The sequence below is a fragment of the Bacillus rossius genome, chromosome 8 (genome assembly GCF_032445375.1).
Source record: "Bacillus rossius redtenbacheri isolate Brsri chromosome 8, Brsri_v3, whole genome shotgun sequence".
In the NCBI taxonomy this organism is placed as follows: domain Eukaryota; kingdom Metazoa; phylum Arthropoda; class Insecta; order Phasmatodea; family Bacillidae; genus Bacillus; species Bacillus rossius.
The window spans coordinates 54,701,337-54,989,694 of record NC_086336.1 but is presented as its reverse complement, the minus strand read 5'-3'; the positions used below and the strand labels follow the sequence as shown (position 1 = coordinate 54,989,694).

At 37.9% G+C, this 288,358-nt stretch overlaps 1 protein-coding gene and 1 long non-coding RNA gene across 2 annotated transcripts; both read right to left on the bottom strand.

Moving 5' to 3' along the window:
- Positions 1–64,185: 64,185 nt before the first annotated feature.
- LOC134535377 (insulin-like growth factor-binding protein complex acid labile subunit) lies at positions 64,186–75,057 on the bottom strand. The gene is made up of 5 exons (XM_063374451.1): positions 74,950–75,057; positions 71,143–71,265; positions 70,174–70,419; positions 65,885–65,974; positions 64,186–65,442 (listed from the first exon to the last, which is right to left on the bottom strand). Exons 1-5 carry the CDS (start codon positions 75,055–75,057, stop codon positions 64,186–64,188), a joined length of 1,824 nt encoding a protein of 607 aa, XP_063230521.1.
- A 101-nt stretch (positions 75,058–75,158) lies between these two features.
- Positions 75,159–204,504, bottom strand: LOC134535326 (uncharacterized). Its single transcript, XR_010075608.1, has 3 exons — positions 204,465–204,504; positions 111,816–111,872; positions 75,159–75,215 (listed from the first exon to the last, which is right to left on the bottom strand). It is a non-coding gene; the product is annotated as an uncharacterized LOC134535326 (long non-coding RNA).
- Between the last annotated feature and the right edge of the window lie 83,854 nt (positions 204,505–288,358).

Below are 288,358 nucleotides of genomic sequence, written 5' to 3'. Positions count from 1 at the left end.
CGCAGCCTCCGCCGCCGACCGGCGCACGGCAGCCGGCACGAGATGTCTCGTCCGTGGGGCGGGAGCGACTGTGCGTCAGCAGACCGACGGTCACTTAATCGAGACGTCACTCCGAACCAACTGTCGGTCTGCGTGGTGACCATTCGGTTAAATGACTGTCGACAAACTGACTTCGGGTCTAGTGCCTTATCAGCCAAACTACCTGTTGCCAGAGAGAAGACATTTTCCATCAAAAAATATAGATATTCGGGTGTTCGGTCAAATGACTTTTCGGTTAAATGACTGTCGAGAAACTGATTCTGGTCTTGAGCCTTAATAGCCAACTACCTGTTGCCAGAGAGAAGACATTTTCCATCAAAAAATATAGATATTCGGGTGTTCGGTCAAATGACTTTTCGGTTAAATGACTGTCGAGAAACTGATTCTGGTCTTGAGCCTTAATAGCCAACTACCTGTTGCCAGAGAGAAGACATTTTCCATCAAAAAATATAGATATTCGGGTGTTCGGTCAAATGACTTTTCGGTTAAATGACTGTCGAGAAACAAATTCTGGTCTTGAGCCTTATCAGCCAACTACCTGTTGCCAGAGAGAAGACATTTTCCATCAAAAAATATAGATATTCGGGTGTTCGGTCAAATTACTTTTCGGTTAAATGACTGTCGAGAAACTGATTCTGGTCTTGAGCCTTATCAGCCAACTACCTGTTGCCAGAGAGAAGACATTTTCCATCAAAAAATATAGATATTCATGTGTTCGGTCGAATGACTTTTCGGTTAAATGACTGTCGACAAACTGACTTCGGGTCTAGTGCCTGTTGCTAGAGGTAAGACATTATCCACCAAAAATATAGATAATCGGGTGTTCGGTCAAATGACTTTTCGGTTAAATGGCTGTGCCTGTCAGCCAACTACCGGTTTGCTTGTGGTAAGGCATTTTCCACCATAAAGATAAATATTCGGGTGTTCGGTCAAATGACTTTTCGGTTTAATGACTGTCGACACACTGACTTCAGGTCTTGTGCCTTATCAGCCAACTACCTGTTGATAGATGTAAGGCATTTTCCACCAAAAATATAAATATTTGGGTGTTCGGTCAAATTACTTTTCGGTTTAATGACTGTGCCTGTCAGCCAACTACCTGTTGCCAGAGGGAAGACATTTTCCACAAAAAATATAAATGTTCGGGTGTTCGGCCAAATGACTTTTCGGTTAAATGGCAGTGCCTGTCAGCCAACTACATACCTGTTTGCTAGAGGTAAGACATTTTTAACCAAAAAGATAAATATTCGGGTGTTCGGTCAAATGACTTTTCGGTTAAATGGCTGTGCCTGTCAGCCAACTACCTGTTTGCTAGAGGTAAGACTTTTTTTTTTTTTTACCAAAAAGATAAATATTCGGGTGTTCGGTCAAATAACTTTTCGGTTAAATGACTGTCGACATACTGACTTCGGGTCTAGTGCCGGTTGCTAGAGGTAAGACATTTTCGACCAAAAATATAAATATTCGGGTGTTCGGTCAAATGACTTTTCGGTTAAATCACTGTCGACAAACTGACTTCGGGTCTAGTGCCTATCAGCCAAACTACCTGTTGCCAGATAGAAGACATTTTCCACCAAAAATATAAATATTCAGGTGTTCGGTCAAATGACTTTTCGGTTAAATGACTGTCGACACACTGACTTCAGGTCTTGTGCCTTATCAGCCAACTACCTGTTGATAGATGTAAGGCATTTTCCATCAAAAATATAAATATTCGGGTGTTCGGTCAAATGACTTTTTCGGTTAAATGGCTGTGCCTGTCAGCCAAATACCTGTTGCTGGATGTAAGGCATTTTCCACCATAAAGGTAAATATTCGGGTGTTCGGTCAAATGACTTTTCGGTTAAATGACTGTCGACATACTGACTTCGGGTCTAGTGCCGGTTGCTAGAGGTAAGACATTTTCGACCAAAAATATAAATGTTCGGGTGTTCGGTCAAATGACTTTTTCGGTTAAATGGCTGTGCCTGTCAGCCAACAACCTGTTTGCTAGAGGAAAGACATTTTCCATCAAAAATATAAATATTCGGGTGTTCGGTCAAATGACGAATCGGTTAAATGACTGTCGACAAAGTGACTGCGGGTCTAGTGCCTGTTGCTAGAGGTAAGACATTTTCCACCAAAAAGATAAATATTCGGGTGTTCGGTCAAATGATTTTTTGGTTAAAAGACTGTCGACAAACCACATCTGGTCTAGTGCCTAACAGCCAACTACCTGTTGCCAGAGGGAAGACATTTTCCACCAAAAAGACAAATATTTGGGTGTTCGGTCAAATGAAAAAGTTCTTGCGAATCGCGCCCCTGGGAATCTAACCCAGACAGTTTGATTTACTTTTACGATTAAATAATTTTTATTGGGTCTATTTTTTGTTACACGGTTTTTAAATCGGTACATAAAGACACTCCAGTAAATGGTACTCTTTTGTCAGGATATTTTTGATAAAATATGGACATTCATAGTTGATGAAAAAAAAAGAACATCTACTGTATACAAAAAAAAACATTGGTTGCTGGGACGTGACCAGGTAGGAGATCCGTAGTGTTCGGAACCCTCCCTTTGAGGATTTAAATATAAATAAAACCAGTGAAGACATAATAAGAAAATTACAGAAACTTAGCTATATGTTAGCTTACAGAGAGCTTTATTTTGAAGGATTATTGTAACCCTTTGAAGTGAGCTACAATAAATGCGTTCCCTCCCACAAGCCTCCTGCATGCCTCATACACATAAGCGACAGGGACTGTGTTCGCAAGAAGCCTATATTTAATGCGGGTTTGCACACGTGTTTCATACAACATTATATTGCGTGTTTCGTGTATTATTTAATATTAATAATTTTTTTAACGAAAACAAAAAAAAAACAATTGACTTAAGAAAAAAGTATTGACATAAATTAAATAAAAAACCATACATAAAATGTTAGTTTTTTCTTTTCTCAGCAAAATTCATTCTTAAATTTCCGCGTGTAAACGTTGGAGTTCTAAAAATCTACTTTTCCTGAGGTCTTAATGTGTCAATTTTCATTTAAAACTCAATTAAAAAGAAAGCTTACTAAAAAAAAAAAATGTTTTAACGTGTGTGGGTTCTGTTGGGTGGCGCGTGATCTGACCACACAACGAGAAGCGCAGGGGAAGGTAAGCTCAGCTTCTGAATGTTGGCACTCCTGCCCGCCCGCCCGAGGGAGCGACGGCAGCGCTGCCAGGCGTCTCGCCGGCGAACCAGCGCCGCGCGCACCTGCCCCCCCGCGGCATGAATCATTCAGCGAGCCGGCGAGGCGCTCTGGTTGCGCTATCAAAACACCGCCGGAGAAGAGCCCTGGGCTCCCATTGGAGGCGTTCGGTCAATCTGACAACGTCCGTGAAATGTTACTTTCTACGAAATTTTCCAAATATCCCCTTGGAGAGGGATCCTTTAACGTATAAGAACCTTTAAAAAAAAATCTTAAGGGGTAAGAATAAAAAAAGACGCCATCTTGGTTTCAAAAGTTTTGAAGCCATAAATGTGCTCAATCTCGTAACACTTAAACATTTAATTCGTTAAGGCATATATTACACATTAAGAGGTTTACTAAGTATATAAAATATTGGTATAAAAAATATTAAAAAAAATTTAGTCATTCTCAAATTAAAATTAAAAATAAAAATTTCAGAGGGAAACTATTTGTAGCAGGCAGTCATTATTAACTTCATTCGATTATGTAGGTAGCCTACTATGTTTTAAAACAGCTAAATATCTAATAATGAGCTATAAAAATTGGCATGACACAAAAACTGTTTAAACTAAGATGATGTCTTTTCATTTATATATTACTTCATATGAAAATATGCCAGTTTCTCGCATTTTTAATGTGTAACATCTCAGCTCTCGGTAAACGGCATTTGGCGGGAGTAATTACGTGAATGGAACGGAGGTCGCATGGAACGGAAATGCGTAACCACGGTGCTGCCATCTGATGCGGATGGCGTAAAACCAAAGTTCACAAAGCCGAAGGGAAACGTTACAGTATTAACTGTTTAGCGAAATTTAACAAGATGTGCAGTATTTTAATAAAAATTCCCTGTTGAAAATCAGGTCCAAAACAGGGGTTTAGTACTTTTCGAAGTCTTTTTCGCTTTTATATGAGCATTATTCTGTAAAGTAACCAATAAATACAAAACGACGCATGTCATGGAGAAATATATTATATTTTTGAACACAGTGTGCCTATTTTGAAAATACATTAAAAAAAAATACTATGCATTAAAAAAAAACATATATATATATATATTTTTCAATTTTATTTGAGAAAACTATGGCTTCATACGAGTGTATTTGACAACTTATATACAGAGAAACAAAGATTATAGACGAGAGTGTACCTAATTATATTATATTGAAAGATATCGTGGGTCACTAATTGGTCGCGTCTTGTGATTTATATTTGCCTAGTGTGTTCTATCACCCTTCACCCTAATGTTTTAAACATGAATTTTCAACCCACCCATATATTTATTTATTTTGCCACATAGAAAATAAAGAGTATGCGTGGAGTCCACACGCGACAGAAGTGAAGCTTCTTGCTTATAAATTATTAGATATTAGATAAATTATTTGTATTTTATTGAACAAGAGATAATAATTGAGAATAGTAAGGATACGGATTTGATTTCAAATGAAAAAAAAATTGGTTGTCTTTAAAATCGGTTTACGAACAATAGTTTAACGTGACGTCATAACAAAACATTGATGAAATGATTGCATACTTTTATGAGTAAAATTGAATCATTTTTATTTTAATAATAAAAGAATAAATACTTGAAATTATACTAGTGATCAGATTTTTAAAATGCAAGAAAAATTAACATTTATTGCCGAAATTGTTGTTGTAATAAGCAATGAAAACCACATTAACTTTTCACTTCACTTTATAAACAGCCGAGTGGAAGAGAGATAGATGCGGCGCAAGCGTACAATGAGCGCAACGGGACACAGCGTAACGGATCAATGTGCGTAACGGGACACTTTTTCGTGCGTGCAGCCGGCGTTCATCGATTTATTAGACGTTGTCACGTCAAAAATCGTTAAAAGCTGTAAGTTCAGAGCAGCCACGCGCTGCGCTGGGAACAATGCTAACCGGCTCCAAACACAAAGCGAGGATCGATGCTGGCGTGGCTGTCTGCAGGACCCCTCGCGTGCCGTCGGCGATTACCCGGCATGCAAATGTGCGTAGCCCCCCGGTCGCGGGAGGAGCGAGGGGGGGGGGGGGGGACCAATGGCTTTCCCGCAGTGACGTACGACGTCAAGTAGCTCGCGGACGGTTATAATCAGCCCTCCGACGACCTTTGCGCGCCTCTCGCCACAGAACAAGGAGGGAAATAAAGAAGTGCAACTCTTACAGTTTGAAACTGAAACCATGTTTCACGCGACATGTGTCGCCATCTGTCGGGCGGGCCCATAACTACCAGCAAATAAAAAAAAATCGGAATAGAGGTTCTCATACAAATTTTTTTTTTTTTTTTTTTTTTTTTTAAATGGGGGACATAAAAACATGGAGGGTGACACTTGATGAGTACAAAAAATAAAAAGAACAATTATTTACAATACAATATACACTGGGCGAGGCCCCTCCCGACGACTAGGTCCTAGGGGGCCGATGATCTGTGTGGTGTGATGCCGTGATGATGTGTGGTGATGGTTTTCTTCGAGGGGGGGGGGGGGGGGGGGGGGGGTGTGAGCAGGCCCTTTTGGCCGAGGCCTGCTCTGCTGGCCGGTGTCCGGATCGGAGGATGAGTTGGGGGTCGTCAGGTGGAGAAGGGAGGTACCGTGGTGTTCTTAGTCCCGCAGTGCATCGTGTGGGAGTGCAGGCCCTCCGGCGGCATCTTCGTCTGCGGAGGCCTCTTCTTGGAGGTGGTCTGTCGTGAAGAGGGGACGTCTGGGGTGTGGAGCATCTGGGGGGGGGGAAGGGGGGGGGGATCGGCGGTGAGTCGGATGAGGGGGTTTGTGCTTGTGGAACATTTGCGAAGGAATTTGGTGGTGGTTTTTAGTTAATACGTTTTTTTTTTTGGTTGTATTAAGTTATCTCCTTGACGGCGCAAAATTAATTTATCGATGCGAGAATACTTAATGCTGTTTTGTAATAAACCGTCATGCAATAAATAAAGGAGTATGAGGTGCAAAACCTCATTGTATTACACACCACAAAATTAGTGGCTACCTAAATAGAGTGAGTTTTCACTGGTTTGTTTGCCTGATAATAGCTTGTACATTACTTCTCCTAATAAATTAATGTGGTTATGTCAGCAATATATTATGAAAACTACTATCTAGCGGACGGGCCCATAACTACTTCAAAAAAGCTAGGTCTCAGTATCGGTAATTAGAGTTTCTCCCCTATGCTTCTCGTCCCGAGCCATCAAGCTGCAGCCGATGTTCCGCGCGCCTTCTTACAGTCGGCGCGCGTGAACTGACTTCCCCTGGAAATGCGATCAACGCCAAGTTTCTCAGCACGTCGTTAGTAAGGGGATCACAGCGTTCATGCCCCCAATTTTACAGTACCTGCAATGATTATTTTACAGCATACCATAACTGTGGTATCGCGACGGATATTATGGCACTTTCCATGGTATGCAAAGCAAAAATTACGGTACGCAACGGTGATAATAAGCTGGAATTATACTACGCCAAAATACCCAAACTTTCAAATTAATAATATTAGTAGGATATTCATAAGTTATGTCATATTTCTCGGTTAACTTTAATTTCCTCTTTTCATATAGGTAATGTCAAACCTGAATATTGTGGTAGATTAAATATTTTATAATTCTGTCAGAATTTTTTTCCTTTTTTTTTTTATTACATCGGACATAAGGAAGAGAAGGCAGAGAGCTTTAAATTCGCTATCTGATTAACAAAATTATAACAAAGAAATTTGGTGTGTGCACTAATATATCGGCGTTGGAAGTTATGGTTACTTGGCGTAATAAAAAACTAAATTAAATTTTTTATGCAAATAATTAACAGAAATATAATAAAAGGTCTGGAGAGATATGATAAATATGGTTGGTAAAGTACAAATTCTATTAAATTAAACATTTTTAAAATAAACACTCAGTATTAAATATAAATATTAAGGCGCGTAAAAATTAATTATTTGATTTTATAAAATAACAAGATATATTTTAATTTAGCCTATAATAAAAATTTATTTTAAATATTTATTAATACTAATGTAATAATTCATAAAGCAAATAAATTATACATACGGGAACATAACCACAAAAACCACTCCTATGAAAACGGCCAGTAGACAATCCCTGCCAGCGACAATGATCCGAGGTGCATTAACGTAAGTTAGTAATTTAAGAGGAATTATGATTAATGCATTTCGTAGATTTTCTGCCAAGCGAGTGTTTTTGTTTTAAGAGTTACGATTCTTCCCCCCCCCCCCAAAAGTGACACGTGACTATCGAATCATTTAATTAGCGGACTGAAATTTTGAATTAAATAATGAAACGACTTCGATAAAAATGAAAAAGACCAGAAAAAATACCCCTGACGTTGACATGATTTTAAACAATGAAGTTTGTTAAAACACTAGTGGTTTGTTAAAATACATTAAACAGTAAACACTATATATTTACCCTGTGGCTTTGAAAACTTGGGTTCGCACCATCTGCTAGCACCGTGGTTACACACTTCCGTTCCATGACATCTTTATGCTTACGGTTATTTTACCTCATTTATATAACACACTTGAAAAAATTTATTAACACAATTTATATGACTTATATTTACATTAATTAAATGTTTTTCATTATATGGCCCAGCATTCGATATCAATAACTAAAGTATAACATTCAAAAACAAATTTATAATTTTTATTTGTATTTATCTTTTATTTCATTGTCTAAAAATTTATATGCATTTTGCGCGCGCATCGTAAAAATTCACTCTCATCTTTTTTTGCATATTGCACCTAAAGAAGTATAGCTTCAAAAATAAAAGTATATTTCCTAAATTAATTTCTCAGCTAATGTGAAAACTGCAGTTACTACTAGCTCGCTGTAGGAAAGGTTTTGATGGACATTAAAAACTGATAAAAACTAGCTTCTACTGCGCAGCTAAGGTTTCCCCCCCCCCCCCTCCCTCCTTTGCGACAGAGAATTTCCGTCACTCCCCTCTCTGTCGCAAAGAAGGGGGGAGGGGGGGGGGGGGCCTAAGCTGCGCAGTAGAAGCTAGTTTTCGTCAGTTTTTAATCTCCATCAAAATTTTTCCTACAGCGAGCCAGTAGTACTTAACTGTATTTAATCTAATTAATATTGCCTGGCACTTTGATTAAATTCAATAATACATCTAATTTTTCAAATTTTAACTGTTTTAATACAAGAAAATAATTGGTATCGTAGATTGAAAAAAAAAATTAATCAGTGATATGGAAGTTAAAATGTAAAAATATATTATTTTTTAATCAAATATTGTGTCACTACATATTCTTTTAAAATATAAATCTCCTAGGTCTAGAGTGGTTTTGGAGTAAATGTTTATTGATCCAAATTTATACCTTTTTAACTTTACCAACATTGAACTATCACTTTTGTTTATTAAACAAACTAAACTCCAAACAAGACTGTCTTTGTAACATATGATTTTCTCTAACAATGTCCAACTGTTACCTTATTATTTCAACTTTGTGTTGGATTCGCTGTGACTTTTGGTGTTTCACTGTATAATGACGATACAAATTACTAGAAGAAAATTCCTGATATATTCTGACTTTGAGAAAATCACTTCCATTCTAATTTCGATCATCGTGAATACTGGATAGGTTAGGTTATTTAGAGGTAAAGATTTTATACGATATATTTTTAAAATTGAATTTATTTTCTACTATTAAGTAGTGGCCTCGCAATTCTACGTGACTGCTAAACGTAACACTGACAAAGATATTACTAACAATTACCAATACGTAGATGACAGAACATATTATGTTAAATCCTTACATGCAATAATTTTTATGATGTTAGTTGTAAATCGTGGATCAACAAAGCATAATTTTCCCTTCTGCCTGAACATATTTATTTTTCTATACAATTTATTCACACAACTTTCATGTGTGTTTATACGTAAAACCTATTTTTATCTGTTTGACATGTAAATGCTACGAATTTTTCACAAACCAGAAAGCCCTGTATTTTATGAAACCTTAATTCGCCAAGTTATTTGTGGTTGTCGTTTGAAGTATGGGTGGCATAAAAATATGAAATCATATTTCTATATTTTTTAAAACTCATACAAGGTTCCCTCTCTTACACCTCAAATGTAACATAATAAAAAGTGGTACCGAAAACAAAAGAGCTGAAAGATAAACTAAAATTGTTTGAACGTAAATTTTATCAAAAGAATGAATATATAACTACATAAGGGTTACTTAATATAGAAACAATTATTGCTTCAAGCAGACTAATTATAAAAGACCAATCTAAAATAAAAATAATAAAAAGGTACGCAATATTAAACAGCATTTTTTATTACTATCAATAATAAAGAACTGAACGTCTGTACAAAAATCAATAAAAAATTTAATTATCAGAAAAAGAGTATAAAATGCATTTATTTGCACGAAATAATTATAAATCGTTTTCAAATAATTTACTTTGAGAATAGTTGGCATGTTTTACACCTTTAAAAATAAAATATTTTACATTTATGTTTTATTTTTTGACACCATTTATTTTCGTTTTAAACGAACAATAAGTACTCGATTAACGGCCGTTAAACTGAGCAAGTGGTTTTAAAAAAACTCAACTTAAAATTGTATGAAAATTCTTTCCATCTTAAAAAAAATATGTATTTCATAAATGCAAAAATAACCATTGCAAAGTTTTGTACAAAGTTACAAAATATTTCTATTAGTATTACAAACTGAACCGTGGCAACTGGTTTCCAAATTAACTTCTGTAAAAGTACAGAATTATTTTCCGTGTATGTTTTAAGAAGTCCGATCTGAGCCTCAGTTGTTTTCGGACTCCGGAGTGCCACAGCATCCGGAACAAGTGGTTCTGGGTTCGAGTCCCGGGTAGAGCATGGGTGTAGATTTGTGTTTGCGTAAATTTTTCACTAGTCTGTCGAAGTCAATGAAAAATATATGAAAAGAAACTGTCAAATTATAAATAATAATTTTAAAAAATGTAAGAGAGTCTTTCAGTACTTGCCAGACTTTGTAACATCTAACGTGTGTAACGAGCAAATTTATTCATACAATTATAATACGAAACTCTCACACGAATCGAATTTTCAAGTATTATTCTTAAAAAAAATAATGCCGAGCGTGATAAATATACGCAAATTGTGTTTTAAACTGAATTTATGGATGCGAATCGCACGTAGTTTCTGCACCCGACGCTAGAATTCGTTGCCGGAGAAACTAACGTCAACTATCGAATCACTCGATTAGCAGAGAGAAATTTTAAACTATACGATGAAACGGCTCCGATAGAAGATAAAAAGACTTAAAAAAATACCAATACCACTTTTTATTTACTTGGTTTTCGACAAGAAAAATGTATTAAAATACTGCTCATCTTGTTAAAAATTAATCAAACAGTTAACACTGCAGGATTTTCCTTTGTATTTGTGAACTTTGATTCGCGCCATCCACCATAGACTCGCGAATTTACTCCTACAAAATGCTGTATACCGAGAGCTAAGATGTTGCACACCCAAGAAAAAAAAAATGAAAAAAGGAGTGGATGGTTGGCTTTTTGGTGATTAAAATCTCAAGATGGCCAAACATAAAAAATTATATATATTTTTTATTTATTTATTATTTATTATAATTATTTGAGTGCCTAACAACAGTCAGAGCCTTTAACAGGTGGGCACTTAACAAATATTACAAAAAAATAACAATAACATACACAAAACACAATAATAACACAACAATAAAATGGGACAACGCAAACATAAAAACACATGACAAAAGACACGTAAAAAAAATAAAAACTAAAATTCTCAATTTTAAATTAATTCATTATCAACGAAATAACAATAATACATTATTTACATCAGAAATTATCTTAACTGCAAGAAAATTAAGAATTCGAAATGTCTTTCATTGAGATTTTTGCCCTTTTGAAAGGGTCTAAATCTTTCAAAATATCATTACAATTATCAGTACACCGTTTTGATAGCTCATTTTTTTATGTGATACGTTCGAAAAGGTCGCATATATATACATATATATATATATATATATATATATATATATATATATATATATATATATATATATATAAAGTGGCTAGAGCTTCTGAATGATGAGCCAAAACGTCTCATCGTGCTGTCCCTTCATCCCCGCTCCGCGGAAGGCAAGTTATGAGGATCTCTCCTCCTTATTGATAACCCAGCCTTCATATCCTATAAGGATTTCCAGGCTGGGCCCCCCATGGGGCACGGATACGGATACGTCGTACACGCAAAATGGAAAGGCGTTAAGAGGTGCAGCTATGCCCAGAGACTAAGGCTACTCATCCCAGCATAGGCACCACCACTCACTCAGCTGACCAGACAAGTGGCTGCTGCACCCCTAAGCTCAAAAGGTGCAGCATTGCTGGCGCCTACCCAATTCTCCCGCGGAAGGCAGTGGAGGACCATCGCAGAGTACATCTCTCCAGCCGCAGTTAGAGACCTCGGATACTTGTAGGCCACCTTCGTCGGCCGGCTTCCCCCACCACGGCGCGGCGTGGGGCTGAGCACACCGGCAGCTGCGAGCGACGGAGGGGCCGATAAGGGACAGTGGTTGTGAGCCCCGGGGGCCAATGGGGGGGGGGGGCTTAGTCCCCCCCCCTAATCTTACCACCCCCACCACCACGCCCCCGTCCAAAAGACCGCGCGAAGCAACCCCGAGATTCCATCAGGAACATTTGCAGATCCGACCAACTTCCTCCCTTTTGATAGTATTCTTACTAAAACACTAATTCGTTTTTGAAAATAACATTTTGAAGACGTAAAAAAAAATATCCAAAAATATCGGAAAGTCATAAACTTTACCGAAAAGTTACACGATATTTTTTTTACAGTGTGAATACAACAGTAAATTTAGGTACGGTCTTTTTTCGACGAAGAATGTGCCTCAAAAAGACGTAGAGTTTATTCGTAGATCAAGACAACTGAATTTTTTGTGTCTTGTTTTTTAGTCCTTTTTTTCTTTTAATTAAAAAAATCACTTTTAACATATTCTACTGCCTATCGCATGAGCGCCTGTGAAACTTCGGGAGTGACGCCGTTCCGATGCACTCAGAGTTTGGAGCGGCGAATGGAATCAGTGGGATTGCAGCAAGGAAATAATTTCTACCAACGAGCTGAAGCTCAGTGGTAAACAAATGCAATTCGCTGGCAAACAGAGAGTCAGTTCAGTCACATGATAAAATTAGTGATGTGCCAATAATAAATCCTCAAATACCATAAAATCCTTAATTCGATATTCGAGGGAAAATATTCGAAGAAAAATATTACAGGAAATAGAAGTGAAGATCGAATAAAATCAACTATAGAAACAACAAAGTTAAGTCACAGGATAAAATTAGTGATGTACCAATGAGAAATACCATAAAATCCTTAATTCGAGGGAAAAGATTTGAAGGAAAATATTACAGGAAAAAAAGTAAATTAATAACAAAATCCAACACTGATAACCTCACAATGCCACAAGAATTGGTACTTTTAACATGAAACAAATAAATAAAAATACAATAATTATGTACTGATTCTGGAAACTTGTTTGTGAAACAAATATTTAAAGGGTTGAACGTTTCAACACCATAGTTAACATACATTTTAAAATTTTTTCTTGTATAGTAATTGAATTTTTTTTATTTTGGAGATTCGCATTCGAGGGCTATAATCGTAGTAGTCTTTGGGATTCGTATTCGAGAAAATTGGATGAAAGATGAAGAAAGCACCGTATTTAAGAAGAGCCATTTTTAACCTACTTACAAATCTAATTCCATTGATTTCGAGCATACGTGCTTTTGACGTGGCAACGTCTAATAAATCGATGAACGCCGGCTGCACGCACGAAAAAGTGTCCCGTTACGCACATTGTCCCGTTACGCACATTGTCCCGTCACGCTGTGTCCCGTTACGCTCATTGTACGCTTGCGCCGCATCTATCTCTCTTCCACTCGACTGGAACAACCATCGATTTGACTTTTTCGAGGCACATTAAACTTGAAACACTCCCATTCGTTTCCTTCTTTTCCTATCATCGTCCTATCCTTAACAGAATAACTCAGATTGGAAGAAGTTAAATAGCAAACATGTATAAAAGTTATAGTTAAAATAATCTCTTCGTTAAAGTAATAAAACTTTTCGAATTAATGAATGCAAGTAAAAGTAAATTTATCAATTAAATTGCAGATTTCATTTCACTTCTTCTTTGTACACAAACAAAATAGTGATAATTCAATAAAAATGATTCAATTTTATTCATAAAAGTATGCAATAATTTCATTTATGTTTGGTTATGACGTTGTCACGTTAAACTATCTTCCGTAAACCGACTTTACAGACAACCAATTTTTTTTCTCTCCTATCGAATTTCCCAGTTCGGCATCGCAGCGGGCTGCGCGTCAGCGCGCGGAGACTTCGTCGAGAACAGAAGTAAAAAAAAAAAAAAACCGTTAACGTTCTCTCTGCGGTCACGCTCGCGCTCCATCGGGGCCCCCGGAGCGATTAGTCGACTCGAGCGATTAGTCGACCCGAGCGATTAGTCGAACATCTGCAATGCAAATCCTCCCCCGTCGGCCCGCATCCGTAGCTTAACAATGCTCGCTGCTTCGCCCGGTGCATCTCTCCTCTCCCCATCCACACCCTGCCCCCCCTCCCTCCTTCCCTCGTGATAAGGGCGGATATGTGAGCGCGGGGGATTTACATTATTTACCGCGGCGCTACAAATCTCTCAGCGTGTCCGCGATTCACCACCCACGCGCGCCGCCTTCCTTACGTTATGCTAATTTCGCCCCCCTTCACCGCGAACTAGCTCGACTGTGTACGCAACCCCCGCTATCCCCCTCTTAGAAACCCGCGCAAATTAAGTGGGGAATCTTCTCGGCACGCCCCATTTCTGCGAGCATCTCTTAGACGGGAAACGGTCCTCGTGTGGGGTCGCCGACCTCCTCCGTCGGCGCGCCCGGTTTCCCGGTTTCACGGTTTCACGGTTTTCGGTTCGAGTCCCGGGCGCGACTTCGTACCGCCTGACGTCGCGTCGGAACACATCGTAACGGAACAATGAGCGTAATGGGACACAGCTTAACGGAACAATAAGTTTAACGGGACACAGCGTAACGGAACAATGTGCGCAACGGGACACAGTGCAACGGGACAATGAGCGTAACGGGACACAGCGTAACGGAACAATAAGTTTAACGGGAAACAGCTTAACGGAACAATGTGCGTAACGGGACACAGTGCAACGGAACAATGAGCGCAAAGGGACACAGCGCAACAGAACAATGAGCGTGACGGAACACAGCGTAACGGGACAATGTGCGTAACGGGACACTTTTTCGTGCGTGCAGCTGGCGTTCATCGAACTATTAGACGTTGTCACGTCAAGCGTCGGTCTGAAATAGGATCGTGACCGAGTCATAAAATAATGTGAGATTTTCGGTGATCGTTCCTTATTCGTATCCAGTTGTACTCTAACACAAACTATTAAAAATAAAAGAAAGGAATATGATATGTTTTTTTGTGATGAAAAGCTGTACTATTAAATACATAAAATTAATTTTGAAAAAAATATGTATATTACTTAGAAAAACATTGTTTTCCGTGAGCAATTGTTCTGCGTAGCACATACAATTGTATTTTAACGTAAAATATTAAAACAAAGTAAGCAGTTTGATTGTGTATGCGATTTTTAAACGGCACAATAAACAAAAAAAAATTAATATGCATTACAAGGTATAAGTTTAACCAGATAAAAAATTAATAAGTACTCAGTATTAAAAATGATAATGAAACGGAAAGTCTTGAAAAAAAATTATTAAACATACGAATTTGGAGCTGGTTTTCGACAAGGAATTTAATTAAAATGCTGCCCAATCTTGTTTGAATTAATGAAACAGTAAATCCTATGAAGTTTATCCTTTGGCTTTGAGAACTTTTGGCGCGCGGCATCAGCCGCGCGGTCGCTCGCCGCCGACTATCCGCACGGCGAGAGCCGATGTGTCGCGTGTCGGAAGGAGTGTCGGTGTTGATTTTTTTTTTGTTCGTCGGCTGACGGACGGCTCCGCCGACAGGCACGACACCGCGCGTCTGACGGACGGCGGCGGAGTGTCAAAGGGAAAGGAGGGGGAAGGGGGGACGGGGCGCCGACAAAGGGCTCACAGGGGCCGACAGACAGAGGCTCGCCCAGTCGAGAGCCCGAGGACGGGTCGTGCACGCGAAATAAAACCCTCCCCCCCTCACCCCCCTTACCAGTCCGACCACGTGACGAGATGTGAAAGCACCCCTGACTCTCCAGCCCACGAGGTCCGTACCTACCAAACAGACCTTTAATTTTCTCGACACAACTAGTCCACGATTCAGTAACAAATGAATACTACCGCTGTTGCGTCATTGCTAGAGACCGGAAAAATTCGCGGTTTCGATTTCCTTCAGGATAGACTGCACATTTCCCCTGTGCACTCGGCAAAATAACGCAAGTTCATTGGCTGCTGATTTGTAAGTCGTCTCAGTTGGTTTTTCTGTGATTCGATCCTTCTTTGGTTGAGGGTTTATAATTGGTTGAGTAAGCCAATAACAAAAACATCTAAGAGGTATATGTATTTGAATTCTAGCCTATCGCCTAATGAATCCGCAAAATTTTCCTGTCTCTAGTCATTGCTCATTACCGTGTAAGAAAACCACCTGGGCAGGGACGAAAGGCATGGTTCCTGATTGGGGGGGGGGGGGGCAGGAGGGTGTAAATAATTTATTTGGGCCCCTTTCCCCGTATGATTTAATGAACAAAGTTTTCACAAACACAATACAAAATAAACAAATATATCTAGACTGTAAACATCATACCGAGGCCATCACTGTAAACTGCGCGTATCACATAACTCGTTGAGGTTCCCAGCAAGTTATATTAGCAAATAGACTTGTAATTTTCGTCCTATAAGGGTAAACAAAGGCACTATAATTTTTTTTGGAAATAACCCCCCCCCCCCCCCCAATCCCAAATCCGAAACGGTAAATTGTTCGTTAGGATCTCACTAAGACGTCAACAATTATCGACTATTCTAAGACACAGCTGTGCATTTCAGGAGGGAAAAAAATTGCTTTAAAAGGACCGTAACAATATATGGCGGATAAATGAAGATAAAAGTGTAACGCAAATCCCTTAAGTGCTTACAAGAATCTGTATCGATTGTTTTATGCCTAAAAGTACTCTGGAAACACGCCTTTTAGCCATTTTCACTTTTCTAAAAATATAGTTTAAAAAACTTAATCCGGAAACAAAACTACTTTTCGGCCCTCGGTGTGAACTCTTAAATGATATTCGTAAACAGATTTCACTCGGATATCTTTGAGCAGTTTTCAAATCGCGTTGTTTTTCTTGTATGCCTGGGAAGGAGGGACCCTTAAGTATAGAAACAAATATATTCAATTTTAAATAATCTAACTTACTTCTTATATTTCGCTATTTGCAATAGTTAACTGCATAGGCACGGTTCTTAACGAGCTCCCAGAGACAAGAACACCAAAAATAACTTTAAACACACGTATTAAAAGTAAATGTAGAATACAGCGTTGGCGTAAGAGCAAGCCGCCAAAGTTAGAAACCTGACACGCGCCATGACAAACGCTATCCATAGTATCCATGCCTTGCGCGATAATGCGTGCTGGCGTTCTTCCGCCAGCCGTCACGTCGCGCACTACGTCACGTCACGCACCACGTCACGACGTCACGTCACGTCACGTGACGCGCGGCCCGGAATGCCCAGGCGTCCGTCCGTTTTCCCTCCGGCCAAGCGACAGCCGCGATTTATGCGCGCTGCGCCTGACGGGCCAGCGTTATGCAACCCGTCGCACAGCTGCGCAGCGGCGCCATGCCAAGCTCCAAGTTAAAGATTTTCTAAGTTACGACGTTTCTAAGTTGCGAGTTCCTAGGTTACGCTCGTTCTAACGTATGTAAGTTCTAAATTATATTGTTTTGTTTACTCTCACGAGAATTCTACATATGTTGTGACTGTTTTAAGTTATGTGTGGATCCCGGAATTTACAGTTGGGAAAAAAGTATTTCACTAACCGCGAGTCAGACCTCCGAATAAGTTTGCGCATCTTCAGATTTCTTTTTTTAAAAATCTGCTGTAAAACGCAAAATGTAGGTTAGGTTAAGTGTGTTACATAAATATAACTTTCGCTAAAATGCATACATTGTTATTTTCCAAGAGTAATCTCCACACGTTTAGGTGATCTTATCTCAAATGAAAGGCTGGTGAGGCTATGTAGATCAGCAACATTTTAAATAATCTAAAATCGTAAAAAAATTATAACACTAAGTATATGTTTGTATATTTGCTTTTGCTTAGACGATTGAAATCAGTCTGTAAATATTTTCTACAAACAAAACTTTAACCTTACTGAGTTGATTCAACATTTAATATTTAACGGTAAAAATTTCATCACGATATTCTTTTTTTCGATATGGCGTCAAATATCTGTAGGCTAAAAATTTATTGTGTCTCTACAGTATGAGGAGCACTGGACTAATATATAATTTTGTTTTTTAACTAAGGGTTGTCTAATTTGTAATGTAATGTAATTTAATTCTAACGTATTTTTTTTAAGTTGTCCTTATTTATTTTTATTATTGTAAATGATAACATCAAGTATTAAAAGATAGTTGTGCTATTATACAGTTTTATTTTTTTTATAGCTATTGAAATGTTGACGAATGCAATATATACGGATGAATAACACGGGTCCGCCATCCTTTTGAGATTTCACATACTAACAAGACGGCATCACCGTGTTTACACATTTCCGTTCCAATCGAATTCCGCACAATTCATGAAATTATGTCTACCAAATGCCGTATACTGAGAGCTAAGAGTTACGCAACAAAGTTTTTTTGACAGGCTATTGATTCAACGGGCAAATAAAAATTATTGGATTACCGATAAACGTTACAGACTGCCGGGTTTCCAGGAAGCGCAAGCTGCGAGGAAAACAGAATTTAAAAAAAACCTGCCCGTTGCCAGGGCGGAAAACTTAATAGTAACAACAGTAATTAAATTTGAGGTTAGGTTCGGTGAGTATGTTACGAAGCCGAACTGACAAACAAACACTCGTGCGGCCTGGGCAAACAAGACGCGAACTCGAACAAACGATCGTCTTTGCCGCAAAACCAAACAGAGATTTCCCGTCGGGTCAGAGGTTCGACTGACGTCACGTCCCGAACAAACAGAATTCCGGTTCGCAGCGTACACCCATCACGTGACCAATTCCTGCCCCCTCCCCCCTTCCCCAGTGTTTCTAAAGGGAAATGCCGGAAAGCCCTGGTGTAAGGCACACGTTAATTAAATGCGCGGGGCACCTACCTCCCTTCCTCACCCCTTGCTCGGTCGGCAGCTCGGCAGTGCAAATATGTCGGGCGGGTTGCCTCCCACGCACCTTCCAGGCGCGTTCCATCCCTTCATCGGCTGCCAAGTTCTCTGAGCTGGGCGAAGGGTGAAAACGGGATTCTATCATCCGATCTGCTAACAAGGTCGCAATCTCCACTGGTCTGCTACTCCAGCCTGTTAAAAAAAAGTGTATGCGTGTACTTATTTACGCACGTTAGACGTTGTACTTAATTGGCGTAATCTATATATATATAATATAATAAAATAAAATTTTGGTATGAATGACGTTTATAAACTCCGACACCATTTGACCGATCGCCATGAAAATTGTCATATCGATTTTTTTTTCATGGAGAATGTTTTTATGCTATCCATTTTTTGTAACTCGCCGCTAGATGACGCTGCAGCGCATCAACTTATATGCCGTTCAACCGATCGCCATGGGTAATCGAAAAATCATAGGTCATATACATACGCATAGACATCACAATTTGACACCCAGGGCAGACAGAGGAAGGTCAGAGTTACAGACATTAGTGTTTCGAAGAAAACTAACAGTCGCTTATTCCGTTGGAAAATGCCAAATTCTCTTAATTAAAAAAATGCAATAGCAAGAAGTAAATTCTAACAATAATTGAATAAAATATTTTATTTATTCTCATTAATATCTTAAATTAATAATGAATAAAATGCTTTATTTTTCGTATGCGTATTTTTTTCATCTGATTAACTGAACTAAATGTATAATTTTTTATGGTTAAAAAAATCAATTTCTTTTGAGTAAAGTAAGTTACATTATGCTGTAAATGTTTCAAAACGTTAAAAATATTACTTGATTTTTATCGAAAAAAAGAAATGATTTTTTTGAACATGCTATTTATACATACAGTAAATATAAGATTTTTGTAAAATCTCGTGTGAATATTTGAATAATAGGGTTCCACAATTAATTACTGGCGTAAATTTTATATCATCACGAATTTTTATGACATCGTTGTAACTTTTTCTTTATGCTTTTTTTTTTAAATTTAAACTAAAAGCAATTTATGGAAAACGGAAAAGGAAAAAATTCCATTTGGCGACAACGAGAAAGTGAAACAGTGGTTAGGAATTATAATTATAATAGTTTTTATAACAGTTTTAATGTTTCGATGCAAAAAAATAATTAGGATAGATTTCAATTATTTCTACGTTTTAGCTCAACACATTTGAGTAAATATTAATATTTTATAATTTGTATCATACGCATGTAAAATTTAAAAAAATAGTGGGGTATTAACACGTAATATCAAAAGAATAATATCTGAATCATAAAATTAATGTTACATAATTTTAAAACATATAGCTATTATATCCTAGTAGTTGTTCATTATTTAAATTTTGTTATTGCTCTAACTTTAATTTTTTATTTTATTTTACTAGCATTTGAAATCCATTTGCAGTATGTATTTTTTGTTTACTAAGAATACTTTGATTTAAAAAGGGTTTAAATGCTAAGCTAAAACCTTTACTTAACTCTCGGTGCGAGAATTCAACTTGCACTATCACTTTTTTCCAAACGTAAAAGATATTTTTTGTTTGTTTTTACACAAAGGATTGTTATTTCAACTGACACATGGATTAAACAAAGACTATCCGTAAATCTTACAACACCCTTCTTCCTGCAAACACAAGAGAATAGTTAACGAAGAAAACAAAAGTATCTTTAAGTAACAGTTCTATCAAACTGAAATAATCCCAGATTTCGTTTAGAAGTGGGAAAGCTGCGATGTTAAGTATTTACAAACCGATTTACCCTGAAGAAGTGCCGTTTAGAAACCATTAAGAGAATTGGAAAACTTTTTCCCAAGTGACACTCTTGTTCGAAATATGAGCAAAAAATGGAAAAGCCAATTTTATTACTGTCTGCTCTTGGAATGGTTTTTGTAGAAGTGTCTTTCTTTCGAGGCTAGAAACCTTTATTTAAGAGCGTTTTCTACTTTAAGGAATACTTTAACCTTAGATTTAATCACTGTTATCCTAAAGTTTTGATATGGACTAAAGATAAATAATTTTTTTACAAAACCTGCTACAAATATAACACGATAGCGACTAAACATTTAATAAATTACTATTCCTATATTTCGAAGGAACTCATTTATTTACAAATCGGCCCACATAATGTATATAACACCTGCGTTTGCTTTGTTTGAAAAATAAATCTCAATTGCAACCATTCTTAGTTTATATCCCGCATCCCTCATGTTAAACAAAACTTTGCCAAGGTCATGAACACACACACACATGTGGAGTTCGAAATATTTTTTTTTTATATTTATAAGACTGGCGAACAATGTATTACTCAATAACAAAAAAAGAAAATGAGTTTTCTCGTTTGTTCACGAACGCCAAAAAATACGGGGGGGGAGATTAACAAACGCCGCTGACAGAACACCCTGTGGCAGAAGGAATACATATATTTTTTTTTGAGAACGGTTGAATCCGAGACAAGTCACGAGACACAGACTGTACCGAGCGCAACTTACAACAAGGCACACGAGGACCGCGGTCATACGATATGCAGATCGGCACAGCCTTCCCCTTCACTCCTCTCCCCCTTGTGACTGTGAATCAGCTAGCTCCCCCCCCTTTAGCAAAGCGGCGACTGGGGATTTTGCGTCGACGGAGGGTAGGCTTTCAGTCCCTTATGCCCAGGGGTGGGCAGAACCATCGGGCGGTTAGCCGACGTGCAACCTCTCAGTTCACATCACGCGGCTATTGTGGGATTCATCTCGTGAATGCGACGGAAGTCAAGGAACGGAAAAAGTGTAACAACCGCGGCGCTGCCATCCGTGGAGGATGGCACTAACCAGAGTTCACAAAGCCAAAGGGAAACGCTATAGCATTAAATGTTAAACGAATTTTTAACAATACGGACACTATTTTAATATAATTACTTGTAGAAAATCAGGTTCAAATCAGGGGTTTAGTAATTTTTTTCAAGTCTTTTTAGCTTTCATCGGAGCCGTCTCATTATATAGTTTAAAAATTTATGCCAGCTAATCAAACAATTCAATGGTCGACGTAGCTGCTCCGGAGCGAATTCTAGCGGCGGGTGCGGAAACTACGTGTGATTCGCGTCCAGAAATGCAACTTAAAACGACAATTTGCGTACGATGTTGTTTCAGAATGTGCGGGTGATGTACAGGATGAGTCATTTTAAAAAGAGAAAACCCCTTTCCCCCTTCCTTCTCCGCGGAACACGGATGAGAAGTATGAGTGAGTTATTAAATTCGAGTGTGACAACAACCTACCTAGATGGGGTGCTGGAAATTACCTTCGTCATTGATGAACACTTTCCACATCCCTTCTATAATCTGTTTCACCCTTAGAGTAAATGTGGAGCAGTGTTGCCAGACTGATGCCCCCCGAGTTGTTAACATTTGAAGTCTTATTTTGCATATCATTATAAATCATAAGTTATAATATAATTTTTAATTATACTATTTCTCTAAGACCATAAAATAGCGTCTACTGACAGTATTATTACAGTTGTAGTCATTTCTGAACAAAAAAATAATTAACTGCTAAACACCATTTATTATTTCACAGGAGAAACTATTTGTAACAGTCAAACCTTACTAATATCAAGGAATTCCATGAAAGTATGTCCAATGCTGAAAAGAGCCAAACTTCTTAAAATTAAATTATATAAACTAAATGTTAACAAAAAAAGGACGAGACCAAGATGGCGCCTTTCAATAAAGTCTCCTTAGAAATAATAATAAAAAAAGATTAACTTGATGAAATGCACCAGGAAAATGTAATTCTACAATTCTCAATCCAAACATTACCGCACAAAATACAATTTTTTTCCCCGATGCATTAAACAAAATTTTCATCACATAACAAGTTGTCTGAAACTTTTGTGCTCTATGGCGTACGTCTGGCAACAGAGCACACCGAAACAAGGACAGCGTTAATAACGGGAATCGTGCATTGGGAAGAGAAAGAAAATGCCCATTTTCATGCGCACTGAAGTCTGAGGATGAGGCGCGCTATGGGTATGTTCTTGTCGCGCTTCACCTTATTTACTCAATCACTCATTAGTTTTCTCACAAGTTCCGCGGGGGGTCTCTTTTAAAAAATATGACTCACCCCGTGAATGAATATGTACCGTGATTTAGCAAGACGAGGCAATTAACTAAGTTTCAAACTTCTAGCAGGTTTTGGGCACGTGAAATCGCATTAAATACTTGTTTTAAAGTGTGTCTTTGGCGGTCATGATTGCCTACGTATCGGTCTCGCTTTGCCAAGTTGATCGGATCTATCGCAACTACCCGACAGCCCACTAACATCTTGGATTTCTATACGCCTTTAGCACTCGTGAAAAACAGTTTGACGTAAGAAATTAAATAAATAAAACAAATAAAGTTTGAAAACTTGTAGAGAAAAAAAAATACGTAGTATTAAACGGCAGACAAATATAAAATGGGAACAATTGAATCTACCTCCAGTTAGAAAAATGAAATGCAAATATTCCAGTTTACTGAATCAATAAAAAAATTATGACCCCCTACGTTTGCAATAAAGTGTTTAAAATTTGATTTAAGAGAAATCACTAAATACGTTTACTTCAAAAATGTGCATTAATCGTTCAAACGAAGTACTTCGTATGTATACCCTGTAAAACATTTTGTACTTTTTCAAGGAAAATCCTTGGAAACCCATTTGCCAACGATATTACAGAGCTTTGTAAAATTACCAATGGTACAAAGCTCTGCCTTGCAATCTTCCAAGTGATATCGTTGGCAACTGAGTTTCCTAGGACTATCCATGTAAAAGTACATTTTTTAAAAGCGTATTCGCAAAGCTGTAAAATTCACATCATAACTGATTTAAAGTGATATACGACATGACGTTCACTAGAATTTTTATTGTAGTTCCCATCAAACTTTCTAGCAGTATTTCAGTAGGTGATTTCCGTTTTCCAGAACCGTGATAAAAAAAAAAACATTATGCCCGCGTGTTTCTGTTTTCATTGGTTTAAATGGAGCGCACAGCCGTACTAAACATGAAATGTGACCACTGGATTCCAACAGTATTTTTCCCAACAAATGAGGCAAAACATTGCAATTTGTCAATTCGTTGCTCTCGATTGTGCGCTGCGAATAAAACACGACCAAAAAAAAAATTAGTTATTTTGGTGTAAAAAAAATATCTCTGCGTTGTTAGACACTTGCAACCCACGTATTTATGTTTTGTTTTATGGCTGTAAAATGTTGTATTTTTGCTGTTATGAATATGTATTTTACTCAGCGATCAAAGCAAATCACATTAAACCTAAACAAAACTGTTTAAAAGAAATGTAGCTGATAATACAGACAGTTTTAAGGAATAAAACTTTGCTTGATAAATTGCAGAATTTTTAGCATATGTAAGACACGTCACGGCATTGTTCAAGGCCTGCAGTGACCTGGTGTCATTAAAGTCGCACGTCCGAAAACATGTTAGCTCTCAACAGCAATACGCAAATTCTAATAGATCAGCGCCAGTCAGAAGACGTAAGTTCAACTATCATCACAGCAAAAATTCCCTGCTATATTTTTTTATCTGCTTAGAATCAATATAAAAAAATAAAATAAACCTCAGACGAGGCACGGACAATGTTCTATTAAATAATAAAAGAAAACAGTTTGAATTTTGTCACAATACTGAAGTTTAGTAGTTCAAAGTTAAATACTTTATTATTTAAAACCAAAATGTTGTTCAACCACAACTTCAAAGACGTTTACGTGTCCTGGATTGGGAAAGCGCGTCAGACCGCAAGTCGTGCGAATGTTGGGAGTTGCCCGGCTTCTGGGTTGCAGCCGCGTCGAAGGGCGAAGGCGTTTCGGTCGACGTCGCAGTCGCCATCATCAGGGACCAGTTTACCCAAAGGTGGGGGTTATTGCAAGTTCTCCTGCGATTTCAATACTGTCGCCTGAGATAAGGGGAGTGTTTCCGTTGGGCTTTTGGGCAATGGTTTTCAACTTATTTCGTTGCGACGAAGCTGCAGCCGAAGTGTGTTTGTGGGTCGAACTCAGACTCACCCTGTGTAGGGAACTGGGGCCTTCTCGGAGTGACCCCCCCAGTGCATAGGGCACAACCCTACGCCGCAGCTGATCCAACTGAATAAGCCTGAGCCCGTGAATCTCATGACCACTGGTCTGGAGTCGTTCTCCCAGCCCAACTATGCTAACGAGGGTTCTTTACGGGTCCAAGAAGAAGTCACGGGGGGGGGGGGACAGGAAACTGCCCCCTCCCCCCTGACTAGTGGACTGTGCAAGTGGAGATCTGCCCTTGCACACCGATGATCCCCCTCCATCTGGCGTCAGCTACATGGGAGGAGGGTCTGTCGTGTTTTCCAAGCAGCACGGATCCTTGGTATGGGTTAAACAAGCGTGTGTCACCACGCTTTTACAGACCTGTAACAACACGGGCTAGTCAGCTGTTCCCTGGTTCTGCCTTTGAGGTGCCGGTACAGGGAGGGAGGAGGTGCGGAATGCCGGACATGTCCCGGAAAACATGTGCAGGGAGTAATTTTAACCCCCCCCCCCCCCTATTCCACAAGAATGACAGCTATGGCAGGTCACGTCCGACGGTTCTTCAAAGGGCCTGTGGCGGAGAGCTACGACCATGTTGCGCAGAGCCCCAGGTAAACAGGCAAAACATACTGCGGCTGCGTAGGGAGGCGGTCTGCAGTGTGGCAATGCGTGGCGTGTTAGCATAAGAATGTTACAATAAGCAGTTACCTAGTGACAACATACCTAGATTTAAGTATAGGCTGGCTGGTAGCCCGGCGGGAAACGACAGAAGGTCGCCCCCGAAACAACCAGAGCCGCCCAATGAAACGCGGACAGAAATGTCCAAGTTCCCGCCCTTTGCTTGGTAGTTCATTTCTACTCTGTACAACTCTTCTTCCGGAACCATCCTTCTGTTTCCTGTAACCAACCTGCTTGCTATTAATGCATGAAACTATTGCATCCCGCATGTAAGTGCCCAGGTTTTTTCCCTGTATCTATGCAGGTTTTATCTGGGCCCAACTTATCTAGTTTTAGTCTAGGGTAGTCAGTGAGGGGATTTAGTCATGGCTAAAACGTTGCAGCGGCTGGCCAATCCCCCTCCTAGCACATGATTGATTCATGCTTCCTCTCCTGCATGGCTTAAACCCTGCACGATTAGAGCTTATAGGTAGAGACCCGGAAATTTCGCGGATTCTTCTGGCCTCAGGATAGAATTCAAAGTTATATGTGTGCTCGACCCATGTTTACTTTCCCATTTGTTGATTTCTTAGCGGGAACATTTTTATACTTGTTATTTGGCACTACCTGATTCTCTTACTTCTCTCCTAGCTGGGCATCGTTGGTTCACGGTCGTAGACGGGCGTGTCCAAACAACTGCGGTCCAATCATGAACACAGTGCGAGAGTGTGAAGGTTTTGCATTGTAGCTTGCGACTAAATGAATCCGCGAAATTTCCGGGTCTCTACTTATTAAAGGCTTCGGCCTGAGACGCACTTAGAGTCACAAATACACTTAGTTTTTAGTTAGGTTAGGATAAATATAAAAAAAACGGAAGCCCAGTGAAATCCTCGTGCGTGGCTGGGACGTTGCGAGCTGCTCTCGGGAAAGTAGTTCCGCGCACGAGAAGGGCGTCTCTGCGAGGCGTCTTCCCCGCGGATTGCTTCCAGCAAACAGCACTTATCCCCGGAACGAGTCCCTGCATGCGCGCGCAGACGGAATTTTCTCCCGTAGTCCTGAGTGTTTCTGGGTCGAGTGGGAAAATGAAGAGGTGCCGGGGTAGGGGGGTGGCATACACCGTCGGGGAGTTGATGAGAAGCACGCCCGAAACATTCTCGCGCGTTGTCGCAAACATCTTCCTCACGCGTCCCTCGCGAGGGAATGGGCCTGTTGGGAAGGCGGAGAAGGGGGTGGGGGAGTCACTACTGCGTTCAGGGAGACTTCAGTCAATTATGCATGAGTGGAATCAGGGTCCCTGCAGACATTCGTGTTTGAGTTTTCAAAGAGGTCCTCCCAAGAGTTCAAATGTACACTCTAAAGAACCAAATCGGATGATATTCATGCGAGATAAGTTTACATGCTTACTTTTCTCTTTTTTTAAGTAAAAAATAAATATAAACACACTCCATTTCACAACACTATTACAAAGTAATTAAAATATGGATAATGCTGTAATGTTTGAGAATGCTCAGGATTCTTTAAGTATCAATATCACGTGTGAAGTGTGAGTTATACACATATACACCGTGTCTCAAACAACAACGTCAAGTTGAGAAAGGTTGACAGGTTAATTAATGATTTTTTCTAAACGGGGTTAGTAATTAACGTTCTTGATTTTGTGCTTGACCTATCACACACAACTCATGTGATGACTTTAGAGAAAAAAAAAGGTTTCGTTGTACTATAAAAATTTATGTATTAATTCTTCACTAATGTATCAAAATATTAATACGTTTAAATTATTTCCTTATTTTAGGGATATATTTTTTTTGCGGCTCAGTAAGAGCGTGCCACCGTGTCTACGAATTAACATTTTAAAGTCTTAAAAAGAATGCAATGAAAATAAAACGACACGTGAAATGAATACTTATTTAAAAAACCACACATTTATTTATTTTAATAAATAAAATAAACCTTTTGTAAGATATAAGCTACTAAACACAATTTAATGCAAAAATTAAAAAAAGGAACTGATAACATTTCAGTCTATTACAAACTATTACAAGTTCATACAGGTAAAATTTCAAAAATCTCTCTGCTGCTATTATGAACTCTGTTTGCTCTGTAAATTTAGTCAAAAATAACAAATCAATAAAATTATAACAAAACTTAAACATTTACAAATAATCATTTACACACATCCATGCAAATTCAATGACGCTTCAACAAAAAAAAATTACGAGCAATGTTTTCCCAAAGTATCGAACCGTATAACTTTTCCTTCTAATACTCTCCTAACTTCCTTCTGGCTAACAGCCAGTCGTGGGATGAAATCCCGCCGTTTCCCACGCATCCCACACGACACGTAAAATATGAACATAAACAGCGCCCGCAAGGGAAAAAAAAAAAACACCGTTTTGTCGCGCGCACGTCTTGGCTCCTGTCTCTCTCCTCCGAGAACCAGCCTTTATCTGGTGTGTGGGAGGTGTTGGAGGTGTTGGAGGGAGGGAGGGAGGGAGGGAGGGCGGGAAGAGGAAGAGGGAGGGGAAGAGGAAGAGGGAAAGGTGGAGCGAAGTAAAGTGGTTCGCTGCACCATTGCCACCGTCGAGTTTCTCGAGACGTGCCGCGACTTCTGTGCGGCGAAGAAGTCCCTACCCCCTACCCCCTACCACCTACCCCCTACCCCCTACCCCCTACCTCCGACCCCACCCCATAGCCTAACACACGACACTCGCTACACATTAGACGCTTCGCTGGGAATCGCAATAAGGCGCGCAAGTACCTTCCTCCTACACTGTTAGGAATTACAGCACGTTTATGGACTTTTAAAAACGAAGAACTCAACTCAAATAATCAAAGATTAAAATAACTGGTATCCCCTTTAAGAATACGTCGTATTTCGACTTCCCCGTCGCATATTTCATTCCGAACAAAAGTAAACACACGAGTACACAAAAAAAAAAAAACACTTCTTGCTGTAAAATTTACCAGTTATGATATTTTTTTTTTTTAACATACCAGGAACATTATTTTTGTTTCAAGTTCCAATTTACGAAAATTCTTGGATAATAAATTGTTATCTGTGTTATTCGTGAATTGAAGGTGAAAATTTTCAACAGCGTTCCCCCTAACATCACCAGCTGGGAGTTAAGAGTAAAGGCACCTTTGTCGCTGAACAAATATGGCTCGGTTTTAGTTATTTCATTTTCATGTCATTGCACTGGTATTTTTTTTTTTTTGCGAATGGAACTAAAATAATTAGGTGAAAAACCGGACATTTGTAAAATTTGTACATTTATATGGAAGCATCTGAATCGCTGCAAAAAAATATGTTCGCACTAATACTGGGCTCGTATTCTTTCAAAGTTTTACATTAGTTGAATATTTGTAAACCGTTTCTTGAATAACTTTCCAGTATTAAATGTACACATAAATAAGCATACTAAAACAAAATAAAGTTCAACAGTTGAATATTCGATTATCGTTTTCATGGTTAGAACAATTGTTGCTTGTATAAAAAATAATTAAAATTTAAAATTATGAGCAAAATTTTGGAAGCGCGATAAGAAACATTCAGTATAGTTAAAAAAAAAAACGTATTTCATATATGCAAAAATAACCAAAGGTAATTTACTGTGCAAATTTACAGTATATTTCTTGGAAATATTTAACTATTTCTTGGAAACTGAGTTCCAGAGAAATATTTCGTAAAATTAGTATAACATGTTTACCAATTTTATTGCACTCGGTATCTTAAAAAAATCAAATTTTGCGTAAACTGTAGGAGAAGGTTTGTTTGCACCAACAAAAATGTTTGTTTGAACATGATGATCAAAAGGATCAACCGAGTTGATCGAAAAAAATATTTGGTCGATACCAGAAAAAAAAGTTTTCCAGGTCAAATATTTTCAAAAAATGTCAGAATAGATTTTTTTGCAAATGTTATTTTGTAACAATTTTTTTTGCGACATCTAAATATTTTTTATCTAATACAAATAAATATATCGATATACCTATAGTTAGCGCAGACTAACTTTTTTCAGTATATATTACAGGAAAAGCAACAAAAATTACAAAGAAAAAATAATTAAAAGTGCAAGTAAAAAAAAACTATATCTATGTTGTGGAATTTCGGGGAAAGATCCATTCTAATAACCTCTACTATTGCTTCGCTGCGAGTTTTGGTAGGACTTAAATCCGGGATATTTTTGTATCCTTGTGTTACATTATTCAGGTATTTACTACACTCCAGAGCTCAGGTTTAGATGTGGTGTCAGTAAGGTGTGTTTGAGTTTGCGTAATTGTATGTGAATGATTATTATTAGAGTGTGTTCGTTTTTTAAGGATGGGTATTATATTTATTACAAAAAATAATTTTATAAGTTGTCATGATTATAGAAACAGGTACATTTTAAATTTTTTTCATACACATCTCTTGTCATAGTCAGTGCTATTCTATTTTTTCACTTTAAGTCTAATTTATAAAACTTATATTATGATTTATCTTATATTTTATAAACATGGTCTTTTTTCTACTTGCTAGTTATTTATTTAATTCGTGTAGGTATTATCAAAATTGTTTAAATAGTTTTTATTTATTTCAACTTGATTATATATTTATTGTTTGGTTATCAATATACTATATATATATATATATATATGTAAACCTATGATTGGTCGACAAGCCTTAACTTCCCCACATAAAATAAGCCGATAAAATAAGTTATTTTACAGATAAAATATTAGCAATCTAAACTAACCATTGTTTACAGTGTACTTTTAAATAATGTTTGGGGCACTGGATATAATTACTTTATATATGTTTATGCGTATGATGCAATAGCCGCAATTTAAATAAACACATTTTAAAAGAACAGTTTCAATATTATTTTTTATATTGATGGAGCCAGTTTCCAAATATTAACGTCATGTCATATGAGTAATTAGTTTAATTTAAGCTCTATACAAACAGAATATATATTTAATACTTATTTAAATCAAATTATTACTTACTTTTTATATAAGATTATTTTAAAAATATGAAAATAATTTTTTTTGGGCCGTAGCCATTAGTGAAGATATCAAATGAGTCAATGATTACAGGGCGATTTATACTATTCATTGCAAAAATATGTAATATGATCTCAAAAACTAAAACCTACATTCGTATGTGAAAAAAAAATTACTTAAAAATTACATCCAATTTTCGAATGCGAACATTAAATTAAAATGTAGATATAATACCGCAGACATTTTTTTTTGTCCGAGTTAATGAGGTAAGAGTTGTAAAATCTTAACCCTAGATCGTTGCCCGAAACGGCTGTAAAGGACGTAACTAGAACGAATTGTGAAAAATAATTTTCAAAAAAAAAGTTGCAAAGTACTTATCAATTTGTTTCCCTTTTCTGAAATGGTAACGAGCATTAATTCCCTCCCAAGCCTGTGATGAATGACATTGCGAGTTAATAATCGCTCCAGAAGCGGCATCAAGCTGGAAGAGGATCAATCTTATTTCTGACGTGTTGTAGCAATCACGCAATTGAAAGTTTGGTGATAGCATTCTGTCGATTTTGTGTGCTCCGTAAAATGATTGATGAAGCTTCGGAGGACAGCCCTACATGTAATCACAACTCCAACAGCATCTGGAAAAAAAAAATCGACTCTCTCCAAAGAGATAAACTTTAAATTTTTATTTGTTTATTAATGGCATAGCCGTCACATTTATGGGTGAAAAATTCGCGGCGTATCGCGTGACTGTAGCATGACAACACATTTTCGTAGCAGAGTGTGGATTTGTAACTTGTGTCACACTTCACACATATAAAGTTTTGGATTACTTAACTGAGCCTCACGTAAAAAAATAAATCAATTAAAACCGAGACATTGCTTCTTCAAATAAATTATATACAGGCTAGATGAGTTTTTACAACGATCTCGCCTCTCTTTTATTCATACCAACTGATAATATTTAGGATAGTTACACAAGGCATGCTTTAATACAATTCTTTTGACACATGCCATTGCAGTTTTGCACCGCAAAAAACATTATATGAAATAAAAATTCCTCACTTCACGAATCATATAAAGAACGCACAGAAAGCATGTCATTATCAAACCATTTTCAATAAAGAAAAAAATTATGAAACGCGTTTGGTAGCAGTGGTTCATCAACTACATTTCCTATTTCCGTATTACCAGTGTCGCCGAGAGGTAGTTTTTTTGACGTGACAACGTCTAATAAATCTATGAACGCCGGCTGCACGCAAGAAAAATTGTCCCGTTACGCACATTTTTCCGTTACGCTGTGTCCCGTTACGCACATTGTACGCTTGCGCCGCATCTATCTCTCTTCCACTCGATTGGCCTATGCGTCCGAGGAGAAGAAAGACAGCGGCAGCACACAACTTACATCTACAAGTGAACTGTTTCGTCGAATGGTTATAAAGTGAAGTGAAAAGTTAATGTGGCTTTCATTGCTTATTACAACAACAATTTCGGCAGTAAAGGCTAATTATTCTTGCATTTTAAAAATCTGATTACTAGTATAATTTCAAGTATTTATTCTTTTATTATTAAAATAAAAATGTTTCAATTTTATTCATAAAAGTATGCAATCATTTCATCAATTTTTTGCTATGACGTTGTCAGGTTAAACTATCGTCCGTAAACCGACTTTACAGACAACCAATTTTTTTTGCTTAAGACCACATCTCATACCAAAACAATCCATGTGATGGATGTGGCAACATTGCTTCGTTCCTTTGAACTTAGCTTAATAATTTACTAGTTACAAAAACAAAGAGGGCAATTTTTTTATATGAACGCTGTGCACCGTTACATTGTTAATCTCGTGGCACCACAAAGAAAATGTATTTACTAAAATACCTAACAAATTGTCAAACGAACATTTGCAATAACGTCACTATGCAATTGCTTCCATAGTTTCTCAACATTCACTTTGATGTCGACGTCAAGGAATGTTCTACTGACCCATGATTTCTTCTCTAGTTCCTCTAGCACTTTGAGTCTTCGATGTATGCTTGTAAAGTTCTATTATTCAGTTACGCTAGTCACAAACTCTTGCAAAATCCGTACACAGTATGAACAGCAGCGGCTGATAGTGGATGAAAATGTTATTTAATTAAGTCTGTTTATGAAACCATCGCCTCAAAAAACAATAGACGGCGAAGTTGTTGGGTATTGGTCACCTTGTCCTTACTTCCAGACGACACGAGGAGTCTAATTGGCATTGGCGCCAAATGGAGGGACGTACCATTCGAAGAAAACATGTTTTACTCGCTCTTGGAGTTCCCGTTTCCGAGCGAACTGGATATAATTTATAGAGAACTGCAAATTTCGCATTTTCATTTGGCCTTTTAAATTCATAAAAATTCTGATGATTTTAAACGGTCAGGAAAATTTTAAATTTTTTTCTGAAAGAAATTAAAGCATGCCACATAGCAACCAGTAAAATTTACAATAAACCTAAGAGTTCTAGTTTTATATTCCATTTCATTCTCCTTATCAATACTGCACAAAAAAATGTTAAAAATGCAACTTTGCCAGGTAATTATGCAAAAAGTATTTGATGTATATTTATATATTTGAATTTTTTTTCAAAGTTCAGCCACTCAAGAAGTCCTGGAATGGGACATACACCCTTAATATAGCCCAGCAAACACAGTACTCTTTCTTGTACAACAATGTACACACATTTTTTGCACACCTCAACTTGTGCCGCCAACTATGCCAGCGACTAGTATGTATAAAAGTACTCGTATACTAGCTAGTTCGCTATAGAACGGTTCTATTCTTCGCCATATTTCTTGTTCACGTTCACAGTAACCAAGTAGAAATGTATTCGAAGCAACGTTATAAAAGCACATGCAACGTTTGTTCAAACATGCTTATTACAGTTTTAGTGCATTTAGGTGCTCACGTGCATGAATTAAATTAATTTTACTACAAAAATTGAACCACCTGCCAAAAAATAAACAAAAATCTCACAAGATTGTCCTGTGTGTATCGTCCGTTATCTTTCTTGCATACTAGCTAAAATTGGAATTTGTTTTAGCTATTTTTTTACCTTTGTTATTCCCTTTTGTGCTTAAGAAAGAGTTCCATGTGTATTAGAATTAGGTATACGAATAAAAACTCATTTGGCCTGTCGGTATGCAAATCCTGGAATAATTATCTTTGAAAGATTTGTGAAATGGGAGTGCATGACTTGATGTAAGCTTTTGGACATACGCCATTGCTAAACTCATGTATGTCTGTAGAAGAAAACTACAAAAAACCCAAAAGAAAAAAAACAAAAACACGAATTAAGCAAAAATTTGCTGTTGTCAATAGGATTTAAACACCACATAATATTACATAGCAGGAATATGGTCAACAAAAAAAGAAAAAAAATGGACTAACAGAACGAAAAAACCCCCACAAATGATGACAGCACAACATTTTTTTTGGGTTCAATATTTTTTGTTTTTTCGTTCTGTTAGTCCATTTTTCTTTGTTTTTCTTTGTTTTTTGTCCATATTTCTGTTATGGAATATTATGTGGTGTTTATATCCTTTTGACAACAGAATTTTTTTTGCTTAATTTGTGTTTTTGTTTTTGTCTTTTGGGTTTTTTTTTGTAGTTTTCTTCTACAGACATACATGAGCTTAGCAATGGTGTATGTCCCAAAGCTTACATCAAGTCCTGGAATAATACGGCTGCGTTATCAAGTTTATCACGATAAGAGACCGAAAAAAATACATATACCATTAGGATCCTTCAGATATTGATTCACGTTTTACTTGGCGGACTCTGGGGCGATGAGTGACTCGCAGACAAAGAAGGTTCGAATCACGGGCAGCGCAGTCCAGACAACTCTCGAGTCAGCAGTTAATTAGCAGCGAATATTTGTATAGGCATGTATATATGTATAGGACGGTGGAGTCTATCCTGGAGGTCAATGAAACCTAGAATTTTTCGTCCCTAATTATGATGAAACGATTTCTCGCCATATTCTGTTCCGAAGTTATGCCCTGCATTGGAACAGGCATCTTCAGGCTTGAGAAATCAACCGAGAAGTGATACCTCAATCCCTGAAGATGTACTATGCAATGCAGAACGAAACGTCGATACAATGGCTGCGAATGCCTGCAATAGTCTTTTTTTTCCTTTGTGAATCCCTTTAAGGGAAATAGGAGCACTTCTCGAATAAAAAAAATGCATCCTCTTATTATTTACTTCTATCGACACAATTTAAGCTACGAGTGATTTTTTTACTGCAAATATAAATCACAGCTCAGTGCGTAAAGCCATTCCTTAATCTGGTCAAACTGACACTTATTGCTGGTACAGAGATAAGTTGGCGTTTTATTAAATGGACTCTGACAAAACGGCAGCACCAATTTGGCATTTTAACGTTGTTTATCTCCAGAATCCAGAGTCGATGATACACGATCACAATGCCTAGAAATGGAATGCGTACGTCCATGGACATTTGTTTAATTTCGTTGATTTACAGGCCGCGCCTGCCCATTTACCATTGGTATATATTTCACTGAGACCAAATCAACATGTTAAGTGCCACTGATGTAAATCACGTAGAATACTTTTTAAATGGGCCATGTGCCTTTTTCTAAGAATATTGTTTTGTTTGGAGCTGGGAGATTCTAAATAAACAAGAAAACATTATTCTTTGTGACACTTGAGAAAAAAAATCTTTTTCAAAACCTTTTAGAAGAGAACAATCAAAGTTGTATCAAACATAATTGTCTCGTGAAAGATATATATACATATTTTCAAAACAAACAATGCAAAACTAACAAGCTTTACATTATCCTGTTCCAGGAAATAAATTGTAACAATAACATGTTATGAGCAAACGGGACACAGCATACTTTACGTTCTGAAAGTAAAATTTATCTCGCTGTGTGGAACACTTAAGTAGCGCACGAAATTCAAGTGGTTAAGCTTTTACCAGTATAAAGGCAAACACGAATTTTCACGCCGATATTTATACAAAAAGTTGCGAAGAACGCGAGAAAATTAAATCAAACAAAAATATTTAGCGATTTGACGTTACGATTCTTAATTTCTATAGATAAGATTTTTATCTTGCATTTGTAAATAAATAATTAAATATCTCATAATAGCTAACTACAAGAATTTTAAATGAGTATAAAGAAATATTCTGTACAATGCATGTACCATGAAGTGTATTTATGCTGGTATACGTGTGCTACGATATATGTTACAAATATAGCTTAAGTAAATACCTTACGTATTGTATATACGTAATAATGTCTGGTCTCAGGCTCGTAAATACTAAAATCTATTCAACGTGCAGATAGTGTTAAAAATATAAAATAATTAGTATTCAATAAATATATGAAACATAATGTAATATTGATTTAGTATAACGTGACAATTTCAACAGGGCAAAAATATCACTAGAATATTTCATAAAATATAAACACAATAATAATGCACAACCAAATTTGAAACTTAAAAATAATTTACTAAAATGGTGACAGTTCAATGGTTTATAGAAACTGTAACTGTTTTATAATCATATCCACACACGTATGTTAATGTTACGTTTAATAGGTAACAAAACAGGAATCATAAAGGACACAAAGATGTATATATAAAAAATTCTATCCACTGAAGTACTACGCGTTGAATTATTTCAAAATTGCTCGTATTGAGACTTAAACAAATAATTAAATAATGTTTCGCATCGACTACAAACTCAGGTTTCTTTTAGCATGTGTCTTAAACAGGACCTCTGATAACCATGAATCACTGACAAATTTACAGTTCACCAGTAAAAATAATAAAATGGTATAATCAATTGCAAAATTATAGTTAATAGAATATAAATAATATTTCCAAAATATTTAACTGCCATTTTAAGTACGAAAGACTTGGCGTCACTTCAATGCATACATTCAACAGCTTACGTCAATAGCTGATGCTAAAAACACTTATAATCCACTCCTAGTCGAGATATTTTCACATATCTTCCTCAATAACTATTTACTTTCCTTCTGTAGCCTAATCTGTATATAATCACAGAATCCTAGCTATCTTCCATTAAAATTTATAAACAACATCTCAGCTTCTCTCAATATCACATTCATTGAATCCAGATCTGTTTAAGTTTGCAGATATAACAAAACTGACCGCAGTTGAATTCAATAAATTTTGAAAGAACACTTTTGTGTTTTAACATTTATGTTTAAAATCAAGCTTTTAATTATTTTTTATTTAATTATATTAAAAAAAACAAGATGAGGGTACCTACATCCCTGTAAAAGATTTAATAATGTAGTTAACACCTACATATTAAACAAAGGGTGTGGTTTTTTCTTAATTTTCTTCTATTTATTAGCTCATTGCCGTTTTATCAATTTATAAATGCAAATACTACTCTAAATGAATGAAATGTCACTGATAAGCAACAGTTTTATAAATTTTGTACTAAGACGTTGCTTCATTCACCATATTAGAGAATTTTTTTGCTTACTTTAGATATTCAGAAGTAATGTTTTGAAGTAAAGAAATAATGTTTGGAAACATAGAATTAAATTTATGGTATTTAAACTATGGAAAAAATAACAGATATAAACTTCTATCGAGTGGATATGATGCAAAAAGTCACTAAAATTTTTAAACTAAAAAATACCTCCGGCATGCAGCAAAAATCGTGTGGAATATGTCCAAGATGCCCGTTTCTTAGGGTGATTCAATGATGTTTTTTGAACTGATGTTTTTGTAGAAAGCTATTTACACAACTTTATGCGATCCCACCCTCTAAGTTTCAACGTTGCTCCCACAGCAACAAAATACGTGAGCGAGTTGGTTATTAGGGCGAACGCGTATACGATCTGCATGGGAAAAGCGCAATTATCATTCTTTCTCACGCCCTTAAGTTCGCTCTGCAGGAGAGCGACAAAAATATGTAGCGAAAAGTTACTATGTTTTTTACACCAGAATTTTTTTTTTTTTTTTTAAATATAGACTGCAGTTTCTCTGGCTCAGAGTTAAAATTCATGCACACAATTCAAATATGTCTTTCTATTTTATACTGAATTTTTCCTCATAGAAAACTTACTAATGCTAAAAAGTAAAGTTTTGATTAACCCATAATCAAATCAACTTATTCCAAGAAGGATAAAAGACTTCATATAAATGTGACTTACACAATTGGTTCATAGTGGATAAAATTTAATTGAGCTTTTAAAATCGGTTTTGGAAGAGGGATAAGAGCGCTCAGAATAGACATATCGATAAGGACATACGTGATATTGATAAATATATGGGTTTGATACACGCCTACGCTAATTTAATAAAATTTTAACCGTATGTATTTATTTTAATAACACAAACAGTCAATGTCCCAACAGATTTGTCCATTCGATCCTGTTTTAGAGGATAGTAGCAGACGTACACGGCGTAGCCAGAGCTTTACGCAAAGTCAAGAGGCTTCATTTAGCGGGATGGGTTTTTATTTTCCTTCGAAATTTCAGTTTGACAGTGATTTCCTCTGTTTGAAATCAGATGTATACAGTCATGTCACATTTATTTTGAACTTCAAATGTGCACAATTACATCAACAAGAATTATTAAAATTTTAATTTAAGATGCGACAAACAAGTATGGAGGTGTTCCCCCCCCCCTTCGAAATCTCATTAATACATTTACCTTCCTATTGTCCTGAAGGTCAGGCGTGAAAAATTTCATTAAGTTTGGAGTAAATAAAAACTGTAGATTTGTGTAAAAAAACAAAACCATGGGCACTCTTCTTTATTTATATAAAGACAAGCTAAAATACCCGGCGTTGCCTAGTTACAAGGAGTTTTCAGGGGGACGGGGAAAGTTTTTTTTCCTTCGAAATCTCACGTAGGCAGAAGTTGTTATTATTTAGATAGAAAACAAACAACTAATCCTATATATATTTTTTTGAACATTTTATTGCAAAGCTTGCGGGTACAGATATTTTTCTTCGTTTTTCCATCCAGAGCCTAAAAAAACAAACAATCCAGCGTACTGAATCTCGAGAAAATCACACATAGTTGTTCCATAAGGGAAAAAAAACCCATGGCGTTTCCAAGTTGATATCTGCCCCACAAAGTGGCTAGCTTATATAATTATATGTGTAGCCTACACAAAATTATTAAAAAAAAATAACTTTCGAATCGTGGTGGAATAGTAAAATAAATAATTAATATCTAATAAAACCAAATGGTCGAATGTCAACAATATTCCAGCGACCACAACAATAAAATTCTGCAGTCGACATATGTCGCACTTTCATACTTTAGGGGAAATGAAAGATCACGTCAATTTGCAAAGTGCTGCATGTGAAACCCAGACACACTTTCAACATGACCATCCTTTGTATTGCAAATTGTAACTGCAACTGTTACACACTTCAGCTCGGAAGTAATAATGAGCAATGGTTGTAATTAACTGCCGGTGTCCTTTATTCTGTCTCTAACGTATGCTAATTAACTGCGAATGCAGATGAAAAGCATGCTGAAACACATCTGTTCACAGGGAAAACAGAACAATGCGAGCTAAAGTGGTCTATGTTGCACTGACTACGTTGTTGACTTCTTTTGTTTGCAAACAGTAAACTTTGAGTGGTCGAAATCTTTTCTACCTTCAAGTAAAGTATGTACATTTTTTTCTTATTATAATGACTATCTTTTTTTTGGTGTAACTAAAACAAAATTCCCTACACAGGTATTTTAACAAGTAAGTTTCATATTGCGGTATTTTCTTATCGTCCATACTTTTCCATGCTATCTATCGGTTTTAGGAGATACTTATTCGTCTATGAAGTGAAAATCTAAGTTGAAGTCACACTGCTTAGCAAATGGTTAGCAAAACTAACTGTAGTAGCATAAATCCAAATGCTAGAATTTGTTCGAGTGGAGGGAATAAACATAAGAATTTCATTAGAAATCTGTTTTATGAAACAGTTCCTTTGATTTCATTTGAAAAAAAAAAGAGATATTAAGATGATGCTAGTACTTACCGTCTACTTAATAAAATTCTTGACACTGACTGACAGACAAAGCACAGCCTAAACCGTTGGCCCTAGAGATTAGAAATTTGGAGGAAATACCTACTGTGAAAACGTCAAAGATAAAATATTTCCCATATTTTAAGTATATTTCCCATACACTTGAAACTAGGAACATTAACTGAGCAATGGGATTTCCTAAAATCAGCCTCCAAGGCGGGTTTTGCGGGCTTTAATAATCAAATGTCCCCCTTTTCAAGTATACATCCTAAAGTCTTGAAATTCAGCAGTGATGTTCCTTATATTACATAGCGATCAACTGAGAACGAGATTTTCCGAAAATTATCATCCAAAAAAAAAAAGGGGGGGGGGGGTTAGTCCGGGAAATGTCGGGTTCTTCAGCTAGTACTTATGTATATCACCACAACCAAAGTTAATTTTTTTTTAAATTTCGTTGGATTTGAAAACTGTAACGCGGATAATATTGGAATTAATCGAACATCCGAGTGTAAAAATTTTCACTATGTGACGGACAAAATAGCAGAAAAGGCAAAAAGCCTGGATTAATTTTCCTAACACAGCGAGGGAAATGAACAATTCAAGGCCGTTGCAAAAAACAAGTTTTGAATTGCCTGGTGCAATCCGAGCATTGAATTGCACACACTTGGGGATAGAGGAACCTGCTGAATTTGGTCATGAGTGCTTCAATTTCTATTAATAATATGTAAACATAACCACACGAAGGAAATAAAAGGAGTTCTGTGGCCACCGTAAATAAATATATTTCAGGTTTATTCTGGTCAACAATTTCTTGATGGCCACAAAACTGTTTTTTTCTTCAGTATATCGTTATTTTGGGTGTTTCTTCGTAGCTGTCCCAATTTTTTCCTTGCGTTATAATCCACGAATATATGTCAGAATTTTTTATAGCTAGCACCTCGTATTTTGTACGGTGGACCTTCCTTCGAGTGGGAGAAAAGTGGAGATATCCGTTTATTAGCTGTCGGAAACTCAGAGAGAAAAGGGGGGGGGGGGGAACTATATATATATATTTTTTCCTCCTTTCCACAACTTTTAACTTCCGACTTGGGGAGGAATATCTGCGATTGGCGGAGGTGAAAAAGACGCTCCTAGTTTGTGGGAACGGGTCGGGAAACTTGTTTGAGATAAGTTAAAAGTCGTTTCTTGGAAAAGGAAAAACGAGGATTTTTGGCAGCCGAATGGTAAGCGGTGCGGGTGGCTTCTAAACTTTGTTGCAGCATCCGGCTCGGCTTCGGGTAGTGTTAACTGGGACCCAGAGTGTTTCAAGAAGAAATATCACCCATCTCCTGAATATGTAAGTACAATTTAATTAAGACTTGAAGAAGGAACCACTTTATGTATTTCCGAATTCAGTTTTTTAATTTTGGCCACCTACACTTTTAATTTTTTTTGTGGATTGAAATATTCATGTAAAAATACAGATTATTGATAAAATTGTACATTTACACGAAAACAACTGTTCACTACATAATATTGTTTTCGCAGTAATACTGGGTTAGGATTCTTACCCGAGCATTTATGCTTTGTGTTGTTCCAGTACCTAATTTAGTTGAAGTTATTTGTAATCAGTTCCCTGGATAGCTTCCCAGTATTATCTGCGCACATATATACTCACAATGAAAAAAAAATTGGTTGTCTGTAAAGACGGTTTACGGACGATAGTTTAACGTGACAACCTCATAACAAAACATTGATGTAATGATTGCATATTTTTATGAATGAAATTGAATATTTTTTTATTGAATTATCACTATTTTGTATGGATACAAAGAAGGATTGAAATGAAATCTACAATTTAATTGATAAATTTACTTTTATTTGCACTCATTAATTCAAATATGTTTATTACTTTAACGAAAAGATTATTTTAACTATAACTTTTATTCATGTTTGCTATTTAACTTCTTCCAATCTTTATTTATTCTGTTAAGGATAGGACGATGATAGGAAAAGTAGGAAACGATTGGGAGTGTTTCAAGTTTAATGTGCCTCGAAAAAGTCAAATCGATGGTTGTTCCAATCGAGTGGAAGAGAGATAGATGCGGCGCAAGCGTACAATGAGCGTAACGGGACAATGAGTCATCCTTTTTCGTGCGTGCAGCCGGCTTTCGACGAATTATTAAACGTTTTCACGTCAAAAAATTAAATCATATTTTTAAATATTCGTTTATCTTTTCCACAGTTTAAATAATTATAATTGAATGAAACATTAATTAAAATATAAAAATTATACGCAAATACTCAGTATTATTTTGAAAAAAAAGTATTTCACGTATACAAAAATAGCCATAGCCGTTATTTGTACAAAGTTACAATATCTTTCTTGTAGTATTACAAACTAATTATTGGCAACAGTTTTCCAAAGGAATCTTTTGTAAATGCACAGAAAATTGTTGTGTACACTCTTCTTAGTGCAGTCACATAAAAATTCTTTGAATTAATTTTTTAATTTCGTACTCTTTTACGCAATGTAAAAAAATCTGCGATCAGTAATTTAAAAATAAATTTTACCAACGTAAAGAAAATTATAAATAATTAAAAATACTAATGAGAACATTTAAAAGTAAAAACCAATTAATATGTTATACTATTTTTTTACAGATGTGCGTGGATCTAAACCAGGAATGCTCTTTGATGCCTAAATGTAAGAAATTAGGAAGAAAGTGTGAGTAAACTTTGCCATGTTAATGTTTTGAAGTCAACATGACAACGAATCTCCGCCCTCTTTAAGATCTGAGTAGCATAACACACTTCTGGTTATAATGAAGTTTAACGATAATTCATTCATGACGTGTTGTTAACAATACTCACTTCATGGTGGCATTTTTACGATTATTCCTAGCGAGTTACTTTCAAGGTTTTAAACAAGCTGTTATCTTTAGCCTTTATTCAGCTATGGTTTGTCTTGCTAGCCAGAGCAATCCAGTGTGACTTCATTATTTTTAACTTATCTCCACTCAATAGACTAACACCTCCATGCAGTCATGGTAGTAAGAAGTAAGGGAGTTGATGTGTACAATATTTTCCGTGTTAATATTTGAAGTCAAAATGATAACAACCTTTACTCCTATCTGCATAGCAAAACCATTTTTTTGGTTATAATTACGTTTAACGCTAATTTCTTGTAGATGTGTTGACATTGTTTTTATTTAGCAATATTCACTACATGATGGTATCTTTAGGATTCATCCTAGCAAGTTCTTTTCAAACTACTAAACACATCTATAGCAAATTAGCCTTTATATCGCTATGATTTGTTTTGCTATCCAATTGCTAACCAGTTGACTTCAACTTCAGGACAAGCACCCACTCAACGGGCACGCAGTGAAATCTTCCCCCGAGAATTAATTATTTCCCTTAGGCAATAATATTAGTTTTACGCGATAGTTTCTTGCACCTAGTGTTTTGACTGAAGGAAGAGAAAAGATTCAAGGTCCCAAAACGTCATGAAGTCGTGTGTTGTCCTGATGCTGTCTCACTTAGTTCTTTATTTTCGTTGTGTCCTCTGTATTAAATGTGATTAAAATACACTTGCCGCGCTTTTTTTAATCCCAGATTTCATTTTTTATTATTACTTGCTCGGTATTTTTTTTGTATGTCTTCCATTGCTTACATTTTTTGAGTTATGTTTTATCCATGTTCATTTTGAATTTAACTGAATTTTATTTTGTGAATATAATGTTAGTTTATATCCTTTTTCTATGACCTATTTAACGACTAGGATCTCTGTTGATTCTTAGAGCTGTGTCCTTTTGTTTTAACTGTAGGTTCTAGTCACTTAGTTGGTCTTGTCGTCCCTTATTTTGTTGGCTCGTGTTGTACTGTAGAGAAATTACATTAAAATGTATATTAATGTCATGTCATATATTGTTTCTTTACATTCACCAGCGTATATGAAATATTCACGCCTAAAGCTGTAGCTACTTATGCACAGTATCGCATCGGTGTAAAATATGTTTTACCCATAGTAATAAAAGCAATAATATTTAGCAGCTGTGGTGAAACGAGCTGAGAATCCGTAGTTAAGGCATTGTTATTATTTAGTTACGCCTCGATAACAATTAGCGAGGGACACGGTAATTGAATTGTATGGATTTTGTGTAATCGCTGTAAAGTACGACGGAAGAGGAATAAAAGAGGGGGGGGGGGGAGGCTTTTTCGAAACCGCGATTTAATTACAACGTCTCGCTTAAACAGCAGATTCAGCCACTTTTAAAATTAATAGGGACACGAGAGCGTGTGTTTCTGTTGTGCAGCGAAATTCTCTTCACCAGATCGTTCATACTTCTGTTGTGGTCAACAAGTAAGAATAGTAGGAATAAGTTAATAGGGACATTAGGACACACGACAATTTTTTTTGTACTTTACCAAAAGATTCCTTCAGTAAAGGGGGTGCCAAGAAATTATTTGTAATACTAAAAGAAAACTACTGTAAATTTTTACAAAACATTGCTATGAAATGCATTCGTTTATGTTACAAATATTTATAGTCACGGTTAAAAAATTGGTTAAAAAATCGATTGATGTTTAATACAATCATGATTTTTTTTAAACTACGGAATAGATAATAAAATACTCAATAATTGAACCTTACTTTGTTTTACTATGCTTATTAATGTGTGCAGTTAATACTGGGAAGTTATTCAGGAAACGGTTTACTAATATCTTTAACTATTGGAGGTACTAGGACAACACGTAGCATAAATGCCCCGGGTAAGAATATGAACCCAGTAGTATTGCGAAATTTTTTTTTGTAGTGATGCAGATTAAAAACGAAACACGTGAACAGAACTACTCGTCCTTGAATGTTTTTTCGTAAACAGACATAACTCTAAGCAGTTTTCTAATCGATTGGCTTCTTCTGAAGCTTTGCAAACTGTTCATGTTCACAGATGGGCGGGGGCCTTAAAGAAGAAGAAGAAGAAAGAAATGTTGAGTATTTGTGTTGTTGGGGTACTAAAATAAATGGAAGAATACTTTGTTACCACGCAAACATCCAACCTAATTAGACTTAAAAGCCGAAACATTTCTTTGCTGCGTTTTTGCCATCGGCAATACCGGCGACGACATTACACTCGTTAATTCCTTTTTGCGAGCTAAAGCTAATCAGATTGCGCGGGACATCGGATCAAGTTAATTTTTTTTACGATTCGCCGAGACACAAGTGGAACCCCTGGAGCCGCGATCCGCGGATAACGTTGCGCGAGGTAATTGCACTCCGACTTCGCGGAGAGGCAATGTTACACCCCGCGAGGCTGACAGAAATGTCCATGCTCGCTGACGAGTGTTTTAACACGATCACGGGAAGCTATCACACGGAGTTGTGAAGTCACTAATTGATTCTATTATTTTTTTATTCCGATAACCAATTAATGGGATGGCATTTATGGCCACAACATTTTTTTACCACCTATGTGTGGAGAACTGGGTTCAGAAGGGATAGCTAATTAAGTTTTATTAATTAATTATATTTACATTACTAATAAATAATTGTACATAAAAATGTACGACCACCAATCACTGGAACTTAAACATGTTTATTTGCAAGTCACTCAATGCAGAAGCCGGCGTCGCTGCTTATATACTTTTGGCGCCCTTCTCGAACCGACGAGAGCGACCTCTGACGAGTCACGTCATCCCGGGGTCGACCCGACGACCCGAAAAGTCCAGAAAGGCAGTGTCTATTCATGCCACTCCGCGCGGCGGCCCGCGGAATTATCAAGGCCGCTCAGCGATGGACAACAGCGCCGAGGAAGGATGACCCGGTGGAAAAGGGGGGGGGGAGGGGTGGTGAGGTCGAGCCCCGCTAATGCGCGCATGACGTCAGGGGCCGTGTGAGACGCCACAGGCCTGACTACCGCTGGAGTGTCCGCTCAGGTATGTGGCACGCGTCGCGGCCCTGCTTCCCAGTTCGTAACATTAATTTAATACAATTTATTGGACATACGCTATTGGAGTTTTGCACTGTTTGTCATGGAAAATATTCAAGAATGCAAACTAAGAAATAAAAAGAAAAATAAAACCCCACAGAGAAAAAAAAAATTGGGTTTAGCTGTTTGAAATAAGTTGATTTAGGCTTGTTCTCTGTGGGATTGTGTTTTAATTTTCATTTATTAGTTTGTATTCTTGAATTTTTTCCAATACAAACGGTGCAAAACTTCAATGGCGGATATTAAAGAAATAGTGTTAAATCAAAATTCCCCATTGAATTTAAAGAACACAAACTATTATTTCAAATAATTATAGATGAAACCCCATGAGATAGGCAAAATATTCTTTCCGTGTGTAGATATAAACGATTTGTATTTATTTTATTTTTAAGATAATAAAAAATCGTAATGCATTTGCATATCAGCATAATTTAACGCAAACGATGTAATGCGCACACATAAATTCTCTAAAGCATTACGAACTCGGTGACTATTTATAATTATTTTTTTCAAACTAAAAACTGCAGTCCAAGAGATACACTATAAAAATAACTTGAAACATCTTGAAACATATATTATATCACTAAGTATATTTATCTATATGTGTTTTAGCTTAAACGACAGAAATCGCCTGTTTATAATCCCTACAAACATATCTTAAATTTATTGAGCTGATCCGTAATTTAACATATAATAGTAAAACATTTCATCGCGAAATTATTTTATACAACATGGCGTCGAATGTATATATATATATATATATATATATATATATAGTTGGATATGTTGTGTCTCTACAGTATGATGAAAACTGCGTTATCTCTACGTTTGAATTTTAAATAAGTGTTGTTTAAATTTGTAAATACAGTATATTTAAATTTAAAGTATTGTTTTTAAATTTTCTTTATTTCTTCTTATCACTATAAATAATAAAGTATTAAAGTATAGTTGTACTTTTATAAAGTTAAATGTTTTTATACCTGTGCGCGGTGTGAATTCTGCGATGTTTACGAAAGCAATATATACGGATGAATTACGCGGGTCCGCCATCTTTTCCGAGATTTCTGAGAATTCCACAGACGGCAAGCGCAGTGTTTACACATTTCCGTTCCAATTGACTTCCGTTTCATGAACGAAATTACTCCTAACAAATGCCATATAGTCTACCGATAGAAAAGATGTTACACATCGAAAATAATGATCATAATATGTACGTATTTCAAACAACGATTACGCTGAGTTAAGTATTCCGTACAGTAAACAGAAATTATAACCAGACATTTTTTTTCTGGGTTGAGTGAGATTACTGCTAATCGCAGGAACCTCGATCAAGATAGCGGTCTTTTTGTCGTCGTAGAGCCTTTTCAGGCTCTACATTCCTGACCGTGAGGCAAAAAAAAGACGAAAAAAAAGAGGGGGGGGAGGGAAAGATCCTTTCAGAAAGAAAGCCGGCATGGAATAAAAGAGTCAAGAATGCTGGGCGAAACTGTACTCGCCGCCTGAACATGGGGGAAGGTTCGCGGATGAATCACACGGTGTGGTGGTGAGGGGGGGGGGGGGGGGAAGAGGCTTCTGTGTACAGGAGGGGAAACCTGCTATTCACTGACCCAGGATCACATGTCAGAATAATACACATGCGTAATATGCATCCCCTGTTGAGTTAAAGTAAAACATTACGTAAGCTGTGTCACAAAAAATATATATACTCACAAAAAATTCTATCTTTATCCCTGGCCCCTCCTCCCTTCCCGGAAGGGTAGTTTTTCACACGTCCAGGGAACTAAAACTTTAATGGAAAGTTATGTTTGTTAAATAAATTATGTATGCGTATTAGAAATTATATTTACTTGGCATAATAAAAAACCCTACTTTAATATTTATGCAAATGGTTAATAGAAATAAAATAACAAAACACTGGAGTTATATTATAAATACGGTTGATAAGAAAATAAAATAAATACTAAGTGATCAATATTAATATAAAAACTTGTATAAAATTAATTATTTAATCTAGTTAATCGAGATAATTCTAATTAATAATGAAAATCAATAAATATGCTTAACGATAATGATAATTTATTAATTTTAATTTTTTTATTATATAATAATGGAAATAAATTATACATACGGGAACATAACCTCACTTGTATGAATAAACTTGAAAAAGTTTATAAACACTATTTCTATTACTAATATTAACAATAAATAAATATTTTTGAATATATGGGCCAGTATTCATTATCAATCACTAATGTTTACGACTTAAAGGCACATATATAATTTTTTTTCATCCTGTCAATTTTTGTTGCATACTGCGCGCGTACCGTAACAATTCCTCATCATTTTTTTTCATAACGCGCCTAAAGAAGTAGAACCAGATATTATAATAGGGACGATAAAAATATAGGAAACTCGTGATAAATACGAGAGAAAAGTGATGTCAGCGAACCTGGTGCCTTGGAGTGTAACTATGTTTTTTTTCTCTTTCAAAATGTGATTTTAGTGCGTGAGTGTAATGGCATTTAGCGGCTGAAGTGAAAATAGCTTGAAAGCAATGCAGTAAATTTTCTCGCGCTTCGCCAATGGCAATTGGCCATAGTTTGCCATATTGTCGTATTACAATATTTGGTATTACTTTTTTTTTTTGACGTGACAACGTCTAATAAATCGATGAACGCCGGCTGCCCGCACGAAAAAGTGTCCCGTTATGCACATTGTCCCGTTACGCTGTGTCCCGTTACGCTCATTGTACGCTTGCGTCGCATCTATCTCTCTTCCACTCGATTGGAACAACCATCGATTTGACTTTTTCGAGGCACATTAAACTTGAAACACTCCTATTCGTTTCCTACTTTTCCTATCATCGTCCTATCCTTAACAGAACAACACAGATTGGAAGAAGTTAAATAGCAAACATGTATAAATGTTATAGTTAAAATAATCTGTTCGTTAAAGTAATAAACATATTTGAATTAATGAGTGCAAATAAAAGTAAATTTATCAATTAAATTGTAGATTTCATTTCAGTCCTTCTTTGTATCCATGCAAAATAGTGATAATTCAATAAAAATGAATCAATTTTATTCATAAAAGTATGCAATCATTTCATCAATGTTTTGTTAAGACGTCACGTTAAACTATCGTCCGAAAACCGACTTTACAGACAACCAATTTTTTTGGGAGCACAACTATTTGAAACACGTGTTCAAGCGTACGGGAGAGTGAACAGGCGTGAGTGTATGCTAATCTGTGCCGGTACCGGAGTATGGAATCATGCGAGAAAGCAAGTATGCAAGTGCGCAAGTACGCGAGAGTGCGAAGTGTGCTGTAACGCTAACATGCCACCGACCACTGTGGATTTTTTTAAATTTCCGGCAAGTAAATTCATATCTAAAATATGAAACCAAAATTGTCGTTGCACTTTCCCTTTCCCCCTGAAAGTTACGTTAGAATTTTCGTTCACGGTTTGATGACATATCATCGCCTCGAATAACATTCCCGGTCTGTTAATGAAATATACAAGAATTCTCTGGAACGATACAACTAAACAATAAACTGGAGTTACACACTGGATGTTCACAGTTGTAACAAACATAGCGACGAGAAATCATTTTTGCTTAATTCTTTCCTTTTTTTTCTGGAGGATAAGTTTTCGCCCGTCTATGCGATCATAACTCTGAAATCCCGAAAATGTAATTTTTGATGTGACAACGTCTAATAAATCGATGAACGCCGGCTCCACGCACGAAAAAGTGTCCCGTTACGCACATTGTTCCGTTACGCTGTGTCCCGTTACGCTCATTGTACAATTGCACCGCATCTATCTCTCTTCTACTCGACTGTTTATAAAGTGAAGTGAAAAGTTAATGTGGTTTTCATTGCTTATTACAACAATTTCGGCAATAAAGGTTAATTATTCTTGCATTTTAAAAATCTGATTACTAGTATAATTTCAAGTATTTATTCTTTTATTATTTAAAAAAATGCTTCAATTTTATTCATAAAGTATGCAATTATTTCATCAATATTTTGTTATGACGTCACGTTAAACAATCGTCCGTAAACCGACTTAACAGACAACCAATTTTATTTTTTTTCATTCCGACCACGAAGTTGCACGAGCGAGCGGCGAAGATGTTTGTCTTATCGAGGGTCAATGAAAAGTAGGCTTCCCTGAGCTTGTCAGATGATGACCGGGGGGGGGGGGGGGGAGTTTGAGAGCTTGGTGATGGGGGGGGGGAGTTTGAGAGCTTGGTGTTGGGGGGGGGGGGAAGGGAAAGGATTGGGGGAGGGTTGACCGAGGAAGGGAGGGGAGAGGTCGGTGTGGGAAAGCGACCAGCCTCGGGTGGCGTGACCAGGGACAACTCCAGCGGCGCAGATAGCAACCTCGCCAGGTGCGCCGTGTAACAACGGCCCCGACATTCCGAGAGGGAGCGCGTAACACGGGTTCGGTGCGTGGGAAAAAACCCTTCCGCCAGCGATGGAACACCGCACGATACCACGCGGCCCAACATTTACCACGGCACGTCAGTTCAATTTTTTTATTTGTTTACTTCGTTTCAAATAAATATTTAAATGAATTTTACTAACGCTATCAATTTACACCGATTTTATGCTGTCTGTCGAACGTGAAAAGGCCTACAATATTGCTATACTTATATTGAAAAAAACACGTAAAACGCAAACTTGCATTTTTTATTCATAAATTTAAATATTTATTATTGATCAATGTGGTTTAATTTAGACATAGGTATAGATATTGTTATGACAGCAGTTATAATATATTGAATTAAGAAATACAAGAATAATTGTATTTCTCTAATTAATATTGCTGCTATTATTCATCCATTTATTTTGATAATATTTGTAATTACTGTTGATGGAATCACTTTTTTTTATCGTGTTATTAAAATAATGCAATTGTTTCATTAGATTATTTCTGTTATTTTTGGTAATCATAGACGCCAAATCGGTTTCAACAAATTTCATTTCTTAACAGTTTCTTCTCGTTTAGTGTTGTAAACTTGCCTTCTTTCAAGGCAGAGACTAAGCATCTTTCAAAAATCATTGCTTAAACATTGAGATAATTATTACAGTTAGCTGTAGTCGTTCTCAAAATTGAATTTAATACTAAAAGCCGATGACTACCCAGGGAAAACAGCGAGACACGGAATCCCATTTAATTAAATGCTGCGCTTAAATGAACCCAAATTTAAAATAATATAAAGTGCAATAGTAATGAACTAAAAACCTGAGGAAACCATTTTCTATCTCTTCACCTTAATATTTAAAATGGCTTAGTGTTTTTAATAAGAAACAAGAAACACACAACGCCGAACTACATAGCTTAGAAACACGCAACTTAGAACAGGAATCACGTAGAAATTCCTATCTTGTGTGTTTCTAAGTTATGCAAGTTGTGTGTGTCTAAGTTATGCCCGCAACTCCTCTGGCGGCTTGTGTGAAAAACCTTACAATGAAGGTCAGTGTGCACTGCCCAGTGCTACTGCGGACCCTCGCTGTAGGCAGTTCTAGCGAGATAGTATGTATCTGGCTCTAAAATGGACACCGTCGACTCCTGACCTATTGTGATATCCACCGCAAAGTTCTTCAGTGGTATTCGTCACATAAAATCGTTTAAATACGGTTGTTTTGAAAGAAACATAAAATCCATTCTCAAAAATATCTTTTTCTTTGTCTGGGCACTTGTTACTTGTTGAAAAGAACGTATACTTGAAATAAATCATAGTTCTTTATGTGATTTATCTGCCACTGGATTTTATCTGCATCCACTAAAACAAAAATTTACCTCGGTTTTTTTTCTTCATTTTGGATGAAAGTCCTTTAAATAATATATTTAACTGAGACAGGATAATATTTTTTTTCCACCCTAGAAAAACAGCTCTCTTTAATGAAAGCTGAAAGAAAGGAACTTGCTATCCGCAGTTCGTGAAAACTCAAAGCGTAACGTTTCCATCATCCCCTTTATCCTCATTCTTTTACTCCTTTCTCGTTTCATCTCTACGCTGAGTCATTCCCACCCTTGGCTAACGCGAAGATTTCTCAAATCAAATCATCGACTAGCTGTGGAACAGAGGGCAGCCTGAAAGTGTGTCTGTTGAGGAAGGATAGTGAAAAAGACACTTCACTTGAATTCTTAAGTCTTCGGTTTCGTGGTTATATTACCCCCTCCCCCCTTAATTTTAATATTTGAGAAATTTCTAGCAGATTGAGTAGCAGCTTGTCATCACAAAAAAAAAAAAAAAAAACTATCCTGATATTTATTCAATAAAACAAGATAGTAAAATTTCTAAGTTCTCGAGTTCCTCCACACACAAAAATGTTTTAATGCTACAGAGATTTCTTCCACATTCCGGCTGCATAGATACCAACGTAACTACTGAAATTTTTACTTTCGTACTGGAAAACTCAAGATAGTTTTAGAGAATAGCTGATGAAATAATTTGCTAGTTGAATTTATTTAATAAATGGAATCAACTCACAATAAGGGAATACGAATAACCACCACCATTTGGGTGGGGGGGATTTTATTTTTTGTAATGTTGAATGGCGATAACGCAGAAATCTCATATTCTAAAGAGGAGGAAGAGAGGTGACGGTGATAAATGTGTGACTCGATTCGGAGAATATATTTCGTACAGATGATAGGTGCCTTTTCTTGTCTGATTTACAACTATGTAATTTCCTCTTAGCTTTTGGTATGTGTTAGTGAAATACGTGCCTTTAAGGAATAGGCCTATCAACTCACGTAGGTAACTTATCAAAAAATTCCTTACTAAAGAGTGAACGTTTATTTTACTCAATGTTATATTGTAAATGGAGTTAAATAATAGATTATAGTATATGTGATGTCACTTGTTTTAAATTTGACAGATCTCAAAAGTGGGTGGAAGGCACTAGACCAAAAGTCATTTGACAGAAATTTCTGAAGAAAAAAAACGAATGACGGTATATTGCCTTTCGGTCAACTGCTTGTTGTCAGAGTTAAGACATTTCACAGCGAGCTAAATTTTCATAATTTCGGTCTAGTGCCTTTCTGTCAAATGACTTTCGGTCTGGTGTCTTTCGGTCAAATGCCTTTTGGTTAAATGACTTTCTAATGCGTTTCTGTCTAGTGATTTTCGGTCTACTGCCTCGTTCCCTTGTTGTTGTGTAATCCAGATGATCTGTTTAGTACCATCGTTGGGTTCGTCTGATCAATGCTGTGTTGTTCAAGGTCGTTCTTTGTCTTTACATACTGTTCTCGTTGCAACTGTCTCACCGTTGTCATATCACTGTGTTCGTCTGTGCTGTGGTATTTTTCCGACTGATTACTTCCACGGAATTCTCCGAGCTGACTTGATGTAAGCTTTTGGACATACGCCATTGCTAAGCATATGTAAGTCTGTAGAAGAAAACTACAAAAAACACAAATGACAAAAACACAAATTAAGCAAAAAATTGCTGTTGTCAGGATATAAACACCACATAATATTCCATAACCAGCAATGGTGTATGTCTAAATTAAAAAAAAAAAATCAATCTTTCCCCATTATACATTGCACACACACATATATACATAGTATATTTTGTAATACTACAAGAAAATAAATTGTAAATTTGTACTACACATTGCTTCGGTTATTTTTTCAAATTAAATAAGTTTTTGGAAATAATACTGAGTATTTCTTGTCACGCTTACGAAAAATTGAGCGTTATTTTAAATTTCGATACACCTATATTTTATTCGAGCATAAATTATTTAAATAATAGAAAAATTATTTGATGTTCAAAAATTTGACTTTATTTGGTTTTATTAAGTTTATTGATTTTCGTAGTTAATACTACAAAGCTATCCAGGAAACGGTTAAAAAATTACTTTAAATAACACAGGTACTGGGAACACATTAAGTATAAATGCCCGGTCAAGAATCCGAGCCAAATATTACTGCGAACTTTTTTTTTGCAGTGATAAAGTTGCTTTGGTGTAAATGTACAAACTAACAAATGCCTTTTTTTTCCCACGTGATTATTTCAGTTCAATTTACAGTGTAAAAAAATATATATTTTAAATTTTTACAGTGTACCGTCTTGGGCAAGTCTGATTCCAAGTTCCCGCGCAGCTCCGCACGTTCGAAAAAACCTGATGGGTTGCCCGATAGACCAGCCACTTTAACCTCTCCCTCCCTCCCTCCCTTCCCGCCTTCTCTATCACCCCCCCCCCCCCTCGGTTCTAGGTTCAGTCGGGATCGGCGGAGATGTCAGAAGCCAGGCGCGAGCTGTGACGATGACGTATCGACTGGTTTCAAGCCGCAGGATCCATACGCGGTACCAGCAGCAATGCAACCTGAGAGTATAGCCCTTTTCTCCTACCGACTCCCTGGTTCAAGGTATCGAGAGAAACCTCACAATAATAAAAAAAAAAGAGTGCGTTTTCTTACGTACGCGCGTTAGAAGTTATACTTACTACCTACTTGCCGTAATAAAACACCTACTTTAATTTTTGCATGCAAATAATGAATAGAAATAAAATAAAAAGAACCACTGGCTTGATATAATGGTTGAAAAATAATTAAAAACTCTTAAGTATTTAAATTAGTAAAATAATTGTGATACATTTTTTAAATTACGATGAAAATAAATATGCTGAATGTTTAGTCTAAATTATTAATTTCAATTATTTATTAAATGTTCATGTATTCATTTATAATTCAAAATGCAAATGAACACGAGCAAATAAATTATACGTACGGGAACACGACCTAACTTATAAAAGTATAATTGAAAAAGTTTACAAACACATTTCATATCACTAACATTCACAATAAATACATTTTTTTTAATGATATGTACCAGTATTCAAAAACAATCAATAAAGTATCAAATTTAAAAGCACACACATAATTTTTATACTGTGAAAATTTCGTTGATGTTACGCGTGCACCGTAAAAAACCCACTTTCAACATTTTTTTTTCATAACGTACCTAAAAAAGGATAACTTCAAAAAAAATCATAAAACTCAAAACTGTCGCGGTGATTTGCGCATACTGAACAACTTGTAAGGAGTCCAATTTAAGTCTGTTAGCAGCCGACTTGTAATTTTTGTCTTACTATCCCCGCATTAGAAAAACATTTCGAAACTCAACCGGATCCGGAGATATTACCCCCCCCCCCTCCCCCCCCCCCCCCCAACCAACCCTTTTTTTCTTGAGATACCCCAATCGAAGGTTCTGCCCCCGAGTCGATAAAACTTGAAATCTATCCTTCAATGTTTTCAATTATACAAGTTTCTGTCGTTTTTATTGGTTAGTATATTATTATATATAATGGATGTTAGTATATATAAATATATAACAGATTGATAAACTCCGACATCTTTTGACCGATTATCATGAAAGTTGTCACACAGAAGTGTTTTTATGTAGAATATTTTTATGCTATCCATTTTTTTGTAACTCTCTACTAGATGGCGCTGCAGCGCATCAAATTCTATTCCGTTCAACCAATTTCCATGGGTAAGATCATTTTTGTACTACGCTTTTAATAGCTTCACCTGTATGTACGTATGAATAGACTATGGAATAAAATCTTTCCATTCAATTTATACTCACTTTTCGACGTCCGAATGTGTTGAAATTTTGTGTACATATAAAGAACCTCTGACAATACAAGATCTTGGTGTTAAGGGGGAGTGGAGGAGGGGCCAGAGGGTCAATAAAACCACTAATTTCGAGCTATGTGTAATAACCAGGCTTTTTGTGTATCCATGAGGTCGGGGCATGGTGGGAATTTGTCCCGGCGTCGAATGTTACCGAAAAGGGGGGGGGTTAAAGAACCAAAGTTTCGAAAATTTTAAAATTAAATGCTTTTTCGATTTGGAGTGTTTCCGATCCAAAAGGTCATGTTATGGTGGGAAATGTGCCCGGGTAAGAAGTGGAGTAATGGCCCTAAATTTTGAAAATTTTAAAAGCATATTCTTTTCACAGCACTGTACGGCTCTAAAACTCACTGCGCTGCCACAGCTCAAAAAGAAAAAAAATCGAGAAAAATCAAACGGCACAATCACAACGCATGTTACTTTCCAGACATAGTAGCTAAGCTTTCGAAAGCAATGGAAGGTCACCGTTACAACCAAGTATTAAATTTCACAAAACCCGGCGGGTGCTTTTTTTTGTATTTTATAATTAATTAATTTTTGAAATAATTTATGTGTTCTTGATGTATCAGTGGAGCTTTACTAATGAAAAAACCATAACTTTTTCTTTTAAGTTGAAGTGTTTTTTTTGTCCTAAGTAACCTTAATTTTTAAGACTTCATGATGAATTTGTGAGTAAAATATTTTGATTTTTTAGGCTCGCCCTTTTTTTTTAATCGTCTTAAAATTTTACGTAGGTACAGATATAGTTGTGGCTCTCTAGGGAAGTGGAGAATCAATCTGTTCACTCAATATCTGACTGGCCGTTACGTAGGTACAGAGAGAAAGAGAGTTGTGGCTCTCTAGGAAACTAGGGAATCTTGTTTACTCAAGTACCTGGCTCGTCTGTACCGGGAGCACCGCCGACGACAGCTGGTCTGGAACACTGAGGCGCGCGTGACCAGCCGTGAGACGTGACACAAGCCCAGTCCCCGGCCCGAAACCGGTTTTCGAGAACTGACGCGGAAGGACATCACGACGATGATAAGGGGGGGGGGAGGGAGGCTCTCCAGATTGAAAAACAAAACAAAAAAAAAATGGTGGATTTGCAAGGAGGAGGAGTAGGAGGAGTGGAAGGAGCAAGGGAGCGCGCACGTGGTACTTCCGGTGCCGTGCGGCAACGTTCTACCCCCCCCCCCAATCACCGTAGAGAATGTACGTAGATGGCGGCAACCGATAAGCCCCCTCTGGGGGACGCAAGACGACCGCCTGCCTCGCCGACAGCTCGTCCGACGAGCGGTGGAACAGAGGTCCACTCGGGGCCGTTGACGGGGAAAAGAACACTCCTGGGTGACGAGCCCCTATCCGCGAATTCCCGTAATCTTAGGCTCGCTACATAAATTTTTTACTGGCCACGGATAGATTCCCAATTTCTCTAGAATCCGAATCCCAAGAGAGTAAGTACCTCGCATACTCTCCTCAGAATCCGACTCTTAGGTGCCAAGGGTAAAATAATACAAAAAATACACGGTAAATGAAAAATTATTTACTATGTTGTTGAAAGAAATCTACCCTATAAAGGTAATGATGGGTCAATCCTGTTTTAAGACAGTTTAACAATATGAAACACCATTAAGTAGCGTTAAAAATAGAAACGTACATCGGGGCAGTATTTCTGCTAGGACAGTGCGAGATAAATTTTAGCAGATTACTATACGTACGAAGGGATGTTACCGTGGTAGGACCAAATGATTTGAATTTTTGCAAGTAGGTATGCAAATATATGACTAGTTATAAAATCAAATACCTACGTAACCTGTTTACACACATAACTATTGAGTTATTCAGTCGGATTAAAACAAATATTCAATTACAATTTTAAATTATGTATTAAAACGCACTACTCACCCAAATTTACTTTTATTTCCATCAAATCTGCACTTTCAAATATCTCAACCCCTCTTCAACAATACTCAATTCTCCTTAGCTACACAATGGATTTTTATGCAGTTTTCACAATCATCTTCCTATAGGTTTATGCGCATAAAAAAATCATATTAAATTTAAAGATAGCAGAAAAAGCTCGATGATTTGTAATCAAGTTGCAAAATGGCGCTTTCAGGTCGCTTACATCAAATTAATTTATTACAAAATCGTAGGTCTTAAAAATGTATATATTTGAGAGTAAAACACTTTTCACATACACATCCTTATTTGGCCCTTTTGCACGTGACTTCTTAACAAAAATCTGTTTTTTATTCCTCACGAGGAAAAAACTGTCAACATTGTTTACAAAAAAAGTCTTTAGTTATTGGCAGTACGTGTTAGTAGGTACATAATTTTTGAAAACACTTATGAGAACTTGACACTTATAAGTAGTACTTACTAAATCAAATCTGAACGACGCCTTATCAGTAGTTCGTATCGGCGCAAAGCTAGGAAGGAACGCTAGTAATTTATATTTAAAAAAAAAACTAAGGATTGCTTTTCTTTTTTTCTAATTTTAATCGGAATTCCTTCATTGAACTTTTGCATTTAGGCCTTGACCGATAAAAATTCACAGTTCTCGGCACGAACTACTTCCTTTGCAACGTTACGGACGATGACAGATACGCCCGAGGAGTACGGGCGAAAGAGTAGAGGAGCGAGGCGCCAGGAAAAGCAGAGGTGGGTCTTAAACGTCATTCCAGTCACGCGCGAGGCGTGTAGAGCGCGCTCTACATTTTCCTCCGCGCCCAACTCTACCCCGAAGGGGAAACGCGATAACCAACGAGAGGTCGCCCCGAGGCGCCGGGAAAGAAATCTGGCCCTGATGGTTGAAGGACCTGGGGAGAGTGGAAGTTGGGCGGCGTGGGGCAACAGCAAACGAGGTGGCATCTGTTTAACGCAGATTGGGGTGTAGCCCCTCCCCCCCTCCAACCGCCCTCATCGGGGTGGTCCACGTCATGGCATCGGCCAAGCGTCTCGGATGCTCCTCACGTTCGTGCATTCCCGAGAAACCCCTTCATCTCCCCCCACCATATGAACCACCCAACCCCCTGCTCAATTTTTTTTTTCTTTCTTTTCTTTCCACCACCGCCATCAAGTTTAGTTCACGTTAAGTTCGCGGGCAAGCGAAATCTCCCAGAATTACAGCTAGAGCGTCAGAAGATTATGTCCCCAGACGTTTCGTCGCGCTCAGTCGCAATTATCTTGAAAACACGATCACGGCTGCAGCAAGGTAAAAGAAAAAAACAATAAAATCATTCTTTTGGTGAACTCGTTCCGAGTCCGAGCAATCTCTCGCACAAACCGGTTTGTTCCAGAGAATCGATCCATTATCCGTCATTCCATAGAAACACAAATACCGGCATTTGGAACGTTTATTCATTCGTTCATCCTTAAATTCCGCCAACACATACTTCCGAAAATATGCAATACAAAAAAAAAAATCAACTTCATTCATTCCGCACACTCGCACATATATGCATATCAAGGCATGTTAGTACACAATAAGTTCGCTAAATGTACCGCCGTGAAGCGTACTTTCAATTCGAGAAGACTGCGCTTGTAGGATATACCAGCGAGCGTCCCGCCTCACCAACACAGCAAGTGCACCCCTGACTAATCTCCCACTTTCAAAACCTAGGACCACGAAAATGACGTTAAAGATAAGAACGGAATGACGCAGTACCCTACCTGAGGCGGAGACAGAGAGGACCGCATCAGACGTCCACCAGGTGTCGCGGCAGCCCCTTCCACTCTACGTCTGCGTGCGCGGCCGTGCCGGTTGAGCAGCTGTCGACTAGCCCCCTCCCCCCCTTTATCCTTCCTCACCCTCCCTACCCGCGTACGTGACGACACCCCCTTCTTTGCGAGCCTCGAAGACGCTGCCCCATTTGACGGCACTGACAAGGTCTGGCGTGTCTCTGCCCACCGACCAAGGAAGAGTTTATGTCCGTCCCAACAACATGCGCAGCTAGCCAGTTCTCCCCCGGTCCGGGCACATACACACGGGAAGCCTAAGATATACATCAAGTTCAGTCCCTGCCCGAACACGCCCGAATATTCACCTTCGGCCAACCTCGGGTTTATTTATATTTCTCTGTTTATTTTAATGTAGCTATACTAACCTAACTAACCGTCCATAAGGTTATAAAGTGTTTTAATGTAGCTAACCTAACCGACCACTTTTAATATTTGAATTCATTTTTCCTGCGCAAAAATAAAACAAATCCCGAGGTTGGCCGAAGGTGAATATTCGGGCGTGTTCGGGCAGGGACAGAACTTGATGGACATCTTAGGCTTCTCCACACACACGGTGCTCAGAGCTTCAGGAACAAACCCCACGTTTTGAAAACTGCTCAAGATATCCCAGTAAGTTTACGAAAAAACATTTAGGGATACGCCGTGGGCAGATGGGTAATTTTTAATTCCAAAATTTGTTTTTAAATTGTCTTTTTTTAGAAGATTTAAAATAACTAAAAACGCATGTTTTTAAAAATAATTTATTGGGAGTTTTGAAAACACCGAAGGGCCTTGCATTTTATCTCTATTTCTCCGCCGTCTAATGTTATGGTTACAGCTGAAATTCTCATAGTTGCCTTATCCAATATGAGAAGATTGCGCACCTGTTCAGAGCCGTGTGCTTAGAGGCGACGCCGCGCTAGAAGCAACAGCGAGCGTCGACCTTATTATCCCGCCTCACTAACACAAATACACTCCAGTCTAGGCGGGCAATGTCAGAGCTTATTCAACCAAATATACACTCAGTAACTTACCCCCAATGCTTGAATATTATATTATACTAGCTTCACTACGGCAGTATACAAGCAGAACACTCTCGCACAGCTGATTAGACATGCCCCTCTTCGGGGTACGCCACTGCCGCGCCTTTATCAATGCAATAGCAGTTGCCAGAAATGCAATAACGAAATATCAAGTTTTATAAAAATTCTGCTTTAAGGGGTGGTTTTCTCGATGTCTCACGTAGTCAGTTAGTTACCTGCCTCTTATTTCGAAGGTCAAGTATGCAATATTTCCTATAAATTGGATAAAAAATGTAAATTTGTATAAGAAACAAATAAACAAACGGATACTTTCTTTACATATAAATATGGATGAATTCTTATAATCGTGGGGTTTCAAATATTTTCTTGGAAAAAGAATAAACAAAATTCTGAAAATAATTGTTTCTGTTTCTAATGATCTTGATAAAACTTCCCACAAAAAGTGCGTTTTCAAACGATAAAACTTTCTTTTTTTTATTTCTAATTGCAACGTAGTATGCAGTACGCCCCTGAGAAGACTTAACACGATGCCATATTACGTGAGCACAACTGTATGTATAAAAGATCACCATGTGTTGGAAGAATACACAAGAATGGCCACAGTAAAAAGAAAAAAATAATAATTTATGTCCCCAATTTTTCCAGGTACTGGTAATGTGGTCAAACTGAAATAATGAAGTGAAGATAATTAATTCATGTTAATACAATAAGCAAAAATATTTTTTGATCAAATGATTTTAATTTCATAGCTTATATATTTTTATTACCTTACACAATAAAACTTCATGAGCAACTACTTTTAATAAAATTTATTTTGTCTTTTTAAAAGTAGTGAACTTTAAAACATAACACTTGACCAAAATAAAAAAAACTCATTCTTTTTTAAATAAATTAATACACTGACAATTACAGTGAGTGCACCAGTCAAAAGGAAATGACATAAAATCACAATACACAATATAATTTTTTTATATATGTATCTTTCAAAAATATAATTCTAGAACCACGGTAAATGTAGCCATTTAAATTCTATAAGCAACATTTACCCGCATACATACAAATACGACAAATTTACCTTCATTCTGCAACTATATATTGCAAGTACTTTGATATGCTTGATATGTTTTACAAAAAAATAAACTATATGAATGATTTGCAGTATAATTAATAATTATATTGTCTGAAATAGCAATGCCACAGTTATGAGATGTCAGGAATTGTAAATAAGAATCTGGAATTTCCTTTTAAAATGAACAAATCTTGAACGCATTGGTGTAGCTGTTAAACAGAAGCTAGTTATTAAGTACAATATTATAACTATGCAAATTATTGTAGGCCCTAAATTTATTGTTTTAATGAAAATTCGTCATATTTAGAGTTTTCAAAGACCAATAATGGTTTTCACTGTATGTAGTTTTTGGGGTTTTGATGATACTAAAAATACATTAAACTGATCTGTGAACTATATATTTCCTATAATTTTTATTTATCAATTTATTAAAAAAATAATACAAGGCATGAAACTTATTCAAAATTTAAAAGAATTCAGGTAAATATCGGTTATAGGAGGGGCATGAAATGCGAAATACATACGCTAAATAACGTTTGGCAAGAGATAATAAAAAATATTCGGTAAGATAATTTTTGTAAGAAAAATTCAAGTATTATTTTATTATTTTTTAAAAGACATAGATCTATTGCATTTACCAGTGCTGTAACTCTAAACAGAAAATAGTGCTATAAACAAATATTGTATTCTACAGTGTTGTCGTTCGCCTTCTGTTGTACTAAAATCGAAAATATGTTCTCTGTATAGGATACACAGATTGGTCTTGAATGCAAAAATATCAACGGTAGATAAGTGCCAACATTTATCACTAATATGATCAAAGTGTATATAAATAATTTCAAATCTGTATTTGACAGCAAAATAAATAAGAGAAGAAATGAAGTTATACCACATTCATTCCTGAATTTTTTTTTGTATGTACAGAAATAATTTACAAAGTATTGCATTGAATATACTCTTAATTAGTCCAAGCTCAATTGTAACCATAATAAAATATTATGTTTTATATATATTTATAGTAAAAATACTGTCATCTAATGAAACACTTATAAACGATTTCCAATGGTTATAATCTGTTACACATACGTAAAACGTTTTATAGATATTAAGTTGTTTGTCTTTATTGCAGTTCACCCATTACAGTTTTTGAATTTACCCCAGGAAAAGGAAAGGTAACACCAATATTCCGAAATATAAGTTGTTAGATGCCTTTTCACACTTGCTCAAGGATATTATTTTATTCTTGCACTTGCTTTTCTATTTTCATGGACAAGTTTTTTTCCACTACATTACGACTTTTCGGTTCATACACGTTGATCTTCAGAACTGAATTTTCATCGAAACCACTCAATGTTTTCAACTTCCTTACTATACAGTTAAATCTGTCCAACATCTACAAAAGGCCTCATTTCAGATACATTGGTGAAAAAGTCAGAAAACTTGGTACACAGATAATTTTAACATTATTACAAGAAACTGTTTCAGAACTATTGGTCTACAAAAAAAACAACATTAATTCAGGACAAGGCAGCTTGTCACACCGTAAATTTAAAGTTTTTATTTTACCAAAATAAAAACTCGAACAAAGTACGTTTAGTATAAAACACAATTTTCTTCTGTATCAAGTATGAATGACATTTTCATAACAACAGATTAAGGGATAAAAATAACACATACTAATAAAAATGCTATAATTATTATAAAAAGTAAATTTCTTGAACTAAATTTTTAGGGTCAATTTTAATCTTTAAAATGCTACTTGAAATTCTGTATGATTTTCATGAGCAGAAAAAATACAGTAAACAAGTTAAAATGAAATGAGTTTTATTTGTTTCCTGTGTTTTTGTATTCATATTTTTTATCTGTTTTTGATATTTCTCTATGACAAATATTGTAAAACAAAAATGGTGTGTGTTTACAAACAATTTTTAAACTAGATGTTAGCACCACAACTTTAAAACAGGAATAACAAACATACCTTTGATTACCTATATTATATGTGTTATTGTGTTATAGTAATTTTATGACTGACTTCATTTTTGATCAAAAGTGTTGTCATGAAACCATATAAGGCAAAAAGTCTCCCGGTGAATTAAATGGTCCGTAATTATAACTAATGAAATAAAATAACAATGCTGGTTCATTTAATGTATTACTGTATTAAAATATTACTTGCTAATGTTTATGGAATGTTTCATGCATCTGTAAGTTGTAAGGAATGTTGTTCTGAAATGCACTAAAAAGGTCATTAAAATATTAAAATATGATATGCTTAAAGTGAAAAAAAAAATCGCGTGAAATTGAGCACGCATGGTGCAAGTGTAAAACAAAAATCAGGAATAAGTGATATCAATTGCAAAAAATCAAGACACTTCTTTCAAACGAATGTTAGAAACAAAAATGCAAATGTTTTATTAAAATTATGTGTTTTAGCTAACTGTTGAAGACTTTTTTTCATAACCAATAACCCCAAAAAACGGACAGAGTCGCCTGAATTTATTATTTACAACTGAATCTTTGGTTTTCATTATTAATTTAATTTTTGCAAAAAAATATAATTTCTCCTTTGTTATGGTACTACCTTATTTTACAGAAAAATAATTTTATTATCAGTGGCAATAAAATGAACAATTAGTAAGATATCTAAATCAGTAGAACATTTTATAGCACCACTAAAAGTTGTTAAAAAACATTCAAGAATTAAAAAAAAGACCTTGGTTTGTAATGTTTCGTAGTTATTTACAACATAGACACAAAAAATACGCATTGGCAATTATTACATGTCACGGACCATTGCACTCTTGCCGCCTCTGAAGCATTTCAAGGAACGTCAATGTTAAAAATGCTCTCAGCATGCACATGGCTTACAATAAGGTCGTAAAAAAATTCAAAGTTACGAAAACGACCAGCTAAAGCCACCATTGTGACGCCGCTGTTCGACGAGAAAGGAAAATTATAGGTTCTTACACATTTCCCCCCCCCCCCCCAAAAAAAAAAAATTACGCTGGACGCATTCCCTTTTCTACTGACAGCACTAGAGTTACCAACAGCAAATCAGTTCACAGAAAGATGGTTAGAACTCTTTACTCCCGCCATTAGTCTAAAACCGCGTCGTCTGCTTCTTCTGAGATTGTCCAGTGGCTTCCGTCGGATTTATAGCATCCAACTCACACGCCGCTACTGAGACTGTCCAGGACCCCCCAGCAGGACGCGGCCAGTAGAAAAGGGAACACCAGGCGAGCGGAGCGAGACACACGTCACAGCTGCGTGCAGCACTCCCAGTCCGGCTCGGCTGGCCGCCAGCTCCGGAGGGGCTCGTCCTGCGGCCGATGCTAGCACCGGGTCTCCCCGGGGGCCGCCTCGCCGCCGCGCCGCGCCACTCAGGTGCCGTTCGTCAAGGTGCGCAGCTCCGGGTCCTTGGCGATGCTGTCGATGGTGCAGATGGTGACGGTCTTCTTCTTCTTCTTCTTGAGCGGCGCCGGGTGCTGGGAGTCCGCCGCCGGCCCCGCGGCCACGATCTTGTACTTGATGTCGCCGCTGTCGCCCAGCACGGCGGCGGGGTTCTCGAAGATGGCCTCTCGCTCGGGCCCGCGCGCCTCCTCGCGCGTGTAGTACCTGGCGGCGTGGTGCCGCGAGTAGGCGAGCCACGCCAGCAGCGCCGACGCCGCCAGCAGCAGCAGCAGCACGGCGATGCCCGCCGCGACGAACCCGGCGCGCGGGTTGTCATGCAGCCGGCCCGAGCCGTCGGCGTAACCCGGCCCCTGGTCGCCGGCGATGCACCACTCGAGCGCCGCCGGCCGCAGCGAGTGCAGGTGCCTGCTCCTGAGGTGGTGCGGCGAGTCGCAGCGCAATTGGCGCAGGTCGAGCCACGACGACGGGGAGCTGCGGTTGGCGCGGCTCAGCAAGGGCATCACGTTGCACAGGTCGCAGACCCAGGGGTTGTCGCGCAGGTGCACGCGCTTCACCGCCTCCAGCCGGAGCAGCAGGCGGTCGTCGAGCCCGCGGAAGCGGTTCCTCGACAGGTCCAGCTCGTACAGCTTGGGCACCGCCGACAGCCGCTGCGCCGGCAGGTGGGTGAAGTGGTTGCCCGACAGGTTGAGCGTCTTGAGGTGCTCGTGGTAGCCGAAGAGGTCCGCGGGCAGCTGGGACACGCCCATGTCGGCCAGGCCGAGGTCCCTGAGCCTGGGGAGCTGCTGCAGGAAGTACTTGACCTCCGCCAGAGGGACCGTGTTGCCGCTGAGGTTGAGGCTGCGCAGCGAGTCCGCCATGGGCAGGAAGGTGGCGGCGTCCAGCCGGTCCAGCTTGTTGTAGCTGAGGTCGAGCTGGCGCAGCGTCGAGAGGTTGGCGAACGCCTGCGCGGTGACCACGGCGAGGCGGTTCCTCGCCAGGTCCACGTGGCGCAGGTCCAGGTGGCCGTCGACGGGCGAGCCGCTGAAGGTCTTCTCCAGCACCACGGGCAGCTGGTTGCCGTCCAGCCGCAGCACCTGCAGGCGCCGCAGGTTCCGGAACTCGTCCGAGTCCACGTACTTGAACTCGTTGTCGCCCAGGTCGAGGTGCACGAGGTCGGGCAGCAGCTGGTATATCAGCGAGTTGACGTTCGACAGCCCGCAGCCTCGGCACCGGAACACCTTCAGCTCCTGGAGAGCGGAGAACAGCGAGCAATGAACACCTTCAGCTCCTGGAGAGCGGAGAACAGCGAGCAATGAACACCTTCAGCTCCTGGACAGCGGAGAACAGCGAGCAATGAACACCTTCAGCTCCTGGACAGCGGAGAACAGCGAGCAATGAACACCTTCAGCTCCTGGACAGCGGAGAACATCGAGAAATGAACACTTTCAGCTCCTGGACAGCGGAGAACAGCGAGCAATGAACACCTTCAGCTCCTGGACAGCGGAGAACAGCGAGCAATGAACACCTTCAGCTCCTGGACAGCGGAGAACAGCGAGAAATGAACACCTTCAGCTCCTGGACAGCGGAGAACAGCGAGCAATGAACACCTTCAGCTCCTGGACTGCGGAGAACAGCGAGAAATGAACACCTTCAGCTCCTGGACAGCGGAGAACAGCGAGCAATGAACACCTTCAGCTCCTGGACAGCGGAGAACAGCGAGAAATGAACACCTTCAGCTCCTGGACAGCGGAAACAGCGAGCAATGAACACCTTCAGCTCCTGGACAGCGGAGAACAGCGAGCAATGAACACCTTCAGCTCCTGGACAGCGGAGAACAGCGAGAAATGAACACCTTCAGCTCCTGGACAGCGGAGAACAGCGAGCAATGAACACCTTCAGCTCTTGGACAGCGGAGAACAGCGATCAATGAACACTTTCAGCTCTTGGACATCAGAGAACAGCGAGCAATCAAGATGTTTTTGCACTCTAAATAATTCACAATAAGTTTACAGTTGGAACACTTGACTGATTCCAATTTAACAATGATGTCAACAAAAAACTGCCGCCTGAGTTCTTATTAATCATTGGATTAATTTCAACACCAAATGATAGATTTTTAAAACTTTCTGAGCTGATAAGCTATGCTTCTAACACTAAGAATTAATTTGCTAAAATTTCTATTAAAACATTACAAGCACTCAAAAGTGAATGTTCATACTTGAAGTAGAAAGAGATAAAAATTAGGTAATAGATGAAGATAAGAACTAAGGGTTGCGTAGACTATGTGTCAAAAACTTCTCCGAGCATGAAAGACAATTTTTAAGCTAAATACGATAATGGTAATGATAAGCGACACATTGTATTCGTCTTTGATTTATAAATAACGATAAGGCTGTGAATGGTTTTGGTCCCGATTAACAGCAGTTGCTCTGAAATCATCTTTTGTACCCTCTTGTAAATAAAAAATTAAGGAGTTTTTAAGAACCCCTTTACAACTATCAACAGGTAGAAAAACACTTGTAATATCACAACACAACTCAAGAAAGTAATGTTAAATAGATAGTACAGAAAAAAATGGTTTAGTTGGTTAGTTTATTTCTTACAAATAAGCCCATATTGTCCAGAATTATCTCTGGAACATATATCTAACCCTAGCATAGTGTAGGACTATATCTGAAATTTAAAGCCGTAAAGTTTAATTTTATCACTAAATACCTTTACTTTATAAGTTTTTTACTTCCTTTACAACAAAAATCCTAAATCGGAATTCAGTGTAGTGTTTAAACTTGGGACGAATAACACGCATAAATGACGTAGGCCTAACCATTTACCTGCGAATCTTAAAATTTAAATGCTAGATATCAATTTCAAAAATCAAAATTACATTTTTTACATATAAATCTAATCACGTGGCCCGAAATTCGTAAAATTGCCAAGTAGGAAATAAAAGAACGTTAAAATACCCGCGATTATCCATTATTCATGCACACATTCAGTCGTTATTAAGGAGTTCTCAAGGATTATTGGTGAAATTTAATAACTTTTAAGGGTCATTATTAAATTAAAAACAGATTAAGGACTTTTTTTTAAGGATAATAAGCAGGCGCATGAACCAATTCAATTGGTGACAACGGCAGGCTTGTAAAACTACAAAGGCGCGTTATGATTGGATTTCCAGCAGAGCGAGGGAGGTGCGCCACTAAGTGATCGCTTAACCACAAACAGTGCTCTCTGTGATATCGGAAACAAGTTAAAAACCAATTACGGGGTAAACCGATGGGTACGTGTTGTTAAGATCTTCCAATGTTGGCCTTTCACGCGACATTTGGTTCCCGTCCAACACCATTCGTATTTGTACTTTTCCCAGGGGCTGAACAAGTTCTCATTCGGTTAAAATTCTTTTTTTTATTGGTTCCAAAAAATATCCCTGATTGAATACACAGAAAGAACACTCACAAAAGCTTTGCATGTGCGATCCACACACTAAAACGTTCCGTAATGCAGAGAGACATCTGACCTGCAAGCTAGATAGAGGCTGTAAGTTATATTTCCACTCGTCTGTGCTGCGAAATATTTTTTTTTTTCTCCAAACACATTAAGCCCCAGTAATTACAGGCAAATGTTGACTAAAGCAGGACTCATTGGTCCGCCACCCGTCCGTCAATCACGTGACCTGCAGCCAATCAGATGGCCCAGAAAATTCCATCCGTCCGTCAAATCCTTCCAACTTTCGGCAGACAGACGGATGGAATTTTAACCTCCAAACCGACTGAAAGATATTGACACTATAATTAATAGCGCAAGGTAAATCGAAAATATATTAAAATAAATATTCTGGAGCGAAAAAAAGGATTTACTGTTGTTTATGTTCGTCTGTGCTGTAAATGTTTTCATGACTAAATTCCTTGCGGATTTTCTTTTGCTGTACGATATTTAAAGTTTGAATATGTTCGTCTGTGTTGTGTCGTCGTGTTGTCCATAATAACTTATAGTTTCATCGCTGGATCCATCTGTTTTGACATCAGCTTATTTACGCTTGTATGGGTTTGTATTTACATTTTTTTTTCCATTTTGCATTCTTGAATTTATTCCATGACCAACAGTGCAGAACTGTAATGACGAATATCCAAAAGAACTGTATTAAATCAAAACGTGTGAGAGAGTCTTAAAGGGAGTAGAAGCCTAAATTTTTTTCCTTCAAATATTGCATGTTTATGCACATATTTATGAGAGCTTTGAAGGGAGTATAATCCTAAATGATTTTTCTTTAAATATTTCATGTTTATTCACAATTTTAAAAATTAATTCATAAGAAACAATATTTAATTCTTTATAAAATACCTTTTGTACTAAAAAAAGTTCTTTTTTATGGTATTTTTATGATTTAAATTCAAATTTTATGTCAGTCCTAACATGTACTGGAAGCATGAAAACATGTGGTTTAACCGTTCGTATGTACCCTTCGTCTTTATTTTTATTACATCATCCATAAACCAATAAAAATTTAATTTTCCAAAAAATCGAAAAAAAATAAAGGTTTTATAGATTTGGGAAAACCTAATTTTTTTTTTAAATTCGTGAATATTTTTTTGTTGCGTCAACATCTCAGGTGTCGGTTAAAACGAAATTTGGCGAAACGTGCAGCAACATAAACCTTTATATAGTTGAAATGTATATTTATGATAGTGAAACTGCGCTGGAATGTAGTTTAGTAAGAATAAAATGGTCTTAGTAGAAAGTAATGTCTGTAGATTTAAAAATTACCAAATAAACTGGCGGTGCAGAGCGCGAACTTCCTGAGCTCAAGGAATGTGATTCTGGGCTAACAGGACCTGTCACAACATGTCATAACGTAGACGAAGGCAAGTTTTAACGGCTCGTAATACCGGGCCTTAATGGCGCCCGGCCCAGTCCAGTAGAGGCGTAAAAGTAACGAAAAAAAAAAAAGCGTACTCGTATGTATTCGTTACTATAACAATTAGTACCTACTCGTTACTATCGTATCGTTACGTTACTCGTTACTTCTGATACCTCATAGCTCATACATGCTATGTTATGTTAGAGCAACGAATAGAGTCGTACTGCGTACGCATACAGTATGACGTCACGGCGTCGCAACATTCGTAATTTGTAGGAAAAGATACTTATACATTATATACGAAACTGCGTAAGGTGCATTTTTTTTCACTTTTCAGTATTTTGAACCAGACTTGTGTTTAAGTCATCCAAAAATTTTATTTGATTTAATAGGTAAAGTGTAACTACAAGTGAACTGCCATACTACAAAATATGCGAGTAACGCAATGCATTCGTGCGTAACATTTCGGGGGAGCTGAATTGTTGTCCCTTGGAAAAGCTGCCCTTCAGGATTTTTCTGGCAATGGTTTGTTTGTACAACGACTGGAAGGGCAGCCCATTCAATTTCTGAAAACATGTTTCTTTAAGTGTTTAAATAATCCTGAAAACTTGCCCCTTGGAAGGGCAGCCCATCAGGATTTTTCAGACAGTAGTGTTTTTGAAAGGTTGTCTGAATTGTTGCCCCATGGATGGGGAGCCCTTCAGGATTTTTCTGACAGTGGTTAGTTTAGGTTAGGTCAGGTTAGGTCAGGTAAGGTTAGGTCAGGTAAGGTAAGGTTAGGTTAGGTTAGGTTAGGTTAGGTTAGGTTAGGTTAGGTTAGGTTAGGTCACTTTACAAACTAACCACTGTCAGAAAAATCCTAAAGGGCTGCCCATCCAAGGGGCAAGTTTTCAGGATTATTTAAACAATCAAAGAAAAACGTTTTCAGAAATCGGATGGGCTGCCCTTCCAGTCGCTGTACAAACAAACCACTGCCAGAAAAAATCGCTGAAGGGCTAACCCTTCCAAAGGGGGCAGCATTTCTGTCGCCCCAACATTTCGTTACTGGGTACTGGATGGCGCACCCGTTACTCAGCACCGATACAGCTGTGCGACGTCCGGGCGGAACAGGAGCGCCCACCTGCACGTCCTTGAACACCTCCGGGCTGAGCTCGACCAGGCGGTTGCGGCTCAGGTCCAGCTCCTGCAGCTTGCCCAGCATGAGGAACAGCCGCGGCACCAGCTCCTGGATCCTGTTGCGCGCCAGCGACAGCAGCCGCAGCTCCGGCAGGTGGCGGAACGTGCCCGAGGGAAGAGACTCCACGCGGTTGTCGTCCAGCCGCAGCTCCAGCAGGTTCGCCAGGCCGCGGAAGTTGTAGTCGAGCGCCTGCGCCACGTGCACACGCGTCGATACTTATCGACCCTCGTCGATCCATCGGTCCGTCGCGACACGCACAACTTACACGGAGGAAAAGGTTGGTTTGAATCAAACAAATATATGTTTATATATGGCGAAACAAATATTTACTTCCTGTAACAAAATATTTTGTTGCCAAACCAAAATTTTGGGTGTAACAAAATTGATTCATTACACCTAAAAAAATATACAGTTAAACTGACCAAACCATTTTTCTGGATCAACAAAATCTTTCCAACAACAAAATATTTGTTTGAATCAACAAAATTGATGTATTTCCTCATATATAAACACATAATTTTGCTGTGGCAAACAAACCTTTCTCTCGGTGTATATTCATTTAAGTAAATTTTATATTCAGTCCTTGAGATATTTAAGCTTACATAAATGAATTATCTAATACAGACGAGAATTTTTTTCCCTCACTTTTTAAGTAATATTTATGAAAATGTTAAGCGAAACAGAAGCCAGCAAACTCGCGGAGAAGAGAATAAAATAATAAAAATAAAACAATATGAAATTATCTTTTGTGAACTCTCTGATTTTAAATAACTTATTTACAGATAACGTTAGTAAAATAGTTCTTTTTTCACATGAAAAATTTTTTTTCTTCAAAATTCGATAATATCGTTATACAAATATCGATATATCGGGAGTTGAAGGTATCGATGTATCGCCGCCGTGCGCCCGCACCTGCGAGACGTCGTTGTGCGACAGGTCGAGCACCCGCAGCGTGGGCACGCCCCAGAAGGAGTGGCGGCCGATGGCGGGCACGTTGGAGCGCACGATGCGCAGCTCCTCCAGCTGGCTGAAGCCCTGCGGCACACACGCGGGGCGAACAGTGGCGGCGGCGGCCTACACTCCCCGGGGAGGGCCGCGACGAGTTCACGATTACACAGTCACACAGCACCGCCCATCCAAGAATATCCCAGTTCAGAGTTTACTACTTTTTTTTTATTCACCCTCATTGGGGGTAAAATGGGAAATTGGTATTTAAAAAAAAAAAAAACATATCTCCGAAGCTGACTAGGCAAGAGGTATCATATTGGACATTAATAGTAAACATACAAACTACAAACACCTTTTCAACTTTTTTCATCTTGTTATTCTTGAGGGGAAAATATTGTATTTTTGGATAAAGTATTAATAAATCATAATACTGGATTTACTTAATTGGGAGGTTGAAAATAAGGCATGAATAACACACACACACAAGTTGTCCTAACTATTTTTTTTTCAACATTTTTAAATTTAAATTACGTAATAACTTGGTATAGGTATCGATATCTTTTATGTAGTATATATTACAATTTTTTTTCTAATATAAATTTAGAAAAAAAAATCCTCTGATATTAAAAAAAAACCGAGATGATTTGGTATTATTATAGGCAACAAATATGTGTAACACACTACAGCTGAAGGTGTGACTTTTATTTTATATTTATTTTACACTGAAAATAAAGTAAAACCCGGTTTTTATAATTCCATGCTTTGCTAGAAAAAAAGAAGTGCATTTTTTTGGCCGATTCATCAAGTAAATTGTCTACGAATCCACCTATACACTACTCAAGAAATTTGTTGCAACAACATTTTAAATAAAAGTGTGAATGTGTCAAAATTTCTTAAAATTGTGATTATATTAAGGTGATAAACGGGAAGTTAGGATTTTATTAAAGCTATGCATGTAACATGCGTATGTGACATACAAAAAATAACAGGAAATATATCTGATACAGTCTACATTAAAAATAATCCAGAGCGTATTTAGTAATTGAAAAAAATTAGCTCCTTAATCTGAATTCAAAGGAGGTAAACAAAATTTTATCTGGCACATAATCTCCATTAAAATATTTAGGGTTGTATATTATCACCTTTTAAATGCCAGCATGAATTGTGTTTCGGAGGACGAAATCTTTTAGATACGTGGCATTTTATAGTGTGCATTGCTTTAATTTCGGATGTTTGAAATATATCACATAATTTTCTTGCAAAAATTGCAATATTATCAATATCCTGAGATTCACGCGAGCGAAGCCACAGCTTGTTAAGTATTTTGCAATATAAAATAGTGATTCAGCTCCAAATTCAAAGGCGTATACTCGTCGAAATTTGTCTTTTCAATTATGGTTCACCCTGTGGTGACACAAAACTTCAAAGCTGTTCCGATTTAACGGTGCAAAATAATACAGCTTTTTTTTTTCTCGATATAACGCCAGATGGTCTATTGGAACATGATCCTATACAGCGATGGAAAATATTGGAACCTCTGCGACACATCGGTGTTTGATATCGAAACCTTAGTATTAAAAAGCTACTATTCACTGACCCCGAGAATAATCCGTGTTCGTGTATATTCAGAAATGTTTTATTATCGCTGTAGTAAAAGTGAAATGTAGGTTTAGGTTTTGTGTGTTTTATAAATAAAGTCCTTGCCAAAATTCTAACATTTTTTTTTCGGAAAGGTTTATTTTCGCACTTCTTCTCGGTGGTTTTATATGAACTCGAAAGTCTGTTGGTTGTGTTGAGTCAAAGATATTAAAAATACTCAAATAGCGTGAAAAAGTATGCTATCTCGCAAAATAGTGAACGTATCATCTCCCCCTCTCACAAAGTGGCTGGAGCGAGTGTGTGAACTCCGGATACGTACACTGTTAAAAATATCAACCCTAAAATTACGAAAGACGCTGGGTACAGATTATCCAGGCATCTTCGTAGAGTTCATAAATTTACGGGAAATTATTTAACTTACCTTTAACGTGAATAAACACCAAATTGTTGGTATGTCAACAGAACATTCAAAAACTCATTAAATCTACATCAAACATGTTACTTTTTCGTCTAAAAAAGTTTTTACTTCCTTTACAACAAAAATTATAAATCAGTATTCAGTGTAGTGTTAAAACTCGGCATGAATAACACGCATAAAAATTTGTCCTTCCTTTTGTACATTTGATGCTATTTTTCGATTTAGTTTTGTGTCTTTAATATTCATACCTAATATCATACCGCTTACTAATTCAGCTTCAGAAATATAAATGTTTTTTACAAAATAAGCATTGCAAACATGCATAAAAATTAATCTCTCATATTCTATTTTACCTTTTATTATTTTAGTTTTGCATCTTCACTATTCATACCCAATATCTTACCTCTCGCTTATTTAGTTTTAGAGTTCTTTTTTTTTTTTACAACTGTGAATTGATTCCACACATTCCACACGTTTGTTCAACTTTTATGAGTTATAATTTTTTTTTACAAACGCTTACAAATTTGTTTTTCCTATTCTTTGTTTTACGGATTAATTTCAATTTTTATCTTTACTATTAATACCCAATATCATATCTCTTCGCTTAGTATACTTCAGAGATATGTTTTTATTTTCCAAACCTTATTTCCTTTTTTTCACTCCTTAGGCGGTGAATTTTGAAGAAAAAATAAAGAGCTTGAAACTCAGTACACGTGATAGAAATGAAACTCTTTATCAATTAAAACCTCGACTCTTAAGTAAATCGTAAGGGGTAAAACGGCAAAGCAAGAGAGAGAGAGAGAGAGAGAGAGAGAAAAACAAAACAATTTTCTTAATAAGCATTAACTACCTAACATAAATTATCACACACTTAAAAATAACTGCTCATGATATCAATTCTTACTTGAAAGAACACAGGAAAAAAAACACAATTTAATTTTCTTGCGAATATAGTCCATGGCGCGGCGCACAACAATTAGCTCAATCCCCGTTTTGTTGTTGCCCACTGCCCTTACTAGATGCCAGCAAGTCAGGGTGGCGTCCCTACCGCCGAGGCTAGGGCCTCGCAATGGACTGGATAATTTCCCTAACCGACTTCGGTCAACCTGAGGCTATATCCACTCCTGAGTGTAGGTCCGATGCACCAGCTCGTGACAGTATACTATACATACTCCGTAGCCTCCAAATGCGTAGATGCTGAGGCTAGAGCCTCGCGATGAAGGACTGGATAATTTCCCAAAACCGACTTCGGTCAATCTGAGGCTATATCCACTCCTGAGTGCTGGCTCAATGCATCAGCTCGCGAAAAAGCACGATTAAATTAAGCTACCAAGATAAACGTAATCTTGAATGTTTATTTTATGTTAATTTAATGTTTCTTTACATTAGCTTAAATTCAACAGCGTACACCAATTTTTCTTCTTCTTAACTTAGTCTAGGCTGGCTGGCAGCCTGGTGGGAAACGACAAAGTCGCCCCCGAAACAAACAGTGCCACCAAACAAAATGCGGACAAAATGTCCAAGCTCCCGCCCATTTGCATAGTAGTCTTTCTGCTCTGTCCAACTCTTCTTCATGATCCCATCCCTCTTGTTTCCTGTAACCAACAAGCTTGTAATTAATGGATGAAATTTTGCTTCCCGCACGTCAAGTGCCCAGGGGTTTTCAGGTGTGTGTATGCAGTATAATGTGAAGAAGTGAAGAAGGGGGAGTCGGACATCCCAGCGCACGATGCAAGCCAAGGCCGCGCGCGCACCTGGAAGATGGGGCCGATGGTGAGGTGGTTGGGGTTGCCCGGCGGCGCAGAGATCTTGAGCACCTCGAGCTGAGGGTCCAGCGCCTGCACCGGGATGTGGTCCCGCATGCCGCCGCGCGCGCACACCGCCTGGCGCCGGCCCTTGCTGTCCAGCGAGCAGGCGCACTCCTGGGGGCAGGCCCCCTGCGCCGCCCCCGCCGCCAGCAGCGCCCAGCACAGCGCCGCCCCCAGCGCCCCCAGCGCCGCGGCGCCGGTCATCTCGCCGCCTGCGCGCACACACGCACGAGCTGCGACCTCACTCGATGCGTGGGGGCGACTGAAATGCGGCCCCTCGGAAGGGCAGCCCTTCAGGATTTTTTCTGACAGTGGTTAGTTTGTAAAGTGACCTAACCTAACCCAACCTAACTTAACCTCACCTAACCTAACCTAACGTAACCTAACCTAACGTAACCTAACCTAACCCAACCTAACCTAACGTAACGTAACCTAACCTAACCCAACCTAACCCAACCTAACCCAACCTAACCTAACCTAACCTAACCACTGTCAGAAAAATCCTGAAGGGCTGCCCATCCAAGGGGCAACAACAATCCAGGCAACCTTTCAAAAACACTACTGTCAGAAAATATCCTGAAGAGCTGCCCTTCCAAGGGGCAACAATTCACAGCTCGCCCGGCGCGTGTACTTGATGCACGCCAGTTACTCGGCGTGATAAAGAAAAAAATCTTTAATTACGCATGCAAATAATAATTAGTATTAATAAAAATAATAAAAACAACTGGACTGATATAACCACGGTTGGTAAAGTATAAATAAAAAATAACTGATTACTCAGTATTCAATATTAATATAAATACGCATATAAAATTAGTAAAATAATCGAGCTACGTTTAAATCAACTTATAAATAATAACATTATTACTTAATATTACAAATAAATTATACATACGGGTACATAACCTCACTTGAAAATAAATGTTGAAATATTTTATAAACATAATTTCTTGTCACCAATATCCATAATAAATAAATATCAAGTAGTATCAATCATGATTTGAAAGCACAAGTATAGTTTTTGTTTTTGTGATTAGCCTTTTTTTTATGTCAATTTTTGTCGCATGCTGCTCGCGCATCGCAAAAATTCACTCTCCTCATTTTTTTTTTCTCTTCTTAAAGCGCCTTAAAAAGTGTCACTTCAGAAATGCGAGCGAGTGTTTCACTACTCGCCAGAGAGGTGTAACATATAACCGCGGTAAGGAGGAAAATTTCGCGTGTTATCATGTTGCAAATACACTTATAATACGAAAACTCAGACACGAAATTTAACGTAGAATTCTTTAAAATGATGCCGAGCGTTAAAAACATACGAAAATTTTGGTTTCCAACTAAATTTCTGGACGCGAATCACACGTAGTTTCAGCACCCACCACTAGAATTCGCTACCGAAATTTTAAACTGCGTAATGGAACGGCTACAATAAAAGCGTAAAAGACTTGAGGAAAAAAATTACCAAACCCCAGTTTTGGACCTGATTTTTGACAGTTTATATTTTATTAAAATACTGCCCATCCTGTTAAAATGTATCAAACATTCCTGTAATTCGGAACCATAAGACTCTATGTCCACTATAGGGCAAAATGTAATTTTAATCATAAACTTGACCAACGTTTAACATTCTTTCTAGTGGCATACAACACTAAGATCTACATTATGTCAAAAATTCGCATATTTTGGGTAGAGAATATTTGAGTTAGTAAGTGAGGCACCATTAAAAATTATTTTAACTATTCTCGTGCAAAAAAATATGGTTTTTGTGACATAGTGTCTTATGCCTCCGAGGTACCGACAGATATATATATATATATATATATATATATATATATATATATATATATATATATACACATACATATATTTATAATATATTATATTTATTATTTACTGTTGGTGGGCACTTAAATATTAATAATAAAAAATAAATATACTGATTACAGAAAACAAAAATAAATAAATATAATGATTACAGAAAACACTGCATGGAGTTTATTATTAACACGCGTATTCTTATTATCTTTTATTTTGAACCCCAAAACGTGGTCAGTTACCTTTGACTCTGCTGTTTGCTATAAAATAAAATAATAATCATCCCATTTTTGTTGTGAGGACAAAAAATTTCATTAATATTGCTTATGTTAAGCACGAAGAAATTACCAGTAAGTTTGAAATCTAGCCGTGCGTACAATTGAGCCATGTTTTAGTGCCTTTGCTTGACGATTGATGCGGTAGACAGAGAGAATGTTTTTTTTTTAGTCGATCAAAAATTACCGAGCAGATAAAAAAAAATATATTTTTTTCGCCACCGAAAATATTTTTTCAAACAAGGAACTCAAGACTCACATTTTAGATCTTAAAACGTTAATCTTCACCAATTGTTCGAAGAGGGTGGGCCGGGTTTGGGGGGGGGGGGGGGGGGGGGAACTATCTCCAAAACATGAGAGAAGATAAATAAACGCAAAATTAGTCGAAGAAGGTTTGGAATTGAAAGGGGGGGTACGTCGTTGAATGGGTTTTCATAGAGCGCCTCTTTAAACGGCAATAAATTGCACCTATTACCAATTATCGGGAGGGAATTATATATATATGCATATGCGCACGGTGGCTGTATTTTTTCCAAAATACACGCTCCTGGCAACCTTCTCTGGAGTATGTAAATTGGAGCGTGAGAGGGTTTTGGTGGGAAGGGGGGGGGGGGTAATGTTACGGGTTGGGACTGGGACCTCTGCGGCTGACAAGGGGAAGTATGTCGTCCGGGGGGGGGGGGGGAAATTTGCTCCGAATTCTCTCTCCCCCCTCTCCCTCTAAACTCCCCAGTTGACACGCCCCCGGCCCGACAACCCATGAAACATGGGGCGAAGGGGCGCGCAGGCATAACTCACATGGGAGGGGATCTAGGGGCGTGGCGTTCGAACGTGCGGGGCAGAGAAATGATTTGTATCGAACTCGTATAACGGGGCGGGCAGATTGTTTGACGCACGCGCGAACCGATGTTAGTGGGTAGGTTTGGTTAATATAGGGATAGGGCTGGGAGGCTGTGGATCCAGGGATCCGCGCGGCCATCTTGGATTACGTAATTTCCGGTGGCCATCTTGGGTTACGTAATTTCCTGTGGCCATCTTGGGTTACGTCATTTCCGGTGGTCGTCTTGGACTACTTCATTTCCTCCATATTAAATAACCTTAACAATTCGACCACAGCGGCCATCTTTAATTACATCACTTCCTTCCGCCATCTTGGAAATTACGCAATACAAAATGGCCGCCGGATATGATGTAACCCAAGATGGCCGCCGGAAATGACGTAATACAGGATGTCCTCCCAAGTGAACAAAACCTACCTAATTATTTTAAGGCCCCCCACAAACCCATGCACGATCAGTCCGAACTTATCAGTCGGAACTGCGTGATTGACTTATCGTTGAGGGGGGAGGAGGGGAGGCTTTAGGCGTGCTCTCGCTAGTCGAGTCGCGATTGTATACAAATAAAACTCTTGCATTTCCCAACACATTTCCGTAATAGTAATTTAGGAAACTAAATTATTTGCTTCTTCAGATAAAACATTTTTTTTTAAAAAACCCTCATGATTGTATTACAAGATTTACACGCGTTGTTGTTTACGCAGGCTCACAATAAAATATTTTGGCAACTAATTTCGAAACAATTCCATTGTAAAATTGCAAAACATCTTACGGTTCAAACACGGTTGCAGACACTCCGTCATGGATGATACTGAAGACAACATTGATATAATTTATAGTGAATGATATTAAATAGATGTGTGCCATTGCACATTTTTAGTAATGCGCATGCTCACTTTATCTATTTTATAGTTCTTGTTTTTATTTTATTTTGTATAGCAAACTGGGAGCCATAATTTTTTTATTCTTGAATTTGTAAATCATCTTGTAACCAACAATTTCAGCATAATTTATATTTATAAAAGGACAAGTTTGTATGTTAAAATTCTTATATTAGTTTTCAACAAAATAATTTTACTTTTGTCCATAATGAATGTTGATTTGGGAAACTGCACTATAGTGTAACTCTATTTGTTTTACATGTGCAGTCTTTCATGTCTCAACTCTATGGTCTTCTTCAGTTGCACAAAATAATACGTCTTTCTTTTTGAAGCATGTCGGCCATGATGTAACTGTTCCTAGCTTCGGCCGTTTCTTAATCTGTTGACATCAATGTCTTAATTAATTCTCCGTACACCGCAAGTGGTGAGTAAAATCGCATATTCCTTCAAGAATATGTGGAAATGATATTTTGTTCAATTATCCTATTTTGTAATACATTTATGTACAGTGTGCGTGCGGAAGGCGTGGGGGCCATGGGCGCGATTACTTCGTGACACACAACTTCTTCGTCACCTGAGTCAGGGTGCTCCTCAGTGCCTGATGCAGCTCGTTTAATCAGGAAAGATCTTCTTTGTTACTTTCTGCATGCAGAAGAGCAACCATGAGCCACCACATATCTAAAGAGAAAATTTTAATCTAGCATTTTCGGCATTCTTTTGGACTAATAATTAATTTTTTTTGACTCAACCTATGTAATTTTCAACCAATGTAATTTTTAACCTCAAAATCAATGTGTTTAACTTAAGTATCTAAAGGGGGCCCCTTATCTTAACATTTACTTTTACTATCATCAATTGATATTAACCTTGTTGTTGTTATTATTTAAAGTAAAAGAATTTAAGGAAAAGAAAATATAAGGAACAGAGAAACGATATTGTTGTATTCATTTAACTAAAACCACTGTATTAATTTTGACTAGTATGTATTTAACTATTTTATCCTGTAATATGGCCTCCCCAGTCGGCTCAAGGTTCTCATGATTTTCTACACGCCTAACAAGGCACCATTGAGCCCGTTCCCCATGCTTTCACTGTTGACCTCTGTGCCTCCTTGGTGTTTGGCCAGGTTGAGGTAAAGAGGGCGGCAGAGATGGCAAGCTTTCATGACCAGTGTCACTAACAACTTCTTGGCTTCTATTGTTGAATAATGGAGTGTCCCAACCATCTTATTAATCGAGCTTGAAGATTACTGCAAAAAAAAAACATACTTCCTCATTTAGGCCTACATGGACGTAGCCATAGCCGAGAAGTCAATAAGTAGTTATTTAATGATAAAACGCCTTTAGGTCGGCAAGCTAATCGCGGATTATGGGGAGGGGGAAATAAAGGACTTACAAACTAATCTCGGTATAATCTTTCAACTTATATTTGCCACACATAACCATGTTCTACCCAGGATTCTAACTCAGAACCTCTCACCCCAAAGTTGCCGATTCTTTCAACTGACCCACTAATGGGAGTCGTGGAGGCATTCGTAGAAATCCTGGGCCCTGATGCTCGAAATCGTTCGACTTCATAGACCATTCGAGTCGAGTAGAGTGATGAACTCGCATACGACTTGGTGTGTTCGACATTTGCTATGCTCGAGGTGCTACTTGTTGCATGCGACTTACACAAAAGTCTTCGAGACGGAGAAGTCGAGTGGATTGTGGGAATTCGGAGAGAACTGTGAATTTGTCAGGATGGCTACTCTGCTCGTGTTCCAACTGGCCAATCAACGATCGCCGTTTCGTTTGTTGTCGTGTTCGGTAGGAAGAAGACAAACTCTTTATCAAAACATTTTTTTTTATTTTGCCGTGTGTTCGTGAATGCCTAATTAATTAAAATTGTCGATTAGGTCAGGTCAGTTACATTATAAATACTTTCAAACTAAACTGACATTAAAAATAATATGAATTAATATAAATGGTTGTTCAGTTTTAAAGTATTTATAATGTAGCTGACCTGACCTAACAAACCAGGACAAAGGATGAACAGTAGGAACTCACGTAATTTTTTTTTTTTACTTATTACTTGCGCAACAATATCAAAATAACAAATAAAACATTAAAATTTGAAACGTTAAAATCTCGCCTAAGTTAGAGGCGGGTACAATTCCTTTGCCATTAGTAGAAAATGATGTAGTCGTTCACGTACGTCGCGAAAAAAAATAATTGATACTCGTAAACAAGCAACAATTTTGAACGCCGCATGAAAGCACAGGTATTGTGATGAAAATTAAAAATTCGATATCTCCTAAAGTATTTGGAATTTCTTATCTCCGCCGTGCTTAATGAAAAGAGGAAGTTAAAGAGCACAGAATAAAAGTATTTTCGGAATTTAATTTTTTTAAAACAAATATCGCCCAAACATGAATATTAAAAAATTCGATATCTCCTAAAGTATTTGGAATTTCTTATCTCCGCCGGGTTTAATGAAAAGAGGAAGTTAAAGAGCACAGAATAAAAGTATTTTCGGAATTAAATTTTTTTTTTAACAAATATCGCCCAAATATGAATATTAAAAAATTCGATATCTCCTAAAGTATTTGGAATTTCTTATCTCCGCCGGGTTTATTGAAAAGAAGAAGTTAAAGAGCATATAATAAAAGTATTTTCGGATTTTTAGCATTTTATTTTGCAAATACCGCTACTCTACATATTTACCAAAATTAAGACTAAGTAGCATTAACTAGTGTTGTGTTTACAGTATTGTAATGAACATGTAGGCCTAACCATTAATGTTCAGTTTGGCGTTAGGGAGCAGGCTACATAGGCTAATTTTAATGTGGATACACACAAGACATAGACGTTCACTTGGAACTAAATATGCCAGGCTATTACCACTGTCACAGGAACAAACCAAGCATTTTAACATAACTGAAATAGGCCTACCTATTTAAACCTGTATAATGCTTAAACAGGGGGTTTACTTATGTTTATCTTTGATTAGCTATTTATTGTAACTGGTAACTTAATTCAGGTATGCTCCAAGGAGGGATAAACTGCCATTCTGTGTTAATGGTGCTGTAGTGTTTGACTTCAGTCAATAATTATATTAAAAATGTACTACAGGCATAACTGCCTTCTGCATAACATTGCACTCTGACAGCTAACGAACCATTTGTTTTGTCACCGAAACTACACATAAGCAAGCACATAAAGATAACAATAGGGCTTCTTTGGTTTTTATAAGGTGCTAACAATTACTTTAGTTTCAACAGAAAGTGCAGTTGTACGAGAAGGTGCCGGCATAACCTCTTCCAGACTGCTAATCAGGTCTCCGGCACACCGCTTGTTAAGACGAAACAACTTAACAAATTTGTTGTCGTCCAGTTCAAACGCATCCTTCCGTTCTAGGAATCGACGAGGGTTTCTAGCTGCTTCTATTTCAGCTAATTCAAGCTCTTCAATGTCCAACACATCCAACCACTCCGCCATTTTCACTGTTTTCGTGACTTTTCGCATTCGTAATGGTTATCTCATTCGAGTTGGACCCCTCGGTTTCCATTCCGAACACTCGAGTCGCACACGAGTAAACTGGAACAGTTCGTGCATACCAAAGCATCAAACCGATCGGAAAAGACCACTCGGCTGGCAACTCGCATACGACTTAAAACTCCAGCATAGGGCCCCTGGAGAGTTTTGACTCGCACGTTTACATTTTTAACGTGAAGTCAAAAGACTACTGTGCATTTCTTAAATTTGGGATGTTGGTTAAAACTTTTTTTTAATTGTTCTATTACTTTTCAGAGTAACTTCAAGTGAGTCGAAGAAGAAAAGTGATCTATGGGCTGAAGAAAGCTCCACATGGTTTGCCTTTGAGGCTTTCGCACGAAGAACCTTAGGCAGCATCTTTGAGAATTGCTTGGACAGTCTAAATAGGTCCGTTGTAGACGAAAAAGACTATCCTGAAGTTAAATATCTCAGTGACACAAATAACTTAATACTGGTCGTTATGTCCACTTCGATTATTTTTCAAAATATGGTCAAGCTTACGAGAAACACTGACATGCATCTATTGAAAAGTGTAGCTTCTTATATATATATATATATATATATATATATATATATATATATATATAAGTTTTTAGAATTCACACAACAATATGTGATTTCGTTGTTTCAGACACTTCCTTAACGAATTTTTTTAAAGTGACGTTTGCTTTTTCCTCACTCAACGGTACATAAGCCGCGCTTGTACATACAAGCACACTAGCTTCCTCAGCTCACAATTTTTATTTTTATGTTTCCGGGGAGAGCGGATAGAGTTTGACAGGCAACAGACACATTCAACAAAACGCATGAATTTTCACGGAAGTTGAATTGCAATTTAAAGGCTCGTTGATTTAAAAGGTTGAAAACGAAAAAGACAAAAAAATGGTTGTCTGTAAAGTCGGTTTACGGACGATAGTTTAACGTGACGTCATAACTAAACATTGATGAAATGATAGTTCAGTTAAAGTACTAAATTAAAAGCTACTTTTGAAAAGCCCGCCTTAACCTAATTAATATAATAGTAGATTCATAGACCAATCGAGTGGAAGAGAGATAGATGCAGTGCAAGCGTACAATGAGCGTAACGGGATACAGCGTAACGGGACAATGTGCAAACGGGACACTTTTTCGTGCGTGCAGCCGACGTTCATCGATTTATTAGACGTTGTCACGTAAAAAAATTCTATGATATGGACATAACAGTTCGTGCAACACACGGAATTGTTAAAAAAAAAATGTTTTGTATGGATATTTCTGCTACTGGTGCTAATTGAGCGGTTACACAGGTATTGTAGACGGGATAGCAACCAGGGCAAGTGAGAGATGTCGCGGCACTATCCTCGTGCGGACAGCTGGGCAAGTACTCGGGAGAGTAGTGGTTGTGAGAGTCAAGTGGGACAGCACATGTCCACTCTTCTTCCCCCGACCACTGCATCTCCCACTGTACGGCTCACTTTACCTGTGTGAGCCGGTGCGGTCTGGTGGAGCACAGACCGGCGAGCTGGTTCGTTCATGAGCACACAGTGCTCAGTCCGCTCAAGAAGATGAGCTGGTCAGAAGCAGGAACTATTACATCCGTAGAACTGTACCACGAAAATGAATGTGTGTGTGTGTGGAACATTAACAGTGAACAGGGACATGGGACAGGCAGCATATGGGGATATTATTTTCTCCCTTCTGTGCTATTTTAAAGATTCCCGTACCTCTTGCAACATGGCTCTTGCACAATTTTCTTGCAGTAAGACGTCGATGAACACGATTGCGCATTGTGTGCTGAAAGCCACTTCTGTACTGGACCATCCCATTTTATAATTCTGTGCGTGGACAGCTACTCTACGATAAATGGGATAGTAGAGTAGTCAGGAGAGTCACATCATCTAGTTGCTATCCCGTTTACTCTACCCGTGTATTGTGTATGGTCACTACCGTCTTGTGAACCTATTAAGGCTAGCCTATCAATTTTTTTTTGTTTTTCGCTGATTTCAGATATTCACGATGAATTATTTTGCATTTAGGATAGTAGAAGCTACGTTATATGCACTGCAAAAATGACGAAACTAAAAAAAAAAAAAAGAACTTACAGTGAAGGACCACGATAAAAATCAGTCAGGAAAACTTAGAATTAATATTTTTCAAACTTTTTTTTAAAATAACTGATAACATGTATAATTAAAATATGACGCCATAATTATCAACAAACGCAACGAGAAATTCTAATAAAGTAAAACAAATTCAGTAAAAATTGCTATGAACAGGGAGGGGTGAAGACCACTTTGCTCAAAAGTCCTCAGAATTATTTTATAATTTAATCACAGTGAGGGACCACGATGAAAATCAATAAGGAAAACTTATCATTAACATTTTTCAAACTTTTTTTTTAAAAATAATTGATAACGTGTAGAATAAATATGACGCCAGAATTATCAACAAACGCAATGAGCAATTCTAAGAAAGTAAAATAAATTCAGTAAAAATTGCTATTAACAGGGCGGGTGTAGACCAATTCACTCTAAAGTCCTCAGTATTATTTTATAATTTAATGACTAGAGACCGGAAAAATTCGCAGATTCATTTCGCGATAGTCTGAAATTCACACACATATACATTTAAGCTGCTTTTGCTATCGTCTCACTGTTCGTCTGGGCGACTCTGGGCCAATGAGAAACCCTCAACCATCAAAGAAGTAACGAATCACGGGCAAAGCCAGTTTAGACGACTCACAAGTGAGCAGCCAACTAACTGGCGTTATTTGCCCGAGTATACAGAGGACTGTGTAGACTATCCTGAAGGTCATCGAAACCGCGAAATTTTCAGGTCCCTATTAATGACTAGAGACCCGTGAATTTCGCGGATTCAACGACCTCCAGGATGGACTCCAATATCCTCTACACACTCGGGCAAATGTCAACTGTTCATTGGCGGTTGACTTGTGAGTCGTCTCGACTGGGTGGTCTGTGATTCGACATTTCTATGAGTGAGGATCTCTAATTGGCCATGAGTCCTCCAGGTTGACAGAGAACCAATGACAGAAGCAGCACTAAGGTGTAATTATTTGAATTCTAGCATAGCACGAAATGAAGCCGCGAAATTTTCAGGTCCCTATTAATGACGTAACTCGGGAAGTGCTTGTTTCCCCGCGGCAGCCCGGCACTGACCGGGCCGCACAAAAGCACTGGACTTAGTGTCGGCTGCAGGGTGTTCCAGCAAGTTCGACAGCCTCTAAGTACGTCCGCAAAGTTGCAGCCTTCTGGGGACCGAACACTGCCGCCAAGTTTTCACACAGCTCCGCCTACAAGCTGTTCCCTTGTAAATTCCCCGACATCAAGTTTCGTTGTTGAATGTAAATTAGGAAACGGGGAAACTTTCAAAATTAATGTCCCTCTTACAACTTCAGCGCTTGCGCGTTATCCATACTTAATTACCGTGAAATGCCAACTCAAGACTTTCGGTAGCTGAACTTCCGGGTGCAAAAAAAAAAAAAAAAGCATCACAAAATTTCTATTCCTCTGTAACACCTATCTATCACAATAGAAGTATTAAAAAATAACAAACTTTTTGATTCACTATGTAAATAACTATAAATTGTATTTAATGAATTTTATTTGATTGCATTTTCCCTACTGACAATATTGTACCGCGCAGTTTTTCGAAGTCACAGGCATCCCTTCTAATATTATATATATATATATATATATATATATATATATATTAATTAGTTCCCCGGTGCCCAATTAAAATCTATGGCGCATAAAACGATCGAAATAATTTTAGCGCTAACCTGAAACAATTAAAGAATCAATAAATTTTTATTCTTTCAGTAACTTAAAACACTATTTACTTAAGAGATTATTATTGTCGAGCCTTAAACAAGTAAATACACCGGACAAACGCGGGCTGAAATCGTGCATTGAAGATTCCACATTGCTCGCAAAATAGTTTCCCTAAACTTGCAAAATAATTCAAACGCAACTATTATTAGAATAATAAAAAATTTCTACATCGGACATTAATTTCGCAAAGCTAGTCATTCCAAAGACGGCCCAAATTTATCAAATTACATTATCAATATGAAAAAAAAACAACTTTAACGGCCTCAATTAATCCTGCGAATAACTAAGGCGAATAAATGTCAGTGGTTTATTAGTAATTATCACTGATTTCGCAGTGAATTTCGTAACATTAAACAACGACAGTCACTAATTTATCGGTCAGCTATAGATATTTGACAGAATTGTAGAGTTTTATTTCACTGATATAAATCATTAATTAAGGTATGCTTTTTTTTATGAGCTCCAAACAGAGTAACTTCATTTGTGTAGGTAGATTCAATACATTATTGATAGAAACCGGAAATATTCGCAAATTCATTTCGCGACAGGCTAAAATACAAATAGTTATACCTCAGTCTTGCCTCTGCTATTGGTTCACAACTCACCTGGATGACTCTGGACCAATGAGAAACACCCAACCAAAGCTTTATCGAATCACTGGCTGCTACGTTGGGACGTCTCACAAGACAGCAGCCAATGAGTGGGTGACATTTGACCGAGTGTACGTAGAACTGTGGAGTTCATTCTGCAGGTCATTAAACCCGCGAATTTTTCCGGTCCCTAATTATTGATGTTTAACATCTTAGCTCTCCGTATGCGGAATTTGGTAGGAGTAATTTTGTAAATGGAACGGAAGTTGCGTGGATCGGAAATGTATAACCACGGTGCTGCCATATATGGCAGATGGCGGGAGCCAAAGTTCACAAAGCCAAGTAAACGTTATATTATCACCTATTTAATGCATTTTTAACAAGATGGACAGTATTTTAATAAAATTCCTTGCCGAAAATGAGGTCCAAAGCCCGGGTTTGATATTTTATCACGTCTTTTTTCGCTTTTGTCGGAGCCGTTTCATTACATAGTTTAAAATTCGGTCTGCAAATCTAATGATTCAATAGTCAACGTAGCTGCTGCGGCAGCGAATTCTAGCGTCGGGTTTGGAAACTACGTGTGATACGCTTCAAGAAATGTTGAAAACAGATCTGTGTATATTTATCACGTTTTTCATTCTTTAAAAAAAAAAACGTTACGTTAAATTTCGTATTATAAGTGTATTTGCAACATGAGAACACATGAATTTGCTCGTTACAGAGGTTAGGTGTTACACATCTCTGATGAGTACTAAAAGACTTGCTTACAATTTTATTTAACGCACGCAGTCCATAAACCATGCTCCTAACCTCCTGTCCTAACTTCCAATTTTCCCCTGTCCAGTCGACCTAGAGATACATTTCAATACACACAATCATTTAAATAAAAAACATTTCAACAAACATAAATAACACCAAGAACTGACAATTACATATTTTAATACACAGTAAACAGTTTGCACTGCTGTATTTTAAATAAAATGTACGTAATCAACTGATAGTCTAAGAAAAAAAACGAATATATTTATTTGATCAAACTTTTGAAACGATACATTATTATTTTAATCAAGCTAAATACTTTAGATATATCACTGTGCTTCAAAATAATACACAGTTGTATTGTATCCCTTACTTAAAATATTAATGGCACACACATTTATTATTAAAATATATGCTAATTAAAAAAGACATTATCAATCACTGATATTGCTATGTAGGCCTACGTAGTCGCTACAAGCTTGGAATTCCAAAATTCCCTAGCTTTTCCAGGTTTCCCAGACTTGAATTGATAAATTTTCCTGGTCTTTCAGACACGAACCATTCTACGGCGCCATTTTATGTTGGCGGTTTTTCTGCAGAAACAGAAAATTGTATGTCTTTTTAATCTGAAAAAAATGCATACTAAAATTAATTAATATTTACATGGTAAAAACCTCTTGTTTCGGAAGAAAACACTAGCATTGGAATTCAACTGCATATTTAATATGTTTTAATCTGTATAATTCACCCTATTGAAATTAATTATTGGTAAATATGAAGGAAAACCTCTTTTTTGAATAAAAAATTCTAAGTTAATTTTTTTTATATTCCCTGACACAATGCCCATTCATTTAAGTTGTTTACCAGTAGTTTTCCACTCTAAGTGGTTATGTAAGCTTTTACATATCACAGTTACTATAATATCATAAGAATCAGTTGTAATAGGTTGGCTAAATTTAAAACATTTTAAAATAGTAGATTAGCTACATTAAAATACTTTGAAAGCATTTTAACGATAGGTTATGAATTACCTACTATTGCTAACCTAAACAACTGCAAAATTTGATGTCAAAGTGAAAAATAAATAGAACTTTAGTAGGAACCACGTAACAGAATAACATTCGTAACCCAGGTAAACATAATTTCCCTGAGTTTTCTATGCTTTGAAGACACCTTTACAATTCCCGAAATTTTTTTCTCTGCTTTCCAGAATTTTCTCTGCTTGCGGGGACCCTGGTGAAACAATCCTACACGATCTTTAAAACGAGTTAGGTGACTTGTAGGTCGCTACCCCTGCGGAAATCTGTATCGCCGGGAAAACGAGACGGGAGGAGTTAAATCACTAGGCGACGGATAAATAAGGGACCTGTCGCCCGCGATTTGCAAGCGGGTGTCTTCCTGAAGGGCTTAATCGAGGGCGCGAGGGAAGTATTTTTTTTTTTTCGTCCGTGGGGCGGGGTAAAAAGAGGGTGGTTTGAAGGGGGTGAGGGAGGGTGAGGAGGAGGAAGCACAATAAAACCTCCGATCGTCCACCCGGACGAAGCGTCCATCCCGAAAACGCGACGCGAAGTTCGGCGTGCCTCACGCGACGCGCCCCTGTGTTCGACGGAGACAGCACGCGATGGGAAGGTCCAGTTTTGTCGGAAATTACATCCGAAAATAAAACTTTTCTTCTAACACGGGCCCCTACCAGGTCTTTCTTGGTTAACGTGATTTATTACGAACGAACACACTACTTTTGTATCGTCGCGAAAACACTTCGAAAACTTTATATATATCACATACACACACACATACACACATACACACACACGCGGTTAAACTTAAGAGCGCCGTCTGGTAGGGTTCTATGTGTGTTGGCGAGGCGGGATGATAAGCGCGAAGCTCGCAGGTATTGCTAGCGCGTTATAGCCTTTAAGCGCAAGGCTGTGAACTGGCTTTAAAAAAACTAAACAGCTGCATTAATACTTAAAGGGGTAGTTTAAGAATTATCATCCTTTTATTTAGTGTTAATTTATATTCATAGTATAGCCATATTTAATTATTTATAAAAGATTTTTTTACTATAAAAGACTTGGAAACCCTAGTTTATATGGTTTTGGGAAAACCTAATGTTTATTGATTTAATGAATGATATAAGATTAAAAAATAGTTTTAAGACGATGGCTACATACGAGCAGTTAATACAAAACAAAATACCAAATGATTTCATTCTATCGGTACATGCTATAGTCATAAATATTTGCTTTTAAATTAATAAAAAAATCATTAATTAAGGAAAATTTTTAAAAGAAATAACTTTTATAAACAATTAAATATGACTACATTATGAATTTATTTAAAATAATGGACAAAAAACACGAATAAATAGAAGCAAAATAATTTCATACATATATCACTTAAACTATCGTATGAAAATCTTATCCTCCGATTTCAGTTTCTAAGAAAATTTTTTTATTGTTATATAACTAAATAACGGCTTTTCAAAGACTGCATACATGCAAAATATTGGAATGGTCATTCATTAATTGCGTATCTCACAGCACATCACGCTATATTTCATACCACACCGGACATTTTAATGACTTTTTTTTATACCAAAAATGATAAAACAAACCACCACGCGCTTTGTTCGAACGGGAAAATTAATTATGCCTGGTTGATAACATGAACTGGCGGAACATCAGCGTATAGCCCCAGACATTGCTTATCGCCATCGGAGCTGATAGGGAACAACACACACATAAATAACGCACAGGAGAGATGGGAGTTTTGAAACTGAACCAATGGGAGGAAGCCATTTTAATGCCTCAGAGGTACACTAGGCGCAATATAACTCCGAGCTTGAGCTACGTCACACACGAGGAGTAGGGACTGCAACACATGTGGGGGGGTCGGGTGGATGAGGAGGGGGTATAAGCAGATACGGTGACCTTGCACAGCAGGTAGAGAAAAGCAGAAAACATTGACCACTTACCACTGACGTTCCAAGCACTATCTCAGTTCTTCAACGCCACTGACTTTTCCATCCGAAGAGTCTGATGTGTAAACGTCACTGCTGTCACTGTTTGCATCACCTAACTGAACAATCACTTTATCAATTTCAATGTCAAAACGCACATCCTTATCCCAGTATTCGTTCTCGAGTGTCTTGACGTGATTGCAAATCGGTATCCAATCTTCTGGACCCAATCGGTGGAATATCTCCTCGCAAAGTTTTTTTTACATTTGCCAAATTGCAAGTAACATTTCTTGAAGCGACTTCTCCTTTAACTTTAGCCCGTATGCTTTCTATCGGATTCAAATCCGGATGATAAGGGGGCAGACGAAGTAATGTGTGGCCACTATTTACCAATAGTCTGTCTGCCGAGTACTGCACTTGCGAAGGTTTGTGCTTCTTTATGTGGTTATACAAGTTTGGTTTGAGCATGTCGCTAGTAAAGGAAATATTCTCCTTACTTAACCACTGCTGCATTTCCAATTTTGTCGAGCTGGAGGTAGGCGTTTTATTTATTTTTACATTGTGATAGGGAGCATTATCTATCACAACAACACTGTTTGGTGGAAGATTTGGTATTAATTGTTCGGTGAGCCATTTTTCATAATTATCTTTATTCATGTTTTTGTGATAATCCCCTGTTGCTTGGTGCGACTTCCACATTGCAAGAGCATTTGGGATAAAACCTTTTTCGCCACCTGCGTGAATCATTATTAATCCTTGACCCTTCGCGACAGGCACTAGTAAACCATTTGAGGACATGTCACTCCAAATTTTATTTTTTATATGAGACGACAATATGTACGACTCATCCATGTATATAATTGTGCGTTCATCGTTTCTATATTGAAGCATACTCTTGAGATATTCTATACGTTTTTGCCGAATATCTGATTTTTCTATTAAAAGTAAGCACTGCGATTTGGTTTTCTGCCACCTGAATCTTAGCTTCTTCAAAGTCGTCCTTAAGGTTGTATTGCCACCTTGGTAATTTATGTAATTCTTTAGTTTATGTCGTACAGTTTCGACAGACGGCACACGTTTTTCAAGTAAGTAAAAATTTTACACAGTACGTCGTACCACAGCTTCATCAAAGGTGTCCAGTTCGTGTTTACATGTTTTCTTTCGCTTCTTGTTGGGCGTCTCGGAAGATGTTCCTTCACCAGCTTCATTCCTCTTAGCCTCCCTTTTAATTGTTTGTACAGTCGTGCGAGACACACCCGTCGCCTTAGCTGTTCTCAGCTGTGCTTTCTCTAGTGAAATGGAGGGTTCCTGTAATCGCGCTTCATTTTCCATAAACTGCAGAACGTTATACACGATTTCCTGCGTCTGCGAGTGCAGTATATTACTCTTAACTTTTGACAACACTGGAGGCATTTTATGTATAAAGTTGTACTTTACTGAAGTACTGCACTAAATATATAACACTGGCTCTGAACAAAAGTGATACACTACATGCACACAAACCTCAGATTCAAACTGTAAACGAAAACGTTTAGTAAGTACCACGGATGTGTTAACGAACGTATTCGTCGGATTTCACCGAGGACTACGTTTTCACTCTGTGCAGTAGCGTGTAGCCCCGATTATCAAGTTAAGCATTATCGCTCGATGCCGCGCCACGTCTGCCTTCCCCAATGTCGTGACTCACATACACACATCCATTTTCTAACCGTCACCCAGGCTCGGAGTTATGTTGCGTTTACTGTAGTATAGAGAGTGAGTAAGAAATAAACTTTCTCAACTGGTAAAGATCAGCAAAATTCCCGGTTCCAATTTGATTTGTTGAAGGTAACCCAATACAAAAAATTGGTTGTCTGTAAAGTCGGTTTACGGACGATAGTTTATCGTGACAACGTCATAACAAAACATTGATGAAATGAATGTATACTTTTATGAATAAAACTGAATCATTTGTATTTTAATATTAAAAGAAAAAATACTTGAAATTATACTAGTAATCAGATTTTTAAAATGCCAGAATAATTAACCTTTATTGATGAAATTGTTGTTGTAATAAGCAATGAAAACCACATTAACTTTTTACTTCACTTTATAACCAGTCGACGAAACAGTTCACGTGTAGATGTATGTTTTGTGCTGCCGCTGTCTTTCTTCTCCTCGGACTCATAGGCCAATCGAGTGGAAGAGAGATAGATGCGGCGCAAGCGTACAATGAGCGTAACGGGACACAGCGTAACGGGACAATGTGCGTAACGGGACTCTTTTTCGTGCAGCTGGCGTTCATCGATTTTTTGGACGTTGTCACGTCAAAAACAAATACTGATTCGCTCACGGGGGCACCAGTTTACACAAATCCCAGATGATGAGCAGCCAATGGGAAGGGGGCGCATTTGCCCTAGTACGTAGATGATTGTATAGAGTCTGTCCTGCATGTCATCAAACCAGCGAATTATTATTTTTCCATTAACTATTCACGGGTCACAGTCACACTGAGAATATATCTGTACTAACTAGTCGTACAGAGCCTAAGGCGCCAGTTGAAAAGTGATGAATATAACAAACACTTTAATTTAATATACACGAATTATTTATTAAAAATTAGTTTTCTTTTAATATTGTACAAATGAAAATTAGTTCTGATATTTATATAAAATGATTAAAAAATATTTGACAAAAAATTGTTTTTAATCAAGAACCTCTTGAAAAACCACATTGAGTGCATCCTCTGGTGTTTATATAATCTTTCTTGCTATTTCAATATACACCAGGATGGCAACCATATTGGCAGTACGATTCGTATGAAGGTGCTCAGTTGAATAGAGATCGCAACAACATTAGCATGCTACAATTGAAATTTGCCTTGACATCTACGCGCGATAAATTGAAAACCTATCATTAGCGCCGGAAAATTGGAACAACAGTGGTTGGTAGATTCGTACTCGCAAGTGGAAGCCAACAACTTTGAATTACAATAAACAGATACACGCGGCCAAACAACGTGAAAAAACTAAGCTACGGCTCGCTACTTTATCACTGAAAAAATGCTGAAACTTTCGGCTTCGTCAAAATATGACTACGCCCCAATTCATCATAACTTTGCGCCACGGACTCGGTAGCAATGCCAAGAGGAACTGGTAGGCAAAGATCGATGAAAATGTTCCATTGTAAGCGCATGAAAACAGTGCTACATATTCTGTCAGTGAGTCAGTCTCAGTGAGACTGTGATGAGGGTATTTATATTTTAGATTAATACACGAGAGCGTTTATCCGTCTATAGCTCGCGTAGCACGAAGTCGGCGAAGCCTAGAGATGGGAAATCTGGCACTTGGATTCTACAAAAGAAAAAAAAAATTACTTCCGTAAAAACAGGGATTAAAATTATATATATATATATATATATATATATATATATATATATATATATATATATATATATATATATATATCAAAAATTACTTACTATCAAATACATTCGAATTTATTCTAAACTATCTTATTAGTATTTTAAACAATGGTGCAAAAAAATTACTATACGACCACGTTATTAGTGCAAAGGATGATACATACTTATTGAAGGTCAAAAAAAATTGAATTATTACCTTAGTTGGCCTAACATGTATGCTGGATTCATTTACTTAAAAACATTCGTAATATTTTCGAAGCATGGAAAAAAAAATGATAAAATGTATAATCTATCATAAATATGTTATGTACGTTAAGTTCTTAAAACGTTACAGAATTTTACGGAAGATTCCAAAATATTTTCCAGTAGAAATACGTGACTCGTGATCTACCTACGCCTGTGTGACGTGCCGAAAGGGGTTTTTGTGATCACACATTCGTGTCCCACGCGCTGGGAGTAGCGCTCACAGCTGGTAAACAAGGCCGGTGTGTTTACACCTCGGATAGAGGGGTTTGTTTACACCTGAGAGCGGTCTCGCGTACGCGCCTGTGACGATGAGTCTGAAATTGTTTCAGCCAGTTTTAGATAAAATTTAGGATTCATACAAAAAAGAAATGATAACAGATCTGATAGCATCGTTTACTTTCAAACCTTGTTATTTCCACCACCTTCCAGTAATGGTTTATTTTAACAAAAGTTTTAGACAGTATTTAGAAAGTTAAACAAAAAAAAAACGGATTCGATAGCGTACATGGTAGTGAAGTTTTTTTTACTTTCTTATTCAAACCCCATAATTGTTTGTTTTATCAAAAAATTGTATCAGACATAAGTTTTAAATAAAAATTATAAGATTTACAGACATTTTCAACAGATTTGATAGTGTGCCTACTAATGGAGTTATGATTTTTTTTGTCATTTAACCCCTGTTTATTACACCCCTTGCAGTAATAGTAGGTCGTATAAAAAACTATTTCAGACAAAAAATTATAATTCATGGTTTTGCAATAAATTAGAACGAAATTCTACCCCTGTTTTTTTTTTCAAGTTTAAGATAATATTAATATTCAATATAATATGGTTTACAAACAATTTGAACGGATTTAATATTGTAATTACCAAGGGTGTTATTAATTTTTTTCCCCCATCCTTGTTTTTTCCACCCCTTGCAGTTATGGTTGGTCGTATCAAAAAGTATTTAGACTCAAGTTTTTGGTATTACCCTTAAATTTTATAATATATTCAAACTTATGTGATATCAATAATATTATGGGAGTTATAACGATTTTTTTTGTTTTTCAAAACAAACACCTTCCCCATTTATACCCCTTTTGTCGGTAATGCCCATTAACAAACTTGACCGAGATTTTCCATAAACATATTATATATATAAAATTTGGAAGTGTTTTGTGAAAAATTACAGCAGTTATCATATTCCTAAATATGTGATCAATTGAGCATGAAACGAAAAAAAAACTATATAAACATTTTCTGGAAGTCGCATCATGGTAACGGATACAGTAAGTAATATTTATTCGAAATCTACCTATAGCTTTAGGGGTTGGGGGGGGGGGGGGGGTGGTTCCATTTGCACGCCTCGAAGAGAAATTTTATCATAAGTTATTTTTTAAATTGATTTTTTAAAGCGATTTTGGACCACGATTTTCCGATGTTCTCCATGGTAACGGCTCTTGCATTACTGATGCCACTTAATTTGTCTCCATGGCAACGGTTGTTGCACTGCTGATGACGCTTTATTCTTCGTTTCCATGGCAATGACTACTGAAGATTGATGCCTCATTCACGTTAGGGTTTTAATCCAGTATTTCCGTAATCATCTTTACCCTCATATCGACACCGTGTTGTTGGTTAGATCAATGCGAATTTGAATGTACTTGAAAACAACTGAATACAAGATGGCGTCTTTTTTATTCCAGTCATATTAGTTCTAACAATTTTTTATGTTCATTTAGTAAGCTGGTTTTTAAAAAAAATTCGATTCAGTTCATTTTTTTCATTCGAGGAAGAGCAGTGTGGGAATTTTGTTTTCCTGTAGACTGCCGTCGCAAAGCACAAGCGCTCCAGCTGGTAATTAATTATCACAAGAACATAAAATAAGTTCTGTTATAAGCACCGTAGCATACAACTGTTATCGCAACACGTTGGACTGTTATGAAAACTATGGCTTAGAATTTTGTGTAGACTGATCATTCTCTCGCTGGTGACGAAGCTTGTTTACTGTTTCCTTGTAAACATGTTACGTAACTGCAACGTTGTCGATCCTCGGCTGATTTTTTTTTCCTTCTCAGTTCAATACAGAAGAAAGAAAAGTTCTGAACAGGAACAAAGGTTTACAAAATGTTAATTCAAAAATTTACCCCAAAATTTCTGTTTTACCTGCCACCGCCTAAATGTTTCACCCTGTCTTAATTATATAAATATGTATTAATATAAAAAAAAGTCAAACAAAATATTAAATATATATAATGTTTTCCTAAAAATGCATAGTCATTTACATAAAACTTACGTTAGCTTAAATGTACCAATTTGAAAAAAAAAAATGAAGAAAGATAACATTATTAATTGCGATCAAGCGAAAGTCTATACATTTTACTGAATACGCAGTTTTAAAAAAATATAAAAGAATAATAAACGGAACATGCATTTATGATTGAAATACTGGTTTTAAAATAATATGAAATGTGAAAAAAGAATTGTAAGTTATATATCGTCAATATCCTTGAGTTTTCCAGGTTAAAAAAAAAAGTTTTATTTTCTCTCTTCAAATTACTGAGTTTTCCCCCAGGTTCCCAGGTTTCCCCCGTCTGCGGAAATCTTGAACTGAACACGGTGCTTTCAGTGCGACAGGCATTAATTTTTTTTTTCCCTCCCGCGCAACGCATCAGTATCTGGTGTTCACCCGCACGCAGGTAGAGATAACCCCCGTATCGCCGTCTGCCGCGCGCGCGCGAGATAAACGGGGCTGCAGCGAGCATCGACTACCCTTTCGCACGCGCGTCGTAAATCAACCAGCAGATCCGACCCTAGGGGGACTCGAAGGGTGGGAGGGAGTGATGGAGGGAGGGAAGGTGTGAAACACTAGCACATGCCTGGCGTCGGTTCCCCCCTCCCCTCGCCCGAGGGACCACCTCCTCCTCCCCCCCCCCCTCCTTCAGACGACAACCCGCCTCCACCAATGCCGACATTGGCGTCGAACGAGACGAGGGGGGCTTGAAGCAACGTGAAGACGCTAGAGACCTGAAAAATTCGCGGATTAATTTCGTGCTATGCTAAAATTCAAATAATTATACCTTAGTGCTGCTTCTGCCATTGGTCCACTGTTAATCTGGAGGACTGAGGGCCAATTAGAGACCCTCACTCATAGAAGTGTCGAATCACAGGCCACCCAGTCGAGACGACTCACAAGTCAGCAGCCAATGAACAGGTGTCATTTGCCCGAGTGTGGAGAGGATATTGGAGTCTATCCTGGAGGTCATTGACCCCGCGAATTTTTCTGGTCTCTATGAAGACCCCATCCGTCTGATTCGTCAATCGTCTCAGCTCTCGGGAACACGGCACTCGGCGTGATTGGGACGGAAACGTGTAACAACCAATGGAGCTGCCATCCGTGACGGATGGTGCCAAAACCAAAGTTCACAAAGCCAAAGAAAAAGGCTTTATGGCATTAACTGTTCCATGAATTTCAACAAGATGGGCAGCAGTATTCTAATAAAACTCCTTGTCGAAAATAAGGTCCAAAACCGGGGGGTTGGTATTTTTTTTCAAGCCTTTTTTTAAATATAGTTTGAGGCCACTTGTGGCGGCCTCAGTCGTCTTGGATATTATTATTATTATTTTTATTTTGCGTAAAGTTTATTCTAAGATGATTTAATTTTTTATAACACTATTTATGTCCTTGTATTATTTAATGGTGTATTTTAATTTTTATTTATTGTAACTTTTTAATAGTATACTTGATTTATTTTACGTTAAGTACTCTTACTCTGTAGTGGGACGTACGAGAAGTAACGAGAACGATCTAGCGGAGTGAGGGGTGGTAGCAGAGGAGGGGGGTGACGTCAGCTGACGTGACGAGTGGGAGGCGGCTGCCAGCTGTTTGCGAGAGCAGTGTGTTTTTGACCGCCGGCCGCGGAACTGCTCGGGAATGTAGGAATCGCATCCCAGCCATGGGGAAGTTGTGTTACGTTACGTGAACAAGAATTAACGGCAATATGACGGTAATGCCATGGCACGTTTGGCGAAGCGAAAAACGTGGTGGTACACGAGCGCGCGATGGTGTGGGGCTAGTGCACGGGCCACAGAAGCATTGCACTGCTAGAGGCGCAAATAGTGAGTGGGGTTTACGCCCGACCCCGGGAGTCTCCGGCTTCAGAGGTATGCTTCAGTACCAAGTAAGTGTGAGAACTGGATTTTAGTACTTTATTTTCCCGGCTGGTACGATTTACAGAAGATGTGTATTGAAAACAGAGTGCGGCGACGGGATTTAGTGGTTGGATTATCTAGGCTGAAGAACGTCATAATTTCGGTTCCCCCCCTCTCCAACGTAATAGACTTTTTTGGGACTTCGGATTAGAATTAATTATACTGCAAGAGTGTCTGTAAACCAATGTCGTTACACTGTGAATGTAATTATACCAATTTAAATGATACCTTTGCCTTTTTACGGTATTTAAGTTTGAGCATCTTTGGTTTGGTAATTCATTATTATACCTATCACGATAGAGTTTCCAGGACTGTCAGTAAATTTAGTATGCTAATATTTTTTTTTTTTGCGCACTTGCCAAATGTTGGACCAGTCGATGCGCGTCTGTTAAACTTAATTTCTTTACACTCTCAGTATCAGTATGTCAGTGGTGACACGTACACGGGACTGGCGTGGTGAGTGCGGACGTGGGCAACTACCCCGGTATAAGGGGAGTAGGCCACAAGTTTAACATTTCGGTCTGGAAATGGAATGATTCGATAGTCGACGTAGTTGCTCCGCCAGCGAATTTTAGCGTTGGGCGTGGAAACTGCGTGCGATTCGCGTTCGTTCAGAAACGTAGCTGAAAACACAAGTCAAAAGTTTACCACAAACCAAAATGTATTTGTTCATCGATGGTTAAAACGACCAAGCAAGATATAAAATTGGCCCACTTGATTTTATTTGTATCGTTTGCAATCGGCGGTCGCTGTTCAAAAAGTTACCACCCCTGGTTTTGGAGGATTTCTCCTGTCGCGCGGAGATTACGGAACAGACTGTCTCGAAGTCTGCCCACGATGTCATACACACGGGGGAGAAATTCTAACTGCCAAGACTGAGACCTCGTTTTTTTTAAAGTAGTTGTGGGTCCATCCTCTAGATAGTAGCTTTAATAATATATCACAAACATAGCTGTACTGATTGTGAGGAGTAATGCATAAGTAAAGCAAACAAACCACTGGTAGCCATTTTTGTAGTGTCGCATACCAGAAAATTTTGCATACGGTATATTATTAATTTATATATGAAATTATTATTATTAACAAAAAAGTGTCATGTGTTTCTCGCACAGTTTAAATTTTTGTTACTAAGCAATTAGTCGTAAAGTATAAACTATAAACCTGACACTTTGAATTTGAATACCTCGTCCGAGTTTTAATTTTTTGCCAGGAGTTATGGGCCCACCCAAAATATAGCGTCACATGTCGCGCAAAAAAATATGGTTTCAGTTTCCACTGTAAGAGTTGCACTTATACAGCTCTCTCTCTTCGCTCTGTGGGCAAACAGGCATACACGTTTAGGGGAATCCTTCATTTCACAGACGAGAGAGCCACACCCGAAGTTCCCCGAAGTTACCCGAAGTTCGTGCTCGCTTTTTTTTCCGCTCTATCTCATTGTATAAATCGGTGTGGCATTCAATTTTGCTGTCGATTAGGATAGGTTAGATACATTATAAATACTTTAAAACATTGTGGACGGTTGGTTATATTAGGAAAGTATAGCTACATTAAAAATACTGTAAAATAATTTTACGGTTGCTTAAGCCCGCCCCACACGATGCCCATTTCCTTAGCAGTTTTCATGTAATTTTTATGCTAGCGCGCCTGCTCCCGTGTGGGTAACATTTCAGCACCCTTCCAAGGGGTCTGGCTCTGGGTATAAAAGTTTTCATACCCAAAGTCTTAGCCAAAACCGTAATAGAACGTGTTCTATTTTTCTGCTATACCCACGAGCTGGAGCCGTCAAGATGGCGGACCCACGTGTTGCAATATAACCCCGTATATAGTCTGTATTGTCAACATTAAGGGACGTAACAAATGTAATGGTATGCCAAATGAAACTTTATAATAGTAAAACTACTATGGAATATATTTGTTAAGCTGAAATTGCCACAGAAAGAAGTAATCGGAAATTTTAAACTACGTTATGAAAATACGTTGCATTTATATTACCCATTATCTCCTATTACATTCGTAGAAGTTGCGGTAGCGTAGTGGCGAAGGGCACGATGGCAGCGGTAGGAGGATGAATTTGAATGTGGTTCGAATCCTCGTCAGACCAAATTTTTTTTTAGTTTTTTTTAAATAACAGATAATTAAATTGTACATACTGTGTTTTCTGCAAATATAAATTATTAGAATTAATTTATGATATAATATTATTAACTACATTTAGGTGTCTCAGTCCATTGATTCTATTCATAGTACTATGTACCTAGATTTATTTTTACTTTTAAAAAAGTAAAGTAAAATCACATGTTGACAAATAATTTAAACCAAAAGTTAATTTTATAATTAAAACGCCAACGTTTATTAAGAAACGAGTGTCCATAAATTAATAATGAATAAACTGATACTTCATAGCGACACACCTGTGAGGGTAAAAAAAAAAAAAAAACATGCAAAATGTTTTTCTTCACCTAAGATTTAAATTTATTACGCGGTATGTGCGTGTTTATTTGTCTCACTGGGTTACAAAAAATATTAGTTACAATTCCTCTAATTATGTAGTTAAATATATAAGTAATCAATAAATCTTATATATAACATATATGAATCGGTAGCATTTTTTTACTATTACAATGAAATTAGCTTGATTAACTGTATAATTAAATTAATATTAGAATTTAAACCGTACATAAACTACATTTAGTAAACCCAATGTCCCTTGTATCATTTTAATTTATATATTTTTAGATTTTGAAATTAACCTACAACTTAAAAATATATTTGTAATTCCAAAATTGCTCTTAATTTGTTTTTAAATACTAAACCAATTTTGTTATTTATTTGCAAATGAAAAATATAAGATAAATTATCAAATAATATTTCCGCAAGTTACATAATTTTTAACACAAACAGGTGTTACTTTCACTTTTTTTTTCAGTATTTTGATAAGTTGACTACGACAGGTTTATCCTCCCCTGATATGTTTGCTTTGGTGGGCAACTGCGTTGGCTGGTTTTCTGTTAGCATTCTAGGTATCGTGTGTATGGAGTTAAGAAATCTTTCTGCGGTTCTGCTATACAAATTTTTATGAAAATTTTTATACCCATGGGTATAACAGAAGTTATAGCAGAAAATGGGCATCGTGTGGGGTGGGCTTTAGCAAATAACTTTTTAATATGTAGCTATCCAGGGCTAGGAAACAGTTTACACGATTTCACAGTATCTTTAATGTAGCTATCCTAACCAAATCAACCGTCCACGATGTTTTAAAGTATTTATAATGTAGCTAACCTAACCTAATTGATAGAGACCTGAAAAATTCGCGGGTTCATTTCGCGATAGGCTAGAATCCAAATACATTTGCCTTTTATGCTGCTTCAGTGATTGGGAAACAGTTTATCTAAAGGACTCTGGACCAATGAAAAACGTCCGACAAAAGAAGTACCGAATCACAAGCTTCCCAGTTAACACGTGTCACGAGTCAGTAGGCAATCAGCAGGTGTAATCTGCACAAGTACATAGAGGATCATGGTGTCTATCCTAGAGGTCATTGAAAACGCGAATTTTTCCGGTCCCTACTAATTGACTATTAGTTATCATGAGTTACAATGAACAAAAAAAAAGAAAACCCGAAGATGCAAGATCGGGCGTTTGGCTCTCTCGTCTGTGAAAAGAAGGCTTCCCAACGTTTAGCCGCGAGGGGTTAAGTGCGACGAAGTCGCCAAGGGGTGGGGGTGGGGGGCCGGGGGGCGGGGGGCGGGGTTGTTCGAGGCACAACGTGACCAACTGGAGCTCCCGATCGTAGTCGATAATAAAAATAAAGATCCGATTCGCCATGACCCCGCGAATTTCTCGCGGGTGAAACATGAAGCGAGGGCGTGATCTGGGGACTTCCGAAGACACAAAAGTGGCGCGTCTGTCGCAAAGTGCTTCCCCGTAGGAAAGGAAGATGGCGCGGAAGAATGCGATATCCGCCTACCAACAAGTTCAAGTTACTTCACTCCACAAAATTGGATCCACACATTACTTGAAAATACACAACATAGAATTTTCGAAAAAAAAAAAAAAAAAAAAAAAAAAAAACCATAACTTAGCACTGCCTCAAGTTAGAACTTAAATAACTTTGGAAAAAAACGTAACTTTAAAAAAACAAAACTTTGAAATGTCATAACTAAGAAACACACATTTTAGAACTGTCATAACTAAAGATACTTGACTTAGAACTGTCATAACTTAAAACATACTACTCAGAAAATTGTAAATTAGAAACACCCAACTTAGGACTAACATAACTTAGAATGATCTTAGCTTAAAAAAAAAACACCATACTTAGATCCACACAACTTAAAACAGGCATAACTTAAGAAATTCTGAGTTGTGTGTTTCTAAATTATGACAGCACTTCTTCGTTGAAGTGTCGACGGCCAGACTCGAAGCTTATTGAGACCCCCCTCCCAGCTGCCGTCACGTTACGATTTCCAAGACGTGCCTATGGCCGAGGCACGGAGGTGAAATGGCACAGCAATTCCAAGACCTGAACATGGGGAGGATATTTTCCAAAATTCTAAAATAGAACCACTCGCCCTCCAGAAGCTCTCGGTGTTTATAGAACAGGTCGAACCATCCATACGTCCAAAATACTGAAAGATTTCGATAGTATTAAACAACGAGAGAAAAAAAATTACATCCAAGCATTTATTTTAACTCGACATATTACAGGATGAACTTAAAACAAGAAATTTGCTTTAAAGTATTTCACTAATATACTTTACAATTTAAGTTTTTTTCCCCCTTCTAAATCCTTAAGAATACCATTTATACAAAGTTTATTCATATTAATTCCTTTTAATATTATAATCATAAAACGTTAAAATATGTAGTTCCATAAGCAATTAGGTTATTTTAAAAATGTTATATCTTTTAGATATATTAATGGCAGACACGCAGTCTGTTTTTAACATGATCGATTGATCTTTTACTCAGAGGTTATATCAAAATTGGGGAAAACATTTGTTAAACAACTGAAGAAATATAATCTCTAAGCAGTGTAAACTGAAACATTTGCAGGGTACAACTATCTGCACAGTCTTAACGTGCATGCAAAAATGTGAACATATTTTTTATGTAAATTGATTATTTTAGGTAGATTTCAAAGAAATACTACCTATTGTAGCCGTTACCATGGTGCGACTTAAACAAATTTTTTTTTGATTTTTTTTGTTTCATGGTCTAAAGACCCCAAAAACATAGTCAACTCAAAACTTATATATATATATATATATATATATATATATATAGAGAGAGAGAGAGAGAGAGAGCGCTGGATGGTGTTAAAAAAAACAAGGGTAGAATTTTTAAAAAATGAAAACTTGATTAGTACCACATTAGTTTGAATTTATTCAAAACCATCTTAATATTATTTTAAACCTTGGTGCAAAGCAAAGGAAATTTCTATAAGACACGTTATTAGTGCAAGGGATGAAAAATAGTTTTGTAGGTCAAAAAAAATTAAATAATTATTTTAGTTGGCATATAATATAAAAAAATTTCTAAGCTATTCAATGCTACCTTCTAAACTATTCAAAAATGCGTTCTAAATTATTCAATACTGGATACATTGAGTTAAAAATATTCGTAATATTTTTGCTGCATGGATAATGAGCAAATATTTAATCGATCATTTTATAATATTGGAGAATATTAATATGTTATGTACAATAAGTTCTTAAAATTTTCAAGAAGTTTATAGAAGTTTCCAAAATATTTCCATAAGAAATAGGCACTTCGAAATGTACCTGCGCCTGTAGGCTGTACCGAAAGGGATGTTTTTTTACAGAAGTAATGTATTTTTCTTAAACAACTAAAATACTTAGTTTATTTGTATTATATTTACATGCGGCACCGCCTTGTCTTATATTTAACCATAGATTAAAATATATGTATTACTTTTACTAATTAAAAAAACATTAAATAATAAAACAACAAAGTTTTTACTTAAAAAATCTATCACACTTAAAATACGGGGAATAATGTATACTTAATAAAAAAAATTAATCATATGCTCTTAAACGGTAGCCTCATTTATTACACAGAAAAAAGTACACAACACCAATGTAATGTTAAAAATAAGATAAATGTAAGAACAAAAACTATAATTTACAAAATAAATAAAACTTATGTGAATTGCACAGTATTACTTTAAAACCAAAATACTATTAAAAATGAAAGAAATTATTTTTAATAATTTAAGGGATACAATTCCTAACGACTCCGTGGACCCCTTTCTTATTGGCGCAGAAAAGACATGTTAGTTTTGAACGAAATAGGTAAGACTCGAACCCCCGTCCCTCAGCACACGTCCACTACAAAGCCGCGCTGCCTCTTCATCGCGGCGCTGACCGGAAAATTAATCCGCGGGTCGCCGGCTGAGTGATGGCGGCGGTCGAAGGAGTGGAGGGGAGTGGGGGGTTTTCCGGCGGCGAGTTTCGGTCGGGGGCGGGATTTCGATAATGGAACAGTCCGTGAGGAGAGGGGAAGTGGTGTGTGTGTGCAACCCCCCCCCCCCCACCCCCCACTAACCACAAACGCGCTGCCGCTGGAAAATTGTGAAACGACACAATTGTGGCGACAAGAACTCAAGTTACGTAACCAAAAAAAAAAAAAAAAAAAAAGAGCGTGGAAGTACACACAAAAAAAAAAACAACTACGCAACGAGATCCAATCTCTCTTTCTCTCTCTCTCTCTTTCCACGGATTCGATTGCGAGCTGTTTTCGTGTCAGCTCCGTACGGACCTCGCTTCAATTCTTCAACCCCCTTCCCCAACTATATTTCATCACATTTTTTCAAGAGCGAACTGAAGCGCCTCTTGACGGCCCCGCAAGACTTCATCGCGACAAACCTTCGGCACACGACTTGATTGTGGTTCTCGCGCCAGCCGTGTATCGACGGAATGTCGACTCCGGTTCCCAAAAACTCCCCCTGCGGTCTGGCTCGCCTGAAATCAGCATTACCTCCCACGAAAACTCTCTTAATATTCTCTGACGTCTAAACATCTCGGCTCTCGTTATAAGAAGACGAACGGCATTTCAATAAAAAAAATTCCTTGTTCGAAAAATCAGGTTCCAAAGCAGGTGTTTCAGTTTTTTTTTTCAAGTCTTTTTGACGTGACAACGTCTAATAAATCGATGAACGCCGGCTGCACGCACGAAAAAGTGTCCCGTTACGCACATTGTGCCGTTACGCTGTGTCCCGTTACGCTCATTGTACGCTTGCGCCACATCTATCTCTCTTCCACTCGATTGGAACAACCATTGATTTGACTTTTTCGAGGCACATTAAACTTGAAACACTCCCATTCGTTTCCTACTTTTCCTATCATCCTCCTATCATTAACAGAATAACACAGATTGGAAGAAGTAAAATAGCAAACATGTATAAAAGTTATAGTTAAAAAAATCTCTTCGTTAAAGTAATAAACATATTTGAATTAATGAATGCAAATAAAAGTAAATTTATCAATTAAATTGTAGATTTCATTTCACTCCTTCTTTGTATCCATACAAAATAGTGATAATTCAATAAAAAATATTCAATTTTATTCATAAACGTATGCAATCAATTCATCAATGTTTTGTTATGACGTCACGTTAAACTATCGTCCGTAAACCGACTTTACAGACAACAATTTTTTTTTCCGCTTTAATCGGATCTGCAGATCGAAAGATTCGATAGTCGAAGTAGCTGCTACGGCAGCGAATTATAAAGGCGGGTGCGGAAACTACCCGTGATACGCGTGCAGAATGTTAGCTGAAAATACGATTTGCCCGGCATTTGTTTCAAAAGAATCCTACGTAAAAAAATATCGCGTCTGAGTTTTTTGTATTATGAATCAATTTTAACACGAGAACACGCGCATTTGCTTGTTACCGAGGTGTTTTGTTACACTTCTCATGCGAGTATTGAATGACTCGCTCACATTTATTTTTGTAGACTAAAAAAATGTGTGGCATAAAAGGCGAATAGAAAAAAAAATATATACATTATCTACCAATGTTTTGATTTTACTCATGAAAAAAATAATTCGAGTAAATTTAAGACACCGAATATAATTTTGTTTTTAAGTTTGGTTTTGAAATTGCATTATTATTGTCCATATATCTTAGTGTGTGAGTAAAACTATTAATGTTCTATAAAAAAATAATATTCTGTAGTAAAAACTCTGATTTTAAAATTTTTCTAAAGAATAGAGGGTACATTTTTTTTTTTTTACTTTTTGATAAACCTGTAGTAATAAATAATTGTTGAAAGAAAGTAGTTAATTCTTTTAATCGTAACTCGTAAAAAAAATTGTAATCTACTATAAGCTGCAAGAAACAATATTATAAATTATTTACTTTTTTCATACAATAATCATACTAAACATTAAATATCATTAAAAAGTAATTTTTAATCATTGTTTGGTTGCAATAAATTGAAGTAGGAGAGCTACAGACGTCAGAGTGTTTTCATGTTGTGCCATTATTTTACTATAGAAAATTCAAGAAGTAATTTTTAGCAGACTTGTACAACTAAAATGATATTTATTAATGTTCTTAAAATAATTTGATGGACCCGTAGGTATGTTGTATCATACCGCACTGATAAGGCTAAATCTTAGTTACTCATAGCCGGCAGTAGCGCAAATTCAAAATTATTGTCAAAAAATAATATACAGTCCCAGAAAATGAAACAAGCGAGATTTAGTTCAGATTCGTACCCGACGGGTGTGTTGCAATGAGTAATATTCATGCGATGATTCGGCAAAGAGAACATGTCTAAATGAATTCTCTTTAGGTTTGTGCTTATCTAAGAGCGGACGATACCTTGGGGTACGCACATACGAAAGTTTAGGAAAAGGAGAGTAATTAAATATCCTGAACGTTTTAACGCTGTGAAAACCTTTTTTCCCCTTAAAACATCATACCAAATTGCATGCGCTGACCATTAGATAAGGAATGAACAAGAAACCATTGAGGTCAAATATTCACTCCATATTAATATGTACTTACTCCAAATCGTCAAGCGGGGATTTTGGACTCAAGCGCGCAGCTCATAACGCAAAGGTAGTCAGTCGTAGCTGGGGTGGGGAGTGCAAAAAGGGACATTTTGTCGCAGTTCTACCTCTTTCATAGAGGCACGTCTTAAGACTTATCACAGACGACGCATTTCAAAACGTAATTTAAAATGAAGTAGCTTGGCTTCTGGGTTGTAGCCGTGTCCTTGGTAAATAATCCACCGACAGGGATGATGGCGACTGCAATGTCGACCGAAACGTCGGTGAATTATTTGCCAAGGATACGGCTACAACCCAGAAGCCAAGCTACTTCAGACAATGGCCGTGAAAGCCAGCGAACATTATTTAATTTAAAATGTTAAGATGCCAACAACCAACATATTAATATTATTTTTTTCATAAAATATTTTAGTTAATATTTTCCTGTTTCATTCTTTTTATTCCATTTAAACAGCCCTTGTATGGAGTGATTGTCCGCATGCCAAGTCTGGAAGCAGTAATAATCACAGACCGCGGTAGTTCAAACACACACTCCGAGGCAGAAATAAATAAATGTAGTCCCAGAAAATGAGTGTGCTGGTTCAGACGCCCAACTCGAACAGCGCCGCCGAGCTAGGCTTGGGAGATGTGGAACTGAAAGTTACAGAACTCTGACGATGTATGATATTACGAAACTCGACAGATGAGTTTTGAAAACTAAGATGGTACTCGCTCTCCCGCCCGTACTACATAACTGCTTCCCTTCCACGAATGATCGATTTCAATATTGCGAATGGATGTGGAGGAATTGAGATATAAAACACCAGAGTCACTTCATGATTCAGGGTCTGAACTTCTACCTCGAAGGAACCATATTTCCCACGTGATACATTTAATATCCATATAATTTCTATTTATCTGACTACATACAGGATGAAATTATAGCACATGGGAAAATTACACTGGCGCTATAATACAACTGAGAAATATGAATTCCATTATAACTAAAAATAAGGCGTGTCTGTCTACAATGACCCATCAACCCCCATTTGGTAGAAACAGTCATATCAACACGTATGCTGATAAATTAAGTATATGATGTGACACGGTATCAAAGTGAACAAGGAAAAAACAAAGCATTAATGACTGTTTTCAAAACGGAGGTATCTGAAATATAACTTTAATCTCATATAGTTTTCACTGAGCTATTTAACCATTTTACAAAAAAAAAAAAATTATTAAATACATAATTTTTTAAATAATTACATAACAATAAAAAATAATATTTTGCGAAAACTGTATTAACATATTTTCGTAAAGAAAGGAACACATTAACTTTAAAATTCGCACCCCTTCAATAGAATTTAAAACTTTATAACTACCACTGTTTGGCATCAATAATAGCGTGGGTAATTTTTTTTGTTAAAATGTATGTGATTTTTGTTAAAGAAACATTCTCTACTACATTTTAGACTTTTTATTATATGAAAGTACTCAACCAAATATAAATATACATAGTGAGTTTTTTTTCTTTCAAAGAATGAGACAGGATTGTGACTTAAATGCGCAAGGCGTTTTATTCTGCTAATATGCACAGATTATTAAGCAAGTTCAAGAACAGCTAACCACCCAGTTAAAGATTATAAACTTAAATACTTGCACTACGTGAGATGTAATACTTATTTCCTTCACAATCATATTAAATTGTTAACCTCTTTTTGGGTTTGGTATTATATTACGATATTAATCTTAAAATGTGTTTCGATTATTATATTGTTTAAATTGGTTTCATCATCACTCTTTTCAGGGTTTGCCTTAGTTCTACGAACAGGCCTGCCTTCAAATCGCTGCCACTGGCCAAAGCGAAGTACCAATTACAATTTACACACGTTACAAAGTGATTCCGGTGGCCGTGCGTTTGATGGGGGTCCAGGCTACTCCAAGCACGCAGTCTCGGCCGAGACTACCCCGTGGGTGGTAGGCTAGCTACCCCGTGCCGCTACCCGGGCGGGCAACCCGCAAGTAATCAGCGAGGGATGCGCCATGCGGGTGGCCTGGCCCGAGAGACGGAAGGGGCACCGAGGAGCCCTGCTCCCGAACGTCTCTGATCTCTCTACTTTCTTTCTGAACCTCAAACAACCTGCTTTCCCGGACTCCCCTCCTCCCATCCTACCGCTAATAACTAGCTCTTCTCTTTCGCGAAAGCTTGCCTTGATTAATAAATCTACGTTACGTACTGAAATACGAGCACTAAACGATTTTATAGTCTACTGCATCGGCTCTTTAATTAATTAATTACGGCGAACAGCTTTAAGCATCTATAAAAAAGCTTTAATTAGTGTATTCACATAATTCTCATGCGTGCAATACGTTAGTGAGATTTCAGGTCATGCCCGTAAACCAATATCTATTAAAATAAATTCAATTAAGAATAAACCTGTGCATAATATTATAATCATTATACACTTGGATGAAAGAACTAAGAAAGAAAATTTAAAAACATTACGTTTAATGATAAAAAAAAACCCAAAATTTTAAATATCTGAAAGTGCTAACAGTAAGTTAAATAAAGAACTTTTTATTTATGTTAAACAAATAATTAGTTTGATTGAATATTTTTCTAAATTTTTTTGATTTCTTGTGGTATTAAAGGTATTATTTTGTATGAAATGGATATTTAAATTTATCAATGTCTCACTTTGATTTTAAGTATGCTTTTGGATATAGAAACAGTAAATATTTATTAAATGGTTCATGTATAAATGAGTTGTTCCATAGCCTAATGGAACCTACCATACTAAAAGACTCAACGGAATAAAATAAATAAGAAATAAATTAATAAATAAAAGTTTAACTAAGAAGAATATTTGTTTGTGGTTCGTAAGAAATAATTTTTGAACGACTAAGGGCCGGTTGCACAAATAACTGTTCGGATCCGAGATCGTAAGATCTTTGTTTCAGTGTGATCTCAAGTCGAATCTGAGATCCAGTGTATATGTGTTGCACCAAAGTGAACTTACGAGTTCAGACATTCGATCTCACGATCTAGGTTTAGGTTGGTAAAGATCGATTGTAAAATGAAAGCAAGTTTTCTATTGGCTACTGAATCTCGTCTAATCACAGAGAATATTCTTTAGCATGTTTGAAGTTCTTGCTGTAAATGTTGGCATCGTGATATTTACATACAAGCCTATTTGTTTATTGATTACAAACTTGTGGTCGGTTGTGAGTTGACTGGGGTACACATGACGATGGAAAAGAAAATTTTAGTACCTAAAAAAGGTTTTTTCTCTGAAAAAGAAAAAAATCATCCTTGTCGATTTAGTGCAAGAAAGACTGGATATTTTAGAGTGTAAGAGAACTGATGGCATGTTTTGTAAGCAGAAGGAAGAAGCTTGGCAAGAATTGGCATCATATTTTAAATAACATTTTGATGACAATTACCGTACTTCGGGCATACCTAAAAATATATCGGCCTCAATTTCCTGTAAACTATTGTAGCCCATTAAAATATAAATTGTAAACAAGCAGTATCTACGCGAACACGACTACAAAACACAACAAACCAACGAAAATAACACAAGATCTCGGATCCAACTGCTCTGAACCATCAATTTCGGTGGTTCAAACAGAGGTTCACCTCAATCCTCTGTCAGAAGGTGAACTCGAATGGTGCAATCCGTCTGTGTGACAATCCCGGTTCATTACCTCGTTTGATCTCGGATCGACCAGCGATCTTCAATGGTGCAACCGGCCCTAAAAGCATCACGCGTCACGACTCAAAGATTTCAATTTTTTTTTCTTGACTACCCAAACAGTTGCCTCAGTGGTACAAAGTTCTGGATCAATTCCTGGCCAGCTGGGAGATTTTTTTCCTTCAGGGAGTTACGTTGTACCTTCACAGTTACAAAGGCAGCGGGAAACCACCACAGACTTACTCGCCTTATCCGCCCGTCACGCCATGATCAAGATCCGCACGGCGATGACCGAGGATCTAAACCAAGCAGTTGGAACGATATTTTTTTCCCCCGATTAGGTCTAGGACTGTATGTTTTGACTATCATTCCATATACATAAATAACACTCTCTGACTTGTAAACGTAGTAGAAGTTTAAAAATCACAATCAAAAAAAACAAACGATATGGCGTACGAAGCATAAAGCAGCAACAGTGTGTATCATAACATGAGACATACCTATCAATTAGGCTTTCCATTTACCTAACAGCAGTATGAGTGTTACCGTGTGGGATCATCCAGTTGTCTCAACACTATCGTCGTTATTCATTAATTAAAAATAAAAATACTAGACAGAAAAAAAATACTGGGTTGTTCATGTCCTTACCGCATTAATAAACTAGCATGAAATGCTATATACGTACATAGCTACTTTAGTAGCTTAAAGACATGCCTGAGGGCCTTTTTTATCTATAATTTCCTCAAACAGGATACGCAAACCTGCGTTCAACTCACCTTTCAGCTCAGACTAGATATTTCTCGGAATGCCGTCGGCTCCAAAATGGAAATAACCTGCAACAAGCGAACCGGAATGATGAACTCACGGTGACACAAACAAACCGAAAAGTATTTCTACACGACACCGTACATCTAAAGCATAAACATTTTAAAAACTGTACTAATTTAACTTAATAATTATAATTTATAAAATAATTTTCTAAGCAATACTAAAATCAGAATAGAATGCATCACCAAAAATAAAAATTTAAATGTCTGCACATAACTTATTTTAATATTACATATTAATCATTTACCCAAATCAGGTACAACCTAAAACATATATAACGTTAATTTTTTTTGTATTTGTCCAAAATTATTGAACTCGAAGCTTTGCTTTTGCTTGAGAGCGATTGTCGGGAATATTGTAGTTATTTCTAAAATAAAAATAAAAAATTAATGCAGAGTTCAACAGCATGGTTTGAAATTTAATATAAAATATAAGCATTCCACTAACTTAATTTCTACGCTCTCATCACAAAAAAAAAAAAAAGACAAAATTTTGTTATGACATCGAAAAAAAAAAATAATATTGAGTACCAAGATGGCGTCTACCGCTGAAAAGGGAACGTAAATAGGCCTACTCGGGAACTCACTGCCCGAGCGGAATAGGCGTGTCTAAAAGGGTGACGTCATAAGCTGGGAGAGGGGGTGGGGGTGGTGGTAAAAGGAAACGCGGATCGGATGACGTCACGTGCCGCGAACGCGCGGCGCTGGAAGAGAGAGAGAGAGAGAGAGAGAGAGAGAGAGAGAGAGAGAGAGAGTGAGAGCTTTAATTACTTCACGGCATTATGAATCGCACCGAGTGCCGGAAGGGTGGCGGACTCCCCCCTCAACCCCCCACCCAACCCCCCTTCAAGAGAGCTCCGAGTGCAGTCTCTTGCAGAAGGAAGAACAACTAGTGGAAAGGGGTTGAGGCAGGGTGGTATGGGGTAAAAGCTCGCTACGCAGAGCCTTTTAATTAACTCGACGGAGGGGATGAGTAGTGTGAAGGAGGGGGAAATGTAAAATAAAATAAAAAAGTGCTCGCAAGAGCGCGCGACAAGGTGGAAAAGGGAAGGGCAAATGAGGGGAAGGAAAAGCCCGTAAGCTATAAAAGAAGATGGTGGAGGGGGGGGGGGGTTCTGAAAGCGGTCTGGCGTGCGTCTAGAAGACAAGAGTGGTCCAAGGAAGGTCGTGTTAAGCCTTCGGAGGTGCATGTTCAAACAATATGGGGGAAAAAAAAAGGGGGGGGGGGGAGCGAGTCACACAACTTTCAGTGCAAATTAAACCGTCCATCTTGAACAGTTACAAAAAAATTAATAATAAATAAATAAACCCTACGCATTGCCTTTGTGGTCAACTTTACCTGACTTCTAGGTCTCGGATCGTGGGTTAATAGTCCCACCTCAGGCACGAGAGTGTTTAGGACTGGTTGTTTCGTCGGCCGTTAACCACACAAAGACCTCGGACATAAGGCGGCGATGATAACGTCATAAAAAGTAATTTTAAAAAATCAAATACTTGCTCGTTTTATTCCCTTCAAGTGCAGTCGTGCAAACTCGTGGTGTTTTCTTTCATATCATCTTAGTTTGCGGTACGGATTTATTAAACTATTTTTAAGGCTTGGAAAACCACATTTGCTGGTTTTGGGCACTATTTTTGTCAACAATCGTAGCCTATGTCTAAGTTTTACCTCGCACGCAGTCGCCCACTTTAAACGATCAGTTTTTATTCCCGGGTGTTAAAAGTTGGAGCCAAGTGAAGACCAATCTATAGCAAAGAAGAAAAAAAATACCACACACTCAAAGCCTAGAAATAGCAAAATTTTTGATTAATAATTCAAAAATTAAAAAAGCTAAAAAAATTATCAAAATACAATATGTTGAATATGCAGTACCAAATGCACGGCGTCAAAAAATTTGCACTTAAGCCGTTCCAATGTGTTTGATGTCGTGCAGTTGGCATTACAAACACAGCGTAAGCGACGCTGTAACCGAATAACTGCGATTACTCATTTCAGTGTAGAAGTGACAGAAAATCGGCGATGTATCTCGGTATCCAAATGGTTTCACTTGCCTTTTTTTCTTTTTGGTTTCTGAAGGCGAACGATTGCGAAAAAAAAATTGGAACGATCGACAAGCTTATCCGCCCGCGAACCTCGGGAGGAAAAAGAAAGGAGCGCTCACAGGATGAGACACGACTTGATGCGATGCGACATTTGTCTAGAAGTAGTTGACTTCAATGTATGTATATGTATATATACATATACACACACATCCACATCCACACACCCACCCACACCCTCACACACACACCCACACGCACACACACTCGCGCCCCTGTACAAATCTTTTCAACAAAGTCATGCAGTAGTGTGTTTTATAGCTGACTATTGCGAGACCCGTTTTTCATTGTTACTTAATTTTTTTAAGTAAATTTTCACACGTTTAATTAAATTTTCCTGAATATTGAGCTGGATGAGGATAGATCAGTATGTTTAGTACATTAGAGACATACTTTATGTAATCCACATTTGAAGGAGTATCACGAAAAAAATTTGATTTTAAGAATGTGGGAAGAAATAACGTCGCGAGAAGACGGTGTTAAGCTGTCGCGAGAAGACGTTGTTAAGCAGTCGCGAGAAGACGGTGTTAAGCTGTCGCGAGAAGAAGGTGTTAAGCTGTCGCGAGAAGACGGTGTTAAGATGTCGCGAGAAGACAGTGTTTAAGATGTCGCGAGAAGACGGTGTTAAGATGTCGCGAGAAGACGGTGTTAAGCTGTCGCGAGAATACGGTGTTAAGCTGTCGCGAGAATACGGTGTTAAGCTGTCGCGAGAATACGGTGTTAAGCTGTCGCGAGAATACGGTGTTAAGCTGTCGCGAGAAGACGGTGTTAAGCTGTCGCGAGAAGACGGTGTTAAGCTGTCGCGAGAAGACGGTGTTAAGATGTCGCGAGAAGACAGTGTTTAAGATGTCGCGAGAAGACGGTGTTCAGATGTCGCAAGAAGACGGTGTTAAGCTGTCGCGAGAATACGGTGTTAAGCTGTCGCGAGAAGACGGTGTTAAGATGTCGCGAGAAGACGGTGTTAAGATGTCGCGGGAAGACGTTGTTAAGATGTCGCGAGAAGACGGTGTTAAGCTGTCGCGAGAATACGGTGTTAAGATGTCGCGAGGCGTCGTGTGGCGTCTGATTCTGTGTGCAAGACTAAGAACCCCAACGAACTCGGCGATGTCAGGACGTTTACTGAGACAATATCGAAAAAACCACGCGGCTTCGAGCGGGGACGGTTCACAGCGGAGAAATAAGGAGAAACGTGGCATGCGACCGATTCTGTGAACTTCTTTTTTTTTACGGTCACGTAGGTCGTTTTGGTTTTCGTTTCATGCTCGTTTCTCGAGCTTTCTTTCCGCATTTGCTTGCTTTCGCGGATCTCCTTCTGATTCCTCGCTGGTAAAGAATGAATACTTTCGATCGCAATTGTGCAAATTTAAGTTCAAGGCCATGTGGAAACTTTAAATACATTTGTTTGCTAACTTCACATGTTCATGCGGGAATGTTTATATACTGCGTTGGCAAAATATAATGATTAAAAATATTTCCAAGAATCTTATACTTAGTATTATAAAGAAAAGTTAAAAAGTGTAATTCTTTTAGAAACTCAAACGCCAAAAATGTTCGTTTATGAACATACATTCGTTATAATATTTTTATTGCTTATTAGGCTGATAAACGTTCTGTGATATATTTACAGAATAAAGGTGCTATATTTAAACAATCCATTACAAATTATTTTGCTTGTAATTTGCTTCAGAGTTACACAACAAATTGGTTTTTACTGTGAGTTCAGATTACTTTGTAATACCTTGAGTAAGCATTAAAATCGTAGCTTCTCAAATTAACCACAACATCTCTGTTATAACCCCTTTTCCCCACAAGTAACAAAAATCACAGCTTGTACTAGAACTCTATCTTTGCTCAGCAATGATAAGTTTACAAGCTAGCAGAATCTATTTATGTATTTTTTGTTTTTATTTTAAATTTTTTTATTAATTTTTTTTATTTCTAAATATTTTTTTTCTGTAATTTTATGATATCAAAGAAAACATGTGTCGTTTTTCTCCGTGTGCTCCTGATTATTCTTGCCAATATTATGATGGTTTTCTCCGTGTGCTCCTGATAATTCTTATATATATTTTGATGGTTAATCCGTGTGCTTGCGATCATTCCTGCGGTTTCGGTCAAAGGTCAAAGTCACACCCATCTAAGATGGCAGCCGTGACGTCGCAATCCAAGATGGCGGACCGTGAGAAATCTGAGAAGCACTAGCAGGAAGGACGAACTTCCTTCTCCTTGAAGACTATCGATGCCATTCTTCTTATGCGATCGATAGTGAACAACCCGCATCCCGCATAAAATAAATAAATATTATTTTACCTGCAAGCAAAACGTGACGTCATCTGATGTTGAAAAGTGGAACTGCTTGCAGCAAGTACCTTTGCATGAAATAAATTAACTCTCACCACTGAATAGTGCTATTGTAGTCAGAGACATAAAGTTTCGTAGCCATGCGGCCAATTAGTCATGCATTCTCGTAACCATGCGTTCTGGAAGCTTCGTAGTCCTATAGCCTCGCGATGACGTAACCTTGAAGACTTGCAATCGCATAGTCTCGTAACCTCATGGCTCGTAGTCTCGTAGTCATGATGTATTGGAGCCTCGTAGACTTGAAGCTACGTAAGCAAGTAGCTTTGTAATCTTATAACATAATGCTGATGGTGTAGATGTAGCAAAAGAGAAAATTCCATCGAAGACAGATGTGTCAATTGGAGCCTTGTAGACGAGTAGCTTCGTAGTCAAGAACTCATGCAGACTTGTATTCCTGTATCCACGCAGTCACGTAAACTCGTTTTCTAGAGGCTTCGTAGCTCTGTAGCCTCGCAGTCTCGTAAACATGAAGATTCGTAGTCACGTAATCTCGTAACCTTATGGCTCGAAGTCGCGTAGTCCTGTATCCTCGCAGTCACGTAAACCTGTGTACTAGAGGCTTCGTAGCTCTGTAGCCTCGCAGTCTCGTAAACTTGAAGATTCGTAGTCACGTAGTCTCGTAACCTCATGGCTCGTAGTCGCGTAGCCTGGATGTCTTGGGACCTCGTAGAATTGTAGCCTCGCAGTCTCGTAACCATGCGTTCTAGAAGCTTCGTAGTCCTATAGCCTCGCGATCACGTAACCTAGAAGACTCGCAATCGCGTAGACTCGTAACCTCATTGATCGTAGTCTCGCAGTCATGATGCATTGGAGGCTTGTAGACTTGAAGCTACGTAAGCAAGAGGCCTTGTAATCTTATAACATAATGCTGATGGAGCAGTTGGAGCAAAAGAGAAAATTCCGTCGAAGACAGATGCGGTAACTGGAGTCATGTAGACGAGTACCTTCGTAGTCAAGTACTCTTGCAGACTTGTAGTCCTGTTTCCTCGCAGTCATGTAAACCTGTGTACTAGAAACTTCGTAGCTCTGTAGCCTCGCAAGCCATGTATAACTCGTAACCAGCTAGATCATTTTAGACTCGTAGCCATGTGGTCTCATAGTCTCTTAGACTCGTAGAATTCTAGCCAAATATATATTTGGAGTTGGTGAGACAAAAGACAGTTGTTGGAGCCAATGACTGTAGGAGCCAATGACTGTAGGAGCCAATGACAGATGGAGTGACTAGACTGATGGAATCAATAGACTGATGGAATCAATGAATAATGGAGCCAATGAATATTGGAGCCAATGAATATTGGAGCCAATGACAAATGTGCGGCCTTTTTGATGATGGTGCTGCCTTTTCGTTGTCGGTGCTTCCAAATGCGCTGCCTTTTCGTTGTCGGTGCTTCCAAATGTGCTGCCTTTTCGTTGCCGGTGCTTCCAAATGTGCTGCCGTTTCGTTGTCGGTGCTTCCAAATGTGCTGCCTTTTCGTTGTCGGTGCTTCCAAATGTGCTACCTTTTCGTTGTCGGTGCTTCCAAATGTGCTGCCTTTTCGTTGTCGGTGCTTCCAAATGTGCTGCCGTTTCGTTGTCGGTGCTTCCAAATGTGCTGCCTTTTCGTTGTCGGTGCTTCCAAATGTGCTGCCGTTTCGTTGTCGGTGCTTCCAAATGTGCTGCCGTTTCGTTGTCGGTGCTTCCAAATGTGCTGCCGTTTCGTTGTCGGTGCTTACAAATGTGCTGCCGTTTCGTTGTCGGTGCTTCCAAATGTGCTGCCTTTTCGTTGTCGGTGCTTCCAAATGTGCTGCCGTTTCGTTGTCGGTGCTTCCAAATGTGCTGCCTTTTCGTTGTCGGTGCTTCCAAATGTGCTGCCATTTCGTTGTCGGTGCTTCCAAATGTGCTGCCTTTTTCGTTGTCGGTGCTTCCAAATGTGCTGCCTTTTCGTTGTCGGTGCTTCCAAATGTGCTGCCTTTTCGTTGTCGGTGCTTCCAAATGTGCTGCCGTTTCGTTTTCGGTGCTTCCAAATGTGCTGCCTTTTCGTTGTCGGTGCTTCCAAATGTGCTGTCTTTTCGTTGTCGGTGCTTCCAAATGTGCTGCCGTTTCGTTGTCGGTGCTTCCAAATGTGCTGCCTTTTCGTTGATGGTCCTTCTATTTTAATGTTGTTTTGACTCTGGTATTATAGTAAGTGGTTCTTGATTTGACTTGCGTATTATTCCATACGGTGCATGTATATAAGCGAGTCCTAGACAACAGGACGCTCAGTTTGTTACTGACGTCGTCGGTGTAAGGATCACCTAGTTTGTTTCTTCTGGTGCATTAATCACGTAATTACCTGTTCTTGCGAACTCGATGGTATCTTTACCGACTTTAACGACGAACTCGATGGAGGTTGTACCATCGTCTACGGGAACCTTGACGACAGCTACGACGGAGAAGGAGCAGATTCCGTTGACAACGTCGATGTCAACACTGGAGGAGATTTCAACAGATGTGATACCACCAGCAGAAGATAGCTTAATGACTACTGAGCTGGATGTGCAGGAAACCACGACGATCGACGATACGACCTCGATGGAGACTTCAATGGATGCTGATTTGACAACTAGCGAACATCGGTGCTGTTATTGCGACAAGATTTTCTCAAACAGCAGCAATGCTCGGCGACACGAGAGGAGCGAATGTGCCAAGAACCTATATCGTAAAATGTTTGTTTGTGAGAAATGTCATAAGCAGTTTGCCAGAAAAGATAATATGAAAACGCACATGAAGGCATGCAAAGGTCCTGCTGTTCGGCAGAAAGTAAAGGTTTCGTCGCAACAACGATGCATCGATGTGCATAAGAGAATGCCTGGAAATGGTACTACTGTTGCAACGCCTGTATCTGGATCGGGTCTGAAAGGATCGTCTTCATCACCACGGTATCCTTGCAGCTACTGTGATACGTCGTTCGCATTTTCCCATGATGCACGAAGACATGAGCGGAGCAAATGCACGAAGAATCCATCTCGCATGAAGTTTCGATGTGATGAGTGTCATGAATGGTTTACTCGAATTGATAATTTGCGACGACATGCGAAAAACTGTAAAGGTGAAGTCCGTGTGCCTACTGCTGAACTACCTGCAGAAATTTCGACTCCTCGGTTTAGGTTGAAGGCTCGTGAGCGTACAAGCAAGAAAACCGATGTGCAGCAACCGATTGGTATGACGTCTGAACAGGAAAATAAACCTAAGACTGTGTTCGGAGCATTACAAGTGAACGATAATGGCTTCTACTTGGCGCAGTCTGCATTTCGTGGAACATTGAAGGACTATTATTATTTAAATACGTTAGGTGAGTCGAAAGACATTTGTAATTTTCTTGATGATATCAGAGAGGACATAATCAATCAGCTTACTGATGATGTAGCAACAAACGGACCTTTGAAATATAACTTGTGGTTGGACTGTATATATGGAAAGCCATATCCGTTCGATGACAAAGTGAAGAAGTGTGCATTCAAGACATCGGCTGCAGTAATTTACAGTTCTAACGATGTGAAGCAAACTGTTAAAAACGGTATCCAGAAACTCTGTCAAGAAGAGGTGGACTATGTCTGTAAAGGTTCTGGCTGGACTCTGTCTAGTATAAACCGATTGGAGCTAAGAATTAGTCATTTCACACCGCTGCGGAACTAAATGATTATAAGATTGCTGGCTTTCGCAAATGATCCTGTAGTAGAATAGAAATTATGTAATAAATATTATGTTTGTAAAAGAACTTGCAGTGTTTAATTCCTCGAACCTGTTACTATTATGTTAAATTGATGTTATATTTATTTTTTTTTGCATCATCCAAGATCGAACCGAGGACGGGAATCGATCGAATCAATATGTAAATTAATGAGTGATTTATTTAATGAATTTTGAAAGTTTTCCCGAATTTCTAGCTAAATAATTACGGATTTTCAAGATGGCGGCCAAATGACAAGATGGCGGGTGTCACAGTAATAAATTATAACTGCACTCTAGCGGATACGAATTAAACTAACATGTCATCGGCGCACTCTAGCCGACGATACAATGATGATGGCTTCCAGCATCGAAGACAAGATGGCGGACATGACATCATACTACCTGACGATATATATGCTTTGAAAAAAAAGTGGTGGGAGTCAGTATGCCTGCGTCCACTGTGAGGGAAGGATCGGTCATCATTTTTAATTTTTTTGCACTCGTCGGGTTCGAACCGAGGACTCCGAGCTCCGTGTCGTAAAAGTATATTTTTATAAGTATTTTATTAAAAATATTATTATTTAATTTTTTTATAATTTAAAAATTTTTTTCATTAAAATCGGATAATAAATTTAAAGATGGCGGCCGTAACGGAAATTGCAATGGTGACATAATTCAAAATGGCGGATAACACAATGCCGGAATGTTCGAGAAAACGAAATGACGTCATCCAAGATGGTGGATCCAAGATGGCCGTCGGGGTCAAGGTCAAAGGTCAAGGTCACATCCTGATAGAGGCTTAACTGAGGCTTGAGTTAAGGATGCTTAAGCCTCTATCAGGACATTTATAGCCGCTGGGATTTTTAAGGACTAAAACGGGAAATTTTCCCTCGAAACGGGAATTTTTCCCTCGAAAACGGGAAATTTTTTTCTTAAAACGGGAAATTTTGAGTCATTTTGAGTCATTTTTGAGGAATTTTGAGAAATTTTTGCCGCCGTGACGTCACAAATCCAAGATGGCGGACCGACAATCTTCAATCCACAGCCAGAAGCCAGATCTCGGCGCCCCCAAACTATACTACTAACGTCAGAATTTATGTGCGTCAAACTGCAATGAAACCATAAAGTATATTATTAAATATTGCTAAGTTTTAAACTTGCATTATTTATTTGACTTGTACAAAAAAAAAACGTATGCGTCTAACTACATGAAAATAACTTATTCAACCTTACGCAATGGGACAGACAGGTTGAGACAAGGAAAAATATGATATACGAGATTTGTTTTTGGATCATGAATCAAAATATATATCATCTAGTCTGCCGAGGGCATCAAAATGAAGCGTCTTCGTTCCTTAATTTATCCACCACACATTTTGGCTAGAATGTATGTTATTATACCAAGCATTGGTGAATCCTTTTTATGGATATTAAGCTACTTTCAGTACACTTTTTTTTGATGAAAATAATTTTTATGCTGGAAAAGTATGACGTTCAAATAACAATATATCTAGCATCATATCGTTTTCACAGTAAGTTGTAGGTCACAAGTTTTTGTGACATAGATACACTCAAATTTTTTGAGTGACCCAAAATACTGAAGGAAAAAAAATTAGTTGAAATTAAATACAATTACCTCCTAAATTAATTCTTAAGTATATATAATTGAAATAAATTAAGTTTTATGTAGTTACGTTTCACCGGCTCTGTAATAACAATTATTTGGATTTAGAACGTGTAATTTACAAAATAATCATTTTTTTTGGACACTTAAATCACACATTCTGCGGCCGTAAGTGCACCATACCGAGATACGTGGTTAAGTGGTAATCACTGCACTTATTACTTATGGCTAAGGACCTGCAAAATTTGCGGATTCATTCGGTGATAGGCTAGAATTCATAATTTTGCTATTGGCTTACTGTTCATCTGGACGAATCTCAACCAGTTATAAACCCTCAACCAAAGAAGGATCGAATCACAGAAAAAGCAGCTGAGACGACTTACAAGTCGGCAGCCAATGAACTTGCGTTATTTGCCCGAGTATACAGGGGTATGTGGAGTCTATCCTGAAGGCCATCGAAACCGCGAATTTTGTAGGTCTCTACTTATGGCTATGATTTCCTCATCAAAGGCCGTGGCTGATAGCAACATTATTAAATTTTCCCAGTTGACTGAAATGGTTCTAAAGTCTGTCTCGTTGTCGACCGGACGTAAAGGTGCGTGAATCTATAATTTCGCCAAGATGGCATATTTACTATAGGTATGTTAGTCACCTAACTGAAATTTAATCTGAAACTTACGTGACCTTACATCCAACTTAAATGACGCAAATTATATTTGTAATAATTTCCAAAAACTGATAAGAAAGGACTGGGAAAATTCGTGGTTTCAATAGCCTTCAGGAAAGACTCCACGATCCTATTATGTACTCGAGTGAACTACATTTGCTCACTGGTTACTAATTCGTGACGCCTGTTACTTGTTATATTCGATACTTACACTGGCTCAAAGATATTACGATTAACTGTCGTCCAATCACTGAAGCAGCTAACAAATAACGTGTTCGGGGTCTTAGCCCATCAAGATTTGGATCCGCGAATTTTTTCCTGTTTTTACTGAGAATAAATTTAATGCAATAATATTTAACAACGTGGCTTTGACAGTATGTGGTATTTACCACAAACCAGATTCCCCCCCTCCCCCTTCCCCCGTTAACAAAACACCCGCCGAAAGTAATTTTCAGTAATTATAACTGGAACTGTAATAGTTCCTGCATTCCGCGAGTATTAAACCGACGCGGATTCGAGAAGTAATGGTCGAAATGTGTCTGGCTGAAGGAGGGGAGGACAGAATACTCACACCTCGCCGGACAAAGACTCGGCGCGAGGCAAGCTGCCTTCGGGCATCCGCACAACCAACTCACTCAATCTCACTTTCCCCCCCTCCTCTCTATCGTTGTGGAAACCTGGAGACTGCGAACAAGAGAGTTCACCCCACCCTCCCCCCCCCCCCCCGGGCCAGGAGTTCGAGACAAAACGGAGCGCGTTCCCACGTCGCGGTTTTAGTCCGCGCTCAGCACGACCGGACCTCGGGAACTCGCCCGCCGACGCCAGGCGCGGGAAAGTATGCAGCAGAATGTTCGCGAGTCGCGGGGGCGTAAATCTAACGAGTGGCGAGAGAATGCCAAAAATATTTTTTTTTGAAGTGAAAACTTCTTTCGGAGATTAGAGTTAAAATGTTCAAAGCCAAATTTTAGTGCAACGTAGTCGAGACACATTTTTTTGAAAAAGTTATATATATATATATATATATATATATATAATATATATAAATCCAGTGTCCTGATGTTTGTTTCCAGTGAACTCTTCACCAAGTCAACCGATTTCGATGATAATTGGCATTTATGTGTAATTTTTTCCAACTTGAGAGATAGGATAGTTTTTATATCGATTAATGGTCTTAATAATTTATAATAAATAATAAACTGATAATCAAATTTGATTGGTGTTTAAGCCCGGGAAACAGTGGGTACTTCGTCTCCATGACAACGTTGCGTGCTCGAGAGTCGGGAAACCATCGGTGCTATTCGTTTTTCCTTCGGTACATTACAAAGCATTGTATTAAGTTTTTGTCAAAATTAATTAATTTTCATTTTGTTTCATTTATTATAACTGTAAATAAGAGATTTGGTCTCATTTTTCCCAATTAATACAACCGTGCGAAGCCGGGTCGGGCAGCTATCATATATATATATATATATATATATATATATATTCTGTATCACTTTAAGAAATAAATTAATCTCCAAAACTACTTATTATATTAACTTGTGATTTGAAAACAAATTACTTATGTACCAAAAATCTATTTCCTGTAAAAAATACCACAACGCGGAAATATAACTTCAGTTTAATCGTCTGTGCTTGATACTGAAAGTAAAACAAGGATGAAGTCGACGGGGAAACTCAAATGTAACTTTAATTTAGTGAACAAATTACAAAAGTCAATCAACTAGTTCATATTTTTATATGTGAACAACAAAAGTCGCGGGCAACAGTTAGTTGAAAGAATAAATAGAAAATGAATCTTCGTCGTGTCGCCCAGGGCTGTTCCGAGTGACAAGAGCATCAATTGCCGCTCGAGAAACTAATCGTTTTCGAGTTCGGGACACCGGTTGTATAGGTCGAAGATTTGAGATCTTCCTTGGTTTTAAAAGCTATATACATAGGTACAGGCATGCACTTTTCGCGAAAAGATTCCGAGTCCAGCCGAAAGTTAAAACACTATAGCATTGTCTGTGTTTCGTGATTGGGTAAGTTTCTTTCAGGTACATGTTTACTGTAAGTACAACCAATTTCAGTAATTCAGTGCGGAAGCAAACTCGTCCTGAGTGGCCCGGTAAAATAAAGCAACGACTTCTCTCGCAGACGGCCGCCAATCACAAGGAAGAAACAGCTGATACAGATATACCATGTTGCAGTATAATAGGCGTTCAGATATTTTCGCGAAAAATGCCTGCCCCTATACATAGGGAAAAGTGCTGGATGCTGCTTTGTTATTTCACCTCTTTACTGCTGAAGGCATTGGGAAATCAATGACGAATGCTAATCTGTAAAAACCTAACCGAACTAATACTAGACGCAATGGGTTAAAAACGGCTCTTTAAGCTCGAAGCATAAACGCATTATCACGTGGGGTTACAACCACGCAGGAAGGGCAGGACACATCGTGTGTTTTAATTGGGAATTGGCCGGCCATGGCAGTGATTGGTGCTATGATTAACTTCCCCATATTAACTTTAGACTATAACTATTTTAATTGGGCCCGGGTAAAACTTGCTAACCACAGAGAAATACCTGCGATATGTCATGTGGAGGATGGTCCAGAAGACGAGCTGAGCTGGGGAGAAAGGTTTCTACTATGCAATTATTGCTGGGTACTATAAACAAACAATAACCTTTGGGCAATCGCCCTTGTAATAATGTTTAATCATTTTAACCTAGAATTTACAAATCGATACATGTATATACACACTATCAGTTTGACGCCAGACTTTTAAGTTAGATAGCAACGGACTATGTCCGTTACAACCTAACATTTCCACATAGTTTTAAAAACCTCCCAGTAAAATGTTTCGTGCAGAAAAAAAAAAGCTTCACTGCAGGTTGAACTGAAAGTTAATTTTGACGTTTTCCCGACGAAGCGAAAACGAAAAGTTATAAAACTAAGTTAATCGGCTTGAGTTCACCGTTTCCGCAACAACAAAAAGAGTTTTCGTTTAAAACAAAGTGAAAAAGCCAGGAAAAAAAAATTGGGGAATGTTAAGCTAGTCTAAAGTTCTCTAATAATCAAAATATACATTATGGTCTGGTTCGGCTTGTGTAGTTCGCTTTGTATGTGAAAAAAGTTCTTTACAAATAGATTAGCTAATGATTACATTTCCATTATATATATTTATTCCAAATAGGTTATTCACTTATGGAACTTTAAAATAGGAGTCCTCTTATTCAAACACACGAAAAGAGAAATATATTAATATAATTATTTACTTTGGTCATTAAACATTTCTTGCATCTATAGTAGGCTACCTACGGTAGGCACAAATAAGTAAAAAGCATTTTAAAAATATTTATCATTTCGGTATATGTTTTTGTACAAATTATATACGCCATTGCGAAAAAAAAATTGTTGAAAAATAAAAGTTAATACCAATATTAAACCCGTGTACTTAAACTCCTAGGCGTAATCTTACCACTCTGCCGTCATAAAGGTTCTATGATAATCGATGATAGCGGTTTGTAATTGTACACTAAAAAGTTTTTGAAAGTGTGTATGAAGAGTATAATAGATTTTCATTGAAGTAAAAAGATGAATATAAGTGTTCCAGAAAATGGAACAAAATTAAAGCCTTAAAAATGCAGCGGTAAAGAAGAATGGTAAATTTTACGAAAGTAGATAAGGCAACAAATGAAAACAAATTAAAACCTGTATGTAAATACAGTAGTTTGGGATACATATAAAAATCACTAGAAAATTACCTTTTTAAAAATAGTTTTATAGATAACTTGATGTTTTCGTGTCTGTTTAAAAAAAATGAAATTTTGGGAAATCAGTGGTTTAAATGACATATAGGATAGACACTGCACTAGACACTGCCCAGTTCTCTAGACGTTTAAGAAGATTTTTTATTCATATTTCGCTTCATGAAAAACTATTTTTTAATAGTGACTAGGTTATATTTGTATTATTATTTCAAGACGGTGGTCTCCAGCAAACGAAACACGATGGCTATTTCCGGCAGACGAATCAATATGACGGAAATTTCTAGAATCCTAGATGGCGGAATCAAAAATGGTTGAAGGTTATATAAAACAAAATTATGGCTGTGAAATAATTCAAAATGGATGAATCCAAAATGGTCGCCGGCATCAAGGTAATCCAAGATAGCGGTACCCATGATGGTGGCTGGGTCAAAGCCATTTAAAAATGGCGACAGGTATCAATGTCAAGGTCATGCAAGATGGCGTCCGGATGTCACGATCCAAGATGGCCTACACTCTGCTCTTGCTCCACGCAATGGCACTATTTTTTTTTCAAATGCTATAAAACAAAATGGCGGCTGTGATTTAATAATTCAAAATGAGAGAAAATAATATGGCGGAAAATTCTATAAAACAAAATGGTGGCTTTAATCTCATCAATTTAAAAACGCGGAAGTCAATATGGCATCAAGTTCCAAAAAAAATGGCATAGGCCCTACCTATGTTATGTCATGATACAAAATTCAAAACTCCAAAACGGGGGCAAAGGTTAAGTTCATCCAAGATGCCGCCTGGGTCAAGGTCATCACAGATGGCCGTCGAGACGTCACAATCCAAGATGGCGGACACAGCCTCTAGATCCACGTACCGGGACCATTTCCCGGAGTAACTATTATATACTACTTTACGTTTTGGAAATGCTGATTCGCTTATTAATGATTCAAGAAATGGAAATTAATTTCTGTAACTATGTGTGAAGAGTTTACAATAATTTTCAAAACAAAATTTCTATAAAAAGTCATATGAAGTCATATGAATAGCTAAATTAGACTACGAGCACAGGTGTGACAAAAAATTATGCTATCAGTTGGAAAAACCACATCCTTAAAAAAAATTAAACGTACTTACAGCCAGTGGTGGATAATGTCTTAGGGCGCATGCATTTCAGACTTCGCTACGTTGTCAGGCTTGCCTTAATTATATTGAGTAAGTTAGCAGCTAGGCATTTAGTGTCAAAAAGTTTAATTTTACTTTACCAAAACAAACAATTTTTTATTTCGTCAGATTATTATCTAATTTAGATTTGCTTTACGCCGGATTTTATGGTTCAACAGGCATCAGCAAAATGTTCGTTTCATTAACATCTATCATACACAAATAATAATCTTGTCAATACTAGCCAAGAATTTTAAAACGTAACAGCGTAGCAGTTTAGTGACGTAAATAATGTTTATTCCAAAACATACTGAAATGGTATCACATAACTAACACATTCAAAGGACCGAAGGGTTAAATGGTGGAAGAAAAGGAGGAGAGATAAGATAAGGAGGGATGGGATAGGATTTGAAATAAATTTCTTTTTTCCATCTTGGTAGCAGAACCTTCTCGCATTTGTCAAGTGACTGCGGAGCATATTACTTGCAGCATACAAGGCAAACAGAAGCCGCATACACAACAAAATATACACATTTCCGTGCCCCCTTTCCCCCCCTCGCGACGTAAAATTGTCACGACTGCTTGTACTAATTTATTGCCCGGATTGTATCGGCGAGAGTACAAGTTACACCACATTCAATTAGCAATTACTTGGCGAAACACGCCGGGCCATGCATCACCCAGCGTAACTGCTCCCGAATCCCTAAGGCACAAAGCATAGTCGTATTCATGAGCCAGAGATTCATTCATTACGCCCGACAGGGATGAATTGCCCGCACACAGTCAACGGTTTGTGCAGGCTAGAGAAGTCTGGTTAAAACCCATGCTCCATACACACGTCTTGGGGACACTTTGTTTCGCCGAGATCAGGTAGAATTAACCAGAAACCAAATTTAAATCCACGCGCTAACACGTAATGCACTGTCGAATTAAAAAAAAAAAAATTGGTTGTCTGTAAAGTCGGTTTACGGACGATAGTTTAACGTGACAACGTCATAACAAAACATTGATGAAATTATTGCATACTTTTATGAATAAAATTGAATCATTTTTATTGAATTATCACTATTTTGTATGGATACAAAGAAGGAGTGAAATGAAATCTACAATTTAATTAATAAATTTACTTTTATTTGCACTCATTAATTCAAATATGTTTATTACTTTAACGAACAGATTATTTTAACTATAACTTTTATAAATGTTTGCTATTTAACTTCTTCCAATCTGTGTTATTCTGTTAAGGATAGGACGATGACAGGAAGAGTAGGAAACGAATGGGAGTGTTTCAAGTTTAATGTGCCTCGAAAAAGTCAAATCGATGGTTGTTCCAATCGAGTGGAAGAGAGAGATGCGGCGCAAGCGTACAAAGAGCATAACGGGACAATGAGCGTAACGGGACAATGAGTAACCCTTTTTCGTGCGTGCAGCCGGAGTTCATCGATTTATTAGACGTTGTCACGTCAAAAAGTTCTTATTTTGTGACGGAAATTATAAACCTCGTAATTACAAAACAGAAAACTTCTGCATTATTCAGTCATTTTAAGGACACACAGAGAAGATATCTGAACAAGCTGGTTTTTCACTGTCCTTAACACTCGATCATGTTTACGACCTTCAAAATTCATGTTCTGTTAAGACGGATAAGAAATTTTCATTCTGTTCAGATTTAATATGATTAAACCGAACGCATTTCGATATTTGAATGTTTATATTTTCAAACGACCCATAACCTAATTAAAATGCTTTTCAAATGTATAATGGTATACCTTCTTACCTGTCTTTGATAACAATTTTTAGTTTTTTGTTCATGACTTAGGTCCACTCATATAATGATCCAGTAGTTATAAGGCCAAAAAAGTATGGACCAAAATAAAGTGAGAGTTTAATACATTTACCTATAAAAGTAAACAAATAGAATATAGAATTTCAGACACAGTAGGCACCCTTGAATATTAAATTTTATACAAAATATATAGAAAATAATTTTTTTACAATCAATTTCTTGCGATTTCAACTCACCTAATATAATTTTTTTACCTACTGCTATGCTGATGAAAATTAATGCATTAGTTAAAATTAAACTGCAAACCAGACTCATTTACACAAGACTGAAATAACTATATATTTTTTTTAAAAACAAACCACGATACATTTTAATAGTTGGGAATAAAAGTATGGCCCCTTTTCCATGACCAATACTGAGATAACACAACACAACACAAGAGACGTGAATAATATGATGAAGTGGCGCAAAGAAAAAGGAAAAAAAAAAATAAAAAAAATAAAGCGAATATGAGAGAAAAATACAGGGGAATGATATATTGAAATTTACTGCGCCATGCTTAGCTCTGTTTCAATGTTACGCGCATGTTTCTCTCTGAAACGAGTAATAATAATAATAAAAAACAAGTTACATTGGCGCTTGGGGGAAAAAAAACCCGATAGTTCTTTAGTGCGCAAGCGGAGGAAACAGAGGTTTGAATAAACCGTTGGATAAAACTTTCCACCCTTTCCTGCCTTCGTCAAACACACCTTCCCCTGTCCTTCGCCGACGAACAATTGCTTATTCCCCCGTGGTGAGAGGTAGAACGAGGGTAGTCAGTAGGGGGGGAGAGGGGGGCAGGGGGAAAACACCGCGAAGCTTATTAGTCCGTCCGCCCTTTCCCAGCGAGACCCGCGATGCCCGGACCCGTTCCTCGACGTGAAGGATTTGAACGCGGTGCCTCGAATTGAAATCGTTCCCTTTTCCGCGCGAATCACGCGCTTCGCGGCTCGGAGCCGGTCGTTCCTCACCCCGCGGCCGGCGGAAAATTTACGTCTCCGTGGCACAACTTGGCTCGCGCCCCTTCGCGGGTGAAAAGCGCGGGAAAAAAACTGATTTTACGCGGCAAGTCTTGTATTTTCTCCTCCGGATATTACAGTCTAAATATTAACTAGGGTATCATCAGAAATATTTTTGCTTCTATTTAAAATGATTTTTTTTAAAAGATTCATTACATACACATATGTACTCGTTTGTTACAGATTTTTTTTCCAATATAAAGTCCTTATTTAAAGATTTCTATGAATTCAAATGTCAGTCCCAGCAGGTACTGAAGCCATGAAATTATGTGGTACACCGTTTTGGTTCAACCGTTCGTAGATAGCCTTCATCTAGAAACTACGCATTTTTAGCACTTCATTCACGGGATAAATAAAAAATAGGGGTTTACCCCCCAAAACCGTGCAAAATTCAGGATTTATGATTTTTGTTTTACCGCTAATTCTGCTATTGACTCACAAATCAGCGGAGTTCACAGAGAATTAAAAAAAAAAAAAAAAAAAAAATGGAATTATCAGCGTCATTGAAAAATAACTGAAAATCACTGTGAATTAATGATTAAACAAAAAACCGAGGAAATTAAGTCACAAATTGTTAGTGGGTTTTCCCTTATTCATATGAAACATTAAACAATGTTTCAAATTTAGAGTGTAAGTAATGATGTATGGGTGAATTAAGACTTCATGTCTCGTCAGTGGAGAAAGAGGCAAAGAATTTACTCCGGCTTACGGGGAAGTCTGCCACATTTTGCACTCACAAAAAAAAAAAAAAAAAAACTCCGGCATCAGAAACATGGGGACTCGAAACCAGACACTTTAGATAAATTATTGTCGCATTTTCTTTGAATATCATAATATCCTACTTACGGGAAGAAGGAAGCAAGAATTTGACCAGAAATTATAAGTCTGAACGTGAGGAAGATCTATTAAGAATATGTACTGTCTGTGAGAAGAATAACCAAGAAGATGACGAATGTAACAAAACAGGGGCCATTTACTGGTGGAAGATTGGAAGACTATACCTAGAATAATGTAAGAATAATGTCAGAGAATAATTGAAAAATAATATAAAAAGAACACTTCGCCGCCTAAGGAATAATAAGAGAAACTGGAGAATTCTCGGCGGTTCTTCTTTCACATGTGTAATCGAAACGTCTAATTAGATAACCCATTTAGATAATACTACATTATGACGTACTCTAAGTTGGGTCTATTTTATGTGAAGAAGAAATTAAAAGACAACAAAACACAGCATTATGACGAACACGGCAATGGCCTCGGAAAAACGGATAGTTTATATTAAGAAATTTTATAGTATTATGTATGATATTCATATAATGCATATAACATATTAAATAAAATAAAATACTTCTAGAATACTTTATATTTAGAAGAAATAAGAGTGTAATTATAATATACAACAATTGTTGTTGGATGTGTTGACGCGTTTTCTCATCATTTACAATATTGCTGGGAGGAGTGAAATGTTTTCTTGCGAAATTTTTTTTATGTTATTTGTTTATTCACGTTAATGTTATGATTGCTAATTCAAAGAACATCAAGGACGAATAAAAAATGAAAATGAAACATAAGTTAGGGTTTTTCATCATAGGATTTTTGCAGGACCTTTATCTATAGTGCGTCCAAGATAAGCCGAAAAAGATTTGTTTTGAGATGTTAAAAAAAAATTAACTTCTTGAACCGAAAATGTTATCAACTGGAAGACTTTCTATTTTTGTTTAAGTTGAAGCTTATTTAGTTTAACGGTTGACAGCGACTTATGACATGACGTCGTTGATGAAATATTCAAGATTAGCTGGAAAGATGTGCAGGTAATGGGCTATGCATCGTTTATTTGATAATTTGATACCTTTCTGACCGGTTCCATTGCAATTTTCAGAGCTCACGAAAGAGAGAGCGAGAGAGAGAGAGAAAAAAAACATTTGTTTGGCGCCCAGGGGCAGAGCTGTTTGTAATGGACGCTTTCAAGAGCAATATTTGCCAGAGGAGTTACTGGCCGCGTCAGCCGACCGACGCAAAACACCGCCACACCGGCATCGCGTAAACAAACAACCGAAGCTTCGGCAATGAGGAAGGGGGGGGGGAGAGATTTAAAGAGCTAAAGCCGGTGATCCCGCATGACCATAAATCAGTTCACCGGTAAAGCATATATACATTTCAGCGACAAATTTTTGCGGAGAATAAAAAAAAAGAAAATTATGATCCACTCCAAACTTCACCCCCGCAACCATCCCTGAATATTTTCTTTTTTTGTGGAATACTCTGGAAACACAGCAATAGGTTGGGGGATCGGATTTTAATTTTCGGCACTTCACGATAACGTGCCAAAACGTGAATAACGCCCACTAGGAGCGAGGGTAATAAACCTGAAATACCTCGAACACAGGAAAGTCAACGCGCGCCAATATAAATAACTTCTGCGTCGGAAAAAAAATCTGCAGCCGTCAAGGCTTTGCGAATGACGAATTGTAGCGTTATTTCGATGGGGTAGAGAGGGGGGTGTGGGGGGAGTTTGAGGTCGCTGGGTTTAATTCACAGCGCGTGAACTGAAAGTGATTCACTGTAGCATCTTCTATTTCCCGAAACACATACTGGAATGTGTTCGCAACAGATTAAGCAATAACTCTTCCATATCTACGGGTTGCGGTTACGTAAATCGCAGTTTCTTGCCAAAATTACACAATCAATTAAAACTGACCACACGCGTGAGGTATAATTCAGGGTGTTCACACAATAAAAATTTCTGTGACTTTTCCCGACCAAATTTCAGTTTCCCTGACTAAATTAATTCCCCCCCCCCCCGCCCCACCCCCCCATATTTGGCAATTTCGGTAAAAAATTAAAAAAAAATCCAGCCCCAAATATCCCCATGGCTTGCCTAGCTATACACTTCGACACATTCTTTAATTCAAACAGAACCTTGCATAAGTCATTTTATAGTTTAAATTACTATGCACTAAAACATACCAAATATAAACGAAATTGCAGTCTGGGTGATGGCATATTGGAGCTTGACATTTTACTCTCAAATTTATTACTCTAACTGGGATCTTCAAATGACGTTTCGAAGACACCCAGTACATTATCCCCTCGAAGAACAACAAGAAGGCAGTTTTGAACGTAGAACGAATTTTAAGGAAGAAATTTTTTTACGGGTAAAAGCAGCTACCTGTAACTTGCCCGTTCCCATGGATACAAATAAAACTTCGGTATAAAATATTATGCATTATCCGATACAACTCGCGCACCACCTATTGTTCGTTGATGGTGCTATGTCAGAAATATTCAAGAAAGTTTCAACTCAATCGGATGAACTCATAGAATACGAACACAATACAAGACGAACACAAAAACAATATATTTTTTTAATATTTAAGATAGTTGTGTGTATTACCCTAAATAAGTTAAAAAATATATATTTATTGGTTGCTAATTTGTAGACTTTTGTTTATAGGTGCTTGGTCTGTAAACCGGTGTGCATAATGCTCTTTTTACGTTTTATTTATTTATTTATTTATTGCCTTATTTTAAGTGGCTAAGTTAAGGCGTACCGCCTTGTCTCACTTAATCGCACACATATTTACTAACTAGGTACACATACCAAAAATTGTCACAAATACATTTAAATAAAAACCTGAATTAACATATAAATACAAATATGAAAATAATAAAAAATTGGTATATACGATACACATGAGCTACCTGAAGTATAACGTATTATAGGCATACTATACTAATAATACCTCTGTAACTTTCACAATGCAGATGTACATTTCAACGTTGAGACGAAGCCAATTTTTCCCGTTATTCAGTCCGAGACAGACGTGCTGTATGCAGCATCTCTCTCGGGCGAGACACTTATCTCTCGCCCGTATTCCAGGACATTCCAGCGACACGCGAGGTCGCTAGTCACACCCCTCCCGTTGTCCCGTTACACTTTGTAGTTTGTTGCTCAGGCTCGGAGCTATCTGGAATGTAATATACTCCTTAGATTTAAAAAATGAAAAACGTGGGACGCATGCAATAAATGCTTGATGCACTGCAAATGATATGAACTGTTGTACGAGTTCTCTCAAAGACAGCTACTTCCAACACTCCTTACTATTATATCATATTTCGCATTCGTTTTAAATCTTACAAGTATTTTCATAGGTATGTAAAATTCACAATAAAGAATTAAAAAAAAAAAAAAAACCTGAATGGGATCAGGAAATTGCGTGGGGTTATAAACCTGTATGGGGCCAGAAGAAATTATTTTATACTTTTTAGTCGGGTTTGAAAACGTGGTATATTATTATTTTTTAAAATTAAATAGTTATTTTCTGCTTTGCAGTCATGGAAAATTGCTAAGAGTTGATATTGCATTGTAATCCAGTTCGGAGCTATGTTTAAAGTTTCAAGTCTCTAGCTCACCGGAAAGTTAGTTTAAAATCGATTGTAAAATGCGTACCGGACAGACAAGAGATCTAGACAATAAAAAACGCAGTAAAAAGTTGTAAGTTATGAATGGAGATTCGGACGATTGAATTCGTGGTATTACAGTGTAATGCAAAATATATTTAGTGTGACAATATTTGATGTGTAAAATCTCGGTTGCGGTATTTGGTGGTTAATACATGAATTTCTGTAAAAACGATTCCTGTATATTTGCTCGAACATTCGCCTCAAATTCTTTAAAAAAAAAAAAAATTGGATTTAAAAACACAAAGTTTCAAAATAAGTTTGGATTTGTGTTAAATATTTAAAATTTAATTTTAAAGTAATCATTATTATTTTCATACAGAGCACCGAGCATTGACACGGAACGCGGTATTAGCGCCGGTTCCTCAGACCCTATTTTCACCTCAAAAAATATAGCGACAAAGAATTGAGTTTTTCTATGGAGTCAAGTCTAATTCTTTAGAAATTGTATCTGCTCTTTAAGGATTTTTTTTTTAATTTGGCTACATATTTTTAGTTTCTTCGTTATTGGTAAAAAAAAAATTTTAAAAAAAATAAAATTTAAAATTTTAATAACTATATACTCAATTACTAATAACTCAATTTTTAGTTCCACAAAAACTGATCACACGAAACCGGAATGCATTTTCTGGAAGATGGAAGTCTTTTATGAAAATTGCCCCCCTCCTTATTTGGAAAGGGATCGCAGCTGAAGCCGGCCACGCGCAGCACAAAAGCGCGGGGACGATAAGAGAGGGTCCGAAGAGGGAAGAGAGAAAGAGACCACGTTTATGGCCGCGAAGGGGTTTTACGGTGGCCATCCACCTGAGCTCGGCGGGAAAAAAAAGGGAGGGAACAAGCTCCCCACCGCAGTCACGAACACCTCGTTAAACGCCGCCGCCAGCAGACAACTCGAGTACGGAACCACCGCTAGAGGCTGTTTCTTGGGAGAACTTTTAAAACGCCACCCGGCATTGAGATTCACACCTCCTTTTTTTTAAATTAATGTTTGTTTACCCCCTCTCCCCTCATCCTCTTTTACAGCCACATAAAACTTGCGGTTAAGTGGATGACTGACAATCCTCCAAGTGCCTCTAAGCCAAGCTTACGACTGTACTCTTCTCGAGGCCCGTAGCCAGGATTTCGTGAAAGACGGTGTCCTGTGTAAGCATAATGTTTTCTTCATTATTGAATTTAATAAGAAAATTTATTATTTCATTAAACTCTTTAGGAAATAGTGGACTTTCAGAACTCCGACGTTTACACACATGCTTATAGTAAAACGCACACACATTGATATATATAAAAAAAGACTACTTGGAAAAGCAACTTCTGCCGCTTCCATGTAAGCAGCAGGTGGGGTTGCAAGGGGTAGGAATTACATGATTGTAGCCCACTAGGGATGACAATAATCTCTCCGTAACCTTATGCAGGTAAGTTTTTATTTTCTCTCTATGCCTTGGATTATTATTTTTTTAAATTCTTTTAAATCCTGACCATGGATTTCTCTCTTCTCCCCCCTCAACTTTTCCGGATACGTCCCTGCGATGACGTGATAAACTGAGGTCACATAATAAACGGAGTAGCATTTTAAAAAATATACTCAGTAATTTTCGGGGCTAGGAATTAAACGCCTGGTTTGCGATATGTAATTTCTTAATCCGCTCTAACGCACCTATCCAGTCAGGAGTGTAGGGATTAGTGTTGTTGAGGCGGGATGGTGACTGAGACGCAAACTGGTATCCATCTCCTATAAGCACAAGGCTCTGAAACGGCTAAAAGTCTTCTCGTCGTGCATAGGACAACTATGAGATTTCATCGGCGGCCATAACATTGGATGATGGCGGAGAAATAAAGATGAACGTGTTTAATGCAACCTGTTTTTTTTTTCATTTATAAATTATTATTCCGAAAACACGCGTTTTAACCTTTTTCACTCTCATGAAAATAATGTTTAAAAACGAGATTTGGAGACAGAACCATCCATCCGCCCTCAGCGTATTCTTAATTGCTTTTCGTAAGCAGACGCCACACGGATGTCTCGATCATTTATCAAATCGCGTTGTTTCTTCTGAATCTCTGCACGCCGTATGTGTGCCGAGGTAGGCGTTTCAAGCTAGCAACCATCTTAAAGACGAGACATTGGAATAATCATAATATAGTAATTGATTCTCAAGTAAATATTTAGTACACTCCAAACTATTTTTTTTGTTTAGGTTACGTCACTGAAAATGCAATGGAAAAATTTTAACCCATAATATTGTCCGGTAAATTTTCCTTGAAAATATGGTATTCTCCTATATTTGTTTTAAAAAAAAATACTTTATCTACAAATATAATTTGAAAAACGAATACCAATTTTTATTCTTAATAATAATAAAGGCAAGGTTTTGCCTTAGCAGAAATATCACAGTTAAAATGGGGGAAATACTAATATCAAGCGTTGCAAATAAAAAGGCGTAATTGTAATTTCGAGGGGAAGTCGTTTAAATAATCTACATTATCATTCATGTTAGTGCACTCTTTGATTAGACTGCTAGATGTGAAGACAACTCTTTCAAGAGATTGCAGCAGTTGTTTACAGTTTTCCGTATATGTACACACACACACACACACACACACACACACACACACACATATATATATATATATATATATATATATATATATTAGTTACAGGTCAAATCCAAATTTTCTTGAATTCCGAAGAAATATGCCCCTCAAATTCGAATCTAGGTGTTAAGTGTAAAAAATAAAATAATGTACAATAAATGAGAAGTATTGACTATGGTGTTGAAACATTCTACGCTTTAAATGGTCGTTTCATAAACCAATTACACGTTAAAAGTTAAATAAACTGGAGAATAGTAACATGATAGGCATGAAGAAACAAAATTGACATAGTAAACATCAGAGGTTATCAGTGTTGAATTTTTCAATTAACTTTATTCATTATAGTAATTTTCTTCGAATATTTTCCATAAAAAAATCGAATCCTTCGAATATTAAGGATTGATGGTATTTTGAGGATTTTAATATTTTATTTGCCAAACCCTTAAATTATAAATACACATAATATACCTAATTGCATTTTGTCGAGTTCATCTCTAATATTCACAACGTCCTTTTTCCGTGGTTGTTTCACTTTTATTTTTCAAGAAAATCGACGGTTTATCGCTATTTGGACTCGCCGGATTATTTTGTTAACTCCAAGCTAATTATTATTTTCCCGCCTCGCTGGCTCATGCCGCGTGAAGCTGCCACTAAATTCACACGAACATCTCCCGCGCTCGCGCTTCGCTCAAGAACTCTTGAACCACCACAAGCTCCGCGAACTCACAAGATCTTAAAACCCTTAACAAGGAAAACGCACCGCTTGTAAAACCGCGACTGTATCTCCTCCCTCCGCTTACACCAGCCGGCCATTTCAAACCTCAAAGTTAAGGCTCACCTCCACCCTTCATCGTGGATTTTTTTTGAAGTTAAGCTTCTTCAGGCGCGTTATGAAAAAAAATACTTCGAGAGTGAATATTTACGACGCGCACACAGCATGCAACAAAAATCATTAAAAAAAAATGTACATACAAAATAAAAATTACATATGCACTTTTAAATCTTAATACTTTAATGATTGATCTTGAATAATGGTCCATATAATTAAAAATATTTATTTATTTATTGTAAACATAAGTGATATAAATTGTGTTTATCATGTATCTGCATGTATAGATTACTTGCATTATAAATTATTACTTTATCTAATAAATTAGAATAAACATTCATCATATGGATTTCTTTTATTTATTAATTAAAATATAGCTCAATTATTTTAATAAATTAAATAAATAATTTCATACATATGTTTTTATTACGTATATTGAATACTGTATATTTATTTATATATTTTAATTTTACCGATTTTGTACTTTACCAACTGTATTTATAATACCAATCCCGTCCTTTTATTATTTTATTTATATTAATTATTACCATGCAAAAATATAGTTAATTTTGAATTACGCCAATTAATTATACATTCTAACGTGCGTACATAAGTACAACCACCCATTTTTTTTACTAGATAAAAGATTTTTTTCGAAATCTTTTTTATAATGGGACTATGCAGAGATAGTATGAATTTTATTCACAAAATTTGGCTGCAGGTTCATAAAAATAATTGTAAAATAGTAATTACCACTTAATTGTCTAAATTGTTTCCCCAAGGATGTAATACGCCTTTCAATTGGTTTATTGCAAATAGTTTATGGTAAATTGGGGTCAATAAAATTATTTTACGACAGTGATAAATTTGGCTAAGATTGAGATAATTTGTAAAATTAAACATTATATCTCGAGGTTTAGAGTTCCTTCTGAAATACTTTCACTGTTACGTATTTACAATAAACCACTTGCTGAGCTCCTATTTCGAAGGCATATGCCAGCTATAAAAAGCACTTTAGATAATAAGACGTAGGTATATATGTTTACAAACGGATTTTTTTTTTTGCGTGATGAACTTACAGCCCACGTTTCTCGGTTCAATTCAGACTTTCCCTGTTGGAGATATTTCACACATGTTACCAACATCGACGAAATTAGACAAAGCATAAATTAATTATCTATGAATACTAACTTGGCTTTTTAAGAAAATAGTGGCTCATTTATGTGTACTGTGACAGAATTGTAAAAAATAAATTGCAATGCTCTATAGGAACAGAAATACATTCGTATAAAATTCTCTAAACCCAAAACTACATTAAGAGAAAATCAAATTTTAAAATTAAGTGGAGGTTTAAGGAGGAGGTAGATGGAGGTTTCAGGGAATTCAAGGTGTGACTAAGGGTATGTGAAAGTGGTATGGCATAATGTTAAAATACAGATGTAGAAGACAGAAGGCTGTTAAAAAGAAGGCATGAGGTATTATATAAAGGACATAATCTGTACTTCGGAGGCACAAGACACTATGTCACAAAACCAAATTTTTTTCATTATGGCAGAATAATTTTAAATTGCTCTTAACTTATCTACTCAGCTATTTTTGACATATCGTAGATCCTAGTGTTGTATTCCACTAGAAGTAATTCCAAACGGTGGTCAAGTTTATGGTTAAAAGTACAATTTGCCCGAAATTGTACGTAGCGTCTTATGCCTCTGATAAGAGACCGAAAAAATTAGCGGGTTCAATGACCTCCAGGAAAGACTCCAATATCCTCTACACACTCGGGCAAAAGCCAACTATTCATTGGCTGTTGACTTGTAAGTCGTCGTCGACAGGGGGGCCTGTGATCCGACACTTCTATGAGTGAGGGTCTCTAATTGGCCCCTCAGTCCTCCAGATTAACAGTGAACCAATGACAGAAGCAGCACTAAGGTATAATTATTTGAAATTTAGCATACCTAACACGAAATGAACCCGCGAATTTTTCAGGTCTCCACCTCGGAGGTACATAGTTAAGAATTGTTAATCTTGAAAGCCGAGCCTTAACGTATTCATGTCGGCCGCTGGGGTGGTGGTGAGGGGTGGTTAGGGGGGGGGGGGGAGATGTTAAGGTGCGCCAGACACGTGGGACACCCGCTGTGGCGTGAGGGTTGGATAGGCGGGAAATACGGCTGAAGGAAGGGGTGGGGATAGTACGAGGTCCTACCCTCTTGGTACGGAGATCACGTCTGGCTTCGCAGCCTCTTCGCCCGGTTATGAGGACCTTCCCGCACAACCTCCGCATAAAGGTGACGCACACGCTAAACCGGCCGGGAAATTGCGCCTTAGTGTGTTTGGAACGTACGTCTTCACGTGAAAATTAAAAAAAAAAAAATTACTGTTCTCGAAAGAAAGTAGTACCGGCGGTACACCATAATTTCTATTTGTTTTTGTTTGAATTTAAAATTACAGATCTTCGTAAATTTTTACACCTGCATTAAAAAAAACTGTATCACTGCAAAAAAAAGTTCGCAGTAATATTGAGCTCGGATTCTTATCCGGGTATTTATGCTTTTGTGTTGTTCCACGTACCTCCAATAGTTAAAAAGTTACTTAAAAACCGATCCCTGAATAGCTTTCCGGTATTATCTGCGCGCATTAATAAGCATAATAAAACAAAATAAAGTTCAATTGTTTCATATTCGTTTATCTTTTACATGATTTAAAAAAATATGCCTCAATAAACATTAATTAAAATAAAAAATTATGCGCGAATTTCCGTAAGAAATACTGTCAAAAAACGTATTTAATGTATGTACAAATAACCATAGCCATGTGATGTACCAAGTTACAATATCTTTCTAGTAGTAATACATACTATTTCTTGGCAACTGGTTTCAGAAGGAATATTTTGTAAAAGTACAGAAATTTTTTTCTGCGCACCAGTAAAAAAACAAAACAGGGAAAACCTGGAATTGCCAGAAAACTTTAATTTATGGAAAATAGAGGAATATTAGGAGAAATGTAGATTTTTTTTTCAAGCCACTCCCTAAATTGATACAACTCTGCTCAAAAATACTTGGCACACCAGCTTTGCAACAGGCTAAATTCAAATACCATATGCTTGAAACTGTTAATGGGCTAGATATATATAATAATCCTGTGTCTAGTCAGTTAATTTGAATTCCCTGATCTACATTTCCCCGACTATTCCCAGATTTTCTGAAATTCAAAATTATCTGACAATTCCAATGATTTATCTTTTTTCGGACAAAAGCGCATTTACACTGCGAATAATAAACCATTCTGCACAAAAAAAAATTGGTAGTAATTGCAGGTGTGTGTTTCTGAGAGTTTTACAGTATTTGTATATTAAAAACCTATAAACACAGACTTCCAATAGTATATTTTTCGAACTTATTTCTTTTATAGTATTGCAATTCACAGTGTTATTTTATTTTGTAAGTGGTATTGTGAAAATTTACAGAATTACGCAAAACTGCATGTAACGTGTATTATTCTATCCAGGTGTAGGCTACAACTGTCTCAGCAGATAGGTAAACTAATTATTAATGAAATAAAATCCTTACTATTAATTAATCATCAAGGACCTTAAATTATTCTTCATAAATGATTTACGTCTTAGTGTAGCATTCCGATTTCTATACAAAATACAAAACCAAGTTTAATGGCGACGGAACCTCCAAAGTAACAATAGGTACCAATTCAGCACACATGGTGGGTTGCAAACTATCAATTGTGAGTTGTCAGAGACCAAGAAGAGAATTAGCACTTCGTTGTAACGCGTTTAAGTGTCCTATAGTGCGATCTTGAGTGAGAAAACACTCAGGTATTTTCGTACAGTTACTCGAATACTACCGTATTATGATTATTTCTCCTCGCAAAATTATTATTTTTTTTCAAACAACAGAATAATTTTTATTAGTGATTCTAAATTAATAAAAATCCCAATATGCGCATGGTTTTCGATAAACGAAAAAAAAAAATTAAGAAAATAACCCCGTAGAAAACAAGGCCAGAGTTTTCTTAACAAAAAACCATGCCAAAAAACTAGAATGGGCAACATCACTGGAATTTCTTCCATTTATGGAACACTGTTGTCAATGTTCGCCCAGCCGTTTTGGGCTCAAACCAGATATTATATTGACCCCTATGAAACTCTCTCGACATCTGTTTTTCTTTTGAACCCCGATGGTAGGGCCCAGTTGGAGTTTCGCTTCCGAATATCCCCCCCCCCTCCCCCCATCGCACAGGAGGGATGCTGCAGTCTCCCCGGGATTCGATTATCACGTGACTCAGGAGAGCGAGGCGGCAGTCCAGGCCCCTCCGGTTCATGCATATTCAGTCGGCAGAGACCTCTGGTGGTCGCGCGGGTAACTACCAGGGCCGGAGTTACCTTCTGTTGCGGGGGGGGGGGGGGGGTAGAGAGGGGATGTCCAAACGGTCCAAACGGACAACGCATGCTTTCTCGCGCTGCGAGCACGGGAAGCCTACGATTCACGCCGAGTATTCGACATGCCCGAACATTACCGAATACTACTTGCCTTCGGGTGTCTTCGGGTGTCTTCGGAATTCTTTTTTTTTTTTAGGTGAAAAAAAAAAAAAAAACGTCCGTTTTAAATGCCGGAAATGTCAATGCTAACTTCTCCAATGCTACCAATGAGAAAATCTAGTCAATGAGAGTGTTACTCATATACTGGAAAGTTATGTATGAATGAAAAAAGAAATAAAACACCATTTATGTTTGTTCTTCTGAAATAATAAATTTGTAATTATTAAGGTGAGTAATTTTTATAAAAGGGAAAATAATAATAATAAAAACAACTACATTTTGACAAGGTTTTTCTGAAATTGTGATCTAATAGTTCACCATCTTAACAAATGATTAGGTTAGGTTTTAGGTATTACAAATCTGTGATATAGAGAATGAAAACGGTCAGTTGGGTTAGGTTGTGTGGACAGTGTGTTATGATAGGTTGGGTCCATTTAATATTCTTTAAAATTAGGATGATTGGTTAGGATAGGTTAGCTACATAGCTTTAAAAAAAAAAAGAATTCCGAAGTCACCCGAAGGCAGGTATTCGATAATGTTCGGGCATGTCGAATGTCGAATACTCGGCGTGAATCGTAGGCTTACCCTGCGAGCACAGACAGACTTGTCTTCTGCGCTAAAGGTAAGCCATTCGGTTTTTGATTTGCCAGCAGGGCCGTCAAAATCATGGAGGTAAATACATCCCGGGAAGTGTGGGCCGACAGTCTTTGCCGTGTTAATGATTTAGGTTTAAAATAAGAACGACCCTCACAAACAAACCCCCTTTACATCTGCATAGAAAAAAAAGCAATTATTATTTTGTTAAAATGAAGTTTAATGTTCATTCCTTCAATATGTGTTTTCAACATCATATATTTCACATACTCATATCATTAGTTCTAGAATTAGCTGTTATGTATCTATGGCTTGTTTGGCTAACCAGAGTGACTTCAGTTTAGGAACGGACATTCGCTCCATACACTAATACACTAATGTTCAAAATTACTCCTTGTGTGATAAATTTTGCCTACGTTGTTATTTGTTTTTTTAACAAAAAATATTTCAACAGAGATACAATTCCGTGACAATTGGTGAGTGAGAAATTAAATTAGACATAAAAGAGGTAAATATTTTCACTATTATAACACTGAAAATAACATAAATTAAATTTAATAACACTAACTCGGTAGCAATTATTTAAAAACTTACGAGAAATCTCGCTGATGAAAAGGACACACTTTACCAAAACTAAATGGAAAAGGTGTGTTTTGGTGGAGGGGGGGGGGAGAGAGAGAGAGAGAGAGAGAGAGAGAGAGAGAGAGAGAGAGAGAGAGAGAGAGAGAAATAAAACCCAGTCTCTCCATTATACACCAATATATATTACGGTTTTAAAGCCCCAGTAACTTGGTAATAAAACATTTCGAAATATGCTAGTTAGTAATTCTTTTCAACGCGATTGATAAAATATTTAAAGTATGGCAAGTTCATTTTTCATTCCCTCCTGTTTTCCCCTGGTATATCTCCAGAATACTAATCAATAAATTTAGTTTAATATAATTTTTTTTGTACACCCGGAACGGCTTCAAAGATACGGTTCTATAAAAATCGCATTTCATGACGAATGTTTTATCGGAAAAAATATATATTTTTTCCCCTTTGAGCTTTCAACAAAATTAAAACAAATCGTCTTTTTCGACAGCTAGGCAAACGTTTGCTGTCCGAAGATAAAATCCATCAAATTGAACGTCAGTTGGCCCAGGGAAGATTTTAATTTAAAAAAAAAAATTAATTCAAGGGGACAGTGCTGGGAAGAGCGTAGCGCGGTGTTTTGGTTACGTGGATAAAAGGGAAGAGGGGAAGGGGTAGACCATGTGTTCCGAACTTGGGGTGATTACCCTTCGAGGGTAGAACAGCTATTCTACGGGGGTAATAATGTTGGTAATTTTTGGCATGAAGATAATAGAATGACAGATAAGCACCACATGTGTCAGCCAAAGTGGAATTTCCTTTTTGCAAAGCAAATTAATAGTTGAACTCTCAGCTAGTTTCAAAATCTTTTCGCGATAAATGCATGCCTCTACTAATATTTATTAATTACTTCATAGAGCCAGCATATTAAACTTTTGCTTTAAATATCATTACAATGTATGTTACTTTTTTTTCTTATATATTCCAGTTGTAAGTATATTGACGTTCGATAATCCGAAAAAAAACGCATATCCGGCATGGAAGTGATCAACAACGTTCCGGATTAAAATACATTTTTCAATGACCCTTCCATTGAAAATCCTTCCAGTCTGTAGGTTAACAGTCCACCACTATTACGATCTAGGACCATCTTGTGGAAGGAGAAAATTGGTGATGGTGGGGAGTTTCGTGTAAGAAGAAGGGGATAAGGGTCGGTTTCGTGATTGTTAATATGATTCAAAGAAAACTTGACAAGTTATGCGATACGTACAGATCACATCCCTATGCATTTTAATTGTAAAGTTTATACAGATGTATATTAAAAAAATAAGAAGAGGACACGAATAAATTATATGTATCAGGTACTTTCCCTGTATTTTTTTTGTAAATAGAACAGAAATCTTTATGTAAAGGTATAGAAACTTGGAAATATATACATTAACATGTATCACTACAAAATAGAGTTCGCAGTAACACTGGGTTCAGATCCTTGCCCGGATATTTGTGATATATATTAGTAAAGTCAAATTGCTGAATAATCGATTATCATTTCCATGTTTAAAAAGAAAAAAATATGCGCCAATTTTCTTAAGAAATACTCAGTGTTGTACAAAGTAAATATACGTTTCTTGTAGAGTTCCAAGCTACATCTTGACAACTGGTGTTCCAGTGGTTCCAGCGCCACTAGTCTGTGGTTCGAGCTGCGACCGCAAGGCCAACTTGGAGTTCGGGAACAATCTCTCCGGGAGTCGGGAGGGCAGACAGCCCCGCTGCCCACCGGGGGGCCCTTGGGGGAGGGGATCCCTTACGCCGCGCTGCGCACGACAGCAATAAGGGTCTGACCCCTCCTTCCCCTCTCACACCATCCCTTTCCCCCTGCCACCCCCTAACAATCTCGCCCCTCCCCCTTACCCTCTTCCAACACCCCTCACAACCCACCCCCTCACTCCCTCATAGCCAACACCTCCCTCACCCCCGGGAATGTGTTGTTTTGCCTAAAGGCGTTTTGCCTAACTTTAGGCAAAATGCCGTTAGGCAAAACGCCGTTAGGAAAATCGCTGTTAGGCAAAACGCCGTTGGCCAAATAGGAGTTAGGAAAATCGCTGTTAGGCAAAACGCCGTTGGCCAAATAGGAGTTAGGCAAAACGCCGTTAGGCAAAACACCGTTAGGAAAAACACCGTTAGGGAAAACGCCGTTAGGCTAATCGCCATTAGGCAATTCGCCGTTAGGCAAAATGCTTTTTCCTCTTTTAGGCAAAACGCCATTTGGCAATTCGGCGTTAGGCAAAACTCCGTTAGGCAAAACGCCGATAGGCAAAACGCGGTTAGGTTATGTTAGGTTAGGCAAAACGCCGTTAGGCAAATCGCCATTAGCAAAACGCCGTTGGCCAAATTGTAGTTAGGCAAAACGCCGTTAGGCAATTCTCCATTAGACAAAACGCCGTTAGGCAAAACGCCGTTAGGAAAAACGAGGTTTTGTCATCATAGTAACATTTTAGGCAAATCGCCTTTAGACAAATAGCCGTTAGGCAATTCGACGTTAGGCAAAACGCCTTTAGGCGAAATGACTTTAGGCAAATCGCCGTAACGAATTCATGTTTAGGCAAACTGCCTTTAGGCAAATCGCCTATTACTCCCTCGCCCTCACACCCCTCCCTCATCCTCACACCCCTCCCTTCCCTAAACTTCCCTCAAGCAGCCACCCCGCACCAGAGTTCTGTGCACTACCTCCTGCTTATGGCCACCCCCGGCTAGCGCATCACGCACAGAAAAACCAGTCGCCAACAGAGATATTGTAACTTTGCACAACACGTGGCTATGGATATTTTATCATATATGAAATAATACTTTTTCTTACGAAAATTAGCTAATTTTATTCAATTTTAATTGATTCATTCAAGCATAATATATATATTTTAAAACCATGGGAAAGGTCATCGAATATTCAACAATGACATTTTGTTGTGTCAGGCTTATTAATTGTACGCAGTTAATACTGAAAAAAAAAAAACTGTTCAGGGAACGGTATACAAATAACTTTTACTATTGAAGGTAATCGGACAACTTAAAGCATAAATGCCCGGGTGAGAAATCCGAACCCACCAGTATTACTGCGAATACTGTTTTGTAGTTATACAGTTGTTTTCATGTAAATGCACAAATTTACACATATCTGTAATTTTACATGAATATTTCTTTTGTTCTGTTTACGAAAATAATTTTATTTGACAATGCCGCCTCACAAACTCTACCCTCTATGCGCTTCAACACCGAACTGAAGAGTAGACGAACCAAAGGGGTGTGACTGGGTTATTGTGGCGGGATGATAGGAGCGACGACCGCTGGTGTTTCTACCGCGGCATCGCCTCTAAGCGCAGGGCTGAGGGCTGGCGCGCAGTCTCCTCCTAGTGCATAGGGTAACTGTTATATTTGATGTATGATATGATGAAGAAATGAAGATAAAGGAGAAAGCCCTTGGGCGCTTTTAAGAATCTGTACGAGGAGTTTCATGCTTCAAATATATTCTGAAAACACGCGTTTAATATTTTTTTCACTCTCCTAAAAATACAGTTTAATAACTAAATACGGAGACAGAACCACCCATCCGTTCTCAAGCGCATTTTAAAATGTTTTTCGTAAACATACACAACTCGGATGTTTTGAGCAGTTTTTAAAATCGCGTGGCTTTCTTCTGAAGCTTTTCACACCAACCGTATGTGTGCCCGGGTAGGCGGGGGCCTTAACGGATGACCTTGTAATTTAATGAAGATAATAAAAAAAATTTAAGATAAAAGGCTCCCTGCACTTACCTATTCTACTCGCAATACTACGTATCAAAACTTTTTAAGCCTACAGAATGAATATGACCGACGATTTGTGACTACAGGTTGATCACGGAAAAAAAAAAATGGAAGTTGAAAACGCAATGCAAATGATGGCTCGAAGTGCTTCTCAAGACTTGTTTACGTTTTTTAAATATGAAGCTTGGCTATTTATTTTTATTGAAATTCATAGATAAACTACTAAGTTGGAACGTGGAGCATCTGGATAATGATTGATTGAACAAAGTTCTACAACCGCCGAATAAACTTCTTGGGCTAGTTAATTTTTCTCATTGAAACTTTTGGGGTAACATCTTTATTTTGCATACATTTTTCTGTTTGATGTTTATACCTAAATATTTCAAATAAATACAGCGACAGTATTTGCTGTTACGGAATAATTTGCGCGGATTTTATTGCAACTTAGTGAACAAGTATGCATCGCTTAGAATTCATTTGATGGTGCTTGATTTTTCCAACACGCAAAAAAAAAAAAAAAAAAAAAGGTAGCGATTTCTTTTTAAAAAAAATCATTTTTAACTCCAATTTAGAAACAAAAAAAAATTCATACAATACAGGAACATGTTGACATGTCAATAAAGTTTGCTTTTGTTGCCAAAATTGGGACCCGTTTAGATAAGGAGGTGGTTGTGTTGAAGGGAACTATTATGGTTTAGTTTTATGTGGCATATCACAAGCATATTTAGCCTTATTACTCTAAGACAAGACATTCAGATAATGTATTTTTTTTGTTTTTAAAAATTATTTAAAATTCTTTTTCCGTGCATTTATTAACACTTCGAGAAGAATACATATTAAAATTTAAAAAAAGCCATACTCTTATATTTTTTACATGATCAGCAGTAGTTCAAAGTACTTTAAACTTGTATAATGAATTAAACAAATTATATAATATACATTAATTCTATAAATATAAAAAAATATGCAAGTACAAAACAATCTAGTATTAGAGGGACCACTTAAGACACCTTTACAAAAAAAAAGTTTAACTACCAAGAAGGAAAAAATCCTTTCGATTTATATTTTGAAATACTTTTAGTTTTCAGTGCCAACATGTCAGAGAATAGCAAAATTGTATGTTTGCCTGTCCCAAGTTTTCGTCTGCGAAGTTCCGACGTGTCCAGGTAAAAAAACAAATCTCCTGCGAGTTGACTTCGGTCAGGAGACTAAGTAAATTTGGGGGGGGGGGGGGGAGGATGAAGAAGTGGGGGAGAGGAAGGGAAAGGGTGAAAGTTCTGAGACGTCGGAAGGACCCGAAAGGTCACGTAGGGCAATCAGTGTTCCAGTGTTCCCGGAGACGGAAGTTGAAACCATGGAAGTCCCTGGTACAACTAGCAGTCGTCGCACGTCGCACAGCCTGATTCCCCTCCCCTATTCTTTCCTTTTACACTCCCGTAAAAAAACCGTGTTTGCCTTCTGTAAATATACACTCTAATTTCGAAATAACTTAAAATGCTTCAAATCGGATATGTAGAAAAAATTGGTTGTCTGTAAAGTATTTACGGACGGTTTAACGTGACGTCATAACAAAACATTGATGAAATGATTGCATAGTTTTATGAATAAAATTGAATTATTTTTATTGAATTATCACTATTTTGTATGGATACAAAGAAGGAGTGAAATGAAATCTACAATTTAATTAATAAATTTACTTTTATTTGCACTCATTAATTCAAATATGTTTATTACTTTGACGAAGATATTATTTTAACTATAACTTTTATACATGTTTGCTATTTAACTTCTTCCCATATGTGTTATTCTGTTAAGGATAGGACGATGATAGGAAAAGTAGGAAACGAATGGGAGTGTTTCAAGTTTAAAGTTCCTCGAAAAAGTCAAATAAATGGTTGTTCCAATCGAGTGGAAGAGAGATAGATGCGGCGCAAGCGTACAATGAGCGTAACGGGACACAGCGTAACGGGACAATGTGCGTAACGGCGTTCATAGATTTTTTAGACGTTGTCACTTCAAAAAATTACCTTGACACAGCCTCGACTTTCCATGACCAATATTGCCGAATTCCCTGACGTATTTTTGAAAATAATTTACCAAATTTGCCAAATTCTGAAAGGAATCAAGACAAATATAGCCTCTGCCATCCCTATAGTCATAGGCGTAGATGGGTGGAGGCAATTGGTTTCGTCCCCCCCTCTTTATAAAAAAAAGTCCCTTGCTGAGGGGGTTTGCTTACGCTTGCAAAAACGTGACTATGAAACGGTGTTGATAAACGTAAATGAAAAAAAAAAGTTATTTTCTAATGGATAACTTTAAATTTTAATTTTTTTTGCACATTGCTTGTATATAGGCCGAAAAAATATGGGACGTATAGAACACACGATCACCTTATACAGATTATTACATATGTCGGTTAACCCCAAGCGCAAAACTCTGTGAATTTCACCCACTTCCCCCCCCCCCCCTTTAGAACCCTACAGATTTTCACTGCTGCCTATAGCTGTACTAGTTCAAATATAATGTTGTATACGCCATTTTACAGTATGTATGACCATGCACTAAAACACCATCCGAGAATTAAAAATATGTTCAAAGTCTTGGTGATGGCATACCTGGGCATTACATTTCCCAATCCAAATTACTATCATTGAGGAATTTACTTAACATAGCGGTTGGTTGAAGGTGATTTAAGTGACTAGCGCTCACTGCGTTCTTTGAATGATTCTTAATGAAGAAGATTGATTAAAAAAAAGTCTTTTTATTTCCACACACACCATCGCTGATTTACACTATATGTCATAGAGAAACCTCAAGAACGGACAAAGAAATAAATACACAAACTGTTTATGAATTCAACTTTTGACATCAGCTATTTTAGCTTGTTTTCTGTGTGTTTGTGAATTCATCTCTTTGTCCGTTTGTGAGGTTTTTCTAAGAGACAGGGTAAACCAGCAATGACATAAGTAAAATAAAATTGTTACGTTAGCAGTAATTCTTTTACTTATTTTTCACTAATTTTCACTCTTTAAGCAAAGATTTGTAGTAAAATCCTTAGATTTTCAGACCAGTTACAACTTACTAGTTTTTTTAAATTCACTATCATGCCACTGATTAATATTCAGATTGTAGACAGCACAAATTCTTTATGTATCTCAGATCTAAAAACGAGATTAAATCCAATTTGGGCTATTCTGTCTTTTATGTTTGTTTAATATCGCGCCGTAACATCGTTAACTCACGTGAAATTTTTATAAAGCGTTTAGAAAGAAATATGAGATTAAGTCCAAAGTTTTATATAAGCCTGACAAACATAAGTTTCATGAATTTTTTTTTGGCGACCACACTAATATGTAGGTTGATGGAAACACAGTATCATTGAAAGAGCAGTTTGTTTCAGTACAAATTTTACAGTAAATTCTTCGCAAAAAATTGTTGCCGAAATACGTTTTTTTATAAATCTACAAATAAAAGAGTTCAAATAGAAACTAATAATTAAATAAACTAACAATATACTTTAGAAGCACGTAGGCTACGTATACTTAAGCTTTTCAAATTGTGATAAAAATAAGAGTTACACATAGCCTACATATGTATTTTATGTTTCACAGAAACTTGTGCTAAAATTTGTCTACATTTTTAAAGTTGCATTACAAAAAAAAATTGTAATTAGTATGCAACGAATTTTCTTATAAAGTACACAGGGACAACGGCAAAAAAAAAAAACATTACAAAGGTTTCAGTAGCCTAAGAATAACTTTATCAACACGTCCCGAACTATTTGCAAAATCCTCTCTCGTAAAACATTTGAGTTCCGGAAGACAAGCTGACTTTTATCCCCTCTCCACCCCCCCCCCCCCATACTTACACCCACCACGGGGCTAGATTTTTTTATTAAGCTCGCGTCTCACCGACTTGCAAACTTGTTCAAAATCCAATCGCAAACTTTTAATACCCTTGCATAAAAACTAACTACATGTCAAACTTCCTCACAGTCACCGCGTTTCGACACGGACTGTCAACGAACATCGTCTGCCTGACTCTATTAAAAAAAAAAAAACAAGTCACAGAAAGTTTGTCCTACTAATGCGGAGAAACTTCAATACGTGCGTGAATGCAAATGTCATACATGTATGTTCTAGTTTTAACATGATTCTTAGACATGTAATTACATACACATAAATAATTTTGAAAAAAAAAATAAAATAATTACATTATTTTTTAAGTTACCAGTAAGTTTATTTTGTAAACGTAACAGAAATATTCATGTAATATATTCATTGTAAATTTGTACATTTACATGCAGAAAACTGTATCACTAAAAATTGTGTTCGCAGTAGTAATGGGTTTGGGTTATCACCCGGGCGTTTATGCTTTATGGTTGTCCCAGTACCTCCAATAGTTAAAGTTATTTATAAACCATTCCCTGAACAGTTTTCCAGAGATTAACTGCACACATTAATAAGCACAATAAAAAAATAAAATCAATTTTTGCATATTAGATCATCTTTTCCATAGTTTAAATAAATTATGTCTGAAAGAAACACAATTCGAAATATAAGTTACAAATTTGTTTAGTATTTAAAAACTATTTCTTGGCTACTTTTTTCCAAAGGAATATTTTGTAAAAGTACAGACATTTTTTTCTGTGTAGGAGCATGTATTTATTCGCTAAATAATGTCGTCACTAGTTGTGTATTAAAACACCATAGAATCATATTTGTTTCATGATTGATTGAGCACATATCATGTACATGTCTACTTTCGGAACACCAATCACTAGGAACATATTTTCGCGAAAAGATTTAGAGACTAACTGAGAGTTAAAAAAACACCGTGACATCGTCTGAGTTTCGTGATTGATTGAGTTTCTTTCAGGTACAATTTAACTGCTGTTACACGAATCACAGACACTCAGTGTGGAGGCAAACGCGTCCTGATTGGCCAGGTCAAACAAGAAAATAGCTTCTCTTGCAGACAGTCACCCAGTTACAAAGAAGACTCCGTTGGGTGTGTGTGTGTGTGGGTGGGAAGGGGGGGGGGGGGTTTACTTCATTGCAGTCTAATGAGCGTCCAGGATATTTTTTACTCGCGAAACATTTAATCCCGTATACCAATAACGCCAAAACACAAGTCGCGTTTTCAGTGACATCTAGGAAAGACAACACAAATATCACCTGTTCTTTGTCTGCAGACTGGTGAGACGTCTCAACATGCTAGCCTGTGATTCGGTAATGCCTGGGTTGAGTGTTTCTCATTCGCCAAATGTCTTCCCGATAAAGTGTGTGCCAAAAGTAGAAGTATCACGAGGAATACGTATTTTAATTTTATCCTACTGCGAAATGAATCCGTGAATTTTTTACGGCACATACTTAATTGCAGTCCAATGAATGTTCGGAAATCTGAAATTTCGTAAAAAAAAAATATTAGTTTCTTGCAATGGCGATTTGCAAAACTGTGTTAAGAACACTTGAGTGACATTTATCGTGATTATATAATATTGGGTAAATTAATGTTGAAAAAAAAATCATTTGAGACAGAACACAGGATGTACTTAATAAGAGCTATCGTGAAGTGTTTACAGAGAAATTCCTCAAATAGCAGCAAGTGACATGAAAATGAATTAACAAATCATGGCATGTGTGGCTTAAGCCTTGAGGAATCAATTCTAACGGCCCCTTAACCACTTCCCCTACCCCCCTTTAACCGGGCCGGATGCTTAATCAGCGAGTGTCGGCGGTAACGCGAACTTAGCGTGTTTGCGCGTGGCTCACGTACAAACCCCCTGTTCCGCTGTTCACGCGACGCTCTAATCAGCAGTCGCATCTGCAACAACACCTCATTGGGCTGCAGATTTACCCCCTCTCCACCCTCCACACACCCTCCAATCCCCGCGGCTAATTTACCTGGCATTGTCGCGACCACGCCTTTTTCCTCTCGGGGAAACGGAACAACGAGCATTATCGCGCCTTGCGCTTTAGAATAACAACCCTCCCTCACCCCCTTCCCCAGCAAACAACCGATTTGCTTCGCTCTACACGCGCTGCTGTGTTGGACGTTGATGATAAGCGCACAAGCGTATAGTTCCGTCATTGCCTTACGCCCTATCAGTAGGGCCATGCAGATTTCGCGAAAAGATTTTGAGACTAGCTGAAAGTTAAAACACTGTATTATCGTCTGCGTTTCGTGATTGGGTGGGTTTCTCCCAAATACATATCGATTGTAACAACACCAATCACAGTAATTCAGTGCGGAAGCAAACGCGTCTTGAATGGCTCGGCCAAATAAGACAACGGCTTCTCTCGCAGACGGCCGCCAATCACAAGGAAGAAACCACAGGTGGTGGTATACCTTGTTGCAGTCTAATAGGTGTGCATATCTTTTCGCGAAAAATGCCTGCCACGGCTTCACGCAACTTAGCGCACCACGAAACCAAGTTTGAACACATACTACGGTCAAAATCATTACGGGGATCATATACATATATATATATATATGCATAAACCTTAGTTTGTAGGTACCTGAGTATGATCTTAAAAAAATAAACTTAAATATTTTTATTTGCTGTTTATACTATATCATAGGAATATGCCATTGTATCTACTAAGATCAATTCGAGTGTCCCTGATACATCGGTAATGACGATTTAGGGTCACTAATTTTTTTAAGGAATGAAACTGAAATAATCATGAAAAAATTATAAATATTTGTTTTGTACATTCACATGAGAGCCACTGTATCGCTACAAACAAAATGTTCGCAGTAATAAATGTTTCGGATTTTCTTGCCCGGGTGTCCCCAGTACCTATAACAGTTAAAAGTTGTTTGCAAACCATTCCCTGAATAGCATTATAGTATTAACTGCACACATCAATCAGCATAACAAAACAAATTAACGTTCAATTGTTTAACGTTCGATTATCTTTCCCATAGTTTAAAAAATGTATGCTAGTATAAAAAAATCATTAAAAATGTGTCAATTGCCTTAATCCCGGCAAAATAAATTCCTTATTTTTTTTATAAATACGTAATTTATATATACAAAACTACAGAGATGTGTTGTACAAATTTACAATATTTTTTTCTTGCAGTACTACGAACTATTTACTAGCAATAAATTTTTATTAAGTACAACATTTATATTCTGTGTAGTTACAATATGATATACTGACAGATACAGAATGATATGGTCGTTATTGACACGAGACGGGATATGATCGTTATTAGTAGGACGGCACACGAAACAGCCACGAACACTGTAGCAACAGTACTGTAGTAACGGCCAATTAGTCCAGACAAAATAGACGAAAAAAGATGCTGAGTTTGCATTGATTCCCAATAAGTTGGATTTTTTTCACAGGTCTTGAATACGTCATTACAAATGATGTCAAAAGTCCCCATCGATGATCGATCCCACTTGTGCGTTGTTTTTTTTTTCGAGGTCAAAGATCACCAATTTATGTTTTTTTTTACGTATATCTCTGTAACGATAAGAGCTACCGTAAACATGGACCAGACAAAGTTAGTATATCGTGAAATTCTCTACAAAAAAGGTATGAATACGTTTTCCTTTACGAACCACCATTCTCGAGTTATTGGGAATCAATGCAAACTCGAATGTCTATTTTGTCTGGACTACAATACCGTGGCACACTTGCGCGGCACGGACTTACTGAGATGGTCAATGAGCTGTTGGGGGGATAAGTATCCACCTTGCCATAAGGGCATATTCCCCAACTTCCCACGAGTTCTGGGAGGTGCTGGTGTAGCTCCAATGCGCGCACCGCGGCCGCTACAAGTTCTCTGCACCGTCCGCAACCTATTTTCTCCGTCATTTTCTTTTCAGAAACAACCTGGGCCCAACTTATCTAGTTTTAGTCTAGAATAGAAGGTGAGGGGAGTTAGTCATGGCCCAACCCCTTCCTAGCACATGATGCATGCCACCTCTCCTGCCTTGCTTGAAACCTGCATGCTTAGGGCGTATAGGCCTGGGCCTGAGACGCAATTAAAGTCTCTCTCCGTAATCCAGACCCTTCCCAAATACACTTAGTTTTTAGTTGGGTTAGGAAAAAAAAAACAATGAAAACGTTGCATTGAAATTCGGCCTCGAAAAGTTTTACTCCCATCGCATTTTCATTTGTTAGAGAAGCACTAGACATCACTGTTTCCAGACCATGCCAGAAAATGTAAGGCCTCAACTTTTGGTGTATTTTATTGGTATGGGAACGAAATATGGACACTTAACATTAGTAATAATGGCAAACTGAATGTACACGCATACTTTTCTATGCTTCATTTACGACAGTAGGAACTACATACTTAGGTACTAATATAACTTTCTTTGCTGTTACTGGAAAAATAACTAGAATTATACCTATGTGTCGAAGAAGATGAAACATTGAGGACTACAAACTATACTTAAATTATATGTATCGTATAACATTTTTGTAATGTAATTTGGCTCTTGGTTATTTGAACTTTCGGTTGGAATCACAATTTTTCACATGAAAAAAACGGCGTAAGGAGTTTATTTTGAACTCGAACAGTTTTTTTTGCATGATAACGTCTTATGAATCGATGAACGCCGGCTGAACGCACAAAAAATTGTCACGTTCCGCCTGAGCCGAGAGCGCAAGAATCGGCCAACCACCGTGCGAGAAAATCTTCTATAATATCAAACAGGTTAAGGCGGGCTTTTTTTAACTAATTGTTCGTGATCATATTTAAACAAATTATTTAAATTAAATTTGCAAAAAAACTGTAAATAATACTATTTGAAAATTAAAAAGTATGCAATATTTCATCAATGTTTTCTTATGACGTTATCACGTAAAATTATCGTCCGTAAACCGACTTTACAGACAACCCCCTTTTTGACGTGACAACGTCTAATAAATCGATGAATGCCGGCTGCACGCACGAAAAAGTGTCCCCTAACGCACATTGTCCCGTTACGCTGTCTCCCCTTACGCTCATTGTACGCTTGCGCCGCATCTAACTCTCTTCCACTCGATTGGAACAACCATCGATTTGACTTTTTCGAGGCACATTAAACTTGAAACACTCCCATTCGTTTCTTACTTTTCCCATCATCGTCCTATCCTTAACAGAATAACACAGATTGGAAGAAGTTAAAGAGCATACATGTATAAAAGTTATAGTTAAAATAATCTGTTCGTTAAAGTAATAAACATCTCTGAATTAACGAGTGCAAATAAAAGTAAATTTATCAATTAAATTGTAGATTTCATTTCACTCCTTCTTTGTATCCATACAAATCAGTGATAATTCAATTTTATTCATAAAAGTATGCAATCATTTCATCGATGTTTTGTTATGACGTTGTCACGTTAAACTATCGTCCGTAAACCGACTTTACAGACAACCCCCATTTTTTTTTCTTTCAGGCGGGGGTCGCGTCCCGCGCCGGTCTCCCCGCCTCGACGCGGCGAGACGCCAACAGACGCCCCGACAGCCGCGTACCCGCGCAATCAAGCCGGTTAAGTGGGAAGCCGTGTCGGCGCACAAAACCGCAATCACGCCACGAGGGGGTTTGTTGGTGGAGAAGGAGCCACAAGAGAGAGAGAGAGGGGGGTGAAAAGGTGCGGGAGAGGGATAGGGGGAAATTGAAACCAGAAAATTAACGCAGCCCGCAGTTTAATCACGTGCGCGCGCGCCATCTGCTTGTTTCAGCCGTCGGCTTCCGCACACACGTCCGTGGGGAAAATCACAAAACAGTTGCGCCCGTCCGGGCGATAGCTCTGGGTCGGACGTCAACCACCGTGCACTAGGCACGGACATTGCGAGGATTATTGTAAAACCAGACATCACCTACAGCATGTGGCAAACACATTCAATAGAATTCACTCGAAACAAAATTCACAGAAACAACATTCGTCAGTGCAAGGAATAATTTGGAATGCATATTTATATGAAAAAAATTGGTTGTATGTAAAGTCGGTTTACGGACGATAGTTTAACGTGACTACGTCATAACAAAACATTGATGAAATGATTGCATACTTATATAAATAAAACTGAATCATTTTTATTGAATTATCACTTTTTGTATGGATACAAAGAAGGAGTGAAATGAAATCTACAATTTAATTGATAAATTCAAATATGTTTATTACTTTAACGAAGAGATTATTTTAACTAGGTATAACTTTTATACATGTTTGCTATTTAACTTCTTCCAATCTGTGTTATTATATTAAGGATAGGGCGATGATAGGAAAAGTAGGAAACGAATGGGAGTGTTTCAAGTTTAATGTGCCTCGAAAAAGTCAAATCGATGGTTGTTCCAATCGAGTGGAAGAAAGATAGATGCGACGCAAGCGTACAATGAGCGTAACAGGAAAATAAGCTTAACGGGACATTTTTTTCGTGCTTGCAGCCGGCGTTCATCGATTTATTTGACGTTGTCACGTCAAAAAGAGTAATCAATATCATATGGTCACGTGAATAAAGAAATGATATTCCTCGCTACATGGCCCACTCCCGCGGAACTGCGCACACATCACGAAAATACGTCACTGCGCTGGTTTTAAGGGGCCCGCCTATAGTGAAGGGTGTGTTTTGTGTCAGTCAAGCGGGATGATAAGTGCGACGCTCGCTGGTGCTTCTGGCGCGGTGTCGTCTCTAAGAGCAAAGCCCTGAAACTGGCTCGCAGTCTTCTCTGCCTTGCATTGGGCAAATTATGGGATCTTTAGCGGTAAACGTGACATTACATGGCGGATAAATGAAAAGAATCTGTACCGTGTGTTTTCGTGCCTAAAAATTGTTCTGAAAATACACGTCTTAGTAACTTATCACACCCACCCTCAGCGTATTCTTACATGCTTTTCGAAAATAGACACCACTCGGGATTGTCTCGAGCAGTTTTCGAATCAAGTAGTTATTTTCTTAATCTCTACGCACCTTATGCGAGCCCAGGTAGGCGGCGCCATTAAGCTAGTTGTCGTAGGAGAATGAAACCCTCAGGAATGAAATAAAATGGGGTGTGGCTGTGTCATGGACACGGCCGTTTGTGTACGTCAATACGTGCACATAAAAGTAATATTTTTTATTTTTTTTTAACACCATATATATTCACTGTAACTATTTTACACTAATGTTTTATACATGCAATCGATAGATTTTGACGAGAGCTGACGATCGAAACTCAAACGAACGATCGTAGCTTCTCCGAGTCAAACGTTATACTAAATGGAAATCTCGAAACGCAGAAAAATGACCTCAAAATGGCGGCGCTTCCCCCTCCACCGCGCGCGATGCGTCAGAATCCGCACTTAGCGTAACGAATTCTTTGATCCTTTAGCTATCCAGTGGTGTAATTAAATTTCGGATGGAGATGATAAATATGTAGCTGCAACACCAAACTGTATCCACCGATTTTGTTATAATTCGTTTTTTTTGGATTGCCTGCCACTATGGAAGCAATTTTAAAAAGTATTCACGTCAAAAAAAAATCGTGTTTCCGACGACGGGAGCAGTTTTGTCAGTTCCCGAATCGTTCGCAACAGTTCCGTCGAGGAAACGTTCCGTGTTCGTCCGTGCTGTCGTGGTTGTGTCGATTGCTTGTTTGTTTGATTGCTTGTTTCGTTTGATCTCCGGATTCGTCTGTGCGACGCTGCACTGTGAACTTCATAGATGCTTATAAATTTGTACATTTACATGAAAACAACTGCATCACTACAAAAAAAGTTTTCGCTGTGAAACTGGGGTTCTGATTCTCGCACGGGCATTTAGGCTTTGTGTTGACCCAGTACCTTCAATTGATAAATTTATTTGTGAACCGTGATCATGAATAGCTTCCCTAGTATTAACTGCACATATGCATGAGTAGTAAAATGGTTAAATATAATTTATCTTTTCTGTGGATTAAAAAAAAAATGATTTCATGAAACATCAATTAAAATATGAAATTATGCACCAATTTTCGTAAAAAATAATTAGTATTATCTCGAAAAAATGTATTTCATATATGCAAAAATAACCACAGCCATTTGTTGTACACAGATACAATATCTTTCTTATAGTATTAAAAACTATTTCTTGGCAACTGGTTTCGAAAGGAATCGTTTTTAAAAGTACAGAATTTTTTTATGTGTATGTTGGCAACATTTGTTTCCCCCCCCCCCCCCTGTATTTATTGTTCATGGTTACATTTGTCTCGTTTTTGTTACCTTACTGTGTTCTGTGTTGTATTTTATTTCTTATTAAATTTCTTACACCGAATTATCTGTGTTGTATTTACCTGTGCACGTGACACTTCACGTCAGCAAATATTGGCTTTTTTATGTATTCATATTTGTGATTCATTTCTATGACAACATTATGTTCAATCAATTTTTCCCAATTGCATAAATAATTCAAAGAATGTATTAGATTTTTGTACCGAACTTCTGGCGGCTATTTCTTGCCAATAGAATGATCAAAAAGGTCTGTCGGCTCACGTTTATAACTCTTACTCATAAAATGGACGAAAAAAAACAATTATAAACTTTGAATTGCAGCAAAAGGTCTGCAAGAGACTAGATTTGTGTTCAACCAACAGCTCTGAGATAAGAAAAGACGTAAGATAAGAATAATTGGCCTACATTTATTGCCAAGAGAAAAAAATTAATTAAATAATGCTGGACAAGTTGTGAAATACAATATTATCAAATACCAAGCGAAACGCAAGTCTTCTACAACTGTTTATTTAAGGACTGCTTGACATTTCAGGCGCAACTAAGTTTTTAGAGTATTTAGATAACCACGACAGTGAGCTGTAAGTGTTCTTATAAACTAATTTTGACCAACTATAAAATTGAGATTTTGCAGTACGCATCGCCGAATGTTTCTTTACAGTACTTTAACATAATGGAGTATCTTCCTATTTTGGCGAGAGTGATTTTTTATTTGCTCACAGCGGGTATTTTTATACGCGTAGCCAATCGCATTTTTCAACTTTTCCATCTGCGTCACTTGTTAAGTGAGAGTGCTTGAACCTCATGCATAACGCAGTGACCAACTCAAGCTATGAGCCTACCGCACAGCAATTTTCTTATAAAGGAAAACAGCACTTCAAACTACGAAATAAGCCTGGCGCACGCAACAAATTATGTTTATGATTCATCTGGTAAGTTTCCCCAATCGAAATTGGAATGTGCTTTACGGCCTCTTGAACTCTACTCCCCCATTTCGGAACAACGCAGAATTTTGGATATTCCCAACACCGTAGACACACGCCGTTCCCTACGCTTCAAAATTAATTTTGAATATGCTGGCATTTCGTACCCTTTCCCGTAAAGATAGGCCCGCTAGTTAAAAAATTTAAACTTTTATAGGAGAGTACAATTAAATAACCTAACTTCTCACTCCCATTCGCTTTCTCTAACGCTTTGAACGGGAAACCCTGCCCGTGAAGTACATAGCTTACGCCTCTCTCCATTATTCTCCCATCTCTAATGCGCCCTTTTCATCCGAGTTAATTACGGGTAAAAAAGAAGCCCCTGTAAGCAATTTACTTTAGCGACGAAGCTCATTACTCGCTTTCATTTTTTAACAATGAGGGAACCCCGCTTCTGATGAATTTTGCTACCAAAAAAAAAAAAAAAAAAAACAGGGCTTTGAACACTTGAAAATCTACTTGAAAACACTCCCATCACAAATTTCGTAAATAAACTGGAAAGTGTTGATAAGTCCAGCATCTTGGTGTTTGGAAGAAGTCAAAAAGTGCAGAGCATATTTATTATGGATGGCTTCGACACTAACGTATTTGGCAATTACATTTTCGTCGATTTTCTATAATAAAAAAAATTATTTAGTACACAATGTTAATTGTATGATCATAAATAAATCTCTACAGACCAAGCATAAAATTATCATAAAATTGAATATGATTATTTCTATAGCATAATGCATGTATGTCTGGCTTAATTCGGTATAAATAGTATTCTAATATGCTAGGAGATAATTTGAAACATTTTTGAGGACGTACGTAATTGATGGTTTACACAGCATGTCATAGAGAAACCACAATAACGGACAAAAGAGATGAATGCAGAAATAAAAACCAAAATCAGCTGATGTCAAATGTTAAATATAAAGACTGCACAGTCAGAAAAAAATGTTATATATCATTCTTCCCCAAAGTGAGATAATTATTCAAAGAACCTGTTAAAAGATAGTTACTGGTTAAATAAGATATATTTAACAGTTATTTTTATTCTTTATTATATAGCCTAAAGTTAATAAAGTTCTTTTCCAAAGTAATGTTATTATAATACAAAAATTGTTTTAATATTTGTGCCAAAACAAAAACAGTTCACCTGCAGCTGAGGGGATACGAAGACACAAAATGCAAAATGAACAAAATGATAATTTAATAAGTATTCGTGCAATCATAAAAAATAAAAGGAAAAATATATGCAATCCTAGAATGAAAAAAAAATGCATGGAATCGTGATAATCTAGATTTTGAATTAACCAAATTTATGTAGCCTTTGTCGTAAAACTCTTTGGTTTTAAGATATATTCCCTAAATGATTTTAATTTAGGGTTTCAGACAACCCTTGAATCTCAAGTTATTCAAGATTTATTGATTTACGAATGCCATCCTAAAATTAAAGGGTTTTACGTCAAAATATACATTCAGATGGTTAATTAAAAACAGTATACGACTCGATTTTATGTCAATTCGTACTGGAACTATATGGCAACTAAGATTTTTAAAACCATTAATTAATACATATTTAAATTTAAAAAATCGTTCATACACTATCAAACCATAGTTGTATTATTGCTGCAATTAAAATGACAAAATTATAGAACCAAAATTATTTAGAAAACAACCCCTTAAACGGTTAATTAAACTAAAAATATCTACATAAATTTTCACGGAAAGTAAACTTGCTTGAAGACTTCCAGTATAGCTTATAGATTATTTGGTTAAAAACAACATGAAATTTTTAATGTAAAAACCACTTTACATGGTGAGTAACGTGGTAAACATCCATTTAAAGCGCAAAATCATACAGGAATTTATAGCCCTTTGGATTATGATGAATAAAACTGTCAGCCAATATAATTTTGTTTTTCATACAAAGTAGAGAAAAAAAATTTTTTTTTTACTTTCGTAAGAAGACACACACAATTACTGATGTGTAACATCTAAGCTCTGCGTACACAACATTTGGTGGAAAATGCAACGAAAGTAATGCGACAGAAATGTGTAACATTGGTGTATTACTGATTTGTCGAAACAAAGTTCTCAATGACAAAGGGAAACGTTATCGTATTAAATGTTTAGTGAATTTGAACGAGATGGGCAGATGGGCAGTCCAAAGCAAGGATAAAATTTTTTTTTCAAGCCTTTTTCACTTTTATCGGAGTGGTTTCATATTACTTTAAAATTTCTGTCAGCAAATGGAATGATTCAATAGTCGACGTAGCTGCTCCTCCGGCAGTGAATTCTAGCGGCGGGTGCGGTAACTACGCGTGATTCGCGTCCAGAATTGTAGTTGAAACCACAATTAGCGTTTATTTATCACGCTCAATATTATTATAAAGAAATTTACGTTAAATTTCGTGTCAGATTTTTGTACTATAAGTGTATTTTCGACATGAGAACACACGAATTTGCCCGTTACAGAGTTAGAATGTTACAGATCCCTGGCAATTACTGAAACACTCTCTCACATTAATTTTAAAACCCCACATAGGTACTTGATTATGTACTTCTCAAATCAAAATCCAGACGTACGCACGTGTAAATGACCCAACCAAACTACAGTAAACTCGTGGAATAATAGTGTTTCAGTGTTAGGAAGACTGCAGGTCGCCGCTCTACCTTCTGGCTCTGGGGTAGAGCGTCTGACTTGTGACTTGTGTAGGACCCGGGTTCGCGGCTCGGCTCCTCCAAGGCGGGTTGTCTCAAGACAGATGGTGGCATTTGTCTGATAGGAATACAATCCCTTGCAACAAGTCAGGCTACCCAAGAGACGGTGGGTGGGAACAGAAAACCTTTTAGGATGGCTTCCAAATGGGGAGCCCGTTTCTTTACCAGGGCTCAACATGCGGAGGCCATCCGGGAGTTTTGCAAAAATTTTGTTAGTTTTGTATAAGATAACTGTACCATTAAATGCAGATGAAAAGAAAATATGCGTATACTTATCATGTACGATACTTTTTTAAAATTCTACGTTAATTTTTGTATTATAAATGTATTTGAAACATGAGGCTTTTTTCGTTACCGATGCTAGATGCTAGATGCTAGATGCTAGATGCTAGATGTTACACATCTCTGGCGAGTACTGAAAGACGCGCACTAAATGTATTTTTTAATAATATTTCATTTGTTCCTTTGAGTTATTTACTGTAAAATATATTTCTTAAACTTCTTAAATGTATTTACTATAACTTGAAATAAATGAATAACGATTAGTCATTTACATACAGAGTTGAACGTTAACCATTAGAAAATTGTAACATATCTAAAAAAAAGTAAACGTAAAAAAAAAGGCAAACGAGACGTATGGTACTCAAGTCAGAGCATTTAATTCCCACAAGATTGTCACACTGCAGAATATCCTTTAGTACTTATCAAGCCAAATAATTCCGTAACTTTACTTTGCACTAAACACGTGCCACCAATTAAGGAAAGCGTAAATTATCAATTTTTGTTTAATGTTTGAAAAAAAATCTCGCATTAAGCCTGGTTCAAAAAAAAATTCGAACAGCCGCTAAGATTTTATCTTTGAAAGATTTATGCAATGGGAGTGCATGACTTGATGTAATCTTTTGTCCAAAAGATTACATCAAGTTATGCACTCCCATTGCACAAATCTTTCAAAGATAATATAAATAAGGTATGGACCCGGTATGCATATTTCTCTAAATGTCCAAAAGATTACATCAAGTCAGCCGCTAAGATTACTCAATATGGAACTTTAAAAAATAAAGTAATCAGTTTTACGAAATCACCCAGCATAACAAATATTCTTCGTAAATTACGCTTATTGGGTTACCAAAACTATTGTAATGAATGTGCTGAACAAAAAAAAATTTAGTATATGCGAGGAGAATTCCTAGTATAAATTCTCGCCCATAACTTTATATGGTCTTCTTTAATGAGTTTTAGAGGAAGAGGGAGGAAGGAGTGGGAATGCAAGGTGCAGATTTTAATTCCGCATCACACTTTCAGAACTGGCTGTTTAAATATGATATTGCTTGCGAGTGTGACCCCCAGGAATGCTCCAGCGCCGGCTACGATGATAATTAAGCCTCACGCCGCTACTTTCGGAGAAGATAAAAGACTCGGGCGGGTATATATAACATCGCGGGGACGCATTCCACATTTCTGCCATCAGCGGCGTCGAGGTTTTTGTTTTACGGCCAAGATGGTCGCTCAGGGCATGGCATGGAGAAGGAGGGGGGGGAGTAACTTTTTCCCGTCCCTCATTCCTGTGAACCCCGCTTCCCTACTACCCCCCTTTTTTGCAAAGCCTCTCCTGCACAAAGTTTCCCCCGGTAACCCATTTACACTTTCGGAACTTTCCTTGCCAGGGATTTACTGTTTTTAAAAGGCGGGTCGGTGCGTTATACTCCCCTAAATATACACACGCCTCTCACGTTTTCCAATTTTTTTTTCAAGACTAGAGTTTTTTTTAAGTAGCGGATTATCTGCTCCGGGGGAGGGGGGATGCGGTTTAAAAAAAGACAAATTTTGAGCGAAATTGCAAGTTTTCAGGAAATCATGTGGAGTTAACAGCTATTTGATCAAAAATTATTTGTCACAGAAACAAAAATCCGCAACTAAAACTAAGTAAAATTTTTCATTTACCTGTTTCTCGTCACACACCTACGAGATAAACAGACCCTCAGAAGAAAAAAAAAAGCATTCAAGAAAATTGCACTTTCAATGAGACGTTAAGACTCAGGAGAAAAATGTTGATGGAAAACAAGGGGGAGGGGGGGAATTATTATAGTAATCCACCTACTCTATTATCAGTTATGTAGGTCATTAACCGATTAACAGATCCAAATTCGTCGTTTTGTCGCGCGTGTATATAGATTATTCAATCATTAGTAGGTACATAATATTTAAAATAGTATACATAATCGTGGTTAAATAATGGTATCATTTAATAAGGATAGCCGGCTTCCGCAGCCATTGTCTGAAGTGGCTTGGCTCGTGAGTTCTAGCCTCATCGAAGGCGAAGATTGCAACGACGTTTCGATCTACCTTCAAGATGGCGAATGCAAGGTCGACCGAAACGTCGGTGGAATCGTCGCCTCCGACGCAGCTAGAAACCACAAGCCAAGCAACTTCAACGGTGTATAGAGTTAGTCCCAGCACCGAAGATTGGTCCGAGCCTTGATCCAAGCATGAACCAGGCGTGTGTGTCCGTTCTCGACCTCCAACAGCATTGGCACGACCACGGCATTTTTCAGACCTCAAACGACGAGCGCCAGCTTCGTTAAGGCAGTGGTCAACGTCACCAACTCTCAATCTTTGCAGGTGGTTCGAATCGCATTTCGAGAAAAAAAAACCTGTTTCAAATATATCAATAACTCGTCTGTTAATGTGCCTTTTAAAATAAGGAATAAAAATTGTTTTCGTTAACTAATGGATGAAAATAATCCTATTTATAACATATTTATCAAAATAAAATATTAGATTTAAAAACTATAAAAAACATGAATTAATAATTAAGAATAATTAATAAATATCTACGGGTTTAGGGAGGATGGCCAAACAAATAAAAAAAACCGTCTCGTAACTTCGAAGTTGTTTTGGAGGAAGATTGAACAGACAAATTTTACGTTTAAAATTTAAATTGAAGCTAACTTCATAACTACCTAAATATCAAAATTAATTTTGCAAATCGATTTTATTCATTCTAGGAAAAAAAAATAAGCATTCTTTTGAGAAATATGAACATTTTGTATTTTCATTAGGGCCTACATGTTTTTAAATCAACTTAAACCGCACAAGTTCTCCGGCAGGTTCACTCGCTGGGGAACAAGCCAAAAGATAGAGTCTTGCAGAAAGCCATGTCTCTCTCTCTCTCTCTCTCCCCTCGCACACAAGGCTGCTGCTACGCCTCGATCTCTCGTCGGAGCGCGCGCTAATTCAAGGCGACAGACAGTATCCTGCCCTTCCAACTCCCCCTTCACACTCTCTCCCGCGGGTGATTCCGACAACCCGGAGTGACAGCGGCGACGCCTTCACCGAGTCGGACACTTGACAGAACTTTATCCCCTCTCCTCGACCCCTCCGCTATCCCCTCTCCATACACCCCCTCCTCCGCTACCCCCCTCTCCCTCGGCCCAACCCATAGGCGGGCTAAGCAGGAAGCGCTCCCGGCGGCTTGTCGCAGCAACTGTCGTGGCCTGCCTTGACCCCACAGTCAACGTCATAGAGGAACTAAAGCACTAGTACAGGGTGGACACTTAATGCCAACGAATCTTCGCTTTTATTCCCCCCGTCGTAACATGGTGTTAAAAAAAATCTCTAACTTAAAAAAAAACGTTAATGCTGTTTTATTACGCTTTCAATTTACAATAAACAGGTGATGTGTGTTATAAACTATATGTCTAAATGCTATCTTTTTATGTATGTGTACTCTAAATAGTCAAAATGTGTATGAAATGGGAGTATTTTTTTTCCCGCAAGCATGTGGAGTGGCAGCCCTGCTATTTATTAATAGGGATTTGTGACATTTTATTTAGCTGATATAACGATGGGAGATTGAAGAACAGCATATAAGTGATGTTTGTTCTTCTGTCCTTGTACTTTAACGCGCACAGTACATAGCCTACCTATTCACCCATATCAGCTAATAATAATTTAAGGATTTTTTAATATATTAGAAACTAAATTAACTAGATGTAAAATACGTAATACGTACATATAAGTAAATTACAATAACTTAAAAACTTTTTTTTAATGTTTCGATATAGCTAGCTATAAATTATTAGAAAAACTGGCTCACCACAAAGTGTCCAACTACTGGTTTAGGTCTAGGTGCCTGAAACTACGAAGCTCTAATCTGAAGTTAGTTAAAATGCCATTTGCATCCTCAAAATAATTCAAGACCCGTATTATTTAAACGTTTGGTTTGTTTTCGAGCGAAAATAATTGTTTCCTCATAACCCCAAACAAATAGTACTTTTGTATCTTTAAATGTTTAATGGTTATAATGCTGTTCAATTTTAATGTATCAAATTAATCACCTTTATTGTGAAAAAAAAAAATTATAAAAATATTCGAAAGGGTGGTCACACTTTTACACTTGATTTTGTATTTGTGGAAAATGTTTATCGTTTTATAGTCCTACACACGTGTATTACTTTATGTAGTTTCTGTTTGCTGGATAACTTGGAAAATATAATTTTATTCGTTTCAAAAATCGTCAATGGGCCGGAAACCATGTTGGGAGCGAGTTGAGAACAAAAACGTCCCCGAAACGAGAAACCATTGAGAAAATGATTAGCCTAAGTCAGAAAAAATCAACAAAGATGTCGCCCTGAATATCCATTAAATTTATTTTTAGCAATTATATATAAAACATACCATGAAACACTAAACACTAAACCTGATTTACGACAAAGAATTTCATTAAAATACTGCCCATATCGTTAAAATTCATTCAACAGTTCATACTATAAAGTTTCCCTTTGGCTTTGTAACTTTGGTTCACGCCATCCGCCACAGACGGCAGCACACGTGGTTGTTACACATGTCCGTTGCATGCGACTTCCGTCTCTTTTATGAAAATACTCCCACCAAATACCGTATACCGAGAGCAGACCCCCCACATCATTCTGTGGGCCCCGTTGCTAGAAGTTTTGATGGCCCCCCCCACCCCCTTTTTATCAGAGATAAAAAAATGTTTTTTTTTTCCTTTATGTATATTGTTTTAGTTATATATATATATATATTTTCAACCTTTTCACAATTATTTTTAAAACACATTAAAACTAGTTTTAAGTCAGTGTTTCGATTGTCAACGTAAATTTATTTTGAATAATGGCAAATAAATGAGTGTAAGTGTTCTGCACTGTAAATATGGTGTCACGTCAATTGGTGGTGGTTTTGTTACTCACAGTAGTAGATTCAGTAACGTTCTGTACGCACAGCCTATTCCGAATAATATTACTCTGGTGTAACATTTCATCGGTAACTAAAAATAGACCTTACTGTTTAATTGTTTTCTATGATTTATTTAAAATTGTCTACTTTTTGGTTTTAAGTTCTTTTTTCTTTCCTTCGCAGGCCCCCTAGACCCATGAGACCCGTTGCCATAGCAACGGTAGCACCGGCCATGTGGGGGCCCTGACCGAGAGCTAAGACGTTACACATCAAAATACGTCAGTCTCACGCATGACACAAAAACCCAGTGTGGCGCGATTACACCAGCTGTCCTCGCGCGAGATAAACTTCCACGAGCGGTGGCCAGAAACGTCTCTTAAAGCAAGTTTCTGCAATTATTATTAAATTTGAATTCAGCCAGATAGTAGGTATAGTCTCAATTATGAAATTTACAGAAGACGCAAAAGCGTTTGCAAGATGCTCTTTACTAAGTGGTTAGTCCACCGAACGAACAATTTGAATTTTTTTTCCCCGTTAAAATCGGATAATAAGTACGGATTTTCAAGATGACGGACAGTTTTCAAAATGACAGAAGTGCTTATTATTAAAATTTTATTAAGTGATTATTTTATTCATTTTACAATTTCCCTTAATATTTTATGAAAATTACGGATTTTCAAGATGGCGGTCGTAACGAAAATTGCAACGATGACATAATAATTCAAAATGACGGTAATTTCTAGAATCCAAGATGGCGGGTCCAATATGGCGGATCCAAAATGACGGCCGTGGTCAAGGTCCAAGTGATCCAAGGTGGCAGCCGTGATGACATATCCAAGAGGGCGACCGTAAAGAAAACTGCAACGTTTGTTGACACTTCAAACATAATCGTATCTCTATTCCCATCGCTATAGGGGTCCAAAATCACCGGGCGTTACCTTACAAATGGAATAATGAATATATATTCCCTAAGAGAGTAATGATATTGAATGAAAGGTACCCTATAATAATACCTACATATTACTTTATTTAAACGTGTGAAGTAATATTTTGGCTTTAGTATGTAATAATTCGGTAATCACAAACTTCAATAATTTTAAATTATGCATTTTTCATAGCGAAACACTCTAGTGGGAAGTCAATATATATATATTTAAATGTACTTCTTATATAGCGAACTGGTAAATAAATGTTTCACGGCACGTAATGTTTTCAGTAGCGTCGCTTGTACGTTAAGTGCCGTGTTTATGTACAATTAAGACAGCTGATACAGCTGTCAACCTAGCGCTTGTGTTCGCAATCGCTTAGCATGTATACCACCAGCGTTACGTTGGGTAAACAACAGGTGTTTACGTTCGCAGCAGCTACGTAGCACACGCAAGCAAGTGCATCAACGTGCATTGCGTAAGCGTGCGCGCGTTTTAACTGAAGCTCACACGTCACGTCCGGTTGCTTTTATCTTTAAAGGCACTGAGCCATAGGGCGGGGTGTTTCAAGTCCAATGTTCGCGCTTTTCCGATATTATCTTTGAAAGATTTGTGCAATGGGAGTGCATGACTTGATGTAAGCTTTTTGACATACGCCATTGCTAAAGCACATGTATGTCTGTAGAAGAAAACTACAAAAAACACAAAAGACAAAAACACAAATTAAGCAAAAAATTGCTGTTGTCAACAGGATATAAACACCACATAATATTCCATAACAGGAATATGGATAATTTATGAGCTTGAAGTCGGAGGCCCTTGTAATGATTTAAGTCCACTCGCCTTGAACTAATAAAAATTTGGTTTGTAACCGTGCCGCATGCAACTTTGCTTTATAAGTTATACGTTTGATCAATCAAAACAGTAATAATAATCATTGCTTTTTTATTTTAAACTTAAAACTAAATAAAATAACTTTTTTGGACAGATTTTCATTTCCTCCTTACATCTCAGTGAGCTTTTATTTTTATTTGAGCAAGCACTGAAAGAACTGAAATCAGAAACCACGCGCGACATGTAAAACCTACGAAACAACTGTTTATGAATGTTTTCTTAGTTGTGTCGTCCAGAATTTTGTGTAGGTTTTGTGTACATTTTTAAATTCTGTGATCATTTGCTATCTCTTCAATGAGTCATCCTGAGTTTACACACAAACACACAACCAAAAACACACTCAACCGAAAACACACACAACCAAAACCATAAACATCCAAAAACACACGCATACACCTCTAGTTCGTCATGTTGGTTTTCTTTACATTTCGTATTTTTCTTCTTTTTCTGAAGTCTTGATTTCTACCGTGGAATCTAGTTCGGGTTTATTTTAACTTTCGATAGAACGAATATCAGTTTGTTTACTGTATTTTACTGTTGTTTTTATAGTCTTACATATTTTTTGTAACTTACACATTTTTTTCAATGACGTCCGTCCGTAATAGTTCTCTGACGTGGATCTCGGTTATCACATTTTTCAATACAACAACACAAGAAAACGAAAACATGTTTAGTACCTAGATTAAAACATAGTTACAATTACAAATTACAATTTGAATTGCATAGCTCAGATCCTTCCATAATTAGCGATTAGAATAATTCGGGTAAAAGTCGCCTGTTCATTGGTCTATGACTTGTGAGACGTCTGAACTGGGTTGTCATTCGATATTTATTTGGTCGATGGTATGTAATTAGTTGTGAGTCCTCTAACTAAACATTGAGTCAATAGCAGAGGCAACTTAAAGATGTAAGAAAATTAATTATAGTTTGTCGCGAACTTTTCCGAACCCTATCCATAATCACCGGTCACGTCTTAAAATTACCAATATAAAGCCATCACATTTAGAATATCCAGAGATTAAGCGCAGTTGAAACTCCCCATTGTGTCAAAACATATATACATTCATTAAATTTATCTTTGCTGTTTACCGTTGCTTCCAAACAGGCTTAATTTATTGCCTCGCTGTGGCTAAAGGTAACTAAAAACAAACATTTGCCAACCAGAGCAAAGAGCGAGGTACATTGTAGTAGGGCAATGCCTATATAATTTAGCTTTAGATTGATCTGTAGTGAACAAACTAATTCACAAACACCGAGTGATACATCAAAGCATAACACCCACGTCCCGAATCTTGTTGACGCATCAAACATCAAAGATAATTAATTCGCAATGCAAGCCGAATACTTCCCGTAAACTGAAACCAACAAAAGTGCCGATAATATTATGTCCGCGGGATAGCTAACTTTTTTCCAGTCACGTTCCGACCGCGTTCGGAGAGGCATGAGCTCAATAAATTCCCCCCAAAAAATTAATTACCATAACTTATATGGTGATTGAATGTCTACTTACGTACACAGAAAAAAATACTGTACTTTTACAAAAATATACACGTGGTAAACAGTTGCCAAGAAATAATTTGTAATAAAACTACAAATATATTGTAACTTTGTGCAATACATGACTGTGGTTATTTTTGAATGTATAAAATAAATTTTTGAGATAAAACGGAGTATTTCTGAGAAAATTTACGCACAGTTTTATATTTTAATTCATGTTTCATTTAGGAATAATTTCATTAAACCATTGAAAGATATTCGTATATTCCATAATTTGACTTTATTTTTTATTATGCTCATTAATGCACTTGGTTAATATTGGAAAGCTATTCAGGGAACGATTTATAAATAACTTTTACTATTCGAGGTACTGGGACAACACATAGCATAAATGACCGGGTAAGAAACCGAACCCATTTTTACGGAGAACACTATTTTTTTTGTGATACAGTTGTTTTCATGTAAAAGTACAAATTTATAAATATCTGTATTGAACATTTTTATTTCTGGTCCATTTACAAAAAAAAAAGTGTAGCGCAGTCGGATGCACGCTGGCTTTCGGAGCGAGGGGTTCTGGGTTCGAGTCCCTGATAAGGGATTGTCTGTGGATTTGTCATAACACTGTCACATGGTCAATGAAACATCAAATGAAAATCGTATTTAAAACATGTCAATAACAAGTAGAGACCGGGGAAAAAAAAAATCACGGATTCATTTCTTGAAATGCTAACATTCAAATTTGTTCTTCTTCTGCTATTGGTTCGCTGTTAATCTGGAGGACTGTTTGGCCAACCAGAGACCCTCGATAAAAGACGTGTCGAATCACAAGTTAACCAGTCGAGACGCCTTACGAGTCAGCAGCCAATCAACAGGCGACGTTTGCCCGAGTGTGCAGATGATCGTGGAGTCCATCCTGGAGGTCATTGAACCCGCGAATTCCACCAGTTCTTAATAATTAGTAGAGCCGTTTATTTTTCGCGAAAATATTTCCAGACTAGCTGAGAGTTAAGACGCAGTGGCATCGCCTGTGTTTGGTGATTGGTCGAGTTTATTTCAGATGCGTGTCTACTGTCAGCACACCAATCACAATTAATCAGTAGGGACCGGAAACATTCGCGGGTTCAATGACCTGCTGGATGAACTCCATAGTTCTACGTACACTCGGTCAGATGCCACCCACCCATTGGCTGCTGTCCTGTGAGACGTTCCAGCGTAGTAGCCTGTGATTCGATAAAGCTTTGGTCGGGTGTTTCTCATGGGCCCAGAGTCATCCAGGTGAGTTGTGAACCAATAACAGAGACAGCACTGAGGTATAACGATTTGTATTTTAGCCTATCGCGAAATGAATTCGCGAATTTTCCCGGTCTCTATTAATCAGTCTAGCCTGGTCGGTGTGTGTGTGTGTGTGTGTGTGTGTGTTAGTGTGGTGGGATGATAAGCGCGACGCTCGCTGGTGCCCGCGGTGATGAAATTTAAGGACGATGATTGACTCGGTGGTAAAAGAGAATTTTGAAGGGACGGGGGAAAAAAAAAATTGGCCAGAAAATTCGCTTTCTGCCCAGGCGATTCGAGTTCTATGTATTCCCGGCGAGTTAAAAGCCCGGATTTTCTGGCTATTTAGCAGCGCGGCGAACTTTGCCATGGGTGGGCACTCGTGTTTCCCCAGATCATTCATCCCGTCAACACCTCATCGGATCCAGCTGACCCCGATGTCGAAGAGACGTTTAAGCCCCCCCAAGTCATCCCATTCATCCATCTGTGTACTTATCTCTCGGCACAAGCAGACATCGCCGTGGTGGGTTGTAGGAAAAGGGGGGTGGGGAGGGGGGACGACTTGCGCGTCCAAGGGAAACCCCCCCAGCAGAGTTCCATTAACGTCTCCACCCGAGAAGGGAACTTAATTCAGCCAGGGGCTTCCTTCCTACCATGGGGGTTGTGTTTGCGAAGCGGTTGGTTAAGAAGAGGTGGGGGCCTGCCTCCTTCCCCCACCCTTTTCGCCTAATTCTCCCCCGCACAAACACCGCGCGCGCAGTCAGATTAATGTGTCCTGAGCCCAACCACCCCCCTCCCCCCAAACTCAAACCAGCCCCGTTGCGACCCAGGACACAGTTCTACCAACCCCGGACGAAAATTACCCACTTAACAGAAACCAGAAGACGTTATCTACCCCTGAGTGCAAAAAACTCCCAATTTATTTATTTATTTATTTATTTTTTCTTCCTTGTATTTTATTTCAACCAAAGAAATTAAGAAGAAAATTCCAATGATACTGGGAGTATATTAAAAGCAAAAGATCTGCTAACTGATTTTCGGCCCGTTATTTTTAAAATGCTGCATTGGAATATTTTTTTTTAATTCCCGAAGCTTCCTCTTTGTTTGAATTTACTTAGTGGGACTATTTTGTCCCCCTCCTCTTCTGTTTCATAATGGCGTTGTTGAAATTATTTCTAACTACAATCATAATTTTTGGGTGGATCTTTGTAGTCTTTCTGAATGGATACTGAACCAAATTGCTGTGTTTGTTCGTTTCTGTAATTTTTTTAAATTGTTATTTTACTGGAGGCGGGGGAAAAAAATTACTCTACGTCTTCGTCGTTCTGGTCAAAAACGTTCTGAGGTCCGTTCTACAACGACACGGAACCAGAGACGGATCATGTAAACGGAACATTTCACTATCGTGTCTGCTGAATTCACAATGCTCGGAAACGTGACAAATGGGAACCAATGACGTTTCATTTCAAGATTACGAAATATTAATTAAAAAAATATATACATATTATGCTTCGAAATCATAGCACAGGAAGTATCTATGTTCATGAATAATAATAATAATAATAAGACAAATTAACAATAGAACACTAGATATTATTGCAATTGAAACAACTTTTAACGTATTTAGAACATGAACAAACATGGCTACCACCACAGCAAAGTACTCGGCTTCTATTGGCCGCACGGAACGACGTAAACTGAAGAGCTCGGCATTGCCGAGCTAATCCGTAAGGGTCAGTTTTCGTTTGCGTGCAAAATGTAGAAACTCTGCACCTTGAGATGCGTCTCCGTTTACGATATCCAGTCGCAGTTTCCGTTCCATTGGAGAACGAACGGACCTTACACGGGTGTTATCTGGCTTGCGTTCGTAACCCCACTTTATAAAGGGTTTTTGGCGCGAATTAAAAAAAGGAAAGGTTTTGTATATCCTTCCCCAGGTAGCTACTATAGCCACCACGCGCTTCAACGAAAGGACAGTAACCACGTTGGTTAAGGCCCTAAGGTCTACAACCATCTCTCTCTTTCAAGGTGACTTGGGTTCAATTCCCAGTGGAGGTATATTCATTTTCCTTCCCGAGTTTCGGTTTCAAACGCCGAGTTGTTTACTAAGGAAATTTCCCTGTAATTTTTTCCAATAGCACTTTGTCAATCAATTTTTTTTCTAACCCAGGTACTTCATAAACGTTATTTCTGAGTTGTTACATGTTCACGCGACTGATTATAATAGTGCAAAATTTGGGTGAATTAAACGATATGAGTTTATATTCAATGTATATCAATTGAGAGTAGATGAGACGAAGAAAAAGAAACAGGCCAGAGAAATATCGTGGCAAAGCGTTCAAGCTATTTACCCTTTTGTAAAAAAGACAGTTCAGAAACGCAATAAGGAAACAGGAACTACTTATCAGGCCTCCGGGTACTCTTAAATGTTTTTGGCATACATACGTCTCTCAGATGTCTCAAACAGTTTACGAATCGCGTGAGGTTTTTTTATTTCCTTCTTTTCTTTCTGATGCTCCGCACATGGGGTGTGTGTGCCCGGGTGGGCACGGGCCTTCAAGAGGCGGGGTAAAACGTGGCTGACTTTGCCGCGAGCCGGTTATGCCCTTCCGATTCCTCGGTCACCCTGGTTCAACAAAAACTCTCATATTTTCGTCGCTCGTCCGTGTACGGTGATCTCGAAAGTGGCGGACAACATTTTTATCTCTAGTTCGTTCGTTTACTCGAAGCAACACGAAGTTCCCGTTTTCGTAAACCAGCAAAATGGGGCCGTCAGCGCCAACGGGAGTCTAAGCACTCTGTAAATTTTTGCACACATACACACATATATATATATATATATATATATATATATATATATGAAAACTGTATCACTACAAAATAGTGTTCGCAATAACACTTTGCTCGGATTCTTGCCCGGGAATTTACGCTTTGTATTGTTATCCCAGTACCTGCGTTGATTGAAGTTATTTGTAAACCGTTCCCTGAATAACTGTCCAGTATTACCTGCGCACATTAATAACCATAACGAAACAAAAAAAATAAAAAAATTGAATATTCGATTATCTTTTCCATGTTTTTTTTATATATCAAGAATGTTTGAATGAAACATGTAAAAAATAACCATAGTCGTGACTTTCTTGTAGTATTACAAACTATTCCTTGGTAACTGGTTTCCAAAGGAATCCTTTTTGTAAAGGTATGGACATTTTTTTTTCCCTGTGCAGAAGGAGATAGGAATCGAGGAGGAAGAAAGGTGTCCTGGCTGTGGGCTGGTTCAAAAGGGGGAAGGGGGGAGGAGGGGAACCAGGATTGATCGCCCAGCAGGATCATCCCCCAAACCTTTCTTCCCTTCCCGCCTTTTAATCCTCGCGCTCTCTGGGGGCGAGACAAAGGACACCCACCCCCCCTCCGTCCCTTCCTACCGGGTCCCCGCTACGCCAGCTGATGCATGGCTTCCACCGTTGCTGGCCGCCGGCTGATAAAGAGGGGCGAAGGCCCCTGTGGGGACTTGGCGATATTGCGGGAATGATTTCGACAAACCTCTCCCCCACCTCCCCCCTCCACCACGCGGGAATTTTCTTTTTCAACATCAGCCGCAACGTACAGTACACACACAGAGTATTCCAAAAACTCAACGTTAATTCGAGAACAGCTGATACGCCAATCAATAAAACTTCTGAATAAAAATAACCAAAATTTAAAAAAAGTCGTAATTTTTTGAGTCAAAGTTAATTTTTTCATGCGTTTTAAAATACCCCAAACAATCAAATTATTAGATACTGTTACTACAAGTATTTATTATGCAATTTGGTACCTATAAGTATAGGCCTACTGTTGATGACAATTCTAAGTAAAAAAATCACGCTATTCTTCGGCGAAAAAAAAAATTATTTGCACAACTTATATTCATTATCATTTTGCATAATAATTTCATTTTCAAGAAGTTGTCAGTGTTTTACCATTTTGAAATCTTTCTTATATGAGGCACCTATTCAAATACCCTGCTATGTTAGTAAATGCAATATTTTTTACAGCGTGAATATCAACAAATCCAATAAATTTCTTTTTGCCATGTAAGACAAGCAAAGAATTGTTATTAATACATAGTTGTGTTATTCGTACAAAATATTGTAAAACAAAATATCATAAAAAAATACTGTAGTCAAAGTATCTAATAGTTTGGTGTAGGGTAGGGGGTATTAATTTTATAATTAAAATAAATGGTTTATAATTCAAAAACTGGGACAACATTTTTAATTTTAGTTTTTTATGATTCAGAACCGTCACTTAATTGGCCTACCAACTGATTCCAGCTAGACTGTAATAATTATATTCGTTACGTGGTAATAAATAATATGGCGTTCCATTACATAGGCATTGCATGATGAGTTTTGTTATTGATTTCAGCAACCATTACATCTTATCTGTTAGTATTTAAATGTCAGAAAAATATTCACAGTTAAAATTACGTCATTGACGATCGTTAGATGTATACATCCTGTGTCTGGACAGCTCAGTGATGTAAGAAACATTTTTTATTAAAAAAATTGTTCGCAAAATTTGGGATTTAGCAAGATTACGGGTGAAGCCGATTTTTCAGTAACCAAAAATAAATTTCGCGGAGTGATTTTCCGAATATTATGAAGAGCCAGTCGCATTAATATTTCGCATAAGAAAATGTCGCATTTAGAATAAATAAATAATTTTTTTTTTTTTAGTTGTTGACATGGTTCTCAGCAAGATGTGCACACAAATTCAATATATTTTTTTAAATTCTTGAACAAAGTTTAAGTTGGGCAGTGGTCTACATAAGCATTTAATTAATTTTATTTAAATATCGAATTTTATTGTCTCGCCTAGATATAAATGTGTATTTGCGGATACTATTATGTCATTAGGTCAATGCTTCTATCAACTACCATACATACGTTTTTTTAAGCTTGGGGTTTATTGGCTGGTCTATGTGGACTGCCGCTGGTTAAGCTCTATGAATGTATGTATACATATACATACATTCATTTATCTTAACGGTCGGAAGACCGTGCCAATAACAAACAAAAAAAAAATTTGTACATTCAAACACGCAGGGGAAAGAGCGCTACACAATTCCCCGCCCGAGAATTGGCATAATTTATGAGGCTACTCGGCCCATTAAATACTGGCCACAATAACTGTCAAAAAAACCTTAAGTAGCCGCTTGGGCGGCGTCCAAAGTTCGCGGCGGTCCTGGGCGCGCTCAGATTTACAACGCCTTCTGCCCCGCGACTGGAACAAAGCCAGGCCGCACGGCGTGGGCCGACGGGCAGTTTTCAGAAGCAAAGTTCCTCGCGGAAGAACACCGTGTGTGCATTTGTCTTCCGAAAACAAGCAAAAAAATATACATATAAACAAACTTGTAAGAGCCGAATTCACGAGACAACCCACATCGAGCAATGCTGCGACTCCGTAGCTATACGCGAAGTTTGTTATTCTTCCTGGAAAACTAAAAACTAAAAAAAAAAAAAAATATTTTCAAATAAAAAAAAATGCTAATATTTGGCTAGATGATTTAACTGATGAAGAGATGGCTTTAGTATTTAAGTAAGTGTTACATATTGTTATAACTTTGTACCTGTACTTTACTTAAAATAATAATTTTTATTGAATTATATTTTCATTTATCCATGTAGTAATGTTATAATTTATACGTTTTTTGTTTATACGTTATATTTAATTTTAATAAATTGCTCTTTTTAACTTTCATCTTTATAAAACTAATGCAAGGTTCTTAGGAAGGTTATATTTTATATATTTATTTCTCAGTTATTATACATATACAAATGTTTAACATCGTCAAAATACCGCATGTAATTTGAAGTGACTAGATGAACTCACATACAAGATGCTTTCGTGAGCGCTAAATTTCCTGGTTAATAAAGTGAATATTGTTAACAAAGTGTAAAAAAAGGGGAAATAAATTATTATAATATTATTATCTGATAAAAAATGAATGCAATTGAGGGGAACAGAGAGAAAAAAACATTTTTTTAGACAATCATAAAAAATAAATAAATTAATGTATGTACTTCTCTCAGCTTAGAGAACTTTAATTCAGTTAACGAGCAACAGACGTATTCGCAACGTTAGAAATTAGAATTAATTTTACGGACCTATATACACGATGCTTTCTTCGCAGATGCGTAGGAATGAAGAAGAGTGTTTTGTTGTATATTTCACATCTATTTAAAAGATTCTGTTTGTACCCCAAGATGATTATCGATAGTACGTGTTCAAATTAAATTAACCGATCTTCGGTGAATTCACCAAGATGCCAGCGTATTCATGAAGATCTCTGGCCATAAAAATAAAATAAAATTAAAAAAAAACTGCGTTATTCGTAAATATCAGGTAAACATTTTTGTTTTATCCCCACGGCACAGATCAAAGTCGATTCACATCGTCATCCCGACGTGCATTTCCACACACGCGCCAACCAGCGCAGTGTTAAAATTGCTTCGGAAACCCGAACACACACACACACACACACACACACACCCTCTCCCTCTTCGCCAATCACACTCGAGTTAATTTGACTTCTGATTGCTGCAACAATTCGATTGCAACCCCGGTCATCACCGTCTGTGAGTCCTCCAGAATCGCCGGCGGTTCTCTCCCCCTTCTCCCTTCGCCCATTGGTTCGGAAGCCATTCGCCGCCAACTCGACGCGGGGCGGACCAACCACGGACCGTCGTCGGGCTTCATTCCGATGATTCGAACCCCCCCTCCCCTACCATCCCACCCTCCATCACGGGCTGGAACTCAAGGAGCCGTATTTCGGGTTGAACGCGCGGCTTCCAACTGTTACTTATTGGTACGGACCTGAAAATTTCGCGGTTTCGATGACATTCAGGATAGTCTACACAGTCCTTGTATACTCGGGCAAATAACGCCAGTTCCTTGGCTGCTGACTTGTGAGTTGTCTCAACTGGTTTGCCCGTGATTCGTTACTTCTTTGGTGGAGGGTTTCTCATTGGCCCAGAGTCGCCCAGACGAACAGTGAGCCAATAGCAAAATCAGCTTAAATGTATACGTGTATGAATTTCAGACTATCGCGAAATGAATCTGCGAATTTTTCCGGTCTCTACTTATTGGATGCTATCCTTAGCCAGCATGATATGATATGTAACAGGTGAAAAAAATATTTTTAATCACGATCTTCATAAAATGTGTGCGTGCTGATCCTTAGTTATGTTCTTCTAAGAGTCTTCAATTTTTTTTTTACCAGCAATGTAGAATGAAAGAGAGGAGGGATAGAGAAGTAACAAAATGATGCTGGCAGGGGGAAGATGGTAGATATTGAAGCCAACATGCATACACTGTATTATTTACAAAATTTTATAAAATTGAATTCGCAGTGATATTGGGTTGCGATTCTCACCCGGGCGTTTATTGCTTTTTATGTTGCCCCAGTACCTCCAACAGTTAAAACGTTATTTGCAAATCGTTCCCCTGAATAACTTTCCAGTAGTAGCCCATTAACTGCGCACATTAGTGAGCACAACAAAACAAATATTAGATTCTCTTTTCCGTGGTTCGAAAATAAATCATGCGCCAATTTTCGTAAGAAATACTCAGAATTAACTCGAAAAACGTATTTCATGTATGCAATCAAATTGTATTTAAGAGAAAAAAAAACACGCTTTAATTTTATGAACTAAAAAGTAAAAAAAATATTAAAATTTAAGTAATTTGTTTAACAACTGAATTAACGAATTTTTTTATTTACATAAGCTTACAATAAGAATCAAGAAATAAACAATTAAATTTAATGAAAAAAATGAAGGTGCTTTATATCAGTTGTCGATACAATTAGAAGTAGCCTAGTTTAAAATCAACTTATTTGAATACATTGTTACAAGTGAAGTTAATAAAAGCGTGTTAAAAATAATCATAGACACGAGGTATACAAAAGTCATAACATCTTCATTGTAGTATAACAAACTATTTATTGGAAACAGGTTTCCAAATGAATATTTTGTAAAAGTACATAGAATTTTTGTGTGTGTGGCGAAAATACATTACAGCAAATTTAAGATCATTTCATCAGACAATGCTTCGGTTTGGTTGTTTACAGAGTGAACAGAAACGTGGGAAGAAAACCTTTCTCGCTGCAGACTTAAAATTGTATTTATTTATTTTTAAAATATCCGAGATGAGTTTTATGAGTTAATGGTCGTAAATTTTCGAATATTTCTAAATAATATGTTATAATATATACTGCATATTTCTGAGGTAAATTTTTTTTAACAGTGTACAAAAATGCCTCCGTAGTCGCTGTAAGACAGCGGTGAACAGCCTTTTTTTTTAATAGTGACGGCTAGAGGCGTGTATTTTATTTGGAGAAATTTTTCGCAAATATTTGGGTGTTAAAACACCGTGTTTCTGGTTTGGTGGAGTTTTTTTTCTTCAGGCACACGTAAACTTTCGGCACAGCAACCACAGCAATTTCGTGCGAAAGCAAACGCTTCCCGGAATGGTCCGGCCAAATAAGGCTAGGGTTTCTCTCGCGTACGGCCACCAATTGCAAGGAATAAACCTTACTGCAATCTGATGAGTAGGAGCAGGCATTTTTCGCGAAAAAATCTGAACGCCTATTATACTGCAACTTGGTATATCCGTATCAGCTGTTTCTTCCTTGCGATTGGCGGCCGTCTGCGAGAGAAGTCATTGCTTTATTTTACCGGGGTCACTCAGGACGAGTTTGCTTCCGCACTGAATTACTGAAATTGGTTGTACTGACAGTAAACCTGCAACTGAAAGAAACTTACCCAATTAAGAAACACAGACAATGCTATAGTGTTTTAACTTTCAGCTGGACTCGGAATCTTTTCGCGAAAAGTGCATGCCCCTACGTGATGAGTAGAGACCAGAAAAATTCGCGAATTCGTTTCGCGATAGGCTAAAATACAAACAGTTATACCTCAGTGCAGCCTCTGCTATTGGCTCACAACTCACCTGGATGACTCTGGGCCAATGAGAAATGCCCGACCAAAGCTGTATCGAATCACAGGCTGCTACGTTGGGACGTCTCACAAGACAGCAGCCAATGAGTGGGTGACATTTGACCGAGTGTACGTAGAACTATGGAGTTCATCCTACAGGTCATTGAACCCGCGAATTTTTCCGGTCCCCAGTGAATAGCTGTCAGATTGTTTTGCCCACACTTATACCGTTTTGATACTGGCTACTACGGTAATTAGTAGGGCCATGAATATTTCGCGATTTCCGAGACTAATTAAAAGTTAAAACACTGTAGCATCGTCTGTGTTTCGTGATTGGGTGAGTTTCTTTCAGGTACATGACGATTGTTAAAACACCAATCAGAGTAATTCATTGCGGAACCAAATGCGTCCCGAGTGTGGCTCAGCCAAATAAAGCTACTACTTCTCTCGCAGACGGACGCCAATAACAAGGAAGAAACCGCTGGTGCGCGTATACCTTGTTGCAGTATAGTGTGCGTTCAGATTTATTCGCGATAAATGCCTGCCCCTAGTAATTAGCGTGTAAGAAAATGCACTGCACAGCGCGGGTCAAACTTGAACACTCATTAAAACTGTAATATTATATTGTACCTTGAATGAAACGAATACGGCAGAGCAGCAAAATGTGCGAGTTTAAAACAATTACGTTATCGCTTTTTTCCCCCTTTAATACATGTGAGTGAATTAAAATTGTTCCATTACTTGACATAAAAAGTTCATTTTCCTCGAGTTTTTCAGACTTGTATAATAGCATATACAGGTAGGTACGTAACATTCGAATCCTCGAAATAACGATACATATTTCACAACACACGCGAAGACATTTTTTTTATTTCTTATAGCAATGCAATTTTGCTACGGTTTGTTTACGTCCTCTTTTCTTACAGATAAAAATGCAGCTTAATCCTTTATAATATTGCTTTATATAACTGGCGGAGTAAAAAAATTTGTTCCTACCTCGAATTCGACGTACCAGAAATGATTTTCGATTTTATTTTTCACGTCGAATTCTGCTGTAAAATTTTATGATATATATTACTGTATAAACATGTGCTGTTATGTACAGCATGAACAGTAAATTGCACTCAAAAGTGCAAAAAAAGTAGACTGAAATAAATTATTAATGGATCCGATAAAATAAAGATATAAGCTATGTGTGGGCTGAAATCTAGGTCACTCTACTAGACGACTTTAAATACAATGTCAAGTATGCCTGCACTACATCGACTGCCAATAATATCCAACTAAATTTATACTAGCTATCAAAAGTTCACCCTATAACTCCATTCTGTAATAAATTATGGGCCTGCCTCCAAGTTAAAAAAAGGGGGGTTGTCTGTAAAGTCGGTTTACGGACGATAATTTTACGTGATAACGTCATAAGAAAACATTGATGAAAAATTGCATACTTTTTAATTTTCAATTATTGTTACAGTTTTTGCAAATTTAATTAAAATAATTTGTTTAACTATAATAACGAACAATTATTCATAGAAATAAACTGAAATCAAATCAATGTCAGTAAATTGTTAATTTGAAATGACGTAATTGGACAAATAAATCAAACTTTTTAAAATGCTGCTTTTAAAAAGCCCGCCTTAACCTGTTTGATATTATAGAAGATAGAATATTTTCTCGCACGGTGGTTGGCCGATTATTGCACGCTCGGCTCAGGTGGAACGTGTCAATGAGTCATGCTTTTTCGTGCGTGCAGCCGGCGTTCAACGATTTATAAAACGTTATCACGTCAAAAATAGAGTCATGCGTTTTTCACGAGAAGATTTCCAGACCAGCTGTATTGTTTAAACTTTTGTAAAATCGTTTGTGTTTCGTGATTGGCCGGGTTTATTTAAAATGCCATGTCTACCGACAGCCACCAATCACAGCCATACAGTGAGGAAGCAAACGCGCCCGAATGGCACGGCCAATAGGGTAAAGTCTTCTCTTGCCGACGACAGCCAATCACAAAGGAAAAATCGTTAGCGCGGGAAGTGCTTATTGCAGTCTTATGAATAGAGACCCGGAAATTTCGCGCATTCATTTAGTCGCAAGCTAGAATGCAAACCTTCAGACTCTCGCACTGTGTTCATGATTGACACGCAGTTGTTTGGACACGCCCGTCTACGACCGTGAGCCAATGATGCCCAGCTAGGAGATAAATAAGCGAATCAGGTAGTGCCAAATAACAAGGATTAAAAAGTTCTCGCTAAGAAATCAACCAATGGGAAAGTAAACATGTGTTGAGCACACTTATAACTTTGAATTCTATTCTGAGGCCAGAAGAATCCGCGAAATTTCCGGGTCTCTAATTATGAAGCAATAGATTTTTTTCAGCTAAAAATACATGGCACCCACAGATATGTGCGTACACATCCTTTTGACTTCTTACGTAGCACGCGTCTGAATACCGAGCATCTTTTAACACACCATGCCGTTAATTTTGCCTGTATCTCAGACACTGCACTGATGTTACTAACCACTAAACACAAAACAAATATGAATTTACACCAAGAGATAACACGGGCTTCAGTTAACAAATTGGGATTCATATGCCTAAACACACATAGAATGATATGATACTGAGTGTTTAGCTTGTTTTAATCTTTATTCAGTCGCTACTATGCCAAACAGAAATACTCAAAGGCATTATTTCCAAATTATGTGAAAGGTATTTTCCACCCTTTAAAATTTTTTTTTATGTCAACGTAGGTATAATATTGCGAGTATTAACTCGTGGAAAAAGAAGAAAAGTGTTTCAGATGTTTTGGCATATGAATGGTGTTGTATCGATATACGTACTTAGAATGTAAACCTCCAAAAGTTCATTAAATAAGACACATTGCTTACCAACACCGTTTCTTCAAACGAAGTTCCTGTTCATCAGTAGGAAAAGTAACTTATTATCAAGACTTCTGGTGTACAGGAACTGATAAATTATTACATATTGTAAAATAAAATAATTTGGATGGAGAATATCGACATACATATCCCCCAATCAGCCAAACTTCCGAGAAATAGATGCACTTTCTGCTTTATTGCCAAATTATAAAATTTTTTTTTTTTATATAATTTTTGTCGTCCGTCTTAGATTTAACGAAAAAATAACACTTTCTAGAGACAGGAAAATTTCTTGGAATCATTTAGTGTTATGCAAAAATTCAATAAAGAATCTAATTTGTGTTGCGTCTGCTATTGGTCCACTGTTAATCTAGAAGACTCTGGACCAATAAGAGACTCTGTGTTAAAGAAGTATCGAATCACAAGTGACCCAGTACAGACGCCTCACGAGTCAGCAGCCAATGAAAGGTCGACGTTTGCCCGAGTGTGCAGAGGATCGTGGGGTCTATCCTGAAGGTCAATGAACCCGCGAATACTTCCAGTCACAATATATATGTAGTAAAGTAAAGAACAATTGACTTAAAAAACAACATTTACGTGCTACTATTAAATTTTGGCAGCAACATCGAAAAAAAAAAAATTCACCTGGTAATGAAATACTGGCAAGGCCTTTGTAAAATAGGCCCTTGATTACTCACATAAAATATTTTTGCATCGACTATAAACAACACACGATTTTTGACGAATAATGATTAAAGGATTACAAATATGTTATAGAAAGAAAGGGGAAATCGAAAAGGGTTTTCAGTTAGTAGCAGTTCGTCCCACTAGGATGAGACTTCCAGCTCTGAAGTTATCCCTGCTGCACAGAAAAGAAAAAGAAAAATCTCTGCTTTTACTTGGAAACCAGTTGCCAAGAAATATTTTGCAATACTACAAGAAAGATATCGTATATTTTCACAACACATGGCTATTATTATTTGCATTTATGAAATACGTTTTTTCCAGATGATACTTAGTATTTCTTACGAAAATCCGCAAAAAAAAAAGTATATTTTAACTGATGTTTCATTCAAGCATAATTTATTTCAAACAATATAAAATATCATATTATATTCAATAAATCGAATTTTTATTGTGCTTATTCGTGTGCGCCATTATTACTGGAAAGCTATTAAGGGAACGCTTTTACAAATAACTATTGGAGGTACTGACAACACAAACCATAAAATGAGCGGGTAAGAATACGAACCCAGTGTTACTGCGAACACTATTTTGTAGCGGTACAGTTGTTTTCATGTGAATGTACACATTTACAAATATATGTAATTTTACATGAATATATCGGTTCCATTTACAAAAAAAAATAACAGTGCATTCTTTGACTTGATGTAAGCTTTTGGACATACGCCATTGCTAAAGAACATGTATGTCTGTAGAAGAAAACTACAAAAAACACTAAAGACAAAAACACAAATTAAGCAAAAAATTGCTGTTGTCAACAGGATATAAACACCACATAATATTCCATAACATGTACTGTCAGAATTTGTGTTTTTTTTCGTTCTATTAGTCCATTTTCTTTGTTTTTCTTTGTTTGTTGACTATATTCCTGTTATGGAATATTATGTGGTGTTTATATCCTGTTGACAAGAGCAATTTTTTGCTTAATTTGTGTTTTTGTCTTGTGTTTTTTGTAATTTTCTTCTACAGACATACATGTGCTTTAGCAATGGCGTATGTCCAAAAGCTTACATCAAGTCATCCACTCCCATTGCACAAATCTTTCAAAGATAATAGTTCATTCTTTATTTTCGTTAGTACTATAACATATAGATAAGGGCTGGAAAAATGTGCAGTTTGTGACGTCTCAACCGGGTAGCTTGTAAATTTAAACACTTCTTGGGATGAGCGTTCCTCATTGGCCCAAAGTATTCCACACAAACTGTGAGCCAATATAGAAAGCAGCATTGACGTATATATGTATTCGAATTTCAGCCTATCTCGAAATTAATACGGGTACCTGACCGGTCCCTAAATTAGATCAATAGTTTTCATTAAAAATCAATATAGTGATTTATTTTTTTCTAACCTCACAAAAAGTAAGGATATTAAAAATCATTCAGAAAACTAGCCCTTAGCGACCCCAGGCGCTTTAGGAGCTCGTGCACTTAGCCAGGCGCCAACCTTATTACTAGAAACCAGCCAAATTCGCGGTTTCGATGGCCTTCAGGATAGACTGCACATACCCCTGTACACTCGGGCAAATAACGCAAGTTCATTGGCTGCCGACTTTTAAGTCGTCTCAGCTGGTTTTTCCGTGATTTGATCCTTCTTTGGTTGAGGGTTTATAACTTGTTGAGATTCTTCCAGATGAACAGTAAGCCAATAGCAATATTATCTAAGAGGTACATGTGTTTGAATTCTAGCCTATCACCGAATGAATCCGCGAAGTTTGCAGGTCTCTACTTATTACAATTTTACAGTTTAGAAAAGAGCCTACCACGTCCATGCTTTATCCCGGGATTCGCAGGCAGAACTCCTCCCACAGAAGACGGAACTTAAAAGACAGGCGGAAACTTCATGAGAAATTCCGACATCGAAAATTCTGACAAAAAAAATGAAAATATCGGGTAATGAGAGGTAATAAATGCCGAGAATATTATTTTTTTATCGTAACGACGAGCTAAGAATGAGCTCCCCAAAACTCTGAACAGGCAGCGTGCCGCGAGTGAGTGGCGCTGTTACGGTTATGGCCTACGTTATGGGCAACAAAAAAAAAAACGCATAGTTCGCAAATCGTAAGATATTTAAGATTCCCGCGTCGTTAAAACTGCGTTCACGACACGGTGTTTGCTGACGAAAATTACTCGAGTTACAGCCCCAATGTTTATGTAACGATCAAGGATAGCTGGGTAAACGGGCCACTGTCTGCGGTTTCTTGGCTTCTTCGCAGGCAGCATCAAAAGTGAAGCGGTTCACCAACGTTTCGAAGTCTCCTACTGACAAGTCTTGGTAGTCTTTTTCCTATAAGAACGTTGACCTGAGATGTGTTTCCTGACTGACTGCAGCTGCGAGTCAGTCACAGTCTTCTTTTCTTCTGGTTCAAATATAAATATAATTAAGTCAATCAATACTTATAATTAGGGACCGGAAAAATTCGCGGGTTCAATGACCTGTAGGATGAACTCCCTAGTTATATGTACATTCGGTCAAATGCCACCCACTCATTGGCTGCTGTCTTGTGAGGCGTCCCAACGTAGCAGCCTGTGATTCGATAAAGCTTTGGTCGGGCGTTTCTCATTGGCCCAGAGTCATCTAGGTGAGTTGTGAGCCAATAGCAGAGGCAGCACTGAGGTATAACTATTTGTATTTTAGCCTATCGCGAAATGAATTCGCGAATTTTTCCGGTCTCTACTTATAATGGATTTAAATTTATTTATTTTTTTTCAAAATTTCAGATTACTTCAGCTAAGGCGTCTCCTAGACGCCAAGAATCACATTAAGCCGCGCGTAAGATGTTTCAAGGAAATTAGTGCGGTTTTTGGACAATGAATAAGGCTAATGCGGGTGTTTTTAACGGTATAGTGCTGGGTGGTTTGGCCAATCGGGGATGAACTTCTGTGATTGGTTGGAGCTGGTGGCCAATCAGTGGCCCTTTTTTCTTCTGGTTGGCTGGGTTATCTATGGCCAGTAAGAGGATATATATATATTTTTTGCTGAATGAAGAGATTATGTACACAAATGCGTAGTGACGTTATGTAGATAATGGTACACGTGAGTACCACAACTAAATAATTACGGTAACGGTAAGCAAGGCGTAACAAAAGGTACGTGTACCTTGACAATGGTACGCCCAAACATCCCGCGGCTGCGAGAAACAGCGTATTGGTTACGAGATGTATCGACGGACGTGGTGGTTTACGAGATATATATCGATGGACGTAAAAGTGTGCACAGCGCGTGGCAACGTCGGAAACGCCAGTTACAATTTTTTTTTTATCTCTCTCGCCCGCCTGGGACGGATATGAGGAAGTGACCGTAAAACTTTATCGCGACGTTTCGCGTAAAGCCACGGCGCACCCGGTCGTTCCGATGCTGGCGATACGTCGTGGAGGGAATACTCTTTGACGATGTTGCTAGGAGTCACAGGAGAAAAAAAAAGGGGGGGGGGGAAGAGATATATACGGGCCCCGCTTCCATCGACGTTAGCAGCAGATGTGCTGTTACAGCGGCCATTCTCCGCCGATAAAATCTTTGGAACAACAGCGCCTCTTCGGTCAGTCCACCGGTCATTCAACGTAAAAATACTGCAACGACACGGACGAAATCTCAACTGTCCGCCGGGGTCACGAAACCATAAACAATGCGTCACCATCACATAAATTCCTTCACGAACGTAACCCTCCGGAAACAATATGGAATAACTTGTGGCACGAATTAACATCGTACACTGAAAAAAAAAAATTGGTTGTCTCTAAAGTCGGTTTACGGACCTTAGTTTAACGTGACAACGTCATAACAAATTATTGATGAAATTATTGCATACTTTTATGAATAAAATTGAATCATTTTTATTGAATTATCACTATTTTGTATGGACACAAAAAAGGAGTGAAATGAAATCTACAATTTAATTGATAAATTTACTTTTATTTTTAATCATTAATTCAAATATGTTTTATTACTTTAACGAAGAGATTATTTTAACTATAACTTTTATACATATTTGCTATTTAACTTCTTCCAATCTGTGTTATTCTGTTAAGGATAGGACGATGATAGGAAAAGTAGGAAACGAATGGGAGTGTTTCAAGTTTAATGTGCCTCGAAAAAGTGAAATCGATGGTTGTTCCAATCGAGTGGAAGAGAGATAGATGCGGCGCTAGCGTACAATGAGCGTAACGGGACATAGCGTAACGGGACAATTTTTTGTGCGTGCATCCGGCGTTCATCGATTTATTAGACGTTGTCACGTCAAAAATCTATAAATTTGTTAACCAAGGTTTTGTAAACATCCTGTTTAATGTGGTATCCAACCAAACTGTCTTACAACCACTTATCGTACCTCACTAATTTATTCTGTTAACGTTTCCAGACTTTACGCAGGCATGATAGTTGGGGAAACGAATAAATCCTTTTTTTATTTACCGAACTTAACATATTAACACAAAACTCGACACGGAAATTTTGTACTATTGAATCTGCATCCATTCCCTTCTGTTAAAAAACGAAAACACCCCTTTATATTCCAACACGTGGTTAAAGCATAACACGGAATAAGTCTGCGAGGAATGAACATAATATATATTATTGCAAAGTAAAAAAAAATCATATAAGACACCAGTGTACAATTATGATTAGTTATGGAGCCATAAAAGTACTTGCTTCGTCGTAAACAAACACCACACTGATAGAAATTCCTATCGATTTGGACGTGACGATGTTCCGCTAAATTGGCAACCATGGAGGCGGACATAAGCCTCGCTGGCTAATGCTTCCCGGGAAAATGGAGCTTCGCTGTACCGCGTGTAGTTTCAAAAAAAAAGATATGTCGTCACCAGCCAGTGCGACATATAGTCATGGCAAGTACGAAACCAGAAGTGCGTGCATCATGAGTAGAGACCAGAAAAATTCGCAGATTCATTTCGCGATAGTTTGAAATTCATACACATATACATTTAAGCTGCTTTTGTTATTGGCTCACTGTTCGTCTGGGCGACTCTGGGCCAATGAGAAACCCTCCACCAAAGAAGTAACGAATCACGGGCAAACCAGTTGAGACAACTCACAAGTCAGCAGCCAAGGAACTGGCGTTATTTGCCCGAGTATACAAGGACTGTGTAGACTATCCTGAATGTCATCGAAACCGCGAATTTTTCAGGTCCCTAATCATGAGATTTGCGAACAGGATGTTAACTGCACTGTGTCTACCCACGCAGGCAAGAAAAGTTACGAGGTAGCAAACTGCGCAAAAAAAAAAAAAATACTGCACTTTTACGAAAGATTACTTTAGAAACTAGTTGCCAAGTAATAGTTCGTAATACTACAATAGAGATACTGCAAAATTTGTACAACACATGGCAAACCATTTTTTGCATATATGAGTATTTCTTACAAAAATTGGAGCATAAATTTTTAATGTTTTAACTTATGTTTCATTCGAGCACAATTCTTTTAAACAATGGCACAATATCTTTAACTGTTGGAGGTACTGGGAAAACACAAAGCAATAATGCCGGTGTAAGAATTTGAACCCAGTTTTACTGCGATCACTGTTGATACAGTTGCTTCACGTAAATGAACAAATTTACTGATTACTGAAATTTTATATGAATATTTCAGTTCAATTTACAAAAAAAAAAATTAAAATGCAGTAAAAAAATGAGTTTCCGGCGGTAAGACCGTACTCAAGATGATTTCTCGTTACAAATGAACGGTTTCATTTAAAATTAACTATTTATTGTTGAGATTTATAATACGATACTTCACGTCAGTACTTACAACTTCGGTTAAAAGCAAAAAAAAAAACTGTCACGAAAATAGCTGAGGAGTGTGGATTTTAAATTCTTCTATATATTACACGTGTCACGAGGATCATGGTTTTGGACATTATAAGGAAATTACCCTAACTCGTAAATGAATGAATGGCGATAAATAATGTGTTACATTTTCCCCGCATGAAGACATGAAAAATATTGGATTCGTTTAATGTAAAAACTTAGCGATGCTGTTTGTTGTGTAGTCCAAACGCTTTCAGTCATAATCTTCTTAAATATAAAAATTATTTTTTTTTTCCTTCTATGTGATCGCGCGTCGTTCATCCAATTGAGATGAAACTTGACACAGCTGTTGGCAATTTTTGCGAAAGTTTCTGACACAGTGCCATCAACGTCCAATAGGTGGCGAGCGAGTTTATCGGATATAATATATATGTATTATATAAATGACGTTATTGTAATGTTGAAGCTTTATTTGTATCCATGGCAACGGGTTTCTGTCTTGTTAATACCTTCTGAATCTCCAGGGCAACAGCAAGCATTCTTTTTTCTTTTTTTAAAAAGTTCTGTCGTAAGTTGTGCGAGAGTGTTATGCGTGTGGACTGCCGCGGCAAAGCACGGGTGAATCAGCTAGATTTTTTCTAAAGGCTTATAAGACTGAAAATCACTGATATTTTTAAAAGTAGATAGATTTTAATTTCTTTTTCTTTCGCATTTACTTTAGTTTTCATAGAATACTTATACTATATAATTTTAGCGTGTATTTTTTATTATAATTCTTTTTGTTTTTGGTATTTTGAAAAAAAAATAACAGCTGCTGAAATAACTGAACTTTAAATGGTAGACAAAAAAATTAAAAAAACAATTTTTTTAATCACCATTAAAATAGTAGGTAATAATTTTTGAGAATGTTGACGTGATCAACCCACCAGCCTCCCCAGGGGAATCCCAGGCTGTCAATGTCTCCCTGTGGGGAAACTTCCCTGTGCTGCATGTTCGGCGGCTCGAAGGCCATTCGCCGCACTTTACGAAGCCCGGAGAGCACCGGCACTAGAATCCACTCGCCCATGCCGCGCCGCCGCTTCCTTTACAACTCCGCCATCCGCCCGCCTTTAGCGCCTATTTCACAGCTCGTAAAAACTCCTCCGGTCCATTAAACATCGAGAGGTGGTGCGCGCGAGATTTTTTTATTTCCCCCCCCCCCCCCCCCGGTTCGCGTTCCGTTGTCTTACCAGATCGAGGTGAAAAGAGGAAAAGAGGACAAGTAAAGAAACAGTCCGTGCGAGAAAAAAAAAATTTTTAAATAAATATAACCCGCCCCGAACCAATCCGCTGCCAACTGTGCGTGCGAAACTAAGAGCGGAATTGTTCCTCAAACCAGGCCCGCCAGGGAGGGAAAAAATTAAATCCCTTTCCAAAAAAAAAGCGCATGCACTACAAGACAATTTTTTGGTCTTTTACAAGGGAAATCCTTTGGAAACTCAGTTGCTAAAATACAAGAAACTACAAATGATAATCTCATATTTCGATGTTATTCTGGTGGCCATATTGTAATTGCATCGTATGATGTCAACCGCTATTTTGTTGTATTTAATAAAAATGTTTTAAAAATATTTATATAAAAAAATAATTTCTGTGGTTTGGATTCGAATCGAGGGAAGCTGTTTCACGTGGTTAGGTAAGGTTGAGATGCGGTGAGAGACCAAAGTAAATTTTTTTAGTTAATAAAAATGAATGGCACACTAGCAAGTGAGCCAATGAGACGATTAAGACAACGCATATTACACCCGAATCTTCCACGAGATTCAAACCCGGAGCCCCCGCACCGAAACCTAGTGTTTTGACGACTGCGCTACGGAGAGCTTAACGACAAGTTAATAAGAAATGATAAAAATACGCAACATATATGGTTTCAAAGCATGCTACGAGTCTCTTGGGAACCGAACAACTAGTTTCGTACGAAAATCAGGTTCTTATAAATTAACGAGATCCCACAGCTGGGACATGTTGCAATTGCCGATAACTACGCGTTTATGAAAGAGATTTTTTTTTGTGGCATTACAATCATTGATCTGGTATTTTATCTTAAAAGTGATACTACAAAACACACTGTTGTACTTTTACGGGGACTCGTGAAAGTACAAAACAAATTCCTAGTACATTTTACAAAAAAAAAATTTATAGAGTGTTATAATGTTGCGGGTCATTATAATATTTGCTTTAAAGGTTAACTGTGCAGGATGGCACGCTAGCTAATATATCACCATCCTCTGCTTAATCAAGCTCGTGTCCTTCGCTCATTGGCTGCTGACTCAAGACACGTCTTAAGTGGGTAAGTTACCGACTAGCTGATGCACCCGTGCTTTGCCACGGCTGTCTCAACGCAGAACTCTCGGCCGCAACGCGAATATATAAAAAATGTTTTTCACCGATTGCTTGGAAATTTTGAAACAACGTTACACTCGAATGGGCGCGTGGTTTTACATACCTATGACACACCTGAGCCAGGTAACATGATAGATAAAAATAAAGATAGGTAAATATAGGTATGCATATAAATAAATGCATGTTTGTGTGTTTGTTTTATGTTGTGTGAAGATAAATATATAAAAAGGAAGACATTGACACAGATATATATATAGAAGTATATAAAGAGGGAGAGGAATATAAACATATATATATAGGGGTAGCGCGAGGGGAATATATACGTATATATATAGAGAGAGATAGAGCGAGGGATATATAGATATTTTGAAATGTAGACACAGATATATAGATACAGATTGAGATGTATGTATGTATATATATATATATATATATATATATATATATATATATATATATATATATATATATATAGAAAGCGACAGAGTGATAATGGAAAGATATAGAGAAAGATATATAGAAATATTTTTATATACTATATAAAAATATAGTGAGATTTATACAGGTAAATATATAGAGAGATAGTGAGAGTTGCTTTATATATGTGAACTACATTTCTTGACGCGAAATCACACGTAAGTTTCCGCACACGCCGCTAGAATTCGTTCCTGTGATGGCGCGAACCAAAGTTCACAAAGTCAAAGGGAAACCTTATAGTATCAAATAATTTATGAATTTTAACAAGATAGGAAGTATTTTAATTAATTTCCTTGTCGCAAGATTAATATTTTTTTTCTAATTTATGTCTCGGTATTATCGGAGCCGTATCATTATATAGTTTAAAATTTCGCTCTGCAATTCGAATGATTCGAGAGTCGATGTAGCTGCTCCGGCAACGAATTCTAGCTGCGGCTGCAGAAACTTACGTGTGATTAGCGTCAAGAAATTTAGTTGAAAACACAGTTTTCGTATTTTATATCATGCTTGACATTAATTTAAATTTTAAAGAATCCCACGTTACATTTCGTGTCGCGAGTTTCGCATCACAAAGTGTATTCGCAACACGAGAACACATGAATTCTCTCGTTACCGAGATTAGATGTTACACATCACTGGCGATTACTGAAGGACTAGCTCATATTATTATTTTTTTATATATAGCTCAAACATAATCGACTTGAAATCACAAGTCCGGCACCAGCTCTCCGTGTACACTAACTGTATGTACACTAACTCGAGTTAGACCGCCGGGTGCCGAACAATGTTCCCGCACGTTCCCACACAGTGTTACTCCCCCCGCCCCCACCAGTTTTTTCTTCACTTCTCCGGACACAGTAGCATTATCCGAGCGAATGAAGGCTGGTGATAATCACCCATCCCCCCTCTTCCTCTACCATAGGGCCTACGAGACCACCCCCGGATCTTCAGAGAACGCCCTAACCTAATGGAAAGATTGTCCCGCCCATTGTGGGCTGCCTGTGAAGGGTGTCGGCGCCTGTGAGATCGGCCAGCAGTCGCACACAAGAAGTCGCGTGCATTGTGATGCCAATGAGAGAGGGTTTCGTTGTGTGCTCACCGCCACGGTATCTTAGCTGCCCCGAGGGCGAAGAAAGTCCTCAATAGATTTTTTTACCAAAACCTAAATAAATAAAACCCCTAAGGGCGGCATTTCAAGACGTTCGTGGTAGCGTGGCGAACAAGCACCGCCCTGTTTGGGAATACACCGCGTAACCTGACCCGCAGGGCCGAAAATTCCAGAACGTGTCCGAAACCAGAAAGGGAACAAATCGGCAAACCGTTTGTCTAAGCGGTGCCCTGCGCGAGGATAGAAACTGATTCCAACGCATTCTAGCGGACGTTTCGCAAAAACACTGATACAGTTTTTTTACGAAAAAAAAAATACTAGAGATAGCTGCACTATCGCTCAAAAATAGCATACCCTCTTTCTAATTTGTTCAAGTACATTTTAAGTTGCGATTATTTCTTGCTACGACCATTAAAGTGTACAAAATGTATTCGTGGATAGTTCCAATGCCATAAAGTTTCATTTGGCATACCAACGCGCTTGGTGCGTCCCCTGATGATCACGGAAGTGACTATATAAGAGTTAATGGCGCCAGACGCGGGTCCGCCATATAGACAAAAATATCCGAAATCAACGCATGCGCGGAGTTTGGCCAACAGATAGGTCACGGATAGGACACAAAACTCCGTTCTCTCAAAATAAGGGACTGGTCGTGTCCTATTGTGCACTAGGAATACGTTTAGGGTACAGGTAAAGCATGTTCAACACCTAAACCCTTATTTTTGTGCTTGGAACACCGGCTTAAGTGCATCTCAGACCGAAGCCTATATGCATAATCACTAGGGACCTGAAAATTTCGCGGTTCCGATGATCTTCCAGGATAGTCTACACAGTCCTCTGTATACTCGGGCAAATAACGCCAGTTCGTTGGCTGCTGACTTGTGAGTCGTCTCAACTGGTTTGCCCGTGATTCGTTACTTCTTTGGTTGAGGGTTTCTCATTGGCCCCGAGTCGCCCAGACGAACAGTGAGCCAATATCAAAAGCAGCTTAAATTTACATATGTGTATGAATTTCAGACTATCGCGAAATGAATTTGCGAGATTTTCCGGTCTCTAATAATCATGCATGGTTGGAGCCATGAAGGAGGGGTAGCATGCATCATGTGCTAAGAGGGTATTGGCCAGCCATGCCATTACTAAGTTCCCTATCTTAACTCTTGACTATAAATAGTTGAGTTGGGCCTGGGTAACACAGGGTAGACACTGTGCTCATTCATGCGGGGAGCAATATGGCATGCCTTAAGCAAGCAGGCTGAGCACAGGAAAAAAGAAAGATGGTCCAGGAAGAAATGTTGGTCGGGGCAGGAGATAGACCACCATGCTGGGGGCCGGAACTTGGAAATTGCTGTTTGCTGTTGTTTTGGGTGCCACTGGATAATAATTGAGAAAAACAATCGGTGGCCAGTCCAGTAAACATTTGTTTTGTAACACTGTGTTCCAAAAAAAAAATGTAATACATATTTGTTAAATTACATGATCATTTATAAATTTTCCAGAAATTGGCACAATAACACGAAATAATGTTTTAATGGTGGGTTACATGATGTGTCTGACTGAACACATCACATACCCTTTACAGCTTTCCTCTCAAGAAAACAATGGGAGCGAGTAAGCTCAGTTCGTTTAAGTGTACAAGACAACCAGGATACCGATACAGAAGAAAATACATCAACAGGCTATACTTAGGTCTCAATATTATTAAGGGGCGTCCTGCCAAAACAAAATTTTATATATATATATATATATATATATATATATATACACACCAATATTTTTCTGAAAATAACCATTCGTCATTGGCAAAGAAAGTTCCTCTTTAAATAATAATCCTCACGGGGTAAAACATAAAAAAATAAAATGTTTACAAACAACGGGAATCTTCTGATGAAAACACTGCATGCGGATATAAATATATCACGCTTCTAAGAATTCATTATTTTGAATCTCAAAAGTTGTTGGATTTTTACCTTGCAAGGTCACCGTAACATTTTTCAAAGTAGGCCTTTATTATTTTAGCAGGGGGAACGTTTCTTATAAAAATGCAACTATTCCGAAGTTCCGAGGTAGAAATATAATTTAAGGAATAAAACCAAGCGCGAAGAACCGTCGCAGTCTGCACAATATAACTTATTCGCGTGCAAGATAAAATAAACAAACCGAACTTGCTACTTTCTGTTCCGTTGAAACACGAAACTTTGAGGGTAAAAAGAAGGTAATTTTAAAGATTTAATGTTTAACGAACGTTTTCTTTTTCCCGTGAAAAGTTTAAAAACTTCTATATTTCGAATAAAGACAGAAAACGTTTCAATTCCCGATTCATTACGATTTATGCTTCATTTTTACGTACCTACAGCAGTTTATTCCTTTATTGCATCGCCACAGAAATCTTAATTTACTGCAGTTCTTTGTCAAGTTTCAGAATTATTTTCGATTTGTTTTTTCTTTTATTTAAATTCCTTGTTATAAGTTCTATAACAAATGGAGAACTGTTCCCAGACTAACACAGATGTATGTAAATTAAACGTCTTGACATTTTAATTTTATTTCGTAAGGGTAAAATATCACAAGTGTACCCCTGAGAGTATTTAGCACGGCGAATATGTGTGCTTCTGTGCGTTAAAGATTATTAAAATCCTCTTGGAAGAATAATAATCACACTACAGATACATTTTTTTTTACTTATATAAGTTAGTTGTAACCCCCCGTACAACAGTAAACTTGCAAAAAATATTTAAATATTCAAACGAATAAATTAAGTAAAAATAATATGAAGCTTAAAAAAACGCGTGTGTTAAGTGTAAATTACAAGAACATGTACAAGCTGAGTTTTATTCCGTCGTAGATTACCTATACCTAATGATATTACATAGGTTTGAGGCCTTACTTGAGGCGCTCGGGTTTGAAGTCAGAAATCGCAAATGGGTAAAAAGGGTAAATGCAGTGAAAAGTACAGCCCCTAAACAGGAAAAGACGGCATGGAAAATAATTAAGTGCATCACTGCCTGTTTGCTATTTAATTTAACGGCTTGGTATTGACTTGGTACATTAACGACAGGACAACTGACACAAATTTGCAGATCGCGATCTAGCATTAAAAAAAAATACATCTAATATAACCAATCATTAACAACTACCAATTACGCTTAATTTTACAAACATTTAAGAAAGCTTAGATTTTCCCTAACAACTCCGTTAAAAGTAATCATGGATAACGTAGTTGTCTATAAATGTTTTTTGACACATCCCCAATTCTTTTCGTCAGATCGGTCTCTAGTTGTGACGCTATAATCCGTGCCTAACATCCCGCACCACAGCATAAAAATAACGTCCAAGTCTCACTTGCAGTAAATGTAGTTTTCTCGCGCGACCCAACATAAAAAAGAAATAGAGTTTAGTTCAGGGCGTTAAATATTTCTGATGCTATTAAGGTCTGAGTTTGTGATCACTATAGTCGCTCTGCTTTTCGTTCCATTGAAAACTCAACCCGATGTCTGGTTGTTAATATCAAGTGCGTCGAGGCTTACTTTCAGTCCATGCAGCGTGGTGGATGACAGCCCCGGGCTGGGCACTGCTCGAAGCATTGGTGAAAGGAATACAGGCTTCCATTTTGCCGCAGTCCAACACACTTGCTCCCGCAAGCCGAAGTGTACTCCACCAGCCGCTAGCCCCGTCCGCCCGCTAGCCAGCCGCAGTCGTCGGCTCGTTCACGCCTCCCCATGACGTCACACCGCTCCGCGCGCGCCGCGGTGTTGGCTCGTGGAAACACAAACGCAGATCCGCTAATGTCCGTAATGTTCTTTTGTTTATTACCATACTTCAAGGCGAGTTGGAGACAAGTGCCAAACTAACTATAATATCATATAATATAATCTAAACCAAATTATTTTAAAAGACGTTAATAATAAAGACGTTCAAACTACAAATTAATTATAAAAGTGAAACTAATGGAGGCGTAGCAAACGCCTTAGGTTTGTGACTTTTTTTATTTTGCTTGCATGTGAACGATAATACTAATTCAATAATATTTTCAGAAAACATTTAACTTATTATTAGAGCCATGTAATTTTCGCGATAAGATTTCCAGACCAGCTGTGTGTTAAAACTCTGTAACATTTTCTGTGTCTCGTGGTTGGCTGGGTTTATTCCAGGTACATTTCTACAGTCGGCGCACCAATCACAGCCATCCAGTGCGGAAGCAAAAACTTCCCGAATGGCCCGGCCAAGCATGACAATGGATTCTCTCGCAGACGGCCCGCCAATCACAAGGGAGAAACCGCTGCTGTGGATATACCTTGTTGCAGTCTAGTAAGTGTTCAGATCTTTTCGCGAAATCTGCATGCCCCTACTTATTATGTTCAACATTTATGGCCGTGATTTACATATTCGTGTATTAAATCTTTGACGGTTAACTTCTTAGCTCTCGGAATACGTCATTTGGTAGAAGTGAATTCGTGAACGCAACGGAAAAGTCGCGTGGAACGGAAAAGCGTAACCGCGGTGATGATGCTGCGATCTGAGGCGGATGGCGCTAACCGAAATTTCACATGCGCCAAAGGGAAACTTCATAGCACTCGTGTCGTCGCGTGTTATAGTTTCCTAACGACCTCGTTGTCGGTGAAGACAAAAGGCGCCGCGTGATATCCCCAGCAGGCTTCGGCCACGACATTGAGATCCCCGCCTGCCCGGACACACATACGGTGCGCAGAGCTTCAGGAAAAGCAACGCGATTTAAAAACTGTTCAAGATATCCGAGCGGGATCTGCTTACGAAAAGCATTTAAGTGTTCGCTGAGGACCGAAAAGTACTTTCGATTTTTGGATGAAGTTTTTAAATAGTATTGTTAGAGGAGTTAAAATCACTAAAACACGCGTGTTTTCAGAGTAGGTACTTTATAGGCGTAAAAACAACCATCGAAGATTCTTGAAAGCACTTGAGGGACTTGCATCACCCCTTTATCTTCATTTCTCCGTAAAATATAGTCACGGTCACCGCTCAAATTTCCCAGTTATCACGTGACGACGAGAAAACTGCGCGCCAGTTCAGAGCCTTGCGCTTAGAGGCGATACCGCGCTAGAACCACCAGCGAGCGTCGGGCTTATTATCCCGCCTCACTATACACCCCTGACGAGGCGGGCCCCTTAACGTTTGATAACAACGAGCAGGCGTTGAAGCTTCCAAAAAAAAATTGGTTGTCTGTAAAGTCGGTTTACAGACGATAGTTTAACGTGACGTCATAACAAAACATTGATGAAATATTGCATACTTTTATGAATAAAATTGAATCATTTTTATTGAATTAACACTATTTAGTATGCATACAAAGAAGGAGTGAAATGAAATCTACAATTTAATTGATAAATTTACTTTTATCTGCACTCATTAATTCAAATATGTTTATTTATTTAACGAAGAGATTATTTTAACTGAAACTTTTATACATGTTTGCTATTTAACTTCTTCCAATCTGTGTTATTCTGTTAAGGATAGGACGACGATAGGAAAAGAAGGAAACGAATGGGAGTGTTTCAAGTTTAATGTGCCACGAAAAAGGTCAAATCGATGGTTGTTCCAATCGAGTGGAAGAGAGATAGATGCGGCGCAAGCGTACAATGAGCGTAACGGGACACGTCGTAACGGGACAATGTGCATAACGGGACGCTTTTTCGTGCATGCAGCCGGTGTTCATCGATTTATTAGACGTTGTCACGTCAAAAATTGTTTCCGCGTCGTTGACGCTGGACTAAAACAGCTGGTGAGGCAGCAAGTAAGTCACGCTGGCGGACCAGCCATCGTCACGCCTCATAAATTCCTGATTGAAATTACATTGGTGTGCCGAGGAGGAGGATGGAGGGGGGTAAGAGAGGGGGTGATGGAAAGCGATAATGCCCGTTAACACGATAATGAGGGCGACTGGACACCCGGCAGCTGAAAAGGTCAAGCGGGGTCCGAGATGTTTCAACTATTCGGAAAAGATCTAAACCTGTTCAGAAAAAAATTACATTCACGATGCGCTTTTTTTTTAAGTGTAACGTTCTTAGCTCTCGGCGTACGGCATTTGGTAGGAGTAATAATTTCGCGAACGGCACGGGAAAAGCGTAGACACGGTGCTGCCATCTGTGGCGCAAAGGCGCGAATCGTAAGTTCACACAGCCAAAGGCCGTAGAGCCATGCATATTTCGCGAAAAATATTCCGAGACTAGCTGAAAGTTAAAACACTGTAGCATCGTCTGTGTTTCGTGATTGGGTGAGTTTCTTTCAGGTACATGACGATTTTTAAAACACCAATCACAGCAATTCATTGTGGAACCAAATGCGTCCTAAGGCAACTACTTCTCTCACAGACGGCCGCCAATCACAAGGAAGAAACCGCTGGTGCGCGTATACCGTATTTCAATCTAGTAGGCGTTCAGATTTATTCGCGAAAAATGCCTGCCCCTACCAAAGGGTGACTTTATAGTATCGACTGTTGAGTGGAAATATGATTCATTGTTGAAAATCAGGTGCAGTACTGGTGTTCGTAATATTTTATCGGAGCCGTTTCATTATGTAGTTTAAATTTTTCGCTCTGCAAATCGAAAGATTCTATATTCGACGCATCTCCTCCGGCAACGAATTCTAGAGACGGATGTGGAAACTACGTGCGATTCGCGTCAAGAAATTTAGTTGAAAACACAATTTCGGTACTTTTTTTTTTTCGTGTACGGCGAAAAGGGTTCTGCGTTAACCTTCGTGTCCGAGTTTCGTGTTATAAGTGTATTTTCTCAATACCGAGGTTAGATGTCAAACATCTCTGGGGGTATCTCTAAATCGAATACTTTCAGAGCGTTTGGTAAATCGTCGTTTATGTACGCGTGCTCAATAATTACCACAGTCCGCTAACGAATCCTACAGCTACCAAAATATTTTGCAGTTACGTTTTCCGTGCAAACATTAGTCTCGTGAGGACAGAAAACTCTGTACGGACCTGCTGGCTTAAATTACCACAGAAAATTGTATATTCATGTATGCCGTAAATGTTAACATTCTTTTCTTACATATAAATTAAAAAAAAATTAAATTTTATAAAACATTTGCAAGCTGTTGAATGGTGATCTTCAGCAAGAGAAATCGGGGAACGAAAACTACCATACATCTTCTGCATTCTTTCAGAAACAAAAAAAAAGTAAATGGGGTGGCGTTTCCGCGTGTGGGATGAATAAAAAGAGAGAGAGAGAGTAGAGCTTACCGTAGCGTATAGCTCGTTACAAAAAAAGGGGGTTGTTTGTTGGCAGTGATCGTAAACCTTTAGAGAAAATAAAATTGAGGGATGGTGGGTCCCAATCAGCAAACTCGACGGAAAACTTGCAGGGACACGTTTTGTTGTTTCAACGGCAGGCCATTTTTTTTTCGGCCGGACGCTTTTGATGTGATTCCCAACCCCGCCCCAGGAATTTGATCGCTTTCGCTTGTGAAGTCACGCGACAAACGTTATGTCTGGGGTGGAAAGTGAAAGTGTGTTGGGGGGGGGGGGGGGGTTGGAAAAACAAAGAGAGAATGTTGGTAGGTCGTGGTTAGTGGGAGGGGTACGGCGAATGCAAAGCGAGTTGACTCAAAAACGGGCCTTTTTTTAAGGGAGGGGATGCGAGGAGGGTGTAGTACACGCCGTAATGAAGCGACCACACTTTGGGCCACCCAAAGTACTCCCCTCCCCCCTTCACCCTTTTTTCTCCCCCGAAAAACCCGTCATTTTAAATGGGTGGTTCGCGGTTATGTGCCTTGGGGTGGCTGAATAATGCGCGGGAGAAATTAACATGTGAATAATGCCTTGCGGGGGCGTGGGCATCAGCGGAAGGATATTTTAGGGAGGGGTTAGGGGGTTGCATGGGAAGGGGGGGAAAAGGGTTGTTTAACCGGAGGCCAGGCGGCGCTAGCAGATGTCTCGTCTCCCACGACCGACGGAAATATTAAAAAAGGAATTTCTGACGTTTACGTCACAGTCGACCATAGTCTGTTCAAATGCAACTCGTCCAAATTTTGTCCGTCAACTCACTACTTTACTGTAAAGAGCAAATAAATCCATTACTTAATTTTAAAACATTGGATGTGTTGGAAAATGAGAAAAAAGAAGCTCTATAAGCTAGATTTATCGTACTAAAGGCTGATACATACTTTATTTCACACATGTCAATGAGTTTATAATTTTTTTAAGTTAAAAATAAATAACACTACGTTACTTCGTAACTGGACTTCTACGTCAGTGAAATTTACGGAAAATCCGTTATACTGCCTCATACTACGACCACGTATTTTTCGCAAAAAGATTTCGAGACTGGCTAATAGATTGACTGGCTGATAGATAACACTTTAGCATCGTCTGTGCTTCGTGATTGGTGGAGTTTCGTTCAGGCACACGTCCACTATCAGGACACCAATCAGGGCCATCAAATGCGGAAGCAAACACGTCCTGAACGGCCCAGGCCAAATAAGGAAATGGCTTCTCTTGCAGACGGCTGCCGGTTACAAGGAAGGAACCGCTGACGTTTGTTTATATTGCAGTCTAAAGAGCGAACATATATTTTTTTTCTCTTTCTTTTTTAGACCTGAAGTCATACATATGTTTTCAACTTATTTTGTCATGATAAAATAGTAGCCTTATTTTGTCGGTAAAATTCAGACCCCTGTATAGCTATATCACACTTCGCTGAAAAAGGTTTTAACAAAAAGAAATAACACAAAATTTAGATTCGGAATCATAAAAAAATAACGAATACACATTTTTTTCGTTAGTTCTATAGTATATATTTTTGCATATTTTAAATTAGTATTAGTAATATAAAAATTTAATATATATATATATAAGAGAGGGGGTTGGGGGTGGTAATCGTACTTCCGATTGATTTAGTCACCAAGTTTTCAGCCTGTGGCGCGTATATTTGAGTCGACTTGAATTAAATTATATTTGTAAAAATAAATAATAGCTTAAAAAATTAAAAAATTAATTCAATGTCGTGAATTCACTAACCTTATATGACGATTCAATGAATTTCTGTTCTTTCCCCAGAAGTGATCTGAAACATAAAAGTGGAAAATCAACAATAATCCTTTACAAAAAATAATTTTCATAATGATGTTGCCAAGCGTTTGGTTAACACTTTATAACAGAAAAAAAAGATATTATTACAAAAATATAAAATCGGAAACTATTACACATTCTTAGCTCTTACGTTAAGTGATATAAAGGCTGTGGATCTGCAGTATTGTTGATGATATTAATAAAAATAAAATTAATCAACTAATATTCGTGCATATAGATTAATTTCTAATTTAAAATTACCTGTTTTTGAACAGCATATAGGTTCTTTGCGTAGAGTGAATATGGACTTAAGCGAGTTTAAGCTTCGGCGTCCAACGAAGATGTAATTAAATGTGTAGACAAAACATTTGCTTTCCCTATACTGACAATAACAAAATCCATGCGAAAATATGAGAAGTTAAGGCATTTTCGATGTTTGTGACTCTTAACGTTTAATTCTCGGTGTTTCTGTGCATCGTTTTCAGCTATGAAAAGTTTTTGTGCTAGTTCAAGTTGAGTTCAGGAGAAAACAAGTTTCAAGATAAACTGTGTGGTTACTTCTTGTAGACTGGCTGCCAACTATGCTGCAGCGAAGAGACATTAGTTGCACAAAAATATATTTAATGTATCAAGGTTTTCCTTCCACGCACACATAAATAGTTCAACTGCACACAGCAATTTTTTTTTGTAAATGGAACAGAAGTATTCATGTAAACTTACAGATATTTTTAAATTTACATTTACATGAATACAGCTTATCACTAAAAAAAAAAAAGTGTTCGTAGTACCTATTACTGGGTTCGGATTCTCACCCGGGAATTTATGCTTTGTGCTGTCCCAGTACCTCCAATAGTTAGTTATTTGTAAACCGTTCCCTGAATAGCTTTCCTGTATCAAGTGCGCACATTACAAGCATAATAAAACAAAATAAAGTCCAATTATTGAATATTCGATCATCATTTTCATGGTTTAAAAAATTAGTTTTTAACTAAATATAAATTAAGATATAAAATTATGCACCAATTTTCGTAAGACATAATCAGTAATATCTGGAAAAACGTATTTTACAAACTTATGTAAAAAAAAAAAAAAACTACACTGTTTGAAATAACAGGAAATTTAGGTACTTTTCAACGAAAAATTAACCTCAAATAAACTAAGAGTTCTTCGTAATTTCTAAGAACTGAATCTTCGTATAAAATGCGCAGAACTTCAACTTCCGAGTTGATGTTTCGTTCTAAACAAAGGTGGACAAAAGAAGAGTGTTCTTACTGTAAACTTAACCAGTTTTTGAATGTTCTGTTACTGTGACAAGAATATTCTTTTGTATTCACGTTCAAAGTAAGTTAACTCAGTGTCCGTTTATTTACGAAGATAGCCATTAATTTACGAAGAGCCCTGGGTAAAATTTAACCAGCTTTCTTCGTAAACTGAGGGTGAAAATGTTTTTAAAATGTATAGCGATGAGTTTTACAAATTTACAATATCTTTCTTCTAGTATTTATTACAATATATTTCTTGAGAGGTGGTTTCCAAAGGAATCTTTTGTAAAAAGTATACAATATTTTTTTTCTGTGTATTAACTCTTCTCGTACGTTATTGGTAGAATCGTTATAGCATCGCTTTTTTTTCATGATCAGGTCGGCAAGTGTTGCGTTTGCCATGTATTATTTCAGATGGTGGTTTTTGTCACATAAATAATCTAAAAAACAAGTTTCCCTGTAAATTCGTGGTAACTAATTAAATTAGCGGCTCACGAAAGCTTTTAAATCCTTATTCCCAGTTGCGCCGGTTAAAATATTTCTACAGAAACATAAATATCCAAAGTTTACCTATACCTAATGTTTAAAGTTTAAAGTCATATTAACTTACTTTGGCTCTGAACATAATCCGTTTTCAAACGCATTGTGTTCTATTAAATATCACGACAAAATGAAATCACAGGCTACTCTGAAATTTGGCAATTTGGTTCACGCGTATACACGTACGTCCAAATAATTTTGAAACGAACAGGAAACTTTATCCCCTGATATGGGTGAAGAAATTTCCAAGTCTGTTCTTTTCCCAGTGAAATAAATTTCTACGACAACAATATCTATATCGCTTAATTGTATGGATAAGAAGAATGGGAAGATTGACGACTTACAAATGCCTATTTAGCCGGTGCAGTAAATAAAGAAAATTGCAACCAGTTTCCAAGAGTCATTTCGCTACGACTATCTTACCCTATAATCAACCCAGATAATAATCTGTGGCAGTATCCAGGGCAATTAAGGGCGCAACGGCTTGGTTTATTGCCTTCCCATAGTTAACAGAAACGCTTTCATAAATCACACATATAATGGTTTTGTAAGCACATTGGTAAATGTGCAGGTGGTTAAAAAATTAATGGAAATTGCCTACGTCATTTTGGGGCTATGTCCTTCCTGTAGCTGCAAAAAAAAAATACATATATGTCAGAAAGGGATATTCCAGTAGGCAATGTTATAATTACATGGACAGTAAAACTTTCAGTGATTAGAATTTTTCAAACAGCTGAAATATTTACAAAGTCCGCTGCTTGATGATAAACATGATTTTTTTTTCCACCTAGATTTATGTAAGAATTTCAAAATTATTAAAAAGGCATTTTATAAAAAAACACATTCACAAAATCAACTTAAACAGTTTAAGTAATTTTGCAATATTTGAGAGTACCTAAAAACATATTTGTGTGTGTATTTTTTTTCATACAATGTTTTAAATATTTAAACATACCTGACATCTTAGACTGATCTTATTTAAAATTGTCATTAGGGATAAATAATTATTAAAAAAAACTTTCAAAAGATCAAGTTCTAAGTATCTCGAAACTCTCATAAACGTGGTAAGATAACAATAAATTTTTAATGACGTATGCTGTCAAACCAAGATACAGCCAGACTGCGTCGGGATTTCTTGTTCAGTAAGCCGAACGCAGTGTTTCTCGTAGCTGCGAGCGAAATGCGTCAAGTCGAAACATTTACGCGCCGTTGAAGTTTACGTCCCGCCCGCAGGAGCTGAGTCGGCGTTTACTTGTGTTTACGCTGCTCCTAGGGGGAAAGAGGGGGGAGTGAGGAGGGTGGTGGGAGGAGGGAGGGGTGGGAGGGAGGGGGGGAGGGGGAGGGAGGATTATGGAGGGGTAGTGGGGAGTGTGGAAGGGGGAGTGAGGAGGGGGAGGAGGAATGAGGAAGGGGGAGAGGGGATTGTGGAGGGGAGGGAGGATTGTGGAGGGGGAGTGGGGAGTGAAGAAGGTCGAGTGGGGAGTGAGGAAGGGGAAGAGAGAAGTGAGGAGGGGGAGGGAGGATTGTGCAGGGGGTAGTGGAGAGCGAGTAAGGGGGAGTGGGGAGTGAGGAAGGGGGAGGGAGGAGGAAGGGTGATGGAGGAAGGGGGAGGGAGGAGGGTGCAGGGGGAGGGTGGAGTGAGGAGGGGGAGGGAGGATTGTGGAGGGGGGAGTGAGGAAGGGGAGGGAGGAGTGAGGAAGGGGAGGGAGGAGTGAGGAAGGGGGAGGGAGCAGTGAGGAGGGGGTGGGGTGTTTTGGAGTCTCCTCTTGCTTGGCCTCGCGTTGCAAGCACGCCCGCGCCAGACCGGGGTCGCGGCGCCTAAGATCGCCGCCGAGAGACACGGCAGCGACCCTCTCGCGCGTTTTCGAAACATCGAGAAACGTGGCGCACGGCATCGGCCAACTGCGGTCCGCACTCAAAGGAAGTAATTTGTTTAGCACGACGTTTGTACCACAATTCAATAAAAAAAAAAAAAAGGAGCGTGAAGTCCACCGGGGCTTTGCGCCGACACGAGCAGTTCAACGTGCACACACGCGCAAGGGGGGGGGGGGGACTATTTTCTGTATTTTCACAAAAGATTCCCTTAGAAACTAGTTGCCAAGAAACAGTCTGTAAAGCTACAAGACACAAAATAATTGTAACTTTGTACAATACACGACCTTTGTTAGGTATGCACGTGTGAAATGCGTTTTTTTTCGAGATGAAACTGAGATATTTATTTTATTTTTTTTACGAAATTTGAGGTATAATTTAATATTTTGAATTTATGTTTCAGTCAAGCATTTTTTTTTTAAATCGAGGGAAAGATAAAAAAAAAATATATTCGATATGTGGGCCGAGAGGGAAAATGATTTTGTCGGGGCCCCTCCTTACCGTACAAAAGTTATAAAAAAAAAGACAATCAGAGAGGCCGTAACCGTAAACGTGATCTGCGCGTATCGCATAGCTTGTCAAGTTACCTGTGAACTCTGATTAGCAATACATAGGCTTGTAATCTTCGTCCCACTGTCAGGCTAAACTCTCGAGCGTTAAAAATAATCTCGAAACTCAACCGGGCCTCGGGGATGATACCCCCCTCCCCCCCCCCCATTTACCCCCTACTCATCCACGTGGACCCTGGATACGCGAAGCGATAAGGACCAATGGCCATCCAAGCAGCGTCGCCGATGGACCTTATTAACATCCGTGAACATGGAAACGCCCGAGGAGCGGTCATGGGATAGTTCGCAGCAGGTCGTCCTCTGCGGAGCGAGAGAGTACAGCATCAGGACTGCTGCTATAGTCCGTCTCAAGCTTAGACTGCAGTACAGAGCGAGAGAGTACAGCATCAGGACTGCTGCTATAGTCCGTCTCAAGCTTAGACTGCAGAACAGAGCGAGAGAGTACAGCATCAGGACTGCTGCTATAGTCCTTCTCAAGCTTAGACTGCAGAACAGAGCGAGAGAGTACAGCATCAGGACTGCTGCTATAGTCCGTTTCAAGCTTAGACTGCAGTACAGAGCGAATGGCAGCCACTGTTGCCAGATTTATACTAACCGGCTTGTTAACATTACAGTTCTTGATTTGATGAATCATCTTTGATCATAATAATAATATATACAATTTACTTCTGGTTGATTTTTTTTAAAGATTATAAACCAGTGTCTATTGACTTAGCACAGTTATAGTCATTCTGACAAAAAAAATAATGAAATCCGTAACACCAATTATTATTTCAAAGGAGAAACTATTTGTAGCAGTCCGTCACTAGTAATAACAAGGCATTACATACAATTATGCACTTTGCTCAAAAGAGGAAAAAAAAAGTATAAATTATTGAAGAAATAAAGTTGAAAACAAGATAGCTTCTTTCAATTACGATTACTTAGAGAAAAAATAATTAATAATTAATATTATTAAATGATGCTCTTGGTGAAATACAAAAGGCATTATTTCCAAAATTCTCATTGAAAAGTTGTGTCTGAAACGTTTTTTTCTCAATGTTGTAGAGAAAACGAAAATAGAGACCTGTAAAATTCGCGATTTCAAATCCCTAAAGGATAGACTCCATGATCCTCTACGAACTCGTGCAAATTACATATGCTGATTGGTTACCGACTCGTAACACCTGTTGACTGGAATGATCGTGATTCGCTAATTCTTTTGTTAAAGATTTTTCAATGGCCCAGAGTCCTTCAGATAAACTGTGGCCCAACCACTGAAGCAAAATAATGTCAAAAGTATTTGAACTCTATCCTATCGCGAAATGAATCCGCGAATTTTACAGGTCTCTAACGATAGAGCACACCAAAACAAGGATAACGATAAGCAGAAATCGTGCATCGGAAAGAGAGAGCGTAAATACCCATTTAAATGCACACTGCAATCTAAGGATGAGACGCGCTTTAGATGACGAAGGGAGGGGGAGGGGGGGTTTTCAGGCAGGAAGGAAAAAGGGGGGGGGGGGGATGGGGTCCGGAACCGCTGCGGCCGTTAATTCTATTTGCGGTCCCGATAAACGGCGGTCAAACGAGCACAGGTATCAGGAGAACAGCAGAGAGAGAGAGAGAGAGAGAGAGAGAGAGAGAGAGAGAGAGAGAGAGAGAGAGTGTGTGTGTGTTTGTGTGTGTGAGGGGTGGGGGAGGGGGGAATAGAGATGGAAATAGAGATAGAGATAGAATGAAAGCGTTTGGAGATAGGCTTCACCTCCTTGCTGAAGCCCGCAACACATGCAGCAGTAGGTTTTAAATACCTCTAAGTACCTACCTTGACTTTTAAGCCCTGAAAGTGAACGTTTTACTTTCATCTAAATCTTCTTTATCGTTGTTTTCCCTACGCGAAAAAAAAATTATCACGTTCTACAGTTGCGAAGGAAAATAAAACCTTGCCACATCCTCACATATAATGAAGTTGAAACGGGAATTTCGTGTGTAATGTTTCATCTACCCAAAAATATTACCGGAAAATATATGCGTACTGCAACTATTAAAGTATAAACTTTTATTGGAAAAGTGAGATAAAAAATTATGAAATTGTTTGTTCGTCTTATCTGCATGTCTGTCTGGAGATCAGTATATATTATGTTACTTCATAGCGCAGTTGGTAGAATCGCCGACTTCTGTTCGAGGAGTTCTAGGTAAACATTCCGGTCACATAATGGATTAATATTGCAAGATTACTTGAAAATTTTTAATTTAAGGAAGTAATTATGAAATAGAACCACTGCAAAATTTTTAAATACATTATAAATATAAATAAAGAATCTAAATTATGTCTGTTTTAAACATATTATACATTCTACCGTTTCGGTAGCACAATTTTTAATGACTACATTAAATACAGTAATAAGGTATGATTTCTCATGTGCAATATGTAAAAAAAAAAAAAGCAATCAACTTAGATGGCATGGTAAAAAAAAAACACTTTAGAAATGAGCTAAAAGTAGTCTGTAATTTTTAATTTTTTTATATATAAAGGAAAGCTTATGACCATGCTGTAAAGTTTGAATATATCTTTAATTTCTACTATTTTATTTTTAAAAAATATGTAATTTATTGGAACGTTCTACAATCGATCTGGAACAGAAATCCAACAAATATTTGAAAAATGTTTTCAAATTTTTCACAGAATAATCGTTTGTGCAACTTGGAGTTTCGTTACCACAGTAATTTTGGTGGATTTGTTTTTTACTTTCATCGATACTAATAATAACAATGTACTGGGTAGTAAAGCGTGTGTATATGCCATCGATTTATTAAGATAAAAACTATAGAAAATGGATACTTACATTAATTTGGAACTAATTTATCGCATACTTATTTTACAATGTTCACAATGGTTTTGCGAGCGAAGTCGCGGGTGGTAAGCTAGTAGAGAATAAACGCCAATCGTCATTTTATATTCACGAAAGACTCCTCATTACCACGCATTTCTGCTCACGTACGTGGATTTTATTGGAAAAAATAATTGTCGAGACACTGCGTTGTGTAACAAATCTAGCGCGCAATTATCGTTAGCAGAAAGGGTGATGCCGCGTAGCGTTGTATTTCCTCAGTGAGAAACCGATACAAAAATTGTGTTAATCTCTGCGTGGTTCTGGTAATGACGTGTGGTAACAATGGAAAGCAATCCGCAGCAGGTCACAACACGTGGAAGAACTGCTCGATCACACAAATTAGATTCATCAACAGAGTTGTTAACCGTGTAAATGTAAGCGCATGCCCAAAGATCACTTGCACGCTCTCTACATTTATCGGACTTTTTTTTACAATGGCAACTACAACCTACAACTGTCATAAAATACACGTTATTTATTTTTTTAGATTGGTAAAATTTTAAATAATACGTTTATTACATCTAATTAATTTCATTTCTTTATCTAATATGACAGTTCATTACAAATTAATAGCACACATTTATAGTATTTATTGTCACTCTCATGAGCCAGTCAGCAAGTGTGACAACTTCCAACTCCAATGTTTGAGATAGATGTGACTTTTTGAAGGGTTCGTTGTCCCTAAGTTATCAAGAAGTTACCGTAAATATAATTATAATACACTATATTTATTTTACATCCTAAATTATGAGCAGAATATTTTTATGTTGGATATTTACATTCTAGACTTAGAATTTAATTATTCTTAGTGTTATGCTGTCTCAACAATATTATATCAAGCTAAATTCAGCCACGTTTTTTTTCGGTTAAATTATGACCCACAATTTAATCTGTACATCAATATGAATAATTTTGGTCAAACTAAATTTCCATGTCAGCATTTATTGACGTGATAACGTCTTATAAATCTATGAACGCCGGCTGCACGCACGAAAAAGCATGACTCATTGTCACGTTCCGCCTGAGTCGAGCGTGCAAGAACCGGCCAACCACCGTGCGAGAAAATCTTATATGATATCAAACAGGTTAAGGCGGGAATTTTAACTAATTGTTAGTGATTATATTAATTTAAACAAATTATTTAAATTAAATTTGCAAAATCTGTAAATAATATTTGAAAATTAAAAAGTATGTAATTTTTCCCAATGTTTTCTTATGACGTTATCACGTAAAATTATCGTACGTAAACCGACTTTACAGACAAACCGCCCCCCTTTTTATATAAATGTATGCCAAAGAACACTTATGATTCAATCCCATTTTGTATACAATATCACACAAACAATCATATAACCAATCCCTCTGAATCAGGAGCTTAATAAGATGACTCACGTGCAGGAAACAGTATGCCAACCCACGAACACGACGAAACATACTGCGCTTATGTAGTTGATTTCCGGTAAGATAAACCTCCCGGGGTTTAGTTTGGGGGGGGGGGGGGGGGGGCGAAGCTTGAACCCGATGCTCGCCTGCCTTCACCCTGCTCTCGCTTCTCGGTCCCAAAAACACACGCCCACAGCAACTAGAACTGTCGAGCAACCGAGCGAGAGTGGCGGGGGAAAAGTCGATGTACACTCGACCGCACAGAAGCTGAGACCGCTGTACATCCGCGGGCAGAGATAATGAGCGCGGAAAAGCGGCGGCAAAACACAATGGGAACAGAGTCATTAGATGATACTACTCTCACCGGCCAGCAAGTGTTTACAAAGTGTTTTTCCTGCATGAAATTCGCATGTGGCAAAATAGATCACGTAACCTCAACGGATCGCCTAAGGTTTGCAGTGACTGGTTACATTTATTATCTTCCTGTGTGCAGTCAATGGAGTCAAATAAATCATTCACAGCTTTGCCCTAGCGTAGCAACAATTCTCGACTGGAAAACTCTATGCTGAAGTAAGACTCGCATGAAAGCTCAACCAGTTCAGTGAGAATAACTCTCGCACACTCCCCAGGACCGCGGATTCGTCACGCCGTTATATTACGGATAATGTCTAATAGAGAATTACCTGAAAGTTTTCTTTCGAAACAGAAGACGAAAATCTAGGGTGAAAATTTCTGCCGTACAGAAGAAATGTTTGTTCTCCTAAGAACGTATTCTTGTCATTTTTTTCTTCAGAATAACTTAAGTCTGTATTAGTGACGTAAAACAAACTTTCTTTGAAATGTGAAGGGGAAAAAATGCTTTGCTATAGAGCAGGAGTGCCAAATTGTGCGAGACAAACGAGATTTTCAGTCAGGCTTAGTAATGTATTAAGCAAAAAATTTCTAATACAAGTTTAAATAATTAGTTTATTTTTTGATACTTGTACTATGACTTTATAATCCACACAGACAACCGAAAAATGAGTATGAATAGTAAACTCTACATGTAATCGTATTCCACGGTAGCTTGTAAAATCCCTTTTGAATTTCCTGGCATGGATATTAAAAGTTGCCATTATTTGCGATTCGATATAAACGAGAAGAGCCACAAATCATTGCGTTACAGTAACTCAATCTACAATATATGTTATATAAATCATGTTGATTACAAATTTTATTTTATTTCATAAGCTCGAAATAAAGAAATTAGTATAATTATTGTATTTCTAAACAGGAAGAAAAATCAGCCTCTTCAACCCTTCCTACACTACAGAATTGTTTGTTTCTTTAAAAAAAATAGTTAAGCACTCCTAAAGTCTTAAAAACTGTAGCAAACAGTAGTCCAGAGCTTCTAGCACGATCAATGATTTATTCTATTAAGATCTATCCACAAATTTAGACACTGATTGCACACACACATCTAATTCCACACGACTGCAAAATTCAAAACTGTGTACGCAGTCGCAAGTGTAAAGTTTAGAAGAGGGTAGGTCGCAGTATAAACTGTACGAATCGTGTCTCACACTCTGTGAGCAGCCAGCCACGAAATTATCTGGCGCTGAAGTGGGTTCCCCACTCGGCGTCTCGCAACGGAAACTTCAACCGCAGGCTGTTTGAGTTCAGAGTTGTCGCAGAGTTACTTCTGGCTCGTACTGTAGGGGTCGCGATCAGAGCTCGGAACTCGAAACAAACTGTGTGCACGAAAAACGACTTGACTGAATCCACGCCCGTATTCCAAGACACTAAAATAAGGGTTTAAGTGTTGCATATGCTAAAACTGTGAGGTTCCTTTTTCACAGCAACCGCCGTTTTTTTTTTTACCGTCCGGGTAAACGGACGAAAATATTGCCGGACAAAGGATAATTTTTTCCGTCACTTTCACACTACACCACATTCGTCTGATATTTTATCGATTGTTGCAGTCATGGACAGAAGACAGAAATTATGCGCTGTGCTAAGTTTGGTCCGAAGACGTAAAAAAGCAAACAAAATAGACTGTTTTGGGTATGTCATATTTTAGTGAGAAGAGATTAAATAGGAGCATTTCTTCTATTTCAAGCAATGATATAAAACGAAGCGAGATTTAAATCCTTGTAAATCTCCATTGGTTTATAACAAAAAAAAATGTGGTGTGGCTGTGTTATGGACACGGCCGTGTGTTGTACGTGAATACGTGTATATAACAGGTAATATTTTGAACACCATATATATTCACTGTACTATTTTACACTAATGTTTTATATATGCAATCGATAGATTTTGACGAGATCTGACGATTGAAACTCAAACGAACGATCGTAGCTTCTCCGAGTCAAAAGTTAAACTAAATGGAAATCTCGAAGCAGAAAAATGACCTCAAAATGGCGGCGCTTCTCCCTCCACCGCGCGCGATGCGTCACAGTCCTCACTTACCGTAACAAATTCTTTGGTCCTCTAGCTATTCAGTGGTGTAATTAAATTTTGGATGGAGATGATATATATGTAGCTGCAACACCATACGTTATCCCCCGATTTTGTTATCATTCGTTTTTTGAATTGCCTCCCACTGTGGAAGCAATTTTAAAGACGCATTCACGTCAAAACAGGTTTTTCTTAAACGAAACTGATTAATTTGTCGACATCAGTGTCAAATTCACTCATATGGTAGGTATACAGCTCTGGAACAACAAACACTTCACTCGTATTGAAGGTCGCCGAACAAACTGCGCGGAAAGTGTGAACGCACCAATACTGCGCAGTATACTACCACGCAATTATCCGGCTGTTCTCCGACTAGTGGACGGACGACTGTAGCAGCTGCAGTCCAGCGAGTCACCAGGTGTCCGTGGTGTGAACGCGCTCATGGTCCGGACAGTGTGAAAGGAGCCTAAAACCGTATTCCAAGTGGACAAAAGTGCTCCCAAACCCTTAGATAGGACACGGCCAGTCTCTTTTTTTTTTTAGGGAACTTATTTTGGTGTCCTATCCGAGAACCTATCTGATGCTTAAACTTTCGCGCATGCGTCGAGCTCCCTATTTTTTTTAGGTGATTTCGTACAGATTGCGTACCCGCGTCTGCCGTCATTAACTCGTGTATAGTCACTTCCGTGATCATCGGGGGACGTACTAAGCGTGTCGTGCTAAATGAAACTTCATGGAAGCGAAACTTTTCTGGAATATATTTTGTACACTCTGATGGCCATAACAAGAAACATTCGCAACTTAAAAAGTACTTGAGGAAATTAAAAATATGGTTTCATTTTTGTGTAATGGTACTATTATCTTTGAAAGATTTGTGCAATGGGTGTGCATGACTTGATGTAAGTTTTTGGACATACGCCATTGCAAAGCCAGTCATGCACACCCATTGCACAAATCTTTCAAAGATAATATCAATGCCCGGTATGGACCCGGTATGCATATTTCTCTGAGGAAGTTGGAAAATAAATTAATTGATTTATCACAATTTTCCAATAACTTGACTTTTCACTGTAAATGTCGCAGTAAGGGAGTCATTCATAGGGGACTCATAATCAAGCTTTGCAATGGCGTATGTCCAAAAACTTACATCAAATGTAATGGTACTGCTATGTCTAGGATTTTTGCCGTAATAGTTGTATCGATGGTTGCGAAACGTCCGCCAGAATGCGTTGGAACCCGTTTCTAGCCTCGCGCAGGGAACCAATCTGTTTCCTTACTGGGATTCGGTTTGGGACACGTTCTGTAATTCGGCCCACGAGTTAGTTTACGGTTGTATCCCAACAAGGCAGTGCTTATTCGCTACCTTTACCCGAACGTCTTGGAATACCGCCCTTAATGTTCGATTATTGCAACGGTGAATACTAATTTAAAATACTTCAAGGACATACGTCATTACTGGTTCACACGGGTTTTCATTGAAATAAATCAAGAATTAACATCACAGATGAACACACAAACACGCGGAGAAACAAGTCACGCGGTTAGAATCAAAGATGCGTGCCAGAATATGGATTTATGTTTATTTGAGTGTTAATTTTGAAACTGTTTGCATGTAAAGGGAAATTGATTTGTCCCAAAGAGTTACATGTAGCAAGATTTTGTAAACTACTTAACAAACTGTTCATTCTTTTTTTTTATGTATAAACATCTTAGATCTCCATGTACGCCTTTTGGTACGAGTAATTTAGTGAAAATGGAACGGAAGTCGATAAACGGAAACGTGACACTAATATGGCGGACGATTTAGGCCTTACAAATTCCATCATTAGACTTCCTGGCACGTTTGATGAATTGGGAACGTGTTCTACTGATGAGGACAATCAAGTCGGCAACACCGCCAAATATTCACGAAGTAAAATCCAATCATTCAATTCGTCTGAAATTTACCTCGCATAAAAATATACCAGTACCGTACGTGTGAAAAATGAAAAGAATTATAAGCCATGCTGGAATTTGGGCACGTAATAACGCCTATTCACGTTCATGGAGCCTTTGTGGGCACGTACGCCGAACACGTGGACGCTGTTATAAAATCAGGGACCAAATTTTTTTTTTAAAAAAAACCCTCTCTTTTCCTTGTTTTACAACGATTTTCACAAATAATTTTTTCAGGCTTTCACGGCCATTGTCTGGAAGTAGCTTGGCTTCTGGGTTGTAGCCGTGTCCTTGGCGAATAATTCACCGACGTTTCGGTCGACATTGGTAGTCGCCATCATCAGGTAACTGCTCCCTGATGATGGCGACTGCAACGTCGACCGAAACGCCTGTGAAATTTTCGCCAAGGACACGGCTACAACCCAGAAGCCAAGCTACTTCAGATTTTCACAAAGTCTTGGGAAGAAAATTTTATAGGCCTACTTACATCACTGCTTGGATAATTTGGCACCATTATTTTCCATATCAATTCATTTAAGAAGTAACTGGCACGAACTTATATATATATATATATAACCAAACGTTTAACATGGTTCATTACTGCTTAAAGGGGGATTACAAATATTTCAAATATTTTGGTACCGATTGAAATGAAACTTGCGAGGTTTGACATGGCACAGGCCTCAGCTTTGGCTGCTTGTTGAAGTCAACACTTGTGAACTGGTGTGGTTTGCCATGACGGCTGTAGTCGCCCTCGTGGAATAATAAATTATTTTCTCGCGGAGCTTACACACACTAGAGCCTGTTAGTGAATACGTGGTCGCAACAAGATATAGAAGGTCTGGGAGATGTGATTAATGCCTTGACATGCCAAAAATTGGGATAAATAGTTCAGAATTAGAAATATAGTACAAAGATGGAAAATTTCACGTTGGTGGGTCCTGATTCCCCTTAACGTCCGAATAAAGTTTGTTACAAGGTTTTTAGGTTCAATGAAAATACCTTTATGGGCTCCAGTATTCTCCTCAATCTAAACCAATTCGATCTCAAGAAAAATATTCAAGACCTCTTTTCAACTGCCGTATCGGAGGTGTGAAAAAAAAAAAAAAATGTCGCCTGTCAGGAGCTAGATGTTGTATTTGCTTTTCTTTTTTTTTTTTTTTCAACTCCGACGCAAAAGAATTGAGGGGAGCTTTGTGTGATGACATATTTCTAGCGTTTCCTTTCCTTGAGACAGCAACTGGGAATAGAAGGGGAGCTTGCAACTTTCACAAACACCGGTAAGGGGGGGGGGGGTGGAGGGGGATAAGCATGGGAAGAGGCGAAGAAGAGGGAATTGGGGAGGAATACAGAAGGGTGGGAGAGGTCGAAAAGTTCACTTTGAATGGGGAGGGGGGGAAAAAAATCTTGAGACTCTCGGTCCCCAGGGAAGCATAGACGACGAGGCCAAATTTTTACCATATTTTACATCGCTGCCGTTACCACGTGGGTGGTGAGAGTACCCGGTTGCAAAGGGAGGGGGGGGGGGGAGTGTGGAGGGAAGGTGGGGAAGTATCCATTCATGAATACACCGTAAAAATTATTTCACAAGATACGGAAAAGCGCTGTTAAAATAATTCTCTAGAGACCTCTGTAGCATTTCAAACACTTTCCGTGAAATACATAAACCTATTGTAATTAGTATTGTTCTATTATTTTAAAATTTAAAATTATTGGAATTGAAATTCTGATGGGTAAAAAACCGCGATGAAACTGGTACGCTGGAAAAAAAAATTAAAAAATATATTCTAAAGTGGCCTGGATTTGACACGAAAAAAAAAATTTCTACCAGGTCTGATGATGGCGACTGCAAGGTCGACCGAAACGTCGGTAGAGCCTTCGCCTTCGACACGGTTACAATCCAGAAGACAAGCAACAAAATCACGCTGCCTTAAACCATTTCTTGTCATCGACACAGAGAGTGTTGAGCATGAGCGTGTTTTGATATAAATAGCAAGTTATCAGCTTATTTGTCTCTATGTAGTCATACGGTACCGAAAATAAATAATTAAATTCGGTAAAAATTTAAGTTTATTGATGCGTAAACATCTTAGCTCTCGGTATACGACAGTTGGTAGGAGTAATTTAGTAAATGAAAAAAAAAAGTCAATTGAAACGAAAATGAGTTAAGCACGGTGCTGCCAACGGTGGAAGTTTCAAAAAATTTGAAATGATGACGGACCCGCGTTTTTCATTCGTATGTGTTAAATTTCGCGAACAATGGGGGATCTACCAAGGGTATTGGTGTGCCAAAGTGAACTTTATAACAGTAAAAATATATAACTTATCAATAATTTTCGTCATAATTTATAGCCATTATACTGTAGAGACACAACAAATTGTTAGCCTATATGTAATCGACGCCATGTTGAATAATATAATTTCGTGCTATTATCTTCTCTAGTACAGTAAAATAATACTAATAATTTCTCTCTATTTTTACCTCATAAGCAAGGAGTTTTACTTCTGTCGTGCGTGCACTCCATGCACATACTTTTTTTTGACGTGACAACGTCTAATAAATCGATGAACGCTGGCTGCACGCACGAAAGGGTACCGTTACGCACATTGTCCCGTTACGCTGTGTCCCGTTACGCTCATTGTACGCTTGCACCGCATCTATCTCTCTTCCACTCGGTTGGAACAACCATCGATTTCACTTTTTCGAGGCACATTAAACTTGAAAAACTCCCATTCGTTTCCTACTTTTCCTATCATCGTCCTATCCTTAACAGAATAACACAGATTGGAAGAAGTTAAATAGCAAACATGTATAAAAGTTATAGTTAAAATAATCTGTTCGTTAAAGTAATAAACATATTTTAATTAATGAGTGCAAATTAAAGTAAATTTATCAATTAAATTGTAGATTTCATTTCACTCCTTCTTTGTGTCCATACAAAATAGTGATAGTTAAATAAAAAATATTCAATTTTATTCATAAAAGTATGCAATAATTTCATCGATGTTTTGTTATGACGTTGTCACGTTAAACTATCGTCCGTAAACCGACTTTACAGACAACCAATTTTTTTTTATAATGGATGTTGACGTGTATTTCTAGCAGCATACGCCAACTTGTGTCAACTCGTCCCATCCCAACACTGTCTCTGGAGAGAAATGCAGTGCAAAAAAAAATTTTCCGTGTTAATTATTGTTAATGTTGGTAGTTTGTCCCGCGATAAATCCTGGGTTTTTATTATTTTCTTGGGGCGGACGGCCGCCCGCTGCTAAATTACCAGCGCAGCGACACAGATGCAAATGAGCGTGTCGGTCTACATCCGGAGGACAGCGCATTGCGGTCCAGGAAATTTTTTTTATTTGTAAATAACAATGTTGCTATTAACTCCGGTCCATTTAACTTTTTTTTTTTAATTTTGCACTGTTTTGCCTTGCTTGGGTCGTGCAAGCGAGAAAAATTGCGATGGGCCGGAGCGAAGGGGGAGGGGGGGGGGGGGTGGCTAGTCATTGTTGCATTTCTGCCGGTCAGGCGGGTTTGGTTAAGTGCGACGCTCGCCGGTGCTTCAAGCGCGGTATCGCCTCTAAGCGCAAGGCTGCGGATTGGCGCATAGGGCAACTGTGATATTTGAGCGGTAACCGTATTATTATATGGCGGAGAAATGAAGATAAAGGGTGTGATGCAAGTTCCTTGGGCGCTTTCTATAATCTGTATCGGGTGTTTCATGCCTAAAAATTACTCGCGACTTTGATCCATTTTTACTCTTATAAAAACATAGTTAGTAACTGTATAAGTGAAACACTCCAACCAGCGAGCAGTATGCAAGCATGCGTATGTCAAGTTCATTCAAGACAGCCTGAAGGATTTTGAAATCCCACCAAATGCCGTATACCAAAAGCTAAGGTGTTTTCACATCAAAAACTCATCGGGTCCGTGGCTCCCTCTTGCGTTAGTAGTGAAACTTCACAGTTAGAAGTATAAGAATGTCTACGAATTTAAGTCCACGCACAACAAACTACACGCAATTAAGGTAGCATTGAAAGTAGCAAACCCATTGTTAAAATGTGTTCCAACAGAAAAGCTGCTGCAAGCGAATGTATTTTCGCTGTAGTTTATTTTTTCTCAGCTAACTAACAGCGTTGCCTGCAACGCTACTAATGCCATCTATGTGTGTGTGACCGGCTGCAAACATGTTTCACTTAAAAATGTTCGAACATTCACTTGTAATTAAACAATAAAGCACACAATAGTTAAAACAAAAACAATAGAAAAAATCCTGTTGAGTTACCACCCGCGAAAGAGTTTAATTTTTATTCGCTAAATAATGCTCTTGAACAATTAAATTAAACAATAATTTAAACAATTCGAACAGATATGGCGAATAAATTCAGAAAAAAAGAGACTTTTGTCTTACCCTATACTAAGTTCGTTATTCTCCTTCCAAACATTTTTTGACGTGACAACGTCTAATAAATAGATGAACGCCGGCTGCACGCACGAAAAAGTGTCCCATTACGCACATTGTTCCGTTACACTGTGTCCCGTTACACTCATTGTTCCGTTACGCTGTGTTCCGTTACGCTGTCGGCGAGTGCAGTAATAATAGGTTATGTTACAATTGACTAAAACATTATGGTGATTCATACTTATAGTTGATGATAGATATTTGATTACAGTTTATTTATATGAAAACTCATTCATAATTATATTTAAACTTTATAGCTAAACGCCAGTTTTTTAAATTAATTACAAGTCATCTACACGTGAACTGTTTCGTCGACTGTTTATAAAATGAAGTGAAAAGTTAATGTGGTTTTCATTGATTATTACAACAATAATTTCGGCAATAAAGGTTAATTATTCTTGCATTTTAAAAATCTGATTACTAGTATAATTTCAAGTATTTATTCTTTTAATATTAAAATAAAAATGATTCAATTTTATTCATAAAAGTATGCAATCATTTCATCAATGTTTTGTTATGACGTTGTCACGTTAAACTATCGTCCGTAAACCGACTTTACAGACAACCAATTTTTCTTTTAAATCCCAGTGCGATCGAGCAATATACGTTACACGCGTCACCCACTCACTTCCGATACTCTGTGATTCTGATACTGCTCTACCAGCTGTAAAAAAAAGTTTCACATCCAAATTTTTTTTTTTAAAATGTTCTCATTAGCTGGAATGCACTGTAGACGACGGCGCTGACTCTCTCTCTCTCTCTCTCTCTCTCTCTCTCTCTCTCTCTCGGCTGTGGTAGGTCCCTTTGAAAAGCCACCGCGCGCCGGCAGCGGAGGTAATTTTCGACGCCGCTTATCGCGGTATAAATTCCGCCGAAAACGGGCCGGCTACAGCCGCAGAAACGCTGCGAAAATTTCGAGCAACGGCTCTATGCTGGTATGCGGTCCCGCCCGCCCTGCAGTTAAACTGAGAGAGAAAAAAAAATAGATTTTTTTTTTCAATTACATATCAGTTTAGACTGGATTTTGTTTCTTACACGAATAAAAAAAAATATTTTTTTTCAAGCACATGTATATGTTTATACTGTATTTTGTTTCTTACAAGAAAAAATACACCTAGCTTTTTTCCAATGACATGTCCGTTTAGATTGTATTTTTTTTCCTTCCACGAAAAATAATAGTACATTTTTTTAAAGTACATATCTATTTAAACTGTATTTTGTTTCTTACACGAAAAAAAATAGCCTTTTAAAATTACATGTCCGTTTAGACTGAATTTTGTTTCTTCTACGAAAAAAAAACTACTTTTTATTTTCAATAACAAATATGTTTAAAATGGATTTTGTTTCTTATACAATTTTTTTTTTCAGTGTCATGAGTTTCCACTGGATTTTGATTTTTCCACGAAAAGAAAAATTAAATTCGTCTCGTTTGTCAAACGTCGTTCATCGAAAACAGGATATTTTGTAATAGCCACAATTTTTTTATATTCGAGTGAAAAACTTCAGAAACAATGCAGATTCACAACTGAGTAGAAAATATATTAATCAATGTGCGATTTACACACACATGTTATTAAGAGTGCACCAGGTTTTTTTTAACGTGCATAGAAGTAAACATCTAAGTTCAACACTTTTCTTGTAAAAAATTAATTTTTGTTAAAGCAACAAAACTTGGGTAAGCAAACCTTCTTTACGCGAGGCAAACGATTATTTAATTTTTTTTATTTATTCAAGACAGCTGATACTAAAAGTTTTCCCGTTGGCTTTGTGTATGATTATTGTGGAATGAGTATAAGATTTTTTTTTTGTCTTCCAGCGGATGACATGAGTGTTCGAATGCAAAATATTAAACACATCAGAAAGTACTTTCGAAGTTTCTAAAACCGCTTCGTTAGAGAAAAGTAAAGGGGAAATAAAACGAGCAAGACTGAAAGAAAACAATTAGGTTAAACATAGGCTCTAAGCCAAGGACTAGGAGAGGAATCAAAAATCGATTAACTGCATGATTACCGTAGGGGTAAAAACCACTCGATTTGCATAGAACAACGTCAGTGATTATCTTTGGAGATCCGTCTGTTTGCTAAACGAGATAAGAAACCTGAAAACTAATTACGCCACATGTTTTTCGGCTGACCATTAGGTAAATTTTCACCATTTACTCTCCCGAGATTTTTTTTTGAAAAAGCCATTATCAACTATCCCCCGAGACAACAGTATAAATACGTCAGCAAAAATTATTTTTGAGGTTATTATTCTTTAGACGAGTCATGAAAAAAATGATGAGAGAATTTTTACGATGCTCTCGCACCATGCAACAAATATTCACACGATTAATACAGGCTAAATACAAATAAAAATTAATTATGTGCTTTAAATTATAAACTTTAGGGGTTGAATACTGGTCCATATAATTAAAATAATATTTATTGTGAATATTAGTAATACAAATAGTGTTTATAAAATTTTTCAAGTATATTTTCTAGTTATTTTAATAAAAGAAACGTTATTTGAAAAAAAATATCTAATTCAGCGGCAAATTATGCTAGTTGTTATAACCAGTTGTTCACGCGGTAAAGCACCGTTACACGCACAGCTATTATTTTTATTTTTTCACTGTGGGGAACGTTATTAAGTCTCGGGTATGATCGGATTGTCGTTGTGATCCCCATGCGGCAAATTTGAAGGGTATCAAAAGCGTTGCCTGTCAATTACGGACAAAACAGCAAGCTAACAATGCAGTTTATGTCATTCAAAGCCCCGCGATTAAATTATCGTGTGAATAACAACTTTACGTGTGAAAATTTCGTAAATAATCTTAACGATAAATGTACTTGTAGCGACAAATAGCAAAGTAAGCATTAAAACGTTTATCAAACTAAAAATAAAATTAATTTTTACATCCAAAGGCAACTAACAATTTTAAAGCGGTATAAGTACATAGAATTAGTAAAAGTAATAGTAGTATTAGTAGTGATAGTAAAATTTGGAGTAATTACTATAGTAAGTCTGTTTTTTTTTTTACGATTTGAAACCTTCTTAAAAATTCCTTTAGGTAAATTTTCCTTGAAAAGTGCATCCTAAAACGGAAACAAACAACTCCCATTTAAAGGTCTGTATGAACTTAAAGGCAAAGTTTTACGTCAGTCGTTACATGTACTGAAATCAAGAAATCATGTGGTATACAGTTTTTAATTGACTGTTTGTATGCGACCTCTTTATTTTTGGAATATCATTCATTAATAGAGACCTGAAAAATTCGCGGATTCATATCTTGGTATGCTAAAATTCAAATAATTTTACCTAAGTACTGCTTCTGCCATTGGTTCACTGTTAATCTGGAGGACTGAGGGCCAATTAGAGACCCTCACTCATAGAAGTGTCGAATCACAGGCCACCCAGTCGAGACGACTCACAAGTCAGCAGCCAATGAACAGTTGGCATTTGCCCGAGCGTGCAGAGGATATTGGAGTCTATCCGATCTCTATTCATTAATCAATAAAAATTTGGTCGTCCCTAAAAAACCCTGAAAAAACGTTTATATGGTTTTATGGGAAACCTAATTTTTATTGATTTAATGAATGATATATTAAAACGAATAGTTTTAATACGAAGGGTACATACGAACGATTATTCCACAACTGTATACCACATGATTTCATTATTTCTGTACATTTTGAACTGACAAAAAAAATATTTGCCTTAGGTTCGTAAAACTTTAAATAATAAATTATTTGGAATAAATAGAGACCTGTAAAATTCACGATTTCAAATCCCTAAAGGATAGACTCCATGATCCTCTATGCACTCGTGCAAATCACATCTGCTGATTGGTTACCGACTCGTAACACCTGTTGACTGGAATGATCGTGATTCGCTAATTATTCTGTTAAAGATTTTTCATTGGCCCAGAGTCCTTCAGATAAACTGTGGCCCAATCACTGAAGCAAAATACATAATGTCAAAAGTATTTGGACTATATCCTATCGCGAAATGAATCCGCGAATTTTACAGGTCTCTAGATAAACAATACATAGTTATATTTTGAATTTATTTAAAATCACTAAATAAAAAAAAACGAAATATTAGAAGCAAAATGAGTGAGGATACTACCGCCTACAAGTGGGTACTATCTCGCTGAATCTGCCCACTTTGCTGGTGGCAGTATCTGTTGGTAGGTACCCACTGGTTTGCAGGATACTGTACGAGCTGCCGAGCAGTCCGCGGATGTGACGTCACGGAGGCCAGCCGTCCACCGTCGCAGCTGAGATGCCACGCCCACACGGAGAAGTGCGATTACTAGACACCTGTATTTCGCGAATACATTTCGTGTCAAGGTATTTCACAAAATACTGTAGCTTTTCTCCTGCGGTTATTGGCTGAGGTCGGTGAGAGGTGTCGTCCCGCTCTTGACGGGGCCAATGAGAATGTGGTCACCGTACTGCTCTCCACCCTCAAAATTTGCCATGACTAGAGACCTGCAAAATTCGCGGATTCATTTAACTCTAGGATAGACTCCACAGTCCTTTAAATACTCGCGGAAATGACACCTGTTCATTGGCTACTGACGCGTGAGACGTCTCAACTAGGCTGTCCGTAATTCGGCACTTTCTTGGTTTAGTGTTTCCCATTGGCTCATAGTTCCCTGGATAAAATGTGGGCCAATCGCAGAAGCGGTACGAAGGTATAGTTGTTTTGATGCTAGCCTATCGCGAAATGAATCAGCGAATTTTGCATGTCTCTAGCCATGACTCTTAGAAAAAGCTACAGTGTTTTGTGAAATACCTTGACATGAAATTAAATCGCGAAATACAGGTGTCCCTACCGATTACTAATTCGTTTGTATTTTCCTTTCTTTAAACTGTTAAACAAGGTCGTTTTTTTGTTTGTTAACGAAGGCCGTATTGGGCACAGGTGTACGAGAAAAATACGTGTCTGACTAAATGACATATTTTTAAGGAATTAAAATTTATTTACCTCAACAATTTTAGGAAAAGCATGAACTATGGATACTGACAAAGTTAATATTTATATAAATAAAAAAGTTATTGTTCGTTGGTTCGAAATTTTAAATCTCCGAAAGTTATTCACTGAATGCTTTGAAATTTTAACACACCGTTACATTGGAATACGCGTGTGTTTTTATATACCTATGTCACACATGCGACATGTAAAAATAAAAATATTGACAGGTAAACACATTAAATTGTAATATTTTCATCGCTATACGTAGTGCGACATATTAAGACATATAAGGTGATATGAAGATATATATATATATATATATATATGAGACATGAAAGTATAGATGGCGATATAGATATATATAGATATAGACAGATATATAGACAGACATATCGTCGCCTGAGAATTGGAGTGTTCTATGTCCATTGAAGTAGGAACTGAGATATAAGCATTTGAAAGTTCAAATAACTATGAATAGCATGACATAGAGCAAAATAATATTGGTCTTAAATTAAGAACAAACATTTTTATGTGCGTAGACGTGTGTGGATATAGTACACATGAATACTAATATAAATTTTGTGTACATAGCATAAAAAACCTAAAAAGTGGACATAGAACACTCCAATACTCAGGTGGCAATATATATACACACACAGAGATAGAGAGATAGAGAAAAATGCTTTGTATATGTGCCCAACTTCAAACAAATTACAAAAAAAAAATAGATTGAGGTATTGCAACGCATGCCGGGCATTAGGTAACATATGTATGTGTGTGTATTTCTAAAAATGCTATATGCACCAACATGCGTAAATATGCAATTCCTAATGTGCGACCGCATGTGCTGTCACAATCGATTGCAGCGATTCATGTAGTTCCAGCCCACCAACAGAAATGCGCCTAACATTTCTTCGAGACTCCTGCTACCTGTTGTCACAGACTGGAAATGTGCGGACCAGAGTTCGCGTGAGATGCGATGGTGTTGTCCCAGTTTGTGTTGCCACAAAGAGAAGAATGTTCCCGAAGAAAATTTTTTTTTTTTAATTATTTTTAAGCTGACACCACTGGATCGCCGTTCGAAGGGCAGAATGGTGCGACCGGACATAAGAGCGGCTATGCACAGTCAGGTACGTAAAATCTGAGCAGAAACTTTGCAGGTTGTACAACTTTGCCCCGAGTCACGGCCGTGCGAGCTGGCTCAGCGAGGCTACCGCAGGCAAGAGGGGTTTCTGGGGGCCTTTGGGGTGCGATCGCATGCGCCGTACGTCGCTTAATCTAATTAGCGTCCCCCCTTTTTTTCATTTCCCCCCTCCCCTCGCAACAATCCTTTTACACTCTTCTCTACCCGTGCGTGAGTGCGTCGACGAAGATATATTGCACTTGGGGGGACGGTGAAAGGCTTTGAGATGGCTTTAAAGAGGGAGCATAAAGAGTCCCCCCTCTCCCTTAACTACCTCCCCCCCTCAGGACTTAAATCAATCCCTGTTTCGAAAGTTTGTATTTTTTATTTTGAAACTCTTTAAAAATATAAGACACCTGAACTAGCAGAAGACAAGATCGGTCAATGATACCTCGTTAATCTCTGGATGAGCCACCCCCGCTTGTGAACGCATGTCACACCAATAAGGGCGGTATTCCAAGACGTTCGGGTAAGGTAGCGAATAAGCACTGCCTTGTTGGAACACGACCGTAACCTATCTCGCGGGCCGAATTCCATAACGTGTCCAAACCCCATCCCAGTAAGGAAACAAATCGACAACAGTTTTAATAAAAGGTGCCCGCCACGAGGCTAGAAAATGATTTCTACGCATTCTAGTGGAAGTTTCGCAACAATCGATACAATTCTTAAGACAAACTATAGATAGCAGCACCATCGCACAAAAACAAAACCGCGTTTCTAAATTTCTCAGGTATTTTTTTTAAGTTGCGATAATTTATTGATACGACCATAAAAGTGTACTAAATGTACTCTAGGATAGTTTCACTATCATTAAGTTTCATTTATCACACAAACAAGCATGATACTTTTCACGATAATCACGAAAGTGACTATGTACGAATCAATGGCGCGAGACGCGGGACTACCCTCTGGACGAAATCAACGAATAAGTGAGCCATGCGCATGCGCGGAATTTAAGCAACAGATACTTCACGGATATGTCACCAAAATACGTTCCCTAAAAACAAGGGACTGGCTATGTTCTATCTTGCACTAGGAAGACAGTTAGGGTAACAGATGTAGCATACTCAACACCTAACTCCTTATTTTCATGTCTTTTAATACCGGCCTAACAGCGATATTTCGGTCCCATGGCTAATTCCGTTATAAGCAAGATTATTGTATATCTGTAACTATTACTTTTTTAATTCATACACACACCCCGCTCACCACGCCATCATACCGTGAAATAATTAAAGGAAAATTTAGAAGGAAAAAAAAATTCGAATAAAAAAAACCTATAATTAAATTTAAACACTCCACCAAGGACACACATCCACTTACCTGGCATTAGCATTAGATAATAATACTCAATTTCTATACAGTAAAAAGTGTGATAATGAATTATTTAACTTTGCAGGAACGTTTTAAAACAAACTACCTACTAGAATTTATGGTCCCGAGAGAATTTTCAATCGACACGAAAAATTAACAAGCTTGCTTAAAATAATTGGTTTTGTCATAAAACTTTGAAAACGGTAGTGTAAACTGTTACACACCGAACGTAGAATAAGCTAAAATTTAACATCATGAACATGACATCTTCTATACTTTGTAGACATATCGTTATAACCATATAAATAAAAGTAGCCTGCAAACTTGACCATGCAATTATTTTTATTTCGCTTGGACTTATGGCGGTTGGATATACCTTGCCTTTTTAGGAGAACTTTCTAGGAATAAGTTCCCCGATACAACCTATCACCTTTAAATGGTTATCTGAATGATATGGAAACAATCAGTACTTATACTAAAAATTTTAATTAACACCACAGCATCTCTACCTTAAAAAGTATTTTCCCCCCTCAGAGCCAGATTTTGTCTCCCTAGGTAGGTAATTGAAACGTTTCCAAAATAATACAGATAATGAAGTTATTCCTAACTCAAAGCAGGCAATTTCTTATCACGCCAACCGCACTGTAGCATGCCTACAACCAAAATGAAGGTTGGCTCGGTAGTCATCATGCTTCGAAATCTAAACCAAACAAAAGTATTCAATGGAACGCATTTGGTGATAAGAAAACTGATGATCAACGTGATTCACGCGATGATACTCAAAGAGAAATTCAAAGGTGAGGAAGTTCTCATTCCGAGGATTACGATGATCCCAATCGATATGCTCTTGGAGTTTAAACGAATTCAATTTACGATTCGTCTTGCATTCGCCATGACGATTGACAAATCACAAGGCCAATCCTCAAGTGTTTATGGTCTTAATCTAGAAAATGCATGTTTTTCTCATGGTCAATTGTACGCGGCATGTTCACAATTCGGGAAACCATCCGCTTTATCTGTCTTGCGCCTGATAACGAAACGAAAAGAGAGAAGAGAATCAACCTGAGTGCAACCCATGGAGCAAAATACATAGCTTCAATAAAGAAAATTTTTTTGCTGACACGCCATTGAATTACTTGATTTTTGTACTTTTATTGTATTTTTAGTATTAATTTTATTACGTTAATAAAATCCTAAATTAAGTATAGCTAAAAGTTAACACAATATTCATTGACTGTTAGGCGGTACGAAGTTCGCCGGGTCAACTAGTAGGTATATATATATATATTATATATATATATTTTTTTCTTTCTGAAATACGAATTTGACTTACTAGGTATTGCCCGACGAGTGCCGTATTTAGAAAAATATTAAAAACTTTGCAAATTCATACCTATGGACCCAAATCCTTTGAACCTAAGAGCCCGTGCTACGGACGTAAAGATTCTACACTGTCAAAAATGGTCACCTTCAATTTAACAAGAAAGCTGGTTACAAATTACCCAGGAATCTTCGTGAATTTACAGACACTGAGTTCACTTTAAAATGATCCCAAAAGAATTATCCTGTCTTGATTAGAAAACTGGTTAAGTCTACAGCAAGATCACGCCTTTTTATGTTCTCGCTTACAAGTCAGAATCCAAAATACGACATAGTTTCTACGTAGATTCAGTACTTGAAGTCATGAAGAACTCTTGGTTTATTTAGTTAAATTATTCTTCATTGTAAATTCCGTAAATTTTTAATAATTTCTAAGAGTGTAATCAACCACTGTGGCCGAGTCTAAACATAGTTGCCGAGTGTTTAAAAGTGGAATTAATCGTACTGACGAGAAGAAAAAAAACAGTTAGTAGAGAGTGTGGCTAAAATTAATGTAATGTATTCTACGTCTGGTTGTGGATGACGGTAATTGTTTCGTTTTTTTTTTTCCGGAAGAGAGTTAGGGGGGAATGGGGACAGAACAACCGTGAAAACCTCATAAATGCGGCGAGTAATTAACTGAAGTTAATTTCGGTGATGACGGTCCGTAAACAATCCGGTGTGTGTTGGGGTTAGGTAGAGAAGGGGGGGGGGAAGTGGTGATGACCCGCAAGTGGCGAACGAGCTGACGTTTCAGGCCAACGAGCCGGCCTGATGAAGGGACGTCACAGCCTATCACCAGCTCCGGTGACCGAGGGGGGGGGGGAGAGAGATTGCGTTTCCGTCTGCGTCACGACGCACCGCCAATCACGCAGAGCGCAGCGCGTCGATCGACGTCACCGCGCGGACGCATGCCTGATCACTAGAGACACGGAAAATTCGCGGGTTCAATGACCTCCAGGATAGACTCCAATATCCTCTACACACTCGGGCAAATGCCAACTGTTCATTGGCTGTTGACTTGTGAGTCGTCTCGACTGGGTGGCCTGTGATTCGACACTTCTATGAGTGAGGGTCTCTAATTGGCCCTCAGTCCTCCAGATTAACAGTGAACCAGTGGTAGAAGAAGCGCTAAGGTATAATTATTTGAATTTTAGCATAACACGAAATGAACCCGCGAATTTTCCGGGTCTCTACTGATCACCAGGGGCAGGCATTTTTCGCGAATAAATCTGAACGCCTACCAGACTGCAACAAGGCATACGCCGCGCCAGCGGTTTCTTCCTTGTGATAGGCGGCCGTCTGCGAGAGAAGTAGTTGCCTTATTTGGCTGAGCCACTCAGGACGCATTTGGTTCCGCAATGAATTACAGTGATTGGTGTTTTTGACAATCGTCGCGTACCTGAAAGAAACCCGCCCTATCACGAAACACGGACGATGCTACAGTGTTTTAACTTTCAGCTAGTCTCGGAATCTTTTCGCGATATATGCATGCCCCTAGTGATCACCAGAGACCGGGGAAAAAAAATTCGCGGATTCCATCTCGCGATACGCTGAAATTCATAAATAACTATATATCTCTCTGCTGCTTCCGCCCCATTGGTTCACTGGTCGATCTGGAGGACTGTGTGCCGACAAGATACCATCAATCAAAGAAGTGTCATATCACAGGCTTCATAAGGCCCAGATGCCAAACGAAAAGGAGGTTTTTTCCCGGGTGTGCAGAGAATCGCGGGGGTTTATCCTGTAGGTCATTCAAAACGCGAATTTTTCCTGTCCCTAGTGATCACTCGCCCACTTGAAGTCACACGAGTCCGAACGACCAATAGGAGCCGGCCTAATGGTTGGAATTCGCAATTTTAAAAAAAAATGATAGAATGTTTCAGTACCCGCCAGAAACGTTCAACATCCAACCTATGTAACGAGCATATTCATGTGTTCCCATGTTTCAAACACAATACCTTTTCCAAACCCAGACACTATATTTAACGTAGAATTCTTTAAAATAATGCCAAAGTGATAAATATAGGCAAATTGTGTTTTCACGTACATTTCTGGACTATTTAAGTTTTACCAAATATAGGTATATTTTAAAGTTTCATTTGCCACACCAACACGTTTGGCGTGTCCCCTAATTATCACGAAAGCGACTATATACGGGTTCATGTTGCTGCACGTGGGTTCGCCATCTTTGTGACACGTTTCCGTTCCATTTTTCGCTAAATTACTCATACCAAATACCGTATACCGGGAGCTAAGATGTTTACACATTTAAAAACATCACGTGATTTATTAACTACTCAAGATATCCCAGTGATGTCTGTTTACGAGAATCATGTAAGTATACGCCGAAGGTGGGTGAGTAGTTCGATTTTGGTATATAGTTTTGAAAATATATTTTTTGGAAAGTAAAATGGTTCAAACGCGAGTTTTTTGTACTAATATTTTGGCATCAAAACATCCAGCGGAGAGATTCTTGAAAGTATTCAAGGGCCCATGCATTACACCTTTATCTCCATTTCCCCGCCTTAAAATGCAGTGGTTGCCGCTGGAATCTCACAGTTGCCATGTGCATAACGAAACTATTGCGCGTCAGTCCACATCCTTGTGCTTTAGAGGCGATACCGCGCTAGAAGCAACCAGCGAGCGTCGCCCTTAACATCCCCACCTCTCTAGCACAAATATACCTCTGAGAAGACGGTCAAACTTTTCCTCTCTCTCTACTTCACCCGCCATGCTGGAATTTCGGACTTGCATTTTTTATTTCATGCTGATTTGAGATGTTTATGGGGGGAAAAAATTCTAAAAATTAAAACCATCCTATTTGTATGAATTACAGAAAAACAGAAAATTAAGCTCTGGTAAAAAAAAGAGGAAATTAATCAGGCAGAATTTTTAATGTGAACATTTGCCAGAATTTTTAAAAGCTGCATAAATAAAATTATATTAACAAAAAAAAAGTTTTTCAAGCAAGGATTCCGTAATAATTTCAAAAAGAACGAAAATAATGACGAAAAAAAGGCAAGTACTCAACATTGCGTTAAATTTTATCATCTGCCGTGAATATTGCTTTCAATTTTTTTTTAAGCATTTCGCTACAGACGTCGTGATTTCCGTTTTCCCACGGTTTTACGAGGAGAAAAAAAACACCAAAGGAAAATTCTGGGATGGTTATATTTTAAAGAAAGGTAAAAAAAAAAAAAAAAAACACGCACACACATTGGACTGTGCCGTAGACATTTTACAGCACTTCACAGACATAAACCAGCGGTGACTCCGCGGTGCACGAATATTTCATCGGCAGGGCACGCGGCTCGCACGTTTACTGTCGCGCAGTCGAGAGTACCCGACGAAGCCTTCCACGGGGAAGTACCTACTGGTTGCGGTTTGACGACGGGAGAATGGGGGGGCAAGGAAGTACCCTCGCGAATTACGGGCGAAAGTGGAGCGGAGCGGAGCAGAGCAGAGCAGAGCAGAGCAGAGCAGAGCAGAGGTAAAAAAAAAAAAAAAAAAAAAAGTCGCTGCGAGCCCCAAAACCGCTTACAGAAGAACCCAAGAGATTAATAATAATAATAATAATAATAAATTCACAAAAACATCGAGCTGTCTGTCCACGAATAGTATTTCAGACTTTATCTTTTACGTCGTAGTAGTCTTTCTACTTTTTTTTTTAATATAGCTATATATTTTTAAAATCAAGCAACTTCAGATACGTACTATCTCCATTACTATGTAAAAAAAAAATGATACGGTCACCCTTCAAAGTTTCATTTTTTTATGCTTTGTTCGAGAAAAAAAATCTGCGCGCATTTACAGTGAACGGAGGAGCTTCAGAAGAAACCACGCGATTCTAAAACTGCTCGAGATATATCCGAGTTGTGTCTTTGCGAAGAGCATTTAAGAATTTGCTGAGGGAGGATGATTAGTTCTGTTTCCGTATTTTGTTTTTTAAATGTATTTTTTAGGAGAGTGAAAGTGGCTAAAACGTGTGTTTTCAGAATTATATAAATATTTTTTTAGGTATGAATCTCCCGGTACAGATACTTGAAAGCACTAAAGGGACTTCCGTTACATTTTTAATCTTCATGTTATGGTTACCGCTCGAATCTCAAAATATATTTGATTCAACTTTAAATGGTAAATTAATATATTCATTTGCAGTCATTTCATTTTTAAATACATCGAAAGTGGGATAGAGTGCGAAAAATTTCCATGTTACAAATGTTCGACTTACAAACTTTGATGGCTTTCGTGTGCGTGGTACATACGCAACTGCAAGAAAACATTATTATATATAACCACCATTATCTTGGTTTGCCATTCGGGTGAAAATCTCAAGTTTACCAAAAGGTGATTACAGGAATAAACGTCCCGAATGTAGGGCAGAGGTTGCTGCAGGGATATTTTTGGCCGTGTTTGTAAAACGGGATATATATATATATATTGTATGTTCGTTTTTAATAAAACGCAGGTAAAAAATATATATATATTCAGGGCGCAAAATGGCGTGTTTTCGCTCGCGACCCGGCCTGGGACGTCTGCCCGAGATTGTCGCAGCCAGTCGCCGAAATGAAAAGATGCCCAGGTCGGCGGAAGAAATCCCTCCGCTCCCTGGGGAAGATGCCGGTCGGAGATGAAATAGGACAGATCAAAAGGAGGAGGTAACAGGGTGTCCAGGGGAAAAGAGGTCTTAGGGAACAGGAGGGGTGGGGGTAGAGAAAAACAGCGGCGCAAGAAAATTGCCTTTCGCGTCCGGGGTTAGGAACGCGCTGTTTCACTCGGGTGACGTAATAAAAGGTCATTCCGGTCTGCAAATATTAGGTTCAAGGGTGAATTACCAAAACGTATTTTTTTAATCAGGGGGGGGGGGGGAGGTAACCTGTTCCGAAATTTGTGTTAACTAAACGGGTTGATAAAATGTTGATAAATGAGACGCTGTCTGGTGTTTCTTAGCACGGTATCGCCTCTGAAGTTTAGTCGTTTCATCGTGAATGGGGCATACGATATTTAAGATTACTCGTGTCCTGTGGACACTATTTTTTATTTCGAAAGGTTACGCGCAGTCATATTTCAAACTTCGCTGCATTACCAACGGTTTTCTCACAACCACGCCATTTTAGATGAAAGTTAACTTAATTTGAAAACTTCACGAATTATATTTATATTTGAGTAAATAATATGTATTTTAGTGTTGTTTATTTTAATGTGAGCGGTGCACGTCAGTCCCTTCAGAAACGACAAGCGGTGTTAATTTCTACAGATGCTTTAACCGGGCTTAAAAATATTAATAATCAAGTGCGTACGCAGAATATAATTGCGTTGGTGAAAAAAAAAAAAAGGGGGGGATGTGAAGAACCACTTTCCCCGTCGTTTGCTTTCATATTCTTTTCTTTTGATGGTGGAAATAATAGATTTATATATATTTTTTTAGGGGGGGGGGGGGAGAGGAAGAAGTATTTGCTCCCTCGCCCCCTTCCACATGCTACGCCGCTGTTCCAAATCCCGGAACTGCTAGATCTCTACCGGAATATACAGCATGGTTTGTTTTTTTATTCACGCACCGGACTTTTCCGGAGTGCGAAGCTCCAAGCGCGCCAAGGACGTAAGGAAACGCGATTTCCGGCCTTTTAATGCGAACCGCTCGAATCTGAATGTTTTTCGCTCGTCACTTCCCACGCAATCCTCTCTCCACAAAAAAAAAATATATCCAAAATTGAAAAAAAAAAAAAAAAAAAAGACAGTGAGCATTTGAGCTTCAAAGCAGCATTTGTGTGTAGGGAGGAGGGAAAGAAAATCTGGGAAGGATGAATCTGACGGTGAGGGAAAGTGGGTTGGGTGGGGAAACGGACTGAAGAAGGGGGGGGGGAAAGAGAGAGAAATAAAGCTGAGTTATGCATGAGGATCCACGGGCTTGTAGACTGCTGGTCTGGAGCAACGCGAAGGAAGGATGAATGTAGTTCGGGCATTATGCAGATGCAGGCGCTTGTGCGCTTGTGCGCTTGTGCGCCTGTGCGCCGAGGAGATACAGACAGGTGCAACGAGATGCTGGCGAGAGCGCGTTCTTACGGGAGTGGAGGGGGGGGGGGGTTGTTTCCTCAACCTCTTTGCTTCTATTATTTTGCGTTTTTGCACATGATTTGAAATAAAAAAAAACATAATAACCATATTTAATTTTATAACAAATGCTATTAGGCAAATGAACCTGTCCTCATTTATCTGCTTTATCAACGTAAAGAAGAATTTTTATGTCAGTCCTAGCATGGACTGAAATAATGAAATCGTGTGGTTTACAGTTTTTGGTTAACCGTTCGTATGCAGTCTTCGCCTTAAAAAACTCTTTATTTTTGGTACATCACTCATAAATCAATATAAAATTACGTTTTTTTTTTTTAAGATGAAGCCTACATTCTTACGGTTGATCCAACACTGTATACCACATTATTTCATGTTTTGAATACAAGCTAGGTTTTACATAAGATTTTGCCTTTAAGTTCGCATGAACATTAAATAAAGAATTTATCAATATAAAAATGTATATATGTATATACAAGAATAAACTATGATTAAATGATAAATTGATTTTAAACTATGTGCAAAATACAAAATAATAGACACAAAATAATTTATAATACTACCCCTTTACGACAGGAAATCTACCAAAATCTGCGATAAATTTCCCCTGACTCTTACCTGAACAAAATTTCACATTTCCTGCACTAATTATTTTTAAATAATTTATTTATTTGCAAGGAAGAAATAATTTAAGGAAATTATAACTCCACCTGGCCTATAACTTATCTAGTTCTCATTCCGGTTACTTTATTTATTTTTTTATATTGCTGTAAATTTAATCGAAATCTTGCATTAGCCATTTTATAGTATTTATCACTATGCACTAAAACATCGTCTGAAAAGAAATCCTTTCACAGACTGGGTGATGGCAGGCAGGAGCATAACATTTTCCCCTCAAATTACTACCAAGGGGGAATTTAAATGACATTACAGTGTTTGGATTAAATTTTCTAACTAATTTCAACTTCCCTGACTTTTCCCTGATTTTTCCCTGACTTTCCAGAAGGTGCACACACTGTAAGAGGGCAACACACACTCTCGGAAAAACGCCATTACCTATGCACGTTAGCTCATTCAGAGCCGCGCGAAAGAAACGCAAAGAGAAAAAAAGGACAAGAATGGAGAAACAGGTCATCCGTCAAATTAAAAACAACAGAGCGAAAAAAAATATATATGGCGTGAAGAAAACAACGCAAATTTTGCCTTCCTCCCAAACGAAGATAAAATAAATTCTCAGGCCGGTATTTACGTTTTTCTTGAATTTTAAGACAGGTTACAAATCTTCCGTAAAATATGAGAAGCAATGTGTACAAAACCCTTTTGCTTTTAGTGCCGTAAATACTGGAATTTATAACAGGAACCTGGTTCTTTTGGATAACGTATAGCTGCTCATTAAATTTGTGAAATTTAAAACAGTCTGCAATTTGTGTTGATAAGCAGCTATGTGAAGCTAGGAAAATAATCTGTTTGTTTTGGAGGATTTAAAAATAATTGCCTTGTGACGAAAGGCTTAGTACGGTTCGTCTTACAAACTTTCTCTATACTTATCCATGGGTAAAAGAATTCACGACTCCAAAGCTAGAAGTTAGCTATTCTGAACTTTCAATAACTGCGGCTGGAAAGGCAAATAATACAATAATTGCGGCTCAAACTTAACGCTCTGAAAGTGGAAGCAGTTATCAAGTCCAAAGAAGACAACGTTATTAATTACAGCTAAACCACTTAGTGCTAAACTACTTGGTGAAAGAGGTGAAGGTTAGAAAAATTATGTTTGGAAACATATTTTATTCGATATTGACGTTTCCATAAGCCGTTGCTTGTCAGAATTTAATTGGAATTTGGGTTAATAACTTTGTTTTGTGGTTTGATTAAATTTTAAGATCTAGTTGTAACCTTCCAATGGCATTTTTGGTCTAATGAGTTTCATCGTAGTTGAAAGTTTGTTGCCCTATGCAATATTAGAGTTGAAACTGCGGAAGTCGAGGTGGCAGACGCAAATGAACAGAAGAATTACAGAAGAAGCATGTTACGTGTTTTCGCAGATTAAAGTCCATTCTTTAGTCGTGTCGGGGGTAGTTTGTTATTGAAAGTAAACTTCTCTGTACTTTTTTCTTTAGATAATAGCAATGTAGAGGTTTTCCCCCCCCCCTCTAAATCGTTGTTGTAAGAACTGAAAGACAGCTTTGATTCCGTAACAGTATTTTTTTATCGTTTTATATTGAAAACTGACATTTGAAAATCTCTTTATCTGTGATTCCAACCTCAACAAATTCCATAACATATCCCGTATTACAAGACACAAAAATAAGGGTATAAGTGTTAAAAATGGACCCTAACCGTATTCTCAGTGCACGATAGGACACGGCCAGTACCTTGTTTTTAGGGAACGGATGTTGGTGTCATATCCGTTGCCGACCTGTTGCCAAAATTCCACGTATGCGCAGAGCTCTCTTTTTTGTTGATTTCGTCCACATAGCGGACCCGCGTCTGGTGCCATTAACTCTTATATAGTCACTTTTGTGATCATCGGGAGACGTACCATGCGTGTTGGTGTGACAAATCAAACTTTATGGTAGCGAAAATATTCTAGAATACATTTGTGACACTTAAATGTCCATTACTAGAAATAATCGCAACCTAAAAAGTACATATTTGAGAAAATCGGAAAACAAGTCTATTTTTGTGCGATGGTGGTGCTATCTCTAGTATTTTTTGCCATAACTATTGTATCGATGGGTAGGAAACGTCCGCTAGAATGCGTTGGAACCAGTTTCTGACCTCGCGCAGGGCACCGTTTATTAATGAAGTGGCCGATTTGTTTCCTTACTGGGATTCAGTTTGGGCACGTTCTTGAATACGGTCCACGAGTAAACGTTACGGTTGTATCCCAACAAGGCAGTGCTTAATCACCCGAACGTCTTGGAATACAGCCCAGTGTCCATTCGCAGCATTGTTACCTACAGTTGTAACTATTCACAAACAAACAAAAAATTCAATACTACTTAAACCAATGACTGTACAGGAAAAACTATTTTTTGTAGTAGCCCGTTACTAAAATTTTTAGCTTTCCACAAAACTTATGTTTTATCAAAGCTAAATACTTAACAGTAAATTATATGAACTAATCCTAATAATAGTAGAAATCAAAATTGCGTTTTTTTCGGTTTCTTTCTTTTCCCTTTAAACACGTAAAACCCTTTTACTTAGAACTTGGGTTTGGACCTTTGAAACCTTACATTTTTTTTTCCATTTCGTGTAGCCACAGTTGCTAAAATGGAGCTTTGTCTCGAAAAAAGGAAGAAAGAAACAAGTCCTATCTCTCCGTTATCACCTTACAATAATAAACCCATCGAGTCCTACCTAGTGTGTGCTTTTGCGCGTGATACTGGGATAGAAGGATACCATTACGGGGCATATGGCCCAGCTTCTTTCTTTCCGTTGGTATCTTCATATCTTCAAGTGGCCACTTCAGCCCCGATGCACGCTCTTCAGACGCCTGGTGGGCCACGTGACCCTGGGGGTACAAGGTTAGGATCTGGTCGCTGTTCTTATGGTTTCTATTTATTCTTCAATTTTAGGCCAAGGAGGAGAAGAGGGCTAGCCACTAGAAACAACCTCCTACCCCCCCCCTTCTTAACCCAACAGCAGCATGTGCAGAATGTTCCGTTCTCGAGTGCGTACACTCGCCGCAGGAAGTAAGAAAAATAATGAAAATCCTCCCGGAAAATGAACCAGAACTGGACGTGCTATACTCCTTCCAAGTCTTAGAACATTCTTTTTTTTTCTGTTAAGTTATTTTACTATGTTCCAAACAATAAATCCATTAACAATATTTCGTAACTCATTTTACGCAAACAACTTATTAGTTATACTTTATCCTATTATATAAAAATATATAAGATATAGCAATATGTAAGATATAGCAATATTTGTAACTAAAATGGAGGAAAAACGATCTTGTCAAACGCTGACTAAACCTTTACAAATATAACAATATGATCTTACCGCGCCAGCATGTGATGCACACGTTAGTTTATATCGTGTGTGTGTGTGTGTGTGTGTGTGTGTGTGTGTATATATATATCTTGCAAGTGACAATTTTTGGATCATAATCCAGTTTTTATGTAAACCAGTTCCGGTTAGCTTAGTTTGAATATGACTGCAAGATACAAGAAATTAGCTATTTTGTTTATAGTGATAAACAACAGACAACTTGCAGTGCTAAAAAAAAAACTTTTCCAACCGTGCACTTTCTCACTGTGTACTTAAAAACAAATAATAATTTAGAAATGACTATAACTTTAAAATTGAATATAATAAATAAAACTTATCAAGCAAAATCTGTACCCTTGCATCGATTTCGGTAATTTTATGAAACATTCCAGAAATAATTACCTCATGATATATTAATTTACTCGTTTGATTTCCGCCCTTGGTCCGATCGCCAATACGGTCTAGGTTACGCGTCAGGCATATACCATTAAGGCCCTTCCCGCAGACTTTTCTTCTTCGCACTTCCATTTCCAACTATTCAAGCCTAGCGGTAGAATGTTAGGCAGTTTTCAGATATATGGACTGATTTACACGACTCTGCGCTTCTTTTCGTAACACAGAAAGGATTTTATTTTAAGAAAGGAAAGTTTTGGAAAGATATACGGTGAAAGTTTTGTCTGCTCTACCATAAATGTGTGCAGAAAACATCTTGACGGGGAAATGTGAAGTTTCCTCGTTCGGTTTCGGACGAAATTTAACAGCTATTTTATGACGCTATTTATCATTTATTTTTATTACCTGCAGACAGTTCAACTTCCGTACTTTATTAAGTTCATTTTCAGAAATGTCGCAATACAAGCAGGACTAGTTTTCACAGCTAACTTGTATCTGAATAAAAAAAAATCATATCAGTCACGAGGACTGCCGACAGAAGTGAAAACTGAAAACTATAAACAAACAGTTGTTATTTTTGGATATCCAAATTAATTGTTTGATCTTAAATTAAAACTTGTAAATCAAAGTAACTATTATTAATATTAATAATATTGAGCGGGTAATGACCTCTCGGAATAAACAAAAATAATATACAAATAATTTTATATGTATAAAACTATGTAAACATGTGTTAAAGACTGAAATAAGTTAATTCAATGACATTGTGATACCTAGTTATAAATCTTTGGGACCATTTCATAGCAGCAGTAATACAAACAGACTGCAAAGACTATTATTTTAACTTTAATTCACATAGTTGTCTATGCAATTTCATATTCTTTTCTTAATGCACATGTTTACTGTTTTAATATTACCATTTTGTTTAGTTTATAGTTATTTATAAGTGTTTCTCATTATTTTAAGCTTTATGGGAACTATGACCTCAGGCCATAGAAAAATTTCTTGACCAGTATGATTTGGATTGTTGAAAAGGTTTTTTAATCATGGCAATCAGAATATGTAATACTGAATTAAGACATCAAGATGGAAATAAATGATTGAAATAATATTTGTGAAGAATATAATGCTTACTATGAGTAAATTGAGTTGCATAAAACTAGAACTGAGGTGAGCTGATTATCTTCACTATTTCCGAATATTGGTTTGACTGAATATATTGGATGACCACGACAGCAATTGACGCTATGGAAATAATCACCAATACCCAATATTTTTTTTCCTTACCATAACTTGTGTTAAAACCAGGAGTCTTGTAGACTTTACGAGTATCTGAATCTACCGAACTGAAGTCGAGGCAACATTGATATACGAGAATATTTCTAGTTCAAATTTGGTTTCTTAATAATTATCATAAACAATAATATTAGATTGGATTTGAACTTTTGATAAAAGCTGGACCCCACATAACTTCCTGCTAGTATACCTACAAAATATAATTTAAAACATGTGTTTGGTTCATTATATTAGGTATATGATTTGTGTATTGGGCATTCCAAAACAGTAATATATACCAAACACCTTTACTATTTACATATTTGACAGACTCGCAATCAAACTCAATATATGTATATATTATGTAAATAAATAATAATTATGTAATAGTAAATTTAAATAGATACTGCATAATAATTGCACACCACCATAATACACTCTTACAATATAATTAAGAAAATACAAATATAATTTGAAATAATAAATACTAACTTTGTAAAATATAATAGTGTACCTAACATAAGAAATATATTTTTTGATAAAAATCAGAGACTTTATAGCAATTTTTACGAAAAAATATTATCACACAATAAATATGTTTTATCACGTTAGTAAAATAACTCCTAAATTACTATAAAATACGCATTGCATAGTAATTGTAGGTATAAAAAAATAATGATGTTCTTAATTTTTAGGGTATATTTCTACAAAGACTCCGTTTTCTTCGTTATTCAAACTATATATCTACGTATATGAGAATATTAATATATTTATACTCACTTTTTACTGCACAGTAATCGCAGACTTAATATTTTAAATAAAAATCGAACAAAAACACAATTTTAACACTAATAGGAACAGATATAGTGTTATCGTTAACACGTCACGTGACCATGTCGATGACGACTTACATGAATTTACTCCCTATCCAAATCTTCCTATAGAAGTTTTCACTTCAAAAATCAATATAAGCTAAAAAGTTTCGACATCAAGGCTATAAGGTACGATTGGGTACAAGAAGTTGAAGACGAAGCACTAAGGGAATGAATGGGTGGGAGAAAATAGGAGTACACAGAGACAACCCAATCTCTTACAGCAAAGTCTGCCACACCTTCCAATTTTACTATTCTACAAGAAAAGGAAATACTATAAGTTGTGATACTGCATTCAATATTAATTAAGTGAATTTCACTAAATATTTATTAGTCGTTTTACCTATCGAGAAAATCGATAACCCTACTGCAAAAGTTTAGTTTTGAACTCGTTTCTATAGCACACAAAAGAATCACAAGCTTAAAAAAAATTTTGTTACGTGAGTTTGGCATCCACCATGTTATTCCTTTTTTTCTTATAATTATGTGTTTTATCACTATCATGAGATATGTGACGTGCAAACAATTGCAAAGAGCTGAATGGCATGGCTACATTCAACTAATGTGTCGGAATCTCAAACAACTTTCTAATACACTGTCGTTGGCATAGCTGCACTGATTACGATTGGTCATGCTGTAAGTCCCGTGTTCAATCCTTTACCAGCTGCACGCCGGTAACGATGGAACAGTATCTTAGAAGTAGCAGAAAAGACTCACAAAATAAAACTAACTATAAACGTATCTGCCTCTCGGAGTGAGAGCGGTGTATGCGTAGAGGTCACATCCGTCTACCTGCAGCATATTCTCTCCCATGGCTTATAATACATCAACAAGTAAAGTAAATGAAGCAGATTTATGCATGTGTATCTAGGGCCGGTATTCCAAGACACGAAAATAAGGGTTTAGGTGTTGAATGTGCTACACCTGTATCAAAACCGTATATCTAGTGCACGATAGGACACTACCAGTAACTTATTTTTGGAGAACTGATTTCGGTGTCTATCCGTGTCCGATCAGATGCTCAAATTCCGCGCATGCGCATAGCTCACTTTTTTTTATTGATTTCGTCCAGAGGGCGCACCCGCGTCTGTGGCCATTAACTTGTATATAGCCATTTTTATTGGTGTGCCAAATGAAACTTTATGATAGCGAAATTATCCTGTAATACACTCCTTACACTTTAATGGTCATAACAAGAACTTTTAAAAGTACTTGAGAAAATTAGAAAGGCTGTTCTATTTTTGTGCGATGGTGCAGCTATCTCTAGTGTTCTTTCCGTAAAAATTACAACGGAGGTCGCAAAACCTCCGCCAGAATACGTCGAGTTCAATTTTCTAGCCTCGCGCAGGGCACCGTTTATTTGAACGGTCGCCTGATTTGTTTCCTTACTCGGGGAGTCGGTTTTGGACCAGTTACGGAATACGGCCCCGCGAGTTAAGGGTTACGGCTGTGTCCCAAAGAGGCAGTGCTTATTCGCTACCTTGCCCTTCCTGGAGGATGCCAGCCCCCCCTCACCAGTCAAAGGTAGGCGACGCCGTCAGATCCTGAAAACGACACGTCTCCGGAAGGAAGATGGCGTAGAGGAAAGGGGGAAAGGGAGGGAGGGGAGATCTCGGAATCACGTCCTGCGATAAGCGCTCCCCGGCGGAAGTTCGCACCTCGTTTCCGGTGCCCGCCCTGCCCCGTGCGCGCACGCGCGAAGAGGAGGGCGAAGGGAGGGGGAAAAAGGGGGGTGAATATCGAAATGTTCGCCCAGGTCCGAGAGACCGGCCGCCCACCTTTTCCGACTATCGCGGGTTATTTATCGCAGGAAATCACCTCAACCCCTCCTTCCTGAAATTTTTGCCCCCGCCCCCAAGCCTCTTTCCTGTCATTCCCCCCCCCCTCCACTTTTCACTTTTTTCCGCCTAGTCAACCCCCTAGCTGCCACGCAGGGGGGGGCGCGCTCAATTGTTAAAAACGCCCCTGCGAGAGGGGGAGAATTCGAAAAGGGGATTGAGGGGGGGAGGGGTTGGAAACCAGTCCGAGAAACATCTGCGTCCGGAACGACGCGCGGACGTCGGAAAAGCGCTCGTCCCGACACGCAGAGAAGGAACAACACAGGCGTTACACAGCAGCGGCGGTGATTCTGTGCGGGAGTTTCCATAGACTTGTGCCGCGTTGCTGGTCTTGCAGTGTTTCATCGCTCGCCGAACTCCCCCGTGATCCAGCGGAGAGAAAAGCCGCAGTAGTTAAGACCCTGAATCCCAGTCCATGATTCCCGAGTTCCTTTTCCAATGACATCCCAAAACTACACTAACACCCCTGGAAGGAGAATGCTCTCTCTACACAGAGGGAAAAAAAATCTTTCGGTACTTTTACGAAAGATTCATTTTGTAAACCAGTTATCAAGAAATAGTATCTAATACTATGAGAAAGATATTGTAACTTTGTACAGCACATGCTAAGTCTATTTTGCATATATGAAACACGTTTTTTTTTCGAGATAAAAACTGTAATGTTTTTTTACGATAAATTGGCGCTTAATATCATATGATGATTGATGTTTAATTTAAGCATAATTTTTCACACCATTAAAATTATAACCAAAGATTCAATTATTGAAATTAATTTTGTTTTATTCTGCTTATAAGTGTATGCAGTTAAAACTGGAAAGCTAGTCAGGAAACTGTTTTCAAATGAATTTAATTATTGATGGTAATGGGACAACACAAAGCATAAATACCCGGGAAAGAATCAGAACACAGTATTACTACGAACACTATTTTTAAGTGATAAAATTGTTTACATGTAAATGTGCAAGTTTTACAACTATCTCTAATTTTGACATAACCATTTATATTCCATTAAAAATATTTTTTACAGTGTAGGGGCCGATTGGAAGGGGATGGCGTCAGTAAGTGCCATTTATATAGGAATAAGAACCCACAAACAAACGGAAACACCTTTTTTTATTTACTTATACAGAATAAGTCTGAATTCGACCGACAAACTTTGACTGTAGGTTCATAACGAAAAAATAAGTTCAAGACCTCTATACGACTCATGGTCTAAAACGTCTTTGAGGTTGGGTTTGAACAACATTTTCTTTATTGTAAATAATAGAACAGTATTTAAAGGTAAACACTAAGCGTCTGAATTATCATAAATTGACATAAGTGGTACAATCACCGACAATTTCGTCAGTCACTGTTAAAATAAATATTTCATAGAAATATTTGAGGGTAAAACTTTTTTTTCACCCAAATATTTTCGTACAGTGTTAATAAACAAAAACACCCTACCACCCACCCCCTCCGCAACCAATTATTTTAGTTAACTAATTTTGCTACAGCTACAAAATTAGCTGTGTTTTTTTTATAGAATTTCGTATTCCATATATAATACTTTATTGCATGCAATCAAAATGTTTTTCAGTTTCAATTTCAAAAGACCTATGCCAACATTGGGGGGAGCACTTAAGACCACACGACGTGCAGAGGTTTTTTTTTGAACTTTGTTTTTATTTTGTCGTGATTAAACCTGCAGCTGAAAGTTTTTTTTTTTAATGCTGACTAGCTCCGTGTGTATTTCATCACATACGTCTGTAATTAAAAAAATATATGGACGTGGTTGAAACTCGACTCACCCCAGGGGACTTGCAGCGGGGAACGAGTGACTTCCTCAGGGGAGTTCTCGTGGTCGCGAGTTCGACGACCTCCAGGGAATCTGCGGACATGGCGCGTGGTCGCCCGTCAGTCACTGGTCAACCAATCAGCGACGGCGAGATCGGCCGTGCGTGACGACAACCAGGCACACCCGCGTCATGGTTGGAAAATGGCCACGAGCTCATCACTCAACTACAACGGTTTGTTTCAAAACTTTTTTTTTGACGTGACAACGTCTAATAAATCGATGAACGCCGGCTGCACGCACGAAAAAGTGTCCCATTACGCACATTTTCCCGTTACGCTGTGTCCCGATACGCTCATTGTGCGCTTGCGCCGCATCTATCTCTCTTCCACTCGATTGGAACAACCATCGATTTGACTTTTTCGAGGCACATTAAACTTGAAACACTCCCATTCGTTCCCTACTTTTCCTATCATCGTCCTATCCTTAACAGAACAACACAGATTGGAAGAAGTTAAATAGCAAACATGTATAAAAGTTATAGTTAAAATAATCTCTTTGTTAAAGTAATAATCATATTTGAATTAATGAGTGCAAATTAAAGTAAATTTATCACTTAAATTGTAGATTTCATTTCACTCCTTTTTATCCATACAAAATAGTGATAATTTAATAAAAATGATTCAATTTTATTCATAAAAGTATGCAATCATTTCATCAATGTTTTGTTATGACGTCACGTTAAACTATGGTCCGTAAACCGACTTTACAGACAACCAATTTTTTTTCTTTTGTTTTTCAGTTTTCTGACACGTAATACAATCACACAATCATAATAATAAAATTGTAGATTATTTTTGATGTGTAACACGCCTTACCTCTCGGTATGCTGCACTTGTCGGGAGTGAATTAGCGAATGGAACGGCAGTCGCACGGAACGGAAATGAATGACAACGGTGCTGCCGTCTGTGGCAGTATTTTGATAACCTTCCTTGTCGAAAATCAGGGCCAAAGCCGGAGTTTAGTTTTTTTAAGTGTTTTTTTATAGTTTTTTCGTAACCGTTTGCTAATAACATGACTCGATAGTCGACGTAGCTGCTCCGGCAACGAATTCCAGCGGCGGGTGCGGAAACTCAATTTACTTATATTTACAAAGCTAGGCATTATTTTAAAGAATTACGCGTTAAATTTCGCGTTCTGAGTTTCGTATTATAAGTGTATTTTCAAATTGCTGGTTACCGAGGTTTGATGTTGCACATCACTGGCGAGTACTGAAAGACTCACTCACATATATAATTATTTTGATTAGGCCTATACGTAGTACCAGACGTTTCCGAATTAATTTATATCACTCCAGTCCTTTCATTATTATATTTATATTAATTATTTGCATGTAAAATTAAAGTGGTTTTTCTTACTATGCCACGTTTTACCACGTGGAGTGGCGTAAAAAAGCGTCGCCATTCTCGATGTTTCGGGCGTCGGGTTGGACCGGGATGACGCGACACGTCACGGCCGCCCTCGTCGGTTCGAGAAGGACTCCACAGGTATTTAAGCAGCGACGCCGGCCTTCACGGGAGTAGTGGCGCGAGGCTACGGGTGTGAGGAGTGCGAACTGTGGAACTTGGCAGACGTTGAGCGACTTGCGAATAAACATTTTCAAGTACAATAGTTAATTAGTAATGTAAATACTGGTTATTAATAAAATTGCAATAAAACTTAATTCGACTATCACTTACGAACCCAGTTATCACCCACATTAGGTCGTAACAATACGATATTTCCACTCTCTGAATCACGTAGCAAGCTGCCAACCTCACGGCCACGCGGAATGCGCACACGGCGGGTAATAACTTCCCGCCACGTTCGACTGCGTCCGGCGATGCGTCTGTCAGAGGGATTATGTCGTCATTCGGAACAGATTATTGCCCGCGGGCCCGTCGATCCGAACAGTTGAATGGCGACAGCGAGATAGGAGAAAGAAGGGGGTTAAAAAAAAAAAAACAGTCCGTCAATGACATATACCCGCTGACAAGTTACGCCTCGCTTAGCCCCGCTTGATAATGAATTCCACCATCGGAATAGTAGGGTGTGGAGGTGAACCGAACGGGCGATTTCAATCACACACTGGCACAGGGCTGGCCAACCACGCACAAACACAAAATTTTTTTAATACAGTCCATTTGAGAAAAAAAAACTTGTTTAATTGTTCCAGGAGTAATCTCCTCTTTTTTTTTAATTTTCTAAACGTTATAATTCCATTGGCGAGATCATTTTTCACCGTGATGTGTGTGGCTTGTCACTCCGTACAGGTGAATTTCTGAAATAATGAAAACAACGACGTGCTGTCGAGAAAAAAATATATATATGACGTATCATTGTTAACAGTTTTGAAGCAATGATTCACCGAAGGTGCTGATGTCATGGATTTCCTGTCTGAACGAATGGGACAGACAGAAGCTTAGAAACATTTTTCGCTTTTCCTCCATCCTACGCTCCACCCAGGAGAACGTTTTCAAGCTGACGTATAATGGTTGCTGCCTAACTTCACTAGAGGACCCTGTCATTTCGCGACGTATTTTGAAACCACGCTGACCTTAATAAACATTTAGCGTACATTTTTCTACGCCTTATTGATTCGACCATTGTTCATATAACACGCCGCAGACGAAGATTCCGAGCCGATGTCAATCACGTGGGAGATGTGATAGACCGATACCTTTGAGTCCATTTGTACCCAAATAACCTAGTCTTCTATGGCACAGCTCACTTTTTGCACTCCCAACTACAATTTTTGGTGAGAAAATCCAAAACTTACCACAAATAGGTTCACTTGTGCGTTGAAATTCATACTAAAGTTGTTTCTGGTCACTATCGCGGCAGAATTCTGAATTAAAATGAGGTTTAACTTTTATACTGATAACAAGATGTAGGATTACCCTTTCTCAATAAGATTTTCCTTCCAAACATAAATGTATGAAACTTTTCCTATCACTTGTAGTGTGTACCGTTTGCTTCCTTTATGGTTATAGGTAGACACCGGGAAAATTCGCGGATTCATTCCGTGACAAGCTAACATTCAAATAATTATACCTTTCTCCTACTTCTGTTAATGGCTCACTGTAAATCTGGAGGTCTCTTGGCTAATTGGAGACCATCGATAAAAAGATTTATCGAATCACAGTTACCCAAGTTGAGACGCCTCACAAATCAGCGGTCAATGGACAGGCGACGTTTTCCCGTGTATGTAGTGGATCGTGAAGTCTATCCTGGAGGTCATTGAAACCGCGAAGATTTCAGGTACCTAACCATAGGTAGGGACCGGAAAAATTCGCGGATTCAATGACCTCTAGGATAGCCTCCATTAAATTCTGCACATCTCAAGTAAACACGCGTGTTCATTGGGTACTAAATTGTGAGGCGTCTCCACTGGGTAACTGGTGATTGATTCGACGCTTCTTTGGTCGATAGTCTCTCATTGGCCCAGAGAGCTCCAGTTAAACTGCGAACCAATAGCAGAACCAGCAGAATTGTACACATGTTTGAATTTCAGCCTATCCCGAAATAAATGCACGAATTTTTCCGGTCTCTAAACATAGGTGACTGAAGCGGTTCAACGTGTACCGCGTAAATTTCTCAAGTGACTTTTGTACTATATTTTTTGTCGTACCAGAATATATTGTAAAGTTTCAATTTGTCCTCAGATGAATTCACTTCTGTAGAATTGGGCGAATTAGACACGGTTAGGAGCCATATTTCATGGATACCTTTCCGTTCCAGGCTATACGTATAATTTGCCTGTACAGAACTAAGCCTTTTCACCGTGGTCTTTGGTCGTATAAATATAAAGGCGGATTACACGTGATTGAATAATTACTCATATTTTTATATGTCAAGAACGTTTGAAGAGCGATGTAGTTCAATCATAAACGTCAAGCAGATTTATATGTATTTATAATACATTTTTTTTACTACATTATGAATCTTTCTAATAATCGTGGCTTTTACACATGGATCAACGGAAGACGGAGACGACATCTAACACGTAACGTCAGATAATCAACATATCACTATCTCTTATTTATGTGAATAACAGTGGATTCCAGCCTCGTAATCAAATTTGCCGTAAAATGGCGGTGTCTATAACTAGACACTTTTTTTTTTTTTTTACGAAAACCTTTCGCGTCAAGGTATTTCTCAAAAGACTGTAACTTTTTTCTTACTGTTTTGGCGAATTATCGATGATCAGTGATCAGTAGCACAGAAAACAGCATACTTAGGGGCATGTATTTTTTTTTCGCAAAATAATCTGACCGCTCGCTAGACTGCAATAAGTTATGTTCGTGCTAACGATAGTTCCCTTGTAATTGGCGGCCGTCTGCAGGAGAACCCATCGCCCTATTTTACCGGGACATCAAGTACGCATTTGCTTCCGCACTGGATGGCTGTGAGTGATGTATGTACGTACCACCCGCGAAACACGGACAATGCAACAAAGTCTTAACATACAGCAGGCCTTTATAACTTTTCGTGAAAAATGCATGGCCTTTTCCAGACTTTGAAAGACCCCGAATTACGTAAATATCTTATCACAGGGTGGCTTGCAAAGATGTTTGGTTCATAATTGTTCCGCCACTCCCCTCCCCGACTATGGGACATTCCAGCTACTAGCTAGCCGAAGAGAGACCAAATCACGTTGATCCCCTAGAAGAAGGGGCGGTTCCACAGTAAGAAAGCAGCCAGTGAGGGTGTAGTGTACCTCGGACTGTGAATCTAACCCTAAAGCCAAATGAACACGCGAAATTTCCTGGTCTCTATGCAAACTCTTTTACCAATTCACTTGCAGAAAGAAACATCTCCACGACGTCAGCGAATTATTAAGGAGGGAGAATGCCAAATATCAATATATTTTGTAGAAGTGTAACAAACTGTTAAATTTTCTCACGAAATACAGGTTTGTCTACCTAACACCACCTATGGCCAGAAACACGCAAAATTCGCGTTTTTTTTTCCTGGTGCCAGGATTAAGTCCACACAAGTAATTCGGTATCTATGGTCTACTGGTTGCTGCCACATTTAACCTTACTTTACGGTTTGCAGGTGATCGGGAAATTTGAAGTTCTGTTGTTTTGTTACTGCCTAACAAATGTTTCAGACCACAAGCTTATTTAATATAAATTACCCAATTTTTTTAGTTATCATTTAATGAATATTTTGTGAACAGTGCAGCTCACGAGATATTTATCTAAACAAAAAGCAATGCGATATGATATTTAGTTTTCAAGGTACAATTTTTTTTTTAACTTGCGATACTTTTTGCAAAAACCTACATTTCGAAGTATCAGAAATCTGGTAAATACTTAACAATTTAGTTAATTTCAGTATAATTTTTTCTCAGTATTGTAAGAAGTGTAAACTAATTAAAAAAACTAATACATTAAAAAAAACTTGTTTTGTGCATTTTGGAAAATATAGGGGGGAAAATGAAATGTATTTGCGTGCTTAAAAATAACCATAAGTATTGTTGAGTAAGCTAGAAGGACCTTGCGGGCACCATTAAATACACTGCTGTACAAGCTACTGAATGGTCGCTATACGGTCTCGCTACCGCAATCGACAAAATTTATATTTATATTGAAACATGCAAATACAATTCATAGTTTTTACCTAAATTGTTAAAAATGTACAAACAATTAATTTCTTATGTAAACAAGTATTTTACTGTCTGTGTTTTTTTAATGATTTCACACAAATTACAATATTGGGGAAAAATCGATACGGAAATCAACCAAAATGTTTAGTAATTACGAAAATTTTTATACTTAAAAATTGTTTTCTTAGAAAAGTATCAAAAATTAAAAAAACTGTATCTAGAAAACTAAATCTCGTATTGCAATGCTTTTTGTTTAGATACATGTCTTTAGGTCTGCACTGTTCACAAAATATGCATGAAATGATAACTTTAAAAAAAATAAAAAAAACACTAATTTTGTAGGTATTAAAATTCTAGTGATCTTAAATTTATGTCAGTCAAAGTATGTCCTCCAGAGTGTAACACTACCAATGGTCCAATAAGAATGCAGGTCGAGTGTATTCATTCCAGCCTGTTTTTAAATATTAACCAAAATTATAAGGTTTCTACAAATATAACGCTATTACCTACTGACTTTCACATGCCATGCTTATGATACCGCACGCTGGATTTCACTGTCATTACAGGTCTATTGCTCGAACATCACTAGGCGGTGATCACGCATCCACTCAGCCAGTAGAGTCGTTCTCCAATGCGCGCGAAATACTAATCTGCGCCCTACTGTTCGCGCCCGCGAATTCGCTGGCTGGCTTTTCCGGACATGAGTTCCAAAACAAATATTTTTGATGTGGCGGTAAAAATTCCGTAATACGTAATCCAAAATGATTCCGTGGTACACGATGTTTGCTGTTTTAATTTAGTTCTTCAAAAGATGATTGACATGAAAAAAAAAACTTTCGATACGATAAAAAAAAATACGAAAGAAAAATTTCCCACAAGACCTTACACTAGTAGCTTATACAGTGATATCGGAGATTTTGTTTGGCCATAATCTTTCCACGTGCGCACTAAATTAAAACAGCAATCATCATGTTCCACAGGATCAATGTATAACCATGCCGGCAGGATCAAGTGATTAACTCTGATACGTGTAACGGAAAAATTGCCGTTGTTCAATTTCCTACAACCCATTAAATTTACGCCCCGCGATTTCTGAACATTCCGTATAAACTGTACGCATTTTTTTTTAAAAAATCCCCTTCTTCCCAGTAGCACTCATCCTAAACCCACTTTCACGTCACGTGGCGTCCCGCTCGCTAATTGGGAAATGTGACGGAGGTGCGCCACTCGTTGGATTGGTTGGGAAGGGTGGTTAGGGGGGGGGGGTAGTTGCCCTCTGACCTTCGACCCCGCGTCGGCCGTCAGCGCGGGTCACACGCCGCGCGCTAATTGTGACGGAGTGCCGGGCGTTCATCGCTGTTACGTCCTCGCGGAGACCTCGTGACACGCAGATATTCTGCGCCCACGCCCGCGACGGCAGTTTAGTTCCGTGACTGGACTCGAAACATTTCCAAAATATACAGGATGTCCATAAAAGAATGTCCTCGTTTCGACGCTACATTAATAACAGTTTAATTTAAGACTATTTACAACAAATCATTAGAGACCTGTAAAATTCGCGGATTCACTTCGCGATAGGATAGAGTCCAAAAATACTTTTGACATTATTTTGCTTCAGTTATTGGGCCACAGTTTATCTGAAGGACTCTGGGCCAATGAAAAATCTTTAACAGAAGAATTAGCGAATCACGATCATTCCAGTCAACAGGTGTTGACATCAAATGGAAAGGTAGACTATCCCTAGTTTTTTCCCTACAAATGTTCAACATGTGCACCTTTACTTATACAGCACACGTTATACCTAAAGTTTCAATTTCTTAACCACACTTTAGTTAGCAAGTCCGGAGTAATTGAAGCGACAGCCACTTAAATTCACTGTCGCGACTCTTTCAAATCTTTATTTGGCGGTTGAACGTGAAGAATCTTTTATATAAAGTCCCAAAGGAAAAAAAAAATCGTTGTCTGTAAAGTCGGTTTACGGACGATAGTTAAACGTGACAACATCATCACAAAACATTGATGAAATGATTGCATACTTTTATGAATAAAATTGAATAATTTTTATTGAATTATCACTATTTTGTATGGATACAAAGAAGGAGTGAAATGAAATTTACAATTTAATTGATAATTTAACTTTTATTTGCACTCATTGATTCAAATATGTTTATTACTTTAACGAAGAGATTATTTTAACTATAACTTTTTCGTGAGTGCAGCCGGCGTTCATCGATTTATTAGACGTTGTCACGTCAAAAATCGCATGGAGTTACGTCAGGTGTATGCAGAGGCCAGCGAAAAAGAGCTCTGTCGTCTCGACCATTACGAAAAATCCAACGGTCAGGGACTTCGACGTTCAAACACTTCTCGCAAAAAGAGATTCCAAAGGGGAGGGACTCCATCCTGTAGTCAAATAAAGTTTACAGGTTCAATCTCTACTAATAGGAGAAATAGCCATTCTTTCAACATAGGTGGCGCTGCAAGCGAGAAAACAACAAAGCAGTAATGGCGCGTCCGCTTATCTAAAACTGTTTTAGTTACTCTTTTATTGTGACCTTAACCAAAACTCTACAACGCTTAGAGTCGATAGTATTAAAATTTATAACTGGGACTTTTTTTACTAACATACTGTGTTTATCGCGAAATAATTCCCCATACTATAGTTAAGAGTTAAAAAAACGCTCTGGAATTCTCTGTGTTTCGTGGTTGGTTGGGTTTCTTTCTAGGCTCACGTTCACTTTTGGTACACGAATCACAAGCCATTCAGCGTGGAAGAAAATTCATTCTGATCGGATTATCTTGCAGACAGCCGCCAATTTCATGGAGGAAACAGCTGGCACAGGCATATCCTGTTGCAGTCTCATGTGCGTTAAGATTTATTTTTCTCAAAAAAAAAAAAAAAAAAAAAAAAAAAACCATTGCCCTAAAATTTAGAAACTAATTTATCTTAACCAACGCTAAAAGTTTTGGGGGTGCTATAAAGTGAATTCACTCCAATCCCTCATTTTTAAATTACAACAATCCATTGGTGGTATACGTACTTGATTACTACACATTTGATTAGAACGAACCTACACGCTTTGGTGACTTTATTGTTTCCTGTACGTAGAAATTTTGCCAGGAGGTCTCCATCCATACCTTCTACGCAATTATCGGTTGACTATTTTCCATTGGCTGCTGCCCGCATTTTACCTTCCGTCCGGATTGCGTGTGATTGGGTCATTTGTATTTTGTTGTTGTGGTTGTTACTTGTTTCTTGTCCTGCGGGACGTGACAAACTTTCCCATCACGCCCCCAATTAGAACGCAGTTCAAGTGTAAAATTGTGTCCGTTTCAACCTTCGCCCCCCTTTTTTTTTTCTCAAATAAAAAAAAAACCCAATTTTGAGGGTCTCCAATTATCCGTAGTAACAGGAAAAATTCGCGGGTTCATTGACCTCCAGGATAGACTCCACGATCCTCTCCACACTCGGGCAAACGTCGCCTGTTCATTGGCTGCTGACTCGTGAGGCGTCTCAACTGTGTAACCTGTGATTCGACACTTCAATGAGTGAGGGTCTCTTATTGGTCCAGTCTCTTCCAAATTAACAGTGGATCAATAGAAGAAGCATATATATATATATATATATATATATATATATATATAAATTTTTCATTTTGTAAAATTTTGGCCACTTAAAAAGCCGGACATTAAGCCGCGTGGAACGCAAATATAAAGTAATTTCCTGGAACGGGCCAAACTTAACCCGCCATTGAGGACTCTGAGCCAGTTATAAACATGGATCACGTGCAATCCGCCAAACGACACGACCTTGTTATCTACCTATGAGCACTCTAAGTCCAGTGTGAGGTGAAATGAATCCGATAAATTATCATGGCTCTAGCTATGGTCAACACCTAGCGATTTAATATTGCCTTTTTTTTAGGAAGATGTTGGTTATGTTATTTCCTAAGTCCACACCGGAAAAATCAATCACTGTTTCATTCGGCGGTAGGCTATAATTCCAACACTTTTTCCTTTGAGTTTCCTCTGCTACCAGTCAATAACTTATTTATTAATATTATTTATTTTATTTTTCACACAATTACACTAAGAGATTTCGAAGAGATTTACCACTCGCGAAAGCAAAGCTTTTGTGTGTGTTTTACTTTTCTCTCCATGCTACGTGCGGTAATTTAACTGTATTATATTACAAAAAAAAAAGAAAATGTACAAAATATTACATACAATGAAAAAATACAAAAACCAAACAAATAAAAAAAGAACGGAGAAACTATTTTAAGTGTTAAATTTTATGCAAAGCAAATTATTTTTGAGACTATTAAATGGCGGACTCTGGGCCAATGAGAATCCTTCGACGAAAAAAAGGATTAAATCACAGGCTACCCAGTATCACAAGTAAACGGAAAATTAAATTTGAAATTTTCTCAAGTTGTACAGTGTTGTACTGTGTTCAACCCGCAAATTCTTCCAGCCTTTAAATAGAAAACACATTATCTATCTGAAACCGTGTTGCTGGTAATCCAGAACAAACAATAATATTACAAGTAAAACACAGTCTAAGGTAAAATACGTATTGTTCTACGCTTATCTAAGGCACTACTTTCGTCAGTACAATAGGTTTAAACAAAACCGAAATGAATAAAGCTTATATCACTTTTTATGGTTGCGTACGTAAATTCCTCATCATCTAAGGGGCTCAGGGGTAATATTAATTTTGCTTTGTCCTCCGCGACAGTCCTTAAAAAACACAAATATAGGGAAACAGTGCCACAGAGACATTGGAAACCCAATTAGCAACAGTTTAATTTCGAAGCTCATATTTTCTCGTTAACACAAAGAAAGTTTGCGTAGATAAATGGGTCACAGGAGGAGGGGGGGGGGGGGGGTTCTAGATAATTATGATTAGAACCAGCTAACATCACTAACTGGAAAGAGAACAAGAAAAACTCAAAACGAATGAACGCTTGTGTAAACCTAAAGGGGTTAAGGATAGTTTCCGTGGCGAAATTAAAATGGAAAGGAGATAAAGAGAACAAATTTAAGCATTACGAGAAATAAATGCAGAAGAAAAATTATCACAGCTTAAAGAATATTAACGACATATCCTTGCCAAAAAAGAGTCTCTAACAGGGTGATTAATGGTACTATAAAAAGTGTTTCATGCAAAGAATACTTTAGGTAGACAAGACAGATTATTTTTATTCCCACGGGTGCTTTTGAATAAGTGTTATTTCTGTTTCCTACAAATCGATCGGTGTCTACAGTTACACACACTGCCGTTTGGTTGGCAACGTGTGACAGTTTTAGTTTACTACATATATAGTTCACATTTTCAAATAGACACCACTCAGTGCCAAGCAATTTTCGTAACGCTGCACCAGATTCTTTAACCCCTCCTCATAAAAGTTCACCGCCTGGGAATTAAACCAGTTTACAATTGTACCTTTGTAATTTTTGCTGTAATTTTTTATCCATGTTTCATTAAGTCAACCAAAATGACGCCAATTTCGTCCAGAAAAAAAAGGTCGATAATATGTTTCGACTCGGGTAAGAAGATTGCTTAAACGATTTCCGGAGATGTTTACTAAGCGCCTTCAATCAAGCTACACGCATTTTGTATTGGAAGTCTACGATGCCTATGGCCAAGCCGTCCGTTCCATTCGAAGGCGGCTAAATTATATGCAGAGGGGTTGAAGAAACTGATGCAGAGTAGCGAAAAATGTTATGAAATGAATGGCGCGTATGTTAAAATGTGAAGTAGTCACGAGTTTAACTAAAACTGTCAATAAAAACTTTTTTTTTCTCGCGAGTTATTTTTTTTAATGACCCAAATGGAGCTTACTTTACGAATATCCCTCGTAGAATAAGTTTAATATACAATCTGTCCAGACAAAATATTAGTAAAACTACAAATGAAACGAAGCAAAACAAATGTTGTGAAAAATATTCTTGAAAACGAAGGAAAACCAATTTTAAAAAAAAAATAATAATCTGGGGAAAGAAACTTCGCAGAATTCGTGATTCCAAGGACAAAATAAAAGCGACTGCAGTGTCCCGGCGAACAGAATGTCCACTTGTCACGCGAACCACGGTCTGGGAAGGAGCGAGTGAGTGAGGGGAAAATGGAAAGGTTTTACGGGGGGAGGGGAGAAGAAGAATACGTATTTGCACGCGAGATTACATTGGGGACAGCTCCTAGTCAACGCCACCCCCCCCCCCTTCCCCCCCGCAAAAAAAAAAATACACGTCTCTCACGACTAGGAGCAGGAACTTACATGATGTGACGAATAATCTCCCCTTTACAATCTAATAATTTGGTATTTTCTCTTCTCCCCGCCCGCACAGAATAAACAATATCACAGAAGCGAAGTAACCCGAAGGAACCTTTCAAGTAGATGTATTCGGTGAAGAGTTTTTTTTTTTGACGAACTTACCGTAGAAACTGGCGTCGTTTCGTATCCATAAATTCCTGTGGATTCTAAGGACGCAACATCTTGAAATTTCAATCTTGCAATAAAGCTTCGTGAAAAAAAATTGTGTTTGACATGTCATACGACTTATCTTCGGCTACTTGTTGAAGTCACCACTTGTGAACTAATGTGATTATCATGACAGTTGTAGTCTACTGCGTGAAATAATACGTTTTTTTTTTCATTCCCTGCGGCGCTCATAGTCCAGACCCTGTTAGTGAATACCTATGTGGCTGCAACATGAAATGTAAGTCCTGGGAAATATGATTTATGACTTGGTATGCCACAAATTGGGATAAAATGTTCCAATTTATAATTATAGATAAAAAAAAAGATGTAAAAATTCAAGATGGCCCGTCATTGAGCAGTGAACATCAAAGAAATGGTGGAAAAAAAATGTTCACAACATTGTTCTACACGTGCAACCTTGTTGTCAACAAAGTGGTCAGCATCTAGCTGTGCTAGAGGATCCACTTGGTGAGGTTATGTGTGCAGTGTGGCCCTACTGACCTTCCACTTGTTCGTCAACATGGAGTTGTCTAGAAAGTGTATTTACTATAATACAAAATGTATAGGGATCGTCCAGTTTGTGCCTAGCATTGTTGTTAAGCATAAACTCAAAATATGAACTAGATATTCTTGTGAAATTCTTAAAATTACCTGATAAAACTTCCCTCATGCACACGCAATCCACAGTCATCACAGTTTAGATCTCGCAATTAATCTCGTCTAGAATACTTTCAGCGACTCTCGAGAGGACGAACCCAATATCTACTTTGACGTCGAAAATGACTATTAGTCGTGGCTGCAAGAAGAACGTACTCATCAGACAGCAATCTGAGCTCTATGACAACAATGTTTATAAGTTTTAAAAACTTGCCAACATTCGTACAATTTGTTGCCAACTGTTGCCAACAATGTTGCGCCGGTGTAAACGCTGCTTTAGAAAAATGCAGCATTTCAGTTATTTCCTGGCCCCAGAGTACACTGTTAGAAATTACAGTAAATCAACGGACTTTTCAAGGAAGAATCCAAGTCAAATAAACGTTTATAATTTCCAATAACTGAATCTTCGTAGAAAGCACGCCACATCTTGACTCCCCCGTTGTATATTTCGTTCTAAACGAAGTGGACCAAAGGAAAGGTTTCTTTCAGTAGACTTAATAATTTTGCTAATACACCTAGAAATTTATTTTGAATTCAAGTTCACAGTAAGTGAAGTCAGTGTCCGTGCGTAAGTTTATAAAGAAATCTGGATAATTTGTAACCAGTGTTCTTCGTACAATTAAAAGAAAAATTTTGAACAGTTTAGAATCAACAATATTTTACATAATTAGGGCACACAAAGATTCCTTTGGAAACCAGTTACCAAGAAATAGTTTGTTATACTACAATTATTACAACCCATGTCTATGGAAATTTTTGTATATATGAAAAAACGATTGTCGATACATTACTGTTTTTTTTTTTTACGAAAATTTGAGTATAAATTTTATATTTAATTATTGTTTCATTCAGGCGTGTTTCTTTAAATCATGGGAAAAAATCGAATATTCAGCAATTTGATTTTATTTTGTTTGAATAATGGTTATTAATGTGAGCAGTTAACACTATTCAGGTAGCGAAATTTATTTTTCAACTAACTTCAACTATTGGAGGTACTGGGACAACGCAAATCATAAATGGTAGCAGTCCGAACCTAGTAATACTACGAACACTATTTTTGTAGTGATACGGTTGTTTTCATGAAAATGTACCAATTTACAAATATCTGTAACTTACATGACTGTTTCTGTTTAATTTACAAAAAAATATATAGGCCTATATACAGAGCAGTGTCGTTTGCCGACTGGCTGCTGCCTTATTGTCAAGACTGTATTAATTTTTTTTTTTAGAAAGTTTGTGTTAGTCCTATATCTTTCAGGAAGTGTCAATTTTCACACGTTCAAAGTACACAGATCATTAAAATGTATAAAAAGCATGCAGCCTTGTCTGTTGAAAAAAAAAAAACACTAACGCGAATTTCGCAGGTCAAAGACTTTTCGAAATCCACTGCTAGTTTTCCCGTTTCCCTCGTTTGACAAGGACAAGTTTCCTCCAGGAATTTGCAAACACTCTTGGTCGTGCACACAGTAATACCTATAGGTGCACGCGGTAATCATATTCACGTACACCTATGGCCATGCATTCATCGCAGTTTAGTGTTCTGTGTTTATTTAAAGATACGTGGCATACGGCCATCCAGTGCGGAAGCAAACGCGTCATGACTAGGGGCAAGAAATTTTCGCGAAAAAATCTGAACGCCTACTAGACTGCAACAAGGTATACCCACACCAGCGGTTTCTTCCTTGCGATTGGCGGCCGTCTGCGAGAGAAGTCGTTGCCTTGTTTGCACGAGGAGCCACTAAGGACGAGTTTGCTTCAACACTGAATTAGTGTGATTGGTTGTTGTAACAATCGACATGCACCTCAAAGTAACTCACCCAATCACGAAACACAGACGATGCTACAGTGTTTTAACTTCCAGCTACTCTCGGGATCTTTTAGCGAAATATGCTTGGCCCTAGTCATGACTTGGCCTGGTCAAACAGGGCAGACGGCGGCAGATTATTTCAAGGGATCATTCGCTGGCGCGGGCATACGTTATTGCAGTTAAATAAAAAAAAACAATCAGATATTTTCCTCACGAATTAGTATACCTTGGAGACGAATATTTAGAGGGTATCCCCCCCCCTCCCCCTCCCCTTCCAAAAAACCACCCTCAACCAGGTTGTAAGACCCGACGCCAGGATATTATGGTTCTTGCCGGCATCTTGCTTGAGGTGGTTGCAGCCTCAGTTTCCACCCACGTCCTACCCACGAGATCAACCTCAAACACCCTCCCCCCCATCCACCCCCTCCCACGCCGTGGAAGGGAGGAATGGGTACGGCAATTAACGCCATCTTCGCTCATGGAAGGGAGGAAGGTCCTTCCGTTGTGTGCGCCTGCGGGGAGAGAAGGAGGGGGGAGGGGTGTTCCCTCGCTGAAATTGCAGAGATTCCTGCCCTAGAGGGCTCACGAGGTGACCCTTTAGACGTGCGGGAGGGGGGGGGGGAGAAGGGGCTGCCTCTCCCAGGAGGACTAGAGGGTTGCACACGACCACTCTCTATCTTCCAGGCCACACAGCGGGGGCGAGCTCCCAGGGATGCTAGTCCACACACACACACACACGTCCAAAGTGGCCCAGATCTCCCCCCCCCCCCCAAATCCTGGAATTCCCCGCTCGCCGCAAGTGAGCTGATCCCCAGTGAGATATACCAGGGTTACGTGGATTCGGGAACATGGTGTGTTTGCCCGAGTGACAGCGCCTGGCGATGGCTTTCAGCCACACCGAAGGAAAAAGTAGTCAAGTTAATAAATTAAAATTCTTCAAAACAAACAATTCGTTTCTGGTAATTTTTTTTCCTTTTTGTGTGTAACATCTTAACTCTCGGGTACAACGGCATTTGGTAGGCGTAATTTCGTGAATGGAACGGAAGTCGCGTGGAACGGAAATGTTTAAGCCGTCTGTGGCGGCTGGCGCGAACCAAAGTTCACAAAGCCAAAGGGAAATTTTGTAGTATTAACCGTTTAATGAATCTTAAAATATGAGCAGTATTTAAATAAAGCCAAGGTTTTTAGCATTTTTTCAAGTCTTTTTTTTTGTTTTTATCGGAGCCGTTTCATTATATAGTTTAAAATTTCGGCCTGCAAATGGAATGATTCCAGAGACGATTTAGCTGCTCCGGCAGCGAATGCTAGCGGCGGGTGTTGAAAACTACGTGTGATTCGCGTCAAGAAATTTAGTTGAAAACACAATTTGCATATGTTTATCAAGTTGGGCATTATTTTTTTTTTAAGTATTTTACGTTAAATTCCGCTCCGACTTTCGAATTATAAGTGTATTTGCAATATGAGACCACGTGAATTTTCTCGTCAGCGCGGTTAGATGTTATACATCTCTGGCGAGTACTGAGAGGCTAACTCACTATTTTTTTTTTTTACCCAGTAGAAAGATTTTGTCAGCTAGACTAAATATTTTGCTAGGCGCACCAATTGAATTTTGTTACACTTGAGATTTGGTGCACGTGAAGCTGTTGTATGTATATGTGCTTCAAGTCTTACACTTTGCTATTCTGTGAATCCGTGAGATTATGGTGACTCTGCATGTACATAAGTGTCAGGAAAAAAAATAATTTTTTGTCATTGATTTATGGTTTTGTTGGTGTTACAAATATAAACTTTCGGCAGACACCTTTCGAAATAATAGGCAGGATATTAATTGTTATTAACATGAATGTTGCAGCAGTACGAGAACCGGGGTTTTGTTTACTGTTTTTTGCGATGCGCCGTTTTTACTTTGCCCCCCCCCCCTCCCCCCCCGGCCACCAAACCACTAAAGAGGAGGAAATAAAAGAACGATAATCTGAATTGGAAATATTCCCTCCTGCATGAGAATCGCCGCGGAGGAGAAGAAAGGGAAGTATTTCATTTGCTCTTAGCCAGCTCTTTCTCTCTCTCACACATACACATACACACCTACACGCTCTCTTCTCTCTCATTGGGCGGTAAAAAGAGAGGGGTGTGGGATATAATGGCAAGGCTGTAAATCTCAAGTCTACTTCCCGCCGGGCTTTATTACCCGCGAGGAATGACGTCGGGCGTGGCTCCAAGAGTCGTCAGGTAGCCCGTATATAAAACTTGTAAATCCTTGGTGCGAGCGCAGAACGCCACCTTCCGAAAGAAAAAAAAAATATAACAGCGTGGAAAGTAAAAAAAATGAGGGGGATGAGGTAGTACGGAAAGACTATACCATGTCGTAAACAAACATGACTTATTTACGATTTTTTTTCCCGTTCGATGAATTGGAAGACTTCGGGCTCCCGAGAGAGAGAGAGAGAGAGAGAAAGAGAGAGAGAGAGAGAGACAGACAGACAGAGAGATTTCTCCAAGTTTGGCAGCACTGACACGTGTTCTCCTTGTTTGGTCCGCGAATGGCAACAGAATTTTAGCCCGATCTATTTTTTAGAGCAGGTATGTATCACCCGTCATAACATTTGCAAAATAAAATTTAAGTTGAATAAAGTAATTAAGAGACATAAACTTACACATGTCGTTAAAAATTAAAAAAAAATCTTTTGACTAAATTATAATTAGTTTACACTTTAAAATTACTTGTAGTAAAATAACACTTCTTCATAATAAAATATTTTTGTTGAAAGGTGTGACAAATTATTCTGTTATTGTAACAATAAAACAAGGACTGCAAATTTATATAGATTCTTTATGCAGCCATCGTTCAGTCATTTTCAGTTTAAAAAGTTGTTTGCAACGAGGAACGTATGAGAAAAAAATATTTTTGGTGTTCGTAGGTATTTATTTCGCTATGATGTGTACCGTGATATCTATGAACTCTTAAACCTACAAGATTCTGCATTTTTACTTGTAGATGTCCGAATTTTAAAAATTAAATTTTTATATATCTGTACCTCTGACACAAAAAAAACCTAATTTATCATGAGAGCCGTTTAAAGAATTTTAAATAGTACCTCATTTATTTATTTAACAACTATTTTCTACCCAAAATATGTGAAATTTTGACATTTGGATCTTAAGAGTTGTATGCCACTAGAAAGAACGCGTAACGTTGGTCAAGTTTGTGGTTAAAAAGGCATTTTACCCTTAAGTGGACATTAGTGTCATGCCTCCGTGGTACATATATCACAATACTATTGTATACATTTATTATCTGTAGCCTGTCTTTTATGTTGTGTGTTTATATAGAGGAATTAAACGTGCCCTTAAATTAATTATTTTTGAGAAAAAAGTGCTATTGTTTTAATGACAAATATTGCTAGAAATAAATAAATTCTGTTGATTCGTGAATCAGTACACCTTATTAATTGAATGTTACACAATGACGCACATCGTATAAAGATAACAAATTATGACAAAACCTACATTTGAATTTCACATTTAATAACGCCATTGGCTGAACTACAGATGTGGGTAAAATGTTGGCGAGTTATTTGTTAATCCTTGCAAAATCATTTCTTTTTTTAGGTTTTTACGTGTTTCTTTTGTAATATCAAAAGTTAATATTTAGTTTTACGTTTGCTTTTATTTTAAAAAGAAATATAATAATAGTATTTTTCTTACGTCACAACAATCACGATTCAATAACTTGGTAACTGCTGAAATTGAATTTTAGTTAATGAAAATTATAAAGACTATCGTGCAATGCAGTTAATCGCTCTACTGAGTTTAAAACGTATTTCAAAGGTTTCCGAAAACTATGGTTTTTAAAGCCTCGAGCAAAAGCAATGCTGCGGAAAAAAATTCAATTACCTGCATTCGTCAAAAATGCATCAAACATTTCGACTGAAAAAGATGAGCTCGCGGCAACAATGAATTGCTCGTTTGAACAAAATGCATAGTCCTTTGAAGTCTCGCATGTAGGCCTACCTGCAAGTACCAGCTGTTCCGGATGTGAAACTGTCGTTCAAAATAGTTTCCACAGTTAGAGAAACCACGGAAGCTTTGAAGCTTTGACCATCATCAAAGTAACATTTTACGAATACATTAAATATTTTAATCCCTGCTTTACCAGCCAAGTGAAAATAATATTTGATGTACTAAAAAAAAAAACACTGTTGCTATATTATACTACGCCAAAACATTCATAAGAGGAACATAATATACCATGTATTTTCTTTAACGAGACATTATTATATGTAACTAATGTGGCATTTTAATTTAAATTATTGCGTTGCTACAAACATGCACAATCTAAAATACATAAACATACTCTGACAACATAAATCTCAAAAATAACTCCTAGGTGAAAAATTCTTTAAAGTTCAAGCGACTAAATAAAATATATAAAAATTGTAAATTAATAAATATTTGTTTTCAATCATTTATTTTCAAGTTTGAAAACTTTTATTTTTTCTTTCATAGGCTTAAATAAGCACCCCCCTCATAAAAAATCTGAGATCTCAGTCTATGTTGACTGTAAAATAACCAATTAGTTAATCTACACCTGTGAATATTTTCAGAACCACAAATAACTACGATAGAAGTGTGGAACATCATCTGTGTCGTCTGTGTGGGACAAACCATTGTGAGAGTGGTTTGTCGAAGATCCCAGTGGCAAAGTGTGTACTGTTGCTAGTCTCAGTGGCAATATGCATACTGTTACTGGTCACAGTGACAAAATGCGTACTTTTGCTAGTCTCAGTGGCAATGTGTGTACTGTTGGTGGTCACAGTTACAATATGCGTACTGTTGCTGGTCACAGTGACAATATGCGTACTGTTGCTGGTCACAGTGACAATATGCGTACTCTTGCTAGTCACAGTGGCAATATGCTTACTGTTGCTAGTCTCAGTGTCATTGTGTTTACTGATACTCGTCCCAAAGCAAGTTCTAGTCGAGGCACCGTTGTCATTGGCTGTGGCATTCAAAAGTACCTCTAATGCGAGGCAAAAGAAAGAATGAGGACCTTGTACCATTGTTTTCCGAGAGTGTGAAGGCATTTTAATTAATTCATGCAGCGTGGCATGGAAAACAATTTCTAGAGTGATACTTTCGCTGTCGAACGAACACCAGGTTAAGTGGAAAGATACGTTACCTTGAAGGACCGACGAATGGAATGGCGGTTTTACGTTTAGCTAACATATGGGAAGATTACATCTAGTAGACTTTGCAAAGCCCTATCACTAGGGACCGAAAAAATTCGCGGATTCAATTACCTCTAGGATAGCCTCCATTATCCTCTGCATTTCTCAAGTAAACACGTGTGTTCATTGGGTACTAAATTGTGAGGCGTCTCCACTGGGTAGCTTGTGATTTGACGCTTCTTTGGTTGATAGTCTCTCATTGGCCCAGAGAGCTCCAGTTAAACTGCGAGCCAATAACAGAACCAGCAGAATTGTACATATGTTTGAATTTCAGCCTATCACGAAATGAATCCGCGAATTTTTCCGGTCTCTACCTATCACGAACTATTCAAACTGTACTTTTTTGCTGCTTGAGAATAAAACGTAATTTTTGTTTTCTAAATGCAGCGGGGATTAATTTTTAACAACTTATGACCACCTCTAGCTTTTGAAACACTAAGAGGTCCAGGTTAATTCAAACTAAATCAAACTTCAACTAACAGTCCTGCCTCAGATATGTGTCTGCTTAACATTTAAACTCTGACTTTTTAATTCACATTGGAGACCATTTTAAAGTCCACGTTTATTTTTTTTAAACTTAAATAAATTGAAAATAAAAAAGCGTTCATTACATTTCAATGTATGTGTTATTTTAATAAATAAAGCAATATTAAAAATGAAACCTGCGCAATAAATTGTGAATTTAGGTTTTTTCCATAATAACAGACGCAAGCGAAAATGCATACCGAAAAGGTAGAAGGTATCACGTGGTGATCAGATTATGGGGAGGGACAACAATATGTGGTGGATTACGATAAAAAAAATAATTAAACAACCGACAAGCTTTAAATACAACGTATGTCTAACACCAGAATGCAAGTTAATACACAATATAGCCACAAAATCAAAGTAATATCATAAATTAAGCAGCATTTTAAAAAATCTTAACTCAAGTAAAAAAAAAGAAGAAGGAATCATCTAACGTTTGAACTTCAAGAAATGCCATTATTTTTTGCAAGAAGTTTGCACTAAAGTGCATACATCAGAAAAATTGATTGAATAATGTTTGATAGTGCGTATCTTATTAAATAACTTTTCTACTATGCACTAATGCTCAACATAATGTTCTGAATGTACTTAAAACAAATTATTTTATCGTAAAATTGCACAATACACTATTTTGGTGGAATAAGTATTGGAAAACACGAATTTATAAAAATAGGGGGGAAAACGACACGCCGAAAACCTTCTGTTTTAGAAACGAAATTGGACTGAAAAATGAAAAAAAAAAAAAAAAAAACTCTTGTCTCTAATTATTATGGGTCGTGCCGTTGGTACGTTGTCTCTCGGCTGCTCTCGTGCGACTGTCGGGCCGACAAGTTTGTGTCCGGCGAGTGCGCAGATTGCGAACGAAGTCGGGTGTCGCTGAAGAGTTCAAGTTCAGTCCGCCGTGAGCGAGTAGCTAAGTTCCTGCAGCTGTTCCTTGGAAACTACGGGAGGGGTTATCTCAACCCCCCCCCCCCCCTCACCCCTCCCGCAACGACACGAAGTGGGTTGGGAGGAGGGAGAGACAACGGGAGGATTTGATTGGTCGGACGACTCGCCTCTAACCCCGCCGAAACGAGCACAGGTTCGATTCCCCCCCCCCCCCAAATCGGGGTTTTAACTCGGGAGTTATTTTGAAGTGAATTCACCGTCATCATCTGAAGACGTCTCGGCGTGGCTATCACCTTCCTCCCCTCTCCCCCCTCCTCATGTTTAGTTTGTGTCGTCATCCCTTCCCCTTGCTCGCCTTTGCCCTCCCTCCTAGGGTTCTTGCGCATGCGTAGTGCACTCTAGGCTCATATATTTAAGCCCCTTAGAGCCCTACCTCCTTCGTATTTCGGTTCTGTACTTTGTTTAATTTCTTAGTTTGTCAATTTACACTGTTAATTTGTTACTCATTTGTTCTGTTAATTTACTCTGCCTTCAGAGTTTTTTTTGAAACTGACAGTTACACAAACACTCACACCTCACATTCTCTGGTCTCTATTCCAGTATACAGATTTTTTTTATAACTCTTTTTTTTTTGTGTTTGCGTTGCTACAACGCACAGGTGGAGGTTACTGGGTCGGGACCGAACACGTCACACTTCAATTTTTTTTCCACGTGGAAAACGTGGCGGACGTTTACCGCGAAGCGGTGGAGTAGGCTTTATAAGAGAAGGATTACCACCACCACCACCACCACCACCACCGTTTTCTCTCGATGCATTCACACCGCTTGTGGCTTACGCCACAGTCAGTAAGTACCCTCTGCACGGTCTGTTTCCATTAACGAGTGCGACGTCTGTGTGGCCTGGGATTACGAACAACTAAGGGCTCCGCCTACCAGAAAACACGTGCAGAAAGAAGCCACGCGATTTGGAAACTGCTCAAGATGCACCTGCGAGTGGTGTCTGTTCACGAAAAGCGTTTAAGAGTTCGCCGAGAGCGGATGGATGTTTCTGTCCCCGTATTTCAATTTTTCAACTGTATTTTTTAGGAGAGTGTAAAGGAATAAAAACGTATGTTTTTTTTTTCAGAATAATTTTCAGACATGAAACGCCCGGTAAAGATTCTCTAAAGCAGCCAATACACCTTGGTATTCATTTCTCCGCCATTATGACACGGTTAACCGCAAAAAATTTTGCAGTTATCCCATGCACGGCGAGAAGACTGTGCAACAGTTCATAGTCTTGCGCTTAGAGGCGATACCACGCTAGAAACACCAGTGAGCGTCACACTTATCATCCTGCCTCATCAATATAGATACACCCCTGATTAGGCAGGCCCTTAAGGCTACTACTAAAATTTGAGTAATTTGATTTTTTTTAAAATGACAGATTTAAAAATGATCGAGTTATGAAGTTTTTTTACGTTAAATTATAAAAAATAATGCTCTTTTCTACGTTCACCGTCCACCGAAGTGGATTATATTTCAACGTCGCGCGGGCGACGCCTTCCCATCTGTCGCGTCGACATTAACGCGTAATCGATAATGTGGATTAGTTCCGGCGTAAAGTGCACTGCGCTTCAATTATTCCGAAAGAATGGCCACCCATACCGACAATCTGTCATCAGCGTGCATTATGAAATCTGCTCTCTTTGAGAGCGCTTTCATAAGTCTACTCAAGCGAAATAATTACGTTGAAAATGAAACTAATAATCTGAAAGTCTAAGCTACGTCATAAAATAAGGGATTTTTTTTTTACATGTTTGACTGCACGAAACTCTTACCGAAATGATCAGGGATTGAACATGCGACCGCCGGAATGCGAGTAGTTATTCTTCCGCACGCAATAGATTATGGTGGTTTAATTTAATAAACCACCATAAACCTCACCAGTCTGATTGTGCCTGATGACGGGAATATATGTCAGTTCCCGAAACGTCGCAACAGTTCTCATTGGAAATATTCTGTGTTCGTCAGTGCTATCATTGTTATGTTGTCCATTGTACCTACTTGTTTATCTTAATCGCTGTGTTTATGTGTTTGCTGCATTTTCCAGGTTTGTTGTCTGTCGGCAGTTAATTTATGTAGCCCACTGTGTTCGTCTGTGTTATATTATTTTCCATGACTAAGTCCCTTCAACGGAATTCTTGTGCTGTCTGATATTTAAATGTTGAACATTATTTGTCCATGCAGTCGTCGTAATGTTGTCAATAATACTTGTTTAGTTTTAGTTTCTTCGTTGGTTCTGTTTGTCCGACATCAGCTGATTCAGTCTTGTTTTCTGTAAATTTTTTATCGACATAAATTTATTTTTGGAATTTTCCCATGAAAAACAGTGCAAAACTGCAATGTCCAAAAAAATTGCTTTAAATCTAAATTCCCCATTGCATGAATCATTTAAAGAAAGTTTTAATTTAATAACCCCAGGTAAATGCTGGGATGATACTTCACGATCAGCCATGACCGAATTCCTTCACCCAACTTCCCTGACCTCGCTGAGTGTATAGTGCTTGCCCGTCTTTAATGAGTTTGCTGTCGAAGGGACGCAAAAAATTAAATAAAAAGAATGGTTCATTTTGTTGAAATACATGATGGTAAATCGTCTTTGCCACTTAACGGATGCACCGATAAAATCCTCAAATATCATAAAATCCTTAGTATTCGAAGGAATTCTATATCCGAGGAAAAAGATTCGAAGAAAATCATTAGAGGGAATAAAGTAAATAAAAAAAAATATCAACACTGATTGACCTCTGTAGTTTATTAGATCAATTTTTTTTCTTCATACATATAATTTTACATTTCCCTAATATATTTTACTTTTGACATGTAATTATTTAGAAAATATTAAAATATGTGTTGATTATGGAAAATCAGTCCGTTCGAACAAACATTTATAAGGTAGAATATTTCAACACCATGATTTATATATATTTTATTTATTGTACATAATTTTTATTTTTGACAATTAGCACCTAGATACAGATTCGAGTGGTATATTCGAGGAACTCTCTGGGAGGATTCGGAATCGAGAAAATTGTGATTTGGCCCATTACTATTATATAAATATATACATACACATACATGGGCGTAGAGGCGTAGTTACCGAAGGGTGAGCAGGGAGGGTAAAGATAGAACTTACTGTAGAGGCAATCGTAACTGTTAAACTGGTATGATAAATACGTGAGGACAACGCTGAAACTATATTTTATGAAAACGTTTTTGAAAATAATAACGTTTCCCACATATTACAACCATATAGGCCCAAGATCGCCTAGTGAGATAATTTGTGTCAGTTACACTGCACGATCATAACCCTTGCCCCCCCCCCCCCCCCCGCCCACAGCACACAGATTAGCGTTCTTATCTTTATGCTATTGTAAAACTGTACACAGAAATGTGTTTGCACGCGGGCGGAATTGTATTATACCATAAAAGATTAACAGATTAAAATAAAAAAAAGATTCGAAACAATTCCTAAAAAGTTCCTTGAGTTTCCGTTTGTTTTTCATTAAAAAAAAAAATACACAGTTTGCTCCGATCTCAGTGAATTTTATCACACTTGACCTTAAGAAACACTAGGAAGGTCACTGTTGAGGTGAGATTTCGAGGAAAAAAACCACCCTTAATAATATGAATTTTTATAATTCTTGATGAAATTTCGCCATTTCGTTGATGATGCCTTCTGCGTGCCCGCGGAAACGGTTTAGAAACGACAGTGGCGCACTTAGCAGAAGGGTCATATACAGTGAGCATCACGAGTGTGTTCTGCCTGTAGACTTTTGGGTACTCTGGCCAGTGTTTATAAACATACACACACATACGTACATGCTATCCTTGACGAACAAAAACACAGACATTTAGTGAGTCCCAAAAAAATTGCTGAGAAAAATCAGCAATGACCACGTAATTGAACACTCTTACTATGTTTCGTGTTTTGAGCCGATTTTAAACTGCAATGACAACCATGTTAAAACTCAGCTGGAGTAAAGTGGCTGAAGATAATAAATCACAAGTTGAGACGTTTTGATGCAGCGACAGCCGTAGAAACCACAAATAAAAAAGGTAGTATGTTTTTCCAATCCGATGCACGAAGTTCCCCCGGGGTAAATGATGGGAGAGAAGATATCTTCTGTTCCGGAACAACCCGAGTCGAGAAAGAGGTCCAACAGAAGGGGCTCCGCGTGTGTGGAATCTGCAGAGGAAGAAAAACTCAGAAGGTGGAAGAAGGCTTAGTCGGGACCCGGCAGTCCCTCCAGTCGAGACTTGATCCGATTCTACAGGAGGAGGGACTTTGGTGATCGACGAGTCTCTCCTGGCCGCAGTTTCTCGGTCCTGATTGGTGGACACGAGAGCATCGCTCCAGCATGGAAAGTAGAGACAAGAACTGGCTCTACTTGCACTGTCACCTTAATACTTATTAAAAAGTTTATCATGAACCGCAACAACCCTATATTTATTAAATAATCCGAAAAAAAAATTATTAATGCATTTGGGTACAATATACAATGCCACGTTACTGACAGATATCATTGGAATGTCGCATTATAAACGTCACTTTACACACTCGTATTAATTGTTTTCAGAAAAATAACACTTATCGTAAATGTAATACACGTAATATATGCGAATATACACTTTAAATATTGGTGGAAACATTTTCGAACAAAGCACTTTATCTCAAACATGTAATAATGTCCGTAAGCAGAGTCTCATTTCGGAAAGTAGGGAGGGGGGAAGGGAATTGAACCTCTTTTCCTGCTGTCCAATAATCGTTACTAATACTTCAAATCGGTGTGAACACAATTGTAGTTTAACACTAGATGGAAAATGGTTGTACCGCATCAGTACAAAACTTCTGATATTCATCTTCAAATACTTAAGCTACATATACATGAATACATGAATACATGTGATGCAACTCTACCAAAACATAGCACGGCAGCCAACGTTTGGAAACCAACGTCCGCCAACGGCTAGTCCTGAGCGTGCGCTTAAGTCATCTGAAGAACCGTTGTCGGGTCCGAGTGAAAATAAAAACCTCAAAAACGTAGGTGGGCCATACTTGGCCCTAATAGGCAAGTTACAATTCATTCTCGGATGTTTGTAGACGCCGTTCGAAACACGTTCTGGGACGAACGGCCGTCTCCGCCAATCACGGCCCGCGACAGGCCGAGCGGAAGTGAGCTCGACTGTGACCCGGGGCACAAAAGGGGAGTGCACGGGTCAGATACCCTTTGACCCCTTCCCTCCTCATCCGCCCATCAGCACCGGGCTGCAGCAGATGCCAGTAATTAATTACTCGGCTCCTTATTAGTCCCTTGATCTCCCCCCCCCCAACCCTCCTCACCCTCCTTCCTCCGGGGCGCTGCAAAAGTCTTGTCATCGCCGTCTCCTTGGAGGATTCCCCGGCTGATGAAGAGCTCTTCTCGCATCAGCGCTCGCGTGCGATTCCGCTCCAAACGCAAACACAATACGTAGGGACTGTAAAAATTCGCGGGTTCAGTAACCTCCAGGCTAGACTCCACGATACCTGTGCACACTCGGACAAACGTCGCCTGTCCATTCGCTGCTGACTTGTGAGGCGTCTCAATTGGGAGACTCGTGATTCGATTTTGCTTTGACCGAGGGTCTACAATTGGCCCACAGTCCTCCAGGTTAACAGCGAACCAATGGCAGAAGTTGCATAAAAATACAATTATTTTTGCATTCTAGCATATCGCGAAATTAACCCGCGAATTTTTCAGGTCTCTAACAATACGGGTTTCTCCGGGGACTGTTTGACGTCAGCACCACGCCGAACATCGTGGTAGGGGACACCATGGCCCCCACATTCGATTACGGGCTCTGGACCCATTATCGGAGACAAACCCCCCTGCCCCCAACGCAATTTTACAGTAACGTGCTATATCATAATTGCATGGTTATTTTCTTACACCTTACACTCTTTTTAAAAAGTTATTTAACATGCAAATACAGGGTATAATAATTATGGTAACTATTTTTATAAGTCCAAACTCTGCTTTATTAATAACATTATTTTTACTTTTAAAATAACCACAGCGAGTATGTAGTATATTTATTTCACACACTTAATATTAAAATGAAAATAGTTACAGAAAAAATAAAATTAGGCTGGCCCCGGGCCCCCACCAGGCTCAGGCCCTGGTCCCAGGGGTCCAACCAGCCCCACCCTTGTGGGGGGCCATGGGGGGGACACTATTGGAACCAAACAGGCGAGAAATACGCGTAGAAATACGCGAGACAGATGGTGTCGGCTAACCTGGCTGGCGTGGAGTGTAGACTATACAACCACGCGCGCGCGCACACACACACACACATACATATAGCTATATATATATTAAAGTGCGTGAAACTAATTTACGGTACTTGATGTAAGCTTTTGGACATACGCCATTGCTAAGCACATGTATGTCTGTAAAAGAAAACTACAAAAAAAAATACAAAAGACAAAAACACAAATTAAGCAAAAAAATTGCTGTTGTCAACAGGATATAAACACCACATAATATTCCATAACAGGAACATGGCCAACAAACAAAGAAAAACAAAGAAAAATGGACTAACAGAACGGAAAAAAAATACATGTGCTTAGCAATGGCGTGTGTCCAAAAGCTCACATCAAGTCATGCACTCCCATTGCACAAATCTTTCAAATATAATTTACGGTAGAGGAACCTAGCGGCGCGGAGTGGAGAATAGCTCGCGCTTGGCCAAAGTATCCCACATCGCCCTATTACGAAATTTGATCACACTTTCCCGCCCCATATTGGGGAATAAAATAACGTTAACGTTTGGTCATGAATGAAAGAGAGGGAAGGAGAGAGCCCCACTACGAGAGGAAAAAAAAATCGTGGTTCTAGTAACTTCGCAAATACCTGTGAATAATTTTTTTTGAAAAAATCTGTTAGTTCAACAGAAAGTTTTGTATATTTGATCATTGCGAGAAACAATCGTGGTCATAATTTCTTTAAAAAATTCCCGTAAGTTAAAAAAAAATCATTAAATTAAACAAAACTTTTGAAAACAAATTATTTATTGTTGTGGAAGATTTTTTTATTTTTTTTATTAGAGATCAGGACATTGCACCGTCAAACACAATGATTTAGATTTTAAGTCGAACCAAAAAAAAAAGACACAATGTAAATTTAAACATTCTCGCATACTTTTAAACTGTAGAAAGTTTATATTTTCAATTTTTTTTTTTTAAATTTGAACAGCAACTGAATCCCGTTTGTTTAAGAAGACTTACGTGTGTTGGTTTATTTCTGGGTAGTTGCAGTTTTATATTTCAAGATAAAACTGACTGCGATAGGAACCAGTTTTTCGGGTTCCACCCAAGGGCGTATCCAGCTCAAAACGGAAGGAAATTAGGGAGGTTGTGATTTTTGGGAATTTGGCATCTTTAATGGAGGCAGGAGGGTCCATGATGCCATACATTAACAGTACGAATTGTTTCTATAACTTAAGTTTTTTTAAATTATTTATAAGTGTTGAAATACCAACAATTTTTCTAAGATTAGTTTTGTTTAATTATTTTCTGCATATTTTTTTTAATATTCCAAACCCTTCCCGTGGCATCCAAGGCTACAATCGTCGCGGAATAAAGTTCCGTTTTGGGAAAGTGCAGAGATCAGATTTTTTTTTTAAATATTACGAACCAGGTTTTTGTGTTAAACTTGCCGCAAGTTTACGGAGGACATTTCTAACAGTGAAATAACAGATAATGAAACTAATATTTTGAGTTTTTTTAATGCCATCGACAACGAAGCATAGAAACGTTCCAAAAGATAGCTGGCGTAGTGGTTGAGGTATTGATCACGATCTGGCTATTATTATTTCTGTTAAATTACTATTTCCCCTAAATCAATACAGGCAAATTCAGGGATCATTTCGTAGCTGAATTTTTCTTCTTCTTTCTTTCAAATACCTTGTATTGCTTCAGCTTTATGGTTCCGTCTTGTAGACTTCGAAATCACCGAGTAAACGGAATCAGACGGATACGGTCCGATACACAGGCGCTCTTATTTCTTGAAGACCCGGGTTCGAATCACGTGGTTTCCAAGCAACTGTCGGGATGGGATGGCTCATCACCGCAGGCCAAAGTCGATGTTTTTACCGCATTGCCCTTGCAATCGAGTGTTAACTGTATCCGTCTCATAAGCATATTTTACGTTCTTCAAAAATTTCAAAGGATAAAGATTTAAATTATAAAATTTATTTTATTTTATTTTTTGGATTTAGTAAATGTAATAATTAGTAATTAATTTTATAATTTTAATCTTTATCCTTTGAAATTTTTGAAGGACGTAAAATATGAATGGCTTTGTTTTTTTTTTTTTTTCAGGTTGTTTGACAAAAGTTGAATGTAAAATGATAGAATCCCAGCACGATGATTTAATGATAATGTTGAAATATTTCCTTCAGAGGGGTCAAGGGTTTAAGTACCTGTGCTGTTCGTCAAACAACCACGCCGCTGATATTAACAAAATATTACTTCAATGAGAGTTATTTTCATATTTTGATTTTAAATTCGTCATATAAAATTGCTTTTCACCAAGTGATTATACTCCATGTCATAAGTTATATTACACAACATAAGTTGGCGGTATATACCAGGGATCTAAATCATTTATTGTTTCCACCATATTCACTACTTTTAGTAGTTAGGCAGTTTAACATTAAGTTTAACAGCATAGCATGCATTAAATAACTCTAACAAAAATGTTGGAGTCAGGAGTGTATTAGAAGCCGAATGTTAAAAATCAGCCAATAAACAGTCAATAGTTTATATGACAAGCTAATAATCCATCATGTTCGCAAGAAGAATAGGTATTTGCTAAGTTTCAAGGAGGAGAGAACACAAATTATGAAGTTTGTTTTTGTATATTAGTATAAAGCCCTAGTAAAAGACTGGGCAATGCTTCCTAAAAAAAATTATATATACATAATAACTACTGACAATCAGGAAACTACAGTGTTGTATATTTATAGGATAACAAAATAAGAATATAATGTATGTAATATATAATTAAATAAATATGTCGGTCATATATATGAGGGTGAAGCAAATAATTGAGGCGTGGACAATGAAAAGGAGGTAAGTGCCATTAATGCTTTTTTTTTAGGAAAAGAAAAACCAATTGAGGAATATAAATAGACTACCACTAACTGATTTTGTTGTATTATGATAAAATGTGTGGTACTTTATGGTTCGTGTTCACTTTCTCAACTTCAGTAGATCCTTCTCTTCCTGGAGAAATGACAGTGTGGTGAAATATGGCACTGACCTCCTTTTCATTGTCAACCCCTCAATTGTTATAGGTACATCAGAACATACGCCGGCCAGTGGCAACGTCTACCGCGTTTCCCTCGATGCGAATGTTTTACAGGCTCGAGAATCGACCTCTATGTGAATAAGGGGGAGGGGAGAGCATGTGCTCTGGACCACTGCACCATCGCAGGTTATACAGCGGGGAAAAAAATATCACGTATGCTTTGACAAACACTGAGCGCACCTAAAAATTGGTTGTCTTTCGCACCGTTTCGTCACCTTAAATCTACAAAAAATGTTAACGCCAACGAGTACACTTTCATGATTCGTAAACTTTTCCTACTGAAGCAGCTTAGTGTATCACGTGTGAAAAATTAAAGACACCCTTTAATGACACGTTATTAAAGAAAATAATTTTATTTAATTTAATATAGACTACTATTAACTTCAACCGTAAAGTGCAAACTTTATTAGAATGTAATTTGGGTGCAGTCAGGTTCCTCAACATCTAGCATAGATATAAGATTTAACAAGTATTTTATAAATATGTTTTTGTTTTTCAACGGTTCCATAATCGTTAGTTAATGTTGTTTCTTTCAAATCATTGAAAACAAGAATATACATAACCACTAATAGGTCGAAATACAATGATAGATATTTTTTTTTATAGTTACTCTGGATTTATTGCATTACGATCAATGATTTGTAAGGCTGCTATTTTTCGAGTATGTCTTCCCAATTACAAATGTAACTAGTTTTTTTTCTTCTAAATAGTAAATAGATTATTTCTTTCTCGAACAAAAAGCAGTTATTACAGACAGAAAACCCGAATCACTCTACCAACCCACGTACTTTGATGAGGGAACGTGAAGGGGAATTACGCTATATACGCAACTCGCTGCCTCATCAAAGATTAAAGTATTACACGGCTTTTCTGATCAGTTCCGCGACGCCTCTTTCAGAACCTATAGATCCGTCGTGTTTAAAGCCCCTCATAGATCCGTGAAATGAAAAGATCTGAGGTGAACACGCACAAAAAGGTCATATATATATTTTTTCTAATTAATTTTCCATTCCGAGTAAAGGTTGCCTTGGGTGTTGAATTGAAATCAGTCGGAATTCTTCATATACCACATTTCAAAAAGGGTATCCAACGAAAACGCGGTCAGGGAATGAAGGAGGAAAAAGACACGTGACCATGGGGGAATGTAAGCTTGGTATATGCATCAAGACGGGAAGTACGAGATGAACCTGGGAGTCCGTCGTGCCTCTTTTGACTTTCGAAATTGAAAATAACTGAAAAAAAAAACTCGAAATTGAATCTTGGAAGATGCATTTCGTCGTCCTCTTTTCATTCCCTTCCACAACCAATCGCAGAAACACAGCCGGGCCAGTAATTCTCTACGCCCATTGGTCGGCCAATGGGCGGGTTACCAATCCTCAGATGTGGCGTTTCTGCCCAACTCTGAAGGAATTTATCGATGTATTAAGTAGTAGCCAGACGGATATTATTTTTAAATTAGTTTTTCACGAGGTGGATCTGCATAGAAGTTCGCCGCCTGGGAATGTAATGGCCTCTTTGGCCGTAGGCATCATGGATAGGGACCGGAAAAATTCGCGGGTTCAATTACCTGTAGGGTGAACTCCATAGTTCTACGTACACTCGTTCAAAAGCCACCCACTCATTGACTGCTGTCTTTTGCGACGTTCCAGCGTAGCAGTCTGTGATTCGATAAAGCTTTGGTTGGGTGTTTCTCATGGGCCCAGAGTCATCCAGGTGAGTTGTGAACCAATAACAGAGGCAGCACTGAGGTATAACGATTTGTATTTTAGCCTATCGCGAAATGAATTCGCGAATTTTTCCGGTCTCTAATCATGGACCTGGAATACGCAGTGAGTGAAACCCAAGCACAGGCGCTCAGTAAACATCCTCAGAAAACGTTTCAACAATCTCCGTACTCGGGTCGAATAATGATGGCCTACCGTTTTTTTGGGAAGGAAAAGGGCGCCATTTTGGTTTATTTAATGAAACGTGGGTAAAAAATTACAGCAAAAGTTACAAAATTACGATAGTAAACTGGTTTAAATTCCAGGTGGCGAAATTCTTTGCAGATGGGTTAAGGAAACTGGTGCAGCGATGCGAAAAAGTTCTTGAAACTGAATTTCAAGTAAGTGAAAATGTGAAGTAGATAATATGCAGTAAACTAAGACTGTCAAATGCTTTTTCTTAAGAGTTTAATTTTTTTTATTGACCAAATGGAGTTTACTTTACGAACAGCCCTGGTAAATAAATTTGCAGTTCAAGGAACTTGTTTCAATATTTATTTAAACCTGAAAAATTCAGTTTCTTGTGGTATAAAGAGGTCTCACGATAATCTGTGTAGTGTGCATTTGACATATCCGTAGCCAAAAGACCTAACCACAAACAATTTGTCGGTGTCATCATAGAAGTGCATAAAGCGGAACAAACGTAGCACCAAATAGCAATGCAGTTACACTACTTTCCTTCCCGACTGATTGTTACACTTTCCGTAACGCTCTGAGCGTTAACACTTTTAAAAGTAGAGTGTTTTTACTTCCAGTAGAGTATTGTAATATCAGAATCATAGGGTAACGGAAGTGAGTAAATAAGGAAGGGAGTTAACGTGTGTGTAACTTATAAAACGAATTTTGCTCGATGACGTGCAACGGAAATTGCTCTATGACGCGGGGTTTTAAAAAAATTTTGAATTGAAACATCTTTACAGCAGTTTTACAGATTGCAGCACTCGCGCATGATTTCGTATACTCTCCAAAACGTTTGTAAACGTTTATATACGTTCTCATATTTTTGTTCTTCATACTTTTGACTTCTTTTCAATAGTTTTGTGAACTCGTAATTCGCAACTCTAAAACTCTCAATTCTGAGGTTGGAATTGCGACAATTCCCATAAATATTTCCAATTTTGTTATGATTAGTATTTTTGCTATCATAACCCCATTAATTCTTTCTTAGATTCCATTGAATACAGACAGACACTAGTAAATGAAAGTCTATTTTCAACGCGTGTTAAAAATATTAAAGCGCTCTTAGAAAAATTTTCTAACCCTCTTGTGTGTGAAGTTTCACGTTGGTGGCGGCAATGCACCGTTGTCTTTTTTGAAGTTATACTTCTAATGCGACTTCCAACAAGGTTGCGTTAAACGTTTAACACTCATGGGGAGGGGGAATATAAAGAGAGAGAGCGAGAGTGAATGCTATTGTAAGGAACTAAGTAGAGAGTAAGAAAAAAATAAAGATCCTGACAGTTTGTAGTGTCGTCATATTTGTTTCAATTTTCAATACCCTTTTTATATATTATTATTTAAATTGGAAAAAAAAAATCATGTTTCATAGACACATAAATAGTGAGTGTGTGTCATTTCTCTATGCCCACGAGGTCTCGGCGCGTCAATTTTCTCCTTGGGGCGAACCCGTCCGCTTAGTTAAATAAACATCTTTTATCGTTGAATGATTTCATGATTTATTTCATGAAAATCTGCTCTCATAAAAAAGTTAGTTTTATAGACATTCAATAGTTCTCTCTCTCTCTCTGAAAATCAATCTATGAATCGTTACAAATTATTCCCTTTATTTTTTTAGTTTAATTTGATACAATATTTCACTAAAAATCAATTTCTACCCCTTCCTATTTTCATTTACACATTACGAAGTTTCACTTCTTCCGCGCGGCTGGACTCCACGCAATATTTTTGCATGCAATTAAAAATTATTTTTTAATGATGCCAAAGAAGTATAACTTCTCACGCGCGTACCTAAGTACACGCACCCAATTTTTTTCTCTCTACCATAAGTTCTTAACGTTGTTTACAAGTGCGTTCTCGTCGGCGCCATTTGTGGCTTCTCTCGCAGAGTGCACAGACCACCACGTCGGATCTTAACCAATTAAAACACACACACAACAGGCAATGAAACGGGTCATTTAACCGTTTGCAAAATTCAAGCGGAGTTGTCCCCCTGCGCGGCCGAACACACTCGAACAATCAGCTAATGCACTGCACTGCAGCACTCTCTCTCACTCTCACTCTCTCTCTCTCTCTCTCCCTCTCTGTCTCTCTCTCTTTGGTTTCCTCGACAACAGAACCACCGCGCAGAGTTATCTGGCGTCACGTTAAGCGTCCCGTTAATGACGACAATGGCCGCGTCAATATGCAAGCCCGTTTCGTCGCTCGGACAACGGAACTAAGTGACCGACCGCATGGACTTCACTCATCGGCAGAGACCTGCAAAATTCGCGGATTCATTGACCTCTAGGATAGACTCCACAGTCCTTTTAAATACTCGCGGAAATGACACCTGTTCGTTGGCTACTGACACGTGAGACGTCTCAACTATAGGCTGTCCGTAATTCGGCACTTTCTTGGTTTAGTATTTCCATTGGCTCGCAGTTCCCCGGATAAAATGTGGGCCAATCGCAGAAGCGGTACGAAGGTATAGTTGTTTTGATGCTAGCCTATCGCGAAATGAATCCGCGAATTTTGCACGTCTCTACTCATCGGGACGGTCGCAGCCACGGAGGTAGGAATCGCCAGGAGACGTCATGGTGCGACGCAGTGTTGAAGTCACTGTTTTGAAGCGGAACTTCTTCGGGCGCCATTGGAGCAAAATAAATTTCAAGGTCGAGTTTTGGTGCGACGCGTTCGTGTAACGTTGTTTCTGATGTGAAAAGGACAAATGTGATACCATAAAGTTTTATTTTTGTTACCCATGCGTGGCGTGAATTCTGCGATGTTCACGAAAGCAATATGTGAGGATTAATCATACGCGGGTCCACCACATTTTCGAGGTTTCTCAGAATTCCACAGATTAAGCAACATGGTTGTTACATATTTCCGTTCCAATCGACCTGTGTTCCATTCTCGAAATTGCTCCTACCAAATTCCGTATATCGAGAGCTAAGATGTTTACACTTTTTTTTAAAAAATGTGAGCTGGTGTTTCAGTACTTGCCAGTGATGTGTCGAAACATCTATCATCGGTAACGAGCAAACTCATGTGTTCCAATGTTCTTCATGTTACAAATAAAACTTTTCGACAATTTTTTATTTATTAAAATGCTGTCCTTATTGTTAAAATTATTTCAAAACAGTTTACACTTCAAAGTTACCGCACAGTTTGGCAGTTATACTTCTACGGCATTACTAAAATATTACCCCAAAACATTTTAAAATACATGTTCATATTATTATCTCTAAGTAGGGGCCTATACGTTCGTATATTTGTTTTTGCTTAAACGACTGAAATAAGTCAATAAATAATTACTACAAACACACATTTATAAGATGATTCAACGTTATTATATAATTTTATTATATTATAATATTATTTAAAACAGCAAAAAAAAACTTTTCCAGTGACAAGATTCCAAAGAAAGAGGTTAACAAGCCCGCGTTTGATCACTGTGCTACCTTCTTTATTTTTTATTTTATTTGTTTTATGTAAATATTTTCAAATGTTTGGCTGGCAGGTGATTTTTATCACCAACGATCCAACCATCCCCCTTTATTTACTTATTATTTCATATTTTTCGACATTTCAGTGTAACAGTTTTATTGACTTTAACAAATTTAAACGTTTACAAATGTACACCCATGCCTTACCCAGGACTCTCGATCTCAGAACCCCTCGCACCGTAAGCCAGTGTGCATCCGACTACGCTACAGTTGTCTGCTACTACCGAGCCCTTTACACATTGTAAGGAGAATATGTATTACAATCATTTTAATACCAGGTTTCTTAGGTGCAGTTAAACCTCGTTCATCCAGACTAACTGGAACCAAAGTCAATCCGGACAATCGAAAATCCGGATATACCAGGTAATATATGCATTAAGAAAAACAAAATCCATAAACAAGCAGACTTACCGTTTACTACGATTACAAAAACTTATGTTTTGTAACAAAATTACATAGTTTGCATGCCATATATTGTTTAACAGTCATTAAAAATTATTGAAGTAACTTTTCGAATTATTTATTAACATATTATTCGTTACTTTCTTCTATTTTAAACATGTATGACGTTTGAATGAAGCACGGTCAGGTACACTATCGTGTGCTGTTTGCCCGCGAATCCGTTGAATGAAATTGTCATGTTTACGTGAATATTATATATAACGTCTACCAATCTGATCCGGATTATCCAGAGATCTGGATAAATTAGGTTTTACTGTATTTTAAAACTTGAGATCACCGTTTACTATGACTAGTTTAGTTTACCAGATATATTCCGAGGTGGTTTCGCTTTCACAAATTTTCATTTGGAACACCAATACGTTCGGTACGTAACTTGATGTAATGTTTTGGACATACGCCATTGCTAAGCACTTTTTCTGTAGAAGAAAACTAAAAAATATCCAAAAGACAAAAAACACAAATTAAGCCAAAATTGCTGTTGTCAACAGGATATAAACACCACATAATATTCCATAACAGGAATATGGTCAACAAACAAAGAAAAACAAAGAAAAAATGGACTAAGAAAACGAAAAAATCCCCACAAATGATGACAGCACAAAAAAAAATATTGAACCCAAAAACATTCAGCACAACAGTTGAAACGAGACAAAAACACGACAAAAAAGAAAAGACGAAACAAACACAATAGTTTTTCCAAAACAGAAACAACGTGCCCTCGATGTTTACGAAAGTGACTTGTGTTCGGAGGTTCGTGAGTCGTCTTTGCGTCACATTTCCGTTTATCGACTTCCGTTCCATTTTCACGAAAATACTTATACCGAAGGCCGCACAGATGTTTTGCACGTTAAATTAATTATTGATCAATCAATAATGATTAATTAATAGGGGGTTGTCTGTAAAGTCGGTTTACGGACAATAATTTTACGTGATAACATCAAATATTATTTACAGTTTTTGCAAATTTAATTTAAAAAATTTGTTTAAATATACTCACGAACAATTAGTTATACAACATAAACTGAAATCAAATCATTGTCTATAAATTGTTAATTTGAAATGACGAAATTGGACAAATAAATCAAATTTTTTTAAATTGCTGCTTTTAAAAAGCCCACCTTAACCTGTTTGATATTATAGAAGATTTTCTCTCACGGTGGTTGGCATAGTTCTTGCACGCTCGGCTCAGGCGGAACGTGACAATGAGTCATGCTTTTTTTCGTGCATTCAGCCAGCGTTCATCGATTCATAAGACGTTATCACGTCAAAAAAAGAAACACATATGCGGTTGGACCACTGCACCATCGCAGGTTCTACAGCGAAAAAACAAATCACGTACGCTTTGACAAACACTGAGCGCAGCTAAAAATTGGTCGTCTTTAGCACCGTTACGTCACCTTAAATCTACAAAAAATGTTAACGCCAGCGAGCACACTTTCATGATTCGTCAACTATTCCTCCTGAAGCAGCTTACTGTATCACGTGTGAAAAATTAAAGACAACCTTTAATGACACGTTACTAAAGAAAATAATTTTATTTCATTTAATATACTATTAAATTCAACCGTAAAGCGCAAACTTTATTGGAACGTAATTTGGGTGCAGTCAGGTTCCTCAACATCTAGCATAGATATAAGGACGACGAGATAACCGCGCGACGGTTAGCGCACGGCCGTCGATAAGGTCGATGAAGACGGCCGATCGTGTGCACTGACCCGGCGGAAGGAAGAGATGGGCCGACGACGTCTTGTCACAACCCTCCCGCTGACCCCATCAATCACCGCAGCTGGCCGCGGGCAGATATAGGGGGCGCTCCATCCCACACGGTGATTTACGATGTAACGTGCAGATTATTTTTCGTCGCAGCAGGGGAAAAAAAAAAGTAAGGAGGGGGATAGTGCCGGTATTCGCTTACGGTCAGTTACATCATCCTGCGCTTCGATCGGCGAATCCAATGGTCTCAACCTCAAAAAAAAAAAAAAGGAGTTGTCTGTGAAGTCGGTTTACGGACGATAATTTTACGTGAAAACGTCCATTTATAAACAGTTCGACAAAACAGTTAACGTGTAGGTTGTGTGCTGCCGCTGTCTCTCTTCTACTCGGACGTATCGGCCGATGGAGTGGAAGAGAGATAGATACGTCACAAGCCGAACGTGCCTCTCTATCGCTTGTTCCGCGCTCTCGCTTGCACGCTCGGCTCAGGCGGAACGTGACAATGAGTCATGCTTTTTCCGTGCGTGCAGCCGGCGTTCATCGATTTATAAGACGTTATCACGTCAAAAAAATGATCTTCGGATCGTTCCACGTAATGAGACTACGCCGTCGCTTCTCGCGTGATCCCAAACAGTTCACAAATTTACAATCCGCGACAACGAGGCAGCAGGAGTGTCGAAGAAATGTTAAGGCGTGTTTCTATCGGTGGACTGGAACTATATGAGTCGCTGCAATCGATTGTGACATGACCAGCCAACGACTGATGCCGTTAACACAAGATAACCAATGAAAACACGTACTGTTGTTTTAAAAGTTACCACAAATCAAAGCAATCTGAAATATGAATAGGTTTCGACTTGAGAAGCCTCTGATTAATAGAGAAAGTAATTAAAGAACGAAATTAAAAGATTTAGTAAAGCATTAAAAAAAATAGCAGGCATTTCAAACACTTAAAATATGGTATTTCACGTCGGAAGTGGTTGTAACATTGGAGTAAGTAGCAGTTTTGATACATGTCTTATAAATGATCTGAAATGTTGTATATAAAAAGCTCCAATACTAACGTCCGATTACAATAACCTGAATAAGGTCCGTAAAATTTTCCGGACATGTCTGCTCACGCAGTGTCGATCCGAGATCCACTGTCCATGAATCACCCTTAGTTCCCAATGATCTTCGATCAGCTTTCAAAAAATAAAAAAGTGCATCGGTGAATTCGATTGAACCACGATCAAACCCGTTTCTGATGGAAGATCACGCTTGAACTATAATGGTGCAAATGGCCATAAGTAAGATACGTGGTTGGAAAAAAAAAAAGTTTACGTGGCCATCACATATGTTAAAAGTGGAACATCACACTCCAATAATCCACCTGAACGAAAGGAAAATAAAGCAAAATATTCAAAAAAAAGTCTCACTAATCCGGACCCCGCTCTCCCGGACATCCGGTTAATCTGGACGGGATTAAATAAAAAAAACTTGAATCTGCTAATTTTCAACGTTCTCAGTTGGCACGATAAGAAAGTGCAGACAAAGAAGTCGGCGCGCGCAAACTAAAAGTTTTACTTGTAAAAAAAACGCTTTTAAGGGAAATTCCGTTTAATAAGGACTTTCGATAATCTGGACAGGGATTGGTCCCATATATACCGGATTATAGGGACTCTACTAGTTTAGTTCTCTTGAACAGAAAAAAAAAATGTTTACGACGGCGGTTCATAATGGAGATTAACGATTGTAACATACATGGTTAAAACAATTATGCAAAGGGTCTTACATTTCTACATCTCTTTACTATATTTGTTATCCCCCCACACACACCATCAAAAAAGCCTCAATACGGAGCGTTGCGCTTTTCGTTACGCTCTGATGATACATCACCTCGACTTACCCTACCGCTGTAAAGAAATTCACTAAATAAGAAGTTGTGATATTTGAGTGGTTTGCACAGTTGGCGAATGTTTGTACAAAAATAAATATATATTTCACTGATATGCGTATTTATTAAGTTTTTGGCATCCCACTGTCTGCTGCTTGGAAGGAAACAGTTTGTGTATTTTTTGCAGACTTTTCAGTCACGTGCAGTAGTAAAAATGAATCATTTTAGTAGAAATATAATGCTATATAGTTATTTATTTGCCGACGAGGATGCTGATGACAATTATTGCTAAAGAGTGCATCATTAAATGAAGATAGGAACCACGTCCACACATTAATTTCAGCTAGAATTAAAGATGAATCATACAAATACTTGTGATTAGTCATCTATTCGTGGATGAAATAAATTCACAGAATTAAACCTACTATTTACAGTACGGTTCAGGTTTATGTTCAATATATTTCAAGAACACATCAAAAACACATCCTATGACTAGAGACCGGAAAAATTCGCAGATTCATTTCGCGATAGTCTGAAATTCATACACATATACATTTAAGCTGCTTTTGCTTTCGGCTCACTGTTCGTCTGGGCGACTCTGGGCCGATGAGAAACCCTCAACCAAAGAAGTAACGAATCACGGGCAAACCAGTTGAGACGACTCACAAGTCAGCAGCCAACTAACTGTGCGTTATTCGCCCGAGTATACATAGGACTGTGTAGACTATCCTGAAGGTCATCGAAACCGCGATATTTTCAGGTCCCTACGTACGTGTGCCCGGGTATTCTTTCTCGCGGCGCGAACACATCGCGAATGGTGGTCGCGACCAGGACGTGGCGAGGAGGTTAAGGGTGTGAGCAGGGGATGATGGTGGCATCAGGAAGCTTCAGGAGGGGCCTATCCCGGGCGCTCTCGCCCTCCTTAACGGACCAGAGGGTGTCCTTCGCAGAGGCGCCGGCTATTAATCACGGGGGCGGCCGAACACCCAGGGGTATTGATTTTCAATCAAGCTGCAGTTAGACGGTCGGCCGGCGACGGTAACCAGAGGAAGGTTCTGTGCCCACGCCTCCCCCATTCGCTATCCATCATGGGTGGCAAGAGTCGAAGACAGCTAGGGAGGAGAAAAAAAAATTGGTTAATCGGGGGAAAAAGGGTTCATCGGGGCCCAGTGGCGTAACCAAGGGGGGGGGGGGGGGTTAGAGGTTCAACCCCCCCCCCTCCCTCAGCACCAAATCATTAATTAATTTCTTATTAATCACTCAAACAAATTTCATATTAAAAATTAATAAAAAATTTACCATTACAATATTTAAATTTTAGTAACGAAAACTGCTAAAATAGCACTATTTTAACC

Bases quoted from the DNA above. Each gene is read 5' to 3' on its own strand.
- LOC134535377 (XM_063374451.1), bottom strand. From the start codon at position 75,057: ATGCGGGACCACATCCCGGTGCAGGCGCTGGACCCTCAGCTCGAGGTG. The intron at 71,266-74,949 runs GTGCGCGCGCGG...TGTGTGCCGCAG, and splicing joins CCATCGGCCCCATCTTCCAG to GGCTTCAGCCAGCTGGAGGA. The intron at 70,420-71,142 runs GTGCGGGCGCAC...CACGTGGCGCAG, and splicing joins CGCACAACGACGTCTCGCAG to GCGCTCGACTACAACTTCCG.